The 288,358-nt window shown below is 35.5% G+C and overlaps 1 protein-coding gene across 3 annotated transcripts; it reads right to left on the reverse strand.

The window, feature by feature from the left end:
- Nucleotides 1-81,480: 81,480 nt before the first annotated feature.
- Nucleotides 81,481-233,804, reverse strand: GABRA2 (gamma-aminobutyric acid type A receptor subunit alpha2). Of its 3 annotated transcripts, none has more exons than XM_054486021.1 (10): nucleotides 233,436-233,804; nucleotides 232,331-232,411; nucleotides 229,771-229,886; nucleotides 171,982-172,049; nucleotides 149,460-149,680; nucleotides 147,124-147,206; nucleotides 142,523-142,666; nucleotides 140,462-140,614; nucleotides 97,078-97,280; nucleotides 81,481-85,765 (listed from the first exon to the last, which is right to left on the reverse strand). In XM_054486021.1, exons 2-10 carry the CDS (start codon nucleotides 232,399-232,401, stop codon nucleotides 85,469-85,471), a joined length of 1,356 nt encoding a protein of 451 aa, XP_054341996.1. In that variant the 5' UTR covers nucleotides 232,402-232,411; nucleotides 233,436-233,804; the 3' UTR covers nucleotides 81,481-85,468. The 3 variants fall into 3 exon arrangements, with proteins under 3 accessions (XP_054341996.1, XP_063519690.1, XP_054341995.1); XM_063663620.1 differs by lacking the exon at nucleotides 233,436-233,804 and adding an exon at nucleotides 232,908-232,965; XM_054486020.2 differs by lacking the exons at nucleotides 171,982-172,049; nucleotides 233,436-233,804 and having other exon boundaries at nucleotides 232,331-232,416.
- Nucleotides 233,805-288,358: the final 54,554 nt, after the last annotated feature.

Consider the following 288,358-nt stretch of genomic DNA (forward strand, 5'->3'; position numbering starts at 1 on the left):
ATAAAAAAGTCAACATCATGCCTAGGAGTCAAACAGCAAAAAACAATTCATTTTTGTCTTTACAAAAAGAAATTGTTTCAAAACACGACAGTAAAACCAATCCATATTTTCAATGCAAGATTTTGAAGTTGTGATGAACCAGAGACCTGTAATTCCAAAATAGTAATCTGAGGACTGAAGCTAAAATAGGGTCTAATATCCAGCCCTGTTATTTATCATTTCTTTTCTCCACTTTAATTCAAATGCCTCATTTTGCTGACATTGCAAAATAGCTGTATTTTGAATAAAATAATGTTGAGTCCGGGCGCAGTGGCTCACACCTGTAATCCCAAAACTTTGGGAAGCCAGGGCAGGCAGATCACCTGAGGTCTGGCCAACACGGTGAAACCCCGTCTCTACTAAAAATACAAAAATTAGCGGCCATGTTGGTGGGCCTCTGTAATCTCAGCTACTCGGGAGGCTGAGACAAGAGAATTGCTTGAACCCAGGAGGTGGAGGTTGAAGAAAGCCGAGATCAAGCCACTGCACATCAACTTGGGCAACAAACAGTGAAACTCCATCTCAAAATAATAATAATAATATTGAATCTATATAAGGATTGTAAAAGTAAACAACATAGAGGATTTCTCCAGAGATCTAGATCTGATTATGTTTTTCTTTTTCTTAATCATATCAAAGATTTTCTAGCAAATCCTAATCTTAATGTCCTCCCTTAGAACAATAATTTAAGATTTTTAAACTATCTCTTAAAGTCTTACTAACAAAATTATTACAATAGATAATATTCTAAACTCCAATGGTCTTGACAATATGACTTAGATTTTTATTATACTCTGCATTTTTAAAGGTGCCTAATAGACAAAAATCATTTTGTACTTCCTCTTGTCATTTTTGTAAGAAGCAGAAAGTAAGCAACATAATTTTCAGGTAGGGAAACCAAAGGTTATAGAACTAAATTATCAAATAACTTTGGTTAGTTAAAAGAAAATTCCAAATTGTTGAATCCTCAGTGGAAGAATCAGTCAATTAATATAGATTACGAGTTTATTTTTCTGAAGCAAAATCTCACTTGCTGTTTGAATTATTGCTCACAAATGAAAAACTAACTATTAATTAACTTTCAAGAGATAAGTTAATTGACTCTGACTCTTGTTAAAAGTCTTCTCCTACCACTCCTTATCACCAGGGATTTTTCTTGCTATTTCTGTAACTCATCTAATAGGTTTAGAATTTTGTGCTTTTGCTTATGAGCTTTCTTTGTTTAGATTGCATTCCTGTTGTAGAGTTCACAACTTTTTCTCCTTTCCTCTTTAGGTAAAATGTCTTTTTTATATTTTTTAGGAAATATTGCCAGAATTCCAAAGGTGCTTCCTAAAAGCACGCAAAGCACCCCATGGTGGATTTCTCAATTAAAGCAAAAATCTATTTAAACTGAATGAAATGTCAATATTCTTGTCTCAACCAGTGTGTTACAAGTGGCTGAAGGGCAGATTCTGTTTCTCATTCATTGTTGCAATCTTAGCATCAAATCTGATGCCTATAAGGCACTAAACAAATATTAATGTGGCTGTTTGATCTAGTATAGGGACATTCTCTTCAATATATTTATTCAGATAGTCTGCAATAAGTTATTACTCAGTACCTACCAGGTGCCAGTTACTATGTTGGGTATCAGAGCACACACTTTATAAGCACATATAAAAAGTTCAAAAGGCGCTCTAAAAGGAAAAACTTGGAGCATCATTGCAACATTTGGAGATATTTCTAAATTCACTTTGGAATTTAGAGAAGACTTTAACAACAAAGTGATATGAAGGCTAAAATCTGAAGTTAATATAGTTGATGATGCTTTTCCTGAAATCCTGGAGCCACATGTGTTCTATACTTCAGAATTTTTCACATTTTACAAAAAGAGCATATACAACATATTTTGTAACATTACTAATGAGATTTAGGATAGTACCCCAGTATTTAAAACACTTATATTTCAACAGAGAAATGCAAATATTCACTTTAATTAGTAAATAAGAGAATAGTCTTACCTTACTTTAGGTCAGATCTTTCTTCCAAATGATCACAAGTCAGAGTTTTGGTGAACAAATCCTAAGAAATTTTTTGTTGCCAGAGCATTTTGGATTTTGTAATAGGACATAGATAATTTTGAGCCAAGAATAATAGGAGTAAATATTTACTTGGTTCTTACTTTTTGCTAGGTACCACTATATTAGTCTGTTCTGATGCTGCTAATAAACACACACCTGAGACTGGGCAATTTATAAAGGAAAGAGGCTTCATGGACTCACAGTTCCACATGGATGGGGAAGTTTCACAATCATGGCAGAAGGCAAAGGAGAAGAAAAGTCGTGCCTTATGTGGCAGCAGGCAAGAGAGTATGTGTAAGGGAACTTCTTTTTATAAAGGATCGTGTGAGACTGATCTTATGAGACTGATTCACCATAGGGAGAACAGTATGGAAAGACCAATCCCTATGATTCAAATACCTCCTACTAGGTTCCTCCCACAATATGTGGGAATTATGAGAGCTGCAATTCAAGATGAGATTTGGGTGGGGCCACAGCCAAACAATATCACCCACTGATTTATATGCATATAATTAAATCATTATAAAAATACTATAAAGGAGTGTAGTATTTTATGAGGCAGAGAGTTGCATCAGGAAGATAGTGTTTGAATCAGATTTTAACAAAAACAGTCTGGTGCCAGAGTCCTTGATTTTACCCAGTATACTGAAATGTCTTTCTTTAAGCTATCTAAATAAAGGCAGTTCACCATGGGATAGCAGAAAGGGAAGAGAGAAGGAGGGCACAGAGTATTTCAAGCCAATATACCCAGAGTGTACAGCATGAAAGGCCTTAAAATGCAGGTATAATAGTAAGTATTTTATGATTTACTTGGTATCAAATGGCAAAGAACAAAAGGGTTGTAGGAGCCAAGGTAAGGAAGAAGTAATAAGCTCCATTTTGTGCATTTTAAGTTTCAGCTGCCTATGATTTATTCTCCGGAAAATAATCCTACACAGTTCTGCAGGTGTGTAGCTTGGAAAGGGATATATGATGGATTCGCTGGTATGAGGCAATCAGCAAAGGGGTAATAATTAAACAATGTAGAGGAGTAATAGCCAGGGAAAATATGTTGTCAAAAAGAGGGAAAGAGAATAGGGAAAAGAATAAATTCATGAAAAAACATGTATTAGCCTGTTCTTAGGATGCTAATAAACATACACCTGAGACTGGGTAATTTATAAAGGAAAGAGCTTTGATTGACTCACAGTTCCACATGGCTGAGGAGGCCTCACAATCATGGTGAAAGATGAAGAAAGAGCAAAGGGACTTCTTACATGGTGGCAAGCAAGAGAGAATGAGAGCCAAGCAAAAAGGGAAACCCCTTATAAAACTATCAGATCTTGTGAGATTTATTCACTACCATGAGAACAGTATGGGGGGAAACCACCCTGATAATTCAATTATCTCCCATCAGGTCACTTCCACAACATGTGGGAATTATGGGAGCTACGTTTCAAGATGAGATTTGGGTGGGGACACAACCAAACCATATCAAAACAACTAATGTAAAAGAAGATCAAAGGAAGGGGAAAGTAGTCTAATTTCTCTTACATATCCTGAGGCAAAAATTCAATACAATATTGCTAGAATACAGCAGCATTTAAAAACTAATACATCATGAACAGGAGAATTTTATTAATATAAAATATTCAATATAATAATATGATGGAGAAAAACATAGTTGACTTTCTAGAATTAAATACAATAATTGATGAAATACAATACCATAACTTGCTTTAAGAAAGTGCTTATTAGAATGGGTCAAATTGTTATTTATTTGGTTTCATAAGATATAAAGTTCTATCTAATTACCAGAATAATGTTTTATGGTGACATATAATACCAGTGGTAAAATAACTAGTCAAGAACACTTACACTCACTCTCCTGCTTATCCATGATAAGACATACTTGCTTCCCCTTTGCCTTCCATCATGGTTGTAAGTTTCCTGAGGCCTCCCAGCCATGCTTTTGTACAGCTTGTGGAACTAGGCAAAATGGCTGATTAGAAACAGATGTGGTTCATGGCACTCACAAAGTGAAAGAAAAAGGGCAAGTGAATTCAATACCTTCAATTGAAGTATCCAGGTTCTTGTATTGGGACTGAAAGGCAAGCAGTTTGACCCATAGAGAGCAAGGAGAAGTGCAGGTGGGGGCAATAGCCTACCCAGGAGCAGCATGGAGCCAAGGGAACCCTCACTCCCAGCCAGGGGAGGTGGTGAGTGATTGTGCAACCCCACCCAGAAGCCACACTTTTCCCACAGATCTTTGCAACCTGTGGATCAGGAGATCCTTTCATGAGTCCATGCTACCAGGGTCTTGGGTCCAATACACAGAGCTGTGCAAAGTCTTGGCAGAGCAGCTGCTCAGGCATGCAGAGACCCAGGAGCTTTACATGCTTCAGTCCCCAGATCCCTAACAAGGGGGAAAATCTGTCTGTGCATATCCCTAGGAAGGGGGCTAAATCCAGGGATCTAAGCCAAAAACAACAACAACAACAAAAAGACCCCACAATAACTTCATTCAAAGGTCAACAACCCAAATATCAGAGGTCAAAAAGCCCACAAAAATGAGGAAGAATCAATGCAAAAACACTGAAAACTAAAAAGCCAGAATGCTTCTTCTCTTCAAAATGACTGCAACATCTATCCAGCAAGGGCACAGGACTGAGCTGAGGCTGAGATGGCTGAACTGACTGAAATAGGTTTCAGAAGGTGAGTAATAATAAACTAAGCTGGGCTAAAGGAGCATGTTGTAACACAATGCTAAGAAGCCAAGAATCATGATAAATGATACAGGAGCTGATAGCCAGAATTGCCAGTTTAGAGAGGAACATAACCAACCAGTGAAGCTGAAAAACAACATGAGATATCCATAATGCCATCACAAGTATCAATAGCAGAATAGACCAAGCAGAGAAAATTATCTCAGAACTGGAAGACTATCTTTCTGAAATAAGACACGTAGACAATGATAGAGAAAAAAGAATAAAAAGAAATGAACAAAACTTCTGAGAATTATGGGATTATGTAGAAACTGAACTTATGACTTATTAGAATACCTGAAACCAACAGGGAGAATAGAATCAAGTTGGAAAATATACTTCAGTATATCATCCAGGAGAACATCTTCAACCTAGCAAGACAGGTGAATATTCAAATTCAGGAAATGCAGAGAACCCCAGAAACATACTCCATGAGAAGATAATCCAAAACTCATAATCATCAGATTCTCCAAGGTAAAAATGTTAATGGTAGCCAGAATGAAAGGCCAAGTCACCTACAAAGGAAAACTCATGAGACTAAGAGCAGACCTCTCAGCAGAATCCCTACATGCCAGAAGAGATTTGGGGCCAATATTCAACATTCTTTAAAAAAGAATTTTCAACCCAGAGTTTTATATCCTGCTAAACTAAGCTTCCTAAATGAAAGATAAATAAGATCATTTTCATACAAGCAAAAGCTGAGGGAATTCATCACCACCAGGCCTGCCATGCAAGTGTTCCTGAAAGAAGCACTAAATATGAAAAAGAAAAGGAAAATCTACTACCAGCAACTATAAAAACACACTGAAGTAAACAGACCAGTGACACTATGAAGCAACCACACAAACAAGTCTACAAAATATACAGTGAGGATCATGATGACAGGATCAAAGTCACACATAACAATACTAACCTTAAATGTAAATGGGCCAAAGACCCGAAATAAAAGATGCAGAATGGCAAACTCAATAAAGAACCAAGACACACTGATATGCTGTATTCAAGAGACTTATCTCACATGAAAAGACACACATAAACTCAAATTATTGGGATAGAGGAAAATTTACCAAGCAAATGAAAAACAGAAAAATGCAGGGGTTGCAATCATAGTTTCTGACAAAACAGACTGTAACCAACAGGGATCAAAAAAGACAAAGAAAGATATTACAAAACAGTAAAAGGTTCATTTCAACAAGAAGAGCTAACAATCCTATATATATATATATATATATATATATATATATATATATATACACATCCAATACAGGGGCATTGGAGATATATATATATATTTATATATATATATAAAATATATATATACTTATAAACTGGATATATATATATTATATATATTATATATATAATATATATATAATATATATAATATATATATAATATATATATATATGTATGGGCACTGATATGGTTTGACTGTATTCCTACCCAAATCTCATCTCAATTTGTAACTCACAAAATTCCCATGTGTCATGGGAAGAACCTGATGAGAGGTGATTGAATTATGAGAGTGTGTCTTTTCTGCACTGTTTTCATAATACTGAATGAGTCTCATGAGATCTGATGGTTTTCAAAATGGGAGTTTCCCTGCACAAGCTTTTTTTCCCTGCTGCCATCCATGTAAGACATGACTTGTTCCTCCTTGCCTTCCACCAGGATTGTGAGGCTTCCCCAGCCACATGAATGTGTGAGTTTTCCATTAAACCTCTTTCCTTTGTAAATTGCCCAGTCTCAGGTATGTCTTCATCAGCAGCATGAAAACAGACTAATACAGTAAATTGTTACCAGTAGCATGGGGTGCTACAGAAAGGATATCAAAAAATGTGGAAGCAACATTGGAACTGGATAATAGACAGAGGTTGGTACAGTTTGGAGGGCTCAGAAAAAGAGAGGAAAATGTGGGAAAGTTTAGAGCTTTCTAGAGACTTGTTGAATGGCTTTGACCAAAATGCTGATAGTGATATGAACAATAAAGTTGAGGCTGAGGTGGTCTCAGATGGAGATGAGGAACTTTTTGGGAAGTGGAGCAAAGGTGACTCTTGTTGTGTTTTAGCAAAAAGACTAGTAGTATTTTTCCCCTGTCATAGAAATATGTGGAACTTTGAATTTGAGAGAGATGATTTAGGGTATTTGGCAGAAGAAATTTCTCAGCAGCAAAGCATTCAAGATGTAACTTGGGTGCTGTTAAAGGCATTCAGTTTTATAAGGGAAGCAGAACATAAAAGTTCAGAAAACTTGCTGCCTGACAATGTGGTAGAAAAAAACATCCCATTTTCTGAGGAGAAATTCAAGCCAGCACAGAAATTTGTTAAATAACAAGGAGCCAAATGTTAATCAATAAGACAATGGGAAAAATGTCTCCAGGGTGTGTCAGAGATATTCACAGCAGCCCTTCCTATCACAGGCCCAGAGGCCTAGGAGGAAAAAATGGTTATTTGTGCTGGGCCCAGGGTCCCCTTGCTGTGTGCAGCCTAGGGACTTGATGCCCTGTGTCCCAGCCACTCCATCCATGGTTGAAAGGGGCCAATGTAGAGCTCAAGCTGTGGCTTCAGAGGGTGCAAGCCCCAAGCCTTGGCAGCTTCCATGTGGTGTTGAGCCTTTGTGTGCACAGAAGTCAAGAATTGGGGCTTGAGAACCTTTACTTAGATTTCAGAGGCTATATGGAAATACCTGGATGTCCAGGCAGAAGTTTGCTATAGGGGCAGGGCCTTCACATAGAACCCCTGCTAGGACAGTGCAAAAGGGAAATGTGGGGTGGGAGCTCCTCCACAGAATCCCTACTGGGGCACCACCCAGTGGAACTGTGAGAAGAGGGCCACTGTCCTCCAGACCTCAGAATGGCAGATCCACTAACAACTTGCACCATGTGCCTGGAAAACCTGAAGACATGCAATGCCAGCCCATGAAAGCAGCCAGGAGGGAGGCTGTACCCTGAAAAGCCTCAGGGGAGGAGCTGCCAAACACCATGGGATCCCATCTTTTGCATCAGCATGACCTGGATGTGAGACATGGAGTCAAAGGATATTATTTTGGAGCTTTAAAATTTAACTGCCTGCTGGACTTTGGCCTTGCATGAGGCCTGTAGCCCCTTTGCTTTGGCCAATTTCTCCCATTTGGAAAGGCTGTATTTACCCAATACCTGTACTACCATTGTACCTAAGAAGTAACTAACTTGCTTTTGATTTTACAGGCTCATATGTGAAAGGGACTTGCCTTGTCTCAGATAAGACTTTGGACTGTGGACTTTTGAGTTAATGCTGAAATGAGTTAAGACTCTGAGGGGCTGTTGGGAAGGCATGATTGGTTTTGAAATATGAGGACATGAGAATTGGGAGGGGCCAGAGGTGGAATGATATGGTTTGGCTGTGTCCCCACCCAAATACCATCTTGAATTATAATTCCCACAATTCCCACGTGTAATGGAAGACTTTAACACCCCATTGACAATATTAGATACATCTTCGAGAGAGAAAATTAACAAAGATATCCAGGACCTGAACTCCCTTCTTGATCTAGTGGACCTTATTCATATCTAAAGAACTCTCCATACAAAAACAACAGAGTATACATTCTTCTCATTGCCACATGGTACTTACTCTAAAATTGATCACATAATCTGAAGTAAAACACTCCTCAGCCAAGGCAAATGAACTGAAATCATGACAAACAGTCTCTCAGTCAACAGCCCAATTAAATTAGAACTCAAATCTAAGAAATCCACTCAACTACTTAAAAATTGAACAACCTGCTCTTGAATGACTCGGGTAAATAATGAAATTAAGACAGAAATCAAGAAGTACTTTGAAACTAATCAGTACAAAGAGACAACATACCAGAATTTCCCAGACACAGCTATAGCAGTGTTAAGAGGGAAATTTACAGCACTAAATGCCCACATCAAAAACCTAGAAAGATCTCAAGTTAATAATCTAACATCTCCACTAAAGAACTAAAGATCCAAAAGTAAACAAACCTCAAAGCTTGTAGAAGACAAAAAATAACCAAGATCAGAGGTGAACTGAAGGAGACAGAGACATAAAAAAACCCTTCAAAAAACTAACAAATGCAGAAGCTTGTTGTTTTTAAAAAAATTAATGAAATATACCACTAGCTATGAAAATAAAGAAGAAAAAAGAGAAGAATCTAATAAACACAATCAGAAATGATAAGAGGGATATTACTACTGACTGCACAGAAATACAAACAACCATTAAAGAATACTGTAAACACTTCTATGTATAGAAGCTAGAAAATTAAGGAGAAATCAATAAATTCTCTGACATACACATCTTCCCAAAACTGAAGCAAGAATAAATGGAATCTATGAATACACCAAAAATGTATTTGGAAATTGAGACAGTAGTAAATAGCCTACCAACCAAAAAAAGCACAGGACCAGATGGATTCAATGTGGAATTCTAGCAGAGGTACAAAGAAGAGCTGATACCATTTCTACTGAAACTATTCCAAAAGATTGAAGAAGAGGAACTCCTCCCTAACTCATTGTATGAGTCCAGCATCATCCTGATACCAAAACCTGGCAGAGATATAACAAAAAAAGAAAACTTCAGGGCAATATTTTTGATGACATCAATGCAAAAATCCTCAATAAAATACTGGTAAACCAAACCCACCAGGGCATCAAAGCTTATCAACCATGATCAAGTTGGCTTCATCCCTGGGATGCAAGGTTGATTCAACATATGCAAATCAATAAATGTGATTCATTACATAAACAGAACTAAAGTCAAAATCCACATGGTTATTTCGATAGATGCAGAAAAGGTCTTTGATAAAATTCAACATCCCTTTATGTTTAAAACTCTCAATAAACTAGGTATTGAAGGAATACCTCAAAATAATAAGAGCCATATATGACACACCAACAGCCAATATCATACTGAATGAACAAAAGCTGGAAGCATTCCCCTTGAAAACTGGCACACGACAAGGATGCCCTGTCTCACTACTCCTATTCAATATAGTATTGGAAATTCTGGCCATTACAATCATGCAAGACAAAGAGATAAAGTATAAAAGGTATTCAAATAGGAAGTGAGGAGGTCAAATCATCTTTGTTTACAGATGAACTTATTTGATACCTAGAAAACCCCATCATTTCAGCTCAAAAGCTTCTTAAGCACATAAGCAACTTCACCGAAGTCTCAGGATATAAAATCAATGTGCAAAAATCACTAGCATTCCTATACACAAACAAATGCCAAATCATGAATGAACTCCCATTCACAATTGCTAATAAAAGAATAGAATACATAGAAATACAGCTAACAAATGAAGTGAAGGACCTTTTCAAGGAGGACTACAAACCAATCCTCAAATCAGAGAGGATACAAACAAATGGGGAAACATTTCTATGCTCATGGGTAGGAAGAATCAATATCATGAAAATGGTCATGCTGCCCAGAGTAATTTATAGATTCATTGCTATTCCCATTAAACTACCATTGACATTCTTCATCTAATTGGAAAAGAAACTATTTTAAAGGTCCTATGGAGCCAAAAAAAAAAAAAAAAGAGCCCAAATAGCTGCTCAGGAAAGATCTTTCTAATACAATTATGCAGGAGATGAGATCTGAATGGCCAAAGAAATTATGCATGAAAAGATAGAGAGGAAAAGAATATTGCAAGGAGAAAGAAATATCAGTAGAAAAAAAAATACATTCAGTGAGATTGATGGTATAAATGTGAGGTTTGATATTATAAAGTGAGATTGCAGGGGTAAACAATTACTAGATCCTCTACAGTCGTGTAAAATGGCCCAAGCCTGAAAGTTAACTGTTCCCTTTGTGTCTGAACAGCTGTAGGATCAGTTTGCCTGTAACTGCTGGTACCTAGCAACTGTGGAACTTCATGTTGGCTGTGATCCTGCAGTGTTGTAGGGATGAAATCTCCTGGGATCGGCTGCAATCAGATGCACTTGCTTGAATCACAGACTTTAGGTTTTTATTGTCTCTGTAAGTGGTTTAAAGATGTCAGATGTTGCTTTGCTTACACTTTGTTCTAAGAAAAGTGCATTATTTATAAAACTCGTTAACTAAATAAGTAGATAACGATCTTTCTTAAGCTAACTTTGTGTGTGGAAATGCATGTATATGGGTATCTGTGGGTGAATGATTTAAGAGGCTACAAGGAAGAAACCTTATTCAGTATTTTTCCCTCTAAAGACTCCATAATTGTGTGATAAATATGGTATTAAAAAATAATGCATTATACTGTCCCCTCTTATGTTAGGTCTTAAAAATGTTTTCTTTAACAAGTTCTAAATCTTAAATTCACTCTTAAAGGAAAATAGATGTATATGGAATACTCCAGGAGTAAATACAGGGTGTAGCATACCATTCTCTCCAGCTTTTCTGATCCACTCATGTGTGTCATTCAAAATAAGCACTCAGTATCACAACTTTAAAGCAAAAAGACTGCTTTTCAAATGTGGGGGAAAAAAAAGACGGTAATAGCAGACTGATTTTTCCTACATCACAATTTCTTTTATCTCCCAAGTCAAGAGCCTCTCAAGAAAAAAAAAAAGAAGAAGAAAAAAAGAAAGAAAACAAAACTATTCTCCTTTACAATGGCTTTTGCTAGCAGTAGATGTGGATGTGACTCACTTGGACTGTTTCGATTGCTGCAAATTTCCCATTTCATTGGCTTGTTATGTGTGGATAAGTTTTCTTTCTCTAGGTGTAGTAGTAAAGATAATCTTCATCTAATCCTTTGCTGTTGACCACTTGCACTGTAGCTTGAGTTCAAGAGCATGAGAGTGGGCCGGGTGCGGTGGCTCAAGCCTGTAATCCCAGCACTTTGGGAGGCCGAGGTGGGTGGATCACCTGAGGTCGGGAGTTCGAGACTAGCCTGACCAACGTGGAGAAACACCGTCTCTACTAAAAACAGAAAATTAGCCGGGCATGGTGGTGCATGCCTGTAATCCTAGCTACTCAGGAGGCTGAGGCAGGAGAATTGCTTGAACCCAGGAGGCAGAGGTTACAGTGAGCCGAGTTTGCACCATTGCACTCCAGCCTGGGCAACAAGAGTGAAACTCCATCTCAAAAAAAAAAAAAAAAAAGAATGTGAGAGTGATTGGCAAAGCTAGTTGCCAAACTTTTTTACCTTTCTTTTCACGCACACGGTTAGACTACATTTTTCGGCTTACTTGCACACAGATTTGGCAATTTTGACATATTGCTAACCAATGGAACTTAAGCGAAACAGTATCTATCACTATCTGAACTGACCCATAAACATCTTTTATGTGCAACTTGCAACAGTGTTGTGTCAGCTGTCAAATTGATGAAGGTTAATATTGCAAACCCAAAAGCCATATATTGGAGATGGTGGAGCCACAGGTGAAAGGGCCTAGACCCTAAATCATCTTGTGTAGAGCCACTTATTGATCAGAAACACTCATTTGTAAACTTTTTATGTGAACAAGAAATAAATTTCTCTTGTGTTTCAGACATTTTTTGGTGTATTCATCTTAACAGTTGTTATACAAAGAAAACAGTAAGTATTTTTAACTAAGAAAAAGAAGGTATGAAGAAGTTATCTATTTTCTGCAGCATCTAAAAAAGTGATGTAAACAAAAATCAGGAAGTAGTCTAACAGGTTCTAAAACATCTAATTCTTCAGACACACGCTCCTAGAATGAAAATCTTCCTCTAGGAAAAACAAATCTTCCACATTTGCTGGAAAGCCATTTTATAATTATCAGGTCGTTTATTGCCAAAGAGACATAATAAGAACAGATAAAATTGGATTACCAGAAAAGAAAAGGTAGAAAAAAAGTAATTAATAATATTTGTGGCTAAGTAAGAGAAATATGTCCACATAACTAGTAAAATTATTTTTTGCTTTTAAACTACCTCTAAACTCCTGGGATCACAGTCTTACATATCGGCATAATAAAAGGAGATTAAAGTTTGCTCATATCTGATTATGTTAAATGAAAATATTGCATAAAAGACTACAGTTAAACTTTACAAGGGATGTTTGTGATATTCAGTGTGAGAAGATCATTTTATGCTTCTCTAATTTGGACTATGAAATAAAATTCCGTCAACATTTACAGCTTGTACACAGCCTTGTCTAAAAGCTGGTATGTTACACAAAGGCAATGAAATGATATAAGAAGTTAATAAAAAGAATGAGGGCTACAGGGGATTCAAACCATAGGCGCTAAATTAGGATTTCTGGCAAATATAGAGAAGTGAGACAGTTCCTCTTTTCTAACTTGAATCTCACAATTTAAAAGAACAGGAAACTAAATTTAGCTACATCAACACTGTTAACAACACACAGAGCATAATCATTTGATACAGATTGTGTTATTTGGCAGTAGAGAGGGACTGATGAGGGATCCAACAGGTAATATACATAGTAATTAACAAAATATCTTTAGAAGGTTTAATGACTTAGATTTATTCTGTCATTTCCCAATCTCAGGTCTTCGGTTAATTTATTTCACATTTTTGAACCTCACAAGCCTTATATGTAGTAGGTGACTTGAAATAATACACATCTTATAATACATCTGAAGCCTAAAGGAGATAATGCATGCATGATACTTAACATGGTGTGTGGCACATTGTAAGTTCTCGATAAATGTTAGAAATATTCTAAATAATCTTTATTATTATTTTTATATAATTTTGGCAATAACTATTACTTTCACCAAAGAGTTATACAATTTTTCATAAAAAATGAGGAATAGAGAAAAACAATGAAAAGAGTATTTTCAAATTGCCAGGCGGCCCCTTTTAAGGGATTTCTCACATTAAACTCATTTAATCTTTGGAAGCTCTAACGTTTAAGTCTTTAATCCATCTTGAATTAATTTTTGTATAAGGTGTAAGGAAGGGATCCAGTTTCAGCTTTCTACATATGGCTGGCCAGTTCTCCCAGCACCATTTATTAAAAAGGGAATCCTTTCCCCATTGCTTCTTTTTCTCAGGTTTGTCAAATATCAGATAGTTGTAGATGTGCGGCGTTATTTCTGAGGGCTCTGTTCTGTTCCATTGATCTATATCTCTGTTTTGGTATCAGTACCATGCTGTTTTGGTTACTGTAGCCTTGTAGTATAGTTTGAAGTCAGATAGCGTGATGCCTCTAGCTTTGTTCTTTTGGCTTAGGATTGACTTGGTGATACGGGCTCTTTTTTGTTTCCATATGAACTTTAAAGTAGTCTTTTCCAATTTTGTGAAGAAAGTCATAAAAACTCTACAAGAAAACCTAGGCATTACCATTCAGGGCATAGGCATGGGCAAGAACTTCATGTCTAAAACCCCAAAAGCATTGGCAACAAAAGCCAAAATTGACAAATGGGATCTCATTAAACTAAAGAGCTTCTGCACAGCAAAAGAAACTACCATCAGAGTGAACAGGCAACCTACACAATGGGAGAAAATTTTTGCAACCTACTCATCTGACAAAGGGCTAATATCCAGAATCTACAATGAACTCAAACAAATTGACAAGAAAAAAACAAACAACCCCATCAAAAAGTGGGCAAAGGACATGAACAGACACTTCTCAAAAGAGGACATTTATGCAGCCAAAAAACACATGAAAAAATGCTCACCATCACTGGCCATCAGAGAAATGAAAATCAAAACCACAATGAGATTCCATCTCACACCAGTTAGAATGGCAATCATCAAAAAGTCAGGAAAAAACAGGTGCTGGAGAGGATGTGGAGAAATAGGAACACTTTTACACTGTTGGTGGGACTGTAAACTAGTTCAACCATTGTGGAAGTCAGTGTGGCGATTCCTCAGGGATCTAGAACTAGAAGTACCATCTGATCCAGCCATCCCATTACTGGGTATATACCCAAAGGACTATAAATCATGCTGCTATAAAGACACATGCACACATATGTTTATTGTGCCACTATTCACAATAGCAAAGACTTGGACCAATCCAAATGTCCAACAATGATAGACTGGATTAAGAAAATGTGGCATATATACACCATGGAATACTATGCAGCCATAAAAAATGATGAGTTCTTGTCCTTTGTAGGGACATGGATGAAATTGGAAATCAACATTCTCAGTAAACTATCACAAGGACAAAAAACCAAACACCGCATGTTCTCACTCATAGATGGGAATTGAACAATGAGAACACATGGACACAGGAAGGGGAACATCACACTCTGGGGACTGTTGTGGGGTGGGGGAGGGGGAAGGGATAGCATTAGGAGATATACCTAATGCTAAATGACGAGTTAATGGGTGCAGCACACGAGCATGGCACATGTATACATATGTAACTAACATGCACATTGTGCACATGTACCCTAAAACTTAAAGTATAATAATAAAAAAAAAATCTTTGGAAGCTATGCAGTACAAATGTTTAGATTCCTTTTTATTATGAGAAAAATAAGGCTCTAAAGGGTAATATAAATTGATGAAGCTCAAAGGATCAATATCAGAATAAATTAAAAATGATTCTCAAATGTGAGTTTTTAACCACCACACAAGTGTCCTCCATAATGCCACTAACCAGAACTCCCACTGCTAGCCTACAAACTTGACCATGTTGTATTTGGCACATGTCTCAAGAATGTTTTCTTCAGATCATTGATGATGGTTTTTAACATGTTGTTTGCAAGAGTTTCTTAGGACTGCCATAACAAAATATCATACACTGAATGGCTTATTCTCTTACAATTCTGAATGCTAGTTAACCTGAAATCCAAGGTGTTGGTGGGGCCATGCTCCCTCCAAACCTTCTAGGAGAGAATCTTTCTGTGCCTCTTCCAGCTTCCAGTAAGTCTTAGGCACTGCATTGTGGTAGCATAACACCAAGCTCTGCCTCTCTCTTCCCATCACTGCCTTACCTCTGCACCTGCTTCTTCCCACGGTGTTCTCTGTATGTCTCTCTCTCCTCTTCTTACAAGGTACTTGTCTATTAGATTAAGGTCATGATCTACTCCAGTATGACCTCGTCTTAACTTATTACATATACAATCTTCCCTTTTTCCAAAAAAGGTCACTTTATAAGGACTTTCTTTAGTGGCCACTGGGGGTAGAGAGTTGGACTTTGGCATATTTTTTAAGGAAGACAGTTCGACGCAGAAAAACCTTATAATAATATCTAAAAGTAGATTAATTTTTTAAATTTACATACTTTTAAAGTGTTTGGTCCTTATTAGGACAGTGAAGAGACTGTTATGTTTAGGCAATTATTTTTTCATGCCAGAAATATATTTTTGTCCTAAAATATACTGAAAAATTGTAAACTGTGTGTAAGTGTATGGCTATTTTATTTTTTATTTCCCTGGATTATCTGGACATATAGGTTAAGTTTCTTCTTGGTTTCTCCAATCTACAGATTTTTGCTAATGGACAGAATGGACTAGAAACAAAACCCAAACTAGGCTCATTTTTATCATTGATGGTATGAAATGAAGTAGTATTGAGATTAGAAAATAAAGTCTAGACATATTTCCTCAGCCAAACCTGAGAAAGTTGCCAAAATGACAATGATTTGATAGTAAAATTAAAGTAAATCCAGAATGAAAACTATTTATTCAGCACCAAATGGGGAGTCAGCATCTTTAGGTCAGGTATTCTTTCTGTTCTGTATTTCCTTTGTAACTTCATTCAGTCCTTCCCATCCAATCGCCATAGAACATGAGTAATACAAGCATGGACCATTGAATTCAATCAGGATAAACACCTACAAGCAAAATGGAAGGTCCAACAACGTTCATCCACTCACCGTCAATTATTTATTGAAATCTCTCAAAAACAGAGTCTTATTTTAGGTATGAGAGGTGATTACAAAATGATGAAGAAACTTTCCTAGACCTTAAAGATCTCAGAAACAAATTGAGAAAAATTCTCACTTGTAACCATGTAATTGCAGAACTCTATAGATTTGTTTATTTTTAATTCATTTTATACCAAAAAGATGATTTATGGAGCTTTTAAAATACATATTACATAATGACATATTTTTTCAAAAAGGCTTTAGAAAAATAGTCTAAAATAATGAAATTAGACTACATCTTAATAAATTATTGATAGTCACGGGTAACTAGTTTGGAGATATCTTTTGTTATCAACTCTGAAGGCATACATTATCAATGTGTCCTCAACTAAAAGTATATCTGTACATATTGCTTTCATTTCTAGAATAACAAATAGAACTGGAAGTAATCACACTTAAAAAATTAACAATTCTTCTGAAGCACTTTGGAGAAAAAAATAACTATTACTTAGGTATAGAATATTTACAAAAATAAAATGGTCCAGTAATTATACCTTTGGTGAGCATTTATTATTTACTTATTGGCAAGCCTATTCCTCAAAACTCATCAATTATCATTTGTAGACTATTTTTTAAATAAGATACAGACATTCAAGATGTTGTATTTAATATATGTGTATAAATATATACATGTGTTTATATTAACATATATTTTCTAAAGTAAATATAAACTATTTTATATAGAATACACACACAGAAAAGCATAAATTGGAATTGTACAACTAAACGAACTTTCGTAAATTGAACACACCTATGTAACCAACAGCCAACCAAAGAGAACATTATTGTCATTCAAGAAAACTCCCTTATAACTCCCTCTAATTTATAACCCCATGTGTTAATTAATTTAAACATACAGATTAGTTTTATCAAATTTTCACTAATGAAATCATACTATTTATCTATAGTGTTACATGTGATTTTGTTTATTCTCAATCTGTACACAGCTGTATGATGTTTCATTATGTGACTCTGCCACAATTATTTCATTCATTATACTCTTGGTACATATTTGGGTATTGAGCATAATAGACCACTAGCTAATTAATCATTATATGTCTGATATTGAAAATTTTTTTAAAATTTAAAAACATATACTTTATAAATATGCTTAAAAACTATTAACATCTTCATGCATGATTTAAAACATATGCAGTACAAAAAAATCTATTGCAAATAGCAGAATGAATCTTGAAAAATCAATATTTTTACATATGAAAATCAAAATTTTATTGTACAGTGTTCTATTTCAACTTTTAACAATCATAAAACTTCTCCAAGGTATTCAAGTTCAAAATTGCTTGACTGTTAAAGGGCTTGTTCTGACATCTTATTCAGAAATGCTATATTATTCATGATATGTGTAGAATGAATGTTCTCTGGCCTTATGGGGATTGTAAGGAATCCAAGATCATGCATCATGATTAAAGAGAAATTTAACAGTTAAATCCTTAAATACATGTGACAAGGGAAAGAACTACTCCTTTACATTATCCAAGCTACTCTTTGGCTTGCTGTCACTAATGTTCAATCAGATGGAGACGTCTGACAAGATGTGTTGCCTCTGAATTAGAAAGTCCATCCATATTACAGCTTCCAGTGAAAACACAGATGTCATTTGAGATGGTCTAAGTCTTCCAGCCTGAGAATATTTTTCCTTTATAATTCAGATAAACTAATGTCTCTTCATCCACTCAGTTGGAAACCCAAAACCCTTCTTTTATCTGCAGATGATTGTCTTCTTGGTTCAGGGTGAGAGGAGGAACTACTTTTCTCCTAATCTCCTCTGACCCCACTTTTTTAAAGCCAAATTAGGGCTATCATAGAATTTTGCTTAAACAAAAATACATTTAATGTAAAAGGAAATAATACTCTCCATTAGTGCTGCAAGCTGATTCCATCAATTGTAGTTTTAGATTGCCATTTATTTGATTCCTTTCTCTACTGCATTTCTTCTTTATAGTTATTTATAATAAATGTTATAATTCACTTTATATTCTGAATTGGATTTATTTATAGCTTTTTAAAATTTAGTTTAAGGCTTATCTTCCAACCTCAGGATTGATGGACTCCTGTAAGGATACAGTTCTTGGTCAACTTCAGTAATTCAGAAACTCATGGAACTGTTTTCAAAATATTGTATCCAAATTTACTCTTAAAGGGGTTCATGCCCCTAAAATAATTCAATGAGATTGAATTTCAATTCTGAAATTTTTAGCTAGATGGCTTTTGGCAAATTATTTAAACTCTCCTCCTTAACTATAAAAGGAAATCATAATGGGACCTACTCCATAGGGTTGTTGTGAGTTAATTTATGTAAAGTACTGAATTAGTGCTTGCCACATAATAAGCATCATGTATGTACCTATTATTATTATAATTATTATAAAATGCTTCTGAAATACCGTGCACAAACATTACCCATGAAATTTCAAACTAAAAGAAAATTGGAGTAATGTGGTCTTAGAACCTGAGAGGTTTTGACTTCTACCTCTACCCTTTAACAGCAATGATATTTTAAGCTATTATATAAACCACTTGGGCCTCAGTTTCCTGATCTGTAAAATGGGCACAATTATTGCTACTTAGAAGCATGGATCCAATGTTTCAATGATGTAATTAAAGGCATGCTATAGCATATATACACTAAATCTCCGGTAACAGGACTTTTCTTTATTCCATTTGTTTAACACATGAGTGGGACTTTTTTTTATAGCCTGCAGTTACTTGACAAGGTCAAAATAACCAGTGTTCAAGGTGTTAGTAGATTAGAGATAGAGAGCAAAATGAATGATCACACCTAAACATGTCACATTTTATTCTGTACTCCTGCTCAACAAACCAACAGAATGTGAGACCTTTAAAAGAATGAAATCTAGTGCACAAATAAAACATGACACTTCTTATTCCTAACAGTTTTCCATCACTGTAAGATTTATGGTTATATTCAGCCATAAAGATGGATCTGTACCTCAGGCTGGCAAGATTTATAAACATGAGACTGGATCAAAATAAAATTCCAGCAATGGCTTTTAATTACAGACTAAAATTTCTGTCATTTCAGAAAAATACAGTTGAAAATGTCATGCAATCCTCCAATTATTTTCTTTACTTATATTTTCAATTGTTGTAAAATAGATGACTTGGAGAGAGCCAAAGAATTCAGACAGCCATGTGGGAGGGGTTTCCTGGAGAAACTCCAACCAGCCTGCCCAATGAGGTGGAGCCTCAGGAAGCTGAGAAGGGAGGAGCCTAGCCCCTTCTCTTCCTTTGTGGGAACCTGGGATTCAAGCTGAGGGTGGGAAACACTCTAACAGGGACTCTGACCTAAAAAAGTCCCTGTTTCTCCCTTTTTTTCTTTTCACCCAATAAAACCCTGCTTTACTCACCCTTTAAACCTTCTGTGAGCTTAAATTTTTGTGGCTGTGGGATGGACAAGGATCCCGTCTAGCTGAACTAAGGAAACATCCTACAACAGAATGATCAGAATTCTTAGAAGCATGGTATTTACTTATTCTACTATAAGGTTATTGACTTAAAACATACATTGCTGGAAATTTAATGCGTATAATCATTTGTTGATTACTTGTACTAATGGAAGAGAGGAAGAATTATTGGTACTATTAAATAGTAACTAAAAAAATCATGTAATTATTCATTGCTTTGCTAGAGAATTAAAATAAATATCCATAAATATACATTGTTTATGTATATCAAATACAACTGGAAATCATGCACTGTTCCTTTTTTTTAAAAAGTGGGTAAATAAATGAATTAATGAATATAAAGTGCAAACCAGAACACTATTTTCTCTTAATTTCTAAAACTATAATAATATCGTATCGTTTGTTCTCTCAAGTTTTCAAAGTTTTTAAATCATACATCTCCACAACACCTGTACAGTACAACATTTTTCTTTGAATTATTTCTTACTAAATAGACTTGCTTTTTAGGTATCTTGAGCCTGCAATTCAATTGAGGTCAAAATACAAGAACTTGATCCAAACCAGGGATCCAAACCAATTTTTAATTTCGGACGAATTGGACCTTTGTCCTAAACTTGCTTTACATTTAAATTCTTTGGGATTGAACTCAACATTCGCATTCCCCATTTTCAGCATGTCTTCCTGAGACTAACAAGATGAGCGTATTGGAATATTATAACTCAAGAACCAGTCCATTAACCTAGCAACAAAGGTCAACTCAGGAATGCTTGGGAAGTGACATAACGTTAATATTTTTAAGGTTTCTTATTAATAGTAAATTTTTAACAAACATAGTGACCCTGATCAGTTCTTCTATTTCATATTATTTGGAGACATCAATATTTATGTTCTTTTTATAAATGCCAGTGTTCTTCCATGTTAGCACCTAAGAATTCCCTTGTCTCTCTCTGAGACATCCGCTCCAATACTTCATGAATCACTGATTTTCTGATTATTCCCAAGTCTTTAGGACTACCTCGGATCACTGTAAGGATCTTCAGATCTGAGAGAGCTATCTCAAATTCAGGAAGGACAAACTGGTTATCTTCCCTTCCCCACACCAACCAAATATGTGTCTGCCTGTGCTCTCTTGTTTAGTTAGCGGTGCCCTATGTTATTCATCTTTTTCTGAAGCCAGAAACATAGACATAATCTTAAAATCTTGTTTCTTCCTTTATGGCTTACATCTAATTGGTCACTGGGTTTTATTCATTCAATCCTCCTAAATGGCTTTCAAATCTATGTATGCCCACATTTCCTGCACCTAGTTGAGATAACATCATTTGTTGCTAGGATCACTGCAACAATATCCCTAGTTATGCTTTTTTTTTTCCTTCTTTCCATTACCCCCACTGTAGTCAGGGTGATTCTAAAATGAAACTCTGGAAATATTATTACCATGAGTAAGTCTTTACTGTCTCTTCAAAGTATCTAGAGTGAAGTCCACACTTCTTATGTTGTTAGCTTCCAAGATTCTCTGACTTGACCCTTATCTCTTCAACATAAAATCCCATCATGTCAACAATTTACACTTCAGCTGCAAGGTATTCCTGTGACTCCTTTCCACTCATATGCTTGACATACCATGTTTCTGAAGAATCCTTTTGTTTCCTGCGCAACACCTTCTCATCATTCAGTTCTTAGTCTAGATGTTCTTTGCCTTGAGGAGTCTTTTTCTGAACACTGTTCCTCACCATCCACCGCAAGGTCAGAGTAATGAGGACAGAGTAAAAAAGCCTAATATACAATCTTCCTTAAAAGGCTCTTACAGTAACAACACGATTAAAATGACTGCTTACATTTACTGTTAATTTAATATAAATGGACAACATTAAAAAAACTTTCTGCAACGTAATGTTTTGTCATAAAGATTTTAGAAAGCAAAAGTCACCATTTTGTCAACACACCAGATAATAGTGCTCTTACATGATTATTTAAAATGAATCAAAGATCACCAAAGTTGGAGTAAGGAAGAAAAATTAAAAGTTGTATATAAATGGATTCTAATAGAAAGATTAAGCTGTAGCTATTATTATCAAATTGGGTTTAAATCCCAACTTTAATATTTACTAGCTTTAAAACTGTGGGAAAGTAACTTAATTCATCTGAATTTTGGTGTTCTTTCTTGAAAAAAAGTGATAATATACCTCTCATAGGGTTATTATGATAAATAAAGAAGTTAATACTGAAAAAGTTCTTATAGGCACTGTCCAGCACATGGTATTCATCCAATAAATGCTGTTAGTAGTATTAGCTTTAGGACAAGTAAAATCCTATAAATAAAAGTAATTTATAACATTCAATATCTTTTATGAATTCTGAAAAGTCAGCATCTCTGAAAGAATGTTTTCTTGAACAAAACTGAACAATTATATAAAGGATCTCTTTCACACAGGTCCTTTATCATTCTAAATGAAACCACCTTTCATTGTTCTGTAACTCTTATTTCTGAAAGTAGTGAATTGCTAAAGAAAGATATATGAGAATTCTGTCCAGCTTATATCTTGATCAGAGTCATTTATAGTCTTCAAAATCTATTTTTTATATTGTACCGAATGTGTAGTATTAGATTTGAAAGACACTTTCTGCCATCATAACAATAATAGCAGTACCTCTGGGAAACATTAATTTCAAATGGAATGGTTATAAAAATCAAAACTCCATTTTTATTTAATATAAAAATGATTTCCAACAAGCCAGCCAGGCTTCAACAGCAATTCATAAAATCCAATTTGGTTATGTGATGCAAATTTCAAGAGCACAGTAGTACATTTTAACTGCTCATTTATTTGTTAAGCATTTATTATGCAGTGTTATTATAATTACTTCTTATGATCTATGTTGTGCAAGATCTGTCCTCTAACTCTAACTATATCATGTCCCCTCTTACCTTGCTCTAGTCATTGTAGCTTCTTTCTTTTTCTTGAATAACTCAGTCCTATTCCAACTTTTTACTTGCTATTCTGTGAGGAATTGATGGCTATTGTCACTGTAAAGTTTCTTCTCATGCTTCCAGTGTTTTCATCAGCATCATCTTTTAGAATAAGATTTTGACCAAATTTTAAGAAGTAGTTTTCTCCTGTTATATTTTCCATATTCATCTATTCTCTTTTGTTCCCTTCATGCCATTCCAATCACAATTTTAACACTGTTTGTTAGTTTTAGTTTTTCTTGTTAAACTACATGAAGGAAAAGGTGATTTCTGTTTCATTTGCCAGTCTATCTCTAGGATCTCGCATGTTACCCAATATCTAGTATGTGCTCAATAAAAACGTGTCAAGTGAATGAATTAACACAATGTGCTTTCTCATGAATTTAAGAAAAAGAGGTTGTTTAGGTCAGGGGTCCCCAACCCCTGGGCCAGGACCATTACAGTTCCCTGGACTATTAGGAACCAGGCCACACAGCAGCAGGTGAGTGGCCAGCAGGAAATCATTATGCCTGAGCTCTGCCTCCTGTCAGATAAGCTTCAGCATTAGATTCTGATAGGAGCTCGAACCCTATTGTGAACTGCATGGGTGAGGGATCTAGGTTCCATGCTCCTTATGACAATCTAATGCCTGATGATCTAAGATGGAACAGTTTCATCCCAAAAGCATCCACCACCCAACATCTGTGGAAAAAACTGTCTTCCACAAAATTGGTCCCTGGGGCCAAAAATGTTGGAGACCGCTGGTGTAGGTCACAGAAAACTAAAGATAGATGGCCTATCATAGATATTGGTCACCATGAAAAATTCTCAAATTGATTAAATAGTTAAATAGAGAAGGGGTTACAAAGAAATACGTATGTGATAATTAGTTTGATTCTTCTATGAGACAACTGTTTCTAAGTTTAAAAGCAGCAGAAGGACACCGAATTAACATCAGTAGGTTTAATGACATAAAACTTGAATACATTCAAAGTAGGGTAATACAAAAATTTAAAACAAACTTGGGAGAAATACCAAAAACACAAATGGTAGGCAAAAGACCAATTCTTAATTTACAAGTACATCATTTAAATTACTAAGAAGAATACAATTTTATCAAAAATGAGTAATGGACCATAAATATAATAACTATAAAATTGTCAGCAGTAATTGTGATTTTACTATGTGCTGTGTTCAAGACACTGCATTATGTTTTATATACATTGCTTCATTTAATTCCCTAATAATCATATGAGATAGATAACATTATTAAGAGTATTTTATGGAGGAGGAGTCTGAGGAACAGGGAGGCTAATTAATTTACCCAGCATTATACCCATTTGCAATGGGAATAGATTTAAACTCAGAACTTTCTCACAAAAAGTTCTAATTTATAACAACTCTGGTAGATTGACAATTGAAAAATGGGGACGTATAAAAAGGAAAAATATAATTCCACAAATAAGTAACGGACGTCACTCTTATCCCTTATCATTTTTGCACACTCCCTTCCTTGCAGGGCACAGCCTAGTTAAATCCAAACTACCATCTACTCTGCCCCTGATTCCATGTAGCTGAACACACTTATATTAGCATATGAACATGGTGAAATTTTTCTCATTTTTAAAAAAAGTCTTCTCTTTTATTTTCCAACTATGGGCTGTCCCATTTACTCAGACTTCTATGAAACAAAACTTTGAAGAATCTTTATCCTCTCAATATCCAATTTCTTTGTCAATCCTTCTCTCTTAAATTTACTTATCCGGCTTTGACTTTTCCACTTTTCAGAAACTACTCTTGTCAAGTATGCCAATGACCTTCACTTGGCTATATCTAATGGTCACTTTCAGTCTTCTTATATTAGAACATTCTGTAGCATTTAACCAAGATGAGTGTTCACCCTTATCCTTGATAAATTTTCTATATGAACCTAGCTTTCAGAACATCACAATCTTGATTTTTCTACCCCTCCAAAATTTATTTTCATTTTCTTTTGCTGTCTGTGCTCCTTCTTACCAAACTCTTAATATTTGAGTGTTCCCAGTTCAGGAATTTTATGTTTTCTGTCTGAATCCAGCCCTAAGGAGACCCCATCTATATGCTGACAATACCCAAATTAATATTTTCATCTGAGACCTCTCTGCAGGACACTAGTTCATATATAATTTTACAACTTCCTGTGTGATATCTCTACTTACACATCTAGCGGCTTTCAAAACTAAACATACCTGAAGAAAAAAAAACCCACCATGCTACACTCCTTTATTCCCATCTCAGGTAAGAGAAACTCCATGCTCTAGTTGCTCAAAATAAAAACTTTTTTTTTCTCTTTCATTTTGAATAGTTTCTACTGCTCTCTTCAAGTTTAGTAAGCTTTTATTCTGTCATGTCTAATCTGCAATTAACTCCATTTAGCATGTTTATCCCTGAGTCATTATAGTTTTTTTTTCTGGAAGTTTGATTGGATCTTATCTATATTTTCTATGTCTCTATTTACCTATTTATTTAAACATATGTAATGCAGTTATAATAGCTATTTCAGTGTCATTTTCTGTTAAAGTCCATGTCAGTGTTTATTGACTAAATCTTGCCATTTTGTGTTGTGTCTTCCTGCCTTGAGTCATGCTTGATTATATGTCAGACATTATGGATTTTACCTTATTGAGTGCTAGATACATTTTCATTCCTATAAGTTTTTGAGCTTTGTTTTGGCATGTAGTTATTTACTTGGAAACGTTTTGATTTTTTTCATGCCCTGCTTCTATGATTTTTAGGTAGTTCTGGAATGGGGCTGAGTCTCTGGCTAATTATTCTACACTACTTGAGCAAGAGCTTCCTGAGTTCTCTACTCAATGCCCTATGTATTATGAGTTTCACTAGTCTGGCTCATAAGAATAAGCATTGATACCACCCCTATTGGAGGAATGGCCAGTATTTCCTCCGTCCATTTTGAAAGGTCTCTTCCAAGATGACAGTAGTTTCCTCTGATATTTGCTCTGATGAATAACTTTCAGAAAATTCAAGGTGAACCATCTGCATATCTCCAGGGTTCTCTCTCTCTGTGCAACTCTCTCTTTTCTGGTGATCTGTTGTATTAGTCTGTTCTCACACTACTATAAGGACATACCTGAGACTGAATAATTTATGTTAAAAAAGAGGTTTAATGGACTCAGGTCCACATGGCTGCAGAGGCCTCACAATCATGGCGGAAAGTGAAGGAAGAGCAAAGGCAGGTCTTACATGGTGGCAGGCAAGACGGTGTGTGCAGGGGAGCTGCCATTTATAAAACCATCAGACCTCATGAGACCTATTCACTATTGTGAGAAGAGCATAGGAAACCCCCCACCCCCGGCATGATTCAAAATTGCCTTGCACTAGGTCCCCCTATGACATGTGGGGATTATGGGAGCTGCAATTCAAGATGAGATTTAAGTAGTGAGACAGCCAAACCGTATCATCTGTCCTATGAACTATAGCTGGCTTCATTTATCTGGACTCTCAGCTCTATCTTCTAAACTCATAAAATTATTTAGCCTCTGCTTCAGTTATCTTTCTATGACTACAGCCTAGAAACTCTCTCAAAGCTATAGTACTCACTTCATTTTTTTCTTGCCTTTAAAGGGTCTCTGACATCTGTTGCCTGATGTCTAGTGTCTTTTTTTTTTTTTTTTTTTTTTTTTCTACACGGAGTTTCGCTCTTGTTGCCCCAGCTGGAGTGAAATGGCGCAATATCGGCTCACCACAACCTCTGCCTCCCGGGTTCAAACGATTCTCCTGCCTCAGCCTCCTGAGTAGCTGGGATTACAAGCATGCGCCACCATGCTTGGCTAATTTTGTATTTTTAATAGAGATGGGGTTTCTCCATGTTGGTCAGGCTGGTCTCAAACTCCCAAGCTCAGGTGATCCACCCACCTCGGCCTTCCAAAGTGCTAGGATTACAGGCGTGAGCCACCGCGCCCAGCCATCTCTAGTGTCTTAAAAATGCCACTTCATGCCTTTTGTCTGATTTTTTTGGCAGGGGAGGAATTTTTCGGATGTGAGGGCAAATCACATAACTGTTACTTTAATTTTATCAGAAGCAAAGGTTAAGAATTTAAGTGGAGAAAATAAAGTGGATATAATAGTTTCCAATATAGCCATGTAACATATATGTGTTTCTTAATACAATATTGACTTTTCAAATATTTTTTCATCTTTAAACTAAGTTTTCTATGTAACTTCATTTTCATACTCTTACAATGCTTGTATCATTTAAATTTTTCTAAAATATACTGTTTATGGTCGTATGAATTAATTATAATACATGGGAAATAAAAACATTTCATTTTCACTTTATTGGCTAGACCAATTAATTCCACTTGTTCCTTAGGGAAAGAAAGAAAATAGATTATAACTTGCTATTTGAGATATTTGAGATATTTGCTGTTTGAGATATTTAGATGAAAATAGTTTGTGAGATAATTTAAATTAACTTTTATCAAAAAGAGTCTTGTTATCCAATCTTGATATCTAATATTGGATGGTACTTCGGTAATTTACCAAAACAATGCCCAATTTAAATTATTTTGTAAAATCCCAGTTGACATAGATGTGAACAAATATAAAAAATGATGATTAATTTTCTGTCAGTAATAACACTATTATGCTTTACTTCATTTGACAGGTTATTGACTCACAAAAAAATTAAAAATGACTTTATATAATTTTGTTATTTTTATGTACGTGTGTCTCCAAAATTATAAATAAGCCAAACAATACAGACAAAATAGATAATATAGGGAAGTGAAATTTAATGATCCAGTTTGATTGGTGATATCAGGACAAAAATATTTTGTGAAGTGAAAAAAATGCGCTCTGTAATGATTCAATGAGAAGTCGACTCAACTGGGAATGGAAAAATAAGATTAGGCACAGCATGTATTTGAGTTTAAGCAAGTTACTTAAATTCTCTGAGCAGAGGTATCCTCATCTATAAAATGGCATCATTAATATGTATATACAAATTTGGAGTGGAAATTAAATGAGGTGAATACATAGTTCAGAGTTTCATACATGCATACTCATATACACTCATATTCATATTAGTAAACATTTTGATATATAAACTGTAATCTAAAAAGTGAACCAAAATTTGTTATGAAACATATGATTTACAAAATATATTTATATGAAAGTTTCGCTGCCCAAAGTGCCTTCTCATTAAATTATTTTTTTAAATTTAATTTCCCAAATGAGGAAAAATTTCTTTTAGCTATGTGAAGATTCACACTTTATTCTTACTGTCAGTGAATATTAATGAACACTGCTATGTTTGAAATTTTTATTTACAACTTAAAGAATAAACAACTAGTGTAGTATAGTATATTGGAGACAGTAAAAGGTTATTTATGCTCTGTATACTATATTTTAAGTAATTACTGAATATTTGTAGGTGCTAAAACCGTAAGTCTTCCCAAATAGGAAAAGAACCATGAAATCAATCAATCAATCACAATAAAGAAAACAAATGCATTATGGGAAGAAGTTGCCTGAAAAATATAATAGGGTGGGAATTTGAAGGGAATCCTAATGTAATATAACTAGATTCCATGTTAAACATCATTGTAATGAATTACTGGGCCACCAAGAAGGAAATACCATATCTATGGAACATCTTCTCTAAGTGGAAAACAAACGCAAACCAATCCACAATTACTAGCAAGCTATAAACTCTGGGGGCCTGAAGCAAATGCTAATATCAGCTTAAAGATTCAACCTTGAACTTAAGTAGTGACAATAAGCCAGAGAATCCTATAATCAGCCTCTTTTAAAGGACCAAAACCATCTCAGGAAAATAATACCCTTGGAATCATGCAAAAGGAAATGCAAATTTTCTCTGGAATAAAGAACACCTAAATAATCCATCAGAATTCCCACAAATTAAGATGAAAATATGTGCATTTATAATCAAATATGACCAAGCATTTGAAAGAATATGGAACTATTAGGGTCAGGGAAATAAAGCAAACAGACATCCCTAACCAATTTAGATTCTCAAAAACACTTCAGATATTAGAATGTAAGATAAATAATAAGAGTAATTATGTAGAAAACATTTTATTAAAAATTAAAGATTAAAGAAAAGTGACTAGGAAAGTAGTGAGTATAAGAATTTCCAAGGAGATATAAAAATGAATCATAGAGAATTTTAGAAACATAAGACATAAATATTGAAATTAAAATATCAATAGATAAGTTTAACAGATTCGATAAAACTGAGGAAAAATATAGTGAAACAGAAAGTAAATCCAAAGAAAGTATTCAGAATGCAATGCAGAGGGCAAGGAGAAGAAAATTATTAAGAAAACAGAAGGTAAATCAATATAAAAGATAAAGTACAATATTCTAATATAAATCTAATTAGACATTTAGAAATGAGATTAGCAAAAATGGAAGAGACCTGAGCTTTGAAGAAAATATGACTGGGTATACTCTAGAATGGTGAAAGGCATAAATCCACAGTGAGAGAAAGAACAAGATACACTAAGCAGGGTGGGAAAAAAATGTCTTTGTAGACGACAGAACATCAAACACAAAAAGCATATTATAAAGAAAAACCCCAATAAAATTGAAATTGCACTTTCTACCAAACAGTGTAAGCCAGACAACATTGGGAAAATTATCAAAGGTTTGAGGAAAATTTCAAAGGAAAAATGAACTACTAAAATAAGAATAATATATTTATATTTTTGGAAAAGTTAATATAACAGGATTATATTTAAAGAAATACCACAGTGTCATAAAAAGAAGAAATTAATTAGGAAGAGAAATGTGTAAGTTTACAAAAGAAATAGCTGCCCACTTAAAAAAGAATGTAACTCTATTTCCTTCAGTTCTGCTCTGATTTTAGTTATTTCTTGCCTTCTGCTAGCTTTCGAATGTGTTTGCTCTTGCTTTTCTAGTTCTTTTAATTGTGATGTTAGGGTGTCAATTTTGGATCTTTCCTGCTTTCTCTTGTGGGCATTTAGTGCCATAAATTTCCCTCTACACACTGCTTTGAATGCATCCCAGAGGTTCTGGTATGTTGTGTCTTGGTTCTCGTTGGTTTCAAAGAACATCTTTATTTCTGCCTTCATTTCATTATGTACCCGGTAGTCATTCAGGAGCAGGTTGTTCAGTTTCCATGTAGTTGAGCGGTTTTGAGTGAGTTTCTTAATCCTGAGTTCTAGTTCGATTGCACTGTGGTCTGAGAGACAGTTTGTTATAATTTCTGTTCTTTTACATTTGCTGAGGAGAGCTTTACTTCCAACTATGTGGTCAGTTTTGGAATCGGTATGGTGTGGTGCTGAAAACAATGTATATTCTGTTGATTTGGGGTGGAGAGTTCTGTAGATGTCTATTAGGTCTACTTGGTGCAGAGCTGAGTTCAATTCCTGGGTATCCTTGATAACTTTCTGTCTCGTTAATCTGTCTAATGTTGACAGTGGGATGTTAAAGTCTCCCATTATTATTGTATGGGAGTCTAAGTCTCTTTGTAGGTCACTCAGGACTTGCTTTCTGAATCTGGGTGCTCCTGTATTGGGTGCATATATATTTAGGATAGTTAGCTCTTCTTGTTGAATTGATCCCTTTACCATTATGTAATGGCCTTCTTTGTCTCTTTTGATCTTTGTTGGCTTAAAGTCTGTTTTATCAGAGACTAGGATTGCAACCCCTGCCTTTTTTTGTTTTCCATTTGCTTGGTAGATCTTCCTCCATCCTTTTATTTTGAGCACACGAGATGTGTTTCCTGAATACAGCACACTGATGGGTCTTGAATCTTTATCCAATTTGCCAGTCTGTGTCTTTTAATTGGAGAATGTAGTCCATTGACATTTAAAGTTAATATTGTTATGTGTGAATTTGATCCTGTCATTATGATGTTAGCTGGTTATTTTGCTCGTTAGTTGATGCAGTTTCTTCCTAGCCCCAATGGTCTTTACATTTTAGCATGATTTTGCAGTGGCTGGTACCAGTTGTTCCTTTCCATGTTTAGTGCTTCCATCAGGAGCTCTTTTAGGGCAGGCCTGGTGGTGACAAAATCTCTCAGCATTTGATTGTCTGTAAAGTATTTTATTTCTCCTTCACTTATGAAGCTTAGTTTGGCTGGATATGAAATTCTGGGTTGAAAATTCTTTTCTTTAAGAATGTTGAATATTGGCCCCCACTCTCTTCTGGCTTGTAGAGTTTCTGCCAAGAGATTCACTGTTAGTCTGATGGGCTTTCCTTTGTGGGTAACCTGACCTTTCTCTCTGGCTGCCCTTAACTTTTTTTCCTTCGTTTCAACTTTGGTGAATCTGACAATTATGTGTCTTGGAGTTGCTCTTCTCAAAGAGTATCTTTGTGGCGTTCTCTGTATTTCCAGAATCTGAATGTTGGCCTGCCTTGCTAGATTGTGGAAGTTCTCCTGGATAATACCCAGCAGAGTGTTTTCCAACTTGGTTCCATTCTCCCCATCACTTTCAGGTACACCAATCAGATGTAGATTTGGTCTTTTCACATAGTCCCATATTTCTTGGAGACTTTGTTCGTTTCTTTTTGTTCTTTTTTCTCTAAACTTCCCTTCTCGCTTCATTTCATTCATTTCATCTTCCATCACTGATACCCTTTCTTCTAGTTGGTCGCATTGGCTCCTGAGGCTTCTGCATTCTTCACATAGTTCTGAAGGATATAGAGACACAAAAAAACCTTTCAAAAAATTAATGAATCCAGGAGCTGGTTTTTTGAAAGGATCAACAAAATTGATAGATGGCTAGCAAGACTAATAAAGAAAAAAAGAGAGAAGAATCAAATAGACACAATAAAAAGATAAACAGGATATCATCACCGATCCCACAGAAATACAAACTACCATCAGAGAATACTACAAACACCTCTGTGCAAATAAACTAGAAAATCTCGAAGAAATGGATAAATTCCTCGACACAAACACCCTCCCAAGACTAAACCAGGAAGAAGTTGAATCTCTGAATAGACCAATAACAGGATCTGAAATTGTGGCAATAATCAATAGCTTATCAACCAAAAAGAGTCCAGGACCAGATGGATTCACAGCCGAATTCTACCAGAGGTACAAGGAGGAGCTGGTACCATTCCTTCTGAAACTATTCCAATCAAAAGAAAAAGAAGGAATCCTCCCTAACTCATTTTATGAGGCCAGCATCATCCTGATACCAAAGCCAGGCAGAGACACAACAAAAAAAGAGAATTTTAGACCAATCTCCTTGATGAACATTGATGCAAAAATCCTCAATAAAATACTGGTGAACTGAATCCAGCAGCACATCAAAAAGCTTATCCACCATGATCAAGTGGGCTTCATCCCTGGGGTGCAAGGCTGGTTCAATATACGCAAATCAATAAATGTAATCCAGCATATAAACAGAACCAAAGACAAAAACTACGTGATGATCTCAATAGATGCGGAAAAGGCGTTTGACAAAATTCAACAACCCTTCATGCTAAAAACTCTCAATAAATTAGGTATTGATGGGATGTATCTCAAAATAATAAGAGCTATCTATGACAAACCCACAGCCAATATCACACTGAATAGGCACAAACTGGAAGCATTCCCTTTGAAAACTGGCACAAGACAGGGATGCCCTCTCTCACCACTCCTATTCAACATAGTGTTGGAAGTTCTGGCCAGGGCAATCAGGCAGGAGAAGGAAATAAAGGGTATTCAATTAAGAAAAGAGGAAGTCAAATTGTCCCTGTTTGCCGATGACATGATTGTATATCTAGAAAACCCCATTGTCTCAGCCCAAAATCTCCTTAAGCTGATAAGCAACTTTAGCAAAATCTCAGGATACAAAATCAATGTACAAAAATCACAAGCATTCTTATACACCAATAACAGACAAACAGAGAGCCAAATCATGAGTGAACTCACATTCACAAATGCTTCAAAGAGAATAAAATACCTAGGAATTCAACTTACAAGGGACGTGAAGGACCTCTTCAAGGAGAACTACAAACCACTGCTCAATGAAATAAAAGAGGATACAAAGAAATGGGAGAACATTCCATGCTCACGGAGAGGAAGAATCGATGTCGTGAAAATGGCCATACTGCCCAAGGTAATTTACAGATTCATTGCCATCCCCATCAAGCTACCAATGACTTTCTTCACAGAATTGGAAAAAACTGCTTTAAAGTTCATATGGAACCAAAAAAGAGCCTGCAACTGCAAGTCAATCCTAAGCCAAAAGAACAGAGCTGGAGGCATCACGCTACCTGACTTCAAACTATACTACAAGGCTACAGTAACCAAAACAGCATGGTACTGGTACCAAAACAGAGACATAGATCAATGGAACAGAATAGAGCCCTCAGAAATAATGCCACATATCTACAACTATCTGATCTTTGACAAACCTGAGAAAAATGAGCAATGGAGAAAGGATTCCCTATTTAATAAATGGTGCTGGGAAAACAGGCTAGCCATATGTAGAAAGCTGAAACTGGATCCCTTCCTTACACTTTATACAAAAATTAATTCAAGATGGATTAAAGACTTAAATGTTAGACCTAAAACCATAAAAACCCTAGAAGAAAACCTAGGCATTACCATTCAGGACATATGCATGGGCAAGGACTTCATGTCTAAAACACCAAAAGCAATGGCAACAAAAGCCAAAATTGACAAATGGGATCTCATTAAACTCAAGAGCTTCTGCACAGCAAAAGAAACTACCATCAGATTGAACAGGCAACCTACAAAATGGGAGAAAATTTTTGCAACCTACTCATCTGACAAAGGGCTAATATCCAGAATCTACAACGAACTCAAACAAATTTACAAGAAAAAACAAACAACCCCATCAAAAAGTGGGCAAAGGACATGAACAGACACTTCTCAAAAGAAGACATTCATGCAGCCAAAAAACACATGAAAAAATGCTCATCATCACTGGCCATCCCAGAAATGCAAACCAAAACCACAATGAGATACCATCTCACACCAGTTAGAATGGCAATCATTAAAAAATCAGGAAACAACAGGTGCTGGAGAGGATGTGGAGAAATAGAAACACTTTTACACTATTGATGGGACTGTAACCATTGTGGAAGTCAGTGTGTTCAACCATTGTGGAAGTCTGTGTGGCGATTCCTCAGGGATCTAAAACTAGAAATACCATTTGACCCAGCCATCTCATTACCGGGTATATACACAAAGGACTATAAATCATGCTGCTATAAAGACACATGCACTCGTATGTTTATTGCGGCAGTATTTACAATAGCAAAGACCTGGAACCAACCCAAATGTCCAAAAACGATAGACTGGATTAAGAAAACGTGGCACATATACACCATGGAATACTATGCAGCCATAAAAAATGATGAGTTCATGTCCTTTGTAGGGACTTGGATGAAATTGGAAATCATCATTCTCAGTAAACTATTGCAAGGACAAAAAACCAAACACCGCATGTTCTCACTCACAGGTAGGAATTGAACAATGAGAACACATGGACACAGGAAGGGGAACATCACACTCTGGGGACTGTTGTGGGGTGAGGGGAAGGGGGAAGAATAGCATTAGGAGATATACCTAATGCTAAATGACGAATTAATGGGTGCAGCACACCAGCATGGCACATGTATACATATGTAACTAACCTGCACATTGTGCACATGTACCCTAAAACTTGAGGTATAATAATAATAAAATAAAATGAAAAAAAGAATGTAAAAGAAAAGAGAATTTACAAGATATTCAAACAATTCAAAAACAGAAACAAAAATTACCATGTTAAAAAGTGGACAAAGGGCATGAATAAATATTTTTTAAAAGAAGACAAATGGCCAACAAGCATATAAAAAAAATGCTCAATACCACACATGATCACATACATGCAAATTAAAATCACAATGAGATATCATTTTGGACCAGTCAGAATGATTATTAAAAAGTCAAAAATAACATGTTAGCAAAGATGTAGAGAAAATGAAATATTTATACACTACTATGAAATAAGTAAATTAGTACAACCTCTATGGAAAACAGTATGGAGATTTCTCAAAGACTTAAAAATGGAACTACCACTCAATCCAGCAATCCCACTACTGGGTATCTACCCAAAGGTAAATAAATCATTCTATTAAAAAGATACCTGCACTTGTATGTTGCGCACAGCAGTATTCATAATAGCAAAGATATGTAATAAGCCTAAGTGCCCATCAACTGATGAATGAATAAAGAAAATATGGTGTGTGTGGGTTTAGCCATAAAAAAAGAATGAAAGTATGTATTTTGCAGGAACATGAATAGAACTGGAGACCATCATCTTAAGTGAAACTCAGAAACAGAAAGTCAAATACTGCACGTTCTCTTTTATATGTGGGAGCTAAATGATGTGTACACGTGGACATAGAGTGTGAAATAATAGACACTGATGTCTCAAAATGATGGGGAGGTAGGAGGGTGGGAGATGGATGAGAGGTGAGAAATTAGTTAATGAACAAAATATACAATATTTGGATCATGGTTACACTAAAATCCCAGACCTCATCACTATGCAATATGTCCATGTAACAAAATCGCAGTTGAATTCCTGACATTTATACAAATTAAAATAAATAAATAGCATACACAAAAAAATTGTGGGGTGCAGTGAAAGCAATACTTTCAAGGTAATATATAGCTATCATTGTTTATATTAGATGAATAGAAAGCTGGAGAATTAAAGATTTCAATATTTGAATGTAGAAGATCGTAAAAGACCAAAAACCTAAAACCTGAGAATCTATGGAATAAATAATGAAGATGACAAAATTAAAAGCAACAACTATATCTATATCACCCAAACCAAAAGGTAGTTGTTCTTGGAAAAGAGTAATAAAACTGGCAAACTTCCAGATAGGTTTCTGTAGTAATATAATCCTTATTTATTGATTTATTGGCTGGGTACATGATTGCTGACAATAATTGTTAGATTCTTCAGCCTCTCTGCCAGCTAATTTTGTCCATGTGATTAAGTTCTGGGCATTGATATGAAAGCCGAGTCTTCCTTATAAGACAGCTGACACATACCACATGTCACTTTTACTTTGTCCTTTATACTTTCTTTCTGGCTAGATGCAAACATGATGGCTGGGGATGAAGGAGCCATCTTAGTCCATAAAGTGCCTTTGGGAGTGGAGGCTAAGAAAGGGTCAACAATAGATTAGAACAAAATGAAGGCCTATGCACCTGTAAAGCAAAGTGCTTTTATCAGCCCTGGATTGCCTGGTTTCAGACCTGAAAGAATGTAAATTTAAATATTTCCAACTTATTTTAAGCCACTGTTATTTTTAGTCACCGTTAACTTGGATCCAAACCTGCTTCTAGTTGATAGAGCTATTTTGTGGGAAGAAAAGACTCTTCCAAGACATATCCTCTATTTGTTTCAATCAAAAATAAGGTGAATCATCAATGGAGAATGAATTGGGAAGAAGACAGATGTTGAAGTTTTCATCAGAGAGGAGAAATGATTACTTCAGAAAATAAGCTTATTAGGGAACAAGCTAGAATTGACAGAGAATTCTAAGTGAACTCTGGTGGTGGTGACAGTGATTTGAAGTTGCAGCAATTTGCCAGGTGGTGTAACTTGTCTATACCATGGTTCAGATGTTTAGATTGAAGTAGAGAGAAGGCAGCTAGTTGGAATCATCCAGATATGAGTTTTATTCTCAGAGAACTAAGAAAAGAAAATACAGGAAAAAGCTGCGAGTATTTGCCAGAGATTAATTATAATAAATGAAGCACAAGACCCAGATCAGTTCAAAACGAAAAGTATATAAGAAGTTAGAAAATAATGAGCTCAGAAAAACTGTACGAGTGGGCAGGTGTCTGCAGTCCCAGCTACTCAGAAGACTGAGGCAAGGGAATCTCTTGAGCCTAGGAGTTTTGAAGCCAGCGTGGTAAACATAGTGGGACTCCTTTCCTAAAATAAATAAATAAACAAACAAATAAATAAATAAATATCAGGGCAAGAAGCTATGGGTCTTTAATGAAGTTCGAGAATGTTGTAGAAGTACTTGGGCAAGAATGTGGAGAATTTGAAGATCGTTATCTGAGAGTAGAATGATTGAATTCAAGATTTTTAAACGTCTCCTCTAGTACTGTGTGCTCAGTCTAATCCTTTTTATTTTTCCCCTTCTCCTTGGTAAAAACAAGATGCTGAAAATTTGAGACACATTGTCCATGTAATTACAAATGAAAACAATATTATTTAATGGAAAATTTTAAAACATTTCAAAAAATAAAATAAAATGGTCTTCAGAGACATGTTCCCAATGGCTATACATAAGGTGGTCCTAAAATAATTGGAACTATTATTGCATAAGGAATTATTCTAAAAAATAAGTATAGACATGCACAATGCTAATAAAAGTATAAAAACTCTTACACAAAATTCACCAATCTGTTAGTGTTCAATATATTTTTTCATGTATTTTCTTAGAGGAAATTGTATGCCCTACTATCTAAACTCTCACTGTCTGAATTCTCTTTGGTACCAGAACTAAGGATCCAAATTTATATTTATAAGAAGGAAATCCATTTAGGTGTGTATGTTACATTTTTCTTACAATTTTCAATGATTTTATTCTTAAAATCTTTGAATGTCTTATTAATAAACCATAGTAAAGTATTTTAACATTTTTCTCCACATCTCCATTTAATATATTTGACATCTTCAGTGATATCTTGCTGACTTAAATCTTAAAAGTTTTGTGCCTCTTCAAACATTTTTAAACCATTTCACTTTGATCTTCATTTGTCTATTTTTCAAAAGGCAATCTTAACAAAAACATAAAATAACATAGAAAATCTGTGTTTCTGAAATTTTTTCATGCAAAATGGCTTATAAGATTTCAAACAGCTGCATATGTCAGAAGTTATTTTCAAAGAGTGCTGTTTAATGTGCAGAGGTGGTCAGGCTTGACTGAGATTGCAACTATTAATGGGTATCTATGGCTCTTTCGTATTTCCCAGGTGGGGTTCATTAGCATTGCCAAGTGATTTAAATTGGATGGGTTACGAACAAAATTTCAGGTGGCTGGAAGTTTGCAGACAAATAAAATGCATAAATTGTAATATATGATTATGGGTGTTAATTTTATTCCAAGTGGAATTAGGAGGCTTGAAACAGACAAGTTATAACCTCCTTAGTGTTTTCATTAGAGATAAAAGTTGAAAAAGTCACCACATCAATATAACATATAGCTCATGAGGAATTCTGTACTTTATAATTTATTAAAGTCATGATTTTAAATGAGATACAGAAATCGCAGGCATCCATAGGCTATTAGTCTTAGAAACACTGCACAGAGCCTAAAGGACCTACTTTAGTCAGACTTAAAATGAATGTATTCTACTTCAATAGTCATTGTTCTAATACACTTTAAACATAATAAATTATTTAGTTTAAAGTTCTAAGGAGCCTCAAAGTCAGACTAACTCTGGGAAAATATAAAAATAATTCACAGAAAAAAACTGCAAGTGAAACTGTGTCTTGAAAGCTGAAAGGGTATTCAGCAGGTAGAGATGGAAGGCAGGGCACATGCTGGGGGAATAAGAAACACATACAAAGTTACAAAGAAGGCATGCATACAACCATTTGGAGGTTAGGAAGAGTCCACTGTGGATGGAGGCTAAAATGCTTGAAAGAAAAGGTCAATGAAAAATGGCCAAAAAATAGGGCCATATAATTTAGGATATGATCCTATTATGAATGGAAATATTCAAGCCAATATTTTCAGCTTGGATTTTATCCATGCAAAATAGTCATTAAGCAGTACCATGACATGATCAGATTTGGAATTTAGAAAGACCAGTCTGCTGGGGTAATAGAAGGTCAATAGGACTGGAAAGGGAAGGAGATGGGCACCAGACAGTGAAAGATGAGGCATTAAGTGGTAAAGAAAAATGGAAAGGCTCAACAGATCCTTGAGAAAAAGAAGCAACTTTTTTTTCAGTTGGACATAGAATAGTTGTCCAGTATTATAGACACAAGAATTGATGAGGGATTTAATATGAAAGTAGAAAAAGAATAGAGACGTCAGTGACTGCAAGCTTTCTCTTCTACAAATAGTGTGGGCGTGGGCTCCCAGAAGATCAGTGCTTAAGATACCTTTCTGAACGAGTGGTTCTGCTGCTCATGGATTTTTGTGGTGCTGAGTATGTGAATTTTCATGCATTCAAAAGTGTTAATACATATATCGCCACAGAGACATTAAATGCCATTCACTTTGAAAGGGCTTCTTAACAGAAAACAAAATGAAACAAAACAAGACAATGAATCTTACTGGCAGATAAAATGAATACTAAAACACTTCATATCACTGAAGAACCCTGGCAGTCAAACATATGATACTCAGGCAAATTCATTTTGTTAAATTGAGACATTGATCACAGACACACACACACACATATATATATATACACACACACACACACAAACACACATATATAATACACATATATATGTATCACGTTTGCCTAAACTTTATCACTATTATTGACTAACAAAAATTATTTCTAAAGCACTCACCTGGATATTAAATAATGGGGACTGGTCACACAACTTACACAGACCATATCTCCCAGAGACTAAAAGGTACAAAATGTTATGAAAGGACAACAGCATTCTAAAATGATTCTCCTTAGAGAGCCCTGCCTTCTCAACTGGCATTTGCTACTGATGGCCTTGAAGATGGGCACTTTGGGGCTGATTTGTAATAAGGAGCTTAATGTTATCCATATCAAAGTTTATTGATCACAAATAAGGATGCCAAGAAAATTATTGTCATTGTCTTCACAATGCCACAGATCAGCTTATGTCATTTCATGACATAATGACAAATGACAAAGCTCTAAAAAAAATGAAGATGCAGAGTTATGCAGACCCCTTTGAGAAGATGTTTAGTGGGTGAATCATACACCTCAATGGAGTCATAAATGCCCTGATTAGGTACTTCTTTTTACTCAATTGTGTCCCTCTAACTTAAAAATCATTCTTACGGTGTACTGGAAATTTTTCTATCACATTGTATGATAATATTAAGGTTATAAAACAGAACATTAGATCATCATATCGTCCTTTGTTCCCAGATTTCCTTGACCTCCATATATCTATGCAATTAAATCATAAGAATCTAATAAAAAATGACATCTAAGAGCAAAAACATTTTAATAATACCACTATATTTAAAACAGTTTCCAATAATACAGCCAAACGAATTTGCTTCATTGAAGATGAGCAATTTATTAAACTTTTATTAAAGAAGAAGATGGAGCAAATATTACCTTTTACCAGAACTTGAACAAATCAGCAAAATTCAGAATATTTCATACATCAAACTATTTTAAAAAAATCTAGTACAATTTGTGAGAATGATAACACATTTTGGTTGAGTTTTAACTTGAAGTATTCTTCTAGGTGTTGTTGCTATAATTCTGCATGTATTTTTTCACAGCCCCATTTATGAATAGGTATTATTCAGCTTTGGATATTTACTTCAGAAGCAATAGCAATGGGGGTTGGGTTCAGTAGCCAGGCCTGTAATCCCAGCTACTCAGGAGGCTAAGAAGGGAAGATGGCATGATTCCAGGAGTTTGGGACCAGCCTGAGCAACACAGTGAGACCCTGACTCAAAAAATAACATAAAATTAAAAAGAACAAGCTATCACAATAAATTTAAATTGTGATAAATAATAAGATTAAATACATGTAATACTATACATGTATACAAGCAAGATTTTATGTCCTCAGGAGACAATAAGTGGTACATAACGGTAAAGCTGGTGTTCACATCCCTTGCTTTAACTCTCCCTGGTTGTATAATACTGGGAAAGTTACTTTACTTAACTACACTGTGTCCTGGCTTTTTATTGGTAAAATACACATAATACTAATACATGCTTCATATTTTGTATGATAATTAAATGAATAGATTCATGTAAAATTCTCTGTGCAGTGCCCATCAAAGACAATCTAGGTCAATAAATGTTAGCCAATTTTCATAATAATTGAACTGTAAAGAAGGGAAGAAAAAATAAAATAAACCTGAAAAGACAACACAGAAATAAATAAATCTGGATCCTGGTGAGCTGTGTGGAAAGGCTGATGAAAGTGAAGACTTTTCTATCAAGAAGACCTGAGAGCAGAAAGGAGAGCTGACTCAGCCAAAATGTATGAGAAATCTGTTCCCAAACCAGAGCCTGGGAATGAAAGCCTGTGGACAGCCAACTACCTGGTGATCAAGGCTTTTCCCAAATACCTCCAAACATGTAGATGAGTAACCTGGTAAAGGATCATGGCACACTGAGTCAGCTTCACCCTGTGATCAAACTAGAACTGGATATGAGCAGAGAGAGAGAGAGTTTCCTATTACTTTAGACTGAATTTTTATGTCCCAACCAAGTTCATGTGTTGAGGCATAAGAGTCTATGTGGTGGGATTTGGAGGTGGGACCTTTGGGAGGTGATTAGGCCATGAGGATGGAGCCCTCATGAAAGCAATTGGTGCCTTATAAAACAGACCTCAGAGATCTCCTTTGCCCCCACTTGTTCCATGTGAGGACATGGTGAGAAGATGGCTATCTATTAGACAGAAAGAGGACCCTCACAGAACTTGAACATGTCAGCAACCTGATCTCAAACCTCCTGCCTTCAGAAGTATGAAATATAAATTTTTATTGTTTCTAAGGCACCTAGTCTATGATACTTTGTCATAGAAGCCCTAACAAAGATATCTATGAATAAGATTAGCAGTAGACACATCAACTCTATTATACATGATTCTAACACATCCTGACAAAACTTCTCCATGTTTTAACTTAAATATTAACAAATTTGCACACAGAAAAAACCTACACATAATAAAAAAAGATCTAACAGTTAACCTATTGCTAGTTTCTGTGAGGAATTGTTGTTAATTGCAAAGATGATGGAACTTTAAAAATAAAACATGGACCAGGACCACATGGATTCACAGCCGAATTCTACCAGAGGTACAAGGAGGAACTGGTACCATTCCTTCTGAAACTATTTCAATCAGTAGAAAAAGAGGGAATCCTCCCTAACTCATTTTATGAGGCCAGCATCATCCTGATACCAAAGCCTGGCAGAGACACAACAAAAAAGGAGAATTTTAGAACAATATCCTTAATGAACATTGATGGGAAAATCCTCAATAAAATACTGGTAAACCCAATCCAGCAGCACATCCAAAAGGTTATCCACCATGATCAAGTGGGATTCATCCCTGGGATGCAAGGCTGGTTCAAAATATGAAAATCAATAAATGTAATCCAGCATATAAACAGAACCAAAGACAAAAAGCACATGATGATCTCAATAGACGTAGAAAAGGCCTTTGACAGAATTCAACAACCCTTCATGCTAAAAATTCTCAATAAATTAGATACTGATGGGATGTATCCCAAAATAATAAGAGCTATCTATGACAAACCCACAGCCAATATCATACTGAATGGACAAAAACTGGAAGCATTCCCTTTGAAAACTGGCACAAGACAGGGATGCCCTCTCTCACCACTCCTATTCAACATAGTGTTGGAAGTTCTGGCCAGGGCAATCAAGCAGGAGAAGGAAATAAAGGGCATTCAATTAGGAAAAGAGGAAGTCAAATTGTCCCTGTTTGCAGATGACATGGTTGTATATCTAGAAAACCCCATCGTCTCAGCGCAAAATCTCCTTAAGCTGATAAGCAACTTCAGTAAAGTCTCAAGATACAAAATCAATGTACAAAAATCACAAGCATTCTTATACACCAATAACAGACAGAGAGCCAAATCATGAGTGAACTCCCACTCACAATTGCTTCAAATAGAATAAAATGCCTAGAAATCCAACTTACAAGGGATGTGAAGGACCTCTTCAAGGAGAACTACAAACCACTGCTCAAGGAAATAAAAGAGGATACAAAGAAATGGAAGAACATTCCGTGCTCATGGAAAAGAAGAATGAATATTGTGAAAATGGCCATACTGCCCAAGGTAATTTATAGATTCAATGCCATCCCCATCAAGCTACCAATGACTTTCTTCACAGAATTGGAAAAAACTACTTTAAAGTTCAGATGGAACCAAAAAAGAGCCTGCATTGCCAAGTCAATCCTAAGCCAAAGGAACAAAGCTGGAGGCATCATGCTACCTGACTTCAAACTATACAACAAGGTTACACTAACCAAAACAGCATGGTACTGGTACCAAAACAGAGATATAGACCAATGGAACAGAACAGAGCCCTCAGAAATAATGCCGCATATCTACAACCATCTGATCTTTGACAAACCTGGGAAACACAAGCAATGGGGAAAGGATTCCCTATTTAATAAATGGTGCTGGAAAAACTGGCTAGTCATATGTAGAAAGCTGAAACTGGATCTCTTCCTTACACTTTATACAAAAATTAATTCAAGATGGATTAAAGACTTGAACGTTAGACCTAAAACCATAAAAACCCTAGAAGAAAACCTAGGCAATACCATTCAGGACATAGGCATGGGCAAGGACTTCATGTCTAAAACACCAAAAGCAATGGCAACAAAAGCCAGAATTGACAAATGGGATCTAATTAAACTAAAGAGCTTCTGCACAGCAAACAAAACCACCACCAGAGGGAACAGGCAACCTACAGAATGGGAGAAAATTTTTGCAATCTATTCATCTGACAAAGGGCTAATATCCAGAATCTACAATGAACTCAAACAAATTTACAAGAAAAAAACAAACAACTCCATCAACAAGTGGGCGAAGGATGTGAACAGACACTTCTCAAAAGAAGACATTTATGCAGTCAACAGACACATGAAGAAATGCTCATCATCACTGGCCATCAGAGAAATGAAAATCAAAACCACAAAGAGATACCATCTCACACCAGTTACAATGGCAATCATTAAAATGTCGGGAAACAACAGGTGCTGGAGAGGATGTGGAGAAATAGGAACACTTTTACACTGTTGGTGGGACTGTAAACTAGTTCAACCATTGTGGAAGTCAGTGTGACGATTCCTCAGGGATCTAGAACTAGAAATACCATTTGACCCAGCCATCCTATTACTGGGTATATACCCAAAGGATTATAAATCATGCTGCTCTAAAGACACTTGCACACGTATGTTTATTGTGGCACTATTCACAATAGCAAAAACTTGGAACCAACCCAAATGTCCATCAATGATAGATTGGATTAAGAAAATGTGGCACATATACACCATGGAATACTATGCAGCCATAAAAAAGGATTAGTTCATGTCCTTTGTAGGGACATGGATGAAGCTGGAAACCATCATTCTCAGCAAACTATCGCAAGGACAAAAAACCAAACATCGCATGTTCTCGCTCATAGGTGGGAATTGAACAATGAAAACACGTGGACACAGGAAGGGGAACATCACACACTGGGGACTGTTGTGGGGTGTGGAGAGGGGGGAGGGATAGCATTAGGAGATATACCTAATGCTAAATGATGAGTTAATGGATGCAGCACACCAACATGGCACATGTATACATATGTAACAAACCTGCACGTTGTGCACATGTACCCTAAAACTTAAATTAGAATAAAAACAAATAAATAAATAAATAAATTAATTAATTAATTAATTAATTAAACATGGACCACTTATGCAAGTTTACCCACTTGAAAGTATAAGCAAGACCTCTTTTTTCAGCACTGATATCTCCTCTGAATTAGAAACAAAAAGTCCATACTAATATTATCAGTTATGAAAAACAACTCCCCCAGAAAGTTGTTAAGGATTTGGGAAATGGAAATGACAACAGTGCCTTGTACCTTGAAAAATTTAATTCCCCCAAATTAAGTGATGTGGGCAAAGAAAGGACTTGTGGTAACAGTAGATTCTGGTGATTGGATTTGAAATAATGATGAACACAAGAACGCCAATGATTTTTATCATTCATTAAGCCATCAGTATGTACTGATGTTATACAGTATGCACTGTATGTTATATAATTAAGTGCTGTCAGTAGCTCCATTAATTAAGTACTTATAAGGATAGATACTATCCTCAGTTAATGATGAAGAAGCTTGGACCAGATAAGTAAGTCGGTTACTCAAGATCACATGACTAGCAATAGCAGAGCACTCTATTAGGAGCATCAAAAATCCATGTAGCTGAGGTGGGTAAGTAAATATTTCAAGCCAAGAGCACAGTAGTATATAAAGACCAACTAGATACAGAAAATTATTCTAAGATTAGGGGCATAAAATGACTTTAGCTATAGATGTGAGAAGTGGATTACACCAAAAACGAAATGAACAGAGAATGGAATTAAGGGCATAATGTGCACCTGTATGTTGGAAACTTCTAGAACTGGGTAGCTCTATTTTACTTCAATGTTGAGAAACATCGCCATATTAGAAAAAAGGTTTTGGAAGTATGTCATTGTTATCATTTTTAATTTCAACATAAAGACAGAAAATGTTCACCACTTTCTAAGCAAAGCCAACAAAAAGCAGTCTGTGCCAATAACTCATCTGGGAAAGTATTTTATTTTTAAAAAATATCTTTAAGTATCCAAATAATGAAGGATCAGATAGTAGCACAATCTTAATTTTCTCATCTATAATACTAGGTGACTGAAAATAAAGGAATAGGCCCTACGAAAACTTAAAAGGAAAATTTATGACCAAGAAAGTTTATACTCAGTGAGATTGTCTTTAATAAATAATTACAACAAGGGAATAGTTTAAAAGTAACAAAGCAGAATTTGTATCACCGATGCATACTACTTGAAAAACTTATTCCATCTAACAGAGAAATGACTGGAAATTGAGTTTTAAATAATAATGACTATTATTCATTGAACACAAATTATTTGTCAGACATAGTGCTATCTGTTTCTCACATTCATTACTTGTAAAATTCTTACAATAACCCAAGTGATTAGGCTATATTTCTGTCTTAGTCAGTCTAGGCTGCTATAATGAAGTACCATAAACTGGCTGGCTTACAGTTCTGCAGGCTGGTAAATCCAGCAGATCCCCTCCCTGAGGAGGGTTTCCTCTCTGGTTTGCAGATGCCTGTCTTCTCATTATATTCTTGCGTGATGGGGAGCAGAGAATTCTCCAGGTACCCTTTTATAAGAGCACCAATCCCACTACTGAGGGCCCCACCCCCAAGATCTAATCACCTCCAAAAGATCCCACCTCCCAATACCATCACACTGGGAATTAGGAATTCAACATATAAATTTTGTGGGGACATAAATATGCAGTTCATAACAATTATTAAATCCAATTTGAAGACAAGAGTATTAATCCATTTTTGCATTGCTATAAAGGAATACTTAAGACTGGGTATATAGGGTTAATTTGTTCATGGTTCTGCAGGTTGTACAGGAAGCACAGCAGTGGCATCTGCTCCTGGTGAGGTTTTAGGAAGCTATCATGGAGGAAAGTGAAGGCGGAGCATGCTTGTCACATGGTAAGAGTGGGAGGATAAAAGAGAGAGAGAAGTGTTCAAATCTTTTAGACAAACAAATCTCCTGGAACTAACTGAACAAAACTCACTTATTACCAAGAGGATGGTGCTAAGACATTGATGAGGGATCTGCCCCCATGATCCAATACCTCACACCAGGCCCCACCTCCAACATTGAGGATCACATTTCAACATGAGATTTGGAGGGGAGACACATCCAAAGAATATTAATGAAGAAACTGATGCACAGAGAAATTAAGTAACTTGTCAAAGATCATTTTAAGTCAGAGTAAGGAGTCAAACTTAAACAGTACAACTGCAAACCAAAAAGGTTCAAAACCACCAAGAAATACAGCCTCTCGGGGAAGATTATTTTGAGATCAAAGTTATTCTCTTTCAACATGTGGGCCCAAGACTAGAAATCTAGAAATAACTTATTGAAATCTTCATCAGTTTCACTTCTTTCCCATGAATAGAAAATGGGCTTCTTGTGCTACATACTACATATTTTACCTTATAATACCTTGCGAGGTTTGATTATCACCCAAACCAATAACTGCTGATAGTCTGTTGAGATCATCCTAATAATGATATTTATCTGAGAATAAATATTTATATGAATATATTAAATAAATATACCATAATGTTAAGTGTGGCAAATTTGGGGATATTTTAAGTAGCTTTTGGTTTTTCTTTAACTTTCTTTTTCTCTCTACTCTCTTTCTATTTCTCTTACTCTCTTTCTCTGTCTCCCTCTCTCCCTCCTTTTTTTCCTTCTCTCCATTCCTTATTTATTTATTTATACCCATTTTTTGCAAAGAGCATGCATTATCTTTGCCATCAAGAAAAAGCAAATGTAAAACTCACCATATACAATTTAGTACATAAAAGATATATTAAAAGTAAAAAATTAAAGGAATAAATTTTTAAAACTTACAAAACTAAATTTTACTAGAAACACACCAAACTATAAATAGTACTCTTGTCTAACCACTAAAGTTGTGGATAATATTTTCCTAATTGTTCTCTTTTTGCAATATTCTAAAATAAATATTTATGAGCATTTTGTAATATAGCATTTTTGCTAGGGCATCAGATATATAATACAATCGGAGTCAAACATCTAGTTTCTGCTGCATACTCTAGATTTCAACGGGTTGACCTCAATCGTTAAAATTAGTATTCTTTGACTCTGATAATCAAAGGTGTTCTGTCCTTAAAACTGTACGAAAATTTATTTCCTTAGCTTATGTACAATATCATGTACGGGATACCCAAATGTTTTGTGAAATCCAGATACACAATGTTTACAGCATATTTCTAATCCACTCACTACCCTCATGCCGATTTAAATATATCTGATTATTTAACTCCCCATTTGGCATTTAAAATCCACAAATGACATAAAAAACAACTAACTGAAGTATCATTTAAATACAAAAATACTGGGCACATTTAATATATACAACTTAATATGTTTGGAGATAAGCATACTCTTGAAAACACTACAATTTATGCCAGAAACCTATCCATCACGTCCAAAGTTTCTTCCCACCCTCTTTATCTATTATTTTTCTGCATGTGACAAGAACACTTAACATAAGCAATAACTGCTTAGCATTTTTTTCTTTTTGAGACAGAGTCTCACTCTGTCACCCAGGCTGGAGTGCAGTGGTGAGACCTCTGCTCATTGCAACCTTCGCCTCCCAGGTTCAAGAGATTCTCCCACCTCAGCTTCCTGAGTAGCTGGGAAAACAGACGCATGCCACTATGCCTGGCTAATTTTTGTATTTTTAGTAGAGATTGGGTTTTACCATGTTGGCCAGTCTGGCCTTGAACTCTTGACCTCAAGTGATCTGCCCATCTCCACCTCCCAAAGTGCTGGGATTATAGATGTGAGCCACCACTGTCCGGCCAGCACATTTTTAAGTAAATAATGATGTATTATTAACTACAAGCACTATGCTGTACAGTAGATTCCTAGAACTTACTCATTTTGTATAACCGAAACTTTGTACCCTTTGAATAATATTTCCCTGTTTACCTCTTCCCCCAGCAACCACGTCCACTCTCTGCTTAAATGTGACTGTTTTATATTTATCATATAAGTGGTATCATATACCATTTGTCCTTTGTTTGGCTTATTTTATTTAGCATAATGTCCTGTAGGTTCATCCACGTTGTCACAAATGCCAGGATTTTCTTAATTTTTAAAGCTGAATAATGTTCCATTTTCTTAATTCATTTATCTATCAATTGATATTTAGTATAAAAGATGTCTTGGCTATTGTAATGCTGCAATGAATTTGGGGATGCAGATAATCTTTTTAAGATTCTGATTTCAATTCCTTTGAATATGTACCCAAAAGTCAGATTGTTGGATCATGTGGTAGTTCTGTTCTTAATTGTTTGAGCAAACACCATACTGTTTTTCACACTGGCTGCACCAATTTACATCCCCATGATGTTGTACGAAGTTTCTCTTTTCAACACATTCTCACCAATATTAGTTACATTTTTGTTTTTGTTTTTGTTTTGATAATAGCCATTATAACAGATATGAAGTAATATCTCATTTTAGTTTTGATTTTCATTTCCCTGATGATTAGTGATGCTGGGTACTTTTTATTTGCCAGCCACTTGTATGATTTCTTTGAAGAAATGTCTAAATTAGTTGCATTTCTATACACTAACAACAAATTATGAGAAAATAAAATTAATAAAACAATTTCATTTACCGTAACATCAAAAAGAATAAATTATTTAGAAATAAACTTATACAAGTAGAGGAAAGACCTGTACACTGATAACTATAAAACACGGATGAAAAATTAAAGCAGATGTAAATAAATGGAAAGATATCCTTTGTTAATGGATTGGTATGATAAATATTGTTAAAATGTCCATACTAGCAAAAGCAATATACAGGTTCAATGTAATCCCTGTCAAATTCCCAAAGGCAGTAGACGAGATAATCCTAAAATTTATAGGAAACCACAAAAGACCCCAAATAGCCAAAGTAATTTTGATCATGAAAAAAAAAGCTGGAAGCATCACACTTCTTGATTTCAAAATATACTATAAAGCTACAGTCATCAAAACAGTATGTTAGTGGCAGCAAAAAACAAACAAACAATAAACAACAGACATATTAGTTCCCCCTTATCCCTGGTTTCGCTTTTGTCAGTTTCAGTTACCTGTGGTCAATTGCAGTCTGAAAATAGGTGAATAAAGTACGATGAGACATTTTGAGGGTGAAAGAGAGATCACATTCACATAATTTTTACTCCAGTGCAGTGGTTATAGTTGTTCTATTTTATATTAGTTATTGTTAATCTCTTACTGTACCTAACTTACAAATTAAACTTTATCATATATATATATATATATATACACACATCTGTATGTATAGAAAAAATAGTATATATAGGGTTTAGTATTATGTGAGGTTTCAGACATCCTCTGGGTATCTTGGAATATATCCAAATAGGCCCCACTTATTCAGTTTTGCTTTCCATGGTGTCAGTTACCCATGGTTCACTGTGATCTGAAAATATTATGTAAAAATTTCTAAACTTTTAAATTGTGCACTGTTTTGAGTAGCATACACTAACAACATGCCCAAACTAACAAATCTCATGCTCTATTGCTCTGTCCTACCTGGCACAAAATCATCACTTTATCTAGCATATCCAAGAATTTTTTGCTACTTATTTTTAGTCACTTAGTAGCTGTCTTATAAGATTGACTGCCACAGTATTACAGTGCTTGTGTTCGAGCAATTATTTTACTTAACGATGGCCCCAAAAGAGAAGACTGGTGATGCAGGTAGTTCAGATATACCAAACAGAAGCCATAAAATATTTTCTTTAAATGAAAATGTGAAAGTGTTCCACTTAATAAGGAAAGAAAATAATCAGATGCCGAGGTTGCTAAAATCTATGGTAAGAATAAATCTCGTATCAGAGATATTATGAACTGTATATTATTATTACTGTTCTATTTTATTATTAGTTATTGTTAATTTATTATTTATTTATTCATTTTTATTATACTTTAAGTTCGAGGGTACTTGTGCAGAACATGCAGTTTTGTTACATAGTTATACACATGCCATGGTGGTTTGCTGTACTCATCAACCCGTCACCTACATTAGGTACTTCTCCTAATGCTATCCATCCCCTAGCCCTCCACCCCCTGACAGGCCCCAGTGTGTGATGTTCCCTCCCTGTGTCCATGTGTTCTCCTTGTTCAACTCCCACTTATAAATAAAAACATGCAGTATTTGGCTTTCTGTTCTTGTGATAGTTTGCTGAGGATGATGATTTCCAGCTTAATCCATGTCCCTGCAAAGGACATGAACTCATCCTTTTTGATGGCTGCACAGTATTCCATGGTGTATATGTGCCACATTTTCTTTATCCAGTCTATCACTGATGGACATTTAGGTTGATTCCAAGTCCTTGCTATTGTGAATATTGCCAATTTTTTACTGTGCCTAATTTATAAATTAAACTTTGTCATAGGTATGACTATATAGAAAAATCATAATTTATACTCAGCTTTTTATATCTATGAGATCCTCATCCACAGATTCAACCAACCTTAGATAAAAAATGTTTGAAATAGAAAAACAATAAAAATAATGAAAATGAAAAACTATGCAGTATAGCAACTATTTACATAGAATTTGCATTGTTCTAGCTATTATAAGTAAGCTAGAAATGATTTAAAACATATGGGAAGATGTGCATAGGTTATATGCAAATACTATGTCATTTTATCTAAGGGACTTGAGCATCCATGGAGTTTGGTATCCGTTGGGGAGGTCCTGAAATCAATACTTTGTGGATACTGAGTGATGGCTGCTTATAGGGTTTGGTACTATCTGTGGAATTATGCAGCCAGTAAGGGTCTTGGAATGTATCCCCCATTGAAAAGGGGAGAAGACTGCATAGACCAATAAAACAGAATAGAGAACCCAGAAATAAACACAAGCATATATGGTCAACTGATCTTCAACAAAGGTGCCAAGAATGCACAATGTGGAAAGGGTAGCCTCTTCAATAAATGATGTTTGGAAACATAGATATACACATGTAAATGAATAAAACTGACCCTTATCTTAAACTATATACAAAAATCAACTCAAAATGGATTAAAGACCTGAATGTAAGACCTGAAAATATAAAACTCCTAGAAGAAAACGTGAGAAAAAAATTTCTTGACATTCACCTTGGCAATAATTTATTGGATATGACACCAAAAGTACACACAACAAAAGCAAAAATAGTTAAGTGGGATTACAAAGTAAAAGCTACTGCACAGCAAAGGAAACAATGAAAAAAATGACAAGAGAACCTATAGAATAAGGAAAATATTGGCAAACCATATATTTCTTAAAGAGTTAATATCCCAAATATAAAAGGAACTTGATATGGTTTGGCTGTGTCCCCACCAAAATCTCATCTTGAATTGTAGCTCCTGTAATCCCATGTGCTGTGGGAAGGAGCTCCTGGGAGATAATTGAATCATGGGTGCAGTTTTGTTCATACTGTTCTCGTGGTAGTGAATAAGTCTCACAAGATCTGATGGTTTTATAAGGGGAAACCCCTTTCACTTGATTCTCATTTTCTCTCTTATCTTCCAGCACGTAAGATGTGCTTTTCAACTTCTGCCATAATTGTGAGGCCTCCCCACCCACGTGGAGGCCATTAAACCTCTGTGAGTCCATTAAACTTCTTTTTATTTATAAATTACCCAGTCTTGGGTATATCTTTATCAGCAGCATGAAAACAGACGAACATGGAGCCTTACAATTCAGTTGCAAAAATCACATAGCACATGACTGACTTTTTTTCTTTCTTTAAAAACCCTGCTAGGAGGAGCCAAGATGGCCGAATAGGAACAGCTCTGGTCTACAGCTCCCAGGGTGAGCGACACAGAAGACGGGTGATTTCTGCATTTCCATCTGAGGTACCGTGTTCATCTCACTAGGGAGTGCCAGACAGTGGGCGCAGGTCAGTGGGTGAGTGCACCATGCACCAGCTGAAGCAGGGGCGAGGCATTGGCTCACTTGGGAAGCGCAAGGGGTCAGGGAGTTCCCTTTCAAGGGGTGACAGATGGCACCTGGAAAATCTGGCCACTCCCACCCGAATACTGTGCTTTTTCCTACAGGCTTAGGAAACAGTGCCCCAGGAGCATATAGCCCGCACCTGGCTCAGAGGGTCCTACGCCCACGGAGTCTCGCTGATTGCTAGCACAGCAGTCTGAGATCAAACAGAAGTCGGCAGCGAGGCTGGGGGAGGGGCGCCCACCATTGCCCAGGCTCGCTTAGGTAAACAAAGCAGCCGGGAAGCTTGAACTGAGTGGAGCCCAACACAGCTCAAGGAGGCCTGCCTGCCTCTGTAGGCTCCACCTCTGGGGGCAGGGCACAGACAAACAGAAAGACAGCAGTAACCTCTGCAGACTTAAATGTCCCTGTCTGACAGCTTTGAGGAGAGCAGTGGTTCTCCCAGCACGCAGCTGGAGATCTGAGAACGGGCTGACTGCCTCCTCAAGTGGGTCCCTGACCCCTGACCCCCAAGCAGCCTAACTGGGAGGCACCCCCCAGCAGGGGCAGACTGACACCTCACACGGCCTGCCAGGTACACCAACAGACCTGCAGCTGAGGGTCCTGTCTGTTAGAAGGAAAACTAACAGAAAGGACATCCACACCAAAAACCTATCTGTATATCACCATCATCAAAGACAAAAAGTAGATAAAAACACAAAAATGGGGAAAAAACAGAGCAGAAAAACTGGAAACTCTAAAAAGCAGAGTACCTCTCCTCCTCCAAAGGATCGCAGTTCCTCACCAGCAACGGAACAAAGCTGGACGGAGAATGACTTTGACGAGCTGAGAGAAGAAGGCTTCAGATGATCAAATTACTCTGAGCTACGGGAGGATATTCAAACCAAAGGTAAAGAAGTTGAAAACTTTGAAAAAAATTTAGAAGAAAGTATAACTAGAATAACCAATACAGAGAAGTGCTTAAAGGAGCTGATGGAGCTGAAAACCAAGGCTCCAGAGCTACGTGAAGAATGCAGAAGCCTCAGGAGCCGATGCGATCAAATGGAAGAAAGGGTGTCAGCCCTGGAAGATGAAATGAATGAAATGAAGCGAGAAGGGAAGTTTAGAGAAAAAAGAATAAAAAGAAACAAGCAAAGCCTCCAAGAAACATGGGACTATGTGAAAAGACCAAATCTACGTCTGATTGGTGTACCTGAAAGTGACAGGGAGAATGGAACCAAGTTGGAAAACACTCTGCAGGATATTATCCAGGAGAACTTCCCCAATCTAGCAAGGCAGGCCAACATTCAGATTCAGGAAATACAGAGAATGCCACAAAGATACTCCTCAAGAAGAGAAACTCCAAGACACATAATTGTCAGATTCACCAAAGTTGAAATGAAGGAAAAAACGTTAAGGGCAGCCAGAGAGAAAGGTCGGGTTATCATCAAAGGGAAGCCCATCAGACTAACAGCGGATCTCTCGGCAGAAACCCTACAACTCAGAAGAGAGTGGGGGCCAATATTCAACATTCTTAAAGAAAAGGATTTTCAACCCAGAATTTCATATCCAGCCAAACTAAGCTTCATAAGTGAAGGAGAAATAAAATACTTTACAGACAAGCAAATGCTGAGAGATTTTGTCACCACCAGGCCTGCCCTAAGAGAGCTCCTGAAGGAAGCGCTAAACATGGAAAGGCACAACCGGTACCAGCCACTGCAAAATCATGCCAAAATGTAAAGACCATCGAGACTAGGAAGAGACTGCATCAGCCAATGAGCAAAATAACCAGCTAACATCATAATGACAGGATCAAATTCACACATAACAATATTGACTTTAAATGTCAATGGACTAAATGCTCCAATTAAAAGACACAGACTGGCAAATTGGATAAAGACTCAAGACCCATCAGTGTGCTGTATTCAGGAAACCCATCTCATGTGCAGAGACACACATAGGCTCAAAATAAAAGGATGGAGGAAGATCTACCAAGCAAATGGAAAAGAAAAAAAGGCAGGGGTTGCAATCCTACTCTCTGATAAAACAGACTTTAAACTAACAAAGATCAAAAGAGAAAAAGAAGGCCATTACATAATGGTAAAGGGATTAATTCAACAAGAAGAGCTAACTATCCTAAATATATACGCACCCAATACAGGAGCACCCAGATTCATAAAGCAAGCCCTGAGTGACCTACAAAGAGACTTAGACTCCCACACATTAATAATGGGAGACTTTAACACCTGACTGTCAACATTAGACAGATCAATGAGACAGAAAGTCAACAACGATACCCAGGAATTGAACTCAGCTCTGCACCAAGCAGACCTAATAGACATCTACAGAACTCTCCACCCCAAATCAACAGAATATACATTTTTTTCAGCACCACACCACACCTATTCCAAAATTGACCACATACTTGGAAGTAAAGCTCTCCTCAATAAATGTAAAAGAACAGAAATTATAACAAACTATCTCTCAGATCACAGTGCAATCAAGCTAGAACTCAGGATTAAGAACCACACTCAAAACCGCTCAACTACATGGAAACTGAACAACCTGCTCCTGAATGACTACTGGGTACATAACGAAATGAAGGCAGAAATAAAGATGTTCTTTGAAACCAACGAGAACCAAGACACAACATACCAGAACCTCTTGGATGCATTCAAAGCAGTGTGTAGAGGGAAATTTATAGCACTAAATGCCCACAAGAGAAAGCAGGAAAGATCCAAAATTGACACCCTAACATCACAATTAAAAGAACTAGAAAAGCAAGAGCAAACACATTCAAAAGCTAGCAGAAGGCAAGAAATAACTAAAATCAGAGCAGAACTGAAGGAAATAGAGACACAAAAAACCCTTCAAAAAATTAATGAATCCAGGAGCTGGTTTTTTGAAAGGATCAACAAAATTGATAGACCGCTAGCAAGATTCATAAAGAAAAAAAGAGAGAAGAATCAAATAGATGCAATAAAAAATGATGAAGGGGATATCACCACCAATCCCACAGAAATACAAACTACCATCAGAGAATATTACAAACACCTCTATGCAAATAAACTAGAAAATCTAGAAGAAATGGATAAATTCCTCAACACATACACCCTCCCAAGACTAAACCAGGAAGAAGTTGAATCTCTGAATACACCAATAACAGGAGCTGAAATTGTGGCAATAATCAATAGCTTACCAACCAAAAAAAGTCCAGGACCAGATAGGTTCACAGCTGAATTCTACCAGAGGTACAAGGAGGAGCTGGTACCACTCCTTCTGAAACTATTCCAATCAATACAAAAAGAGGGAATCCTCCCTAACTCATTTTATGAGGCCAGCATCATCCTGATACCAAAGCCTGGCAGAGACACAACCAAAAAAGAGAATTTTAGACCAATATCCTTGATGAACATCCATGCAAAAATCCTCAGTAAAATACTGGCAAACAGAATCCAGCAGCACATCAAAAAGCTTATTCACCATGATCAAGTGGGGCTTCATCCCTGGGATGCAAGGCTGGTTCAATATACACAAATCAATAAATGTAATCCAGCATATAAACAGAACCAAAGACAAAAACCACATGATTATCTCAATAGATGCAGAAAAGGTCTTTGACAAAATTCAACCACCTTCATGCTAAAAACTCTCAATAAATTAGGTATTGATGGGACGTATCTCAAAATAATAAGAGTTATCTATGACAAATCCACAGCCAATATCATACTGAATGGGCAAAAACTGGAAGCATTCCCTTTGAAGACTGGCACAAGACAGGGATGCCCTCTCTCACCACTTCTATTCAACATAGTGTTGGAAGTTCTGGCCAGGGCAATTAGGCAGGAGAAGGAAATAAAGGGTATTCAATTAGGAAAAGAGGAAGTCAAATTGTCCCTGTTTGCAGATGACATGATTGTATATCTAGAAAACCCCATTGTCTCAGCCCAAAATCTCCTTAAGCTGATAAGCAACTTCAGCAAAGTCTCAGGATACAAAATAAATATACAAATCACAAGCATTCTTATACACCAATAACAAACAAACAGAGAGCCAAATCATGAGTGAACTCCCATTCACAATTGCTTCAAAGAGAATAAAATACCTAGGAATCCAACTTACAAGAGATGTGAAGGACCTCTTCAAGGAGAACTACAAACCACTGCTCAAGGAAATAAAAGAGGATACAAACAAATGGAAGAACATTCCATGCTCATTGGTAGGAAGAATCAATATCGTGAAAATGGCCATCCCTCCCAAGGCAATTTACAGATTCAATGCCATCCCCGTCAAGCTACCAATGACTTTCTTCACAGAATTGGAAAAAACTACTTTAAAGTTCATATGGAACCAAAAAAGAGCCCGCATTGCCAAGTCAATCCTAAGCCAAAAGAACAAAGCTGGAGGCATCACACTACCTGACTTCAAACTATACTACAAGGCTACAGTAACCAAAACAGCATGGTACTGGTACCAAAACAGAGATATAGATCAATGGAACAGAACAGAGCCGTCAGAAATAATGCCATATGTCTACAACTATCTGATCTTTGACAAACCTGACAAAAACAGGAAATGGGGAAAGGATTCCCTATTTAATAAATGGTGCTGGGAAAACTGGCTAGCCACATGTAGAAAGCTGAAACTGGATCCCTTCCTTACACCTTATACAAAAATCAATTCAAGATGGATTAAAGACTTAAATGTTAGACCTAAAACCATAAAAACCCTAGAAGAAAACCTAGGCATTACCATTCAGGACATAGGCATGGGCAAGGACTTCATGTCTAAAACACCAAAAGCAATGGCAACAAAAGCCAAAATTGACAAATGGGATCTCATTAAACTAAAGAGCTTCTGCACAGCAAAGGAAACTACCATCAGAGTGAACAGGCAACCTACAAAATGGGAGAAATTTTTCACAACCTACTCATCTGACAAATGGCTAACATCCCGAGTCTACAATGAACTCCAACAAATTTACAAGAAAAAAACAAACAACCCCATCAAAAAGTGGGCAAAGGACATGAATAGACACTTCTCAAAAGAAGACATTTATGCAGCCAAAAAACACATGAAAAAATGCTCACCATCACTGGCCATCAGAGAAATGCAAATCAAAACCACAATGAGATACCATCTCACACCAGTTAGAATGGCAATCATTAAAAAGTCAGGAAACAACAGGTGCTGGAGAGGATGTGGAGAAATAGGAACACTTTTACACTGTTGGTGGGACTGTAAACTAGTTCAACCCTTGGGGAAGTCAGTGTGGTGATTCCTCAGGGATCTAGAACTAGAAATTCCATTTGACCCAGCCATCCCATTACTGGGTATATACCCAAAGGACTGTAAATCATGCTGCTATAAAGACACATGCACACGTATGTTTATTGCGGCATTTTTCACAATAGCAAAGACTTGGAACCAACCCAAATGTCCAACAGTGATAGACTGGATTAAGAAAATGTGGCACATGTACACCATGGAATACTATGCAGCCATAAAAAATGATGAGTTCATGTCCTTTGTAGGGACATGGATGAAATTGGAAATCATTATTCTCAGTAAACTATCACAAGAACAAAAAACCAAACACCGCATATTCTCACTCATAGGTGGGAATTGAACAATGAGAACACATGGACACAGGAAGGGGAACATCACACTTTGGGGACTGTTGTGGGGTGGGGGGAGGGGGGAGGGATAGCATTGGGAGATATACCTAATGCTAGATGATGAGTTAGTGGGTGCAGCGCACCAGCATGGCACGAGTATACATATGTAACTTACCTGCACATTGCGCACATGTACCGTAAAACTTAAAGTATAATAATAATAATAATAATAATAAAAAAAAATAAAAAATAAAAAATAAAAAAAAACCTGCTAATGATGTTATCCTTGTATATGTAAAATTACATTTTAAATTAATTTCCAGGTATCCGAACTATGTTAGAGTTCTCCAGAGAAACAGAACCATTGGGATATTAGGATATGTGTGTGTGTGTGTGTGTGTGTGTGTGTACATCTCCAGTAATTTTGGGTATCAAACTAAAAAACAATGATGCAATGGGAGCCAATGGTGTAAATTCTGGTCCGAATTCCAAAAAGGAGATTGACTGTGTAAGCTCCAGCTGGAGTATGAAGGCTGGATTTCCAAGAGTGCTGATGCCAAAATGCAGGAGAAAGTGGATGTCCCAACTCAAACCAGAGAGAGTGAATTCTACCTTCCTCTGGCTTTTTGTTCTATTTAGTCCCTCAATAGACTGGATGATGCTAACCTGTATTGGTGAGAGTGAATGCAATGGTTAATTCTATGTATCAACTTAAATGGGCTAAGAGATGCTCAGACAGCTCACTGAACATTATTTCTGGGTATGTCTGGGAAGGTATTTTTAGAAGAGTTTTTTTTGTGGTTGTGTGTGTGTGTGTGTGTGTTTTAATGGAGTCTTGCACTGTCACCTGGGCTGGAGTGCAATGGCGTGATCTCAGCTCACTGCAACCTCAGCCTCCTGGGTTCCAGTGATTCTGCTGCCTCAGCCTCCCAAGTAGCTAGGATTACAGGTGCCCACCACCATATCCAGCTAATTTTTTGTATTTTTATTAGAGACGGGGTTTCACTGTGTTGGTCAGGCTGGCCTCAAACTCTGACCTCATGTTCCAGCCACCTCAGACTGAGTAAAGAAGGTTTCCTTTCACCAATGTGGGTGGACATCACTCAATTCCTTAATGACCTGAACAGAGCAAAAAGATGGAGGAGGAACATTTTTTGAGCTGGAACATTTTCTTTTTGAGCTAGAACATTTTCTTCTGCCCTTTGAAGCTCCTGGTTCTCTGGCCTTCAGACTCCAGATTCTGTAATTTATGCCAGCCTCACTTCCCCAGTCCTCCACCACACTCACCAGTTCTCAGGCCTTTGGCTTCAAAGTAGAAGTTACAGCATCAGCTCTCCTTATTCTCAGGCCTTCAGATTCAGAATGAATTACATGAGCAGCTCTGCTGATTCTCCAGCTTGCTGACTACATAACATAGAACTTCTTTTCTTCGTTAATCATGTCAGCCAATTTCTTAATAAATGTCCCCATATCTCACCATCTACCTATATATCTGTCTATATATATTTTCTATTTGTTCAATTTCTCTGGATAACCCTGAGTTGCACAGATTCTGATACTGAAATTGGTTCTAGAGGAACATAATTTTAAGAATGAGTTTTCTGAATTATTTAGGGGGTTCTAGAATTGGATCTCTACTCTGATTATATTTAAAGATATCAATGACCCTATTTTTAGTAGTAAAGAGAGCACTGATAGTCCATGGTGTAATATGGAAAATATGTGCATTGGATACTCTTAATTAACCACTTATAATAAGCAAGGAGGTAAGCAATTACATATATGACACTTGCTAACATTTTGGAAATTTAAGAAATATAATGACACTGGTTGCTTGTTCGTAATGTCACTGGACAAAGTGATGAAAGAAAGAAATAAGTTCAGTGATTTGAATTACAAACTCAAGAGCCACATCAATTATTTAAGAGCTTCTAGGTGTGCCCTGAGAAAGAGCATTATCTTCTACCGCTAGAGGGCTGCAAGTGCTGAAAATCAAATGTAGGACCTCATCCTGTGATTGGCTGAATTACAAGGCAAGTTGAACTCCCAGCCTTACTGGGTGTTTTCTGATAAGGTGACAACACGGATTAGGAAAGCATGGGATCCTATAAGTTGAGATGGGACATGCAGAGAGACTTTAATGAAGCTGGGAACATTTAGCATCTGAATTCTGATGAGTCTTCTTTGGCAGTGAAAGTGGTCTCTCCACTGCTAGTAGAAGTAGGCTTTCTAACCCCAGCAAAAGCAGCCTTCCTATCTCCAGTCACAGCAGCATCCCTGCCATACTGAAATAAGCCTTTCCATTTCCTTATGAGGGAATTCAGCTTGCATTGCCTGAGGAAAAGGTTGTGGTCTTCCCTGAAACAGTGGTCATGCAAATCCCTGCTGATTCTCCTCAGGACCCAACCCTACCATCCCTCTTCTATAATGACAACTAGACTCATGCCCCAGCAGGCCCGTAGAAGTGAGGCACAAAGTGTGACCCATGAGGAGATATGCTACTCTCCAAAAGAACTACTTGAGTTTTCTAATTTTTCCCAGCAGAAATCCAGAGAATATGTGTGGAAATGGATATCAAAGCCGTGGAATAAAGGTGGAAGGACCTTAAGTTGAATCAGGCCAAATTTATTAATACAGGCTCAGTAGCAGAGTTGCTGTATTTAATGTTGCACTCAAGGAGTTAGAAAGGTCTTTAATTGTTTGGTTGGTTGACTGGCTAAAACATGGATTAAAGAGCACATCACTGTGAGAGAATTGGAAATGCCTGCTCTCCCTTGGTTTTATGTAGAGGAAATGGTGCAGATTTAAAAAGAATGGAATGTTAGAGAGGATATATCATTTAAGACCTACTCATTCACACTAGGTGGGTTCAGAAGTCCTATCCTTCAACAATATTTTGAGAAATAAATTCATGAGGGAAGCCCCGGTATCTTTGAAAATCTCGGTGATTCCTCTTCTCTACAAGTCAGATCTTACAGTGGAAACCATGGACACTCAACTGGAAAATCTAAATGCAATGGGAGTAATTTGTTCCTAGGGTGGTGGAAGCCAACTGGCAAGATGGGCATAGCTATGATAATGGACAGCAGAGTCAAAGCAGCAATCAGAATATTCAGACCCTTGCAGACCTCTGGTGTTCCTAGGAATAAAATTGCTAGGATGCTCACTACACTCTTACTTGTTCTGTATAAGCAGATAATTTTCCAAGCCAAATGAACAAAAATATAACTTAAATCATAAAACCATAGGGTCATGGCTCCTCAAATCTGCTCAAATTCCCATACTTAAGTCAATTAACAGACCCCCAAGCCCCGTGAATAAATAGGGTGCCAAGTCCCCTTGAGGAAGGACTCTCAAATACTACCAAAAATTTATATTGTTAATATTACACCCAGCTTTCCCCAAAGGGACCTACGTCCTTTTGCCAAGATAACTGTGCATTGGGGAAATGAGATAATCCGACTTCAGGGACCACCAACACTGGCTCTTAACTGGAATTAATTCCAGGAGACACAGAATGTCACTGTGGTCTACTAATCAGAGTAGATCCTTATGAAGTTCAGGGCATCAATGGAGTTTCTATCTCAGGACCATTTCGCAGTGTGTCCAGTGGGACCCCAAACCCAGCCTGTGGTTATTTTCCCAGTTCCAGGTGTACAACTGGGATACATATACTTTACAGCTGGAAGAATCCCCACATTGGTTCCCTGACCTGTGAGTTGAGATTATTATGGTGAGAAATGCCAAATGATAGGCATTAGAACTGCCTCTACCTAGTGAAACGGTAATACCACATTCCTGAAGGAACTGCAGAGATTAGTGCCACCATCAAAAACTCGAAAGATGCAAGAATGCTATTTCCCACCACATCCCCATTTAACTATTCTCTTTGACCTGTGCAGAGTACAGAAGGATATTAGAGAATGACAGTGGATTATTGTAAGCTTAACCACATGGAGTTAAGACTCCAGCTGAAGCTTCTGTACAAGATGTGGTTTAACTGATTGAGGAAATTAACATATTACCAGGTACCTGGTATGTAGCATTAATCTGGAAAATGTTTTGTTGGTTTTTTTTCCTCCATACCTGTCAATAAAGTCTACCAGAAGTAGTTGCTTTCAGCGGGGGAGGCCAGAAATCCACCTTCACTGTTCCCCTACCTCAGGGGTATGTCAACTCTCCAGTCATGTACCATAATTTCATTCATAGGGATCTTGATTGCCTTTTCTTTCCACAGTATATCATGCTAGTCTACTACATTGATGACATTATGCTGATTGGACCTAGGGACTGAGAAGTAGCAATGACTCTAGACTTACTGCATGTGTATTTGAATGTCAAAGTGTAGAAAGTAAATCCAAATAAAATCCCGGGTCTTCTATTTCAGTGAAATTTCTAGGGTCCTAGTGGTATGGGACATATCGATATCATCCTCTAAAATGAGGGATACGTTGTTGCATCTTGCCCCTCCTGCAGCCAAGAAAGAGATCCAATGCTGTGAGCCTATTTGGATTTTGGATGAAACATATCCTTAATTTGAGTGTATTACTTCAGCCAGTTTACCAAGTGAATTACTAGTTTTGAATGTGGTTCAGAACAAGTGAAGGCACTACAACAGGTTCAAGTTGCTTTGCAAGATGCTTTGCCATTGAGCCATATGATCTAGCAGATCCAATGGTGCTTGCAGTGTCAGTGGCAGATAGGGATGCTGTTAGGTGCCTGTAGCAGACCCCCAAGGGTAAGTTAATGTGCGGGCCCTTAGGATTTTGGAGAAAGGCCCTGCCATCCTCAGATAACTATTCACCTTTTGAGAGGCAGCTCTTGGCCTCCTACTGGGCCATAGTAGATACCAAAAAATTGATCATGGGCCATCAACTTATCATGTGACCTGAGCTGCCTGTCATGGACTGGTTATTACCTGACCCACAAAGCCATAAATGTGGGCATGCACAGCAACACTCCATCATCAAATAAAAGTGGGATATACATGACCAGGCCCGAGCTGGCCCTCCAAGCACAAGTAAATTACATTAGGAAGTAACCTATATGTCCATAGTCCCCACTTCTGCTACACTGCCTTCTCTCTCCTAGCCTCATGGAGAATTATTTCAATCACCTGACAGAGGAAGAGAAGACCTAGGCACAGCTACAGCATTACAGCCCCTCTGTGGGACATCCTTGAAGTACGGTGGTGAAGAAAAATCATCTCCATGGGTAGAAATTTGGACAGTACAACTGGTTGTGGACTTTGTTTGGAAGGAGAAATGGCCAGATTGTGATTATATACCAATTCATGGATTGTAGCCAATGGTGTGGCTAGATGGTCAGGGACTTTTGAGGGAACATAATTGGAAAATTTGTGACAAGGAAATTTGGGAAAGAGGTATGTGGATAGAACACTATGAATGGGCAAAAACATGAAGATACCTGAGCCCATGTCCATGAATGCTCACCAAAGGATGTCCTCAGCAGAGTAGGATTTTAATAATCAAGTGGATAGAAGGGCCTGTTACATAGATACTAGTCAACTTTTTCCCCAGTCCCTTCTGTCATTGTCTAATGGGATCATAAACAAAGTGGGCATACTGGCAGAAATGGTGGTTATGCATGGATTCGGCAATATGAACTTCCACTCACCAAGGCTGACCTGGCTGTGACCAGCTTTGAGTGCCCAGTTTGCCAGCCACTGAGACCAACATTGAACCCCTCATATGGCACCATTTTTTATTGGCTGATTACATTGGAGCTGGTGCCAGGTTAATTACATTGAACCATATTCATCCGGGAAGGGGCAGACAGTTTATCACTTGAATAGACACTTACTCTGCATTCGACTCATCACTGGAATAGACACTTACTCTGGATATAAATTTGTCTTAATTGTACACAATGTTTTTGCCAAAAATACCATCCATAGCCTTACAGAATGCCTTATTCACTGTCGTCGCATTTCATGCAGCATTGCTTCTGATCAATGAACTCACTTCACAGCAAAAGAAGTGTGACAGAGGGCCCATGCTCATGGAATCATTAGTGTAACCATGTTCTCCACCATCCATAAGAATATAGTTTGAAAGAAGGGTGGAACAGCATTTTGAAGACTCAGTTACAATGTCACCCAGGTGGCAATACCTTGCAAGAGTGAGACAAGGTACTACAGAAGACTGTAGATGCTCTGAATCAGTGCCCACTACATGCTACTCTTTTTCCAGTAGCCAGGATTCATGTGTCCAGGAATCAAGGGCTAAAAATGAAGTGATGCTTTTCACCATTACCTCTACTGACCCACTAGCAAAACTTTGGCTTCTTCTTCCCACAGGTTGATACTCTCCTGGCCTAAGGTCTAGATCCAGAGGGAGAAATATTTCCATCAGGAAACACAATGATTCCACTGAAATGGATGTTAAGACTGCCATCTGATCATTTTAGACTCCTCATGCCTATGAGTCAATTGGCCAAGAAGGGAATTAAGGCGTTGGCTGTACTGATTCATCTGAATGTTCAAGGGGAAATTGGACTTCTACTCCACAATGAACATAAGAAAAAGTATGTCTGGAATACAGGAGATCCTTTTTGGGTGTGTTTTAGTATTACTATGCCATATAATTAAAGTCAATATAAAACAACCCAGTCCAAGCAGGACTATGAATGTCCCAAACCCTTCAGTAATAAAAGTTTGGGTGACTTTGCTAAATAAAGAACCGTGATGAGGTAAAGTTCTTTCCAAAGGAAAGGAGAATACAGAATGGATACTAGAGGAAGTTACTTAAAAATACCAGCTAATTAACACAACTGAGTGTTCAGAGGGGATCAGATAAGACCACATGATGCCTTATAGAATCCAGAATTGCAATATTTCATGGGTATGTCATTATTTTGTTACAAATACAATTGTGTATATATAAACATATTTAAGCAAATATTTGGCTTTTTTTCTATCTTATTCCTTATCTTATAACATGATGTATTAAATTTATATCAGTATTTACATATTGTTCATTTTACATCATAGTATTTACATTTTGGAATATCAGAACAGTTAATATCACTTAAAAACTTGATCATCTCTTCTGAGAAATAAATTAGTTTCTTCTCAGATGTATGCAGAACAGTTGTACCATTGTAGGTAAAATTATGACCTTGTTATCCTCTTTACTTAGAGGTTAAGTAAGATTTAAGGAGATGTATAGGGGTGTCAACTTAACAAGGGTTGGATACGTGGTGGTTGATTTCATGTGTCAATTTAATTAGGTTAAAGATGCCTGGATAACAGGTGAAATATTATTTCTGGGTGTGTCTGTGAGGGTGTTTTCAGAAGAGATAAGCATTTGAATCAAGAGACTGTGTAAAGAAGATTTGCCCTTATCAATGTTGGTGAGCATTATCCAAACCCTTAAGAGCCTGAATAGAGATAGGCCAAATTCTCTCTCTTCTTGAGCGAGGACATTTATCTTTTCCTGCTTTCAGACATCAGAACCCCTGAATTATAGCCCTTTGAAACCAGACCAGAAGTTACTCAATCACTTCCTCTGGTTCCCAGGCCTTCAAGTTCTGACTGAACTACACTAACTTTCCTGTATTCTACTTGTCCATTGGATATCTTTGGACTTCTTGGCCTCCCTAATCATACAAGCCAATTCCCATAATAAATGTTCTCCTATCTATCTATCTATCTATCTATCTATCTATCTATCTATCTATCTATCTATCTAATCAGCTATCTATCTATCTATCTATCTTGTAGCTATATCTTAGATCAATATATAGATATATAGAGCAATACATAGATAGATAGATCCTATTTGGTCTGTTTCTTTTAATTTATTTTCTTTGCAGAGATGGGGCCCTCACCATCTTGCCCAGGCTGGTTTCAAACTCCTGAACTCAAACAATCCTCCTGCCTTGGCTTCCCAAAACACTAAGATTGCAGGTGTGAGACACTGCTCTGCCAAATTCTATTTCTTTTTACTAATATTTTTACTCACACAACCAATTCAAATGCTACTCTCTTCCAGAAATGCCCACATAGACATACCCAGAAATAATGGTTTACCAGCTGTCTGGGCATTCCTTAGCATAGCAAATTGACACATATAAAATTAACCATCACATCAACCACCAGGAAATTTGCCTTTCTTTACTTTGTTATAATTTTCAACATTTTTTGTTTATTTTCTTTTTCTCAGTTTCATCTTTTATCTTTTCTATGAAGGAACTGGTCTCTCCATTTATTTGACCTGTTCTTAAAATACAACTGTGTCTCTACTGTGTGATCCCATATCCCCAACCCAGTCACAGAAGCCTGGCTAAATAGTACACATACAGGCACCACTTTAGCAGCTATTTTGCTTTCTGGCCTTCAGTCCACAAGAGAGATGATAACTCAGAGAATGTTGTCCTGGTCATCTCAGGAGACCATTGGTAATTCACACAGGGCATGCAGCATGTGAAGCAAAACTTTCCTTAAGAAAAGTAATAGAATGCTTGTCAAACATAATAAAATAGAGGTATATCATAGGAGCTAAGAAAATACTTTAAAGGGACTAAAGAAGTGAGAGCATAAATATTAGAGAAAAAAACATATGGCTGTTAAAATATGTAGACATTAATTGGAGGTTTAATTATATTTACAAATAGATGATCGAATCAACAGGGACCAATCAAATTTTAATTAAAAACTGTGTTTAATATGCTGTGTTTATTATGAAGTGTAAAAATAAATGTACAATCTCTAGTCTTTGACCATGAGAAACTTTTGGTTTACTCACAGACCCGGAAGTATCCATAGAAAATTCAGAGGAGATGATAACAAATACAAACTGCATTAAATATACTGGGAAAATAAAAACAGGCAGTGGCTATATTGTGGTTAATCAGTGCAAGGAAATAAGGAATAACTTTTGTCTTCCTGATACAGTGATACAGAAATGGAGAAAAATTTAGAGCTTTCCTCCAAAAGAGCTCTCAGAATTCCACTTGTGATTTTGCTAAATTTGCCCGAATTCAATATCAGGTTTAGAACTAAGACATTGTTAGTAGACCAGTGGCAGTTTCTTCTATTGATGTAGACTCATAGTAATCAAAGTATGAAATTGATATGTAAAAATCCAGAATACCATAACACTAACCGATAGTAACAAAGAACTATTACAAAGGCAAGGACATTTCTACCCCATATATCCAGCACATTATCTCAATGTTGGGAAGCCAAATCCAAATGATGAATTTTCTCATGTGTAAATAATCAGAACAAAGGAATATGATGAATTGAATAATAATCTAAATTAGGCTTTTTTTTTTTTTTTTTACTTGATGCAACCATCTGACAATAGGAATGATGTTGCCAATATTCAGGGACCAGTATAGTCTGATGTGTTTGCTAACTCCTTCTCTATTTTTAGCAGAGCTTGGATGTGTAGTACAGATGTTTGTTTCTTTATTATTATTATTATTATACTTTAAGTTTTAGGGTACATGTGCACAATGTGCAGGTTTGTTACATATGCCTACATGTGCCATGTTGGTGTGCTGCACCCATCAACTCATCATTTAACATTAGGTATATCTCCTAATGCTATCCCTCCCCACTCCCCACACCCCACAACAGGCCCCGGTGTGTGATGTTCCCTTTCCTGTGTCCATGTGTTCTCATTGTTCAATTCCCACCTATGAGCGAGACCATGCGGTGTTTGGTTTTTTGTTCTTGTGATAGTTTGCTGAGAATGATGGTTTCCAGCTTCATCCATGTCCCTACAAAGGACATGAACTAATCTTTTTTATGGCTGCATAGTATTCCATGGTGTATATGTGCCACATTTTCTTAATCCAGTCTATCATTGTTGGACATTTGGGTTGGTTCCAAGTCTTTGCTATTGTGAATAGTGCCACAATAAATATACATGTGCATGTGTCTTTAGAGCAGCATGTTTTATAAACCTTTGGGTATATACCCAGTAATGGGATGACTGTGTCAAATGGTATTTCTAGATCTAGATGCCTGAGGAATCACCACGCTGACTTCCACAATGGTTGAACTAGTTTACATTCCCACCAACAGTGTAAAAGTGTTCCTATTTCTCCACATCCTCTCCAGCACCTGTTGTTTCCTGACTTTTTAATGATCACCATTCTAACTGGTGTGAGATGGTATCTCATTGGGGTTTTGATTTTCATTTCTCTGATGGCCAGTGATGATGAGCATTTCTTCATGTGTCTGTTGACTGCATAAATGTCTTCTTTTGAGAAGTGTCTGTTCACATCCTTTGCCCACTTGTTGATGGGGTTGTTTGTTTTTTTCTTGTAAATTTGTTTGAGTTCATTGTAGATTCTGGATATTAGCCCTTTGTCAGATGAGTAGATTGCAAAAATTTTCTCCCATTCTGTAGGTTGCCTGTTCATTCTGATGGTGGTTTCTTTTGCTGTGCAGAAGTTCTTTAGTTTAATTAGATCCCATTTGTCAATTTAGGCTTTTGTTGCCATTGCTTTTGGTGTTTTAGACATGAAGTCCTTGCCCATGCCTATGTCCTGAATGCTAATGCCTAGGTATTTTTCTAGGGTTTTTATGGTTTTAGGTCCAACATGTAAGTCTTTAATCCATCTTGAATTAATTTTTGTATAAGGTGTAAGGAAGGGATCCAGTTTCAGCTTTCTACATATGGCTAGCCAGTTTTCCCAGCACCATTTATTAAATAGGGAATCCTTTCCCTATTGCTTGTTTTTGTCAGGTTTGTCAAAGATCAGATGGTTGTAGATATGCAGCATGATTTCTGAGGGCTTTGTTCTGTTCCATTGGTCTATATCTCTGTTTTGGTACCAGTACCATGCTGTTTTGGTTACTGTAGCCTTGTAGTATAGTTTGAAGTCAGGTAGCGTGATGCCTCCAGCTTTGTTCTTTTGGCTTAGGATTGACTTGGAGATGCGGGCTCTTTTTTGGTTCCATATGAACTTTAAAGTAGTTTTTTCCAATTCTGTGAAGAAAGTCATTGGTAGCTTGATGGGGATGGCATGGAATCTATAAATTAGCTTGGGCAGTATGGCCATTTTCACGATATTGATTCTTCTTTTCCATGAGCATGGAATGTTCTTCCATTTGTTTGTATCCTCTTTTATTTCATTGAGCAGTGGTTTGTAGTTCTCCTTGAAGAGGTCCTTCACATACCTTGTAAGTTGGATTCCTAGGTATTTTATTCTCTTTGAAGCAATTGTGAATGTGAGTTCATTCATGATTTGGCTCTCTGTTTGTCTGTTATTGGTGTATAAGAATGCTTGTGGTTTTTGCAGATTGATTTTGTATCCTGAGACTTTGCTGAAGTTGCCTATCAGCTTAAGGAGATTTTGGGCTGAGACGATGGGGTTTTCTAGATATACAATCATGTCATCTGCAAACAGGGACAATTTGACTTCCTCTATTCCTAACTGAATACCCTTTATTTCCTTCTCCTGCCTGATTGTCCTGTTTCTAAGGAACTAAATACTTTATATTTCTATGGCTGACCAAAAACACTTCCAATTCAAATTTTCTATTTTGAAATGTTAAAATTTGTAATCAATTTATATTCTAGTCTATCAGACCTGGAAAATATTTTATCTTTTATATATGACTTTGAAACTTTGTTTTTTGACTTTAGGATTTAACTCCTAGAGAGTAAATTTATTTCTTTGATTTCTAGTATTTCGAGAGGTTGAGGTTCATAATTAATTAAATTCCTAAATTTTTAATATATGTAAAAATGCAAGACTTAAAATATAATATTAAGTCAATAATGTGCTTAGTCAAATGCCTTTCAACTGAGAAGTTCAGTGTACCATACGTGAATTTACTCTGTAATTCTTAGAACAGCCTAAGAATACTAATTAGAATCACATAAAAAGTAGACATACATGCAGTCACGATCTGCTTGGCTAGAAGCTCAGCAAGACAAATCCATTTTTCTTGACTTTCTTTCTGCAATTGTTGTACCATAAATAACTTCTTTGTGTGTTAGCTTTAAATATGCATACCCACTTATCCCATTATTCTTAACTTGCATGAACAGCTGGACTCATTACAAAAAACAGAACTATTTTTTTTTCCTACAGAGAATGAGATGAGAGAATAATTTAAAACATTTACAATGATATTTGAATGAAATGGCAAATAGGCAAGATGTGGGTGCTTTTCCACACTTTCTGTTCCTGTGCAACTTGCTTCCCATTCGGCAGTGTGCTGTGTTCTTCTTACTGAAGCCCAAGTGTTCTGCACTGCTTGCCCTATAATTTTCTGGACAGAGTGAGCTGTTGTCTGTGCCAAGAGAGAACTACACACTCCATTATCTTTTCAATAGGCCTGAAAATTATTCGTTTAAAAATCTTTCCCACTGTCAATTTTAGAAGTGTTTGCAAAAGTAATTGTTATAGATTTCCTTCTAATTACAACTTCAGAGTTGCCTCACATTCATTCTTTCCTATATCTCACCGAGAAACTCAACTTAAAGTTTGAAAATTACCTGTCTTTCATGGCTCTGTTTCTTGCCCAAGAGTTGTCCCTTCCTTATTCATCAATATTTTGTTTCACAAAATGCATTCAATTATTCCCTTGTCATTCTCATGAGAGCACTGCACAATGACTCTTCTGAGGAACAGATTGTACCATGCCCTTAATTTCTCTCTTCACTACCCACAAAATCACCATATAATGGTGCCAGAAATTTATCTACTACAACATTTCATTGTCAATGTCTTTTAGCTTGAGGAATGCTGTAATTTTAGGATATTTTTCGGCCATGTTTGCCCAGTAACCATTTTTAAAGCATTTCATCATTCAGTACCCTAAAGAGTTCTACAATTTCAAGAGTGTTACAGAGATTCAGTTGTATTCAGTAGATAGACAATTCACATTTTTAAAAACCCTAGCTGACTTTTAAATCTAAACTTTTTTCTAGATCTATGTAACTGCCAATGGAAAAAGAAAAAGCAATTTGAAATAGTACTGATTCTTATCATACATTATATTTTCTCACCAGATTCCATTTACTATAATCATTCTTTCTTTCCTAGTCTTTCCACAACATGGCAGGTAAATGTTCTTGTCCCTGCCTCAGGGACCTGGCATACATAATCTCTAATCACCATCTTATTCATTCCAATTTACATTCATGGCCTCAAAAGGTAGCTTCAAACCTACCTCCCCAAATTAGGAGTATCAGGATGGCATTATTAAATGAGTAGAGATCTCAGTGAAACACTTTTTATTGCTGCTTAATAGCCACTTAATTAAAAAAAAGACTTGTTGAATATCATTGAGATTTTTTGAATTGTGTAGTTTATTTGGAACAGATCTTATTTCTACTATGTTAAAAATCAATGCACAAGGAAGAATTTGCTGGAATGGTTCTCATCTCCTATGCCCCCAGATTCTGAATATAGATTCTTTTCTGTGGCACCCAGAAGCTTAATATTATTTTTCAGATTCCCATGTAACTAGAGTTCTGAATTTGATTTCGATTCAGCCAAACAGATAAACTAACACAAGATTTGAAAAGCAGAAACCAAGAGAAGGAAGAAAATCTCCTGCTTCTGCTATTTATTTTACTGAAGGATAGTTTAGGATAGTTGAGGTTTTTCTGCAGTAGTGTTAACAGAGTTCTCACTTCTAACTCCATAGTACTTGAAAGGTAGGACATGGACATACATTTTGTTCATTTGGATTATGGCTAACATGGTGTGCTTATCCATCTTGACATAACATAGAGTTACTTACTTGGTTATGATGATTTATTGTGGCAGTGATGTTAGTCTGACATCTGTGGCCTCCTGACTGCAGAAGAGGTATTACCCTTGGTAGATATTTTGCAGAACATCTTTGAGAGACTTTTTTTTAAAGTAGACTTATTTTTATAAATGTTCAATGAATCTGTATGTAACTCATATTCTATAAGAAGTCTAGTTTTGCTTAAAATATGGTGGAATTTGTTTGATGTGCATATAAATACTGACTGAAAAAGTAATTGGTAACAAGAATGTTTGAAAGTAATCACTTCTTAAGAAAATGGGAGTTTGGAGTTAAGTGACCTGGTTCAGTATTTAGTTGGCAATGTTTTCACTAGCATTATAAGATGGAGCATGGATAGTCTATGATATGCAATAGTAAAAGGGTTACTTGAATAAGCAAAGTTGGTTGAAGTCATAGACTGGAGATTTGTGTTCTATGTTTGACTCTAACTTCTATCATATATTAGCTGTTTGATCTTTGGCAAAGTAATTAACATATCTGCCTCAATTTCCTCATCTGCATAATACTATTAACTTAATAGTTTTATTGTAAAGATAAAATAAATGCACTTAAAATACCTTGAAAGATGGCAGGCATGGTGTGCTTTCTTTTCTGTTCATAAATATTGTTATTATTATTTTTACCATTATTGTTGTGGTGGTGGTGATTTGTTAAGAACTGTGAAGTTCAAGATTTTACCCCACATGCAAGCTAAAAAGTTAACCAGACACAGTGTTTTGAATACCGGCAGATGTCATGAAACTCCTGGGTCAGAGACAAAAGAGTTTATTACTTATAGTAATAGTAATAGCTGGAATATCATCATATTTCCACCCATAGTCTAAGTCTCAATTCCTGTAGGGCAGTAAAAGTATATTCAGCAGATACCTACACACATAGTGGATTACATTACAAGAAAGAATCATGATTAGGGAACCTGAAAATTTTCTGAAAGCTAATAAACTTGCCTGGTCTTTGCCACAGAGAGACACAATATCTTTATCATACTAGAGTATAAATGACCAAAATTTGCTGCTATATTTTTCTCTCAAGGCTGCTAGCTCTACAAACACATTTGAAAAGTAAGCTTGGAACAAAGGCAGCCAGTCCTTTTGCTGACAAGATGTGCAAAAATGTGACACTCATGGAGAAGTGTTTGCTAAAACATCTATCCCTGGTTTATATACCATCTTGGCTTCTGGTGAATTTTTCTTTGAATACGTGACACTTTAATGGCTTACCCGATCTGACAGACAGAAGCTGAAATTATATCTGATCAGTTTGTCTTGTACAGCATTTAATTGAGACTGTTATCAGTAGGATCTCTATAAACATTGTGCCCATTTCATAAATGTGCCATTTCATAAATGGGCACAATGTTTATAGAGATCTTATTGATAGTAGCCTTATGAAATGATTTTAAAATTCAGTGCTTGGATAGGATGCTTATTCAAAAGGGTCAAATGTAAACTAAAATTAATTTACATTTTAGTTTTTAAGTAATTGGAACTGTCCCTCAAAATTTTAGAAGAAAATGTACAGGAATATGAAGGGTGTTCATCTTTTATGAGTTGGCTCAAGTCAATTGTAAGAATTTCAGATCACTGAATATTAGTAACCTGGAGGTTCCCCATGGGCTAAAGAATGATTTTCACAGAGTCTTATTAATTATATAAATATTTTATATTCAAATCAATTTTTTTCAAAGCAAGAGAATTACAGAACCAGTGTGCAATTTAATGGTCAGACTCTGGATTAAAAATTCAAAATTAAAAATATGATTTTAGGCCGGTTTTTTAGCCAATGCTTAAAGGAAATTATCCGGAATACAGACCAAAGACATGGGAACATAAAAGAGAGGTTAAAAGACACGGAGGGCTGAGTAAGAAGATCTAAATATATGTAATTGGTATTACAGAAAAATAGGAGAGAGAGAGTAGGGAGAAGTAATGTTATTTAAAGAGATAATAACTAAGAACATTCCAAAACTGATAAACCAATACCCAGATTCAAAGAATCCCAGTAAATTTCAATCAAAATATTTGAAAGCAATAGGCATAATCCCTCCCATTAAGAATATTATAGACGAATGGAGAAAGCAATCATTAAGAAAGTGTGAGCCACACAGGAGATCAGTCAATATGCAATCAAGCACAAGTTTTTAAAGTTTTATAATAGTTTGTCTATGGTGTGCTCAAAAGATATAAATTATTATCTAAGGTTTTAGTCCTACTGTTATTAAAATATTAGCCGTAGCTTCATCAATTTTAAACTACTAAGAGATGAAGTTTGATACTATGGAAATGTAATATTGTATGCTTAATAACAAGCCATTAATAATGAATAAAACTAATTTATTCACTTAGCAGAAAGTGAAATTATAAAATCATGCTTTCAATAAGTAGTACTGTACTATTGTGAAATACGCCGATCAGTTAAGTTTATATTACATGTGATCACTATTCCTGTATGAAAATTTCTCATATGGCATAAAATGTATCCTAATTGTAACCTCTGAATAAACAGTAATATGCAGAATATACATTAGTGGTATAAATTAATAGTGAGGGTAAATGGGAAACTCTAGTTTTTGAAAACATATGAGACTAAATCATCAAATCTTGATTGCTACTTCTGTTTACTCAAATCTTGGCTAATTATTTGGTCACTATTTTCTGCTACTTTATGACTCAAATAAAATTACATTCACTTCTCATAACTTTTGCTTCATCTTACTTACTTTACCTGATGTTAGTGTTACCCAGCATGTATTATGAGGATAGTGGGAAATGAAGACAGGTAGATATTCTAGTTTCATTCTTAGTCCTCAATAAAGACTCTGTTTTCCTTATTTATAACACGTTTCAATTCCATTCCAGTTCTGTTTCTTCTTCTAACCTTCTTGTTTTGTCCATGCTTCTGTCATTTGGACATGTCGATAGTAATTTTCCTGGAATATTCCTTGCCAGATAATTTCTGTCTGACATTAAGTTTTAGTCTCTTTCCATTCCTGGATTCTATAGAACAGGCAACACAGTTCCAATTTTGCCCTGTAGGACCCCATGTCCAAATCATGACTCCACTTGCCTGGGCCGCCAGTATCCTGCATACTTCTTGAGAGACTGTGCTGTTAGAGGCAATTGTGAATGTAAATGGCCTGTCATCCCAGTGTAAGCTAAGCGCAAGTAACTTTGATAATAGAAATGTATATAACAAAATCTTTAATGTACATGTGTTCTTTGATCTTCATGATAGTTTGTATTTATTTTTATGTTAAAAACATAATGCAAGCCAGGCACGGTGGTTTACACCTGTAATCCCAGCACTTTGGGAGGCCAAGGCAAGAGGATCACTTGAGGACAGGAATTCGAGACCCACCTGCCAACATGGTGAAACCCCGTCTCTACTAAAAATACAAAAAAAAAAAAAAAATAGCCAGTTATGGTGGCATGCACCTCTAGTCCCGGTTATTGGGAGGCTGAGGCAGGAGAATCAATTGAACCTGGGAGGCTTAAGTTGCAGTGAGACGAGATCACAGCACTGCACTCCAGCCTGGAGACAGGGTGCGATTCCGTATCAAAATAAATCAGTAAATACATACATATATTATGTGGACACATAAATACTGACAATTCGATAATAAATTATAACATCCTTGTGTAGTTGATTTGTGTCTCTCAGAAAATATATTAGTATTGAGAGTTCCTATTTTTTCTTCATTTTTTACATATTTTTAAATTTCATTTTCATTTTTGTAATTTTTCAAAGTAGAAAAACATTATTTGATTGTAACAGCCAATGTTTTGAAGTGTATGCAGAACCTTCGCTCTCTCCACTGATGAGGGGTGACCCAGCAATTGTGCGTGTATTTTTTACTCAAGATAATACAGCTGATTGGACCAAATTGTCCCTATCAGATTATTTTACTCCAGAATTTGAACTGAGCTACACAGGCAATGAGTCTCATTATTTCATCACATTTACAGAGTCCATAGCCTAATTCCTAACATTTCTGAGTTCAATAAGTTTTTTCATTTTTCTTTGTTTTTGTTTCTTAGGGACAGGGTCTTACTTGTATCCCCCACTTGGGAGTAACAGTGCCAGGATCACAGCTCACTTCAGCCTCAAACACCTGGGCTCCAGGTATCCTCCCGCTTCAGCCTCTCAAGTAGCTGGGACTACAGGTGCCTGCAACCACATCCAGCTAATTAAAAAAAAAAAAAAAGTTTTTTAGAGATAGGGTCTCAGTATGTTGCTCAAGCTTGTCTCAAACTTCTGGCATCCAGTGATCCACCTTGGCCTCCCAAAGTGCTGAGATTACAGGCCTGAGCTACTGCTCCCAGCCTGAGTTCAGGAGTTTTAATGCTTAATTGCAATTGAATGAGACATCTTCAATCCTTTCCCTAAATTCCTAAATTCCTTTTGTGTTTCAACTAGTTTGAAGTTGTTCATGCTCTTAGTCAAGTCATGTCTAATATATTGACTTTCAGAAAGCAAAACATGATTTTCAGTAAGATACTCTACCTTCAACACTTCCTAAAGTTATTCACAAGTGTCATGAAGTTCAATACAATTACTACATAGTATACCAGAATACTGAAAGATAAATGCAATGATCAGTATGAGGAAAAGTTAACAAAACAAGAATTATAGAATTATAGACATTTTTCTCCTGGTGTATAGATTCAGTTTTCCGGAATGGATGGGATTTTCAGATACAGCTTAGGGGTGACCTCTGTATATACTTCTTACGAAAACGTTCTCTAAACTGTGGTTGTAGACAGCCCAATTTAAGTGGTAGGCATGATGACCTTTAAAACTGTTTCATTTTCCATTTATCTGGAATTTCATGTGTATTGTACTTTGGAAGTAAAACTAGTTTCAAACAGTAAGTCCATGGACAGTTTAAAACTGATATACTTCAATTATTAGTTTACATCTTCTGATTATTCTAGATCTTAAGAAGTGATTTAGAAATTGTTATTGACTAATGAAGAAATGTTACAAAATTTCAAGCTATTAAGAGAATAAGGTGTTCTACAGGAGTGAATTTTCCAGGTAAATGAAGCTCAATTAATTTCTAATATATTAACTGTTAATTGATGGAGGAAATTTAAAAAAATTTAAGCATACCCATATCCCTGATTTTCTAAACTAAGAAAATTGGATATAATTCCACAGTCTCTCAAGGGATATCTGAGGGATTCCATATTTTTACCACTTATATCTGTTTTCCATTTTTCTATTTTCCTGTCTACATCTGAAAACTTCCCAGAATTAATATTGACGATGGGTTTGACAATATAAAATCTTTTCAAATTGGCAATGCAACCATCTTTACAGTATACTGTTAAGATTTGAGCCTTACTGTTCTACCAACAGTTTCCTTGGTTTTACATTTTAAAGATCAGACAAAACACCATAGAAAAGCCTTTGAAACCTCAGTTTCTCTCTTTTGAATCTTTCAGAGAAAAGGCGACATGAATGCTTCCATTGACAGCATGCTTTCATTTAAATGATTTTGAGAAAGCCTGGACTATAAATCGACTAATACCGGGGAAACTAGTTGAATGCTGTTGATGTGTTTAGCATTTTGCTGGCTATAAGTTTGCTGAAATGTAAATTCCAAGCTCTTAATAATTCTTACTTTATTATTTAAATTGATCATATTTTACTCAGGCAAATATTAGCAAAACATATTAATATAAGTAACTTTTAAATATTAAATAAGTAACTTTTAAAAATATTTGATTAAAAGCCTGAGCTGAAGATGACAGTTATATCTGTATCTATTATCTACAGCTATATACATATTCACAGTTTATAATTAATTACAGGTCTGTAGGATATAAAGAGTAAGACAGCAATTTTAATTAATTGATTAGATTAACAAAATTATGAGTACTTTGTTACACAAGATTTAACATTGTCAATTATACTTACTATATGATGTGAAAAACTGATGGAATATTCATTTAATTTTATGCCTAAACTGAAAGCTATAGGCTAGCAAGCAGAGGTCTCCAAAAAAGGAGATTACAGAGAGCCCATGAAATCATATAAACACAGCTGTACAGGAAAATTACTTGGAGAGGTTTTAAATTTTTTTCATAGCCCCTTGTCCCTCAAGATTCTGATTTGCCCATTTTTTTAAAAACTTCTCAGTTAATTTAAAATTTTGGCTAGGGTTGAGCACGATTATGTGAAAAACCATGATGACAAAAATTGTCTTGTTTTTAATACCTTTTTGGGATTTAAAAACATTTTATTTCAGTACTATTAACAATAATAGCAATAATCAAAAGAGGAACTCTTTTAAATAATATTGCATTAAATTTAGAAAATAGGTCAAACAAGAAAACTACAAGATATGGGAGTTTACAGAGAGAATGGTGAACTTAAATCTACCTTAAAGAAAAGAAAATACTATTTATTTAATAGTTTCATGTAAACGTGACACTTTTATATAACAGCAGGTAGCCAATTTTCTGGGTGAGCTTATGTTTTCCACTTTCTTAAAGTGTTGAAGAGATGAACATTAGCAATATATGATTCCTCCTCAAATTTCAGGGTATGTTTATGCTTTTCCTGTCACCCTACAGCTTTTTATCTTAAAGAGAAGTTTAAGAAACTAACAACTTTTAAAACCGCTATTACAAAATATCATTTTATATCCCAATATACAAAAGCCACATACACAATAAATTCAATTATTGTAAGCAAAGATGTAACAGAGTATAAAAAACACAATTTTCAGATCAAATATATTTAAATTATTTTTAATAAATACAAAAAAGTTGTTTAGCATTAATTTGCATGTGATTAGTTAGGAATTTTTTAAACAGCAAGCATGACATATTCAATAAAGGTCGTATGATCAACCAGTGGCTTTTCCCAATTACAACAAGGTCACAATTACAAATATTATTAGCTCTTGAGTTATTTTTATGAACCAGAAAACCTACCAATAAGTATACTGTCACCCAGAAAATTTCAAATTTCACATAATGTGAATATCAAAGTTTAGTGCTGGAGGTTCCTCACATTCTCTATGCATGTGATTGTATTATTAATTTGTAGCAAAGGGAAAATACTTTATTCCTTTTATTTGCTAGTCAAATGTAGCAATAAGTATGACTGTTTTTAGTTTTCACTCACATCACATCTACTGGAAACATTTCATGAAAGATGATGTTCCTTAGTTTGAAGCACATCAAAACCTGAATTTGTATCTGCTCAGGAAAATCTTGAAAATTTATTGAAGACCAACTATTTTAAAATCAAGTGTAGTGCAGGCACCCAAGATTAACAAGCAATAAGGACTTATCTGTGGATGGTAAAGTTTAATTCATGAAAATTGTGGCTCAATAATTGAGTTTTACTTATGTCTTTCTAATTATACATTACACCTTTTTACACATTATGATCAGTTCAAAGCACAATCAATTGCTTCAACGACTATGTCGAATATGTTAAAAATAAATTGTGAACAAATCTATCAGTACTATTTCTAAAGTAATTCTGCAACTAACTCTTGCTTTCTTAGCATCAGTTGTTTTTACGAATAAACTTTATTGGAAATATTCATGTATAGCCAATAATATAGTTTATATAGCCAATGCAGTATAGTTTGCCTTTTGGTATCATGTTATGGTAAAGTATTCTAAAAAGAAGCATGGAAAACTGATATTTTCAAACCTAGTAAGCTAATTCAGCAATTGCAATCCCTCCAGTGGCATCCCTTGGGATCAATTCAGGCCCCATTCTATAAACAGTAACTTACAAAAAAATGTTTGATGAAATCCATACATAATCCTTGAAGCCCAATGGGATTAAATGTTATGAAATCAACAATATGGCAAATGAAAACACATCTCTCCAACCACTAATAAAACTGGCAAAATTAGAAAAAATAAAGAAATGAAGGAAGTGCTTACTTTTGCTTAATCAACATTAATCATTTTTAATACATGATCATTACTCGTGAACCAAAAAAGAAAACTGCAATATATTCCCAGAAACTAAATTGTACCAAAGTTAGTAAATAGCTAGCATCACAAAAACGGGCACTGCTTACTGTACAGTACAGTTTTATTGTTTAGTGTTTGCTTTTTACTTGTTTGTTTTGTTGTGTAGAAAACCATGTAATGGCTCCCTTATTGAATGAATATTCCCCAAAAGGCATGAATATAAATTTGAATTAAAGCAAAGAAAAAATACAGGTTTTTGGGTTTTTTGGTTTTGTTTTTTGTTTGTTTGTTTGTTTCATTTACTTTTCCTATAATATATGTAAACTGATATGTTGGTGTACTATATAGAAATCCTAGATTTCCAGAGCTTCAAGAATCACACAGTGATGATGGCTTCTGTGAGGACTGAATGAACTAATATGCATAAAAAACTTAGAACGTTGACTAGTATGTGATGGGCTCTCTGTAAGAATTATACTCTGAACCATTCCAATTCAAAAAGTAAGGTATGAAACAACCAGTAATGAATATACATAACTTTGTATTTGTAAATAACCAGATATTTAACTTTTAAAAGAGCTTACACAAGCCTCCATTGAGAAAGTTGGCATTCAAGATGTTTCTATTCTATCTCATGAAGCAGAATTGCAAGATCATTTTGAATTTAATCTTTTTTCAAAAAAAAACTAGAAATACGTTCGAAAATGTTTACACCAACATAGAAAAGATATTTTTAACCATATGCATAACTCAAACCTAATTCTAATTAATAAGTTTGTTATGGATTTACTGAAAAATGTATTCTATTGTGCAAGTTAATTGCTAGTTTAATAAGAGCTGAATTTGTGATAGGATTCATTAATAAAACAAATTGTTTAGATACGTACACACTCACAAACATACACACATCACTGACACACACAGCTAAGACCTTATTAAAAGATCTTTGGGAACATTACTGTAAGCTGAAACATAAACCTGTAAATTGTTCTTTCCTATTGGCAACATTAGGTAATGTTATGTATTAAACATTAAAGAAATATGTATAAGTATTTCTTCATATATAAACAAACAAAAATAGAATATTTCAACTTAACAAGAGGGAAGACACAGTGGTCTACATATGTTGATAATTAAGAATTTTAGCAAAAACCAAAATTATGCTACATAATATTTATAAGTAGGTATTGAATAATTTATTACCTTCCCAAATGACTTTCACATGAACTTTCTCTACTTTAGTATTTTAGTTATGATGCTTACTATGATGGAATAACGACTCTTAAAATATTTGTGTGTCTACATATGTATGATTTATCTACTTTCTCAGAAGTTAAAAAGGGAAAAATGCTTCACTTGGTTTAATTAACAACAGTCTCATGTTTCCTGTGGTTTCTTCTTTTCAGTAATTCTGAGCTCTTAAATACTGATGGAAAATATTAATATCTTTAATATAAATTTTAACAGCAAAATATTATGGATATTAAATAATTATGTTAAATATTTACTTTAATTTTTAAAGCATGAATTCAGTAGATAAAAATACGACCCATTTTCTCCACACTGTTACAAATGCTGTTGGTGTAGTGTCCATGTTTCTCAAGCATGCAGATGTCAAAAATAACTGCACCCCTCCCCAGTTAAAATTTTACACTTCTGCATACTTTAAATTAATAAAAGGGAAGCATGAGGTGCCTATGGGACCTCAATTAAAAGGAAAATGAGTGGCACTATAGGGTAGCAATGGGTCAGGTACTGATCCCCTTAAAATTCTGAATGTTTTCATATGATAAAAAATTTGGTCATTGCTTCAAAAACATGCAGATGAATGTCGGTGTGCCAGGAGACTAATAACAAGAATAATCTGTTTAGTAAATCTATTAACATAACCTCATATTTCCAAGTAAGTAATTAAATATGTCTGTGTTTCACAGACATGTGTCTGAGGGCATCAGGCATAGAATACATTAAACAAATTACTATTTTTTAAGTTAAACTTTTATGCTTCTATTTTTATCAGACAGGGTAAAACAAATTATTAAAGGATGCCAAAGAACCATGATAATGCAGAAGGTGACTTGAACTACTTCCTTTCTTCTTTCATTGGAATGATGACCGGCCATACCAAAGAAAAGTACCTGTAAAGCTTTGGTGCTCTTCTAGAATCCATGATTATATCAAGGAGGGTTTGTGTCCCTCAACCAGGAATTCAAAAAGAGCCACATAAATGCAAATTATACTTACCAAATAATGAGAGTAAAATAATAGATTCTGCGTTGTTTTTAAAAATAAACTATGAACTATTTAAGAAAAAAAATTTAGAAACATGGCTCAAGGGGATCACTTATCCAAACCTGAGATAAATTCAAAATAGAGAGATCCCTGAAAAGATTTCTAAACATTAAGATTGGCAGTTAATAAAATCACTAAAATTAAAAAAATATATATTAAATGGTTATATTTCTTCCATTTTATAATCAAACACATGGGAACATGAACAGGAGAAAAGAGAAAAACAGCCACCCATCTTAGCACACTAGTGGCATCATAGCTCATTAAAGAACTCCCAATACTAAATTAATTTACATGTTTTATATAATCTTTAATTTCAAGTCATTATAAGAATGAGATGCACTTAAAATTTCAACTAAGTTCAGTGGGTGTGACATGAGTGATATTAACATCAATTACAGGGCATGGCAGAGGAGATAAAAAATATTTTTGAATAAATATTAGTTAAATCATAGTAGTAGCTATAAAATAATGAGAGTATATCTCTATATATGTACATGTATTTATATACATTTTGTACATACCATAACTCTTTATGTCATTATACAACCGCATAAAATAGGTATAATCTTATGGGCCAAAGAGATCAGTGTTAGTATATATAAAATGTATTTTCTGAAAAATTGGCCTTATTGTGATAAATTAATATCCTTTTAAATGTGTTTTAAATTGGTTCATGGAAAGGAGAATAATTGTTAAGAATCTTGTTCTATAATTTAAAAGCAATTTCCATGGAGCATCCTAGTCTCCCCACAAGAGCAGAAGCTCCTTTTGATTTATTTAAACATTAAAAGAAGAAGAAATACGTAAAAAGTACACCAAAGTTTAAAGAAATAACAAATAATTCTGATCCCCATCACTGAAAAATCTGAACTGCCAGAATGTCATTGCACTCAAATACAATTTTACCACATGAAATTTAAAATAAGAATAACAGTGATAAGTTTTCTGGTCAATCTGCCATAAATGCTAATAATACTGGTGCCATCAATATAGTAGCAGCTCTTTGCCCAAAGTATAGATGAGCCTTTTCTGTGGTCATACAGAAACTGTTATTTACAATGGTTTTTACATATACACATATTTATAAATTTATAACTTATAGTCAGACATTAAGGGGGCAATGTGGGCTTTACAAGAAAAATATTCTTAAAGCATCTAATAATGCATACCATATAGAGCAATTTCATTGCTTGCCTTCTGGCATTATGTACTTCCTTATACAATTGCACACATTCCTAAACTATACAGAAGAGCTATGCTATATTTAAATGTATAAGAAAATAGGATATCTTCTATTTCAATGTATGAATAAAGTGCACATTTTAAAACTAGGTGACAAAGAAAGTGTTACTGGAAGGGAATTAAAGAAATACATTTATTGGCTCGTAACAATTTTATTTTATTAAGGATTATGGATTACCTCTTGTGAGGGAATTTTTAATGTCAAGGCTGTCTTCTTGGCAAATTCCGTTAATAAGTTGCATTTGTGACCTTGGTTTTATACAATCATGCAAAGCATATAATAGAATCACATGGAAACAAAGAAAATTTAAAAAATTAAATGAGGCAAAGGAATAGCAATTTTTGCTGATATTTTGCTTATTTCCATAGATACTCCTTTTATTGATTTTATGAACATACCTATTTATGCACTATACTCAAATACTGTACAAAACTGCAATAAATGTTACTATTTGACTACTTATGTTTCTACAAAAACACCATCGTAAAGGTGCATGTTTTAGTAAAAGTCAACTAATAACTGCTAATGTACATGTCAATCAAAATTATTTGAGGTTTGCCAAAAACTTTGAATCTAGGCATAATACACAATTTTTAACTTTTATTAGCATATTTCAGGGGCATAAATAATATTTTAAAATATTAAAAGAAAAATGAATTTTACCCATTAATAGCTAGTAATTATATAAAATTTAAAATTGTGGTTTCTAATTTAGCTGTGTATGTGTGTGTGTGTGTGTGTGTGTGTGTTTATGTTTGTGCACGTGAAATAATCCACAATCTGTTGGTGATGTTTTAAAGTTGCAGTGTAAAAATGTTCAACCCTTACCAAAACCTCTTCTGGTATACAAAGCTGTTGTAAATTTGAGTCAGCGAAATTTAAAGTTGCAATTTACAAAAGCAGATTTACATTAATTCTTATCTGAAAGAACTGCTTTCACAAGAGAAAAATGTGCCAATTAACTGCCCTTTCCTTTATAATTAGTGGCTTCTGAGTCTTGAAAAGAAGCCTTAAGGCAGAATTTGCAGTAAACAGGAAAGAGGAGAATCATATAAGTGCTTGTCGTAGTGTGGAGCACCTATGAATTCTCATCGGTGGGAGTTTTTGGCACAATTTTCTAATCCAACATGCATGTTGCTCCACAGCAACCAAACTGGATGCTTTTTCCAGTCTCCAGCACCAGTAAAATTTAGCTGATCCATTTCAATACAACACCTACCTGGAAAGGTTAAGACACATTTGTTTTCTTTTTTTTTTTTTAATTAAGGTAGTTTCCAATGATTAAAATAAATTGTAGGATTTCAATTATTACTTTCAAATAAACTCCGAAGCTAAAAATGTAATGACCACGACATTCCAATAGTTATTAAATCATAAGCATAATTAACATCCTGTCGGGCTGACTCATAATTATTCGAGCTTGTCATGCTGTAATATGTACATGGCTATAGATACTATATAGAGTAATTCATAGCTGATTTCAAATCTCTAGTTTTTCTTATGTGTGCCAAGCTTCCAATTACATTAGCAGGGACTCTGAGCACTCATGAACGGAGCTGCTGTCAGATACAATGTTTGTTACTTCAAAGGATTCATCTAGGAATGACAATGTTATCTTCCATCATAATTAAGCAACAGTAGAAAATACCCCTACTTAAGAGCTAAACCAAAAGGGTCCACAAAGGGTTGTACAAGATCCCCACTTTCATCTCTATTAGAAGAATAGGAAATTAATCAGGTCATCTGAAATTCACTTTAAATCAGGTCCTAGGGTAAATCTTTTAAAAAGGCAATGGCTGTTTTGGCATGGAGTGCTTTCTGTCTGCAGTTCCATGAGTTAGCAAATGCATGTCTCCATTAAAGGTCTACTGGTAAGCTATGTCACTATATACATACTGTACATGTTGGGTCACAAATTAGCAGTTATTAGTCAGACTGTACATAGCAAAACAAACCAAATTTAATGTTGCTATACATCCCAAAGATAACATGGGTCTCAATTCAAGGACTGACCCCTAATACAGGTTCTCTGTTTAAATATGTAGCCCAGTAAACTAAATTAAATGTACCAAACAAAACGGGAAAAACTATTCTGGACATTCTGTCAATTTTGCTAACACTGTTAAAAGTTTTCTTGGCTTCAGCTGGCTTGTTTTCTGGCTTCTTGTTGGGTTCTGGCGTGGTTGCACTCTTGGAGATGGTGGAGAGAACTGGATCTTTTGAAAGATTCGGGGCATAATTGGCAACAGCCACTGCATAAGCGTTGTTCTGTATCATAACGGAAGCCTTTTCTTTTTTCTATTGAAAAATACAAAAATTAACACAGTGTGGGTTGAGTCTGCTACTTAACATTTTCTAAAGTCCACTTCAAATTCTGAAGGAAAGTATCCTAATACAAATCATCATGCATTAGAAAAAAAAACATAAATTAGGAAAATAAATAAAGGTGTTTATTAAATTCCAAATCCATTACGGTGAGAAAACCCCCAGTAAAATTAGTGGTACCACTTTCCTGGGTAATCTTATTGGTTGTGGGTTGACATGGAAAATAACCAATAGAAAAATGCAACTTTAAAAAACAATATAACTTTTCTTTTCTCATGAGTCAGTCAAGTATTTGTCAAATGAATGACTGAATGAATAACTGAAATGTAGAAATATTTTAACAAGAGGAATGAAAATCTGCAATGAATGATCCCACATTTCTAGCTTAGTAACAGGATTCCCTCCCACCTCACATCAAAGTCAAATAGCAATGCTTTACTCAGATGATGGGAAATTGTAACCTTATGAAGATGGCAGTGCAACAAATACTAGAAACACAGAAGGAGAATAAAATACAAAGTCTTGGATTTTTGCTTAGCTCATCCCGTTTCACTTTATAATCTCTAGTTCCATTATCACAAACTCTTGTCTGAGTCACTATTATCTCCTGCCTGGACTTTGTGTCCGTCTAGCTTGGCTTGACTTTGTCCAACCATTAGACACATTATGGCCACAGGGATCTTTTTTTAAGACAAAAATTTGATCATTTAACTTCTATGCTTACATCCCTTAAATAATATTTCATGGAACTTAGAATGAAAACAACGTTTTTTTTTACAATGGCTTCTTTCTTTTGCTCATTATTTACTGGCTCCCCTGAAATAACCTCAGTTTTCAAAATACTTTCTTGCTTTGGTGCCATGCTTTTAGCCATGATATTTCCCCAGCCCAGAACACCTCGGTTTTGAAAACCTGGAATAGCATCTCCCCACCCCATTTTTCACATGAACACCAATTCCTTCTCTTATTTTGGTCTTGGTTTAAATGCCATTTCCTAAGAAAGGACTTTCTTAAGGTCACTCTAACTAAACATCTCTTTGCTCCCATATATGCTCATTCATAACACTCTAATTTGTTTCCATTATGACATTTTTCAAAATGTGTTATTTCTTAGTCACGTGATTATTCGACTGACATCTTGCTTTCTCATTCAATGAAGGCTGGTGCTGCTTCTGTCTTGTTCACCTGTGTAATCTTAGCACTTAGCATGAAGCCTTCCACAAGTTGGCCGCATAATACATCAGTGAAATAATATATAATTCATTTAATAAAATGAAAATATAAATAGTACTTATCTATTTCTTTACTAATATAAATATATTGTTAGTTACTTGAATACAAAGTAAATTGAGACAGCAGTGAATTATCCAAAATAGTGAGCAGGGTGTAAAGCAACAGATATAGAGGAAAAATTGGTCTACAATCCTATTTTGACTCTTAGTTATTTTAATTAAGAGCTCTCGAAGTGTTCAAATAAGTTAAAAAAGGAGCTCTGAAAGCCCAGGAAATTCTAAAAACAGTCATGGATTACCCATTTTTCACTGGCCTGAGTTTCTTCCTCTCCTTTTTCCCCTGCTGACATTCTTCCAGATCTGGCTTATTTATGAAAGAAGGAAGGATGAGAGATCACCATTTGTAACTTTGTAAAAGCTACAAAACATCTCTTCTTCAGTAATGATGCATATAGTTCCCATGTTACAAATAGAGGATAATGTCCAAGTGAAAAACTGATAAGGAAATTATAGCGAATGCTTTTTGAGCACTAGAATGTGTCAGGTTGATTGTTAGCCAAGGAGACATCTCTGACAAACCTCACTACGGGATAGGAAGTTCCCATATTAACCCCATGATATAAGTCCAAAAATGAAGGCTAAAAAAGTTTTGTGACTTGACCGGGTCTGTGCCTATTAAATGGCTGAAAAAGGGCTCAAACTTAGATGTATCTGACTTCTAAACCTCTGCTTTTAAACACCATGTCATAGGATTTTCGGTCTGAGGAAGCTGTTTGAGACATGGAATATGTTTTTCCTAAAATATTCTTGTTGAGGTTTATATCTCTAGGTCAATCTTCAAAAAGGGCTTTTCAACTTATAATGTATATAACATATAGTGTATATATTATTATTTGAACCAAATTGAAACGTCATTTAAAATGATATCAGATTGCACATATAAAGAATCTGGGCCTTGAGAAAGTTCCTTAATATTTTTCTTCAGCTTCTAACTTGACAAAAGGAAGATAATGATACTAAAGGTATATCAAACTGTTGTAATAAACAAATGGACAAATATATTATTCTAACCACATTGAGAAACATATATTCTCCTAGTGGAGTGCAAATCATAACTATTACAAGCCAGACAGTGATTACTGGTGTACAAGATGTAAAGGCAATATAATTTATTATGTGTTAGATAGAAGAAGACAAATATTTTGTTGAAAAACTCAAGGAAAGTTTGATGGAAGTAGGACATTTATGTTGGATGAGGAACTATGGTGTAGGATTTAGGCACGTAGACAAAGAAACATAAAATGTAAATGTCTTTTTTTGCAACGGGAGTCTCCAGCTAGAAACCCTATACTAATTTTAACCAATATTTTCTTGCCCCCCACTTGAATACCCCTCAGTTGCACATATATGCACAGGAAATACAGGTACAAAATCTCTGAAAAACTCTAGAGCAGAGGAACTAACCAATCTGAACAGATACTCTGACCAATCAGAACTGACGTTGGCTGTAAAAAACAAGCAGCACATACCAGCCAAGTATCAACCCTGCATATTTGTATGTTGGCGTTTTTTGTTTTATGCTAACACTGTGGACGCTTTAATAAGCAGTGTTAAGACTCGTTCCAAGTTATGTTTGTAATTTTCATTGAAGCTATAAATAACAAAATTCACCTTATTTTCTTCATTGTTTAAAGTATGGCTTCAATCTCTAAAGCAGCATAAACTTCAGAGTAGGGCTCAGAACTTAAAAAAGTAATGGTTTTGGCTTCAAAGTGCTCTCTTGTAACTTGGAAACTACCGTTTTCGGGACCAAGTGAGCAAAATACAACAGTTATAAGTACCATTTTTAGTTACGAACCCAGTTGCTGGCACCTGCAATTTCTTACCAATTCACTGAATGAAGGGCAGAGCATTCTTATGGTGCTGCATCTTTTCAATTCCTAGTCTCAGCACAGCAAAGCTTTTCTGGCTCAGAATTTTACAAAGTCTTATTTTAAAGGGGAAAATAACTCCCCTCAGTCCATTTAAAAGTAATAACTACAATTCTATAGTAAAGCAGACTGTTTCTCTTTGTTTAAAATTAAAACCATGTTTATGGAGAGAAAAATACGTTGAATTCATAGCTGACTTACAATCTAAGATCTTCTAAAGCAGAATCTATAGGTTAAGTCTACATAATATATATTATTAATATTCTTTGTAAGACACAGATTTGATAGTGATAGTACGAAAGAATATCCACACCTTAGCTAAATGATATCCAGGAGGTATTACATGGCCCTATTCACTATTGACTGCTATTAAAAATAACTATGTTGGGAGAAATCATACTATAGAGACCTCTTCGAATATCATGCAGGCTTTGGATCAAGCCAGACCATCAGCAGGCTGAATCCTTGGGCCACATGACTGATTTCACTTTATTTAATGTAACTTTTAACTTACATTCAGAACCTGAAGAAAAATAGTCCAATGAAACCTTTTGTGTTACTGATTAAAAACAGTACTCATTTCCATTAATGAATTTTTTAATGCTCATGTTCCTATACAATTTTTGTTTCTTTTGAGAACTAGAAAAGTTCAGATAGTTCTGACTGCCTAATTTCCTATTGCCTCATCTCATGCTGTATTTCTACTTTAAGGCACCTAGATAGGCCACTTCATATCATTTTTGAGAATAAGGCCAGGTATAGCCAAAAATATACACTGTGTTCCAGAAGTCAATTTTAAAAAAAGGTAATGTTACAAGTTGAGAACGGGATCAGTGGGAAGGAGACTGGGGATCATGCAGGCAAACTGACACTATTTTCTAGTAATTGTAAGTAATTCTCACGGCTTTTGAAAGCTATGCGTGAATGACTGATACAATATCTCTCCAGAATTCTTAACCACTAAGTTTCACTAGACTTCTCTACCTACACGTCCCACAGGTAATTAAAACAAAAAAAAAAGTCCAGAAGTGCACTCAGCTTCCATCCACTCTCACTTCCTGCCGAAATCCATACACTCACTTGTACCCCCTAACCTGTGACTGGTAACACAATTCAGTCAGAACTGATAATTAACTCCACATTGTCCCCTGGTTACCTCCTTACCATAACCAGGCTAACACTGATTCAGCTCTGAGTCACATCGACCGAGACAACACTTTCTACTGCCTGTACTTAGTTGCCATTTCATGCTTTTCTGCAGGACCCTGGGGCTTGCCTCTATAACAAAACATGTATGTATCTTTTTCACTTTTGTTTTCCTTTCACTTCATTGTAAGCTCTTTGAAGGCACAGACTGTGTATTGCAAAGCTCCTAGCATAGTTCCTGGCCCAGAGCAGGCTCAGAAACATTTGCTTAATGATAAATGAGTGGCATGTAACTAAAATGCTTACTATAATAAAAATGTATATCTAACATATAAAGTATAACTTAAGATAATGTTATATAGACTATAATAAATACTTTATCAGATCAATTGATACAGAATTCAATAGCTTATTCTAGAATTCTATTATGTAAGTCTCCTGAATGTCTTGAATTTCACCATCTACAGATGTGTAAGACTGGGAAATAATAAAACAGGATAAATTAAAAAAAAAATCAAAGCTTGTGAACGCTGTTTTACTTGTGATTTAGACCCATATCAGAAGGTGAAGATTTGATTTATAAAAAAAAAAAAAATACATTTTTTATATATTATCTGGGTGGGGGTAGAGTAAACTATGCTGTTATACAGTTTGTTGAATGTTCAGTTGTCAATGAAGTGGAATAAAAAAGAAATATAACTCACAAGAATTGATTTTCCATTTTAAAATAACGTTTAGTAGGCTTAAGTATACTTTGAGTGTATTACTTTATTGAAGCCTTTGGATATATATTTAAAATATCAAGTCTGGAAAAACCTGGATTACAGAAATTAAAATGTCTTACACCATGGTGTCAAAACAATCTTGACTTCCTATGAGTGGTAGAGAAAATAATTTGCTAGTAACTTCAGCCGATGTTCTAGCTAACATACAAACACCTATGAATAAAGTGACCTGCCATTTGAATGAAAATAACAATTACATGGTTTGGAGTCAGAAAGAATCTTAGGGACAGTTCCTTACAATGAAGAAATGGGGATCTCATTCAAACACTAAATATAATAGGCTCTGGAGAAAAAAATCAGGTCTCCAAAGTGCAAATCTATGCTTTTTCTACCATACCATGTTGCCTTTTTACAGTTATTGTGGCTACTAGAAAGCCCATTACTTGTAAAATAACAACATGCTCATTGGTCAGATAATGCTATTGTTAACTGTCTACTAATCATCCTGACTGAGAAAAGTAATACTTACAGAAGATTGTTTGAAGGTTAAACAGTCCATCCACTTCTCTAAGTACTCTAAAGTCTTTTCTTGGAATAAACTGGGCCATGAGAAAGCTATATACTTGGACCATATTAGCTTAGCTCCTTGAAGAATTGCTTTCACTGAGTTGTATGTTAATGTAATGCCTTCAGCTTTTATTGAAGGGGACTACAAGAAACATCAATATGAAATCCATTATTGCGTTTATTGGGAAAAATTTGACATCACTTGCTACAGTACCCAGCTTCCCCTAATTAAAAAAAAATGATATTTTATTTTTTCAGAAGGCAATTTCAGTGTAAAGAAAAGTTTTTCTCTGAGAAAACTTATCTATCCAAAGAAAAATAACTCTTCCCCCCACCCAAGGTGTTACTTTGCTCACCAAGAAACAGAATTTTAAGCTTAACTGCTATTGCTATGGACTGCAGCTAATGTGCTGGCCCAAAGATGAATGTATTTGAGTCTGTTTTCTTTCATCTTGATTTTCTAATTTTATTTCTATTTTATTTAATTAAAATTTGAATGCATGCATTCTTTTGATGAACTGCCTGAAATACTTTGGAACAAGGCAGGATGTTATAAATGCAAATAAATAAATAAATACACTTGAAAATGTGATGTTTACTATGAATTAAATAAAATGACTCATAAAACAATAGCACATTCCATAACTGTTTGCATATTTTGTTCCTATGTCTACATTTTGAGTAATTTATTATCTAGTGTTTTCTATAATTTCCTTAGCCAGTTTGGACTCACTGGCTCAGATCTAGAATTGAAAGCAATCTCAAGGAATTAAAGTAAATACATTTTTTATCAACTCAATAAGATATGTACTAAATACTGTGCTAAGTAACAGCAGATACGATGATGAATAAGGCAAAATATTGCCCAATCAGATCTTGTAAACTAGTGTAAGAAACAGACTTACTTACAATATAACTATGATGTAATGAGATGTTGTAAAAATAATTTGTACCAAGTGGTGTCGAAACGCAATTTGGGGAATGAGAGGAGTTAAATACATTAATCTGAAAAGTTTTCATATTATGTCAAATCAGATAGATCTTAACAAATAACAGGAGTTTGTCAGTTAGCAGCAGCAGAAGAAGTATTATTGCAAGAGGGGTCAGCAGGTCTAATGTTATGGAGCTGTGCAGAGGCATGGATGTTTGGGGAAATGATTGTGGCTAGTAATGCTTAGAGAAAGAATACGATTATGAAACTTAGATCTATCCCCAATCCTGGATTCATTACCTATTAGATGTGTGATTCTGACCAAGTAACTTTATTGACCAATTCTCATTTCTAAAATAGAAATATTCCCAGACACATGGAAGTAAAAACATAATAAAAAATCTTCCTTATTATTCATCATAGAAACAAACATAAGAGAAAACTATATACTTGGACCATATTAGCTTAGCTCCTTGAATAACTGCCTTTAATAATTGATTAAAGAATTGAAGAGTTAGTTAAATGATCTGATTTATGATTTAGAATAACTCTGACAGTAATGTAGAGATAGATAAGAAGACACAATTAAAAATAGAAAGGAGCAAAAAAAACTATAAAAAGTATGAGAGATGGTGAAAATATGATCTAAGATATGCAAGGAGAATAATGGACATGATTTAATGACTGACTAGACGTTAAGCGACACTTCCAAGTTGTTGGCTTATAAGATTAGGTTGTGGCATTAACTGAAGTATCAATTACTGATGAATAACTAGGTATGGGCAGTGGAAAGATATAAAATCAATTTTCTTTTATCCTTTCTAAAACAGATATTGCTATATTCAGATTGAGACTGAGGTTGAGATGTTATATTCAGGTAGAAATGTTCCAGGAATAGGTTAAATATATTATCTTGTAAGTTAAAAGGTACGGTGTATAGTTATCAATAATGACCTTGAATAGTGAAATGAAGGCATGGATTTTACATTTTGATTGGGTAATACCTCTTTAACTCTTACCATATTTACTGAGCACTTAATACATGTAAGAGCCTGTACAAAATGCCAGAAAGAAGTGACGTGTTAAACAAAAATGGTCATTGTCATAATCAGTGAAAGAGTTGAGACAGAAACATGCAATTACAAACTACAAGAAAGGCTCTAATGCAAAAAAACAGAGTACTGTACACACTTATAATGGAGGCCTAATCATTTACAAGGGCAGGGGAGGGCTCAGAAATTTCCTGAGGAATTGATATTTGTGCTGAGGATGGCAAATGGGGGCACAGTATGCTTAGTGTTGCAGATATTCATGCAAGCATTGTCAGTAAAACCCTTAAAGTGAGAATCACACAGTGAATACTGAAAACAAAAACAGCATTAAAGAAAGCAGAATTGACTGTCTTTAGGGATAAACAAGAACAGATGCCAGGGAAGCTGGGTCCACTCTGAACTCTGGCAGAGAATCAAAAACAGAAAATGAATAGTGGCAGCTGCCAGGATGTGAGGGAAGAAAGCTAATACTCTGAAGTTTGATTTAAGAAAGAAAAGAAGAGAAAAAGTTGCTGTGCTGGGCCTGAAGAACGATTTTGGAGCATAACAGTAAAAAAATTTAATGGGGATTCCTTGATAAAAATAGGAAAATTATTTTCAGATCTTAAAGTATGGAGGTTATCAGTGCTCTTCAGCTACAAGATAGTAAATTAAAAGGAAATTAGATTATAGTTGGTCGAGAATTAAGTTGAAAGTCATAAGATAACATTGCAAGCAATGCTTTAAAGAGTTTGAATATAGAAAAGAGGGGAGAAACTGAGGATGTGGGAAGAAAATGGCATAGGATTGGAAAGTTTTCTTCTTGGTAAATTAAGCATATTAAGCATCTTCATAAGCTGAAAGAAAGGAGGCAGTTGAAAATAATAAGATGGCTTTGAAGACATAAAATAAGAAAACAATAACTAATGGAACAGGTTTGAGAAAGCAAGAAGGAAAGAGATCCAATGAAGAGCTGGGGTGAAAGAATTTGTATTGAGCAAAAGGAGAAAAGGAAAAACATTGGATATGAAAAAGGGTTCCATAAGAGCCTGGGGTTGCATAAATAGACACCTTTGTATTTGGAAAGGCATAACAATTCAGAGTTTGATAATCTGATCCAGCACTGTATTTTTCTAATGATAAGGTTTTCTTGTATAATTTCACAACTGAGGCTAAAAGTAGTGTAAAGTCTTGCCCAAGCTCACAGAGCAAGGTAGCTTTGCCTTTTAATATAGGGCTCAGACATAGCTTGAGTATAACTGAGAGTGTTTATTTATTTATTTGCAAAAACTAAATTTAAGGAACAGTGAACATTCTGCATGTAATATGTCGAGTATGCAATCCACATGTAAACAGGTTAAAGACATATGTCTTTTTCTTAAAATATTCAATATCAATATGGAGCTGAATCATTATTCTTATGGGGCAAATTGATAATTGGCATTTTATGAATTTTCAAAGAACTTTTCATTTGCTCGTTGGATTGACAGATAACCGCATTTGCTCATGTTTACTAATGTCAAAACAAAAGGACTTCCATAAGCCTGGTTAGTCAGAAAGGACACTAAAAACAGCCTGTGGACAGAAACTCTGTATTTAAAGAAAATTATAATTTTCTGCTTAAAAATTAAGTCTAAGGAATATTAAGAGAAAAGTATATTACACTGAAATATCTTTTAGGCAGATAGGCTACTTTAGGGCACTCTTCTGGATATCCTTTTAGTTTTAAGGACATTTTAATTCTTAGTCTGAAGGCAGGATTATGAAACATCTCTCAAAACTCATCTGAATCATGAAATCGGATAGAATACCCACTGATAAACTCATTATGTTTTTTTTACAAAACTTTCCATGAAGGCAAAGAAGTCCTCCCACTGGTATTACATTGTCAGATTTAAGATCACAAACTCATTCATTCTTTTATACAATAAATATTTATGAAATGCCTGCTAAGGACCAGGCACTGTGCTGGACGCTCTAGCTATGGAAAAGGAAATGAAAACAAGCAATGTCTGGTATATTGTTTTCCTGAAGTAAACCACAAGAACTAAAATAACATAAACAATGTTCATTCTTTTCCTGAAAATTAGGTTGGAACCTCAGTGGTTTTGACATAGATTTATCCTGGCTATGTGTAATTTCGCATATAGATAAACTTAAATCCACTATACATGAGGAGTAAAATATTGCTTCTATAGAGCATTATCAATTATTTGTTTTTCACATTTAGAGGTACTTCTGTTTTCCAAGGTAAAGAGTTGAGAAGGCATATCATTTCAGAATGTCAATTTGGCATTCTCTAATATTAAAATAATATATCAATAAATTTATATATGGGAATTCATGGCACAAAACATTTATCTTTTGTGACATATTTACAAAGGTCTAATATTTTATCTCTAAAAAATTAGTATAAAGGTGCATGTGTAACCAATATACCTTAAAAAATAATTGCATAGATACCATGAAAAAGCAGTACACCATATGGGCAATGAAAACATGAATCAATATTAAAATGTAATGGAAATGCTGAAACAGCCCAGAAGTTAAGCATACAAAATTGACCAGATTCCTTTTAATATTTATTTGTTGGCTCTGCTAGCAGGGAAAACACAACTTATAAAATGAAATAAATCATCAGTCTTATTAAAATTTCCATGGCTTACAAAATTAAGGAAAAAGACCAAGACTTTTAAACTATAACATTTACTGCTTGTATATTTAAACTGTAACATGGTCATAGAAATGAAAAAATATATTTAAATAACTTAAAAAGAAATCAAATCTGCAAGTATGTTAATCCAAATTTAATAAAAGAAGCATTTGGGTTGATACAATGTTAAAGATATCCTCTGAATACAACTTTTTACCATTATTAAGAATATAGATGATTATGATACATTCAAAGCCTCCTCTTAGGCAGATACATAATCTACAGAGTATGAAAGGAAACAGCTGTTATATCAATGCACAAATCTCACATTAGATTCAGTACTTGAAACCTAAATATGGACAGCAATATCTCAAAAGAAGTTAATCTTAAAAACAAATAACTTTTCCCTTTTAGACCATATGAACAATTTAAAATTCCTAAGCATTCCAGCACCGACATATTTATTCCATACAACGTGGGAAAGATTTTCAAAAAATGCTATCTGGGCTTTTACAATCAATCAGCAGAGACTGGAACAGGTGAAGAGGATTCAATTCATTGATAGAGCCTGGAATTCTATAATAAGTAAAATTAATGCCCATTTTCTTTTTCCAATCTCTTTATAATAATGCAATGTGGTGTTAAGACCATGAACTTAACAGTCAGACAGGTAGATTGGAGTTCAAGTATACTTACTAACAAGTTGTGTAAGCTTGGGCAAGTAAATAATTTTACTGTTTCAGATTCTTCATGAGTAAAAATGAGAATAAGAAGGCAGTCTAGTCATAAGGATGCTATAAAGATTATGTGAGAGAGCATATGTAAAACACTCAGCACAGTGCCTGACACATACAGCTCAACAGATGCTATGGAGTGGTTTTAATGGAAGTATTAGTAGTACAAGCACTTCTAAAGGATTTCAGGCAAGAACACTTTAAAAGAAATTGATATGATTCAAATTCATACATATATGGATGTCTTTAATGTCAGTTTTTAGAAACATATCTGTTACAAGCTGAATTCATTAGGGTATTTTCTTAATAATGATAACACGGAAGCTCTCACTTACCTTGTCATTTACTACACTCTTCCCATCCCAAGCCCATCCTCTTTTGGTGAAGTAATTAACAGTTGCAAATTCAATTAGGGCAGAGAAGACAAATGCATAACAAACGGCAATAAACCAGTCCATAGCAGTTGCATAAGCCACTTTTGGGAGAGAATTCCGAGCACTGATGCTTAGAGTTGTCATTGTTAGGACAGTTGTTACTCCTGCAAAAGAAAAGATAGGAACCGAAAACATCAATAAGTACTAGCAGGACAGCATGGGAAGTAGCTTTTCTTTCTCCCTCCATCCCCCAAAGCTTTTACTACTCTTATCCACTAAAAAATAATAAATAAATGAATAAATACTAGAATACAGTGTAAAGTTAATTATCTTAAATGGTTATGATATTTCATGATGTAATGACTCTCAAAATACTTTCGGTTTCCATTTTTGTTCTGTATAAAAATCACTTTTCCTCTTCTTAAGTACTATTGAAGTTAAAAATACTGGGGATACTGAAGTAGAATTACCTACAAGGAAAAGCAGGCGCTTTAAATGGGCCCATTGCCAATTAATATATATTTTTGAAATCTTATAAAATCCTCACATTAGTTTGTTCAACATTTATTTGAATCATCTTAAGCAATGGACCAATAACCCACAGAAGTAATCATGAAGAAACTGTGATTTAAAAATACTTCAAGAGGCTGGGCACGGTGGCTCATGCCTGTAATCCCAGCACTTTGGGAGCCTGAGGTGGGTGGAGCACAAGGTCAGAAGTTCAAGACCAGCCTGGCCAAGACGGTGAAACCCCTTCTCTATTAAAAATACAAAAATTAGCCCAGCATGGTGGCGGGTGCCTGTAATCCCATCTACTTGGGAGGCTGAGGCAGAGAGTTGCTTAAACCCGGGAGGCAGAGGTTGCAGTGAACCGAGATCACGATGCTGCACTCCAGCCTGGGCGACAGAGCAAAAGTCCGTAGAAAGAAAGAAAGAAAGAAAAAGGAAGAAAGAAAGAAAATAAGAGAGAGAGAGAGAAAGAAAGAAAGGAAGGAAGGAAGAAAGGAAGAAAGAGAGAAAGAAACTAAGGAAGAAAGAAAGAAGAATACTTCAAGCATGACTATTTCAGTATGAAATTAATAATTCTGGATTGCTCAGCATTATGAGGACACAATTTTCTTTTAAAACATAACTTAGAATCCATAAAATATAAAGCAAACCACTAAAAACAAAACCTCATAAAATATAATTAATTATTTTGTAATTTTCTTGGTTTTAAAATAATATATTTCCTTTCCTTTTAACATACAGCTTTTCTGACAGTGGTAAGGGAAGTCATAATTGTTAAGACAAAAGAAGGCAATAATTCAGGAGGTAAATTGCATTATAAGTCCTCAAAATGGCTACTACAATAACCTGTTTTTTCAGGGATCCAATATAAGTTTAATTATGTGCACTGGAGGTACATTAAATTAAAAGAAAATGTGAAAATGTTAAAGAAATGTTCATTCATATTTGAAGGTTCTTTGTGTTTTATTTTCCTTTAGGATAAAGCAGTATTTTCATTCATTTACAAAACAGTAATTCTAAATAGCAATAATTCTAGTAAAGCATGAGTAAATGCATCTGGAAATACCATATGTTTGTAATAGTAAGAATGAAAGAAAAAAGGAACTTTATTTCACCTGTTGCTGAGTTATTAAAAACTACATTTACAGAAACATAGTATGCTTGCATGTGCTAAATTGTGAAAGGTTTTAGATTGATATGTTGCTTTCCTTTGAGACTTTTGTACAAAACAATAGAAGACAAATACACACGTACATATACACATATACATGTATGTACATATATGTGTATATACACACAATGTAGGAAATGAAAATAACAAATCAGCAGCAACTGTAAAGGTAATACAAAAAAAGTTTCTTTTTAAAAGCAGTATTATCATCAAAATGTTAGTAAAACTTTAAAAAATTGATACTCTCCTGGTATTGAGGAAGATATGAGGCATTACAAATTTGTGTCATACCTAAGAAACTGTTGTCTAATCCAAGGTCATGAAGAATTAGGCCTATTTTTCTTATCAGTTTTAGAGTTTTAGGTCTTACCAGTGAGTCTTTGGTCCATTTTGAGTTCATTTTTGTGTGTGGTGTAAGGTAGATGTCCACATTCATTCTTTTGCAACTAGATAGCCCATTGTCCCAGCACCATGTGTGAAAAAAGACTTGTTTCCCCATTAAATTATCTTGGACACTTCGTTGAGAATCAATTGACCATAGATACATGGGATATCTCTGTACTCCAAATTTTATACCCTTGATATACATATCTATCCTTAGTCAAGTTTTACACTGTTTTGATGACTATAACTTTAAATTAACTTTAGAAATCAAGCTTGTGTCCCTTCTTATTCTTATTCATCAGTCTTAGTTTTCTTCAAGATTGTTTTGGCTATTCAGGTTGCCTTACATTTCTGTATGTTGTTATGGTTTTGTTATGGTCATTTTGTTCATTTCTGCAAAAAAGGTCATTGGAATTTTAATAGGTATTTCACTGAATCTGCACATGATATTTGGTAGTAATGCCATTTTAATGATATTAAGTCTTTCAATCTTTGAACACAGGATATATTTCCATTAGATCAATCTCTCTCTCTCTCTCTCTCTCTCTGTTTCTCTATAATAAACATTTCCATTTATTTAGGGCTTCTTTAATTTCATACAGCAACATTCTATAGTTCTCAGTGTATAAGTCTTTCATCTCCTTCATTAAATGTATTTATAGATATTGTATTCGGATGCTAATGTAAATGGAATGGTTTTCTTAACTTTCTGTTCAGACTGTTCATTGCTTATGTACAAAAACACAACTGATTTTTCCTATGTTGATTTTGTACCCTGGACCTTTGCTGAATTTGTTTAACAGCTGTAACAGTTATGATGTGGTTTGTTAAGGGTCTTCTATAAATAAGATCATGCAAATAGAGAGAATTTTACTTCTTCCTTTCCAATCTGTATATTTTTATTTGTTTTTCTTACCTAATTGCCCTAGCTAGAACCTGTAGTATAACGTTGAATAGAATTGGTGAGGGCAGACATCTGTGTCTTATTTCTGATGTTAGGGAGAAACTTTAATCCTTCACCTATAGGTATGACTGTTTGCATTTTTTTCACTTTCCATAAATATGTTGTATTATATTGATTTGATTTTTGTATGCTGACCCAACCTTGCATTTCTGGGACAAATCCCACTTTGTCATGCTATGTAATCCTTTTAAAATGTGGCTGATTTTAGTTTGCTAGTATTTTATTGAGGGCATCTGCATCTATATTTATAAGGAATATGGATCTGCAGGTTTTTTATTGTGATTTCTTTCTCTAGTTTGATATCGGTATCTTGGTAATACGGCCTTATAAAATGAGTCAGGAAATATTTCCTTCTCATGTATTTCCTGGAAGATTTTGAGAAAGATTGTTGTTAATTCTTTGTATGTTTGGTAGAACTCACCAGAGAAGCCATTTGACCTTGATATTTTCTTAATTGGAAGATTTTGTTTACTAAACTCATAGTTTTATTTGTTATAGGTTTATTCAGAATCTTGAGTCAATTTTGGTCATGTGAAGTTTCTAGGAATTGTTATAGTTAATCTAGATTATCTAAATTTTTGGCATACAATTGTTCCCAGAATTACTTTATATATATATATATATTTATTTATATATATATCTAGAGAGAGAGAGAGAGAGAGAGAGCAAGAGAGAGATTGAGAGAGTCAGTCTTGCTTGACATTTCACCCAGGCTGAAATGCAGTAGTTTGATCTTAGCTCACTGCAACCCGCACCTCCTGGGTTCAAATGATTCTTGTGCCTCAGCACTCTGAGTAGCTGGGATTACAGGAGCACGCTACCATGCCCAACTAGTTTTCGTATTTTTAGTGGAGACAGGGTTTTGTCATATTGGCCTGGCTGGTCTCAAACTCCTGGCTTCAAGTGAGTGATCCACCCACCTCAGCCTCCAAAAGTGCTGTGATTACAGGCTTGAGCCACTGCGCCTTGCCACTTTATATATGTATCTGTGTGTGTGTGTATGTGTATATATATATATATAAAAAATATATATAATATATTATATATTATATATTATATATATATTATATATTATATATAATATATTATATTGTCTTATATAATTATATTATATTATATAAATATATTATATAAACATATTATATTATATATCATATATTATATATATTTATATAATTATATATATTATATTATATATAATATATATAAATATTATATATATTATATATTATATATATTATATAATAAATATATATTATATATATTTATATATATTATATATAATATTATATAATATATATTATATATAGTATAATTATATATATAATATATAATATATTGTATATATAGTATATATACAATATATAATATATTGTATATATAGTATATATACAATATATAATATATTGTATATATAGTATATATACAATATATAATATATTGTATATATAGTATATATACAATATATAATATATTGTATATATAGTATATATACTATATATTATATATTGTATATATACTATATATAATATATTGTATATATAGTATATATACTATATATTGTATATATAGTATATATACTATATATAATATATTGTATATATAGTATATATACTCTATATAATATATTGTATATATAGTATATATACTCTATATAATATAGTATATATTATATTGTGTATATATTATATATACTATATTGTATATATATAGTATATATACTATATATAATATATTGTATATATATTGTATATATATATACGATATATCGTATATATATTATATATATATTTTTTTCTCTGTGGTCAGAAGTGATGTCCCATCTTCTTTCCTGATTTTAGTAATTTGATTTTTTTCTCTTTTTTTCTTGGTCATTGTAGCTAAAAGTAAGTCAATGTTATTGATCTGTTCAAGAACCAACTTATGGCTGTGTGGTAATTTTTTCTATTTGTTATTTCTGTTCTTTCTACAATTTATCTCTACTCTAACACTTATTTTTCTTCCTCTTGCTTTGGGTTTGGTTTGTGCTTTTCTACTTTTCAAGGAAGATGGTTAAGTTATTGATTTGAGAATTTTTTTCTCTTTTTAACATAAGTGGTTAGAGATACAAATTTCTCTTTAAGAACAAGCTTTTGTATTTTCCATAACATATGTTATTTTTTGTTTCCATTCATGTTATTTTCTAAAACCTCTTGTGATCTCTTCTTTGATTTCATGGTTATTTAGAAATGTCTTGTTTAATGTTTACATATGCAAATTTTCCAAATTTTCTTTTTTATTGATTTCTAATTCTACTCTATTGTAGTGTAAGAACATACTTTGTAATAATTCAATCTTTGAATTTATTGAGACTTGTTTAATGGCCTAATGCATTATCTTCCTAGAGAATCCTCCATGCCCAGTTGAGAAATATGTGCATTCTGCGTTTTATGACCAGAGTACGTTAGGTCTAGTTGGCGTATTCTCTATTCAAGTCTTCTACATTTTGGTGATTTTCTGTCTAGTTATATTCATTTTTAATATTTTATATTAATAAGATAGTAAACACATTTTTATACTTAATTTTTAATATTTAAAATAAATATAAAATAAATTTTTAAATTTAAATATAAATAAATATAAAATAAATTTTATATTTATTTTTTAATATTTTATTCTAGTTTTGAGGAATAATTCTTTGTTGAGTATTTTTCTTTTCAAATATCTTCCCATGGCCTCTGGTCTCCATGGCTTTTTATGATTTTTTAGGTGCTAATCATATTGAGGATCCCTTTTATATGAGGTGTTACTTTGCTTGTAACATTTGGTTGTTTCAAGATTCTCTATTGGCCTTTGGCATTCCACAGTTTTATTATGATATATCCAGTTGTGATTTCTTAGCGTTTACTTTATTTCTAGTTCATTGAGCTTCTTGGATGTGCTGATAGATGGTTTTCATCAAGTTTGAAAGGTTTTAGCCATCATGTCTTCAAATATTCTCTTTTTTTTTTTTGAGACGGAGTCTCAGTCTGTCACCCAGGCTAGAGGGCAGTGACATGGTCTCGGCTCACTGCAACCTTCGCCTCCCAGGTTCAAGCAATTCTCCTGCCTCAGCCTCCCAAGTAGTTGGGATTACAGGCATGCACCACCATGTCCAGCTTATTTATTTTTATTTTTAGTAGAGACAGGGTTTCACCATGTTATCCAGGCTGGTCCTGAACTCCTGACCTCAGATGATCCACCCTCCTCAGCCTCCCAAAGTGCTGGGATTACAGGTGTGAGCCACCGTGCATGGTCCAAATATTCTTTTTTCACCTTTCTCTTTCTACTCTTGTTCTGTGACTACAATATATTCATGTGTTGATATGCTTGATGATGTACAACAGGTCTTAGAGACTTTGATTAATTTTCCTCATTTTTTTTTCTTTCTGTTCCTCATATTCAACAATCTTAATTGGCTTATCATTGAGGTAACTGATTTTTCTTTTTGGACTGTTTGAATCTGCTGGTAAGCCCCTCTAGTGAATTTTTTATTTCAGTTATGATAATTTGAACTACAGAATTTCTAATTGTTTCAATTTTTAAATAATTTATATAATTTTATTGACAAAGTGTTTGAAACATCATTATTATATTTTCCTTTAGTTCTTTCGACAAGGTCTCCTTTAGCTCTTTTATCATAGTTAGCATAGTTAAAGTCTTTGTGTGGTTAGTAAAATGTCTGGGCTTCCTCAGGTAGAATTTCTAATGATATTTTTTTCCTGAAAATGGGTTATAGTTTCTCTTTACTTTGGATGTCTCATATTCTTTTTTGAAAATTGGACATTAGGAATATTGTAATGTGGCAAATCTGGAAATCAGATTCTGACCATTCTCTGGGGTTTGTTGTTATTGTTGACGTACTTATTGTTTGTTTATTAGCTTTTCTTAACTAATTCTATGAAGTCTGTATTATTTTTAGTTAGGGGCTACTGAAGACTGTTTTAATAGCTTAGTGGGTCATCTAATGAAAGGACAGAATATGTAATCATTAGCTATTTTTATTCTTCCTACTTTTGTTATTATAACAGAATGATGATCCCTCAGCCAAAAGTCTCAGATTTAATATTCTCCAAAATCTGAAATGTTTCAAGTGGCAAGATGACATTGTAGATTTCGGATTTTTCAGATTATGGATGCTGAACCCATATGTATTCTACAAATGTTCCAAAATCCAAAAATATCCAAAAGACTTCTCGTCCCAAGCATTTTGGATAAGGGATAGTCAACCTGTATTGCCATTCTAAAAAATGTATCTTGCTGATATGACAGAAAACAACAACAACAACAACAAAATCCTAGAATAAAAGATAGAGAAAAAGGTATATGACATTAGTTTGGGTAATGATTTTTTAGGTTTGACTGCGAAAACATAGGCAACAAAAACAAAGATAAATGAGTGAGATTACATCAAGATAAAAAGTTTTCATATATTTAAAAAATTAACAGAATGATAAAAATATGTGGATTGGTAGAAAACATTTGCAAGTCACACATCTGAAAGGTGCTTAATTTACAAAATATATAAAAAACTCAAACACCTCTATAGAAATAAAACAAGTAATTGAATTGAGAAACAGGCAAGGGACTTCAAAAGATATTCCTCAAGGGAAGACATTAATAGTTGAGAGATACATGAAAAAATTGGCCAACATCATTAAACATTGGAGGATATTAATTAAAACCATAATGAATATCACTTCATATATTTTAGAATGGCTGTTATCAAAGGAACAAAAGAGAACATGTGTTGGCAAGGATGTAAATTGCACATTCTTGGTTGGAATGTGAATTATGCGAATTAGCATAACTCTTATGGAAAACAGTATGGGAGTTTTTCTTTTTTTTTTCTTTTTTTAAATTATTATTATACTTTAAGTTTTGGGGTACATGTGCACAATGTGCAGGTTAGTTACATACGTATACATGTGCCATGCTGGTATGCTGCACCCATTAACTCATCATTTAGCATTAGGTATATCTCCTAATGCTATCCCTCCACCCTCCCCCCGCCCCACAACAGGCCCCAGAGTGTGATGTTCCCCTTCCTGTGTCCATGTGTTCTCATGGTTCAATTCCCGTCTATGAGTGAGAACAGGCGGTGTTTGGTTTTTTGTCCTTGCGATAGTTTACTGAAAATGATGATTTCCAATTTCATCCATGTCCCTACAAAGGACATGAACTCATCATTTTTTATGGCTGCATAGTATTCCATGGTGTATATATGCCACATTTTCTTAATCCAGTCTATCATTGTTGGACATTTGGGTTGGTTCCAAGTCTTTGCTATTGTGAATAGTGCTGCAATAAACATACGTGTGCATGTGTCTTTAGCGCAGCATGATTTATAGTCCTTTGGGTATATACCCAGTAATGGGATGGCTGGTTCAAATGGTATTTCTAGTTCTAGATCCCTGAGGAATCCCCACACTGACTTCCACAATGGTTGAACTAGTTTACAGTCCCACCAACAGTGTAAAAGTGTTCCTATTTCTCCACATCCTCTCCAGCACCTGTTATTTCCTGACTTTTTAATGATTGCCATTCTAACTGGTGTGAGATGGTATCTCATTGTGGTTTTGATTTCTCTGATGGCCAGTGATGATGAGCATTTTTTCATGTGTCTTTTGGCTGCATAAATGTCTTCTTTTGAGAAGTGTCTGTTCATATCCTTTGCCCACTTGTTGATGGGGTTGTTTGATTTTTTCTTGTAAATTTGTTTGAGTTCATTGTAGATTCTGGATATTAGCCCTTTGTCAGATGAGTAGGTTGCAAAAATTTTCTCCCATTTTGTAGGTTGCCTGTTCACTCTGATGGTAGTTTCTTTTGCTGTGCAGAAGCTCTTTAGTTTAATTAGATCCCATTTGTCAATTTTGGCTTTTGTTGCCATTGCTTTTGGTGTTTTAGACATGAAGTCCTTGCCCATGCCTATGTCCTGAATGGTAATGCCTAGGTTTTCTTCTAGGGTTTTTATGGTTTTAGGTCTAACGTTTTTTCAAAAAACAGAAAACAAAATTACCATATGATACAGCAATCCCACTTCTAGGAATTTACCCCAAAGACTTGAGATCACTATAGTGAAGAGATGTCTGCACTTCCATGTTCATTACAACACTACTTATAATAGCCAACTTATGGGATCAACCTAAGTATCTACCAAAGGATGAATTAAGAAAGAAAATGTGGTATATATGTACAATGGAAAAGTATTAGGCCTCAGAAAAAGAAGAAATTCTGTCATTTGAGGCAACATGAATAGAATTGGATAATATTATGCTGAGTTAAATAAGTCAAACACAGAAAGACAAAAACAGCATGTTCTCACTTATAGGTAAAATCGAAAGCAATTGAACTCATAGAAGCAGTGAGAAGCTAGAAGCATAGAAGGTAGTTACTAGAAGCTGTGAGGTCAGATACATGGAATGGGAAGATGATAGCCAAAGGGTACAAAGCCTCAGATAGGAATAATAATTTTAATGTTTTTTTGAGAACAGTTGCAGAGTATGGTAAATATAGCTAATAATTAAGTTCTGTATCTTCTATTTCACTAAGAGAGTATTTCTAATATTCTCATTACAAAATGTTAAATATTAGAGGTGACAGATATATTAATTAGCTGAGTTTAGTCTTTCCACATGTATTAAAAAATCATAACATCATTTTGTAATCATCTATATTTATATATACAGTTATGTGTCAATAGAGAATAAAAAAGAAAATATAGAGATAAGTGATATACAAAACTCCTCTATGAACACTGCTTTTAAAAGCCAGAGTGGCAAATTGGCCTATTAATTGATACAGAAATAGTCCAAGAAGTTGTTGAATACCTACATGCTAAATACCATGACAATATCACAAAGGATAAACTAGTGCTATATATTGACTACAAATATTCTGCATTAAAAGTTTCATAATTCAATTTGAATGAAAATACACCCAGCTGGATTTATATATCAATGTAAATGTAACTGTTTAAATGTAGTAAAAAAAATCAGAAAACAAACACCTACAGTTATCATTTTGGGGAAGAATGTGGTATTTGGATTGAATGGAGAAAATTAAAATGGACTTGTGGCTGACTTTTTTTTGTTTTACATTTTTTTACTATTTTAAAATGAAATACCAGAAATAAAATTAAAAAATAAAATTTCTAATGATACAATTTAAGATGGTAATATTAGTTATTTATGAAAATAAATACTGAGGAGATTGCATTATATTATTTTTCTGCAGTGAATATGCTTTGCTTTTGTGATAAAAATAATACAACAATTTTAATTTAAAGCAGGGATACTTGACGGCATCTATCAATTCTAATGCAAATGTGAATTCTTGGAATATCTGATGGATGCACTAATACTGATTAATTTTTTAAAAAACTAAAAACATTTACAATAAAATGTAAGTCCAAATGATGACAAACCGTAAGTTGAATTTTGTTTGTAAGTCTAAACTGATATTTTAAAATTAGATTTTGGCCTATTCATTCTAGGCAATAAAACATTACAGCAATTTTAATATAAATCTACTATGAGGCAATCTTCCCCATATCTAAATTATATTTTCTTTCATCTGATTTTGAAAATTTGACAATAACATTATTAACTTTGTCTCTAGATCCGCTCCTCCTTCCTTCCTGTCTTCCCTTTCTTTTTGTCTTTTTACTGGAAAGATATGATTCTCAAATGCCACCTTTTCTGTTTACTGCTTTGGCATAGCCTGGTCTCATAACACTATAAACAGAGAGTACTGGACATTAAACAAAGAGATAGTGCACTTACCTGGAAAGCTCACAAACCTTCCATGTACCTGTCTACCAACAATGTGCATTTTTCTACACTAGTTGGGTACTCTCTAAATGTTTCCTCAGCATTTCTTTAACAGACTGTTTCTTTTTTTTTTTCACCTCTGTGAGATCTCTACAATTCACTTCTTCTCTGGGAGGCTCTTTTGTCAGTTAAAAATAAAAAAGGTAAGTACTTTAAAGTGTTTTTGGCACTAAAATTCTCTATAACATGTGAAATATATGTGATGATTCCCCATGCACAGACAATACCTAACTTACAGCACTTTTATATTTTGGTTTATTTTATATAATATTTTTGTATCAAGGTATAGGCCAAAAACGTTAGATAATTGATGTTTTAACTCATAATAGCTGAGCAAATGATGTCCAAGCAAAGAGTGTTGGGTGCAAATACACGCTGAGAAGAAAGTCAAACCAAGGTAGGTAGTTTCACACAGAGACTGACACTGCTGTAGCAGCTTTGCCATTTCTAAAGTAAGGATCACCAATAGTGCTTTCCAATACTGTTGTTACTAAGATCAAATGAGTTTCTGCATGTAAAGCTGTGCCCCTGCTATAAAAAAAAATTTCAATTCATTTATGCAGAAAATATCACTCTGAAAGCAAAGGTAGATTTAAATCAGAAAGACAAAATAAAATAAAATCCTCCTATGTATTTGTGGTTGGGGTGCAGGGTGGAAGTTAAGAAGGAGAAGTCTCAGAAACCAAACAGGCATGAAAGACTGCAATAGAACACATGTTAAATTGTTTGTTACCACCTGCTGGTTACTGCTAGGAATGACAGAAACAAAAGATACTCTGATAACATGTGTTGGGTTTCCCCCGCTTCGGGCCAATGGATAAAAATTGAAAGGACAGAATGTAACAAAGGTATGCAGAAGACCAGGTTGTATGTGCCTCTAGAAAGAAGTTCTACAGACTGCAAAACCTGAGCTATGCTTACTGCAGCATTAGTAGAATGTGCACTCTCAGGTGCAAGAACCTTTGACATTTTGTTAAATACCCTATCCCCCAAATAAAGTAAAATAAACATTTACAAATACAATCTCAGCATACTATAAAAGGTTATAATTTTTAACTCAGAGCTGTACTGCATCTGAATGATAAAATCATTGGAATTTCTATGTGTTAGAGAGAGAAATTAGAATTTGAATGACATATTTTGTCAAAAAACTTAACTCAAACTCACATCTTTAATATTGGTGAGAATAAAGAAACAATTATGATCTAGAAGAAAATGTTTCAAAGGCTAATAATAATGTGGACAACACTGTTGAAGGAATCAAAATTGTTCTATTTACCTAAATATATCACAGATTTAATTCATCCAAAACTCGTGTCCCTCTCCTCACTTTTCTTCCCGAAGTCCTTTTCTCAGTGAAAGACTTCACAATCTAAATGATGCCATTTTCATATTGGCATCAATGTGAAGCTGCAGAGATATAAAAATTTTGTCAGTCTAGGGAACTGTACATGCTGTTTACTCTACCTGGAGTCTTTTCACTGTCACTTGTTTACCTGTTTTTTATTTAGCTACCTTTTATTTCTTTACTTAATAAATTATTATTAAGTGCCTACTAAATGTCAGGTACTTTTGTAAAAACTGAGAATACACCAATTAACAAAATTGCAAAGGTTCCTGCACCCTAGGGTGCCCATTCTCCTAATGCTGCAGTATGTATAGCTCAGGTTTTGCAATCTGTAGAATTTCTTTCCTAAAGGCACACACAACCTGGTCTGATGCATATCTTTGTTATATTGTTCTTTTCAATTTTTTGTTATTTGGCACAACTGTATACCCCAATAAATTATATGGATTAGAGCCTGTGTGTCTTCTCCCCAAAACATAAGAGCGTGCTTAGTTGAGGGTAGTGTTTCATTTGTTTTTTAATAAATTAATAAACATTTATTGAAACCATCCCACCAGTAATCTGTAATCAATAAATATTGATTTTTTAGGATAATTGCAAGAAAGCTATACTTTCTTTTATGAAGCAAGCATAAATTTAGTCCCCACTTTGTGCTGAGCACTGTGGAGTTGTGAATGGAGTGTTAGCAAAGCCAGATAAGCTCTCTAAGAGATATTAAAAAATAAAAGTACAAAACAGCCCAACCTCACAACTGGACAAGGTTTAAGATGACCTATAATAGAGCAGCCCACCTTGAAATAGGGGTTGGGTAGGGCTTCTCTTAAGAAGTAGGGACAAAGTTAACGGGGTACCCAGAAAAGGAAAAATAATCCTAAACTAAAAAACAGCATGTACAGAAAATCCTAGGAACATGGTGAAGGCCAGGGCATTTAGGAGGAATAGAGAGAAGGCTACAAGGCAGGAAGGCAAGAAATAAGGGTTTCATGAAAAAAGATGAGGCCAGAAGAGGAAGCAGGAGCCAGACTATTCAAAGCCTGTTTGATTATGCTAAGGTAATATAACTTACTTTCAAGAGCAATGGGAAACTATTTTTTTATTATAATGTAAGTTCTGGGGTACATGTGCAGAACGTGCAGGTTTGTTACATAGGTGTACACATGCCATGGTGGTTTGCTGCACCCATCAACCCATCATCTATATTAGGTATTTCTCCTAATGCTATTCCTCCCCTAGCCCCCGACCCCCTGACAGAAATTTAAACAGTGTAGTGGCATGATCAGTATTTCTTATTTAAAATATTACTTTGGCTATTATTTATTTTTAATTAAGGTAGTATTGTTTTTCCTTCCCTAGTTGTTTTTAAGATTGTCTCTGTCTTTGGTTTATAGCAGTTTGAATGTGATATGACTAGGCGTGATTCTTGTTGTTGTCTTTCATTTTTTAAATTTATCCTTCTTAGTGTTCTCTGAGATTTCTGGATCTGTGGTTTTATTTGGAAAGTTCTTGGCCATTATTACCTCAAATATTTCTTCTCTGTTCTCACTTTCTGCTTTCTCTTTCTCTCTCTCTCTCTCTCTCTCTGTGTGTATACACACTGTTCACACTCCAGATATATTTAGACAGTCTCTCTATATATAGACCATTCACTGCATATATATATATATATATATATATATATATATGAGAGAGAGAGAGGGATACGTTTTGGAAAATGTATTAAGTTTTAGGAAATATATTAAGCTAAGCACCAACTAAACACCATTCTCTGGAGTGAGAAGGTAAGAAACAAACAAGATAAGATGGAAATAAATTTCCTCCTCCTCTATCTGTCACTTAACAATTGTGGCACAAGACAACCAAGCACAGGATAGTCTTGGTATCAGAGACCTAGGCTTTCTATATCTTATATCTCTGCCATATTTAAGGCGTTGGCCATGTTCTTGAGGTTCAGGAAGGCTTGCCAACACTAGACTGCCTTCCAGAAAACAGAAAGTGGAAGAGGAAGGAGAAGCATATCTATTCATTTTAAAGGCATGTTCCCGAGTTTAAGGGCATCTCCCTTAGGTAACAAACTGAAAATTATACAACTAATATTTACTCATATTTCTTTGAAAACTTTATTCATATCTCTTAGCTCCAATAGCTATAAGGGAGGGGGCAGAAAAATGTAGTCTTGATTTGACACACACAGCTTGAATCTGGAATTCTATTATTCTGTAAGTTATTGGGAGACAGTAGTCATCTCTGACAGAAGGATTGCTGATGAACATTTCTATGTATTAATTTGTGTAGCTCATATAACAACCATGTAAGTAACCATATAATTATTATTCTCATTTACAGGTGAGCAAATTGAGTTTACATGAGGTGTAGTACCTTACTGAAGATCATACTGTTAGCAAGTAGTAGAGATTAGATACAAACCCAGGTAACCTAACTCAGAAGTCCACACTCTTTACTGCTAAATTATATTGCTGAATCTATAAATGAGATTTTCTTTCAAAGACACATATGTCTAAATTGTGTATTTATCAATATAATTAATCTAACCCTTGCATTTTACTGGTGAAGTTCCTAAGATCTTTATGAATTTTAAAGTTGCATCATACATTAAAGTGTTAAAATTGCTTGAGAAGTGGCTATACATAAAGAAAAATGGGCCCTAAAGGCAGGCAAGAGTTTGAATTCTGCTTGTGCCACAGCAGTGATGTGACTTTGCTAAACTGCAGACCCTTCCTCCATCTGCAAAAGGAAAATGATATTTTGGGGGCTGTTGGAAGGAAAACCTATGAGCATACATGCCTTAAATACAGAGTTGCCCACAAATGTTAAATTCTCCCCATAATGTTAAATTCTCTCCACAAATGTTAAATTCTACTTTCTTTCTGAGCCTCAGTGGCTTTATCTCTAAAATGGGAATTAGAATATGCATCTTATGTAATTCCAAAGATTAAATGATATATGCAGAGGCCCTGTGTAGAACCTGTCAAGTAGAGAATCCTATAGCTTCCCTGTTATTTCTGAGTTCATCAGACCCCCAAATTGTAGACAAAGATGCTAAGAAACCAAAACCAAGGATGCAAGAGTCCCATCTAGTGGTGGTTTAAGAAAAATCAAAAGACACTTAGAAATTGCACTGCTTAAATGGATGCCTAGGAAGCACTGGGCAGTTTTATTTTAGTTAATTCATTTCCCACCTTGGGAAAGAATTTAACGCGGCTCTCGTGGAAAAAGAAAGGAGGCTTCTTGAACTGGATTCCCCTTCATTCTTCCATTGTTCCAAAAGAGCACAGAATCTCTTATGAGTGGATTCACCTACTTCTGGTCTCATTAAACCCATCATCTTAATGACCAAACTACTCTGTTCCTAGATTTTTTAAAGGATATGATTCAGCTCCTTAATTAGGCATAATTTGATAGTGATGTTATAAAATGGATTTAGCAGGCTTTTAAACTTTTTATGACTTAATCTTAACCAATCTCTTGCAAGAACAACCCATCAAATCATAATCTACAACATTTGAGAGGTGATTTCCAAGAAATCTATTGTGGTTCACATCAAATGAAACCAGTTATGACCTAGAGGTTTTGCATTAAGGTAAGGGTGGATCTAAATATGGACAAAGAGGCAGACCAGGGATATTGCTCCGGGATCCCTGCACCTGTGTCCCTCTATAGAAGAGGTTCGACCTGATGTGACTATAAGAACCACTATTATATTCCAATTTCATGAGTTTAAAATAACATATTCATAATAAAGAAAAGCAGACAATAAAATAACAGGAGACCATCAAAAACCTTATCCTATATAAACACCCCATTGTTATCAAATTATTTTTCTATTTCACTCTTGTAAGTTTCATTGCCATAAAATGCAGTGTGACTGGTCCTATGTTAATAGTTATAATGATTTCTTATAACTCCTTGAGGTGATTTAACTGAGGAGATACGTTATTTGTGATAAATAGTACATCAGTAGAGAATTGTTATCACAAAAATTCACCCAACTGGAAATTATTTTCTTGAAATACAAAAACCTATTTGAAAATAAAGGATAGCTTTTATTATTTATTTGGGAGTTATAAAACAAACAAGAAAAATGTATTCAAAATTTGGCTGTAGTGAAAGTAAATATTTTACTATCTAATGATAACCTAAGCTTTACAAAAAGTAGAATAAGAGTGGGAAAGTCGATATTTTCCACATTTCTTAAAGCTTAAATGAAGAAAATAAACATTACTTTTACCAAAAATAACCAAATCCAAAGAAAACAAGAACAAAAAAACTATTCTCTTGAAACACTTCAAACCTGCTTCATATATTCAATAAAGTTATAAAGTTGTCACAGATGAGTTCCAAGAAAGAGTACATTATGGAGAAATGGGTTTACTGAATGTAGTCAAAAGCAGTAAATTCTTCACTCAGATTACAGGGACATAGGCATTTTTAAGCAAAATTAACCTAGACATAGGTTAACTAGGTTAATTTCCCTTAAAAATGTACAATATGACACCTGGGAAAGACTGAATTTGGAAAAGCCACTTTATAGGATTAGTTGTTGTAGTATCATCTGATAGTGACAATTTCTACTACAGGGCAAAGAATCTGAAATCCGTCAATAAGCATCTGCTGACAGATAACAGTTAACTAGGAGAATTCAAATCTAAAATTCACCTCAAGTTCTGATGGAGATTTAGTAATTCTGACTCTCAAACAGAAACATAAAGAAGTCACCAAGAGTATTACTGACTTCAGGCTCAAAAACAAAAAAAAGACAAAGTAGTTTGATGTCATAATGATGTAATAGAAAAAGTGAAAGCATTAGAGTCAGGGAGATCTAATATCAAATTTTCTCTTTGGTGCTGACCTGCTGTTTGATAATAGAGTAGGATTTTAACACCTGCGGGTCTCAATGTTTTTGTCTGAAAAATGGGAATAATGTCACTTTCCTAACTGGGGATTTTTTTTTTTTAGAATTAAATAATGAGTTAATCTGAAGTGTCTAACAGAGTATATGGTATATAAAGGTTATTCAATAAATGCTACTTTTATTTTTGTCATCATTATTGCTATATAAATTTTAGTGTAGGAAGTAGGAGTGGGTTTCCTGCTCTCATGACTTAAATGATCATAACTGTATGTCCTGGTCAAAATCTAAAAATTCAAAGGAAATCACCAAAAAACAATAGCATATACTTTTAATCCCCCCCTATGTCCTTACTGTGAGGAGATAATAATTCATGTTATCAATCAAGCCAGGCCACCTATATTCCTGAAATGACTTCTCAGGCTGCCTCTAGACTAGAATAATCAAGGCTCTCTAATTTTCCTTGCCATGGCTTATTAATGTATTTTGCTTCAGTCACTTTCCTAATTGGCAGTGAGCTAACTAGGATGAGACTCTGACAACAGCAGGGAGGAGGGCTGCTGCTGGGCTGGCAGCTTGCATCTGATTATCAAGTGCTGCCTTGTGCCAAAGTCAGTTCTGGGATGCCAGGTGTGCCTCCTGTTAGCACTCCCAGCCCATGCCTTGTGGAAGACTGATTTGGAATGAGTTTCTGCCCTGTACAGGTTATGTACTCATTGATTTCCTACCCTGCTAACACCCAGGGATTCTACTCCTGCTGCCACCTTCTCACTTACTTTTCCAATTAAACCATCTGTATCTATCTCCGTCTAAGGCTGCCTCAACTCTTTAGCTTGGACAAGCTGAAGCTGTACTCATGTGACTTTCTGATTGTCTCTCTCTTTGCATTATTTTGTTTTGATCATTCTTACAGAATGTCCTTTCCTATCTCTGCATGCTCTTATCCATGGGCTGCAAATTCCAATTTCCACAGGGACTGGGCAGGAAAGATAAACTGGTAATGTGGGCAATAGTGTGCAAAGGGCTGCGGCAAGCTAGAGAGCACGTCTAAAGGCAGCTACTGCTATTCAGTCCCAGTTGAAGGTTGCCAATGCAAGAATATGAGTCCCTGCTTTACCAAATCTCCTGATTTTTCATTGCCTATTTTTAATCAATGAAAAATATTAGCATATATACATATGAAAATTCACACATGTATTTTTGTGTATATAATCTATATCTACTTATCTATCTAGCTAGACAGTTTTCATGTCTCATGTAACTCTATCATATTCAGTAGATAGTCATATATAAAAAATGTAAGAAGTAGTTTTGTATACAGATATGGAAAGCAGTTGAAACTTTGTAGTTCTGAAGATTAAGAGCCCAGGATAAAGAAATTTTAATTCAAGAAAAACATACACACACACTTATACACACTCACACAATAGTTGGATCCATAGTATATTCCACAGTGTCCTTGGTTCTCAGAAAATATCCAAACTTTCTGTTTGTTGAATTAAAAAAACAAAGGTATATGTTGACTTTAAATTTAAGAAACCCTTCACACATATTGTTCCATGGATCATCTTAGGATCCCTATGGGGTAGATAGCATATGCTATACATCAATTTAAAGTAGAGAAAATCTAGAGTTTAGAGAGGTAATATAACTTACTCAAGCTAAACGTGAGGTCAGAATCTGACACAAGCTTCCTTCATTCCTGGTGCAATATTCTTTCAAACAGGTAGTAAGTGCTTATGGGTTATTTGTCTTATTATCAAAAGATTAACTCTATATTGCTTGCTTCAGATCATGACCCTCTTTGTGGTACAATAATATCATTATTAAGGACTTTCTGCCCACAAGATTGTTTCCCACAAGTTGTAAAGAAATGTTCTTTTTCTTCTACCAATTTTTCTCATCACATACAATATATAGCTGTGTTTCATATAACGAGTATATGAGCCCATTTCCTTATAGATTTCAAGGACTATATGAAGAAGCATGGCTTTCACTCACCAATTGCACTGAAAACAAGTATTTCTAGCTTTAAATAACTAGTTGGGAGGAAAAAGGAATGTTCCAGAGTAGAATTAAATGTTAACAGTAGAGATTAGACAATGGTGAGGGAAATAGAATGAAGGGAAGGTAAAAATAAGAGATGGGAAATAAAAGAGTAATGGTATCAATAAAGGTATGAAGGAGGCAGATATATTGATAACATAAAATGATAATTTAATAATTATATATTTAATATTTGGTTTTATATTATATACTATATGTATAATAAAGTGAATTATCAAAACAGAAAGTGGTTTTGGGAACTCCCAGAACTTACAGTTAGTGTCAGAGTGACAGCAGCTTTGTGCGCTGTTTCCCATAAACTTCAGTCAGTTAATCAATTGCAATGAGTAAATGTAATTTATTTTCTGTCCGATATCTATTAAAACTTCTTTTTGATACAGCACTCTGATTTCCTATGGCTAACAACCTGATGTACACTTTGCATTTATATAGATTTGCTCTTCTTGCCAACTTAACTCCTGTTGAATTGATGAATGTAGGTGTTTACTTATTTATCATCTATATATGAATGTATAAGCCAGTTTATATTTATTTATCTATATAACTGTCTGTATCTATTACCTGTGTTCAGGACTATCTAAAATCACTTTCCACTTACTTATTGTCTCACACCTATATAAAATTTTTAAGCACTTTAGTTTTATATGATAAAATCTGGTGATGGATAATCCCTTTTCATCTCTTTTTTAATTTTTTCTTATTTTTTGCATCTCAACTGTGTTCTTCCATATAAAGAGTTATATTAAACAGAGTCATATTGATTGTCATAAAAACTCTTATGTGGAAATATGTCTTTATATATATTCAAATATTCATACATTCAAATATATATTTCACAGTAAAGTTTTACAGATTCATTATTTGGACTATCCTAACACAGTTTCTGTTCACTACTATCTTCGCCTTTAAATAGTCCAACTCATGATTGCTATTATTCAGGAAACTTAGGGATCATGTGTGCTAAGTGGTTCTAGTCACTTTGATGAAACCACTTATTAATTCTAAGAATTTAGAGTTCTATGATTTTCTTTTGGAATATACTATAATCTATAGTGGATTACAGTAGAAATGAAAATTTTGCATTCCACTAATTATAGATTATATAAGTAGTGCTTATAGATTGTATAAGTATTGGAATGGATTTTTTTTAATCCAGCATGCATCAATCTATTCTGTTAACAAATATTTATTAGGTACCTACTATATGCCAGACATTCTTCTAGGCTTATGAGTTTTTTCTTAAAAATGAGATAAAAATACCTGCCTCCTGAAATTTAAAGTATAGTGGGAAAAACAGAAATCAAACAGAATATACATATTTATACAATGTTGGAAGATGATCTATGCAATGGAGTACAAAAATAGAGTAGGACCAGGGGAGCAGAAGAGTCAGAAATCGTGAGACAGTTTGCAATTTTAAGTCAGGTTGGAAAATAGGTCTCTTTGAGAAGATGATAATTGAGAAAAGCACTGAGGAGGTGAAGGAGTGAGTCACACAGATACCTGGGAAAAGAGAGGTCCAGGCACAAGGAAACAAAGCTGATAGGTGAATGTCTGGCATAGTCATGGAATAAAAGAAGGCCAGTGTGGATGTTAGGGAAAGAGCGAGGGATAGGAAGGGTAGCAGGAGTTCAACTTTGAGGGGAAGGGAGTTTATGCCACATAAGGACTTACTGATTTCTGAAGGGTCTTTGGCTTTTACTTTGAGTATATTGGAGAACCAATAAAGTTTGGAACACAGGTATGACATTGATGTGACCTACAGTTTGAAAGGATCCTTCTGACTGCTATGTTGGGCATAGAGTTCCATAAAGGTGGAAGCAAGAGTCGATTAAGAGTCTAGTGTAGACTGACTGTGTTACCTCCAAATCCATATGCTAAAGTTTTAACTCCTCATGTGGCTATTGCTAGAGATGGCTCCTTTAGGGAAGTAATTGAGGTTAAATATGGTCATAAATTTATAGAAGAATCTGTCATAATGGTGGAGCCCTGGTCAAAATGGGATTACTGTGGTTACAAGAAGAGACGCCAGACAGCTCACTTGCTCTCTTTCTGCACATAGACTAAGGAAAGGCCATATGAGAACATAGAGAGATGGTGACCATCTATAAGCTGGAAAGACAGCCCTCACCAGAAACCGATCTTGCTGAACCTTGATCATCGACTTCTAGTCTCCAGAACTAAGAGAAGATGAAGTTTCTGTTTTTTAAGCCACCCTACCTACGGTATTTGTTAATAGCAGTCTGAGCAGGCTAAGACAGACATGCAGTAATCCAAAGGAGATATGATAGTGGTTCAGTCTAGGGTATGAGCAAGGCTACAGGTAGAGCAGATTTTGAAAGGAGGAAGTTTGAAAGTTCAGTTTTGTGCAGATTGAGTTTGTCTATTGGACATACAAATGAAGACATAAGGAAGACAATTGGATGTATGTATCTAGAGTTAAGGGAGGAGATCTGTACAAAAGTTCTAAGTTTGGTAATTATCACACAGAAATAGTAGAAAGTCACAATAAAGGCTGAAATCACCAAAGTAGAGAGTATAGATAGAAAAAATAATGGCTAAAATTTGAGCCAGATGAACTCAAATATTTAGGGGCTCTGGGAAAAGACAGGGACCAGCAAAGGAGACTAAGAAGGCATGAAAAGTTGGGGGTGAATCTAGGGAATGTGGTTATCCTAGAAAGAGAATGAAGAAATTAAATTATCTCCAAGACATTGTATTTCTCATTTAGTAGAAGGAATGTACTCTGTCAAAGGCCACTGATATGTCAAATAAATTGGCCTGAGATTTGGCCACTGTATTTAGCAGTGTGGCGGACCTTGCCAGGATGATGTTGGAGTAGTAGAGACAAAAGCTTGATTAGGTGGATTTGAGAGCTCATGGGAGGAGAAACTTTGAGGACAGTAAAAACAGCAAATTCCTTCAAGTAAATCAGCTTAAAAGGAGAGCAAGGAAATGAGGTGTTAGCCAGGGCATTAGAAGAGTCAAGGGAATTTGATTTGAGGATTGGTTAATTAATGCCATATTTGTCTTTCTTCTAGAGATGATCAGGTAAAAAATCAAAGACACTGATGACATTAGAAAGGGAAAGGTGCATTCCTGGAATAATGCTCTCAAGCAGGAGAGAAGGAATGCATTCTGGTGCACAGGTGGAAGGGTTGGCAATATGCAGAAACATGATTAGGCAGCGTATGTCAGCGTAGGAAGCTTGGATACATGAAGCTGTAGAATTTGAAGGAGGTTCTCTTCTAGTTGCTTCAATTTTCTCAGTGAAGTACAACTCAAGGTCATCATCAAAGAAAATATATACAAATAGCAGAGTGAGGGTGCGTGATAATCTTTCTAACGACAACCTCTTATTCTCCTTTCCATTGGAGGAATATTCCTCTTCCATCTTCAGGGTGAATTTGACAATTCCCGCTGGCTCAAGGAGTGGCCTGTGACCCAAGCCTTGCTAATAAGTGTGTAACTAGCCAGGACAACTGTATCAGGGAAGAGCATGTGACCTACGTCTAACCAACAAGACCCAAGAATGGGACGTTGGGATGGGAGACATGTCTGTGATGGTGTTTCTTGTGCATACTTAGACAAACTTGTGACTAATAAGAATAAAATTAACAGACAGGTATAAGACAACTTTACATGGATTTTATTCCACTACAATTGAAAGAGCCTTTAATAAAACTGAACCCACACTAGCATAATTTTCTTAAATAACAGAATGACAAAGATTCTGAAAGTCCCTTCAAACAAAATCAAACACTAATGATACGATGTCAAAGAAGCTGGATTCCTGCCCAGATCTGCTTTTCCTAGAAGTTTATAGAGGTCCATAGCTTCTGAAATGGCCATTTTGCAAAATGATTATTGTTATTCACACTAAAGCTCAGACCATCCTTTAAACGTGTTTTTGACATGAAGTAGAGAATTAGTATCAGATAATAAACAACAATAATAATAGCAAATACTTGCATAGCGTTTACTATTTGCCCAGAATTCCACTAAGTGGTCCATATATGAATAAATGTGAGTGTGTACATACAAGTTTGTGTTTTAATTCCCTAAACTACCTTATAAGAAAGTTATTGTTACTAACCCAGTTTTACAAAGAGATGAAAGTAAGGTACAGAGGGATTAAGAAACTTGCCAGATGCCACATAGTTTGGTAGTAAAAAGGCCAGGTTTTGAACCAAGATACTCTGGTTGCCAAGTATGTGCTCTTAATCACCTTATGGCCTTTATAACAACTTATTTTTATTGTGGCAGAAACCACTGGCTATCTATCTGATAGATAGTCAACCCATGGTAGTAGAAAAATGAATTTATTTAAGATAGCAATTTCTCAGATTCTCCAGTTGTAAGACCACACTAGGCTAATAACACATAGAAATTATTAAGAGTGACATCTGGAAAGCTCATTTTATGGCAAACTGAGAGCAGAAGAAGGCTTTTACCCTTCCTCGTTTTATTCTTCCTCTTTCCTGTAATATGAGTATAATGACTGGAGTATCAACAGCCATTTTAACCCACAAATTAAGCAAAACCATAAATTAAGGACATCAAAACAGAAAAATAGACACTGAATGCCTGATGCCCATGATGCTGCCATACCAGCCTTGGACCACCTACTTGTGGACTTCTTCCACATGGGAAGAGAAAAGAAAAGTAGTATGAATTCAAACCACTGTATTTGGGTTTTCTGGTATAAAAAGTCAAAATGAATCAGGCCTATCTGTAGAACTAAGGAGAAAAATGATCAATCCAAACATACACCTTTTGGAGTTTTAATTACTCTAAAATTTATATAAAACAAGTAGCTAATGTCTTTGAATGTACCTTGAATTCTGTATGAAATGAAATGCATTTGAACGCTCTGTACTCACCAAAAACCTCCAGCCTAACCAATGTCGTTATTTGATTTGAGTTTCTTAGTTTTTTTTTTTTGTTTGTTTTTTGAGACTGAGTCTCGCTCTGTCACCTAGGCTGGAGTGCAGTGGCACAATCTCGGCTCACTGCAAGCTCCGCCTCCTGGGTTCATGCCAGTCTCCTGCCTCAGCCTCCCTAGTAGCTGGGACTACAGGCGCCCGCCACCACACCCAGCTAATTTTTTGTATTTTCAGTAGAGAAGGGGTTTCACCGTGTTAGCCAGGACTGTCTCCATCTCCTGACCTCGTGATCCGCCCGCCTCAGCCCCCCAAAGTGCTGGGACTACAGGCCTGAGCCACCAAGTCCGAACTGATTTGAGTTCTTAATACAAAAAAAAACTCTGTTATTTACTCAATATAATATTAAGAAAAAATACAAGTTCATAATTCATATAAACTTATCCAAAACTTAATAAGTGATTTTGCTTTAAATATAGAGATAATACTATTCATCACAATTATGTTTTTTATATAAAGTTCTTTAAAAAGTTCAGAAACCATAACTTCACAAATTAAGCTATATATATGTATAACAAAATGAGGTTTGTATACTGTTAATGCATTGTCTAGTCTCAGGCACCTCGAAAGCATAACACCTAAGGTATAAGTTTTCCCAAGTGTTTTCTTATGTTGTCAACAGAGAGCAAAAATCTCACCATGAAGGGAGTTGGGCTTACTTTTTGTTCAAGGATGTAAATAGGTACTTAGTAAATATCTGTTGCTATTGAATGAATTGGATAAACAGAGAAAATGAAAGGAGGCTTTTACTTTTGCAAAATACAAGGATATCTTTGAAAGAAATCAGGCTAGCTCCAAATATCCGTGAGATAAATGAAATATACCAGAAAATGAATAGCTAAAACCCAATATAATGGAGCAAAGTCTCTAATATCAAGGCATACACATTCTAATTTTAACTTCTCTGCCTACTGTCTTATTTGCTCTGTTCTATTATTCTATTCACAGCATGAAGGCCATAAAGACCTCAGAGGTTGAAAAATTTGACATCTAGAGCATATTAATTTTTAAAAAAATTCATTAAAATTAATTGAAAAATTAAAGAGTAGTGTTTTTTTGTTTTGTTTTGTTTTGTTTTGTTTTTATTAAAACTGGTGTGGATTACCTACAACATAAAGCTTTGGACTTAGGGGAAGTGCAGAAGATTTAATTATCTCTCATCAGGGAGAGAGTTTATAAACCTGTCAATTTGAAGTGAGAAATTTAAAGACGGTAGACACTTTTCTTAAGAAACTGCTATGCAATAATCCAATGATGATGCTCACCCTCAAAAAAAAAAAAAAAAAAAAAACTCAGAAAACAGTGAAGGATGAGGCTGGACAGTTTTCAAGCCTCATTTCAGGCAGGTCTTAGCATTTTTGTTTATCTTTGACTCCCCCCTCCAATATACACATGCATACACATACACTCATACAGAATATTTATTACTAGCTTTACACAAAATAACTTGTAGAATACTTTTACCACCTGACAACCTCAACTTACATAAAGTATGATTTTCGAATCCTTAAAGTGATATTGTAAAGAACTCATATAAAATTTACATTCAAACAGTCTGGATTTTTTATTTTATATGTTATATTTATCATCAATCTTTAAAAACATTTGTATGTTTATTATAGTTAAACCTGGCAGCCTTGACACTAAACACCTTCTGCTGATTGTAAGTTAAATATCTATTCATCTATTTATCTCAACTCTGTACTAGGATGGGTAGAGTCTTCTGTTGACTCCCTTCGAAATATACACCTATTTGTCATATACTAGGAAATTTCTGTCTTTATTTACCTCAGTGCAGTATTTAATTTTCCTTATAACCTTTATTAAACAAACAGTTCATTATTTTATTAGAGATTTGTCACTTAGTTGCAAATTAATTTAGGTCTTTCTAAAATGTCACTTCTGGTCCTGTTTATTTCCTCTCTGTTTTTTATTACTATATAACTATTCCCTGAAACTATTTTTCTGTATTATTTGTGCTCTGAAAATCATGCAATCTTGTTTTTTTTAAGTCATCCGCATAAAACATTTCTTTTCACATTTGGCCATACCCACGGTTTTGGTTTTGGTGCAATAACTTGCAAAGTTTTTAGCAGATATTTGAGAAGATTCTTCTTACTCCTGGGATGCCCTTGGAATATAAATTCAGTGCTATATTTTAAGCTCATGACTTTTAAAAATTATTTTACAGAGGAGAGATTCATATCACATACAATTAAGTTATAAAATTCAGTGCCATTTATGCATTCACAATGTTCTGCAACCACTGTTTTTCTCTAGTTTCAAAACTTGTTTTCATTATCCCAGAAGGATACTCTGTCTCTATTAAGTACTCACTCTCCATTTATTCCACTCCTATCCACTGGCAACCACTGAAAGATTTCTGTCTCTATGGATTTGTCTATCTGGGTATTTCATATAAAGGAATCATATAATATACGACCATTTTTGTCTGGCTTCTTTCACTAAGCATAGAAGTTCTAAGGTTCATCCAGGTTGTAGCATATATCAGCACTTAATTCTTATTATGGACAAATAGTATCATATTGTAAGTATATACTACATTTTGTACATTCATCTGTTAATGAAAATTTGGATTGTTTCCACCTTTTGACCATTGAGAATAATGCTGCTGTAAACATCCATGTACGTGTTTCTGTGTGAACATATATTTTTATTAATCTTGGATCTATATTTAGAGGTAGAATTGCAGGGTCTTACAGTAAATCTTTGTTGAACTTTGTAAGGAGTCACCAAACTTGTTCACAGTGGATGCAACATTTTAAATTATCACCAGCAATATACAAGGATTCCTATTTTTCTACATCCTTGACAATGATTACTATATATTTTTCAAATAATTATATAGCCAGCCTAGTGGTTATGAAATTTATCACACTGTGGTTTTTGTTTGTAATTCCTTAATGACCAGTAGTACTGTACATAATTTCATGTGCTTGTTTGTCAGTTGTATACTTCCTTTTGTGAAAAGTCTATTCAAGTCTTTGCCCAGTTTTTCGATTTAATTGTTTATATTTTTGTTTATGAGTTAGAGCTCCTTATATCTTCTAGATATTAAACCCCAATCAGATATAAGATTTGCAAACAGATTTTAATATTTTGTAAGCTGCCTTTTCACATACTCAATAATGTTCTTTGATACACAAAAGTTTTTCATGATTAAAATAAACAATTTATTTATTTATTGCTGCTTGTGCTTTGGGTGTTAAATCTAAGAATTCATTCATTGTTAAATACAAGGTCATGAAGATTTATCCTTATTTTTTTTCCTAATAGTTTTATATTTTAGGTGCTATGTTGAGATGTCATATATTTCTGATCTATTTGAGTTAATTGTTGTTTCTTCAGTGAGGTAGGGGGTCCAACTTCATTCTTTTGAATTTGGCAGTTGTCCAGCTATAACAGTACCATTTGATAAAGAGATTATTCTTTCCCCATTGAATAATTCTAACAACCCTGTTGAAAATCAATTGGCAGGTAGCGTGATTCCTCCAGCTTTTTTCTTCTTGTTTAGGATTTACTTGGCTATTCAGGCTCTTTTTTGGTTCTACCTGAATTTAACCTGTATTCCCAGCTATCCATGCTCATGGATAGGAAGAATCAGTATTGGTAAAATAGCTGTATTTGTCCATTTTCACACTGCTGATAAAGATATATCCGAGACTGGGCAATCTACAAAATAAAGAGGTTTAATGGACTTACATTTCCACATGGTTGGAGAGGCCTCACAATCATGGTGGAAGGCATGGAGGAGCAAGTCACATCTTACATGGATAGCAGTGGGCAAAGAGAGAGCTTATGCAGGGAAACACCCCCATATAAAACTGTCAGATCTCATGAGACTTATTCACTATCATGAGAACAGCACGAGAAAGATCCACCCCCATAATTCAATCACCTCACACTGGTTTTCTCTCATGACACATGGGAATTGTGGGAGTTACAATTCAAGATGAAATTTGAAAGGGGACACAGCCAAACCATATCAATGACCATACTACCCAAAGCAATCTTGGGCAATTTTGAATGGGAATATGTTCCTGATTTGGCTCTCAGCTTGACTGCTGTTGGGGTATAGAAATGTTAGTGATTTTTGCACATTAATTTTGTATCCTGAGAATTTGCTGAAGTTGTTTTTTAGCTTAAGGAGCTTTTGAGCTGAGGCTATGAGGTTTTTCAGATATAGGATGATGTCAACTGCAAACAGGCTTCATACCTACGACTACTTGATCTTCGACAAACCTGACAAAAACAAACAATGGGAAAAGGATTCCCTACTAAACAAATGGTGCTAGGGTAATGGCTAGCCATATGCAGAAGATTGAAACTGTATCCCTTTCTTATACCATACACAAAAATTAACTCAAGATGGATCAAAGACTTAAATGGAAAACCCAAAACTATGAAAAGCCTGGAAGAGAATCTAGGCAATACCATTCTGGACATAAGAACAGGCAAAGAGTTCATAATGAAGACAATAAAAGCAATTGCAACAAAAGTAAAAATGACAAATGGGATCTAGTTAAACTAAAGAGCATCTTCACAGTAAAGAAAACTATCAACAGAGTGAAAAGAAAATTTATGGAATGGTAGACAATTTTTGCAAACTATGCATCTGAAAAAGGTCTAACATCCAGCATCTATAAGGAACTTGAACAAATTTACAAGGAGAAAAAACAATGAAAGTGGACAAAAAACATGAAAAGACACTTTTTGAAGGAAGGTGTACATGTAGCCAACAATCATATGAAAAAAACTCAACATCATTGATGATTAGAGAAATAAAATCAAAATCACAATGAGATACCATCTGATACCAGTCAAAATGGCTATTATGAAAAAGACAAAAAATAACAGATGCTGCCAGGATATGGAGAAAAAGGAAAACTTATGCACTGTTGGTGTGAGTGTAAATTAGTTCAACCATCATAGAATACAGTGTGGTGATTCCTTAAAGTCCTAAAAACAGAAATACCATTTGACCCAGTAAGCTCATTACTAGGTATATACCCAAAGGAATATAAATTATTCTATTGTAAAGAGACATGCCTGTGTATGTTCATTTCAGCACTAGTAACAATAGCAAAGACATGGAATCAACTTAAATGCCCACAAATGGTAGACTAAGAAAATGTGGTAAATATACACCATGGAATTCTACACAGCTATAAAAAAGAATGAGATCACGTCCTTTGCAGGAACATGGGTGGATCTGGAGGTCATTATACTTAGCAAATTAATGCAGGAATAGAAAACCAAACACTGCATGTTCTCACTTATAAGTGGGAGCTAAATGATGAGGACACATGGACACATAGGGAGGAACAACACACACTGGGGTCTTTCCAAGGGTAGAGGGTGGGAGGAGGGAGAGGAACAGGAAAAAATAACGAATAGGTACTAGGCTTAATGCCTGGGTAATGAAATAATCTGCACAACAAACCCCCATGACACAGGTGTACCTGTATAAGACACCTGCACTATCCCCCTCAACGTAAATAAAAGTTACATTAAAAACTAAGAAAATCAATTGTCCGTACATGTTTGGGTTTGTTTCTGGGCTCTCAATTCTATTCCATTGATGTATGTGTCTGTTCTCATGCCAGCACCAGGCTGTTTTGATTACTGCAGCTTTGTAGTAGGTTGTCAAATTGGAAAGTGTGGGTATACCAGTTTGTTTCATTTTATTTATTTTATTTATTTATTCATTTCATTATTATTATTTTTTGAGATGGAGTCGGGCTCTGTTGCCCAGGCTGGAGTGCGGTGGCGCGATCTCGGCTCACTGCAAGCCCTGCCTCCCGGGTTCACGCCATTCTCCTGCCTCAGCCTCCAGAGTAGCTGGGACTACAAGCGCCCGCCAGCACGCCCGCTAATTTTTGGCATGTTTTTTAGTAGAGACGGGGTTTCACTGTGGTCTTGATCTCCAGACCTCGTGATCCGCCCGCCTGGGCCTCCCATAGTGCTGGGATTACAGGCGTGAGCCATCGCGCCCAGCCTGAGTATACCAGTTTTGTCTTAAATTTTCAATATTGTTTTGGTATTTTCAGGCTCCTTTTGATTCCATATAAACTGGAGAACCACTTTTTGAATTTCTGAAACAAAAAAAAGTCATTCAATTTTCTACACATATTGAATTGAATCTGTAGATCTCTTTTGAGATTATTGCTATTTTAACAGTATTAAATCTTCCAATCCCTTAAGGTAGAATGTCTTTCTATTTAATTAGATCTTTTACATTTTCTTTCAGCAATGATTTGTAGTTTTCAGTGGACAAGTCTTTCACCTTTTTGGTTAAATTTAGTTTTAGGAATTTTATTCTTTGGGATATTATTATAAATGATATTATTTTCTTAAATTGCTTTGAATTTTTCACTTCTGATGTAAATAATCAAATTGATTTTTGTGCATTGATCTTGCATTCTACAACATTGTTAAAATTGTTTTTAAGCTCTAGTAATTTTTATTTTGGTTTCTTTTGGCATATATATAAAATACAGGAATACAGTTTCAAGGAAGAATTATATAGTAAAGGGGAAAAACATAAAGAAAATTAATGGGAGAGAAGTGACCTTTCAGAAATGTCACTTCTCTAAATTAATTTGTGACTATGTGACAAATTCCTGATAAAATATGAGTTTTGTGTTTTTTGGCATTTGTTATTCCTTTTGAAATATTACATTAATGTGATATAGTATACTGATTGCCTTTCTTATGATGACCCACCCTTGTTTATCTAAGTTCCACTGGTCTTGGTGTATAATCTTTTAATGTGTGGTTGGATTTACATTGCTTGTGTTTTGTTAAGGATTTTTGCATCTATATTCATAATGGATATTAGTATACAGTTTTCTCGAGGTATCTTTGTCTGGCTTTAGTATGATGGTAATTCCGACCACACAGAATGAGTTAGGAAGTCTTCTTTAAACTTCAATTTTTTAGAGGAGTTTGGAGATGATTGGTGTTAATTCTTCAAAAATGTTTGGTAGAATTAAACAAATGTTAGCCCTCTGATGCTAGACTTGTTGTTGTTGGAAGGTTTTTGCTTACTTATGGAAATTCTTCACTTATAATAGGTCTGTTGAGTTTTTCTATTCTTTTTAGTCAGGATTGTTAATTTGTGTTTTTCTAGGAATGTGTCCATTACTAGGAATGTATTTTTCTAGGAATGTGTCCAAGATTATTGTGATGGTTGATACTGAGTGTCAACTTGACTGGATTGAAGGATGCAAAGTATTGTTCCTGGGTGTGTCTGTGAGGGTGTTGCCAAAGGAGTTTAACATTTGAGTCAGTGCGCTGGCAAAGGCAGACCCACCATTAATCTAGGTAGGCAAGATCTAATCAATTGCCAGCGTGGCTAGATCAAAAAGCAGGCAGAAAAACGTGAAGTATATAGGCTGGCTTAGCCTCCCAGACTATGTATTTCGCCCATGCTGAATGCTGTCTGCCCTCAAACTTCGCACTCCAAGTTCTTCAGCTTTGGGTCTCAGACTGGCTTCATTGCTCCTCAGCTTGCAGGCAGCCTATTGTGTGACCTTGTGATCATGTGAGTTAATACTATTAATAAACATGCATATATATATATATATATACACATATATATACATATATACACATATATATACATCTATATATACATATATATATATATATATATATCCTATTAGTTCTGACTCTCTAGAGAACCCTGACTAATACAGACTTTTGTGCTAGGAGTGTTTATAGAGGAATAGAATATTAAGGATGCAGTTCTTTCATTGGTTTTGGGATTTCTGGAGTTGACTGTTTAACATAATTAGACCCCAAAATGCTAAGGACTGTACTTCTAATAGTATGGAGAACACTGATGATCCTTGGCATGAACTCTTTAGATAGTTATGCCAAATAAATGCATTTGACACTCCTGATTCATGGCTAGATAGAGGCAAAGAGTTTAGGGACTCTATACATAATACCTTTGACTAAATGTGGAGAACCAAGAAACATAAAGAAGTTAGTTGGTTGCTCCTGAGTTCACTGGACAAAATGATGAAAAACAAATGATGAACTCAGGGATTCTAACTCCAGGCTTCAGAAGCAGATACTGAGCCTCAAATCCGCTAAGATTGCCCTGAGTGAGAGTCTTATCTCCTGTAGACAAAGAGCTGAAATAGTGAAAAATCAGACACAAGCTCTTACCATGCAAGTGGCTGACCTGCATCGAAAGGTGCATGTACAGCCTCACCAGGTGTCTACTGTTAAAGTGAGAGCATTGATTAGAAAAGAATGGGACACTGCAACTTGGAATGAAGATGTGTGAGAGGACCCTGATGAAGCTGAGAACACTGAGCTTGTAAACTCTGATGAATGGGATAATGGTGGAAGAAACACAGAGTTGGATCAGGCTGAATTTGTTGATGTGGGCGCACTAAGTAGAGATTCTGCATTTAATGTTGCAGCTCAGGGAGTTAAAAAAGGTTCTAAGAGTTTATTTGATTGTTTAGCTGAAATATGAGTTAAAAGATGGCCCACTGTGAGTGAGCTGGAAATGCCTGATCTCTCTTGGTTTAATGCAGAGGAAGGGATCCAAAGGCTTAGGGAGATTGGGATGGTGGAGGGGATTAGTCACTTTAGACCTACTCATCCCAGCTGGGAGGGCCTAGAAGATATACCTTTGACCAGTGCTTTGCAAAATAGATTTGTGAGGGCAGCACCTCCATCTTTGAAGAGCCCTGTAATTGCTCTTCTCTGTATGTCAGATCTAATAGTGACAATTGCAGTCACTCAACTACAAAATTTAAATATAATGGGAATAATTGGATCCCAAGTTGGCAGGGGCCAAGTAGTGGCACTCAACCCTCAAAGGCAAGGTGGGTGGAGCTACTGTAATGGACAGCAGAGGCACAACAGCAATCAGAATAGTCTGAATTGTGTAGAGCTCTGGCATTGGCTAATTAATCATGGTGTCTCTGTAAGTGAAATTTATAGAAAGCCTACTGCATTCCTATTTAGTTTATATAAGCAGAAAACTTTTGAGTTGAATGGACAAAAGACTAATTTGGAATTATAAAAACAGACAATCATGGTGCCTCAATCAGTTTCCAGACTTAAGCCAGTTTACAGAGCCAGAACCCCTTGAATGAAGGGGGGTTCCCCTTGAGAAAGGACCCCACCACACTACCGACAATTCATGCCATTAATCTTTCTCACATCCTTCCCCAAGAAGACCTCTGGCCTTTTACCAGGTGAGCTGTGCATTGGAGAGAGGCAAATAATCAGACATTTCAGGGACTACTGGACACAGGCTCTGAGCTGACGTTGATTCCAGAGGATCCAAAATGTCACTGTGGTCCTCCAGTTAAAGTAGGGGCTTATGGAGGTCAGGGAATTAATGGAGTTTTAACTGAGATCTGACATACAGTTTGTCCAGTCAGGCCCTGGACTCATCCTGTGGTCATTTCCCCACTGCCAGAATGTATAATTGGCACAGACATACTTTACAGCTGGCAGAACCCACACATTGGCTCCCTGACTGGTAGGGTGAGCACTATTATGATGGAAAAGGCCAAACGTAAGCCATTAGAGCTGCCTCCACCTAGAAAAATAGTAAATCAAAAACAATATCGCATCCCTGGAGGAACTGCAGGATTAGTGCCACCATCAAGGACTTGAAAAAAGTAGGGGTGGTGACTTTCACCACAACCCCATTCAAGTCTCCTATTTGGCCTGTGCAGAAGACAGATGGACCTTGGAGAATGACAGTGGATTATCATAAGCCTAACTAAGTGATGACTCCAATTGCAGCTACTGTACCAGATGCGGTTTCATTGCTTGAACAAATTAACACATCTCCTGGTACCTGGTATGCAGCCATTGACTCAGCAAATGCCTTTTTCTCCATTCCTCTCCATAAGGCCCACCAGAAGCAATTTGCCTTCAGCTGGCAAGGCCAGCAACACCCCTTCACTTTCCTACGTCAGGAGTATATCAACTCTCTGGCTATGTGTCATAATCTTATTCAGAGAGAAACTAATCACTTTGGCTTCCACAAGGTATCACACTGGTCCATTATATTGATTACATTATGCTGATTGCAACCAGCAAGCAAGAAGTAGCAAATACACTGAACTTATTGGTGAGACGCTTGTGTGTCAGAGGATGAAAAATAAATCCAACTAAAATTCAGGGCACTTCTACCTCAGTAAAATTCCTAGGGGTCCAGTATTTCGAGATATTCCTTCTAAGGTGAAGGAAAAGTGGCTGCATTTGGCCCCTCCTACAACCAAGAAAGAGGCACATTGCTCAGTGGACCTATTTAGATTTTGGAGACAACACATTCCTCATTTTGGTGTGTCACTCCATCCCATTTATTGAGTGACCTGAAAGCCTGCCAGTTTTGAGTGGCATCCAGAACGGAAGAAGGGTCTGCAACAGGTCCAGGATGCTGTGTAAGCTGCTCTGCCACTTGGGTCATATGACCTAGCAGATACAATGATGCTTGAGGTGTCAGGGGCAGATAGGGATGCTGTTTGGAGCCTTTGACAGACCCCCATAGTTGAACCCCAATGGACATCTCTAAGATTTTGGAGAAAAAGCCCTGCCATCTTCTGCAGAAAACTACTCTTTTTTTTTTGAGAGACAGCTCTTGGCCCATTACTGGGCTTTGGTAGAACGTGAACATTCGACTATGGGTCATCAATTCACCATGAGACCTGAACTGCCTATAATGAACTGGCTGCTTTCTGACCCATCTAGCCATAAAGTGGGTCATGCACAGCAGCACTCCATCATCAAATGGAAGCAATATGTATGTGATCAGGCTCAAGCTGGTCCTGAAGGCACAAGTAAATTACATGAGGAAGTAGCTCAAATGCCCATGGTCTCCATTCCTGCCACCCTGCCTTCTCTCTCCCAGCCTGCACCGATGGCCTCATGGGGAGTTCCCTATGATCAGTTGACAAAGGAAGAGAAGACTTAGGCCTGGTTCACAGATGGTTCTGCACAATATGCAGGCACCACCCAAAAGTGGACAGCTGCAGCACTGCAGCACAAGTTCTAGGACATCCCTGAAGGGCAGCAGTAAAGGGAAATCTTTCCAGTGGGCAGAATTTCGAACTGTGCATCTGGTTGTGCACTTTGCATGGAAGGAAAACTGGCCAGATGTGCAATTATATACTGATTCATGGGCTGTAGCTAATGGTTTTGTTGGATGGTCAAGGACTTGGAAGAAGCATGATTGGAAAATTGGTGACAAAGAAATTTGAGGAAGAAGTATGTGGATGGACCCCTCTGAGGACCCCTCTGAGTGGTTAAAAACTGTGAAAATATTTTTATCCCATGTGAGTACTCACCAACGGGTGACCTCAGCAGAAGAGGATTTTAATAATGAAGTGGATATGATGATATGGTCTATGGACACCACCCAGCCTCTTTCCTCAGCCACCCCTGTCATTGCCCAATGGGTCCATGGACAATGTGGCCATAGTGGCAGGGATGGAGCTTATGCATGGGCTTAGCAACATGGACTTCCACTCACCAAGTCTGACCTGGCTACAGCCACTGCTGAGTATCCAATTTGCCAGCAGCAGAGACTAACACTGAGCCCTCGATGCGGCACCATTCCTCGGGGTGATCAGCCCAGCTACCTGGCGGCAGTTTGATTTTAATGGACCTCTTCCATCATGGAAAGGGCAGATGTTTGTTCTCACTTGAACGGACACTTATGTCGGATATGGGTTTGCCTATCCTGCATGCAATGCTTCTGCCAAGACTATCATCTGTGGACTCATGGAATGCCTTATCCACCATTATGGTATTCCACACAGCATTGTCTCTGACCAAAGCACTCACTTTATGGCTAAATAAGTGAGGCAGTGGGTTCATGCTGATGGAATTCATTGGTCATATCATCTTCCCCATCATCCTGAAGCAGCTGGATTGATAGAATGGTGGAATGACCTTTTGAAGTCACAATTACAAAGCCAACTAGGTGACAATACTATGCAGGGCTGGGGCAAAGTTCTCCAGAAGGCTGTGTATGCTCTGAATCAACATCTCATATATGATACTGTTTTTTCCATAGCCAGGATTCATAGGTCCAGGAATCAAGGGGTGGAAGTAGAAGTGGCACCACTCACCATCACTCCTAGTGATCCACTCATAAAATTTTTGCTTCCTGTTCCCGTGACATTACATTCTGCTGGCCTAGAGATCTTAGTTCCAGAGGGAGGAATGCTGGCACCAAAGGAAACATCAATGATTCCTTTAAACTAAAAGTTAAGATTGCCACCTGGACACTTTGGGTTCTTGCTATCTTTAAGTCAACAGACTCAGAAGGGACTTACATTATTGGCTGGGGTCTATCAAGATGAAATCAGTCTACTACTCCATAGCAGAGGTAAGGAAGAGCATGCATGTAATACAGCAGATCCATTAGGGCATCTCTTAGTATTACCATGCCCTGTGATTAAGGTCAGTGGGAAATTATAACAACCCAATCTAGGCAGGACTACAAATGGCCTAGACACTTCAGGAATGAATGTTTGGATTACTCTACTAGAAAAAAAAAAAAAAAAAAAAAAAAAAACCTGCTGAGGTGCTTGCTGAAGGCAAAGGAAATACAGAATGGGTAGTAAAAGAAGGTAGTCATCAATACCAACTATGACCACTTGGTCAGTTGCAGATACAAGGACTTAATTGTCATGACCATTTCCTCTTTCTTTTGTTAAAAATATGTTTGTGCATGTATACATCTGTACAAAGAAAATGTCTTCATTTTGTTATCATTTTCCTTTATCATGCAGCACAAGATTTATTGACCTAATATTGTTAATCTGATGTATTCACATTTGGGTTGGGGATTGGTGCATTTCTGGTTGTACAAAAGATAGTTGTATTACCTTAGGTGTAATTATGACCTTACTATTGTCTTTATTTGAAGACTATCTATGATCTCTGCAGATGTGTATGGGATCAAGTTGACAAGGGATGGACTTGTGATGGTTAATACTGAGTGTCAACTTGATTGGATTGAAGGATGCAAAGTATTGATCCTGGGTGTGTCTATGAGGGTGCTGCCAAAGAAGATTAACATTTGATTCAGTGGACTGGGAGAGGCAGATCCACCCTTTATATGGGTAGAAACCATCTAATCAGCTGCCAGCGCAGCCAGAATATAAAGCAGGCAAAAAAACGTGAAAAGATTAGACTGGCTTAGCCTCCTAGCCTACATCTTTCTCCTGTGCTGGATGCTTCCTGTCCTCAAACATCAGACTCCAAGTTCTTCAGCTTTGGGACTCAGACTGGCTCTCCTTGCTCCTCAGCTTGCAGTTGGCCTATTGTAGGACCTTGTGTTCATGTGAGTTAATACTACTCAATAAACTCCCATATATATATAGGGAGAACTGATATATGTATATATCGGTTCTGTCCCTCTAGAGAACCCTGATTAATACAGTTATCTAATTTGTTGGTGTGATATCATTATTTATAATCCCTAGTAATGTCCCTACTTTCTGATTTTAGTTTTTGAGTTTTCTCTCTTTTTCTGAGGTAGTCTAACTAAAGATTTGTCAATTCTGTAAGAACCAACTTTTGGTCTTGTTGATGCCATTTTTTTTTTATTCTACATTTCATTTACCTCTGCTCTAATCTTTATTATTTCTTTTCTTCTACTGTCTTTGGGTTTAGTTTGTCCTTATGTTTTTATTCCCTTAGAGTGTAAAGTTATTTATTTGAGATCGTCCATATTTTTTAATGTAGGCATTTATAGCTACAAATTTTCCTTTGAGCTTTGACTTCACTGCATCTTGTAAGTTTTGGTATGCTGTGTTTTCATTTTAATTTCCCTCAAAGTATTTTATAATTTCCCATGTGATTTATTATTTAATCCATTGGTTAAGAGTGTGTTGTTTGATTTCCACATACTGGTAAAATTTCCAGTTTTCATCCTACAGTTATTTCTAGCTTTATTCCAATGTGTTGAGAGAAGAGGCTTTGTATTATTTCAACCTTCTAAAATTTATTGAGAATTCCTTATAGCCTAATATAGGTTCTATTCTAAAAAATGTTTCATATTCATTTGAGAGGAATGTGTAATTGCTGTTTTTGGGTTGCAATTATTTTTCTTTCACTGTCTCTTCTGTGTGTTCTTGTTTCCCAATTTTATTATTCCAAGATTATCTCTTTGTAATTGTGCTCATCTTTTTATTAATGTTCTTTGTTTACATTTCCTATGTGTTCTTTTAAAACTCTTAGCATACTTTTCTTACAGAGACAATCTTTATAGTTCTGTATATGCATGTGTGTATGCGGGTTTGTTTTGTTTTATTGTACTCACAATAGTGGAAACACATTTGATGATGCTTAGAATTGAACTTGTTCTAATTTTTTGACATTGTTCATTTAGAGAGTTTAATTAGGAGAGATTGTCCATTGCTATAGATCACTTTATTGTCCCTCCACCCACTTATCCGTCATTTATTTATCATATATTTTATAGTACTTAGAATGTCCCAGGCTCTATGTTAATAACTGTGTGTAGAAACTCTCAATCTGAAGAATGAGAAATGCATGTAAACAGAATTACCATAATGAAATTTAATTTGTGCCATGATATAGGCATTTATAAAACACCATAAGAGAACAATGGAAGGGGAGCTTTTGTAGAAATGTTTAGGGCACTAACAGGTGAAGATATTAGTGTATTAATACATCATATGTGCCTCACATTGAAAACTGTGTATCAACTAGAATTGTAGACCATTATTATCTTGGAATTTTCTACAAAATTCTAGTATAATACCTAGATTTAATTGCTAAATATAGTGAGGGCATATTATTTCTTAAATGCACAGCTTTTAAAAGGTCATATATTATACATATATTATATGATTATTAGAATCATATATTCTAATTATGATTATTAGAATTATACTCTACATAATTCAATTATGAGTGATAAAATATCACCTTTTTGTTCACTGAGCTTCAAATATTCTGTAATAAAATGGAATAAATAGATCATAAGCATGTATAATATTAGTACAAAGGAAACATGAATGACATTGTAATAACAAGCAAATGTTTATAACCCTAAGTTAAATTTGGTTTGGCAGACATATCCTAATTTAAAATTTTTATTCCCGAATTTAAAAAAAATTTATATAGGTGCATACACTTTTTTAAAATTGCTCTTTTTACTATCCTCTTCATTCACTCCTCTTCTTACTCCTTTATTTCTGATGCATGTTGTGTTTGTTAAGTTCTTTCTAAAATTTTCCCATCAAATGTAGTGTGCAAAACAATTTTATTATTAATCTTACACATCTTGGTTGCAATTTTAACTCACTATAGTATCTTGAGGTTATTTACCATTTGAATCATGTTTATAGTTAGTGGCATAGTCTCTAAGCAAACTTGTTCCTCCAATAGTGTAATAATAAAAAGCATATTTCCAAGATTGAAATAAAATATGTGTTTGTTAAACAGCCAAACAAAAATTTGGAAAGAGGAAAGTACCACCAAAGTCTGCTTTGCGTTGCTTCTTACATGTTGGAGAATTAGGTTTCTTTTTTTTTTTTTGTCTACCCAACCACGTTACAAGTATTTTCTTTAGGTAACTGTTCACCTGAAATTCTTCCCTCTTCTATAGATACGTTCAATTTCCTTACTCTTTCTTGATCCCTCCCCCTTAAAGGACAGTCATGACAGCAGTATATGTAGTTTAAGGAACTTAAGCCTTGGAGTAAAGCTCTGCTTTAAGGTCTTAGACAAGATACCTAAATTTTTAAAGTCTCATTTCTTTCCTCCTTAGAAAAGAGATATTATAATCTTCTTCACTGGAAAAATAATAAGTAAAGAAGTATGCAACATGAATAGCATGTGGCTTATTATAAAGTAGTTCCCCATGTTGTTCAAATTTTCATGTTAATAATTATGTATTAATAATAATAATGATAACAATGACTCACCTTTTTGTATAGCTGTCTTAATCTTTCTCTTCTTCCAAATTTATTATATGCTCAGCTTTTTTCCTTTCTCATTTCTTATTTCCATTTCAATCCTATTTCACTCCAAAGCAATCTTACTAATTTAATTCCTGACCATCAGTAACCTTCTATTAGTCAAATTCATTCAATGCATTTTAGACTTATTGGTATACATTTGATATCATATATTCAGTATGGATCTGCGTGTGTGTGTGTGCGCGCACATTTTGAGATGTTGAAATTAACATCTTTTCCTTTTAGAAAATTGTCATCCCCTGGTTTCCTTCCTTATTTTCTGGTCATTCCAATTAGTTCCTTTTTATTCTGCAATTTTAGGATTTTTAAAGATTCTGTCCTCTAATCTCACATTCACCCACCTAATTTTTCTTGGAGATAAGTTCTAGACTTATAAGTTCTATCATCTTGTCACTAACGATTGTCATATTTATCAATAGTTTCTTCTATTCATCTGTGTTCCAGATACTTATTTCTATTGTCTACTGAACATCAAATTGATAGTATAAGGAACATCAAAATACACATAACTCAAACTACAATCAGTTTTCCTATTTGCCCTCTCTCTTCTCCATTGATACTCTCTCTCAAACATCTTTTGATCCTTTTCTTTCTTCCTTTTTATAATAGCCTAATAATTTCTCATATGAACTATTTTAGTAGCCTCTTAACTTTTCCCCTACCTCTTGTAATTTCTATTTTTCAATTCATCCTCTGCAAAGATGTCATATCTTTCTAAAATACAAGTAGGATCAGATTAATAATAAGAATAATAGCTTTAGTTATGCAAGATAAATTAGATCTGGAGATCTACTATATAGCATGTGCCCACAGCTAACAACAATGTATTGTCTTCTTAAAATTTGCAGTGAGGGTAGATCTTATGTCAAGTATCCTTACCCTTCCTCCCTCCACTCAACTCAATAATAATAAAGAAGGTGGGAAAAAATTTGGGGAGGTAATGAATACGTCTATACCTTTGATGGTGGTGATAGTTTCACAGATGTATTCTAGTCCTCAAATTCAAAGAGTTGTATACATTAAATATGTACAGATTTTTACATGTCAATCTACCTCAACAAAATGGTTTTGAAAAAGAATGGCTAACAATTATATACCATGTATTAAATGCTAGGCATTGTTCTGACAGCTTTAGACATGTTATGGTCCAAAATACCATAGTGACTTGCTATAACCTGTTAAGATAAAAGTACATTTTATTACGATGACCTATAAGGCCCTTCTCATCTAGGCCTCAAACTATTTTCTATCTATATCTCCACTGCCACTGAAACAGCTCCCTTTCAATGACTATGCCATTGTCTTTCATCCCTTAATGTCACTGCACAATCTATTCTTTTGAGCTAGGATTCTTGCCCCATCTCATCTGCCTGGGAAACTCCTACTCATCTTCCAAGTCTCAGCTCAAATGGTAACTCGGCCACTTACTCAGCTCTAGGAAGGATCCAGGCTGCTGTTTTCTATGATAACTTGTCTATGCCTCTTTTACAAGACCTTTACCTTATTAGCCTTCCTGGTTATACGGTGCCATCCACTATATCAAGTAATTGAATTCACTGACTACATTTTATCATATTTGCATCTCTAGGGCCTGGTACAGTATCTAACAAAAAAGTCCTCAATAAAACTTTCCTAAATGAATGAGTGGACCAAACACAAAAAGGTAATCTACTTTGTAACAAAACGTGCTTGGCCCAATTCATATATCTATATATCCAAAAAGCAGTAACCAAATTCCTCTGCATGTTTCAATCAAGAAAATGAACTTTGTTATTAAATAAACCCATGGAATGATTAGTATACCACTCCTTTTCATCTTATTCTTTTTTTTTTTTTTTTGAGATATAGTCTTGCTCTGTCACTCAGGCTGGAGTGCAACGGCATGATCATAGCTCACGATAGCCTCAATCTCCCATGTTCAAGCGATCCTCCTGCCTCAGCCTCCCAAGTAGTGGCAACTATAGGTGTGCCACCAAGCTTGGCTAATTTTTTTTTAGAGAGACAGGGTCTTGCTATATTGCCCAGACTGGTCTCCAGCTCCTGGTCTCAAGAGATCCTCCCTTCTTGGCCTCCAACGTGCTAGGACTACAGGCATGAGGCATTGCACCAACCTCTCTCTCTCTCATTTAAAGTACTAATATCTTTAGTAATCTCAAAACAAAACCAAAATAAACACATAAAGTCTAGCTATATGGAATTCCATTACTCTAAACTTAAAAATTCCCCTCCCTAGTTTTATTCAAGAAAATCAAACACTGTAGTAAAAGTGAATGAGGTCTCTCTTCCTCCCTCCCTTTCTACCTGTTTCTAACTTAAAGTTTTAAGATCATCACTCTTCATCTAAAAACAACAGAAAAATATAGAAAGCCTAGAAATATGGTAGTGAGACTGTAAATTAAAACTTCTAAGAAAATTCTCTTTATAGGGGGCTCCAAAATGCTATTCTAGGGGAAATACATTTTGAATAATCCCCTCCCGTCTTTCTTACCATACCTTTTTCCACCTGTTCTTCTCCTGGCTTATATGTGCCAAGCTGCTCACATGTAAATATGATGGGCTACTGCACTTCTGCTTTGCTCAAACTGCTCTCTCTGCCTAGAGAACCCTCTTTCTTGTTCTTCTTGGGAGGTACCTATTCACTAGCATTTGGTTCACAGCCATCTCCTCCTAAAGACTTTTATAAACTTTCCCCCAACTTTCTTCCTTCAGCCCCTATTTTACCTTGTGCTGACTTTTGTAATGGTGACTAGAACACATCATTGTATTTCTTAGCCTATAAATCTGTCTAAATGCCTCTTTAAGGCAGGCCCCATGCCTTATTTATTTCTGTATCCTTAGTGCTTATCGAAAATACATAGTAGGTGTTTGATCATAGCAACAATAAAGAGCTATCATTTTTTGAGCAAAAAAAAAAAAAAAAGAAAATTCACCTTATGTAAATATAGTACAGACAAATGTTGAACAGCAGTATGATTTAACAGAAAGAAGACTAAGTGTGTTTTAAGAATATTTGAGTACTTTTCTTTCCTTATATCCCTTATTAACAGTGTAGCACTATGTTACCACTCTGAGCCTACTTCCTCACCTATAAGGCAAAAACAATACTCCCCACCCCACCTACTACAAACAATTAGTTTGAGGATCAAGAGAGATAATGTTTTTGAAAGTATGCTATGAAACATAATGTGCTGTACTGCAAAGTGTGTATTCACTCACCAAACACAGTTCTTGCAGGCACAGATTCTCTGTTAAGCCAGAATGAAACTTGGGAGAGAATGACAGTCATGATGCAAGGCAGATAGGTTTGAATCACAAAATACCCAATTTTTCTTTTCAAGTGGAAATGAGCTGTCATTACAGTATATTCACCTGGAAGAAAAATTTAAGAAGCTCAAGGAGTAATAGTCAATAGTTTGAACATTTAGGAAATAGAAGGGATCAGAGGTAGAACAAAAACTGATTTTTTAAAAAATAATATATCACAGACATGTCAGGAAATGTATATTACCTTTAAAAGCCTCCTTAGCATAGCATGAGTGTTTAGAAGAAAATTTTAGTATCAAGAAACTTGCAGCTCACGTCCCATGATATGATACAGATTAAGTACCTCTTATGTAAAATACATGGAACTAGAAGTGTTTCAGGGTTTGGATTTTTCAGATTTTGGAAAATTTACATTATTACAAATTGAGCCTCCCTAATCAAAATATATAAAATCTAATATGCTCTAATGAGCATTTTCTTTCAGCATCATGTCAGCACTCAAAAAGTTTTTTGGAGCATTTTGGATTTTAGATTTTCAAATTAGAGATGTTCAATTTGTATTTGTTTTCCTCTCTAAGTCATGCTTATTGACCAAAGGAATTCAGAATTCATAAATGCTCTCTGCCAACAGTTTATTTTACTTGGTTAGGCCCTTCATTCCTACTGGTATAAACCTCGTCTCTGTTTTGATTGTTTAGAACAATCAAAAGTATTGATGTCTGGCCACATCTACAAGACTGATCTTCTGGCCCACAATTTCCCACTTTTAACCCTGTTGCCAATTCTGAATTTCTCACTGTTATATGTCTGTGCTAATTTGCTTCAGTCACTTCTATCTAATCCTCATATCTACTTTCCTTTCTGCTCCCTAGGTTTTAATTATTGCCAAAATGTAAGATAATTAGTCCGCACAGCTGGGTTTTTTTTGTTTTTTTTTTGTCTTTTAATTTTTATTTATTTATTATTTTTTTAAATGAAGGTGGCCCTCAGAGAGGGAGCTTTCCACACAGACCTGTAGTAATTATCAACATCAAAAGTTGAATAGTCATAAATTATCTAGAATAGGGGTGAAAAAATAGAAAACTAAAGAAATTATCACTTGTTAGCCGGGTGCGCTGGCTCACGTCTGTAATCCCAGCACTTTGGGAGGCGGAGGCAGGTTGATCACGAGGTCAGGAGATCAAGACCATCCTGGCCAACAAAGTGAAACCCCATCTCTACTAAAAATACAAAAATTAGCTCAGCGTGGTGGTGCACCTATAGTCCCAGCTACTTGGGAGGCTGAGGCAGGAGATCACTTGAACCCAGGAAGTGGAGGTTTCAGTGAGCCCAGATCGTGCTACTACACTCCAGCCTGGTGACAGAGCAAGACTCTGTCTCAAAAAAAAAAAAAAAAAAAAATCATTTGTCAGAGGGTAAAAATTAAAATTTACTACTCTGAGAAGACACATATGTTGCAAATACATAGTGCATTTTAGGCCAGTGTTTCTCAAACTTCAATGCAACTATCAACCTTGGAATCTTGTTAAAACGTAGATTCTGATTTAATAAGGAGTGGGGCCTAAGATTCCAAATGTCTAAAAAGCTGGAAACCATCATTCTCAGCAAACTATCGCAAGGACAAAAAACCAAACACCGCATGTTCTCACTCATAGGTGGGAATCGAACAATGAGAACACATGGACACAGGAAGGGGAACATCACACACTGGGGCCTGTTGTGGGGTTGGGGGAGGGATAGCATTAGGAGATATACCTAATGTTAAATGACGAGTTGATGGGTGCAGCACACCAACATGGCATATGTATACATATGTAACTAACCTGCACGTTGTGCATATGTACCCTAAAACTTAAAGTATAATAAAAAAAAAACAAGCTCCCAAGCACAGCCTATGCTGCTAGTTCTTGGACCTCAAGAGCAAAAGATTTTAAGCAATCTGACACACTTCCAAGTCCTTTAACCTATTAATATTCTTAGGCACCAGTTTTTTTAAAGACTAATTTTACTAACCTGTACTGGATTTAATTGTCTCCTTTCCAATTGATTGGCCCAGCAGGTCATATTGATTTAACCTAGAGCCATCAGGAGCAACCTGTACTGAATCAGATGCATTGTAAGTCCAAATATAAGTGACCTCTGAAGTTGTATATGCATCTATAGGAAATCAGAAAAAATATTTTAAGCATTGTAATAAGAATCATCAATCTAGTGCTACACAAACGGCTGTGTATTTCATACAATCACCATATACTTTCAATATTAATACTTAAACATCACATTTAGGGCAAAAATGTCTCATTTGAATTTACTTCAATATGAGAGTTATGAAGTAGACCAAAAGAGATGATCATGACCATGACAGTATATTCACTGCAACCACTTTGAAAGGTGAAGAGCAAATTTCTTGTTAGAGTCTGTTACAATCACTGGGCCCTTAGATGATTATAACTTCTCCTTTAGGCCAAAGGTAGCATATTAAGACACTGTGGTAAAATAAGCTGTTTAGCTTATTTATAAATAGCAGTCACTCATAAGATAAAAATCAAAATTCAAAATTATATTAATTTTGGACATAAATGTAGCCTAGTTAAGAGTTAAATGAGTTAGCTATCATAACACAATACAATTCATTAGAATAAAAAGTAATTATTGTAGAACATATAAGATAAATAATAATGCTATACTTGCATCAAGTTGCAAATCCTTTTAAAATCATGCTCGTTTTTAAATGAATCAATGCACATAGATATCACTAGCCTACACATTCATAGCATCCCAGTTAAACTATGGATTGGCAGGAAGAGGAAAATCTGCAACCAGATCAGACATAACTTCCTGATTTATTGGCCAAGGATGCAGAACTTAGCAGAAGTAAGAGGACTTCAGAGCTGGCATGCAGGCAACATATCTGGTCTTAGCGTTTCTCTGGCAGTGGCATTTTCTTACATCTCTATGCCCCACTGGAGAACAGATAACCTCTCCATGTAGGCAGAGTCCCTCCACAAGTTGAGTAACAGGTTAATTCTTTCTATATAACTGACCTTCTGAAGAACTTCTATGCACTTTTACTCATGAGAATGTTTAGAGATGTAGTTACCCCCTAGTTCTTGAGCAAAACTCAGCATCACAGTCACATTACCAATTAAGGGAGAGAAAGGGCCAGTTGTCTCTGGCAACAGTTCTACCTCCAGCTCTCTAGGACACTGGAAATCTCATTCTCTGCAATCTATAACTTTCCTAGCTTTAATAGCACCATACTGTGGTGGCTCTGGTTCTGAAATTGATCTAAAGTCTGTGATCGCAAATCAATTTCCACTCAACCATCAGTAACAATAGAGTAAATGATTATGAGTTTGTGTTTTCTAATGACATACCCGGCATTGTCTAACGGCAATGTTGTCTGGTTTTCTGAATGTTGCTACTAAATGTTAGTATCAGTGAAACACCATTATCGCTACATATATAGTCACCTACATTCACAATTAAATTATATTATGTGAAGCAATTTTTGAAATAGGATTCTAAAAATGTATATGTATATTTATATATGTATATACTTTTAATAGCAGAGAAATGTTCATGTGATTTGATATGAATGAATTTTAATTATTCTAAGATTTAGTTTTCTAATTAATTTCAATTCATTAACCGTTAATGATTGATTACACTGAGAAAATTAAACAGCAACATTACTAATGTGAATAACTAGCAACTCATTTGTAGATCAAGTGGCTTGTTTTGTTTCCCCCATGAATACATATTCTGGCTCTCTCTTCAATAAAATTTCAAATGGCACAGAATTTAACAAAAAGATACATCAAATGATCTACTTTACGTTGGAAGGGGCTCACAATACTCTGTAGTCGTCAATAAATTATGAAGGGTTTTTTTAGTAGAACGACATCACTTTTGAATTATAATGTTTATTTTAAACATAAATAAGAAAAAAATGAAACCCTATAAAAGAGATGACATTTTTAAGGCACTAATGAGACACTGATAGGCAGCGACTCTGATTCATTCCTGTACTTCCAGGACCTGCTACAATGCCTGACACACAGAAGAAAAAGTCTCAATTCACTCTTACTAGATTAATAAATTAAGTCATAATATTTAAACTATGTTCTTTACTGCTATGGAAGATGGAAATCGAGAGAAAAGCTCAAGAGTTTATTAAAGAAAGTGACTGATTCTTCACATGTCTTTTGAAAAAGCAGTTACTGCACTTCATTATTTAGATAAGAATATAGTTTTGAGATTTTGTGTCTGGTGAAAATAATGCAGCAGAAATTTATGCAACGCAGATTAAAGCCTCTCCCGAAGAGAGGGAGTTATATACATTAACACACATATAAGCCAAGAGGTCATAATAATGTTTCTCAATAAAGTAGCAAAGGAGAGAAAGACAGTTTTACAAAATTCATTATAAATTCCACTTGTAAATTAAGCTGCCATTAAATAATCTTGTTTGCGTTAATTAACCCATTTTTGAGTCCTATGTTGCATTAAGCAGATGTATACCAACAGACTCTTAATATTTGGTTACCAGAAAAAATACTACAAAATTACTTTTAGCTGTCAATTTTTAATCTGAAAGACAATCTACAGCTTCTTTTGGAATCATGAATAGAATATCCCTAGACTTTCATTCAGAAATTCTAAAATCAAGTTAAACAACAAGGAAAAATTTAAAGGTATGCGGCAATAGGAATAAAACAAAACAAGACTGAATATAAAATTGTAAGCACACAGAAAAAAAATGCTTCTTTTGATTGATGACAATGACGAAGTTCCTGAAATACAATCTTTTTGTGGAGTGGGGGTAGGGAAGAAGAGGGCTTTCAAGTAAGGAAGGAATAAGTGAATAGAAGAAAAAGTCACAGCTGCTTCTGCCAAACTTTGTTATGCCAACATTGTCAGCTATGGCTTGGCTTGTATATTACTCCACACTGGTGTCCATACTTTTAATACTTATGCATCAAGCACCTACTACAGGCAAAGACAATAAAATAACAAAAATTGTTTATTCAGTGTGTCAGAAAATAAATGTGAAGAAAACAAAATTAGTGCTAATTACTTAAACAAAATATGCCTAGCAGCAAACTTTATTTGTTGCTCATAGCTCCTTCTGGGTACAGAAAACTATATTCTCATGCATGCGATATTTCTGCACTCTGTAGATGCAGTATAAGAGATTTTTAAATTTCATTTAAATATTTTCAAGTGTGCTTATTTCATTTTCAGAATCGAGACATCCATCACGTCATTTATATTTGATGCCTTAATGACAATACCTTGTCAACTAAAAAAAAAAAAAGGCCTTCTTACAACATGATTACATCTTGAATTAATCTTTTCTTTGGTATCAAGACTTTTCAATTTTTTCTATAATGCCTCTTATGTAATGAAAATAAGTCCTTCTCTGCTGCATCTGCTGTGGTTTTCTCAGCATCATGTTTACATTGTATAACATGATTGACTATCTTAAATAATGTTGGAAGAAATGCCAGTACTGAAGTTATGGTTTCCATGACAATAAAAGAAGGCTTTGTAGTTAAATAAAGAGGAGATTCTCAAAGAAAATTGAGACCTGACACCTTTTGTAAGAACAAGCAAGATTGCAGTTCTTGTACCACAAAAGCATGATCGTCAAAATAATTAGAGGGTTTTTGCATTCATATGAGCCACCATTCTTCCGTTTTCTTTTGCTTGATACAGTTCGTAAGGAGAAGGCATACTATTCAGCGATACATAGTTTTAATCAGGTGAGAGTACTGTATTTCTATTCAACAGAGAAGAAAAAGTCAAAAGCTGTTCAGAAGGGACAAAGATGAGGGTGCCAGAAAGAGCACAGTCTCTAAAAAGGTCAGGCAATAGGACACCCTCACACAAGAGGGAGGCTGCTCAGCTGTGTTCATGGATTTATGCTGAACCTACCCAGAATGTCATGTGGGCCTAGGGAGATGATTTGACCTTCCTCCTTTTCAATGATTCTGGAAGTATGAATGCTTCTGCTTGACATGCAAGATATAACCCCTCTGACCTAAAGAAGAGCCAACTGCACAGACACTTTTCTGAAATGTCCTATGTACATAGAAGGTGCCAGAATGTAGCAATGCAGCTACATTATCTCCTTTAAGAAATAAAAAAGAAATCTTTCCATTAGTTACAGTAGAAGACAATGACACAGACTAAGCTTCTGTGCATGTCATTTGCAACAGGCTGATTGCCACTTTAATAAACAATAGAATCTATCCTTTCCAATTTATTCTTAGTTGATGAAAAAGAAACATTTGAGTTTTTAATGTTCTAGCACTTGAAAAAGAAGGTAACTTACAATCCAACCTTCAAGGAACTCCTGGTCTAATTTTACACATGTACTAAAACACATAACAGTAAAAATAAGTGATAGTTGTTTAACACCCTGATTAAATTATAATAATATTTGAGAGATGTTCCTTAAAGACAATTAGCATGGCTTTTACTTCCATATCTTATTGACAATTGTTAATCATCTCATAATTTGAGAAAAAAACTAGACAATTGAGCAGTGCTGCTGACTTTCCCTGATATTATTGACCCAAAACATGTAACTTCATTCCTGTACTTACAGCTGCCAAATTTCAGAGGACATGAATGAGCATCCATTGGGAAATCCTCCAAGTGCATTGGGCATTCAGCTTGAACTGTAAGCCTAAAAGTCAAAATTTCACTATTTGTTTAAGTATATTGGTAAGTCAAGAAAAATCACTCGTCATTACTGTCAACAGATTCGATAGAGGTAGAGCCTTAATCACAGCATTTTATTAGGCTCATTCATATTTAAATAATCTGTTGTTCATTCATGTTTAGGTGATCCCTCGGAAGACACTGGCGTATACAAATTCTGAGTATAACTGAAAATAATAATTAAAATATACTTTAGCCATTTTAGTTACTTAAGAAGTGAAGAAATTATATATGCATTTCAAAGGGCTCTTTTCTCATTAAGCTCACTATTAACACTTGAAATCTTAAGGACCAAAAAGAATCTCTATCATTAAAAGAATGCTATTGTCTCCATTATCTCATCAACAAACATAGAGCAAAATTGATCAAAGGATTCAGAAATATTAGTTCAGAGAAGCTCCCTTCAACATATGTGAATTGTGAATTAATACTGTATACTGCATATATATTCACAGCTATACATATAGTGCTAGATATAAATACATATACAGATGTATTTCCTAGAAATAACTTTATCAAGTTTAGATTGTTGGCTAAATTATAAACACAAATTATGAATGTTAAATATATGTTTTTCTGTATCTACATGATTACAACAAAGAGTAGTCATAGAAAATTTGATATAATGCAAACTTCCAATTATTCCATTTCATGTAAAGACAAAGTGCATATAGCAGGTACTAAATAAAATTTATAGAGAAATCTGTTAAAATGAGCAAAGCAAATGTGACCACAATTTGTTATGGCTTAAATTCTAAGAAAATGTTTAAATAGAACCTTAGACAATATATTCCAAAATTATATATGTCCTGTGCCTGCGTTTTATTTAAATCCTAAAGTTTTACTCATTGCCTTTATTCATAGAAATGATCAATGTACAAAGTCAACAGGGGCATTGCATCTGAATATATTGCAAGATTCAGAGGGAGAGACAGAGGCAGAAAGACTAGCTAGCACTTCCATTTAGGCAATGAATATTTAGTAATGAGTCCTCAAGAAATTTTTCTTTAAAGATCAGAAATAGCATAGGACTGTATTGTTGTCCCTTCTTAAATAACTTTCATAACCGAAATCTAACACCTATCTTATGAAATGACAACACATCAAATAACTGGAATATGTGTTTCTGTCTATATATAATGCTGATGTCAGATGTCTGTTTTAAATCTTTTATGAAACATTTTAACTTTAGATTCCACATAATCTTACTAGATTTGTGATTTTTTTCTTACATAATACAAGTAACTTATTTTACAAAATTAATTCATGAATATGCTTAAGATGTAATAGGTTTTAGGATCAACAACTATTTATTCTGCAAGAAAATTTTATTAAAGTTTAAATCATATAAACAATGCTATAGGATACTTTTTGAGTCACAAAATGGCAATTTCATATGGTTCAATCTAGTACATGTTTATGGTATCCAATATACTTGTAAGCCTTATTAAATAAAGCTTTCTCTCTGAATTTAAATTAAAGTTATTTTTTCTTTGGAGTAACTTCATAGGGAAAATTAAAATATTAAATTAGGCTGAGCATGGAGGCTCATGCCTGTAATCCCAGCACTTTGGGATGCCGAGGCGGGTGGATCACTTGAGGCCAGGAGTTCGGGGCCAGCCTGGCCAACATGGTGAAACACTGTCTCTACTAAAAGTACAAAAACTAGCCTGGCATGGTGGCACATGCCTGTAGTATCAGCTACTTGGGAGGCTGAGATAGGAGAATCGCCTCAACCCAGGAAGCAGAGGTTGAAGTGAGTTGAGATTGCACCACTGCACTCCAGCCTGGGTGATAGAACAAGTCTCTGTCTCAATAAATGAATAAATAAATAAATGAAGTCTTAGTTTGAAATAACAAAAATTTTGATGGGATATCTGATAAGATATTAAAATTGTATGTTGATACAAACAAAATTCAAGTCATTATTAAAAATGTACTTAATAAAAATGTCATGTGAAGAATAATGAAAAACATCAATTCATAATAATAAAGGCAATTCTTAACATTTGAAGAACTAAGATGAGACTCAAACTCATAAATACTATTTTATATAGTTTTTTAAATCAAAGCATTTGCAAAGCACATTATGGGTACTTCAATAATCTGTTAGAAAACACTCAACTTTTGCTAATACTTGACAGCTAGATTGGCTGGTTGTTTCATACATGAAAATTTCTCAGTATATAAATGCATCATATCAAACCTAAAAACATACCTCATGGTATACAGCAGAGTCCCATCATCCTGAATTCGAAGCAACTTATTTGGCATTGTCATATTATGAGCTACTGATTTTTTCCCATTGTGAAAAAAGGTATCTGGAGTCCAGATTTTGCTAGCCATTAAATTGTTTAGTCGAAGGATGTTCATAGGACCTTTAAATTTTAAACGTTCATCTTTCCATTTTTGTCGAAAGAAAACATCAATTGTATATTCCTGAAATAAAAAATATAATTTCTTTGAAAATAGTAAATGTTGTAGACACAAGACACTATAAAATTCCAAAATAATATTCTAATTAATTTAAACAGAGAGAGATATATTGAAATAAAAACATTTTTAATCAGAAAGATTACTCCTTTGGCTTATCAATACATGTTGCCACATACAATGGGATAAAGTACGTCTGTGTATACTATTAGCTATATATTCTTCTGAAAAGAAAAAGTAAATTCATTTTGGCCTCTTTTAGTTGAACAAGGTCTCAGCCAAACTGCTCCACTGCATCCTGTAGTTTAGAACTGCTTGGAGAGGGGATAAGTTTGAGCAGGGTCTGGTTGAATTATTTTAAGTAGCCTATTTCAAGAAAAAATGAGTAGGCAGCTTTCCCAGTAGCAAATAAATAAATAAATAAATATAATTTTTAAAAATTAAAAAGAAAAAACCATAACAGAAAAAATTAAAAAGAAAAATTTAAAAATTTAAAAGAAAAAAACACAACACTTAAGCACACTGTCAGATCTGTATGAATCATCATCTCCTGTTGCCAAAGAAACTGTAAATTATCATATTTATTTTTTAATCCTAAAAAATGGTGAGAACATGATATTGTTAGCAAGACTGTCTTAAGAGATAATTTCAATAAAGTTTATTTATGACATTAGTTGTAATACAAGCATCTTACAAGTTTTTAGAATACTTAAATTATGACTGTCTTGCAGATAAACTCCCTCATGTTAAAAAGTACTTTAAAATATTGTTACAGACCCGCTAGTGATCATGTCCTCTATTATTTTTCTCCAAATTTTAACTTAGGTGAAACTCTCTTTCTCTCTCTCTCTCTACCTCTCTCTCTATCTTTACCCTATCTTTCTTAAGGTAATGTACACATTTTAAATGAGATATACAATGCACAGTTGTGAATACTATTTACAATCCATTGGATGTTAATTTTTTGTCAGTGTATGTTTGTATAAACATACTATAAATAATTAAAATGCTCAATTACACACCTGAGATTTGAAATTCAGAAACTGTCCTTTGAGCACAAAACCATAGTCTTTACATGTTTGAAAACAAACAATGCAGCGATAGCAATTTTACTAAATTAATGTTTGCAAAAAAGAACAGATAAAAAGGCCATATACTATAAAATAGAAAATCATTTGTACAAATCTGAATCAAATACATGAATCCCAGTGATCCCTCAAAACTTGAAACTGTGATGATACTAACAAGTGAAAATCCTAGGTAATGGCATGTGAGTAGCAAATGAACAGAGGCTCTGGCCTGTTAATCCTTAAGGGAATATTCTATAACCTTATCCACGCTCACTATCATCTAGTTATCTTTTATAATGCTTAACTCTAAACATTAAATGGAACTCTAAAATTAAAAAATAATGAACAAAGAGATGAGTCTTTGCACTGTAAGTTTCATGTATTTTTTTTTTTAAACTGGGATTCCTCAAATACTAGCCTAATGTGACTGCATATGATTCTTGCTTACTTTTCCAGGCAAAATTAATGAATTTTAAAACTTTTTATAAAACTTCAAATTCTATATTTCATTTCTGTAAGATGAGGGTATGTTTTACCTGTTTCAGAAGCTATTGATATGACAGTCATTTTCTGGAGGTCAATCACATAGGAGATACTTAAAATTTACAAACAGGAAGTTGCAAATGATTTTTTTTTTTACATTTTAATGATGTATTTTACTTATTTATTTTATTTTTAATAACTTCAACTTTTATTTTACATATGGGGGCATATGTGCAGGTTTGGTACATGAGCATATTGTGTGATGCTGAAGTTTGGGATACTATCATCCAGAGAGTTAGCATATTACCTAATAGTTAGTTTTCCAACACTTGTCCTCCTCCCTCCCCGCTCTAGTAATCCCCAGTGTCTATCGCTGTCATCTTTACGTCCATGAGTACCCAATGTTTAGCTCCCACTTATAAGTGAGAACATGCATTATTTGATTTTCTGCTACAGCGTCGATTTGCTTAGGATAATGGCTTCCAGCTGCATCCATGTTGCTGCAAAGCGCATGATTTTGCTCTCTTTTAAGGCTTCCTAACATCCCATAGTGTACAGGAATCGAATTTTCTTCATCCAATCTGTCATTGATGGGCATCTAAATTAATTCCATGTCTTTGCTATCATGAATAGTGCTGCAATAAACATATGCATGCATGTGTCTTTTTGGTAAAACGATTCATTTTCTTTTGAGATATATAACCAGTAATGCGATTGCTGGGTTGCATGGTAGGTCTGTTTTAAGTTCTTTGAGAAATCTCCAGACTGCTTTCCACAGTGGCTGAACTGATTTACATTCCCAGCAACAGTGTGTAAGTATTCACTTTAGTCTGCATTTGTTTTTTTTTCCCTAACTTTTTAATAATGGCCATTCTCACTGATATAAGATAGTATCTCATTGTGCTTTTGATTTCCGTTTCTCTGATGATTGGTGATATGAAGCATTTTTTCATCTGTTTGTTGGCTGCTTGTATGTCTTCTTTTATGGAGTGTCTGTTCATGTCTTTTGCCCACTTTTTAATGAGGTTGTTTGGTTTTACTTGTTGAATTATTTAAGTTTCTTAAAAATTGTTTCCAGAATTATTATTTATCTTTGAGGGCTCACAGTGTCCTAGGTGTGCCCTGCCAATCTACCTAACACAGTTTGAGTCTTTTTCTCCCACCCTCACCATGCAAACTCATGTTATGCTCTAGGCAATTGTAACAATCCCCACTCCTTGACTTTCCTCAAATAGAGCAAGTTCTCCACCTGCCTCAGTCCCTAGAACACCTGCAAAAAAACATAGCCAGCTCTCTTTGTATTTCTATAGAGCTCTTCATTCTTTCAAGATCATCTATTGCAATTATACATTTCCTTTTTGCCTCCCAAATAGCTTATAAATCTTAAAGAAAAGGACCACGGCTTTCATTTGTGTTCTATTTTCTTTTTTGTTTTTCAGACATACGCAAAAGTATAAAGAATATTACAAACACCTTGTAACCATCACCTAGCAGAAATGTCATCACAAATCTTTTTTTTTTTTGTGCTATATTCAGGAAACCCATCTCACGTGCAGAGACACACATAGGCTCAAAATAAAAGGATGGAAGAAGATCTACCAAGCAAATGGAAAACAAAAAAAGGCAGGAGTTGCAATCCTAGTCTCTGATAAAACAGACTTTAAACCAACAAAGATCAAAAGAGACAAAGAAGGCCATTACATAATGGTAAAGGGATCAATTCAACAAGAAGAGCTAACTATCCTAAATATATATGCACCCAATACAGGAGCACCCAGATTCATAAAGCAAGTCCTGAGTGACCTACAAAGAGACTTAGACTCCCACACAATAATAATGGGAGACTTTAACACCCCACTGTCAATATTAGACAGATCAACGAGACAGAAAGTTAACAAGGATATGCAGGAATCGAACTCAGCTCTGCACCAAGCAGACCTAATAGACATCTACAGAACTCTCCACCCCAAATCAACAGAATATACATTTTTTCCAGCACCACACCACACCTATTCCAAAATTGACCACATAGTTGGAAGTAAAGCACTCCTCAGCAAATGTAAAAGAACAGAAATTATAACAAACTGTCTCTCAGACCACAGTGCAATCAAACTAGAACTCGGGATTAAGAAACTCACGCAAAACCGCTCAACTACATGGAAACTGAACAACCTGCTCCTAAATGACTACTGGGTACATAACGAAATGAAGGCAGAAATAAAGATGTTCTTTGAAACCAACGAGAACAAAGACACAACATACCAGAATCTCTGGGACACATTCAAAGCAGTGTGTAGAGGGAAATTTATAGCACTAAATGCCCACAAGTGAAAGCAAGAAAGATCCAAAATTGACACCCTAACATCACAATTAAAAGAACTAGAAAAGCAAGAGCAAACACAAATCTTATTGAAGCCCTTCCTCTTCTGTTTATCCCTTCTCAATCACAGCCCCCTAGTCCCTGAGGAAATAAGTATCTTGAGTTTAGTGTACACCATTCCCATACATGTACTTTCACATTTAGTACATATGTGTATATATATATACACACACACACACATACACATATATATATAGTGTGTCACATTTTAAACATTCATATACATGGTATCATAACTTGTATATTTTTCTGACACTTGCATCTTTTAGCTACTTTGCTGAGGTTTACTCATGGCAATATATCTAGCCCTTTGATTCATTTTCACTGCTTTATAGCATTATATTGGAAGACAAACTTCACAATATCGTCATCGTTTTTCCTCATCCTTATTTTTCTTATTTATAATTTGTCACCGTCACAAGCAATATTGCTACAAATATTCTTGTTCAACACTCGTAATACAAAGGTATAAGAAGAGTTACTCTAGACCAGAGGTCAGCAAATTTTTTCCATTAAGTATTAGTCAATAAACATTTTAGAATTTTTGGGCCATATGGTTAGTATCACAACTATCCAACTCTGCCACTGCAATGTGAAAGCAACCATAGACTGCATAAATGAATGAGCATGGCTATGTTCCAATAAAACTCTGTTTACAAATATAGGCAGCTGACAGCTTCTTTCCCACGGGCTGTAGTATGCTGACACTGCCCTAGACTAAATCTGTAAGTAAGATTACTGGAATTTCGTGTATGTGCATCTTCAAAATAACAAGATATTTTTAAATTGAAATCCTAAGCGGTGTGTAAATTTATATTCTCACTAGAAGTGTATAGATGTTCTTGTTTATATACAACTTGGTGGAGACACAATATTTCATTTTAGACATGATTAGTGTGAAACGGGTCACGGTGCAACCATGTGGATTTCTCTGTTAATTAGTAACAAATAATATATGTTCATGTTTATTAAAAATTCTAGTTTTCTCCTCTATAAATTGTCTGTTCATTTCATCTACTCAGTTTCCTTTTGGGTTGTCTGTCATTTTCTTACTAAGTTATGATGATTATTTATATAGTTTCTATACTAACACTTTCTTAAAGAATGTACAACTCAAGAAGAATCACACTAAAGATATACAACATATCATAAACATATTCCCATATGTTTCTTCAATGGATATAAAAGCTCTGCTTTTTACATGAAGGCCTTAAATCCATCTTGTATTATGGTATATGATGTGAGATCAAGGTCCAACTTTTTTTTTTCTAATAATAGAAAACTAGCCTTATCGCATCATTTATTGACTGGTCCATTTTTTCCCTATACACATGCAATGGCATTTCTATAATATATCCAGTATCCATATGGCTATGGATCTGTCTCTGATTTCTATTTTGTTTTGATTATTTGCCTATCCATAGATCAATTCCAAAGTCATTATTACAATAGTTGTATAATAAAGTTTAATTAACAATATTCTCTTTATTGTCCAATTAAAGCTATTTTATAATTTCCATCATGGCTTTTCTTTTTCTTTACATAGAAAACATTTTTAACTGTGTTTTTATATTTCCAAATGTATTGGCTTATTTCATTTATATTTCATCATTAATGTTTGATTTTACTGCAGTTGTAATAAGATATTAGACACTATAAAATAATTTTTTGCAATTCATTGAACATTTAAGAGATTTTTTGTTGTTGAACCTGACCATCTCGATCTTTTCATGATAACTCAGTCCATTTATGCCTATTGTGATTACTAATATTGGACATGTTCCCAGATTATATTGTTTTTAGCAGTGAATTAAAATTATAAGGATAGAAGAGATAGCATATTGGACTTTACATGATCAACTGATAAAAATAAAGGAAGAACTCTAGAAAATTAAAAGAAACAATAAAAGAACACACACAAAAGCACACACAAAGTAGACGGGAAGAAAAGTATCAAACTAAAAGAAAATGTAAGAAGTATATAGAAAACAACAATATCAAACATTACTGAAAGGTCATAACGGCTTAGAAGTAGAGAGTGTAGAAGGCAGAATGCAATGAGTTGAGGAGTGAACACAGGGTACCAGTGAATAAATAGTAGAGTTCTCTCCTCCACTCCTGAATTTAAATGCCAGTAAAGGAAATCTAGTTTTACCAGTAAAACCTAGAGACTAGCTAATATAGGTTAGCTATTGTTGTATTAAAAACACACACACACACACACAAAAATGCAGGAGTTTAAAATAACAATCATTTATTATTAGTTTAGAAGTCATGAGGCTGGAAGTTGGCTGATTTCACCTGGGCTCAGGTTGATCTTAGCTGAGCTTGCTCATAGTTCTGTGGGTTAGGTGGCCATTGGCTGATCTAGGCTGTCATTGTGTAGGGCTGCTAGAGCAACTCAGCTCAGCAAGAACTGTCTCTTGTCCTGCCTCACAGACCACTGGGCTAAACTGGCTTTTCTTTCTCTTGACAATGGCAGAAGTACAAAATAATGAACTCCAATGCACAAGCCCATTTCAAGCTAGTGCTTGTGTAATATGTTTTAACAGCCCATTGGGTAAAGCAATTTACATAGTTAAATTGATGGATAATTGGTGTAGTAGGTAACCCCAACTCTCAGTGAGAGGGCACTACAAAATGAGATGGGAAAGTGTGGCTTTGGGAAGGGGTAAAGAACTTGAGCCAGTATTTCATCATTGCAACTGAACACACTAGGCCTCTGTGAGAGAAAAGTAAAAGATGTTGGTGAATGAATAAAGAGTTTGAGGTCATCTGAAATGTCAATGAAAGTCACATGAGTCTAATCTCAGAGAGGCAGGTTGGTTATAACTTAGTAAATGTAACTATTATCAACTGTATTATACCTAAATGAAGGGTGAGCCTTTAAGTGGAAGCAGGGTAATCAGCTTAGGACAGCGGCTTACAAAGTAAAGTGTGTATATCCATTTGGGTGCAGGAAGAAAATATTAGAATCTCGATTTTTATATATCACTTTAAATATAAAAATTAAATGAAGTTTTATATATGGAACAATATAGACATTATTAAGAGTAAGAATGTAAATAAATAAATTAAGGTTATGTTTATAAGGCATTCTATGGGAAGAGAAGGGGCAACAACAGGAAATGGGGGAGTGAATGCATTTGTTCTCAGTATACCGTGATTGTGCCTAGTTAGGTGAATTTACAATACTTAGTTTTGATTAAACTAGCTCTAATGAAAATAGGCAATTGGCTTCAGAAGATTACTGATAAAACACCATGGAAGAAAATAATAATTGTACAAACGAAAGTGGGAAACAAGAAAAAGAAATACCACGCTCTGCCTAATATGAGCTCTACATGAGCCAGGTTAAAAAAAAAATGGTAAACAAATAAACTCTAAAAAATAACCAAAAAAAAATTTATAATTATCAGTGAGGCTATTTAAAATATGGGTTTACGCCCACTTTTTATAAAAGTAAGTTTCATCTTAAGCACATGTTGTAATTTAAAATACTGGTCAATGATAGTATTAGATCATTGCAAGTAACAAGTCATTTTAAAAACTAAAAATCCAGAACACAAAGACAAATATCAAAAGTTGATGGGTGGATTTTTAAATATGAGAATCATAATTCAGTAACCAATAGCCAATGACACACTTCTTAAATTTGAATCTATAATAGTTGTAAAGGCAAGTATTAATGTGATATAAATTTAGAATAATATCTTTTAATTGCTACAACATAATGTATTTAAGAAAAATATTAAAAATAATAAACTGCACTTAAACATTAATTATTAGAAATATCATAAAAATTTTAAGTGGGAGCAAAAATAAATGTACTTCTTTGATAAATGTAATAATTAGTCCTTAAAATAAATATTTATTTTTAAATGTTCACTTTGGTCCATATTTTAAATTTTTATATATTAGTGTAAAATATAGGTATAGATATATAGATACATAAACAAATATAGCTGATTAACCAGTTTTTGTATGCTTTGTTTTCTAGATTAAAAAGACAGGGAAAGAAGACATTTCAATAAAATAATAATCTTTGCATAGCCACTAAGTACAATAAGATTTCCAAATAAATTATTTTCATGTGATTCCCTTAAATGCTTGTAAAATGCACACTCTAAGTATTTGAAAAGAATATTCTTGAAAAGTGAATTTAAAATTAACTTCAGGTTTTCATGAGTATGTACTAACAGAGTTATTACTTGATACGTGTTTTATAAGAAATTTACCAAAAAAAAAAATGGTCTAACTCCTTCATACAAACTTAAAGGCTTAGATCCATCAACTGAGATTCTAAAATAAATTAATAATAAAAGGATGAATTACACAATGCATTGGAGAATACACACACAACTAAAGTGCAAATTTAATAAGAAACAAACAAAAAAACGCAATGATATATCAGCTTGCATGTATCCTATGGCTTATACACAAGAGAAGTGAGACTGACTGTTGGGTTACACTAAAGAGTTGAAAAATCCATACACTCCAAGATTTCAAAAATTTCTTACAGGAAGTTTAACCCAATTTCCTCCTTTCACAGATGGGAATATAGATAAATTCAATGAATTTCCTGTTTTCAAGTTGGTTAGTGACAGAACCCAGACAAAGATGCAGTTTCCAGTCAAATGTTTTTGCCACTACCAAAAATCTCCATTTACAGTAAACTCCTTAAGTGTTATATCCACAATTTGTCCTGGAAACAAGGAAATCACTCTCTATAAACTATTGCACAGTTTATCATATAAACTTGATTTTAAGGACACATTAACTTAATGAAGGCATCATATTCTTTACTGCCTAACTATATTAATTATAAATCAATACTTGTAGCCAATTCCTGAAGAATCTTATCCACTCACTAAAACACAACTAAATTGTAGGACTGCTCCTGGAGTGATTTCTCATTTACTTTGATTTTCTACATTTATTTACTTATTACATTATACTGTTGTGGCTAATAAAGGCCAGTCTCCCTTGAGTAAATTCCAATCAGTGTGTTTCTTCTATAATGAAGAACATGTAGTCTATGAAGCAGGTACGCAACAATGTAAAAAATATCACCCTTGGAATACACAAGAATAATGAAGCTCGAATACTTTCAGTTGGTACTCAAAGGGGGCTAGATAACAAATTTAGCACAGTATTTGCATTGCAAAAAATGCAAAAAAAAATGAGAATCTTAAGAATAGATCAGCAAAGGGCCAATAAACCCAATTAGTACAAGCCTTATTATACAAAGAACTTCACCAAACTACAGTTGCAGAACAACATAGCTACTGCACATTCAAAACATTGTGGAGGTAAGATATTTGGGCATTCTTTTTGGAACTAGGGGCCAGGCAAATTTCACTAACAAATTAGAAAATGTTACTAAAGATTCATATTTTAACAGAAGATAATTAAAATATATATAATAAAAGTATCCAATATGATTAATAGTTATAGTAGACAGCGATTTACTTTGATATAGTATGTGTCATTTAAAATTCATAACATCCTTATTGCATATGCAAAATTATACCAATTTCACAAGTGGAAAATACTTCAAAAGCAATATTTACTTAAAAAAAAGACAGAGGCAAAATTTGGTCTCAAATTCTGTGTTTCTAAATACCATGGTCTTTTCATTATACCATACATAAAACAACCCTTGAAGGCAGAATATCAGAATAAAATTTCCCTCTTTCATAGATCAATAAATGGACATTACTCATGGCTTATGAGAAGTTACAGGAAGAACTAAGTTGTAGGGCTGAAACTGGAGTTTTGGAATCTCTGAAAAGGGTATTTTCTTCAAAACCTGATGTTGGAAAAACTGAATAGCCATATGCACTAGAATAAAATTGGACATCTATCTTATCCCATACACAAAAATCAACTCAAGGCAGACTAAAGACCTAAAGGTAAGATCTGAAACTATAAAACTCCTAGAAGAGAAGATAGGCTCTTTGACACTGATCTTGGCAATGAGTGTTTTGAACATCACTCCAAAAGCTCAGGCAACAAATGTAAAAATAAACAAGTCGGCATACATCAAACTAGAAAGCTTCTGTACAGCAAAGGAAACAATCAACAAAACATAAAGGCAGTCTTATGGATTGGGAGAAAATACTTGCAGATTATATATTTGATAAGAGATTAATATCCAAAATACATAAGGAATTCACACAACTCAATAGGTAAAGAATCTGAATCGACAGTTCTCCATTAAAAACACAAAAATGGTCAATAAGTATATAAAGAGGTGCTCAACATCACTAATCATCAAATAATTACAAATTAAAATCAATATCACCTCACACCTGTTAGGATGGTTATTATCAAAAAGACAAGAGATAACGAGTGTTGGCCAGGGTGTGGATAAAAGGGAATCCGTGTACACTGTTGGTGGGGATGTAAATTGGTGTATCCATTAGGGAATACAATATTGATATTCCTCAAAATGTTAAAAGCAGAATTACTATATGTTCCAGGAATCTTTCTGTTAGGTATATACCCAAGAGAAATGAAATCATGACCTTTAAAGATACTGGCATTCACATGCTCATTGTAGCATTATTCACAATACCCAATATACAAAAACAATCTAAGCGTCTGTCAATGCAAGAATAAATTATTTAAATATAATGTATATGTACAATTAAATTCTATTCAGCCTTAGAAAAGGAGATCCCATCATTTGCAACAATATAGATAAACATGGAGGGTATTATACTAAGTAAGATAAGTCAGACACAGAAGAAAAATACTGCATGATCTCACTTACATGTGGAAAAAGGGAAGGGAGAAAGGTAGGTTGGTTGGTTGAATACATAGAATAAAATGATGGTAGTTACTGCGGTGGGATGTGAAAAGGGAAAAAAATGGGGAGGTGTCAATCAAAGGGTATAAAGCTTAGATACATAGGATGAATGTCTACAGATCTAAGGTAAAACATAAGGACTATAATTATTGTATACTGGAAATGTAAGTGCTCTTACTGGAAAAAAAAGGAAACTATGCAAGATGATGGATATGTTAACTTGACTGTAGTAGCCACTTACTATTATAAGTGCACTAAAATATAATGTACATCTTAAATGTGCATAAAAAAATCTTCTTTTCACAATTAAAACTAACTCAAACACAAAATCAAATAGTCATAATGATACATATTAAGTAATAAGAAATAGATGTTAAAAGAACAAGTTCTCAAGTCGGGTAGATCAGGGTACCTGGCTTTGAGCAGGTTGGCTAACCTTTCTTTATATCAGTTGACTTATCTGTAAAATGGTAAGAAAAATAGAACTTACTTCCTAGGACTCTTGTAAGGATGAAGTGAGATAATATTTGCAAAGTTCTCAGAAAATGGTTTGGACACCAAGGAAGATAGTCTGGCATAAATCATCTTCAAAAGATCCTTCTCCCTCTCCCTATACTCAACAAAAGGGTGGCCAAACAAGGTAGAGACACCCAGCAATTAAAGGTCATAAAGTTCCAGAGGCAGAGGCCACACAGGATACCACAAAGAATGCCACTGGAGAATAAGCCACCTGTGCTTTTGGTGACTGCAATAAGGAGGTCACTGAGAAGACATCACAAGTATGCCTATGAGAGATCCAGTATTCATCCGCCAACCATACAAGCGGCATATATTGCTAACAGAGAACTACCAATAGAACCAGTTCAGTAAAAATGTATGTTCCCCTTTTACTACTCTCCCTTACCATTGTATCAACTTTGAAAAACACAGAAAAAGAAGAAGAGTAGATCTTGGCTTGTCTCCACAGTACATCCCTTACCTGCGAAAAAGGCATGGAAAAGGACAGAACACCTAGATGGCCTAAGAGACTGATGCTGAAATTAGTCTGGACTGGACTCTTTAAACTATGGTATGCACTGAAGCATTGCCATAATGTGAGGAAGGGAGTTTGAAATAATAAAATCTTGCTGATTTCAGTCACCTGAATCTCTAAAGCCCTGGGGTGAAGTAAAAACACTCTCACACCCTCCAAGGCCCTGCACGATCTCTTCCTCTCTACCTCTCTAGCCACCCTGCAATAATCCCCCACCACATCCACACACCCAGGCCCCAACACACGCACCCCTCTATGCTGCCACAATAATGACATAAGTACGTGTCAGGCCTCTGATTTATCATGCTGCATTTTACTATGCAAACTCACTAACCTCTGTTGATCAGTCTTCTCTATCCCCTCCCTATATCTGAACAACTTTTATTCCACACTGAGAACAAGTATCGTGACCACCTTCTTCAATGCTGTGTCACCAGCATCTAAAAAACTACTTGGAACATAGGAAATAAACAATACTTTGCCCATGAATAAATGAATAAGGGGAGTCATTGTAAATTTAATGTAGTATGAAGGATACTGAGCCATAAGGTTTCTGATGAGACATAAGAAGAAAGGCATCATTAGCAGAGGCAGATGGCAGAAAAGCTCTCAGATGTCTTATGGCAGCAATCTGCAAACAATACCCTAATCCTTAAATTCACAGGTGTCAAGTGACTTTCGTTTGTGTGTTTGCATGTGTGCATCTAGGTAACTGTATTAAACTAATCACCAATATACTTTATATTTATATAAATAGTTGTATTTTATAAAATAGTTGTATTTTAACTATAATAGTTATTTTTAAATATTGTTGTCTTTTACAGAATGTATATAGTATAATAATTATATTTTTAAGAAAGTCAACACATACCAAAAAAGCCATGCAATTATAATTTGTCTGGTAACAGAAAGCATCATGTTTTAAAGTATCATTTGGGCATATCGCTATAACTTTTTAGGGGGTCACTATGATCTTCTTAGTCTTTATGGCCTTTATGGTCTGGCACGGAATACTTTTCTAACCTAATCTCTCCCAAAATTCCTAAGAGCATTCTAGGCTCCAGTTATACTGAACTTTCACATTTTACTAAACTCAACAAGCTCTTCCAATTTGTGCTAAAACACTGTTTTTCCATTCTGTAGCTAGCCAATCCTCATTTGTTCTTCTTAGATATTTTTTTCTCCCTAAAAACCATACCAAACTCTGTATCTACCACCCACATCCCCTCTGATACCACATTAATCCGTAAATTCTTCAATGAAAGCATTATCACACTGTTTTAAAATGAACTATTTTCCTTAGCTGTCCTCCAATACCCTGTGAGCAATTTGAGGGCTATACTTACTTATTTCAGTTCCTAACATGGTGAGAAGCACTGAGTGTATACTTAGGAAATCCTGTTGAAATGTACAGACACAAGTTATGCCTTCTAGTAGCTCAGACTGCCATAAAAATAAAAATAAAAAAGTTAGGAAGATTTTCATAAGCCTATGTACAACGTCATTTAAAAAAAAAAAAAGTATGAACACCATGTGGTGGAGCACAGGGATAAAGAGGACTGACGACTTGGAGTAACCTAGAAAGAAATCAGCAAAAAAAAATGAAATTTGAACTTGGCTTTGACTAAATAAAATATCTCCAGTTGGCAAAGGAGGAGGTAAGCATAACAAGAACAGGAAAAAACATGTGCAAGGCCAGAGAGTTGTTAAATATAATGACATGTTCAGGGAACAGTGAGAAGTTCAATGCCATCTTTAAAAATAAAAGCCTCACTGATAGTTATAATGCCGTATAGCTACTGCCCTCTGTCTTGCCTCCTCTCTTCAACCACGCTGCTTAAAAATGTTACCTCCACTCTTTCTCTATTTCCTCACCTCCCACTTGCCTCCACCCACCGCAATCTGGTTGCTTTTACCACAATCAGCAAATACTTCTGTTTTTAATCTAATGACATATTTAAAAACCTTTTCTTGGTTTTACCATAATAGATGACACAATGTTCCCTCCCTACTTTTGTAATGCTCTCTTGTACTGGTATTCTTAAAGTCACAATTTCCTGGTACTGTGAGAAACCATTGCTAAAATCCTCATCATGGGATCTGAGACTTTTGATGCCTGTCAACTATCTACATGTATTGATATCCCCTAGAAAATATATGGTAGTAGCAACAGTGGATAATATTTATTATTCTTAATCTAGGCATACAAATTCTTTGCGGCTTTCCCAAAGACAGTCTCGAAACTTGAAACCTAGGACAAAAACATGCAACCTCTGAAATTTTTATTTTAAAAATCACTTCATGTTCAGAAATCACAGTTGTTTATTATTTAGTTTTTTTTTCCTTTTGTCAACATTTATTTTTGGTTCAGAGGGTACCTGTGCAGGTTTGTTACACGACTAGATTGCATGTTGCTGGGGTATGATGTGCAAATTATTTTGTCACCCGGGTAGTGAACACAGTATCCATAGGTAGTTTTTCAACCCTCCCCCTCCCTCTCCATCAAATAAGCTTCAGTGTCTGTTGTTCCTGTCTTTGTGTCTATGTGTACTTGATGTTTAGCTCCCACTTACAAGTGAAAACATGTCATATTTGGTTTTCTGTTCCTGTATTAATTTGCTTAGGAAAATGGCCTCCAGCTGTATCCATGTTACCGCAAAGGACACAATTTCATTATTTTTTATGGCTGCGTAGTTTTCCAAGGTGTATATAGACCACATTTTCTTTATGCAGTCCACCACCGATGGGCATCTAGGTTGATTCCATGTCTTTGTTATTGTGAATAGTGCTTCAATGAACATACATAGTTCATATGTCTTTTTGGTAGAACAATTTATATTCTACTAAAAAGTAGAATAGTAATAAGTATTTAGTATATAGTAATAAGCTTGCTGGGTCATATAGTAGTTCTGTTTTAAGTTCTTTCTGAAATCTCCAAACTGCTTTCCACAGTGGCTAAACTAATTTACATTCCCACCAGCGTGTATAAGCACTCCTTTTTCTCTGAAACTTTGCCAACATGTTATTTTTTTACTTTTTACAATTGCCATCTGACTGAGGTGAGATGGTACCTCGTTGTGGTTTTGATTTGCATTTCTCTAATGATTAGTGATGTTGAACATTTTTCATATGCTTGTTGCCTCCATGTGTGTCATTTTAAGAAATGTCCTTTCATGCCCTTTTTCCATGTTTTAATGGGATTGTTTGTTTTTCACTTATTAAGTTCTTTATAGATTCTGGCTATTAGACCTTTGTTGGACGCATAGTTCAAAAATAATTTCTCCTATTCTGTAGGTTGTCTGTTTGCTCTGTTAATAGTTCCCTTTCCCGTGAAGAAGCTTTTCAGTTTAGTTAGGTCCCTGTCGTCTATTTTTGTTTTTGTTATAATTGCTTTCAGGGACTTCAACACGGAATTGTTGTCAAGGCCTAGGTTCAGAATGGCATTTCCTAGATTTTCTTCTGGATTCTTATAGTTTTGGGTCTTACATTTAAGTCTTTTATCCATCTTGAGTTGATTTTTGCATATTATGAAAAGAAGGGTCCAGTTTCAATCTTCTGCATATGGCTAGCCAGTTATCCCAGCACCATTTATGGAATAAGGAGTCCTTTCCCCATTGCTTGTTTTTGTCAACTTTGTCAAAGATTAGCTAGCTGTAAGTGTGTGGCTTTATTCCTGGGTTCTCTAGCCTGTTCCATTGATCTATATGTTTTTGTACCAGTACCATGTTGTTTTGGTTACTGCAGCCTTGTAGGGTAGTTTGAATCAGGGTAGTGTGATGCCTCCAGCTTTGTTCTTTTGCTTAGGTTTGCTTTGGCTATTCAGGCTCTTACTTTGGCTCCCTGTGAATTTTGGAATATATGAATTTATTTTATAATTATGTTAAAAGTGATATTAATAGTTTGATAGGAATAAATCTTATTTAGTTTTTACAAAAGAATGGGGAGGGTGGTAGGGAATACTACTTTGTGACCTTAGAAAACCAAGAAAGCTATGACTGGATGTACTAATTTCCTACAACCCTCCTTCCCCAAGAAAGGTAATGAATGGAGTCAAATTACTTTTACCTGCACCCTTCTGGAACTGTTTCGCCACCCCCAGGTGATATTTTACTATGCACAAAATACATGGGTTCATACAGTTACCTGGTTACCAAATAAGCCATCTCACCTTAACTCTACAGAATCCCATTTTGGCAGAGGGATGTAGCACAGATATCTGATGAAAGCACAGCACTGCATCTGATAAGGAATAAGACAGTGGTCTCTGCCTTTTTTTTTTTTTTTTGATCAAAGCATATCCTAGCTCAGAAAATGGAACCGCCCTTCGCTTTGACAGATACCCACATTTGCTCCTTCTCAGTCCCTTCTTCCATTTTTTTGTCCTCTTCCTGTCCTTTAAATATTGGTGTCCTAGAGTTTCTGTGAAAGATGGCTACTTCGCTCTAATCTCTTTCCTTGTAAGATTTTATGTATGCCTGTGGTTTCAACCACCATTATATGGCCCCCAAGCCATCTGTACTCCAGGCTTCTCTATTGGGCTCCAGATCTATGCCTGCTACCTAGACATCTCCAATTAAAGTCTCAAACTCAACATGTGCAAAACATAAATGTTTATCCCCGAGCAACGGAACAAAGACAAACAAAACTTTTCCTACTGTGTTCCATATCCCAGTGAATAGTACCACTTTTCACCCAATTCCCCAAGATGTCATTCTATACTTCTTCTTCCACCCTTACGTCCAACAGATCACCAATTCTACCCCACAGAGAACTTTTAAATCTTTTCAGTGCTCTCCATCTTCAGTTCCACTGCCCTGGGCCAATCCACATTCATCTCTTGCCTGTAATAAAACAGATTTCTAACTAATCTTCCTTTTCCCTATCCTTTAATATAAATTATTGGACCATAGAACTCTTACCCTCCTCCACCTCTTCACCAATCTTATAATATATTTGTGCTTCCCTTAGCATAAAGTCAAATACCTTATTATGTTAAAATATAGACTTTCATGTTCTACAAATAGTAAATATGAGTCCATAGATCATAGGAAGATCCCAGGAAACAACTATTTTAAAAAATAATTCAGATGGTTATAATCCAAGTATCTATAAAACACATTTTGGGGAATATTATTATAAATTCTAGGAGGGTGCTGAAAAATATTTGATAAATGAATGAATGTTCCCAGTGTCTATTTTCTAACTTTCCAAAATGTCAATAACCTTACAGCAGCCAGCTTCTACATGCTGGCTTTAAAGGGAGTAAACATTATTAATTTACTTTTGATACAAAGGGTTTGCCATGTTTGTCACAGGTTTTCTTAATGAACTACTTTTACAAATGGCAACTTCTGATAAAGGATAACAGATTAAGTTCAGTGTCAATTTTGACCAGATATAAAATCTCACAACTCTCTAAACTTCCTTGATGTTAACTACTGAACTAAATAATATCCCAGTAGCTTCTGGAGATTCTAAGAGAAAATGCACTCTGTGGTTTTACAGAGGAAGAAAAGTATTAACTGGAGAAATCAACATAATCAATAAACCAAGGTCATACTTACCAGACTGCCTGCTTCTTAGCCTAATGGTAAACTCTGTATCAGATATCTCAAGATTACTTCAAAGTTTTCATTGTCCAAGCTCTAACCCTAACACTTCACAATAGACAACCATTTGGGCTGAGGTTCTCAGTCTAGGTTTAGGTTAAATAATTGGTAGTTATAATACTTATACCTTAAGAATATGCACACACAGTGAAAATGTTTACTAATATAAGAAAAGACATCCTATATAGAAACCAAGGAAAAAGGGAAAAAAACAGTAGAGTAAGTTAGAAATTGCTAAAATATACATGCCTACTACAAACTTGGTCAATTGTCAGCTACTAATACATTTCAAAAATTAATTACCTCCTTATGTTGAAATAAAATATTTTAAACTTAATTGCAGAAACTTTAAGTAGAATCTTTAATTATAATTTAGATCTACAACATTTTTGGGACCATTACACTAGTTAATGATTCCAAGATAGCAGGGGGTGTGTGTGTGTGTATGTGTGTGTGCACGCGCATGTGTGTGTGTGTGTTTGCATATTCTTTTGGTTCATAATTCTTTTTGCTATGCTGCTTTTTTTCTCTTAGGCTAATGTCATAACAAATCTACATCACTGACCTGAATAAGAGAAATTAGGAATTTAGGTTTTGCTACTGACTGTGCACACTGATTACAAATAAAAGTGTATCAGCTAAGCTACTAAAAATAAAACTAAATTTGTTCTTTACTTTTTTTCTTATTAACAAATTGCTTCTGTAAGGTATTCATTAGATAGCTCCACATCCACTTTGACTTGTAGGTAATAATATGGCTATGTTTTCCCTTCCCATCATGATAACATTCTTTTTATTTAGAGTGTCACAGCCATGTCTCATTGCTCAAGCTATTGCTCCATCCATACTAAACATAAATTCAAACTTTGCCTCCTTACTTATCTTGATTTCCAGTAAAAATAATATCAACACGGAAATCATTCATTTTGACCATCATGAAGACTAAATCCTTTCTCTCCATAAAATGTATATATGTTTTTTTTAATTGAGCACCATCTTCCCTAATAGACTTACAATGTTAGTAAATGCATGTGTTTGTATGTGTCTGTGTTACTTGTGTCTGTAAGTTATTCAACTTTAATTTTTCCTAGCTGCATCTTTTTTCTCTAGATTTGGACAAATATCAACAGTACCTGTTGAGTGATCAAACTATCTCCTGGTCCTCAGTTTACATCTTCCCTGTATTACACATTATCAGTATTTCAGCTATCTGTGTACTGCCTCTCAACTCCAAATCCACCCTTCTTTCATTTCTTTTGTGATACCTGATGGATCCTATAAATACTGCTCCTCTGCCAGCTCATACAATGTCAGGTTTTGTCAATAGAGGGTGCTGGAGGGACACTCCAATGTAGTCACAAGAGAAGGGAGCTTTTCTTTCTTGGTCTCTCTGGGTCAGCTGCATTGTCATTTTTTGGCACAGCTTCAAAGGACTGACATGCTATGAGTTTTCAGCCCATGAAGCATATTTCTGTGGACCAGCTTCAGCATATACCCTCACATGTTTCTTCACCACCAGTAGCTGCATGTTCCTGTAGCAGCAGCACCCCCTCAGTGAGGTCAGAATTCACAGGTCTTAGGGGGAAAGGGTGCTCTTTCCAGTCTTCAGTTTCTTTCTAATTTTGGAAGTGGTGACACTGCAGCCCTAGAAGTAGATATTCTATCTGCATTTCTTAATTCTGTATTGCTTGGAATCTTCTTTTATCCATGTTTTAAAAAGAATTTAGCTGTCTTTTATTAGTTTATAATTCTTTATATCAGATTTTCCCTGTGATGTCCTGTGACTGGACTGTGTTTATATAGTATGCTCCCATTTGGTAGTTTTGTGATTAACTAGACTTCCTCTAAAACAACTGTTGGCAAGCCTGACTAAATGAGGTAAATAAAGACAGAAATAAAGTAGGAAATCTGACAAGAGCAGAGCAATCTCATAGAAATTTTTTAGGCTAGATGCATTAAGGGAAACGTATTATTAGGGAAAATGTCTAGGGCCTTCAAGATTTTCAAAAACCTACCAAGATGCTGAATATGCATTTCATTTTTGAGAATATATCTATATTTGGGTGTGCATACACATACACACACACACGCATGTATTCTGAAATATAAAAAGAAAACCAAAAAAACGAAGTAAGTGGTTTTTTATTTAAATGTTATCAACTGAAATTCCACTCAATGCAACCTATATTGGTAGTGTGAGTATATTTTAATGTTTACTATAACTTGTGGTAGAATCCCCCCAAATAAGAAAGCATATCTTGAGTCTGCTAAAAAATTTTAAAGTTCTTGGGTTCAATTTACAGATAAAACACAACTGTTTTTAGTTCAATTCAGATATAAAGTAACTAAATGTGTTCTATTGCTAATGACTATATACCTAACATCAACTACCAACTTTTTAAATATGTGAGTGATCCCAAAGAATGGTCACAACAAGGAGAGGTAGAGAATTAATCTTAATCTGTTATCATCACTGGAAAACAAATGACTTTGTACATTTTGATAAACAAGTATGATGTGAATTTGTGTAAAATCCCCAAATACCAAACATGTCTTGCTAGAAATATATATGTTTGCATTTATGTATGTATATATGCATATATATATATATATATAGAGAGAGAGAGAGAGAGAGAGAGAGACAGAGAGATGATTTAGGTAAAAGAATTCACTTTGCAAAAATTAAAGCTAAAATTTCAATGCAGTAACTGCTACTACTGAAATTTACAACATGAAAAAACTACAATATTGAAAATGTACTGATATTTGGGAGTCTTATATCATTTGCCTGTCTGTTTTGGCTGATAATAAGACACAAAGTAACCATATGTAAGAGTCATAATTTATATAATATGCTAATTTCTCAATGTAGTAGTTAACAAAATTCTGACTCTACTTGATTTTAGATAGAAGTTAGGTGTTTATCTGCACTGTGTCTCTAACATTTGGGAATATTTAAGACAAGCTGCACTAAGACAAAGAGTATTTGCTAGGACAAAATTATATCTATAGCCAAACAGTAACATTTGGAATGTACATTCTTGCTAAAAAACATTGCGTCTGTCATCATTATAAGGATCTGTCCACTTAAATTGACCCATGGAAAGAGGCAGATTAATATTTCAGGTCAAAATATACAATAATGCAAGGGAAAAAGGCGGGTTATGCTGAAGAATAGGATTTTTTCCTCTTGTACCAGAATTGTGCCTAAGACCCAGAGTAGAAGGAGAAAAATAAAAGCACTTAAATCTGGACATTCCCGTTTCAATGAATTTTAGCGGACTGCCAACATTTAGTATCAACCACCTCCCCAGAGGTGGGGATCACCCCTCAACCACATGGGGCCTTACATTTTCAGCCACCCGGGTCAAGATAAGACATCTCTGAGGTCAGAGGTGTGGCTCTGATGGAACAAACAGCATATTTTGTACCATAAAAGTGGAATTTAGGTTCTCTAATGGAAACGTAGGGAGCTCCTATTATATTAGCTGATAATGTTTATGAAAGCCTACAAAAGTGGAATACTTTTTGTTTTGTTTGTTTATCCAGGTAGAAAATGTCCAACCTTGTCAACTTTCCCCCTGAGTTATCAGAGAAAGGGAAGAATTTGAGGAGAAATGACATAGTGGGGGATAACTGGGCAAAAAGGGACAAGGGCTTCTCTAATTCTCGGTGCCTGGGCCATAAGGAAGATGAATCTCTAAAGAGCCATGAAGTCCTGGAGAGAAGGGTGCCCGAGGGGTGAATGAGCCACAGACTTGGCAGGAGGTAGCAGGGGACAAGAGACATGCACATCAAGGGGATGCAAAGTAAGGCAAATGTCAGTTGACGTGGTGGAATCTGACAAGTTATTAATGAATGAAAAACTATTTCATCAAAAATGTCTATTACAGAGCACTATAGTTAGCATTAAAAGTGAAGGACTGATTATTAAATTTTTAATGCTTCATCAATAATTCATCGTTGATGATTCCAGCCCATCAGTACCTAACACATCAAACCAATTTTCCTCACTTATCTATTTCATTTTATTTTATTTTAATTGATTGATTGATTGGAGACAGGGTTTCACTCTCATGCAGACTGGAGTGCAGTGGCACGATCACAGCTCACTGCAACTTCGATCTCCTGGGCTCAAGTGATCCTCCCACATCAGACTTCTGACCACAGGCATGTGCCATCACACCCTGCTAATTTTGATATTTTTGGGTAAACATGGGGTTTCACTATGTTGCTCAAGCTAATTTCAAACTCCTGGGATTAAGCAGTCCTCCCACCTCCGCCTCCCAAAGTGCTGCAATTACAATTGTGAGCCACCACACCAGGCCTGTCTCATTTTAAAGAAAAAATAAATAACACCAGTTCCATAGAATCCAAGAGTACCAACATTCTGATTTTTTTTAGGTTGATTCATATACACCTACTATGTGTGCAGATTATATGTATTGTATGTATGTAGATAGCATAACAAGGCAATCACTTTGCTCAATACCAATCAGAGGGTTTTTTGTTGTTGTTGTTTTTAAATGTGTAACACTGACCATGACCTAATTCTGCAAGAAGTCTTTATCTGTGAAACTATATTCACCTTCCTTATGGAAGTCCACAATTCTGCCTTAATCCTCCTAGAAAATGTTTCTTCTTAATGCAATTAATTTTATTTAAATAATTGTTTATTACACTGTAGTTAGATAGACATGTTTTGAAAATGACGTAAAATACATAGGGCTAATCCAAACACTGAAGTTGGAAATGGAAACCACAGATCCAAACATCTTTAACTATCCATGTATTTGAGTAGACTAAATAGACATGAGACATATACATAATTCTATAACACTAAAAATGCTAGTTCATTTGAAATTACCCCCCACTCCCCATTATGTGAAATAAAAATACTATTTAATGAAAAACTCACCATATCTGTATCTGAGACAGGGCCAAAACTGGTCACGTAGATGTTAGTGAAGACTTCAGTAATACTGTCTGATGTGAGAAAAGAGATTGAATATAGATATTATATAATAAGAGCCACAGGAGAGAGAAGGGTTTGAGTACACGGTATGGTTTGAAAGTTGTGTCATAAATTCGGGAGTACTGGGTTTTACCTTCTTGTCAACTTTTGCAACCATAATGACTATAATGCTCAGTTATTTCATTGGTTTTTACCATCCTAACTGCAAAATGCATAGAAGTATTATGACATTCTTACCTGGAAACCATACCTGATTAGCGCATCCTCATTTATATTGCCCAAAATGAATAGTTTCTTAGGAAACATCTTAAGTGAAATAGTTTATAATAAATGTGCTACCAGTACTAAAAATAAAGTATGGTATTGCTTGATATAATCCTAAATTTGATGTTTCAACTAAATATTTCAGTATCTCGTGATAGTAGAGATTCAATTTACAGATTGTAAATCAGTATATCTTCTCTATACAGCACAAAACAGCTTGGTAATTACAAATAAACATAATCCCAATTAATATAAAAAGCTCAATCATTCAGTGACATAAAAATAAAAGAAAATAACAGATTACTTTCAAACAAGCTTGTTTTTAAATGTTATTTAAGAATGCCTGAAATGCTAAGACTGAACTAAATTTGATTCTAAAATTATGTAACATAATAACTGTAATACAATTAACTGGAGTGCTCTATTAACCAGGTAATTTAGATCTTTTATTTTAAATAAGCCAAATGGTGATGGGGAAAAGGTCAAAGAAAGATCAAAAAACAAAAATATTTTCACTGCTCTTGTAATTCTACACAAACAATAACATGAATTGTTTTTTGTATGTACTAGACATTAATTTACAACCACTAAAGAGAGTAAACTATGTCTGGGATTTTGTATCCATTAAGGCAAGAATAAAAAATAGAAAGGATATTGATAAAACAGGGTAGACTTTGAATGCCTACTACATACCAGGTACTCTTTAAAGCACCTGAAATATTATAATCTGCATGTCAAACCTATGTGGTAGATTCTCTGTTATCCCTATGCATGTGTACAATGATTCAAAGAAAGGTAAGCAAACTTGCCAAAGACCCACAGCTAGCAGAGTAGATAGAGCAATGATTTATAACCCAAGCAATCTAGTTTCTGAATACTCAAGCTAAATCAAAGCATTATACCACAGTCAATGATAAACTTAAAACTAACAGTAGTTTGTTTCTTATTAAATGCATGTTTCTATTCACCAGAATACTCCATGCCAAAGGCATAGTTATAGTGCTCCAAATAAATATGTTCATTAAGCTTTGTTGTATATACTATTTTATCCCTAAAACTGTATTTTTGAAATTCTATTATAAAAGCATTAGAAAATAAATTTATAAAATTATTTCAGATGCCACCTACCCCAAAGACCTGCTCAGGAGCAGCTTTCTGTGTATACAAAGTCCCATAGGACCCTGAGTTCAGAAGAGTCCCATGCTTAATTTAATGGTCTATTTTTGCTCTCTTTAAAAATCTTAATTATTTTTTAAACAAAGGGCCCTGTATTTTCATTTTGGACTGGGCATCACAAATTATGTAGCTGATGCTGGACCTGAATTTATATATACTAGAAAGCAATTGTGGAAATGAGACCCAACATTTTTTTCCTTTTATCCACACCAAATTAATCACATTATTACATTTATTCAATTAATAACTGAACAAAACTTTGTTATAGCTGTTGACCTAAAACGTTCCAGAGAAGAGAAATTAAAATGTGAAGGTAGCTTTTACCCTAAGAGAAGAAAGTGAAATGATTCTCCTTAGTTTAAGTAGTAGAGTCCAAGAAATGACAAAAATGTGTGAATGTATTGATGCTAAGGATATGAATAACATTCACTACACGGCAAATGTCAAGTAAAGGGTAAAGGGGTATCAGTACCTAGCGGCTATAGGGAGGTGTCAGCTAAGAACTGACATGAAAAATAAGGTTAGCCACAAAACTCTAAGTTGTAAGAGAAACACCTAAGACTCAGAACATAGATATAAAAAGTTATTCTTAGAAAAAGAAATGGTTTCATGGATTACTGACTTCATAAACATAGCTAAATAATGTATGCATTGGGGAGATATTGTCCTGCTACGGAAGTTCCAAAAAAGGAAAATCAGCAAGCCAAACACTGACGATGAACATCCAATAGTGTCTAAGTCTGGGAAAGGTATTCTTAGCAATGAGTTGTTTTTTTTTGTTTTTGTTTTTTTTTTTCAGATTTCAACATGGATGGATGCACAGAGCTGTAAACAACCAACATGGGCTAATGAAATATTTTAGTGTAATGAGTATAGATATTTGGTACACCTAACACAATCTTCTAGAATTCTATGATCAAAATTCAATCTTTGGTTATATTTTGGCTTTCTATAAGACAAGGAAAGGGAAGTGAACAAAGAAAAAGGGAAAAGAAAGGAATGGAGGGGAAGGGAGGCTAGGGAGATTATATGAATGTAGGCTATTTCCAGTAGAATACAGGTTATTCTAATCTTGTGACTCTGATTCGTCAAGACAGTTTATAGTATCATCTGCTTATGTTTGTTTTCCCATGTGGATTTGGAACAAGGTGGAATTGTGGTATTAGTGCCTGTTACAATATTCTGATCCATTGAACAGATGTATTTTACAGAGTAAACAAGTGAATTTACAGTCTGGTGGCAACCTGAGTCTCTGTGCATTTTAGGTACCATGATTCACTCTTTAGTCTTGATCACTCTTTTTTTGTTATTTTTGTTTTTTAGATGGAGTTTCGCTCTTATTGCCCAGGCTGGGGTGCAGCGGTGCGATCTCAGCTCACCGCAACCTCTGCCTCCAAGGTTCAAGTGATTCTCCTGCCTCAGCCTCCCAAGTAACTGGTACTACAGATGCACACCACCATGCCCAGCTAGTTTTTGTATTTTTAGTAGAAATGGGGTTTCACCATGTTGGCCAGGCTGGTCTCAAACTCCTGACCTCAGGTGATCCACCTGCCTCGGCCTCCCAAAGCACTGGGATTACAGGCATGAGCCACCGTGCCTGGCCCTGATCACTCTTAGTTGACACACCAAAGTCTGTCCTGACTCAGAACCTTCAAAATGGCTATTATCTCTCATTTTCTCTTTGGTTAATTGCTCCTTTGCATTTAAGTCCCAGTTTAAAATGCTCTCTCTTCAGAGCAGGAGTTCACAATCCCCTATGTAATGTAAGCCCTCTTCTCTCATTTTTGCTCTCTGACACTTTCTTTTTATGGGACCTTTCAGCTTTGCCATTATTTTAATGCCTTAATATATTCTTCTTTCTTTTTGTTTTGTGTTTGGTCTGTCTCCCCACCCAGGATTTAAGCTCCACAAAGAACGGGGACTGCACCATTTCTGTTCACTATTATGTCATGAGGGCTTACTACAATGTCTATCACATGTTACGTGCTGTATGTTTGAACAAATTATTTCTCATTTTAATTCATGTAGAATATCAATCTTTTCCAAAATATTTCATCAACTTTAAAAATGGTCATGCATAGCTGTTACTAGTCATGAGGAAAAGATGCCTGTCATTTGTGAAGGCAGAGTCCATTTCCATTGACAAAGGCAGGTTGAGAGTCTAAGTAATAGGTTTCTAGTGAAGTAACAAAGCTGAGCAAAGGGAAAGAATGTACTTGAAGACAGCACTGATTCACTGCAAACCAAAATTGAAGTCTGAACAGTTAAGCAGCTCCTAGCAGAAATATCCACTATTAGTTACCTCAAAATAATGGTTTACCAGCTAAATAGTTGACATGAGAAATACCAAGAGTAATATGCAAAAGTAAGAGGATGTTCTGTATAGATTTCTCCAGAGGCAAAATACAACAAGGTTGATAACAGGTACTTTAGGAGAAATAAGTAATGCCTGTGGCATACATAGAAGAATGTATAATCCTTAGAGCAATCATCAAATTCAGGATGGTGAAAGAGGACAGGGAATAGCCTGCAGATATGTACTGAGGAACACATAATGTATTCCTAATATTTCATTCTTTTAAAATTAATCCTAATCAATTTTGACAAAATCTTAAGATATGATGGTCATTGTTAATCTTACTCTTCTGTGTACTTCTCTGATTTTTTTTAACTGATTCATAGAAAAAATAAATGGCCTGAAAGGATATCCGAAATGCACATATAAATAATTTCAATAAGTATTTAATTAATGAAAAATTGCTTTTTTGCTGGGAAATGTAGCATAGAATAACAATAAAACTTCTTATAAAATCTTTGCAAAACTATGAAAGAACAAAATTAATGTTCAATTACGATTTATTTTACGATTCACTTAAAATAGATGGTTGAGGATAAAAAGTGAGTAAAGCAAAACATCTGCCTGTGAAAGATTCACAACATAATAGAAAAAAAGCATTTAAAAAATTGTAATACAAGAAATGTCTGCTGCAACCAAACCAAAAAGATAATATCTCAATGCCCATAGAAGCATATTGGAGAAAGACATGGAGGTTTCACTCTTTTGTAATTTTCAATGGTAATACAAGAAATGTAATACAAGAAATGTCTGCTGCAACCAAACCAAAAAGATAATATCTCAATGCCCATAGAAGCATATTGGAGAAAGACATGGAGGTTTCACTCTTTTGTAATTTTCAATGGTCCTGAGCATCCTCTAATCCAACAAAGAGCAGAGTAGATATTCGAGGCAGGGAAACTCCTTTGTGCAAAAGTCAAGTCCCACAAATAATTAACTTTCACTCATAAACATGGTTAACATGTATGTACAGAGGATGGAATGAGGTTGTAAAGAAAGGCAGAGTTGTATCAAAACTGACCCGACGTGCCACAATAATACGAATGTTATCTTTATATACATGGCAGCAGGAGATTCACTGAAGGACTTTGACTTGGAGAATTTTGTGGCTAGGGCTATGTAACTGATATATTATGTTACATTTATATAGAGGGCAAGCCGAGACAAAGTAGACTGAAGATAGTGTATTCAGTTTGGAAGATGATGCCATTGTTAAGACCAAAAAAAAAAAAAAAAAAGAGATTGAGATTAGCAAATGGTAGAAGTCAAGGAAATAATTTGTTTGTTTTAAAGTAATATTGCAGGGATAGGCCCTTTGATTTGACTGTTAGAGGATATGTGGAGCCTGGAAAGGAGTAGGTTCAGTAAAACTATAAAGACATAAAACAAATGAAGAGGTTTGGAAAGTAAATGGAGGGTAAGGACATGAAGAGAGTAAGTGGGAAATATTCTTTTTAAAAGCTTGTCAAAAAAGATTTTGAGAAACACAATAATAGCTGAAGTGTACTGGATAATATAACACACAATAGCAAGCAAACTTTCCAAACAAAAATTTCTAACATTTGGCAACAGCAAAATCCGTTTTGTAAATGATTGATGCACATTTGATAGGTACATTCTTTGTACCAGATAATCCTTCTTTTTCTCCTCCACCATAGACACACACATACACACCATTTTAAAACTGATTTTCTCAAGAGAGTGGTAATAGTATATGTAGAGTTGAAAAGAGAATCATAAAAATATTTCTGAAAGTTTTTGTGTGCATCATATGAAAGAAGAAGTGAACTCATATTGACCATTTATCGTTTGATCTAGGCAGTAACGATGTTATTCTAGGAATGGAAAATAACTTCTCTAGGAAAATATTCTCCACATCAATGATGTGGAATCCAGGAAAACTAATTATAATTTGATTCACATGCAGTTGAGCCAGTACAGTTTCTAAGTACACAATCATCTGCATATTTAGCAAAAAAACCCAACCTCTTTTATCCTACTCTTACTTTTATTTTAGGTTATTGCATTAGCCAATCTTCAATAATTATTTTAAATAATAGTGAAAATAAAAATCAGGCATTCATTATTATTTTAAAAAGCTTATCTTTTTAAAGTTAAGAATAAATTCAGGGAGTAAATTCAATATATCACTTCCCAAACTGAGGTATCCACAATAAATGGGAAGAGAATTATCTGATTCTCTGTGGTCCATATGTTTGCCAATTACTTGACTTTTGTAGGCATTTAAGATTGAAAATCTTGGAAAGTTGCAATTTCCCATAAAAAAAGATTATTTCCTCTCTGTTCTTATCCATAGATTTTTTTTCTTGGATTAATTCTCAGGCTATTATTTTCTATGGCTAATGTCTCCTACCCATTTCTGACCTTCTAGTCTTACTATTTTCTTGGAGTTTGAGAGTGTAAATAGCTACTGAGAAGTAGAAAGTTTGGACCAGTTGTCTGACTTAAGCCACTGCAGTTTCAAAATATAGATCAGGCAGTTAAGACGAGATGAAAGATTTTTTTTCACAATCTATAAGGCTAATCAGGTTTATTATTTCCTGTTGTTCATTATGGATGGGTATATAGTTCCCAACACAATGGAATACAGCAATGAGTAAGTGAGTGAGTGAGTGAATAAAGTTGTCATTCTATCTTAAACTACAACCACCCCAAATCTCTCCCTAGCTCTATAGGTTCATTTATTTATTATTGTTTTCTGTTTGCTGTATATATCTACTCCTATGGTACACATGAGACACATGTGACCATTTAAATGAAATTTTAATTAAATAAAATTAAATAACATTTAAAATTTTGTTCCTTAGTACACTGGTCATATTTTAGCTGTATGTGGCTATGTTACTATACTGGATAGAAGAGCCAAATATTTCCATTATCACAGAAAGTTCTGTAAAATAGTATTTGTCTATATCCTCCCAATAGAAGTTAAGTTCCATGAAGACTGGGGTTTTGTTTGCTCAAAAAGATAAAGCCAGAGCACAGAATAGCCCCTGACATAGTATATGTTCTTAATAACTCCTGGTTAACTAAATAAATTCTTACTCTTAGTTCACAGTTATTTAAAGTAGACATAGCCTCTGCTATCATAATGAAGCTTATTATAGCCTAACGAAGAGAGATACTATGCAAAAAATCAAATAAATATACAATTGCAGACATGATATATGCTATGAGAGTATACAATAAAGGAACTTCTCCTGGAAACATTTTCTTCACTTCTTCTCCAGGAGATCTTAATCACTTTATTTTACTCCAACCTTACCGGCTACTTCTTCCCTAAATCCTTCACTCCTAACTCCTAACTCCTAACCTAATAATATTGGAATGCCACAAATTTCAGTTTTTGGTGTTCTGTATTTATACTTCTTTGATGATTTATTTCATGTAGTCAAGGACTTCTAAATTTCTATTTGCAGTCTAGAACTTTCTTCCAAAATACAGACTTCTATATACAACTGTCTACTTGGCTGTCTAGTAGAGTTTTAAACTTATCATGTCTCAAACAAAACTAATTTTCCTCTCCAAAATCATGGCATTTACAGCCTTCCCTGTTGTATTTTATTTATTCTAACTCTTACGTCACAAATATTGGTTTTATTCACAGCTTCTCTCTTTTCAACAGTAAATCTCTTCTCAAAGATAGATACAATCCAAAGACTTCTTACCTCCTCTGTTGTTATGACTCTTAAAGCTACCATCACCTGTCTCTGGGAATACTTCCTGTATTCATTCACCCCTACAGTCTCTTTTTTTAAAATAAAATGATAGATTTATTCAGTTATAATTTATATAATATAAAATACACCCTTCTAAAGTGTACAATTTAGTGCTTTTTGGTATCATCACAAAGTTATACCACATTACTCTCTAAACTTGAAACACTTTTATCACCACAAAGAAATCCCACATCCACTTGCGGTCTTTCCCCATTCTCCCTTCTCACAAGCTCTGGCAACTACTAATTCAGTTTCTGTTTCTATGGATTTGCTTATTTTGAAAATTTTATTATAAGTTAAATCCCTTCTATTCTATTCCAAATTTATAAAATTTTTTGTCATGAATGAGTGTTGGATTTTGTCAAATTATTGTTTTTCACCTATGTAGATGATCATGAAGCATTTGCCCTTTTTCTGTTGATATTGCATATTATAGCAATTTATTTTCATGTGTTAAAGCAACTTTGCATTCCTGGCATAAATATAACTTGGTTTAGTGTATAATTTTTTACATGTTGCTGAATTTAATTTGCTAGTATTTTGTAGATACATCTTTCAATTTATCTTTTGATTTTGTTGAGCTTCCTGGAGGCACAGAATAATGTTTCTCACCAATTGGGGAACTTCCTAACCATTATTTCTTTAAATAATCTTTCCGTCCTTTCTTTCCTTTCCTTCCAGAAATTCTATTATGCAAATGTTGGTATGCTTTATGTGTTCTCTAGGTCTTTAAGGCTGTATTCATTTCTTCTTCTTTTTTTTTTCTTATGTTCCTTAGAATGAATAATCTCAATTAACCTTTTTCAGATTTATTGATTCTTCTGACTGTAGCAATTTTGTTACTGAATCCCTCTAGTAAATGTTTTGTTTCTGTTGGTTTTTATATCCTGGGTTTCTATGAGATCCTTTAAAAAATATATGATGTCCATCTCTTTGTCATTATTCTCTTTCGGTGAGATATTGTTTTTATACTTTCCTTTTATTCTTTAGACATTGTTTCCTTTAGTTCCTTGAAAAGATAATTTAAACTTGTTGACTAGTAATTCTGAGATCTAAGCTTCCTAAAGGACAACTTATATTGATTCCTGTTTTTTCTGTATATGGAACATATTTTCCTGTTTCTTTTCATGCGTCATAGTTTTTTGTTGAAAAATTAAAACTTTAAATACTATATGATAACTCTAAAGATAAAGATAAGGAATCCTTCCACTCTTCAAGGTGTGTGTGCGTGTACGTGTGCATGTGCGTGTGTGTGTCTGTTGCTGTTTGTTGCTGTTGCTATTTTTTGTTTAGTGACTTTATAGGACTATTTCTGTAAAGCCTGTAGTCTTTGTCTTTTGCAGCCATTGAAGTCTCTGCTAAAAATAGCAGTGATTTTCTTAAATGCTTTGAACCAATAAGTTTTCCAGCCTTTGCACAAAGGTTCTGTAGGGTGAAAGGATTAGGGGGAAGTAATGTCTTCAACACTCCAGCACACAGTTCATAACTCTGCCTAGGCCTTCACTTCCTGCTTTTGCAGAATCTCAAGGCCATCCAATATGAAAGATTAAGGCCATTTTAAGTCATTTTCAGGCAATTCTGCAAGGCTTTCTAGATTCCCAGGAATAGGTTTGAGGTTTTAAAGCCCCCTATTGTCATCTCAGTCCTCAGTTTTTTCTTTAGATTTTGCCCAGCTTTTTGTTAGTCCCAGCTTATATCTCTGTTAAAATTACTGTGACATTAAACAATACCTGCTAATTGTTTTCATCAAATGCCCTGGAAATAGAGCTGTCCACAAGAGCAAGCTAAGTCAAGTCAAATAAAGATGAGCCCTGAGAGTGGACAGGTCAAATGGTGACAGTTTGCTGGTGATGGGAATTTTGGGGAAGATCCAACCTGATTCTGTCAAATCCAGTGGCTGCCAGACTGCCACTTTTCACAATTAACAGAGTTGCAAGACTTGATTTTTAAGTTGTGCATGGAGAATGCAGAAAAGAAGATGAAACAATGAAAGTTAAAATGACACAAAGCTCAATGTGTTTAACAAGCTTAGGACATTTTTCTTGTAAATGCTCCTCAAATTGTTGCATGGCTTTGGTTAATTTCAAGCGTACTGAGAAGGTTGATTATATAACTTCTGCCACTGCTCTTGTTGCTTTTATGGGGGAGCAGATTTTTGGAGGTCCTTACTTTTCCATTCCATAAGTATTTTTCCACAGTCTCTTAAATCAGAAATCAGACTGTGCCAATTCTCTTCACAAAACCCCAGAAAGCCTCTATATCTCACTCCAAGTATTAAAAGCTGTGGCCTTATATTCATGACCCACACAACACTTCATAACCATAGCCTGTTACTTTGTTTCTTCTCTGTTATTGCCCTCACCAACTGCTGCCTCGCTGACCTCTTGACTGTTCATTAAACATGCCTGATATTTCACAAACATTTTCTTCTGCCTACAAGGCCCTTGTCACAGAAGCATAGCTTACTCTCTCACCTTACTGTTTTATTTTATTTTTAGAGAAAAGGTCTTACTCTGGTGCCTAGGCTGGAGTGAAGTCGTATGATCACAACATCATAGCTCACTGCAGTCTCCAACTCCTGGGCTCAAGTGAGCCTCCCATCTCAACCTCCTGGGTAGCTGGTACTACAGGTGCACACCACCACACCTAGGTAATTTTTATTTACTTATTTTATTTTAGAAACAGGGACTGGTTTTGTTGCCCAAGCTGGGCTTGAACTCCTGGCTTCAAGTAATCCTCTCACCTTGGCCTCCAAAAGTGCTGAGATTACAGGTATAAGCCACAGAGCCCTGCCTGTTTATTCATGTTTAACAAATATTTATACAGGGTTAACTACATGCCTGACACTTTCTAAGCTTTTTTAAAATAGTAACTTACTTAAGACTTTGCTGAAAGATCACTGTCTTCCGATAAGCCTGAAATGGACATTGTAATTCAGATTTCACCTTCCCTCCATCCCCAATACTTTAGATCTCCCTTACCTTGCCCTGTTTTTCCCCACTTTTTCCACAATAACATTAATTTTCAACATTCCCTATAAGTTTCTTACATATTGCATACCTATTTTAAAATAAAAACTCTAAGAAAACAAAGATAGATTTTTCTACTGATATTTCCCAAGAACAAATAATTTCTGGAACGTAGTAGGCTCTGAATAAGTATTTGTTGAGGGAACTAACCATTTAGCCTGACTCAATTTGGGGTAGAGGAAGGGTAGGATTCCTTAAACAAATTATATTCCAGTGATATAAAGAGGTGCATTATAAAGATCTTTTAAAAGTGTATAAGTTTGAGTGAGACACATAAGAGAATATTAGGCCTAACCAGCATAGAAGAAACTGCAGATTCAAAGATATTGATATAAAATATAGTTGGATCTCATGAGGAAATGAAAAAAAGTACAGAAAGAGAATAGAGAGGGAGTAGCAGAATAATACAAGGTGGATCTGAAGAAACAGGCACAGCTAACATGCACACTTTGTGTGAACTTGGACAATGAGTTTGACCTACATAATATGTATAACTCAACATAGATAATAACTATACCTACCTTATGGTCTTGTTATAAAGATTAAATGAGTTACTTTATAAAATCACTTATAGCTGATACATACAAGGTAATATAAAAGATTTTGCCATCTATGTATATCTGTATCTAATTGGGGAGTTCCAGGCTGTGAATGCATACTCCAGAGTCCATGATTCCACTGAATAATAACTGGGCAATTTAGTTAACCTCTATGCACCTAAATTTCTTTATCTCTAAAGCAAGAAAAGTAAAAGAAGCCACCTCACTGGGTTCCTGTGAGGATTAAGGCTTGACAGGAGTACAGAACAATGCCAGATAATAATGTTCCATAATGCTAGCTATTACTAGTGTTACTATTATAATTGGAGTCCAAAAAGTAGGTGAATATACCTAATATTGGAATACACAACAAGAAATAAAAAAGGACGCAGTCGCAACATTTAAACAATTTATAAATGAAAGTAAGCCAGGAAATTAAGCTAGAAAACAGCATACAGAGAGATAGTGACCAAAAGCAGAGGAGAATACAGTATCTCAAAGACTAGAGATGAGTGCTACAAAGGCAATTCACATTCCTAGCAAGGAAAGAGTGATGTACAGTTGATGCTGCTGAGAGATCCAGTAGTCTGAGGCCTGGAATATTTGCTGGATTTAGAGATCTTGAAGTCACTAGTAGAGTAAAGAATGTGCAGAAGCCAGCTTGGTGTGAGAGATATTAGAGAAGAGGAAAAGACTAAAGAGACGTTTAACAAGCCTTGAGAAGTTTGACGGTAAAGAGACATCTTTTTCTTTTGCTTGTTTAAGGCAGAAGATAGTTGAACATATGGCAAGGCAGATGGGAAAGACTGAGGTTGAAAGGGAGAAGCTTAATATACAGGAGAGAGAAAAGATCAATGACAGAGGAAAATTTTCTAGCACGCAGCCAGGACATTAACTAAAGGGGATTGGCAACTAATACACGGAAGGAGGAGGGAAGAGAGAACATCCTTGATTATATCAGGAATGAGTAAGGAGCATATTTAAACAAATGGAAATAGATTTTTAAATCTAGTGGTAAGAAAGTTGAAGATGTTCCTGGAGATAAATTTCTAGTTAGCTGCCACCATGGAATACTATGCAGCCATAAAAAATGATGAGTTCATGTCCTTTGTAGGGACATGGATGAAATTGGAAATCATCATTCTCAGTAAATTATCACAAGAACAAAAAACCAAACACCGCATATTCTCACTCATAGGTGGGAACTGAACAATGAGAACACATGGACACAGGAAGGGGAACATCACACTCTGGGGACTGTTGTGGGGTGGGGTGAAGGGGGAGGGATAGCATTGGGAGATATACCTAATACTAGATGATGAGTTAGTGGGTGCAGCGCACCAGCATGGCACATGTATACATATGTAACTAACCTGCACATTGCACACATGTACCCTAAAACCTAAAGTATAATAATAAATAAAATATATATATATGTATATCATTCTTATTATAATAAATAATGATTCCAGGTCAAAAGTTTTATAGTTTAGGCAATCCTATTCATAAAATGTAAAATATTGTATATCCATATGATATGGGTTGGCTCTGTGTCTCCACCCAAATTTCATCTTGAATTGTAATCCCCATAATCCCCAAGTGTCAAGGGTGGGACCTAGTGGGAGGTGATTTTAGCATGGGAGCGGGTTCCCCTATGCTGTTCTCATGATAGTGAGTGAGTTCTCACGAGATCCAATGGTTTTATAAGGGGCTCTTCCTTCTTCGCTTGTTCACACTCTCTCACCTGCTACCACATAAGATGTGCCTCTTCCCCTTCCACTATGATTGTAAGTTTCCCGAGGACTCCCCAGCCCTGTGGGACTGTGAGTCAATTAAACCTCTTTTCTTTATAAATTACCCAGTCTTGTGTATGTCTTTATAGCAGTGTGAAAATGGACTAATACACCACGTAAGACCAATTTAGTATCTAGTGTCAGCTCATTGTCCATATTACCTTGACAATCACAATTCCTAAACATGCAATGGCATTCTACTGCAGCTGTGATGCTCTGCCTGAGGGCTTTCTCTGGTGGTGAGGGTAGACTGGAAGTGTACAGAGTTTGTGGTCCTGAGAGCAACTAGCAATCAGTGACTAATGGGAGATGGAAGAAATATAACTCAGCCTTCTCTCCCCATAAGTAGAGACAACTCTAAGGCATGTTCCACGTCACTCCCCAAGAGTCCACAGTGGTACTAAACCACAGTTGTCCTGAACAGTAAGCTGCTCATTAGGATACCGTGCATTGGCGTTCTTTCCTAACTGGCTCACTTTGCCACTCCCTCTTCTAGTCCCTGCTGATATCATTTCCCAAATAAATCCATGTTTTAGAGTCTGCTTCTGGGGAAAATGAGAGGCAACTACAAACATCCTTTGCTTACCCTAAGAAGGAAAAATGACAATAGCTACAGACACAAGAGAAATATCAATTATATTCACTGGTGCTAACCATCCAAGCAATAAGTTATACTGTCTTCATCCCTGTAATTTAGATTTTAACAGTGATATCAGTAAAGACATGAATGTACAATGCTGAGAGTAAATCAGGCTGTAGATGACATCCCTTCAAGATCACGATGCTAATAATTTTGCTCATCTTGTATCATAACTAGAATGTCATGCACACATTTTAAGATGAGTTAGTCATTGCTGTGCTTTGCCTTACACTCTCAGCAACAACAAAGACATATTGCTTTCTGGGATGATTCCCATAACACCTACATGTGCCACTTGTCATCCATCGATTGAATTCAAGTCAACAAATACTTAAGTGACTTCTGTGTATATGGTACTTAGTGTTCTCTAGTAAAAGTTAAAAACATTAAATTAGATAATAAAATTGTCTCCATTCTACCACTAAGGAACGCTTGCCTCTTACCTAGTATCCTACTCCCAGTCGGCAGTCAACATACATTTGATAAAAAGGATGACTCAAACAATACAGTACTGTATTTGGACAGTCAACAAAGGGTCCACAAAGGCGGGAAGAGTTAAGAACAATAAAAAAAAACCCAGCAAGTATTTTGTTTAGGTACAATCATTTTTTAGTATAGTTCTAAGTTTTGTCTTTGATATATTATAATGATTTGGAAAAGTGAAATATAAACATATGTTTAATATATTACATGTCCTCTTAGTGTAAGATTCCTGATGCTTTTAAAACGTGTTTCATATTTATGTATTGTATTTATTATTTTTATTTATTATACTTAAATATTATATTTATTATTATAGTTTTCTTTGTTTACATATATTTTTCCAAATTAATTATGTTACACTTATTTTTTAAAGTATAGACTATTTGGGAATTCTGAAAAAGAATGCCTGTATGTGCACAATCACCACTTCTATTCAATAGTACTGGAAGTCCTAACCAGAGCAATTAAGCAAGGCAGAAAAATAAAAGGCATCCAAGTGGGAAAAGAAGAAGTGAAATTTTCTCTGTTCACTGACAATATATAGAAAGCCATAAATAATTCATCAAAAAACTGTCAGAGCTGATAAATTAATTAAAGCTGCAAACTACAAAGTTAACCTACAAAATCAGTAGCATTTCTATATACCAACAATGAACAATCTGAGTCCTATTTACAATAGCATAAAAATACTTAGGACTAAATTTAACCAAGGAGCTAAAAGATCAATGAGAACCATAAAATATTGTTGAAATAAATTGAAAATGACACATATAAATGAAAAGATACCTTATCTTCATGAGTTAGAAGATTTAATATTGTCAAAATATCCATGCCATCAAAAGTGATCTACAGATTCAATGCAATTCCTATCAAATTTCCAATGTTGTTCTTCACAGAAATAGGAAAAACAATCCTAAAACTTGTATAAAATGACAAAATATCTTGAATAGCCAAAGCAATTTTAAGCAAAAGAAAGAAAACTGGAGACACCATACTACCTGACTTCAAAATGCATTATAAAGTTATAGTAAACAAAACAGCATAGTACTGGCATAAAACCACATATATCAACCAATGGAATAGGATAGAAAGCACAGAAATAAACCCACATATCCAAGGTCAATTGATTTTGAACAAAGGTTTCAAGAACACACTTTGGGGAAAGGACAGACTCCTCAATAAATGATGTTGGAAAATCTGTCTATCCACATGCAGAAGAATGAAATTGGACCCTTATCTTATCCCTGATACAAGAATCAACCCACAATTGATTAAAGACTTAAATATAAGACTCTTAACTATAAAAATACCAGATTAAAACATAAGGGAAAGCTATACAGTATTGGTCTGGGCTATGATTTGTTGGATATGACCCCAGAAGCACAGTCAACAAAAGCAAAAATAAACAAATAGAATTGTATCAAACTAAAAAACTTTTGCACTGCAAACGAAACAATTAGCAGATGGAAGAGAAAAAAACACAGACTGGGAGAAAATATTCACAAATCATAAGTCAGGTAAGAAGCTCATATCTTCACTATAAAAGAAACTCAAACTACCCAATAACAGGAAAACAAATAATTCTGTTTAAAAGGGGGTTCTAATTAAACTAAAGAGCTTCTGCACAGCAAAAGAAACTACCATTATAGTGAACAGGCAACCTACAAAATGGGAGAAAATTTTCACAACCTACCCATCTGACAAAGGGCTAATATCCAGAATCTACAATGAACTCAAACAAATTGACAAGAAAAAAACAAACGACCCCATCAAAAAGTGGGCGAAGGATATGAACAGACACTTCTCAAAAGAAGACATTTATGCAGGCAAAAAACACATGAAAAAAGGCTCACCATCACTGGCCATCAGAGAAATGCAAATCAAAACCACAATCAGATACCATCTCACACCAGTTAGAATGGAAATCATTAAAAAGTCAGGAAACAACAGGTGCTGGAGAGGATGTGGAGAAATAGGAACACTTTTACACTATTGGTGGGAATGTAAACTAGTTCAACCCTCGTGGAAGTCAGTGTGGCGATTCCTCAAGGATCTAGAACTAGAAATACCATTTGACCCAACCATCCCATTACTGGGTATATACCCAAAGGACTATAAATCATGCTGCTATAAAGACACATGCACATGTATGTTTACTGCGGCACTATTCACAATAGCAAAGACTTGGAACCAACCTAAATGTCCAACAATGATAGACTGGATTAAGAAAATGTGGCACATATACACCATGGAATACTATGCAGCCATAAAAAATGAAGAGTTAATGTCCTTTGTAGGTACATGGATGAAACTGGAAACCATCATTCTCAGCAAACTATTGCAAGGACAAAAAACCAAACACCGCATATTCTCACTCATAGGTGGGAATTGAACAATAAGAACACATGGACACAGGAAGGGGAACATCACACTCCGGGGACTGTTGTGGGGTTGGGGGAGGGGGGAGGGATAGCATTAGGCGATATACCTAATGCTAAATGACGAGTTAATGGGTGCAGCATACCAACATGGCACATGTATACATATGTAACAAACCTGCACATTGTGCACATATACCCTAAAACTTAAAATATAAGAATAATAATAAAATAAAAATAAAAAAGGGGGTTGCAAAAGACCCAAATAGATACTTTTCAAAAGAAGTATACAAATGGTTAACAGATATATTTGAAAAATGCTGTACATAACTAATCATTAGGGAAATTCAAATTAAATCCATAATGAGATATCACCTCACACCTGTTAAAATGCCTAACATCAAAAACATAAAAGATAACAAGAACTGATGAAGATGTAGAGAAAAAGGAACCCTTGTACACTATTTATAGGAATGTAAATTAGTACAGTCACCAAGGAAGACAGTATGGGGGTTCCTCAAAAAACTAAAAATAGAATTATCATATGATCCAGCAATTGCACTTTTAAGTATACCCAAATGAATTGAAATCAGTATGTTGAAGAGATATTTGCACTCCCATGTTTATTGCAGCACTATTCATAATAGCCAACATAAGGAAACAACGTAAATGTGCATCAATGCAGAAATAAATTTTTTAAATGTGGCATATCTACACAACAGAATTCTACTCAACCTTTAAAAAGAACAGCACTCTGTCATTTGCAAAAAAAACATGGATGAATCTACAGGATATTATGCTAAGTAAAATAAGCCAGCTACAGAAAAACGAATACTGCATGATCTCACAAGTGGAATCTAAAAATGTCTCTATCATAGAATAAAAGAGTAGAATGGTGGTTACCAGAGGCTGAGGATGGAGAGAAGAGGCAGGAAATGGAGACATAATGGTTAAAGGATACAGAGTTTCAGTTAGACAGGAGGAATAAGTTCTGATGATCTATTGGAGAGCAAGGACACTATAATTAATAATTATGTATTTTATACTTCAACATTACTAAGAATGGATTTTAAATATTCTCGCCCCAAAGAAATGATAAGTATGTGAGGTGATGGATATGTTAATTATCCTTATTAGCTCATTCCACAATGTATACATGTATCAAAACATCACATTGTAAGGAATAAATATATATATACAGTTATTATTTTCCAATTAACTTTTCTTAAAGAATGCCTGTACACCTGTAGACAGGACACAAAAAGTTCATGAAGTAGAAACTAAAGACATCTCATCACGATAGTCTCTGCTTTTTAATTACAAATAAATATAACATAAGAATGAATGCAAGGTCTATATATCACCAACACATTTGGGGACTGTTCCGGCTCTTAAACCATCACCTAGGTAGAAGATTTGGAGTGCCTTCTACTTTGAAATGTCTTTCTTCAATACCTAGTGATTCAGCTTACTCCAGAAAAGGAGTTGAAGACCTCCCTCATCAAAGCACCAGTGAAAAAAGTCAACCAGGAAAGGGAAGCAGAGACAGAATGCACACTGATTTGCATCTATTTAGTGGGATCATTTGGTTCAATTAACAAATATCTACCAAGAGCTTACTAAGTACAACTCGGAGACATCCCCAGCCTGACAGACAAGGGAGAGAATATTTCCAAGGGGAAGCTATGTGTGCTTCCTTCAGCTATTTACATTTCTCAAGGCAACCTTTCATCAAGCAATTGCTGCATGCTCAGTCTGGACCTCTGACAAGGGAAAGAAAGAGTGAAGATGTTCTCAAAGATACAACTTCTATTATAAACTGCCTTCTCCTGGTAAGAATAGAATCCCACTTTATCTTAAGCTGTTAAAGATGGAAATCAGAGCGCATGGAGTATGCTAGAACATTACAAGTCCAAACTTCAGTCAGAGCACTGGATAATATAAAGCTAGTATTCCTGGGTTAGTTAGTAATTTGAAGTTTATTAGTCACCATTCTGAAATCTCATGCTGTTCTCTAAAGTACTGATAGAAACCAGCTTAACAGCTGAGTTAGGAGAATGTAAAAATAAAAACTTTGCTGTTACAAATTTATATGTTGTTTCTAATATCCATATTAATGAGAAAGAACTTTAAAAGCCAATATGTAATGGGGCATACTTTTATCTTTGTAAGATGTTATTTATAAATCAATGTAAAGTGAAAACTCTTAATGTATTAAGAAATACAATTCATCTATATTACTAATAGTAAGGGACTAAACATTTTTGCCATATTTTTATTACAAAAAGCTTCATAAGATAAAGCATGCTAATTTTTTTTTATTTCTATCACTCCCACACAATACTGCTGTTGACAACAATATTTCTGCTTACTTTGCAAAATAATTTTCTGATATTTCTTTACTTTTTGTAGAAGAAAAGCATTTCAGTGTAATAAAAAAAAACATTGAAAGTACAACCCCAATAATTTCAAATGTGTATTAATGCCGTGCCTTTCTAACATTTAAAATTCTGCCTCCTTTATTTTCAGTCTTGGTAAAAGGCACAATAATTGACGCAACTGTCAAACTTTTAGACTCAGTCTGAGCTCCTGACTCATATTCTACATCTTAATTTTTGACCAGGTTCTGCTGGTTACATTTTCTATATCTTTCTTGAATTTTCCTTTCCTCCCCATCTGTTCTGGCAGTGACCTCTGGAGTGACTTCTTAAGGGTTTTCCTGCCTCTAGTCCTGCCAATTCCTTCTACCTTTCATTATACTGTCCCAAGTGTTCCTTCCTAATTAGAAATCTCGTGGTGTCGCTTTTCTGATCAAAATTTTTCTCAATGGCTCTTCTTTGCCTAAGGTTCAAATACCTTAGCATGGAACATAAAACTTCTCATGATGTGTCTTTGTTCATGTTCACTTCCTAATCCAATGATATTCTGTATTGTGTGCCTTAGACACACCAAATTCCTTGTTATTCTCCTTCATACCTTTGTTTCTTTGTACATAAAATACAAGTACATACAAAGTACATACAAGTAAAAACAAAGTACATACCTTTGTTCTTTCTTGTACATAAAATATCCTCTCATTTAACCTTTGTTCTTAAAAAATCAGCTCAAATCATCCTTCCTCTGTGAAGTTATCCTTGCCATCCCTCAGATATTTAATTAGTCTTTCTATTGGATTCCAGGATTTGTGTTGTTTCTTCAAATAAAATAATTCATATTGTAACATTCAATGCATGAGAAATTATTAAATGGCATGTAGCCCCCCTTTCTATTCACCACCCAATAACTCCTAGTACTTTGTTCTATATGATGCTAGACAGATAGATAGATAGCATCATAGATAATCAGAGAATAATACAAAGCAACCCTAGAGAAAACTGCTTTATCTTTCACTGTTTTCTATCATCTACAGCCATACCTCGTTTTATTGTGTTTCACAGAGAGTGTGATTATAACAAATTAGAGGTTTGTGGCAACCCTGTGTCCAGCAAATCTACTGGCATCATTTTTTCCAATAGTATGTGCTCACTTCATGTCTCTGGGACACACTTTGGTCATTCTCATATTACTTCAAATATTTTTATTAATATTATATCTGTCATGGTAATCTGTAATCAATGATCTTTGATATTACCATTGTAATTGTTTTTGAGTGCCACAAGCCACACCCATACAAGACGACAAACTTAATTCATGAATGTTGTGTGTGTTCTGACTGCTCAACAGTCAGGAAGAGCTGGTTAGCTATTTTTTTGTCTCTCTCCCTCTCTTCAGACTTCCCCATTCTCTGAGACAAAAATCATATTCTTATATTTAAAATTGGGCCAATTAATAACCCTACAATAGACTCTAAGTGTTCGAGAGAAAAGAAAAGTCACATATCTCACTTTAAATCAAAAGCCAGAAATGCTTGAGCTTAGTGAGAAAGTCATATCAAAAGCCAAGAGAGATTGAGAGCTGGGCCTCTTGTACTAGTTAGCTAAGGTGTGACTACAAATGAAATATTCTTGAAGGATATTAAAAATGCTACTCCAGTGAACACACAAATAATAAGAAAGCAAAACAGCCTTATTGCTGATATGGAGAATGTTTTAGTGATCTGAATAGTTCAAAGCAGCCACAACATTCCTTTAATCCAAAGGCTAATCCAGAGCAAGGCCCTAACACTAATTCTATGAAGGCTTAGAAAGATGAAGCTGCAGAAAAAGAAACCAAGCTAGCAGAGGTTGGTTGATGAAGTTTAAGCAAAGAAACAACCTTCATAAAATAAAAGTACAAGGTGAAGCAGCAAGTGCTAACGTAGAAGCTGCAGCAAGTTATCCAAAAGATCTAGCTAAGATCACTGATGAAGGTAGCTACACCAAACAACAGATTTTAAATGTACACAAAACTGTCTTAGATTGGTAGAAGATACCATCTAGGACTTTTACAGCTAGAGAAGAGAAGTCAATATCTGGCTTCAAAGAACAGACAGATTCTTGATAGGGGCTAATGTAGCTGGTGACTTTAAGTTGAAACCAATACTCATTTACTATCTTAAAAATCTCAGGGCCCTTAAATCTACTCTTCCCATGCTCTATAAATGGAATAACAAAGCCTGAATGATAGCATATGTGTTTACAGAATGTTTTACTGAATATTTTAAGACCACTATTGAGACCTACTGCTCAAAAACAAAGATTCCTTTCAAAGCATTACTGCTCAGTGACTATGCACCTGGTCACCCAAGAGTGCTGATGAAGATGTACAAGTTGATTAATGTTGTTTTCATGCCTGCTTAACACAGTATCCATTCTGCAGCCCATGCATCAAAGAGTAATTCTGACTTTTAATTCTTATTATTTAAGTGACACATTTTGTAAGGCTATACTGACATAGATAGTGATTCCTTGAAAGAATCTGGGAAAAGTACATTGAAAATCTTCTGGAAAAGATTCCCCATTTTAGATGCCATTCAGTACATTTATGATTAATGGGAGGAGGTCAAAATATCAACATTAACAGGTTTGAGAAAACCTGAGTCCAATCCTCAGAGGTGACTATGAGGGGTTCAAGACCTCAGTGGAGAAACAGCAAGAGAACAAGTGTTAAAAGTGAAGACTAAAGATGGGACAGGATTGTGGCAATCCCATGATAAAAGCTTTAATGAAGAGTTTGTTCTGATAGATGAGCAAAGAAAGTGGTTTCTTGAGATGCAATATACTCCTGGTGAAGATGCTGTAACCATGGTTGAAATGGTGACAAATAATATATAATATTATGTAAACTTAGTTGATAAAACAGCAGCAAAGTTTGAGAGGACTCATTCCAATCTTGACAGAAATTCTACTGTGGGTAAGATGTTATCAAACAGCCTCACCTGCTGCAGAGAAATTCTTTGTGAAAGGAAGAGTCCATCAATGTGGCAAACTTCATCATTTACTTTAAGAAATTGCCGCTATAAACATATGTGTGCATGTGTCTTTATAGCAGCATGATTTATAATCCTTTGGGTATATACCCAGTAATGGGATGGCTGGGTCAAATGGTATTTCTAGTTCTAGATCCCTGAGGAATTGCCACACTGACAACACTATTCACAACAGCAAAGACTTGGAACCAACCTAAATGTCCAACAACGATAGACTGAATTAAGAAAATGTGGCACATATACACCATGGAATACTATGCAGCCATAAAAAATGATGAGTTCTTGTCCTTTGTAGGGACATGGATGAAACTGGAAACCATCATCCTCAGCAAACTATTGCAAGGACAAAAAACCAAACACCGCATGTTCTCACTCATAGGTGAGAATTGAACAATGAGAACACATGGACACAGGAAGGGGAACATCACACACCAGGGACGGTTGTAGGGTGGGGGGAGGGGGGAGGGATAGCATTAGGAGATATACCTAATGCTAAATGATGAGTTAATGGGTGCAGCACACCAACATGGCACATGTATACATATGTAACAAATCTGCATGTTGTGCACATGTACCCTAAAACTTAAAGTAAAATAATAATAATAAAATTTAAAAAAAAAAAGAAATTGCCACAGCTACCCTAATCTTCAGCAACCACCACCCTCATGAGCCAGCAGCCAACAACATTCAGGCAGGACCCTCCACCTGCAGAAAGACTGTAATTTGCTGAAGGCTCAGATAATTGTTAGCATTTTTTAGCAATAAAGTATATTTAGTTAATGTACATTTTTTAGACATAATGCTCTTTCACACAATGGACCAGAGTGTAGTGTAAACATAATTCTACATGCACTGGCAAGCAAAAATTTATGTGACTCGCTTTACTGAGATATTTGCTTTATTGCAGTAGTCTGGAACTGAACCTGGAATATCTCTAAGGTATGCCTGTAGTTACATTATCTTTGAAATATGGCTTTTATGTAGGGAATTTGTTTTTATCTCCTTCTCGTTGGATATTATATTATAATCAAGTATAAGGCTACACAAATCCTATCACACTTAAATATGAAATAAGTGAAATTTATACGTATGGATAATTGGTATAATTTACATGTAGGAAAATTGTTATGATGGTACATTGTTGAATTACATTAATCATATATGGGAAAAATTTAAAGCAATGTTTTAGATTTAGATGCTAAAAAACATAGGTTTTAAGATCAGTTGCTTTTGTTTCAAGTAGAGTTTGGTTTGCACTTTCAACAATCCAATATTTTTCATCTACAACATTCCAAAGTTAAATGCATTCAGAGCCTTGTTGGCATTAGTACAAACCCTTGCTATCTTTCCCTGGATCTCCTGGATCAGTCTCTAAAAGAAACTCAGTACTTATAACACAGAGCTTATTGATATTCTAATTTGGTGATAGTATCACTTTCTTCTTAAAAATAAATTTAGCTTAAAGTAGTATAAAAGCAAAAATGAAATCTACTAAAGTGATTAACTTTACCACATATTACTGGATTCAGTTTCTTGAATGTATGTATATTGGAAAATATTATGATTACTGTATACTTAACATGTAATCAAGAACTTTTAGAAACTTAAGTAGCAACCCTTAAGTACTTGTCATATCTCCTGAATTCCAAATGTGTGATAATAAAAGGAATTTACCACCTATTAAGCATTTATTTTATGCTGATCTAGATTAAATTTATATGTATGATCAAAATTTATCTTCATGATCCCCCATGAACATGAACTGTAATTATATTCATTTTATCATCATCCAAATTCAACAGCTAATATGAGACAGATCTGCATTGAAATATTTTACTCTGATATGAAATCCCATTCTCCTAATCACTACAGTAATAAAATGCCAGTCACAAACACAACCAGTAAAAGGATTTTTATTTAGCTTATACCAGTATGTTGAGTAGTCCCAGTATAGTCAAACCATGTATATGCACTACACAGTCTTCATGGGCCAGCCTCATGTTAAATGTTTGGGAGATAATATAGAGATAATAATAAACTTACAGTCCAGTTAAGAAGTCAATGCTAGTTATGAAAACATAGCAACATTTAAAATTTTCATCTCATTATATGTATGATATATATGTAGGTATATATTATCTTTGTTCTATATCATACATCATACATATATTTTTATATATATATATACACATACATACATACCTGTATATAAATACATATGCGTCTATCTATATATGTCTCTGTCATATCCAGATCTTAATTTTGATGTTGAACTGCCTCAAACTTAAATTAAAATAATTATACCACTTTATCTTAAATCTGAAACTTCCAAAGAGGGCTACATGAAGACACTGAGAAATGGATAAATGAATGTTCTTTCTTACATCCTTTCTGATTTCATTCTTATTTTTCCTCCTTCCAGAAAAAGAATTAAAAAAAAATTGAGTGCCTATTATACTATTTAATATACTAAGATAAAAGACAAATAGAAAACATAGTATGTAGATAACATAGTCATGGAGGAAAAAGAAACAAGTAGACAGATTATGTCCATGAAGTGTGCATAAATCAAAAAATAATCAAAAGTGCAAAGGTGTGGTGTGGGAGGTAACAGATAGGGGGAGGGGAGGCCCATGATTCTGAACTCAAAGCTGGGGAGCCAGAGAAGCTTCCCAGAAAAAGGCTTTCCAGACCATCCTTATATCTATAATGCATATGTCTTTTTGTTAATTTTTCTTCTGCTTTAGGAGCCTTTCCTTTCTATCACTTCAACTCATTTTATTACATGGTCTCATTGTTGGAGGCCTAAAAAAAAGGAAGACGGGGGGCTATTAACCATAGTGAATATTAAAACTTACGATAAGCTCCTTTGATGAAATTCTGGGAGATCTAGAGTTTACTTAGAAAGAAAATAGATGCAGCATAGGGTTTAGAGCTCAAAGTGAGTGCAGAAATTCATAGAAGAAATTTAACAAAGAAATTCACTAGACAGGGGAGAGAGATGGGTCTAAAACACCAAAAGCAATGGCAACAAAAGCCAAAATTGACAAATGGGATCTAATTAAACTAAAGAGCTTCTGCACAGCAAAGGAAACTACCATCAGAGTGAACAGGCAACCTACAAAATGGGAAAGGATGAAATAAAGATAACTATTAAATTAAGCTAATGATTGAATGTTCTAATGGTCTTTCAAAATTGTTTTGGAGGCTACACCTAGATCTGATCATGAAATATTCTCTTTAATTTAATACAAGTTCTTAAACTCAGCATTCTTTGCAATTTACAACACTTTTACTTTATTCTAAATCTGTCTCTGAATCCTAATTATGTCCATACCTTTTCCAGACAATAAAATATTCTTAGACAGTTCCTACTAAAAAAGTAGAGAGACAAGAAATATATTTGCTTCAGACAAAATTTTTAAAAGATATATGAATGGGTAATAACATTGAAGACATAGATAAGAAAATAACCTTCCAAGAAAAATGATTACAGACCATGTCTGAAATAAAAAGCTGTATTTACTATTTATTAGTCTAAAACACATCTTTAATTTCTCAGCATGATCATATCCATAGAAAATATTTTAATGTAAATATTCAAGTTCCTTTATTCTTTCTTCATTTGCACTCAAATTTTATCCTTTCCTTTACCTGTTTTGATACACTATTAGGAACAGTTGATCGTTTTTTTCCTACCCTAAATTCAGTTGCCACCATATCTTCTTATAAAAGTATTTGTTATATAAACTTATACGTTGATACATTTGGGGTTTTACCAAAAACTGGGTTTTTTTTTTAACCTGTCCACTCTTACTTGTTCCTGCCATTCCTGGTAGTCTTTTAAGCTGCTGTTTCAGCTCTCCAGGCAGTTTTCAAAGGCAGCTATGTTAGAACTCCAGCTAATAGATCAAAGAATTCGCCCCATGTTTGCCTTCACTGAACTCAGAACGTGGGACGGTTAGACTTTTGCCGTAAAGGCAGAGAATCACTATAAATGAGGCTTTGCACTTCTTGTAATGAAAACACATCCAGTTTGTACTCTCAGGGACAGTTACAACTAAATCAGGGTATTCCATGTATGCCCTGATACTCCTCACCCAGGCTCTCCTGTTTGGAATTGGCATGACGTTTCTGAACTCTGTTTACAATTGTTGAGCCTCAACATTCTGCTTATATTTGTGACTCACAGATTATGAAGAAAAAACAGAAATTGTAAGTAAGCTACATAATTTCCTTTTCCTCTGGTCCTCCCAGAAATAATAATGTCTGCTTCTTCTCTCAGTGTGAACGTTTTTATGTATCCCATCTGTAAATGTTCACAAGAATATAAATCCAATACAAAAATGAAATGCATCATTTCCTGAAAGCATTGTGGCAATTCTCTTCAGTTCCTAAGGATATATCAACACATAAAGAGAAGAACGGAGATCCACTTCTGCCCACATAAGAGAAATTTTAGACAGACCCTTTGGGGCTTATTTTGTCAGGTAATTGTATCCATTGTCCATTTCCATTCACTGTAGAGTACTTGTCTCTATGTAGCCAGAGAACAATGAGGTTACATCACTTCTAAGGCTCTTAAAAGGGGAGACCGTTTTCTGCAATTGAGAAGGATGTGGGCATCCATATTGACTTTGGAGAATGTCTATGGTAAAGTGCTTGGATCAGACAATTTAATGCGAGGTGAAAAGTCAGGACCAGAGTAAGTTTAACCCAGCTGTAAAGGAAAAGAAATTTCTCCCTGAAAGTCTTCACTGTCTTTTCATGCCTTACTGTTTTCTCTCAGCAGTAGAGTTGTCTCCATACACTTTAAAGTTTCAGCTATTATTTACTCAGCACCAATTTTGTGCATATCATTTTTAATAAGTTCTATGGAGAATATAAAGAAGTACAAGTGTGTTCACTGTTCTCTTTTAAGTGTGGAAAACAAGGAGCCACAAATTATAAAATAACAATAATCATATTTATGATAATCCTTCCTGATGCTTAAGCCAAAGCCTGGTAATTATCCTTGACTTTCCTCTTTCACACCCATATCCAATCCATCGGAAATCCTGCTGACTCCATCATCAAAATATATCCAGATTCCTATCACCTATCAAGAATTCCACTGCTCCCACCCTGGTCCAAGCCGCCACTGTCTCTCACCTAGGTAAAAGCAGTGCCCTCTTGACCACTCTCCTTGCCCAGACAGTCTACTCTCACCACTACAAACAGACTGGATCTGATAAGATATAAGAAAATCAAATCGTGACATGGCTCTGCCCAGAACTTTTCAACGATTTCTCCTTTTACTCAGAAGTAAAAGTCAAAGCTCTTACAAGTATCTGAGCTGTCCTCTCTGTTACACATCTGACTTCATCTCCTGCTAATCTCACCCTCTGTGTCTTTGCCTCCTTTCTCTGGGCACACTCCTATTTCACATCTTTTGAACTGAATGCACTCTTCCCTATTGTAGAATGCTATTTTTTTTCAGTCCTCCATATAGGCGACTCCTTCAAATTTCTATAAGCCCTCATCAAAATCTCAACATCTCAATGAGGCTAGTATTAACAGCACCACATAAACTTAAAAAAATTGTTCATCTTGCTCCCAATTCTCCCACTTCTTACTTCCCTGATGTTATTTATTTTTATTTTCTCCATAGCATTCGATACTTCCTGACATACTATATATTTCACCTCTTCACTATGTTTGTTATTTATTTCCACTCCATTCACTAGGATGTAAATTCACAGGGGCAGGAATCTCATCTGTCACTGATAAATTTCAATGGATTAGAACAATTGCTAGCACATACTTAACACTCAATAAATATGTATCAAATAAATTTGTGAAGAATTGATAAAAAAAAATAGTGTCCTTTACTGACTACATTCTACCTGCCAGTGCTTTGCTAAGTATTTTGCACACATTATTTTATTTTGTCTCATAAACCCTATGAGGTAAGGTATTACTCCTCTTCTTGGCAAATGCAGAAGCCAGCATTTAGAAAAGTTTGTTACTTACCCAAGGTTACACAGCAGGTAAGTGGCAGAGCCAATATTGAAACTCATATCCAGCTCTAAAGCTTGGATGTTAACTGCTGTGACATCTTGAAAGTAGTGACTTGTTTCACTACACAGTTCTGCATAATCATGAGTTTCTGTTGTGTGTAGGAAAGGATTTAAGCTTTCTGGACTGAGAAGCATAAAGTAATTATCAAAAAATATGTTATTCCAGAATCTAATCCTAATTTAGAAAATTTTTCAAATAAAACACTGGCTCATAATATCTATAGAAAAAGGCAAGAAAAACACAGGGAACAAGGGTGAATTTTAATTGGTTATCCTTTTCATTCATCTCCTCATAGTCTGATTCTCATTTTTCTCTTGGAGATTGCTTCTAAGTGTCTCTAATGATTGATCTCTGTTCTTGACCTCCAATTAACACAAAACTATTGGTAAATTCATCATTTTAAAATCAGCCAGGTGGTTTTTAAAAAAACCTTTAAGCGGCTTGTTTGGAATCAGCTGACCCTCAGCTACTTACTCTCTTGATTCCTCTTGATGTCATACACAGTTTCAAGAATGCTAGCACTTAGTCCCAGCTTGATGAAGCAAGGAAATCCTTTAACTTCCCTCATTTGTGGTGCCAACATATCCGCTTGCCACTCTTTTTGTACACATTACATTATTTTAAGCTTGAATTTGTCATCCAGTTTTGCCCCATCTGTGTCATGGCTGGCTCCACCTGTGTCTTAGATTCTAAACTTCCATGAGAGAAGAAGAGATCTGGATATAATTATACATACTAAGTCACTTTATACAGACCTCACAGGCAGCCATGAACTGAGTAGACTCTTAATATGTGCATTCTGATAAAAATATCCTAGTCTACTCCCTTCTGAGGCACCCTCCACCCACGTCAACACTTCACTTTCTTTCTCATTTGCCTGGTGAGTCATATCAGTGCTAAAAATTTATATTAAATGCTTCAATCCCAATGTCTTACTTTATTTTTTTGCCAGCATTTTCTTAACCTGAATAGTCCTTATAATTGTAATTGTTCACTTCTTGTGGTATAAACATAGAGGAATATATAAGCAGTCAACAGACTCTTTGCATTTCAATGCACTAAACAATATTTTTTAGAATTAAACATCCATCATGCTTTAAAAATACTCTAACAGATTGTGTTTCTAAATGGTGCCTTAAACAGCAGTTGTCCTTTCCTTTGCAAACTCAGTAAAGGGATAATATATCCTTTGGGGTCAGGCTATGCTCCATTTTTTCCCCCAGTAGACCCTTTAACTGCAAATAACTTTTCTTAAATGGATTCTCAAATTTCCTTTTAAATCAAAGTTATTATTAAGTCAAAGAAAACTAGAGAAGAATTGTTACAAGTGCCACGCATTCACTTTAGCACTTCCTGCAGGGTAGCTCATTTCAATATGTAGCATTTCTGATTCTGCCTTTGCTAAAGATTCTGCCAAGCACAGGAACCCCCAAATAATCAGGGCTATGCTAAGCACAACATTATCAGAGCTGGAAGAAAATACATTACGGTCTAATCCGCTGTACGTTTTCCATCTTGCTTTCATTTATTTATAATTTTCTGTATTACCTTAAAATATCACTGCGTTGACTAAAATGGCAGTTCATTAGTAAGACTCTTTAAGGGTCTAACTACACACCACATCAGGTTACATATTAGACCACTTGAAACAAAATGTAGTCAAAACACTCTTGTTTATATTTCTCAATCATTATTCTCATAATGGCAAATTTAGTACCTCTTCGAGAGGCATGTGAACTCATATCCATCTTCACAGAACTTAGTGAAATGTAATATTTCTCAATGCACATAAGGTGCCAACACTATACCCCCTGTTAATCATTAGGGGGACTGTGGCACTCAATGCCCCTGCCCATGTTAATCTTCCCTCCTTAAACTCTTAAAATAAATATCTTCAACCATTGCCCCATTGTGCTCCTTAGAAAACTTTAATAATGCTGGACATCTCAGAACATCAAAATCAGCTTTCTTTTGCTCTGCTTTTAATCCCTCTTCCCAAGACCTTTAATTTTATCCTTCTGTCTAGCCTCCCTCTATGGATTTACCAAAGCCAATCTACTTGTCAATATTCTGATTTTCTCTGAATCTCCCATTCAAGAATCTGCTTGCTGCAGTCTCTCCACACCCCTGGCCAGGAAGAAAACATACTTGCAATTATCTGGGGATATGGTAAACTCACTGAGAAAAAAAAAAAAATAAAGCCACTGTTTTACAGCTTCCCCCATGTATAGTATCTAACAGCTCATCTCTTTGATGTTTATCAAGCAATTACAGGGTGCATGGCAGCTGCATAAATAAGTATGCCTTTGAGAAACCTAGACGTCGCATATAAAAATCACTTCTGAGATTCACATGATGCCTGGGTCTGCAGACATTATCGCAGGACAATCAGGAACTAATCTAATGGCCTCAAGATTAGTATATTCTATTTTCTGAGATGAGCAAAATGAATAAGACATAACTGCTGTTCTGTGAAGGTTTGATCTACTGCTGGAATAATGCTTATTCTCCTCTTCTCACATTTTACTGGACATTTCCCTCCCCTAGAGGGGACATTATTCACTACCCATAAATAACTATTCACTACCCATAAATACCTCTCCTGAGGGAGAAATGGTAACTTTTGTGACAAGAGGGATTGAGAAAAGTAACTGAAGATGATCAGCTTTGCCACTTTCTCTGATTTAAGATCCCCTTGCCCAGAAGAGTTGTGTCCTGTGTCCTGTTTTCTGGGTTTGTTTTTTTTGTTGTTTTTTTTGTTTTGTTTTGTTTTTGTTTTTTGCTTCCTGTGATAAGCACACAAGTTTGGACACAGGCCTGTCATCTGGACATAGGTCAGAAAGAGTATCCCTTTCTGACTGCACTATTGGGGCTCTACATATATAAAACAGTGATCAGGAATATGTCTGTCTATCTGCAGGCCCCAGAACTCCTAGGGTGAAATATTAAGGAGCCTGACTATGACCATACGTCTAAGCCACATTCTCCCATCTAGCCTGTTAGTAATAAAACTGATAATCTGATCTCTGGAAGTTTGCTTTCTATGTCTAGTTTTTATTTGGCTTGGGGTTCAGGAGGAGAAAAAAAGGGTCTTATTATAGGCCCCATAAGCTACAGAGGAGCAATTAGGCATGCTTCTTCTCTAGTATGTTGCATTTCATTTTATTAGATCTGTGTGGAGTGAAAAGACCTCAATTTGAATTTGAATTCTGTCACTTACTATGTGTATAAACTTGGGCAATTTATTTAACTTCTTAGTCCCTCAGTTTCCTCAATCATGTATTCAAATTATATTAAATGAGGACATACAATGTGCCAGGCACTGTTCCAGGGTCTGAGGATACACAATAAACAAATAGACTAAAATGTCTGCCTTTGTGAAGCTTTTTTATTTTTTATTTTCTTTCTTTCTTTTTTTTTTTTTTTTTTGATAGTCTTGCTCTGTTGCCAGGCTGGAGTGCAGTGGTGCAATCTCAGCTCACTGCAACCTCTGCCTCCCAGGTTCACGTGATTCTCCTGCCTCAGCCTCCTGATAGCTGGGACTACAGGCACATTCCACCACACCCACCTAATTTTTGTATTTTTAGTAGAGACAGGGTTTCACCATGTTGGCAGGATGGTCTCGATCTCTTGACTTTGTGATCCACCCACCTCTGCCTCCCAAAGTGCTGGGATTACAGATGTGAGCTACCGCGCCCAGCTGTGAAGCTTTCATACAGTAAAATTGAAATAGTCCTAGGACATAATGTTAGTATGAGTATAAAACATACGTTAGTATGAGTATACTAGGCCTAGTATATGAGACACACTTGCAGTGTTTCCTGGACATAGTAAGCACTGAACAGGTGATGAGGATGATGATGATAATGACAATGAAGATCTTTGCTTCACTGAGGGAAGCAGTGGCAGCTCTAACCAAACAACTTGTGTTATTAATGCAGTTTTTTTCTCTGTGATTATTTCTGAGCTTCACAATGTCCCACGACGCAATGATGATTCTTTACATAAAAATATTTTACATCTTCTGATTTCTAAATTCCACTCTCTAATGCTGAACTCAGCTCCTTAGAGGATACTGTTATTTAACCTGCTATACTGTGTCAGTAGGAATTATTTTCTGACTTTGAAAGCAAAGGGCTTTCATTTTGTTTTGTTTTGCAATACTGATGTTCCATATAGTATAACATATTGTTAATTGAATTCTCATGGGCAATACTGAAACATTATTTTATCTTCTCTTCTTAGAGATGGTAGGACTCTAAATAAATATATTTATGAAGTCAACAAGGATGTTGCCACACAGAATTTGCACCTCTTTAAGAATAATCATTATTTTAAGTGCATGCATTGGATGGTTAGAAATTCAGGGATCACATGTTTGCTGGGTTAGTTCTCATATAGAAGTGGTTGAACTACCATACTCTTGGCCTTAGATTGATACCTAGCCACTGTCTCTGATGCAATTAATCTAGGATTAGTCTCAGACTAAATATCTCTGGGCAATCTTCTATCAGAGAGTCCTTTTATCTACAATGTCATGCCAGTTATGATGATCTTTTGCACTAACTTGGCTACTTGGTAGAATTTGTCCATTTGGATACTTGACTAACATCTGTGATCAAGCCATTCATCTCAGCCACATTAATGTTCTATACATAAGGAATTATGAATTACCTTCACAGGTAATGGATAACTTTCAAATACAGCTCATATCTTCATCTACTCATTCCACCATCATAAACACACACCTGTTATACCAAATATTGAGATCTGTAATTTTATTTTCATTTGCAGACATGACATCAAAACTTAGTTTAAATATAAGGTACATGAGGTCATAAAGATAGTAAGCAGCAGAAGTGTTAACCAAAAATATTCTTCTTGACCCAAAGTCTGACACTGGTCTGCCAAAGTTGACCAAAATTGCCCAAATATGTTGTAAAGTCTAATAAAAATCACTCACTCCAAATTTAGGGAGATATTCTTAAACTAAATCATTATGGGACCTAACACTATCCAACACATTCTACTTTCGTTGTAAAGTCTAATGAAAATCACTCACTCTAAATTTAAGGAAATATTCTTAAACTAATCTTTATAGGACTTAAGATTCTCTGACACTTTATAGCCCATTTTCATTATAATCATTATACTTAACTTTGTAGAACTCAAGAGAAGATACCATCAGCCCCTTCTAAAACTGTCAAGGGTAAGATGATGGACAAGTACCATATTTTCTTTACTCAGAAATGTGTAACTACAACAACATATCTGCAATTGCCTGTACCAATTAATAATGGAAATATCTTTAGTGAGCTCTCTATTGTTCAGTACTCTATAAGTTTTTCAAAAATAATTACCTTCAAGGGAGAAGGTAATTATTTCATAGTCATTTTTATTTTTATATTACAATGCAAAATAAATCAAAACTTAAAGAATTGTAACCGAGGCAGACAGATCATGAGGTCAGGAGATCGAGACCATCCTGGCTAACATGGTGAAACCCCGTCTCTACTAAAAATACAAAAACTTAGCTGGGCATGGAGGCAGGGGCCTGTAGTCCCAGCTACTCAAGAGGTTGAGGCAGGAGAATGGTGTGAACCTGTGAGGCACAGCTTGCAGTGAGCCAAGATCGCACCACTGCACTCCTGCCTGGGCAACAGAGTGAGACTCCATCTCAAAAAAAAAAAAAAAAAAAAAAAAGAATTTTAAAAGCAGTGATAAGTCCACTCACATTCCTAAAAGAGACAGGAAAGAAGGAGGAAACCAACTAGTAAAAAGGGGATTACTCCTTCTGTACTACTAGCTAGGGAGCAATGAAACTATATTAATTCCTCCTGGCTCTTTGAAAATGTGACTTATCCAGGAAATCAAATAATATTAAAGCCAGCATTTCTTAAAGCTCATTTAGCATTTTGATTGTGGTGATGGTGTCACAGGTATATACATAAGACCAAATTGATAAAAATTTATACATTAAATGTGTTTAATTTTTGTATATCAATTATGATATAGTTTGGCTGTTTCCTCACCAAAATCTCATCTTGAATTGTAACTCCCATAATTCCCAGTTTTCTTGGGAGGAACCCAGTGGGAGGTAATTGAATCATGAGGGTGGGTTTTTCCCATGCTGTTCTCATGATAGTGAATAAGTCTCAAGAGATCTGATGGTTTTAAAAACAGGAGTTTCCCTGCACAAGCTCTCTCCCTGCCTGCTGCCATCCATGTAAGATGTGACTTGCTCCTCATTGCCTTTCATCATGATTGTGAGGCTTTCCCAGCCATGGGGAATAGTAAACTCATTAAACCTCTTTCTTTTGTAAATTGCTGAGTCTTGGGTATGTCTTTGTCAGCAGTGTGAAAATGGACTAATACAGTAAATTGGTACCAGTAGAGCGGGGTGCTCCTTAAAAGATACCCAAAAATGTGGAAAGGACTTTGGAACTGGGTAACAGGCAGAGGTTGGAAGAGTTTGAAGGGCTTGGAAGAAGACAAGAAAATGTGGTAACGTTTGGAACTACCTAGAGACTTGTTGAATGGCTTTGACTAAAATGCTGATAATTATATGGACAATGAAATCCAGGCTGAGGTGGTCTCAGATAGAGATGAGGAACTTGTTGGGAAGTGGAGCAAAGATGACTCTTGTTATATTTTAGCAAAGAGACTGGTGGCATTTTGCCCCTATCCCAGAGATTTGTGGCACTCTGAACTTGAGAAGGATTATTTAGGGTATTTGGCAGAAGAAATTTCTAAGCAGCAAATTCAAGATGTGACTTGGGTGCTGTTAAAGGCATTCAGTTTTAAAATGAAAACAGAGCATAAAAGTTTAAAAAAAAATTGCAGCCTGGCAATGCAATAGAAAAGAAAAATCCCATTTTCTGAGGAGAAATTCAAGATACCTTTAGAAATTTGCATTAGTAATGAGGAGCCCAATGTTAATCACAGGACAATGGGGAAAATGTCTCCTGGGCATGTCAGAGACCTTTGTGGGAGCCCCTCTCATCAAAGACCTGGAAGTTTTAGCAGGAAAAATGGGCCTGGCCAAGGGTCCCCCTGTTGTGTGCAGTATAGGGACTTGGTGCCCTGCATCCCAGCTAATCCAGCTGTGACTAAAAGAGGACAAATTACAGCTCAGACTGTTGCTTCAGAGGGTGGAATCCCCAAGCCTCGGCAGCTTCCACATGGAAGCACAGAAGTCAAGAATTGAAGTTTTGGAACCTCCGCCTGGATTTCAAAGGATGTATGGAAATGCCTAGATGTCCAGGCAGAAGTTTGCTGCAGGGGCGGGGCCCTCATGGAGAACCTCTGCTAGAGTAATGAGGAAGGGAAATGTAGGGTTGGAGCCCCCATACAGAGTCCCTACTGGGGCACTGCCTAGTGGAGCGTTGAGAAGAGGGCCACCATCCTCCAGATCCCAGAATGGTAGATCCAGCAACAGCTTGCACCATGCAACTGAAAAAGCTGCAAACACTCAATGCTAGCCTGTGAAAGCAGCCAAGAGGGGGGCTATACCCTACAAGGCCACGGGCCGAGCTGCCAAAGGCCATGGTAGCCCACCTTTTGCATCAGCATGACCTGGATGTGAGACATACAGTCAAAGGAGATCATTTTGAAGCTTTAAGATCCGATTGCCCCACTAGATTTTGGACTTGCATGAGGCCTGTAGCCCCTTTGTTCTGGCCAATTTCTCCCATTTAGAATGGTTGTATTTATGCCTGTACCCACTATTGTATCTAGGAAGTAACTAACTTGCTTTTGATTTTACAGGCTCATAGGAGGAATTGACTTAATATGTCTCGGATGAGACTTTGGACTGCAGACTTTTGAGATAATGATGAAATCAGTTAAGACTTTGGGGGACTGTTGTGAAGGCATAATTGGTTTTGAAATGTGATGACATGAGATTTGGGAGGGGCTGGGGTGGAATGACATGGTTTGGCTGTATAGGAGGAACTTGATGGGAGGTAACTGAATCATGAGGGTAGGTCTTTCCCATGCTGTTCTCATAATAGTGAATAAGTCTCATGAGATCTGATGGTTTTAAAAGCAGGAGTGTCCCTGAACAAGCTCTCTCTCTGCCTGCTGCCATCCATGTAAGATGTGACTTAATCCTCCTTGTCTTCCACTATGATTACGAGGCCTCCCCAGCCACGTGGAACTGTAAGTCCATTAAACCTCTTTCTTTTGTAAATTGCCCAGTCTCAGGTATGTCTTTATCAGCAGCATGAAAACAGACTAATACAAATTATATCTCAATCAAGTCAAAAAAAGAAACACAAAAACTAAAAATAAATTTAGACACACTGTTTTATATGGAGAGGTTAACTTACATTTCATTGAATAAGAAAAGCTCAGGTTGGAAACAGAATTAGCTTCAAAAATATTTAAATGAAATGGTGGTAACAGAACCACAAAAAGCAACTAAGTAAATGATTTGGGATTATGTCTCTAAACTTTTAATGACAGGTTTTAAGCAGCTGCCATATGGTTGCTGGTCATTAAGAAAGAAATTCTTAGCTGATTTACGTGCAGCAAAGCAATGGTTTGCAAAATGGCAATAGATAGTAAAGTTAAACTGGTGTATTCAATTATTAAACATTTATTGGGTGATATTATATGCAGGATGCTGTGCCAAGTACTGTAGAGATAAAACAAGAAGACTTTGTACCTCTAGTAATAAAATTTATAATCTACTCAGGTAATCATGGCATGTACAATAGTAAACATAATTCAAATCTTTCCTATTTAAGTAAAATTAAACAGTTTCGACCCCCTTGCCTATGTCAACATCCTTTGAATGTTCCTTGATTTTTCTTTCTCTAACTTCATCTAGTCTAACAAGTTATATATCCATTCCCTGCAAGACATACACCAAATCACGTTTCTTAAAAAATATGCATACATGAGATATGGATAAGATAGCTGATAAGAAAGAAATATCGAATGTAGGGAACAAGTGAATGATGTATTTCAATAAGCCAGAAAAGAAAGAAAGTGGCTGGAGGAGTATTAAGAGTTAGTGGAGACAGGCGATAAGTAAGCATTAACGGATAGAACTAGGAGATATTAACACCTGCAAAGGTAGTCTCCAGACTAAGAAAGACTTTAGAATCCAGTACATAGAAGGGCAGCTAAATCCCTGGGAAAGGAAGAGAGCACCAAGAATAAAAACGCGACCAAGAAATAGCCACATGGATTGAAAGAGAAAGAGAAGAGGTCCTCAGAGAAGAAAGAGGCAGCAAAATACTAATACTACTAAAAAATAAGACAAGATAGTGGTCTATTTGAGAATACATAATGACTTTTAGTTTAAAGAACAATTTTGCAATGAAAGGCTTAAGGAAAAATAAACTTTATTATATAAAATCTAAGGTATAATAGTTTAGCCTTTTAGCTATGTTAACATTTTGAGAATGTTTAGCAAGATTTTTAATAAAGATATAAGAACAATAACAATCTTAAAATGGTTTTAAAAGGCATTTATTCAATATGAGCAAGGATGATAAAAATAAAATTAAACATTATGAATGTACCAATAATGCACTTTCAGAGTTAATCATTTTGGAATGTGTAGTTTTATTCAGTTAATGACAACTTTGAGGTATAACTGATAGTCATAAATCCTGTTGGAAATAATTAAACTTTTCCATAGCAATTTTAAAGGTAGAATACACTTACGTGTAATTGATTAAAAATGTAACATCCAATCTTGTCACATAAATATAAAATTGCTTTTTCTCTTGCGGAAGACTCAGAAATAAGATATTTTGTAAGTAAAGTGTCACATCAATGCCATATCATATTCTGTAGATGGCACGTTATCATCTTCATGAAATATCTATTCCTACCTAATAAAGGGGCATGTAAGATCCCAAGCCTTGGAATCAAAGAGATCTAAATTCAATTCAGAGTTATAAGCTAATAATTTGTGACCCTATGCATATTACTTAACTTATATGTGCTTCAATATTATCTGTTAAATGTGGCTTATAATGCCTATCTTACAGTACTTTGAAATAATTAAATGAGATGGTAGGTGTAAAGTACACTATGCCTAGCACAGGTTAAACACTGAAAAAATGTGTTTTAAAAAATTAGTAATAGTAGATATGCTAGTTTTCTATTGTTTAACAAATTATTACAAACTTAACAATGTAAGACAATACCCATTTATTAGCACATAGCTCTGTAGGTCAGAATTCCAGCATGCTATGTCTCAGTTCTCTGCTCAGGTTCTCACATGGCTGAAATCAAGGTATTGGTGTGCTGTGCTCCTTTCTGGAGCCTCTGGGGATGAATCAGCTTCTAAGTTCTTTCAGATTGTTGTCCAAATCTAGTTCCTTGCAGCTGTAGAATTAAGATTCCCATTTTCCCTGCTGGCTGTCAAGTCTCATCTCCTAGAGGCTGTTGTGTTCCTTGCCATGTGGCCCCCACCAGCAATGAAGAATCTCCCTCATGTTTTAAATATCCTGGACTTTTCTGTCTCTGACCTCTTGATTTAGATTTAAAAGGCTCATGTGATTAGGTCAGACCCACCCGGATAATGTCCCCTTCTTAAAGTCAACTGTGCCATATAACAAAACCTAATCATCAGACTGAAATCACAGTCACAGTCACAGAAATTATACAGGGCATGTAAAACATGTGACAAGAAATTTGGGGATAGCCTAGAATTCTATCTCCTACTCATTTCAGTAAATGTTTTAAAAATTGTCTATTGCATAACACTTTCAATCATTTTAAAAGGTTACCTTTTTTAAGTTTTGAAGAAATCATAAGTAATCATGATTAGAAACCTAACAGGTAATTAGATCACTAATGGCTAATATTTATGCAAGGGAAATACAACATATTTATGGAAGTCTAAATTTCTAAAGAAAAGCCAGATGAAGTTAAGCTATCATTTATTTGACCGCTTAGGTTTTCTCAGAAACACCTTATTCTCCTGTTTGGTTCTGTACTTCCATAGATGTAATCTCAAAATCCAACAATTCCTTCTCATTTAATTCCAGTGTATGACAAGAAATACCATGCAATTTAAAAATTCTATGGAGAATTTTGCAATAAACTTCTACTTAAAGAGCATCCCACAAAGGAAAAATTTAATCACATGTAACCCTAGGATACACAGTTAAATAAAGACTATCAAACTCCATGAACTCTCTCAGTAAAAATAACTATCTCATGTCCTATTTTTAGAGGATCTCTCATTTTCACTCATTATTTCCCAAATTGTGAATAAATCTCCACATTATGACATGTTCGCAAAAATCAAAGGGCACATGGGAAGTTGGCCACTAATGAACACCCAACATGTGCTCGGTACTTTTACAGGAACATTACAAATAATTTCATTAATCTTTGTAACCTTGCTATAAATGTTAGTTATTTTATACTTATTTTACTGATGAAGAAACTGAGGCTTAGAGAAGGCAATTCATGTATACAAAAAGCACATGGTAAGAACATGCTCAAACCAGAATACAAACCCTGGTTTTTCAAGCTCCAAAGCCTGATCTTTTCCAAAGTACACTATATTGTGTCTCATAAGATGTACATAGGTCAAATGGGAAGAAAGGGGAATGAAGCAGTTGTAACCCAATGCATCTGGAAAGAGGGTTCTTGCATTTAATATGCCTTCATCTATTTGCCTTTCATATGCTTATCCCTTCTTCACGTACCATATTACTTCAATATCACTTATAATAAGCTTAACATGATTGAAATTTATATGAACAATTGCACCATTGTGCTACTAATTTTACAAATAACCCAAGTACCAATGTACTTTGTACTAAGAAATGCTGAGATTATCTATCTAGACCACATGGTCTTCTTATCTCCTTCTCATTAGCTATTCTCCAGCATAATAATACCAAAAGCTCTGATTCACACAGTAAGGGAGTAAAATCAGCAGTGAGAGTAACAGATTCTGGCTTTAATTCACAACACCCTAATAGATTTTCTGCTAAACACTGCACTGTCCTTTCTGATCCTTCATGTCTAAACCTGTATTCAAGTCTGGATATATGTCAAAGTCACGATGACCAAGAAATGCAATAATGAGAACACTTAAACAAATAAAAGAATGAAACTGCGCACCATCCTTCCCCTTTCAGAGATACTTATCCAGATGCTAACGATTACACAAATGTAACAAATAGTGAGCTCCTCCTCCAAAGCATACATATACTCATTGATACCACCTTTGTTTCATTTGAGGGTGCTTAATTCCTGATTGATGAGACTCTGGAGAAAGACTCTTGAGAAAATTATCTTGGATAGAATATCCATGCCATCACAAAATAATTAGGTGACAAAAGGCAAGTAATTGGCCTGTGGCTCTCATTTCCTTGTTTCTAAGGTAGGGGTCATCAATTTATCTATCTCATGGGAGTTATAATGAGTATTAAATGATATGTAAAGTGCTTAGCATGGCACCTCAATCTCAAAACCTGTTAGAAATTATAATTTAGTATGATTCCATTATCTTATAACTTTTCATTAACAGCCTTTGCAAGACAACTGAAAAAATTTAAATGGTTTGTATGAAACTAATAATAGTTTTGCAAAATCTCAAAATAGAGAGACATTTTAGGCTTATGCTTTTCAGGCTTTTAAAATACATGTTTGTAGTTCTTGTTTTTATCTCTATCATGTGCATCTAGTGGCTCTTCCAAAGCTTTTGTTGTGGGGTTAGAAGGCAGTGCTGTGTGCATTACAGACAACTGAAGCCATACAGCCTTTGTTCATGATCACTGCTCAGATGGTCTGAAATGCAGTAACAGCAAGGGCTACTGAATTAGTCCATTTCACTATATTAAATCCAGGTTCAACCCAATGGTTCTAATTTTATGTGCTACTGAATTTAAGGTTCAGCAGACCAATTTAACCCATCTATCAATCAACATTGTTTCTGAGAAGGATGACTCATTGTTAGCAATGTCAGAAGTCTAAACCACTAAAATATATAGACAAAATTGATTGTTGAATGTCAAAAACATTTCTAAGAACCCAAAATAAGTAGCTCTCCAAAGCACAGATATGTCTGTTTTTACATATATGAGTGTTGGATTCACATACATAATCAATTGACAAATGGTGAATTCTACAGACTGTGCCAAGCACTAAGGACACAGTAGCAAACCACACATGGTCTCTGTTCCTCACCTATCTAACTCCATTCTCCCTGGCAATTACTGTCACGGAGGTTGAAATTTCAGACTAACACTTCAAAGACTATCTCTTTTTAAATATCTTCAACTGGAACTATGTCTTCACAGCACAAATGGCGAACCTCTTTATTCCTGGGAGCTTTGGAAAAAGGGCATACAGCACTGCCTTCTAACATCAAGAAAAGAGAAGGTACATAAAGTTGACTATATCCAAAAAAGCATTGTTATTAATATCATAACTTCATAATAATTAATTTCATATAATAGTTAACTTCATAAACATTCTATGCATGCTACAGACAAAACATAGTTGCAGAATTATATATCTTGAAATGAGATATGACCTGTGTCACCAAACAGTTTGTATAATCAGTCACAATGGAAGATGACTTGCACCCTCAGAAATGGGTTCTACCTGCCAAGTGTGGTAGTCATTAAGCTACTTGCAAAATATTGCTAGTTCTTCCACTTCTGAGAAAATGGTAGGGTTGCACTTCCCTGCCACCTTGAAGTTAAACATGTGTATTTGGTTTCCTTTGAACAATGGACTGTGGGCAGAGGGACACTGTGTCACATCTGGGCAGAAGCTTTAAATGACAGTGTACACCTAGCCACATCTTTCCCCTGGACACAGTGGCTAGCAATGTTTTAGGCAGTGGAAGTCCATCAACCTGAGACCCTAAGTGAGGATGACATAAAAGAGAGCCCATTCCCACATGCCATCCAACCTCAGTGGACAAGGTTGGATCGTGAGCAAGATACATGAGCGAGAGATAAAACTGGATAGTTATTACTGAAACATAAGCCAGTTAATTCTGACTAATCCAATCACTAAACAAAAGTAGGACTCTGACCTTGTAATACCAACAGCCAGCTCAGAACAATGGGGGACAGAGGCCTTTCTTTGAGGTTTTGAGGAAAATGCTAGCTAGACTCATCTGGTAACAGACCAATCTTACTATACACATTTATTTTTCCCTTTTAACTTAAAAGAGTTCAAATAAAGTACCATGAGAGAAAGAAGAAAGAAACCATCTTTTTTAACCAGAACCTTGAAAACAGATGACTCAGTCCAGTGTTTGGACCATGTGCATCAGAATCAAGAACATCTGTTGAAATATAGTTCTGGGACCAAACCAAATCTGAATGAGTCTTTGAAGATTTGTTAAATTTGCACTTAACAAGTTTTCCGACTGATTTTTTCATACCCTTTATGAGAAGTCTTGGTTTAGGGCCAGAGGCTGCAAACTAATACTCAAGTGTGATTTGTTTGGGAAGCACAGATTTTGTTTACTTCGATTTAAATGAAAATTGGTTGACATTTCAGGCTGAAGAAAACTTTCTATAAATATGGAGATCTTCAACAACTTTTGAAAAATAATTGGAATATCTGGCAACTCTGATTTTAAACACTTATGTGGCAATAATCAGATAAAACTCAACCCCCTTCATACAAGAAATGTGCTCTCCAGTTCTTCAATCTCCATTATGCTCCACTCATTCCTTTATTTGTTCTGCCCATGGAGAGCATTTGAGTTTGGGTCCCTTTGTTCTGGCTCTTGAAGGCTATGTTACACAGACTGGAGATTCCACTCTGGAAACTGGGAAAGAAGAAAGCTATTAAAGATGTTGAGCAAAATAATTACATAATCAAATCTAACTAAAAGTTAGAAATCTGGCAATATGGAAAATAGGGTAGGGCTAGGTTAATATACTCAAACGTTTCCTTGGGGCAGCACAGTATTTCCTGGTCAAGCGGTTTACTTGACTGAGTGACATACACTGGATAGATCTCTGGCTAAATCTAGAGGGCATACCCCTGTAATCAGGGAAGCTATTACCGAATTTCAATGAGCTACTGTCATTGGGAATTTCAGCTTGGGGTCACCAGATTTGTCATTTTTAAAGGAGAAGACAGAAGTTCACATTTTATTGGATTCCAAATGTTTCAAGTTAATTATTTATTTAGAAACAAGAATAGGCCAATACATTATGTTGATACCTGTGGATTAGAGGATGGAGATTAGAAGCAAGAAACTGGATAGGAGTAAAGAGAATTTGAAAAATTATTTTCAGATGGATTTTTAGTTCTTGCAGCTTGACAAATAGATACCATTAGCCATGCAAGAGAACTACAGGCTGAAAAAAACAGTTTTAGGTAGCAGAATTGTGAGTTTAGTTCCTAGAAACTGAATTTGAGAAATCCATGTATCAAAGGGCACCGTTCATCATTTGTCTATCTATTCAACATATATGATTACTGTTATAGCCTAAAAATATTACACATAGTATTGGGGATAAATCAACAGGCAGAGTCATAAGTCTTTGTATTTAGAGATCTTAGATTCCAATAGGCGTATGATAGAATTACAAAACTGCATGTTAGAGTTATATTAAATATAGTAATGGGAGATTTGTTCCAAAGGAAATGTGTGTATTTAAGTGGATGGTAGTTATTTAAGGCTTCTAGAAAGTAGTGACATCTAAGCTAAAACCTAAAAATAGGAAAATGTGGTTCCCAATAGAAGCAATAGTCTACATAATGACTCACAGGCTAGTGGTCCGAAGTCTATTTTTAAATTTTACTAAAAAATGAAAAATGAAATTAATTCAGTGAATCTGGACCACCACAAACAAAATTAGTGACAAGTAGTAAGAGATGGAGCCAAAAAAGTGAACAGAGGTCATTGGCTACAGAGCTACCTTAAGTGCCCTGGATCATGAAAGTAGTGGATAATCATAGAAAAGAGTTCATCTGAGCAATAATAAGCAAAGCTGAAAGAAAACGTTGGGGCTAGAAATTAAAATTTGTGAATAAATTACATATAGGTTAATATTTAAGGTCACGAAATTGAATTAAACTGTTCTGGGAAAATTAAAAGGTAATATTAAGAGTTAAAAGTATAGAACATTGGAATACACCCATATACCTCAGAAGAGAGAAGATAAAGAGAAACCAAAGAAAAAAACTGATAAAGAACAGTAGAGGGACAAAACAAACAAACAAACAAACAAACAAAAAACCCAACCAACCAGGAAAGAGGAGTTTTCAAGTGGAGGTAGATCTATGAAGTCCAACAGGACGAGAAGTTAAAGAAGCTTTGAAGAGATGTTGCCATTCACATGCCATGTATGAAGAATGTAGAGCAAGATTTAGAAACATAAACAGCTGAGCAATATAATTTGATGCATTCATTACTATCTTACTTACACCAGTCACTTCCTAATCAAACCTTACTCAGGTTTCAAAGAAGCTCTTAATTGGGATTTTCATGCAATGGGAGCACCTAATTTTGTACAAACTCCTAGTTGCTAGGAGTCAGAAAACCAAAGCAGCCTTTGTGTCCTTCCAGGCTGGACAGACTTTAGAGGTTTGCAGCCTTATTCTGCTAGCTTGTATTCAACTCTACACTCTGTCTATTTCTCTACAAAGAAAAAATTGGTTTTAGATTTCTGTTCCAAGAACCCTATTTTCTACTCTATTTGCCTTGAAACAAGCCACACACACACACACACAACACACACACACAAAACCACAGGAGAAATTTTAGACAGAAGGGGCATTGTAGGTTACTGAACTACAGTCCCCTCATACTTATGTTCCAGAAACTGAGGCAAAGAGATAATACTAGTCCAAGATCACACAGCTTTTATAAAAAGAATTTTCTTTATATACAAACTAGTGTTTATTTTATACTCTAGTATACAGCGTTGCCATCACAAAATCCTCTGATCAAATTAAAGGCTTTTTCTCCTCTTAGCAAGTCTGTAAAATTAAAGTACAATGTTTTTCACCAATTTAGCATCCTCTAGGTTTGTAAAGTGGTCTTTGTCAGGCTCTGATACAAATCATATATAATATTGTTTTAAAGAACATCACCCCTTTTATCTCTCCAAAGGGAAAATTTGGAACATGTTAAATAGAACATAAAATAATTTAAATTGAGAGTACTATTATATTTCTGCCAAAATTATATGTGTGGTAATTTTTTACCATAATATCAAATTCAGATTTAAATTAGTTATTTTTATAATCAATTATTCATGCAGATTTTGTTCACAACCTTCATTTCAGATTTTTTCTTCCCACAACTCATTAACTGCAGTATCCAATACATTTTTTTTATAAAGCAAGGTTCAAATACTACTGAGCATTATTACAGATTAGTTTTAATTTTTTCTACATACCATGTATAGATATAGATTTTTTTTTACTCATAGAGGATGATATAACTAAAGTGCAGTCATGACTGGATAGAGAAATTGCATTTAATATTATGCAGCATATCCACCTAAATTAACGGTCAGTCTTATATTTACCAACAATTTTGTAAAAGTATAAGAAATAAATCTGTTCATGTTTATACTGTGCTAAAAATAAAGTTTACCACCACCAACATTTAGAAATAAAAATTATAAATCTCTAAGTGTCAAAAAATTGATATTATAATAATATTTAGTGAGCACTTAAAGGACCCCTTCTCTTCACTACATTACATTTTTTATGAATTTCCTCTGGGGTTGTAGGACATGGTAGCCTGAGCTAATCACTTCCTTGCTGCACAAAGTGTGGTGCACAGAACAGCAGCACTGGCATCACCTAGGAGCTTGTTAGAAATGCAGCATCTTGAGCTCAACATAAATGTATTGAATCAACATATGCATATTAATAATAACCAACCGGGTTATTCAAATGCACACTTTACAAAGCAAGAAATGGAGGCACAGAAAGAAGAAGTAACTTTTCTATTAGAGAGTTAGCAGACGTGACAGACATTGCCAGTAGCTTACTGATTATCAAATACATCCTCCTCCTTTCTAATAAATCCAATTTTATTTAGGGCAGAAATGTGCCCAATGCCAAGCAGGACACTAATTTCCCCAGATGTCCTCCTAGCTGCAGAGAACTATGAAGGTAAAGGCAGAAATCAGCTGCAAGTGCCCAGAAGGCTTATTTTTCTGACATAAGGAACAGATGATTCCATTCTTTCCTTTTATTCTGGCCTTAATCATAGATAGGATAGTTGGAGCTGCAGTAGCCATCTTGGGATCATGAGGTGACAAGCATAAAGAGAAGGAAACACTAAGGAAGGTGATTAAACAAATAAAGAGTCTATGTTCTTTAAGCCACCTTTTTAAGAACTCAGTTAGTGCTAGGAGCCACCTATCTGTAAAATTCTTGTTTGTGAGAAAAATTAACCCCCACTGAAGTCACTGTTGATGGAATTTCCTATTACACTCAGGCAAACACATCCCTAACTGACGAAGTCTACTATGACAATTCTTCTCTTACCTATATTTGATAATTTTATTCCAATGCTAAAGAGCAAACTTTCCTGTTTCCAATTGGCATTAAATTTGCGGTATAAAAAGCCACTTGAGATTATTATATCCTTTTCTAATGTCTTCAGACAGAAGTATGTAAAGTGTTACACCACCCTCTCTAAGCAGGTGGGGAAAATTACAGAGATAATAGGCCACAAACTGTTCCCTAAAGGGAAGGGATTTGATGAAGAGACATCTGCTTTCACCCCAGTAACTTTCATATCCACTCACTTAAATGTGCACCTGCCCAATTTCCTTGTGTTGATAGATTTTGCTTAACATCCCAGCTGTTCCAATGAAGTGGCAACACAGGCAGAAATTGCAGCTGCCCCCTGGAACTGGTGGCAATCAGATATCTGAGGCTGAGATGACTGTATTAGAAGCTGTCACCAAAAATGACAAAGACCAGACTGGGTGGGGTAGCAGCTAAAAGAGAATGGCAAAAGCAGTGAACATCTGTGTAACAAGCATCTGAATGTAAACGTCTTCATCCTGAGTCAGCAACTCTATTTCATGGAACTTTTCATCACCCCTATATTTCACAGATTGTAATGTAAATCCTAAATGACCCTCCCTGTTAAAGATATTAATTGTGCCATCAATTTGGCAGCAGCCAAAAATACCTCCTAGAGCCCTGCAGATTATCAGGGAAGCTTGAAGGAATGAAAGTTGAAATGAATCTGTTACAGCAATATTCTCCTCACTACTACATTGTCTTTTCTCCCTCAAGAGTTCAGATAACTGTTATTCTGATGTATGTACTGGAATAATAATGTCAACTTATGACATTTAATCTATTTTAAGTGGTGACATATTTTAATATAATTATTACTAATAATATGGTTCTATATATGGTTTTCTTGTTAGTTATCTCTGATCCTGCAACTCTATAATTGCCACTAAGCCAAAACTACTCAAAATGATAAAAGGATCCTCAGTTTTAATTACTGTTGTCTTAGAAATCCTCTGCTTCCTTAAAAGTGACTCTACATTAACTCCCATTCTTTTATAATATTTTTACAATGTAAGCCTGCCCCATTTAGTCTCTTAAGATTCTGAAGTTTCTTTTACTCAAATATGTGTTGCACAATTATTTTGCAAGTCTACTAAGCACAATCATCGGTTTCCCATTTTTTGCTTGAATGATTACCCTTACATGCCCTAGATAGCTAATTAAATCTATCCTCCCATATTCCCCCCTACCTGACGTGAACACCAGCCTTGCAATTCCATTTTCTTTTAATTAAGACGTCCTCTCTTGTGGTATCCAAATTTTTATCTTCCTTGCAAACCTAAGTAGCATTTTAGCCCACTATTTTTTTCTTGAAAATTTTGAAGAGTTTCTCTATATAATCACAGTAACAACAGTGAATTTGTTCTATTTACCCTGATTCTCTGACTATTGCTAACTTACTGAATTCTATTGCAATGACCCTTAAAAAATGCATGCAATTGAAAAAATTTGAATTCTCCAACCAAAGAATCTTAGTAACTCAGTGTCTTTTGCACAAAATCTAAAATCTTCACAAGTAATTAAAACAGGAAATCTTCCATCTCTTTCTAAAAGTCCCCCATGACATTTGTCTTCCTCCTCTAAACTCCTCCAGTTCGAGTCTGGAGTTATCTTATGTCCTGGAAAGTTTTAAACATACCTAATTCTAAAAGTATCTGATCCCTTTGCCAACATAATGGAAACCAAATGCCTATCCAATACTTACTAAAATATGTTAGGTCCCATTATAAAACATAATCTAAATAACGTATTTTGTAATACTACTTGGAGACATTTGTAATTTATACCTTCTTCAACTTTCCTTAACCTTGAGATGTAACTCTACTCCTCTACTCATAGACAAAATCCAATTGTACTACCCATTATATTGAAATACTCATGTATTTCAGTATATTCCTGAAATATCCATAAAGTTATTAGACTTTGCTAATCATCTCCACCAAACATTTGAAAATATCATGACCTTATTTTAGTATTTTTTTGATGAATACTATATGCATACTTATGCATATCAGAAGGGACATCTTACTTTTTATTATGTTTTAAATCAAATTATTAATGCCCTAATTAATCATATTCTCTAAGAATACTGATACGCTTCCATACAAAAAAATGGCATCACACATATCCCTGAAACATTTTGCATTCACTCCCCTAATAAGCTTGTGACAACCTGAATGTTAATAAAAATATTTATTAAATGGATGCTCTCATGACAGAATACGATTTAAAAAAAATTATGTGAAACCATTTTTAATTTTTAACATGTTTTAATACTGAAATAAACAACAAGGAATATAAAGAAGGTGAAATAAATTTAACTCATATATCAAATTAAGATTACATCTTAAAAAGGTATTATAAAAACACAAAAATAACAAAACTACCACTAATGCGAATTACTTAAACCGCAAAATCCAGTGGAGAATTTGAAGGGACCTGTATCTGATGATAAGTTGATATCCCTAATTTGATGAGCTTCTGTATAAAATCATTTAATATTTAAACATTAATTTTATTCTTATAATACCTTATTTGTAAATGATAAGATCTGTACCTCATGAGATGAGAGTATTTTAAGTTAAAGACAAAAATTTCCAGAATTCTGTGTTAACAACACTAAAAATTTAGAAGAAATAAATATAATTCTCATCATATAACTCTTCATAAGTGTTTCATTTTGCTGTTCATGTCTAGTTTTTTTTCTTTCACCTGTAGCTCAAAACGAACAAGTTTTTCTAAAGAAGATAACTGAGGAGTATCCAGAAGTTTCTATTGGAATTAACACTGTCTTAGTACTTTTGGGAATGCCACACTTAAACACCCTTGACATCCCTGCTACAGACATAGAAAAATGTGCTCTCTGAGCCTGACACTCTTCTGTAGATATCATAATTCTCCACCTCACAGTAAATATACCAGAAATCACTCTTCCCTTTATGACAGAATACTTAAATTTCAATAAAGAAAACACAGAGTGGTTATACAGAATTCTTAATTAAGAAGAGAAAGAAGAAACCAGTGCCTAGAACACATGAAAGCCAGAACGAGCCAAAATATGGTGTGATATGAATTTATGCAGACTGGGTCTTGTTCATGATAGTATTTCCAGCATTTAAAATAGTACCCGGCAAATCCTAAGCCCTTAGTAAGAAACAGTTGAATGAATGAGCTATACTTACAGCTACAAAACTTGGCTAACTCCAGTTAAATGGAACAAGTAAAAATCATTTCCTACTTCTCTAAACTTCAATAGAATGTTCTTATAATGGACCATGTGTTCTGTGGTTTCAAGCTATTTTGAGAATGACAGTGTACATGCCTCATCTCCCCCTGAGGGACCTCATCTCCAGGAAGACCAACACCACACCTTGTATGTCTTTATATACCGCAGAGTAGAGTGGCTGGCATATCACATTCTTTCAACACACATTTTAAGGAACAAAATACTAGAATAATTTCATTTGACTCTTTCCATGTTAACACATTGAAAAGTAATGAATTGTTTACTGGCCAATCTGTTCATTTCACTATCTTCACTACCAATATAGATTTCTACAAGGTGATTTATCTGTAGCAATCAAAATAGGACACTAAAACAAATGGATCAGTCATGCTTATGGTCCAATTTATCCACTGTGTATTAAGGGGGAGAGAAAGAAAAACTTTGACTGCATCGGAGCTGAAGTGCTACAGGGAAAAAATACAGTGAGTGAGGCATGCTTGTGCCTGAAACAGCCAAAGTAAGGATTCCTCAAAATTATGACTGAGGACAACACCTTCAGAACAGTGATGGTTGAGAAAACCAACTGCTATTAACCAAAAATGTTTTCAGATGACAACAAAGCCCTAGTGTTAGTTCATTAAAACATGGGTAGTGGCCAGGCGCAGTGGGTCATGCCTGTTATCCCAGCACTTTAGGAGGCCAAAGTGGGAGGATCACTTGAAGCCGAGAGTTCAAGACCAGACATAGTGAGATCCTGTGTCTACAAAAAATTTAAAAATTAGCTGGGTGTGGTGGCACACACCTGTGGTCCTAGCTACTCAGGGGACTGAGGTGGGAGGATCAGTTGAACCTGAGAGGTGGAGGCCACAGTGGGCTGAGATTGAGTCCACTGTATTCCAGCCTGGGCAACAAAGCAAGATTCTGCCTCAAAAAAAAAAATAGGCAGTATTTTCTGGGCCATGCACTTTACTGACGTCACCTTGAATTTTGCCTGACACTTGCTGTATGGGGAGAAAGTACTTCTATCTAATATAATGCATACCAGCACTGTCACATATTCAGTCTGCCTTTCCTATAAAACAATCACAAGTTATATATCTGGTTAAAACAACCAACTGAGAAAAAATTCTGCAAAACTACCTCACCCTAACTATTTCCTAAGAAGCCTATCTTAGTCCCATTCTGCAGCAAGGAGTGGGCAAGCAACACAAAGTGAGGTGTATGCAGAAACACTAAGATGCTTGTTAGTCATGCCTCAAAATATTAAAAAGCATCACAAAAAGCTGTACCTAACATTACTGTGTTTCTAATTTAACCTAGCATGCACTGTGATTAAGTCCATCAGCATGCTATTTCCATGCCATACGGAGAGAAGTGGGATAGCCCCCAGACAAAATTCAAGAAACTGACTCTGAAAGCTGTGTCCACAAGTCTCCAGCCTCCCCAGTGGCATCCCACTTCAGGCAGCCAAGTACATGTCTCATGCCTCCCACAAAGTAAATTTAAATAAATAGGAAATGACAAATGACTTGATATCAGTCATTTACACTTTTATTAAAAGCTATTTACACACGTGTGAAATCATCCCAATTTATTTTCATTTTCTCACTCATGAAATAATAAAATGCAGTGTTCCCTGTGACCTTTAGGCAGTCTAGTGGGTGGATCTCGTGTGGAGCATGAAAGGGCTCTGAAATCTTCTTATGTGGAAGGCTTATTCTGAAGGTTATCCTACTCAGTGAACTTTAGGAGACCCCAGGAATCTGAGTCTGAAAGGCGGAGAGACTAGATTCTCAGCTGCCTCATGCTTCTGAAGGAGCATCAGCCTTGACTGCAGCTGCCTGATTGAGGAGAATGCCAAACATCACAGCTTTTCAAAGAAGCAGAAGCTTTAACATCTGGAGTTTACTCTGCCTTCATCTGAGACTAGAACTACTTAACAGCTCAGCTCAATCTCTTCTTTCTACTCATCTTGCAACCTACCTTTCCCTATCTTCCCCTCGCCTCCTCAGTTTTATATACTGAGAGCTCAAACCACTCTCAGCACGTTCTCTCCCTCTTGATGTCTCCACCACCCATAATCATAAAGATAAGTATGATGTGATCAAGCATCAGGATATATACTCTAAAGTTTCAAGACTCAGAGGTTTTGCTGTTGAAGTGTCTGGTACATCCCAGGTTAAGGTGGTGACCATGCTTTCAGTTTTATAATATGTCCCTAAAATCATCATTTATATCATATAATGAGCTTTTATTCTGTAAATATAGCTTTGCTTCTATAGACAAATTCATTATCTTGAATTGATGGTGTCAAATTGTTATATGTCATGATAGTAATCGTGAAGATAAATACATCATCCTTTTCATTGGTTTTGTTTTCAGGGGTTTTGTTCATGTACAAAGATGTGCCCACACAATAAGACTGAATGCATAAGAAACACACAAATAACTTCTTTCTTTAAAGCTGGATCCTGTATGCTCCAAGTTTATCATGTTTTGGAAGTCAAAGCTTTTATAAATTAAATGTGACATGGGTTGATATATTCTATTTCATTTCTAGTAGAAGTGGTAGTAGAACCAACAATAATGATAATAATTTCTACATGTATTGAGTTCTTACTCTGTTTGCCAGCCACTGTCCAAGGGGATTAGATGTAAAAAGTAAAATAAGCCCTCAAAAAACCAATAAGCCTTGTAATTTTACAAATAAAGAAACTGAAGCAGAGGTTGAACAATGTGCTGAAAGTCATATAGTTAATATATAATAGGGACAGAATTCAAAAGCAGGCACTGATCTTAACCATTACTTTATGAAGTAATGCAATGCTCTTTTGAGGTCAGAATTCCTCTCAGGTTCTGGGAGAGATCAGATTTTTTAGTATTAATTTTTGCCCACTCAATAGCTTCTATTTCATTTTTTTATAAATTGAGGAGTAATAAAATCCATGGAAACATGTTATCATACATCTCTCCACAGCCTAAGTATAAATATCCAAGAGTAAAGTTGAAAACTGACCATCAGACTCTAAGTCTGTGTTCAGACCTCAAGTTTTTCATGATTTTTAAGCATAAAGCATCTTCAAGGTTTCAGAGTATAAAACAAAAGTACCAGGTTGGGAGAGGGTGGTTCTAACTAGCCAACCTCCTCGAAACAGCTTTTCAAAATGCAGTTAAGCATGGTACTCAATCTAGATTTTCCAGGCTGAATCTATAATTTAGATTCCAAGGCTTGTCATAGCTAATAGTTGTTACTCTTGATCATGTGGATGCCAGCTTTCATAAATATATGAGGCCTGTCTACACATTCAATTTTCCAATGACCTTATAAAATTGATCCAAAAAAACAAATGTTGCTCCTTTTATTCATTTAACAATGTGAAAGCCTCCTGTGAAATATAAAAATCCATGGGAGGTACCCCGACTTGTTAGCTCTGATGACTAAATTGAAGACAAAGAGAAGACTTGATACAGTTATTAGTTGTAGCTAATCTGCATCTACAGTCTTGTTAGATAAGATTTTGAGGCAATGCCATGTCAAGTTTTCAGGCCCACAATGAAGACTACCAAATGCATAAGGCCTACCAATATTTTCTTGACATGTTTTTCAAAGAATATTACTTTCTAACATAATATTCTCCTTGAAGAATTCTCCTCTGCTATACCTAACAATACTAATTACTATCAATTGTATGTCACATTGCACTTTCTTAAGAATTTCAATGTACTTGAGCCATATACTATTCCTGCAAGATATAAATAGAATCAGTGGAACTCCTCCTCCCACTTCACAGATGAGTAAATTAAGTCATAGATGGGACAAATGAATCACTCAGAATCACAGTTAGCTCACGGCAGAATCACAGGTACTCTAAATCAGGAGTTTGAGTAATTGGTGTAATAATTATCCCAATTCACCAAGAAATCAACTTAAAATATGTTGGTGTTAATAGTGAGAGGCTGTTGTAGTAATTAAATAATCACTCCATTGATTTTAAGGATGAAGTAAACTCTATAGTTGATCATTTTCATGGTGGCACACTGAAAACAAAAATGAAATCAACTAATAAAATGGAAAGTCATTCAAGAGATATTTTTTGAGTGCTTACTATGTGCCAGGCACGGTTCTAGATGCTTAGGCTAGATATATCAGTGAATCAAGCCACAAAACAAGCAAAAATCCCTGACTTCATAGAGCATATATTCTAGCAAAAGAGACAAAAATGTGCAATTAATATAATGGTAATAAATAAATTATACACACATACACACACACACACACATATATATATTAAAAGTGCTAAAGAAGCACAAAGAAAAAATGAAATTGGGCAAAGGGGATCAGGATTGCTGATGGGTAGACAGGTTGGAGTTTCATTAGGTTGGTCAGGGTTGACCTCGTTGAGAAGGTGAGATCAGTGGATACACCAGGGAAGAGAATACAAGCAGGGAAAAGGCTCCACAGAGTATCCCAGTGTGTTCAAAGAGCAGGAAGAAAGCTAATGTGACTGAAGCAATGTTAGCAAGAGGGAGAGTTGTGTGAGGTGAGGTTAAAGAAAGATTGGGGAGAAAAACCTTGCAGGGCCTTGCAGGCCACCACAAGAAATCAAGCTTTTACCCTGAATGAATAGGACACCATTGCAAGGATCTGAGCAGTTGAGGGGCATGCTCTGACTTAAATTTTTAAAGGGATCTATTATTAATTATTAAATGCCTTAAAATATTTTACTCAATATATTATATAATCTTTGTCATATAGATGAATCACAATGGACTCTCCTTCTCTCAGAATAAAATTCTATTATTCCCATTTTCCCAAAGAAAATATCCAGGCTCAAAATGTCTAGAATAAGAGCTAGTAATGATACAGCCAGGTGAAAAGAACAATTTTCCTAACTCATAGTTCAAAACTGGTTTCTCTTTTCTATGTACTCATTTATATCATAGTTATAAAGGAATGAAAATAGTAATTGAGATTAATTAAATAGATTATCCATCAATAGAGATGTTCAGTTTGATACATTAAAATCAAATTGAGCCCATTTTTCCCTTATTATTCATTTCTGGGAAATAATGATACAGGTAATTTCCCTGAGATTTCTATTTGAAATGACATGTGTGCATTCAGACTAAAAATGTTGGATGCAGAAGTAATCATGATAATAATTTAAACTTGAAACAGTACATTTAGCAAGTTCTTCAAAGTCTTTTAGTTATTGTCATTTATTAACTGTCCACTAAATGCCAGTCGCTATGCTAAATTCATTGCATATATCATATTTAATATTCATAAAAAATTTAAGAATGTCATTAGAAATCCTGTTTCACAGATGACAAATATAGATCCAGAGAGGCCAGTGATTGAAAGGTCACACACTGCTTAGCCCCAGAACCAGGATTTTACTAAATCTCCAGTCTAAAGCAAGGTTCTCTTCATTAACAGCGATACTCAACATACCACCTCAACATTCCTAACTAAAAGGTCAGCCAGATATGGGTAGTCCCATTTTCCAGACAATGAGCTGGTCACAGAAAAGTTAATCAAGCATCAACATTTATTTTATGACCACAATATGCAAATCAATATTTAGTTGCTGAGAAAGGAGGATTTATTATACAATATCTTGACTCAATGGGCTTTGAATCTTAATAAGGTAACAAGAGAAATATAAAATGGTAATAAATCATATATGATAGCACATAATATGTACCAGGAGACATAGTGCCAATGACTGGTTAAAAAAATTAAGAGAGAAAATTTAATCTGGGTGCTTCAATTCAGTTAAGAAAGATCTTTACTAAAAAGGACTGGTATTAAGATGATTTTCATAGGAAAGGTAGAGTTTAGATAAGCAGAGGGGATGAGGAAAAAATGATTGCAGTCAGAGGAGATCATATGACTAAAAGCCAAAGGAATAGATGAGAATGAATTATCAAGAGAAAATAAATAGATGTGTTTGAAGGGCAGGAAGAATTGGAGGTGGGGTAAAGTGGTAAATGAAACCAGAGAAATAGACTGTGGAAATCCTTGTTAAATTAGCAATCGAAGGGAGGAGAGAAAGAATTGATATCATTGAAATGCCAATACGTAGCATATGCTTTGCGTATACTTTTTGTTTATATAATCAACTCAACAACCCTAAAGGTAACTATATCACAGCCACAGAAACAGAGGTGATATGGCCAAGGCACAGCTTTGTGTGTGGATGGAGCAGAACTCCAGTCTAGACCTGTCTGCCTCCAAGGAATATGTTCCTTCCACTATCCCTCGCCACCATCTACCAAAGGAAATGGGGAGCCTCTGTTGGCACTTGATCAAGAGAAGAGAGTGACATATGAAAAGGAGTATAAAGCTAAAGAAGACTGACCTGACTGTGAGATATTAGCATGTGTTCAATATCAGAGGATTGAGGAAGGAAGAGAATAACTCAAGAAAAGCCACTTAGTGTATTGCATTAACCTAATTAACAAGGTAATGTAAATCTCTATTTGAATGCAAGCATTGGAAATAAAAAGGATGCAAGATTTTACAACAGAAATATAAGGAGATCAATGGCAATACATAAGTCCTCAAACAGGTAGTTTCTACTACCTAACCATATACCCAGAGGATAAATATTCCCCGTAAAAATTCAAAGAGACAAAGTCTACAGGCTAACTTGCATATTTTAAAATTTGACAGCAGATGATTTATTTTAAAATAATACAATCTATGCCTTACGAAAAAAATCTGCCTTAGTGCAATATGCCTCTTAAACCATGATTGTGAATTATGAGAACCTTACTTCTTACTTACTAAGCTTACTTCTCTTATACAAGTTTGGCCAATAGTTCATTGCCACATATGTTAACCTGGATAGTAATTCCTTATATTCATACTTATTAGGCATATTAATTACTAAACAGATATTCTTTTCCTTTTTATTTTTCCTATTAGAAACTGAGCATATATTAAACAACTGAATTCTTCCTTCAGGATACAATGTGTCATACCTGTGAACATTAATCCTCTCTGGGATTTTTCTCTTAAAATGTAAGATATCACTCAGGGATTCAGGTCAAAAACTAATAGAAATTAAATGGCATATTATTGAACCAGTTGGGTCTCTTCCAACTTTTTTCTTACCCATGGACAATCCAAACCATACAATTGCCAAACATACATACATACATATATATATATATATATATATATATATATATATATATACACAAAACTTATATTTTTAAAGGAATTATTTGCACAAATATTCAGGAATTTAGTCAGACTAATACAAATCTTTTCCAGCAACTTAGCATTGCAAAGTCACCAAACCTGGCAATAACCAGGTTAACTACATAAATCTTGTATTAGTATCAACTGTTCAACTAATTTGTCTTAATTTTGAATTAACTGTGAAACTAAATGTCTTAATGATTATGAAACAAACAAGTGATAAATGTGATCATTAAAATTTAACATATTGGCTAAGCCAAATTTTCTTTCCCTTTTTGAATAAAAATATATTTATTTTTCTGAACAAAAAATTAATGTTTAAATTTGAAATCAAACTGTGCCACAATCCAAAAATTTAGACCTATGTCTAACGTATATCTTAAATGTCTTTGAAAGTTTCAAGAACAACAAACTTGTGCTGTATTCTAGAAATATCACATGCAAGTGTAAAGAAGTATCATCATAGAATGCTAAAAAGAGTATTTGTTAAAATACAACCACTATATTCTTATATTTTTTATGTTCCTTATTTCTGTGTATCTGAGCTGATGTGAAAATACGATCAAAGAAAGTATACATTCTTTACATATGAAATATAATTTCATATGTATATCTGCTCAATAATGCTAGATTTTAACATACTGTAAGTGTGAGAAAGTTAATTTAAAACTATTCATGCAGAAAGTCTGGGCTCCATATGACTTTAGGCATTCTATGAAAGATATGTTAAATACATTATGTATGTATAAAAGGACTCACAGATAATGTTTTTTCATATATCTTACTTTCTATTTTCTATAATTTTATATACACAGTGATGCATTCATATATAAAATGTATTAAAATAGGAATATTACCCTTAACTTTTAAAGGCATTATTTTATGAGAGTTTTAAAAGAGGAAAACTATTTTTACCTCCCAGTCCTGGTCTAAGCCGATTATCGTAACCATCCAGAAGTCTGTCAAGAATTCTCGTAAAGATGGTAATGTTATTTTTAGCCTCATCTTCTTGGATGTTAGCCAGCACCAACCTAAACAGATAATTTTAACAGCTGATAAATATACATGTGTGTGTTTTGCAAATGCGAACATGCTTTTCTTCCTTAATTTAAATTTTAACACTCCCTGAGCTATTAGTACCACCCATTTTCCTCCTTTTTTTTTTTAACTTCTATAAATATCGGTATGTCTTCAAAAAAGGTAAACATGAAGTTGAAATAGATTCTAAATAGTAGATAATCAGAAGTTTGATATTAACATTATTTGAGATTCTTATCCCTTTAACATTTTATGTGGACTATTCATTTTCTTTCTAAATCCATCTCCTGGGATATATTATGATTGTAGATTAACACATGCAAACACTATTACTATTGCTATTCTACAGTTAGAAAATTCCAATAATCAAACAGACTCCTGAAATAACTGTTTTCAATATTAATTGGAAAATAAATTGCTTTTTTGGAGGTAAATATATTTTCTATCTCTCTCATAAGTGTCTTTCTTTTTCATATGTATTTCTCTCTTTTAAATCAGGATTTTTTCCTTACTTTGGGTATACCTCCACCCAATGGCCAAGTACAATATAAGCATCAGGGAAACTCCACTGGCTATGTGCCAGGCTCCATGTAGCCAGGAGGTGGAGGTGGGCTCTGAAAGCATCAGCAACACATACACAGCTGCAGAGATCCTTAGAGCCTAGTTCTTCCTGTTTGGTCTCTGAGAAGAGCAATATTGTAAAGATTAAAATGCCTAGTTACTTTGTTTTGGTGACAATTTTGTAGAAAGAACAAATGGTCTTAAAATATCATCAGAAAAGCTTTAGAAATTGTGATTTTCTCCATTATTTCTCCATCATAAAGCCAAACACCTGATTCTGTGACATGCAGCAATTTGTTGCAGAAGCAACTAAATGTATAAAACAGAATGTCCTTTTCATTGTCTTTTTTTTTTTCTCAGAATGAATCAGAGATTTAAATTACTGGCCCCAAAAAAGAATCATTTATATAATAGAATACAATACTGGCATAAGCATTACTGGTCAAATATAGAACAGAAAACTAGTTGAGAGAAGTATGGTTAAACACTGAGATTTTCAATGATTATTAATTGATCATGGATTGTCCACTCTTTTAAAATAAAAGACAATATATAATTACATTCTGATCAAGGTGCATTGTATAAAATATTATTGAAAGTGTTCATTTGCATTTAAATGATTACAGACCTAGTAGCTATAAATAGTCATGATACATCAAAAACTGGTTACCAACCTCAAACAAATATTGTCTTAAGAGCAGAGAAAATACTAAAATATTGAAATGAAGATAAACATCTACAAATTAAATAAGTATCACTTTATACCCTCTAGCCTCAAAAGTTTCTGTATTGCCTACGTAAGCTAATTTTAAAACCAATAACTAAGATGTTCATAAAGTTCCACATATTTTCATTTGAAAGTGTTTTTTAATCACATTTTATATTTTCTTTCTCAAATCAATATGCAGTCATTAAATTAGTAGATATTTTCCAAATAAAAACAAGGCTTTATGAGATAGATGGCATCTCAATTCTAAGAAATGTTTTCATACTTTGAACTTGGACAATAAAATAAAAAGTTAAAAGAGAAATAAAGGTATAATAAAGACTTATTAGATTTTTAAAAATAAATAGTTACAAGAACATTCTTATAAAACTTTTATCTTAAGTCTTCTGGTATTTTGAGAATCATATCCTAAAGGCATTAAAGAAAAGATGTCCACTGATGATGAAAATCAGGAAAGACTACAAAATAAAATGAAGTTACTGAAAGCAATAAAAATTAATTTCATGTTTTTATAGCATAGGCAAAAGAAAATTCATTACTTATTTTAAATCAGTACTCCTGACTGTAAGCATTTGAGAAAAAAATCTTAATAATGCAAAAGGTTGATGATTAATAAATCTAGCTTTTATTTTATTGTTTGTGATTGTGAAGTTGTATACTACCTCCACCTAGAGGTTTAAGACTCACACATCTTTTGGGTTTTCTATGGTGACTAAAGGAGCCATACCATTAAAAAAAAGAAAAGAAAAAGGAAAAAAAAAAATTAGTTAACACTCAAATCACTTAGCTGGTACTTTTCTGTCAGCTTGAAGGAAAACTTGGCTTCCTTATCGAATCCTGGTGTTATATTATAAGTGCCTATAATTAATCACTTCAATTCCTTGTAGGAATGTGCCACTGAAAGGATTTTCTTTTCTTCTGTGAATGTTCTGCATGGAAAATGTTTCTGTTTGCTTTTGGATCTTATCACTAAGAACGAGAAGCAGTGAAGTTTTCACAGTCTACTACTTCATAGTTCACTTTCCCCATACACCCCATTTTCTGAGAAATAATTCTTTAAAACACCCTTGATATTCAAAAGCATTAATGGCTTACAAGAAACACATCTTTACCCTGAATTAAAATAGTCAAATACAATAAATATCTCACCTGGCAGGGTCCCACACCAAGAAAACAAAAAGCAGCAACTGCATGTTGTAGATGTTCAATTTTGTCTTCATCACCGCCGCTCTTTACAAAGCCATGGAAGGAAAAACAAAATACACTTAAAATTGCCTTCAGTTCCACTATCCAAGTAACCCCAAAGAATATCCTTTCAGTTAGGGATTCGTGTTAAAGCTATGGAGATTACTTCCTGGACAGTGTGTAGGACTGGATGATTGAGAGACGATTTCTTTTTTATCGACCCCCACCCCCACCCTTTTCCTTTCTGTTTCTTTCTTTCTTTTTTTCTTTCTTTCTTTCTTTAACAGCAAGATGACCAGGTAATCAGACTTCTCTCTGCCAGGAACGTCCCCCAGCCTCATCGTCAGCAAACACTGTTTTGCGCACACATGTAATAATAACACCCTGGACTTTAAACTGACATAGCAGCTGGAAAGGGAATGGGTTGGAGGGGAGGGGAGGAAAGGAGAGGAGAGGAGAGATGGGTACTTCACGCCACAACCCCCTCAACCAAGACCACCTCCGCAACCACAGCGGGAAAAGCTAGGGGCAGGCAACCCACTTTTGCAATTATTCTTTTCATTACAGTGAACTGCGGTCCTCACGTCTTCGTTTCTTCACTCCCCTTAACAAAATAAAATAAAATAATTTCCCTTTCCTGCCCACCCACGGTTGCCCAAGACCAAGTCTTAAAGGCAGCCGGGTTCGGATCAAGTGCTGCGAAACAACGCGTTTGACAGCTGCTCCGGAGCCGAGAATCACAATAAGAGAAGGCGCGTGAGGCTCCGGCAGCAAACATCAGCCAGGCAGGCAGAGGTAATCACAGTGAGCAAAGTTGAAGACTATAAAAGAGCCAAGCTAACGTGCTGACGAGCAGGTGTCCTGGATTTTATTGTAGTTGCAAATATGCTTCTGGTGATAAGTATCGAAATTATTTTTTAAGTGCGCTGGGGAGGAGGGAGGTGGGGGAATTGAGCCTCCTCCGTTTCCAGGGAGCCTCTGAAAGTGGGGTGGGGGGAGATGAGGCATGCACGCGAAGCAAAGACAAACAGGAAAGGGTCTCTATCGGGACCAACGTGTGCGACCCTACCTGAAACGGCAAGCAGAATTCAGTGTTTTCTTCCTTTTGCCCTGATCTTGACGAGATAGGAAACTTGAGAGAGAGAGAGAGAGACCGAGACTGCAGCAGCCAAGCGAGCGTGGAGCGATGGGCTGGTGGAAGCCGGAGAGGAGCGCTAGGAGCGGCGGCGGCGGCGCGAGGTGTAGAAGGAGGCGAAGGCGTTCGTAGTGGCGGTGATGGGCGGAGGAGGAGGAAGAGGAGGAGGAAGAGGAGGAGGGGGAAAACGATGACAGGAGCTGGGGCGGGGGGAAAATTGGGGGGACGCGGGCGGAGGCGCGGTGCGCGCCGGCGTGGCGGGCACGAGCCCCGCGCCTGGAGGAGGAGGAGTCAGGCCGGGTAGGAGGGCTAAGGAGGTTCCCGGGAACGCAGGGAGCCCCCCGCGCCCCACCCCCCACACACACTCCCCCGCCTCGATTTCTGGTAACTGACCGTCGCCCGCCTGGCACTAGCAGCGGCGCAGACCCGGGCGGCGTCGGGCGCCTGGGTGCGCTCTGAGCGCAGCTCCCCTCGCCCACACCGCGCCGGAGGAGCGGAGCCCACGCGCAGCCCCGGGCTGCTCCCCGGGGACGCTTGCCGGGGCTCCCGAGAGGCCCCAAGGTTCCTGGCAGGGCTGCTGGTGGGTGTTGGTGTGAAGTCGGAAATGCAGTGTGGCTGTGATGCCCTAGATCCCTGGGGCCGCGCCCTGCCGCCCGTCCCCCATCACCCTGCTGTGGAGCGCCGTGGCTGCTAAGAGGTAAAGAGGTTCCGCTCCCGCTGGAGGGCAAGGGGACTAATCACGCCTTTACTTAGTCATCAGCGCATCCACGCAGGACCAAGTTCAAAGCATGTTGCGTGAAATCAGACAGCAGGAAGTTTCTTTGATTCCTTAACCCTCCTGATATACCATTCATTCCTTCACACTCCTGCAATAAAGACTGATTACCCCTGAAAGCTCTGAGAGATGGAGAATTCCCTTGAGCCAGTCAGTAAAGTCCATTTGCAGATTACACACACACGTTGGGAAACCTCCCGCTCACTTCCAGCAATCCTTTTCCAACCTCTTTTCACAGGCGCCCTCCCTAGCAGGTGATCAAACTCAATCAACAGCTCCAAAAAGTTTACATTACCCCGGAGCAAAAACGGACCTGCTGTGTTTCTACTACCTCTGCAACTCATTCCCCAGTGGGAGGAAAGGTAACAAGGTTTGAGGTTTTCCCCCTTTAGGGCTTTTTGCTGGCAAAGGGACTTGGAATTCCTGTCCCATCTTACACTTTCAGCATTGTGTCTTTGATCTGTCTCATTTCTGTTCTATTTTATCTGAGGCGATAAAATCCAAACGTGCAACTTGAACAAAAAAAAAGGGACATTTTCCTTTTTGTACTGCACATAAGGCAGAATGTTATGCACATTCTACTAAGGCAAAGCAGAGCCAGTGTTTATCTCCTCCAGAAGTTGTTATAAACGTTAGACACTTTAAAGGAAAAAAGAGAGAGGGATAAGTATGCTGATATGTTTCTGTCATTTTACATTCAGAGTCAATATGTGCCAAACACTTCAATTTTGTTAGTTATGCACCAAAAATTCAGATGTTTTTCCTAGATGGTGCAGTTTTTCTAACAGGCACTGCTAATCTGCAGTAAATTTTAGCTTTGCTTTGAAGATTATGGGAGGAGAGTAAAACCTTTACATTGTAAATATTTCCAGCTGTTCTTTTTAACCTATTAATTACCATTTTCTGGATGAGCATTTAATATTTTACAACCTAAACAAACATTTGCTGTCTTATTTAGCTTGCTCTGTGAAGAATGGAACACCACCCAGCTCTCTCCTCCATCATTAATATTCTTTTCCTGACTTGCCCATTGCAGAGTCTAATTGAAATTCACAAAGATAAAAAGCATGCCATTTAAAACCTTGCAACCAGAGAACCTAAGTATCTTATACTTGGCATGAACAGTTCACTTCCTACTGTATTTTCCATTTCTGTGAGTCAATCTTCATTAAGATCTCTATCGCCTCTCCATTTATATTACTAATAAATTGTTGATATTTTGATAATGGAAGTTAAGCAGTGTATGGTTTCTTCCCACCCTTAATTGCTATGCTCCAACAAAATTTTTCTTTAATGAATGTCACAATTTTTGTAAATATATTCATATATTATTCTGATACTTATAAAGTCTTCTCCTGGATTCTAATATCAAATTATAAATGTTAGTTTTAATTTTTTTATTCAACATTTATATCAATGGGAATTGTTTGTTCTGAGGAATTAGCTTTTCCCATTAGCACCCTTATTAAATGTGTAATTTCAATGACATATGACCTTCTTATATGACACTTCACAAAGTTCAAGCTGCTTTGAATGATTTTCACCATTTTGGTTTTTTTCTGTAAGTGTATGTTACTACATCCCACAGATTTAGAGATTCATTTACTGGAGAAAGACCCACAGTAAAAACTAAATTTAAAAGTTTTCATTATAAAACCTTGATTTTTAGTTTTCACAAAATGTTTTACAATTTTAAATGTTGGATAGCTGTAACTTAAACTTCAAAGCACATTAAAGGAAATGGAACTAGAAAAGCTGATTGTGGGCAGCAGATTTCTACTGTTTAGCCATATCTATACTGTTATTTTGTTGTATTACTAGCCCAGACAAATTTCTCTGGAAAGTTGGAGGATTATCCAGCTTCCTCAAACATCTGACAAACTCAGCCAGATTTTCTTCTCTGCTCTTTGTGACAGAGTGCAGGTTAACTGCCTGAGATCTGAGCCAGCCTGTGTGGGTCGTGACTAAGCTCTTCCTACCCACTCCTTTTAGAGCATGTCCTAAGGCAACCAATCCTGAGGAAGAATTGACAACTAATTGGTTGTCAGTAAATCCATTCCCACCCAGGCTTGGGCAACACAAAACCTTCTGTTTCAAACCTCTTTGAATTACTGATCAACAAATTAGGTTGGTGGGTGGAGGTGGTCACTTCTTACATATTCCCCAACCCCAACACTGAAATCCTTAAGGAAATTTCCACATAAAGACCACGAATAAAAGAAAGCTGAAGAATTGGGAGATCTTGGTTTTGTCTGATTTCTTATTAGCTGACATCTCACAATATTGTACAATTTTAAGATTTGTTATAAAAACTGTTCATGTTCTTGAACAGATATTTTGTACATCTTCCATTTTTAGAGCTCAGCCTAGCATTGCTGCTATAGAGAGCTACTACTTTATATGCCCTAGGGGACTTCATTAATCTCTAAGCTTTCTATAGAGTGATATGTGTATAGAAGTATATATATTACATATGTATATATATAATACACCTATATTTATTGTACACTTATATGCATACATACATATATACAAATATGCTAATATATCTGTAGATAAATATATATCAGAACTAATAAAAAGAGACATGAATATTTTAATAAGAATAGCATTTAAATACCACAATTCTACAAAATACATTTAATCTTACTACTACATGAATTGGATCATGATGATCTTTACATGCTTTAAAGAGCAATATCATAATTACTTCAACAAGAATAGCATCTCACTGTATTTAACTTTTTAAACTCTCAGCACATATTTCATATAATAAATTTGTGTATATTTTAACTACATACATTCCTATGTGATTCATTCATTTGAATGAGAATACAAATTTATGAAAAATTAGGAACTGAAGCACAGATTATTCTGTTTTCAAACAATTAAATATTATCTTCTACTTTTTCCCATTGAGCGATTTACTAATTTCAAAGTGGACCTGGAGTATATGTCAGTTCTCACATATTCACCACATTACCGAAAGACAAAACAAAACAAAACTGGTGCAAATTCTTAGCTGACAATTATCAATTCAAAACCAGGACTTGGTCAAGCTCTATTTTTCCCATGTATTGCATTTAGATGGAGGGTTAGGCCCCAAGGTTCTTAGAGAAGAAACAGCTGTAAAGTGGAAGTAACTAGTTTCACAAACAAATAATTCCAAAACTACTCTCTTACATTCACGGATCTAGGTCACATTTCATTAGAGCTAAATATATCATGTGTATTAGCTTGGATAAACTATGCACATTACCTTCTTCAAATAGAATTAGTAACTTTCTGTTTACCAAGCAATTTTACAAATTCTCATCCAACTTGTAAATTGAATACAATAAGCATTCAGGATATCCTGGTGGTTTCTGAGATTTTTAAAACAATTTACATCAAGACACACATAAGAATTATTTGTAAGAAAATTATTTTACCTTCCTTTTTTAAAATTACAGGTATAATTTATTTTTAGGTTAATCAATTCCTTCCTAAAACAAAGATAAAACTCTGGTAATTCAAACCAAAAATTTCCTCATTGAAAACTATGCTTGTTAATGAAGTATAAGCTGCTACATGATCAGCAGCTTTACTTGTAACACATGTCCTTTAAATAATATTCATAGTAATGACAAGAATAAAAGGAAACCTGTAATGTCTTCATTGGTATAACAGCTTAGATTCCATTCTCAATGTTTTGTATTAACTCATTTAATCTTCAAAAGTAAGAAGTTATTGTTATTTCCATTTCACTGATAAGAAGGTTTAGACACAGAAATATTAAGCTGACTCAAGGTCTCACAGTGCTGGCAGAAGGAGTAGAGCCCTGGCAACATGGCTCCAGAGTTTCCATAACTACTATACTATTTGTAATAACACCTTATCATGTGCAATTATTCAGACAAAGGCAACAACAATAACAAAATCAGAAAACAGAGCAAGTCCAGGACCTAATTTGAACCCATTTATAAACACCTCAGGTGGGATAAGATTGGTCCAACTGAAGGATTATTCCAATATCATTATTTATAGCATCAAAACACTTGCATCTTAAGAGGAACAGAGGGTATATATAGTGAAGAAATAAATGAAAAATATAATCAGGCTATGGGCATTTTGTGGTCAATCAGCGCGACATGAAAGAGAAAATAGAAACCAATTATTTCTAAGAAAAAGTGAATAATGCTATGGCAAATTAATTATGGATATCAAATGATTTTAAATATAGATCATTTCTCTTTGGTAGAGACTTTTTGTATTTGAGAGAGTGGCTTGCTCATAGACGCTCAATAAATAATTGCTGATCTTTGTAAAGTTAAGCACTTTGGAATACAAATTGGGAGCCTTGGTTCCAGAGCCTGACCTTGGGCAGTCTTAGCTATGACATGTGCTGTTACCTCTTAGAGCTCTATCTCTGTCCATCACTGACTATCAGTGCTTAGATACTTTTTTTCCTCTATCTTATCACCTTTCATGGAAATCCTGAACACTGGGAGATATTCATTCTAGACTCTTTCTCAACCACCCACCAGTACCGTACACATACACACACACAAGCACATACACACACACATTTACTATCGCTGAGAAAGTACCTCCTATCTATCCGTTATCTGAACCATTCTGTTCATTACCAATTCCATAGCCTTATCTCTATCCTCACTTGGAATACTGCAATACTAATAAACAGTGGCCTACTAATTAGTTTCTCTGCCTCTGATCTTCGTTTTCTCTGATCTGTCTTCCATTGGAACAACAAAAATGTTTCTAAAACTAATTTTGATAGTGTCACTCAGCCACCTAAAATGTTTTCTTGAGAACAGTATAAGGTGCAAACTGTTTTGCATATCACATCTGACTTCAAATTATAGCTTATACCTCCAGTCTCAACTCTGGTTTCTCTGCACACTCCTTGTTACACACATACACACACGTGTACACATACACACACACGCACACACATCCATAGCCAGCATTCATTTTCCAAGCATCATTCTTTCCTCTATGCTTCCTGCAAACATAGCTTTTTGCATTTCTCTCAAGAGCCAGTGGTTTCATGTCTCTATGCTTTTGTTTCTCACTGTCTTCCCCTACTGGAATGCCACGTTCACCCTATCTAGCTGATGAACACTCCAAGTTTCAGCCATGTAAACTATTTCTTCTTCCAGATAAAATTACCATGCCTTACTTTTTACTCCTGTTGAACTTAGCACAGGCATTTAACATTAAACCTAGAATATTCAACTGAACTTATTTATTAACTTTTCTATCACACTGTCTTAGTCATTTGGGGCTACTATAACAAAATACCATAAAATGTGTAGCTTTTCAACAACATAAATTTACTTTGTACAGTTTTGAAAGTCAAGAACTCCAAGATCCAGGCACTGCAAGATTCAGTGTCTGGTGAAGGCATGCTTTCTTGTTCATAAATGGTGCCCCCTTGCCATGTCTTCACATAGTAGAAAGGGGGAGGTAGCTCTCTGGAGTCTCTTTTATGAGAACACCAATCTCATTAATTAGGGCTCTGCTCTCAGGACCTAAGCATCTCCCAAAAGGCTTCACCTCCTAATACCACAGGGATTAGGATTTCAACACACGAATTTTGGGAGAACACAAACATTCAGATCATAGCACTCACCCTATTGAACTGTGAGCTATTTAAAGGCAGAAGGAGACTCATCTAAGCTATCTTTACCTTCTACATGCATAGGCGGAATCAAGCATATATCATTTTCAGGAAATTCTTGAGGACATGAGCATCTGTACCTTCATATGTGATATAGTTTGGATATTTGTCCCCTTTAAATCTCATGTTAAAATTTGATCCTCAGTATTGGAAGTGGGGTTTAGTGGGAGGTATTTGGGTTATGGGGGCAGGTCCTTCATGAAGGTCTTTGTGCCCTCCCCCAGTAATGAATGAGTTCTTCTTCTATTAGCTCTCTTGAGATCTGATTGTTAAAAAGGCTTGGCACTGCCTTCTCTCTCTCTTTCTTTCTTCATCTTTCCATGTGATGCCTTCTGTCCTATGCCTTCTGCCATGAGTGGAAGCAGCCTGAAGCCCTCACCAGAGGCAGATGCTGGTCCCCCGCTTTTTGTACAGCGCCTGAAGAACCACAAGCCAAATAAACTTATTTTCTTATAAATTATCCAGGTCCATGTATTTATTTATAGCAATGCAAAATGAACTAAAACAATATGTATATGGGAATCATAATCCTTCCTTCAGAGGAATGAGATGTTACAGAGAGTCGAGGTTAAGAGCTCAGACTCTGGTTCTAAATCCTAATCTTGCTGCTTATTCACTATACAACCTTTGATGAATTCCTTAGCCTTACCTTGTCTTAGTTTTCTTACCTGAAGAATAAAAGTATCTGTAGAACCTACTACTTTTGGTCATCAGAAGTATTTTATGAGTTGATATATGTGCACAGAACAACACATGGCTCATAGACAACACTACACAGTGTTTGCTGGTGTTACTGAAGTATTTGAAAGCTGTTAGATCACTGCCTCCACATTCAGTTGATGAGATTTAGTTGCATGCACAGCACTTGAATTTGTTGAATCTTTTGGCTCTTATCTTTTCCCGTGAGTGTGAATATGTTCCCATCCACTCTTTCCCACCCACATTCAAGCTCCCACCTTCACAGAATGACCTGTCAGAGCCCAGCACATATACCTACATTCTCTTACTTTGCATTAGATTATTTTTTCTCATGAATACATTGTTTCCCTCATTCCCTCATTTTTTTTCTGCTCTTTTTTTTCTCCTGTCCTCCTTTTAGTATCGTATGCCCTCCTTTTTATTCCAGCTCGGCCTGTTTCCATCTTTCGTTAGTTCTCTAATGTCCCCTTTTCCTCCCTCTTTCTCATTAGTATTCCTACATAGCATACATCTGCATTTGTGTATGCACTTGTCTTTTGGCATATGGAAAAACGTGTGTTTATAAGAGTGCATACAGATAAGAAGACAGTGTCTATTTAAGCAGATGGGAATGTGAGTGCTTATGCTGCACATGGATGGGCGTCCCTGCCTGTGTTTCTGGGTAAAGGCCTCTGTATAAGCAATACTATTAAATCCACTCAAATGCATGGTACTGATCCATTATATTAATTGAATTGAAAAGTCAAGAGGGGCTTTATTTTTTGAATTGGCTACTGATTTGCCTGAAATTTTTTTTTTAAGTCACATGTTTAAATGAAGCCCAAATCTGTAACACCTAGAGAGCTAAATTCATTTGTCAACGTGAAGGCATCCAGCTGCCCCTCCTACCCGTGCCCTAGAGTGAAATATGGTTAAAAGTTGCTATTCCTTTTTCTGTGATTTCTGGGTATCCAGTATGTATTCAGCTGGAAAAGAGAAATATGAAAATTTTCTGTATTATGAATTAAGAGTTAACAAATTATCCTTAAAATAGGATAACAAAATAACAAACTATTCCAAAATATTTTGGTGGGGAGGGAGATATTTTTATAGAGGCTAATGATGGACATTAGTGCTCTCCAGCAAATATTGCCAGTTTCCAGCATAGATGTATGAACAGATCAAATTTTCTCACTTTCCTTGAAATTAGAGTTGCTAATGAAAATTGCTCGGACCAATGATAGGGAAGCTAAACAGACTTAGGCCATTTCCAGATGGAAACTGGGTGAATGAGTGTCTGATTCACCATGTTTACTCCTTCCCTGTTACCTGGGTATGACCAGTGATGCTCCAAATAGTGCTGGTTGCTCAGTGGGTCCTTGAATGAGGATGACAAAGATCAGAACTCTTAACTGACTGGCACTGAACATATAGCATGGACGAGAAATACATATTTGCTGCTTTAAGCCTCTAAAATTTGAAATAGTATCTACTACAGAATAACTTGATCTCTCCTTACAGCTGAAATATGAAAAGAAAAGCAAAGGTTTTTTGTCGTGTTTTAATACCAAATATTGATTGAAGAAGTGGGATATAAAATCTTTTCTGGCAAAGAAGATTTTTAAAAGATCCAAAAATCACAGCCCATAAATACCTGCTTGCTTAAGCCTAAACCAAATTATTTCATGGGTCTTTGGTTGTATTTATGCTTTTTTCCCATTTCTTAACTGTTTTTATCTTTATTTCTCCTCCACCTAAACACCCAGAGGGGCTGAGAAAAAGTCTGACATTGTTCTTGAGAAACACTTCTTCTAAATCTCTGTTTCATTCTTCCTTATAGTGGCACAGACATTGGGTAGGTGGATGATATTCATTGAGTTCCAACAGGAACTCTGATTATCAAATCATCTGACAGGTATTAGAAGTGGGATAGAAAATGATTTAAAAAGAAGGGTTAAGGAAAAGAGGACTGATGTGACAGCAACTGTTAGATGTTAAAGTGAAAGAGAGACGGTTAAAAAAAAAACTGGTTCTGAGTAGAAATGCATGTTAGGAAGGTATCTCCATGTTTTCACTACGTAAAGAAAAACAAAAGAAATTGGCTCTGACCTAAAAATACAATGAGAACTTTGAGGCCTTTTTCAGAGATTTTTGACAAGGTAGAAAAGGCCAGTTAGTTACAGGTTTTAATATGAACTATTTTGTTGTCATTGCACAATTCACTGGAGCAAAAATTTATGGGTTTAAACTGCTTTTAGCTAGTCAATCAACATCAAACCATTGAGACAATTTAGCATTCAAACTGTGAAAAGAAAAATGTACTTGTCTTTAATAAGCCCTTGAGGGAGCAGAAACTATTTCTCTCTTCTTATATTCCTCACAGTGCTTTCCAGACAGTAAGTGCTCAGTAAACATTAATAGAAAATACAATAGACAAGCGAATAAACATGAGTAAATTAACAAATGAATGAAAGACTGTGCCAAAAAGTTCTTAAAGTTCGTTTATAGTAGCTTACCTGTTCTCACCTTCTCCATTTTTACCCTCTCTAGCCTGGGCTCAATGCAGTAGGCTGTGTGATCTTGCCACAATACAGAGCTGATCGTGTCACTGCATAACTTAAAATTCTTCAAATACTTTCTATTTCTCCTAAGTTCAAGACTAGATTCCTTACATGGCTGATGTCTTGCAGGCCTTGGCTCCTATCTGGTGTTGAATCATTATTTTCCTTGCTCCATGAACACCAGCCTTCTTTCAGTACCTGAAATGTGCCAGGCTCCCTAATGGCATTTCTTTTCCTGCCATAGGGCATCATAGCACATGTTTCCTCTGATGGAAGCCTCCTACCTCCTTTACCTGATTTGAACCCATTCATTCCTCTTAGAAGATATTAGGAAGCACTTCCTTAAGCCTTCCCTGACATAGTAACCCCACCAGCAGTCTCTGTTATGTTCCCTTGTTAAATGTGCTTTTTTTTAAAGATATCTTGTCTCAGTTTTTTAATCATTGTGTGTGATTATTTTATTAACATCTGTTAACCAACAGTGCTATATATTCCATGAGTTCAGGTGTCCTGCTTATTTTTACTTAACATTGTATATCCTTGAATTAGTGCATTGCCTGATTCATTGTAAGCATGCAATGAATCATTGTTGAAAAAAATTAAAGAACAAATAAATGTATAACAAGCTCAAAATGTGATGTATAATGTTACTTTCAAAGCTAACATATCCTATGCCTAAAATTAAATCTATAGTCCAATTATTTGGACTGTCGCTATTGTCATAAACAGCCTATGGAGAACTAGGAGCTGAAAACAATGTCACTGCCTCTCTACACTTATGAGAAATGAGAAGAGGACACATTTTGTGTTAGTAAAAAAGTGGGAGAGAAATTCAATCAAGGTAGGCCAGCAAAAGAAACAAAAGGAAATGATGTATTTGGTTCACAATAAGGAAGTTTTTTTTGTTTGTTTGTTTGTTTTTTCCCTTGCTCTGTCTCCCAGACTAGAGTGCAATGGCGCAATCTTGGCTCACTGAAAACTGTGCCTCCCACGTTCAAGCAATTCTCTGCCTCAGCCTCCTGAGTAGCTGAGATTATAGGCACCCGCCACCATGCCTGGCTAATTTTTGTGTTTTTAGTAAAGACGGGATTTCACCATCTTGGCCAGGCTGGTCTTGAACTCCTGACCTCGTGATCCACCCACTCAGCCTCCCAAAGTGATGGGATTACAGGCATGAGCCATTCAATGTAGGTGGTAATGATAGAGGCCAGTGGGCTATTAGCTTCAAAGGATAAAACTGCACATAGGTTATTGCCAGTGTTCAGGAACTGACATCCATCAAATCTTGCCTTAGTATCTCTGCCTAAAATAGAATGATCTATTATTATTTAGCTAGAATATAGGACAAAAGTCTGATGGATAAAGAAGAACACTGACATTAGAAAATCACAGCCTGAAATGTTTTAAGGGACTTTGCCATCAAAACCAATCCTGCCATCTATTTCTACCTAGGGCTATGTCTGAGCCATAAAGCTGACTAACTTCAAGAAACCATTGAATTTACAAGTCATCTAGGAGCTCACTGAGGAACCCTCTCAAACACTCTACCACCACCACAAGCTGATTTGTTTATGATATTTTCTGGTGCAATTAACTGTAGACATTTTAGTATAAGTAGTAGACATATGTGTATAGACAATTTAAATTTAACTAACATCTTACGGTGGGGTTAACCTAAGAAAATTTTCATTATAAATCAAGCTGTTTTAGCCTTATTAATTAGCATAAGACCTATAATAAATAATCTTTTGGCGGTAATAGTAATGGGATTTGAAGCTAAGAAGACTTTAAGAGGACCCAAACTCCTTGCATGAATAAGGTCTACAAAGAGCAAGCTCAGCAATGCCCAGAGTGCCACAAGCCAACCCTAGAGACTTTGACCTGGAGACATCTTGCCACTGGATCCAATTACAAGGCCAGCAGATCTTGCCATCAGACTCTCTTGTGTAACACTCAAAGTGAATATTTCATGGAAGATGCTGGTCTATGGAACTAAGGGCAAATGAATGAAACTTTTCCCAAGCTAAGAAGTTCCATGACTATACCTGCTTGTTAATAAATGCATTCTGCTTGGAAGATTTTCGCCTGAGATCTGCTTTCATTGTGAGTTAACATCCATCTAGTTAGGAGATTGTAGGGTAGAGACTACCTCTAATCAGTGGTGGTTACTCATGTTCACCAGAAGAACCTGACATTCACTAAAGGATCAAATCGGTTTTGCATAGTTGGGTGATCTAGAACAGTTCACAGGATCTGTAGAGTTTGAAAATGAGAGAACAAGGAGTGAGCAGCTGCTATTTAAGAAAGTGTTGCTAGGGCTTTAGAGTTGTGATAGGACTAAAGGTATCAATAGTGACAAAAGTTGGCTGAAGCTAGTACAGAAAGGAAAGGTGCACTCACACCTGAACCTAAGTTTTTCAATTTAGACAAGGCCTCCCTTGGAAAATAAAACTTATGTCACAGGAAGAAAGGGCATGGAGCAGAAAAGGTGTTTTATTTCTAGAACATTTGTAGGTAATATGGAAAGAAACTCTTGAGCCTGGTTGTTGGTAGGCTCAGAGCTTGGCTCTGTCCCAAGTCAGAGCCAGAGATATTTTAAGTTTTAGCATCTTTCCCCAAAGAAAGCTCACCATGGTGAAACCGCCCCCATAGAGTTTACAAGAATTACATGCTGGATTCTGGGCAGAAAAAATAGTTATAATTAAGCATTAATCAGGCTGCACTTTGGTTGTTGAGTCAGATGGGGCTGACTTTATGTAGCTGTGCTGAACCCAAGGTCTAAACCCCATGAGCTTTATGGAGGAGTGAGTTTCCAGCAAGATTTCATGTGATCTGTTCTACTGAGGTTTTACCTAGTTGTCAGGATGCTGGCTTTCCAGGTCTTCAATAACACCCAGTCTCCAGGCTGACTATGATGAAAGGGCACATCTGTAGGAAACAGCAATCTGCTAGAAGCAAATTTATGAATGGCAGGTAGAATCAGGCCTAAGGATTGCACATACCTGACAGTGTCTCGCTCTTTTTTATGTATGTTGTTGGGGTCTTTTATTCCAAGGGTGGAGCATGGGAAGGACATCCCATATAGCATTTCAAAAGGACTAAATTTGAGCCTGATTTTAAGAGCCACTCTTACTCTGAGCAGGGAAATAGGCAAAGCCTTATCCCAGGTCAAGTTGGTTTCCTGACAAATCTTAACTAAAGCCTTTTCTCAGGACATGATTCATTTTTTCACACTTCCTTGTGGGGCCTCCAGGCTGTGTGGAATTTCCATGTTATGCCAAGGACTTGAGAGACATCCTTAGTGACTTTAGCCACAAAGGTGGCACCATTGTCACTCTGATTAGAAACGGGCAAGCCAAACTTAGGGATGAATGTTTTTAAAGCAGAGCCTTAGCAACTTCAGATATCTTCTCTGTTCTGCAATGAAATGCCTCAATCTATCCTAAAAAAAGAATCTACAAACATGAGCAGATATTTAAAGTTTCCTGCCACCCTCAGCATCATGGTGAAGTCAATCTACCAGCCCCAAGTTGGCCCTTCACTCCATGCCTGGACTTCTTGTATCATGGGTGGAGGGCTGGTTTTTGGGTTACTCCAGACCCAGGAGAGACACTTCTGTATGACCATTTGAAAAATCTTATGCATACGTGGGTGAACAATATGTCTCTGACTCCAATGGAGAAGGGCATCCCACCTATACTGAGTGGTTCCCTGAGTATGTCCAACAATGCCATCCTTGAAGCATTCAGATACTAGGAATATCCCCTCTTGGTTATGTATCCATCCATCCTGTGTTTTTCAACTGGGGTCAAAACCCCAATCGAGTGCTCTTTTAGGTCCTCCTCTGAATATGTAGGTAGTTCAAGGTCAAGGATTATTCCAGGTGTTAATGGCATTAGTAAAGTTTGGGGGATCTTTTCTCTTGCTGTTGTCTTTGCAGCCTTATCTAACTGATCATTGCCTTTTGCCACCAAACTGTCTGTCTGTTGATGCCCAACGCAATGAACTACAGCCACTTCTTTGGAGCCCATGACTGCCTCTAACAGAGCTAAAATCTCTTTAGTATGTTTAATTTCTTTGTTGCCAGAAGTTAAAAACCCTCTTTTTTTTTTCCCAAATAATCCCATGAGCATGGATAACACAGAAGGCATACCTGGAATCTCTGTAGATAATTTTTGAGTCTTTACCTAGTTGGAGGATGTGGGTGAGGGTAGTAAGTTTTGCTTTCTGTGCTAATGTTCTGGGGGAAGTGCCTCAGCTTCCAAAACTTGCTGGTGTATCACCACAGCATAGTCGGCCTTTTTTTTTTTTCTACCTGGTCCATAAAGCTACTTCCAACTGTGAACATCTCCAAATCTGGATCTTCCAATTGTACGTCAATCATACCTGGCCAGCTAGACTTAATTTGTTGGATAATTTGTAAGCCGTCATGCATAGGTTTAGATGCTATCTGAGGAAGCAAGGTGGCAGGATTTTAAGCAATATCAGCTCTCAACATCACATTTAGGTTATTCAGGAGGATGGCATAATATTGACATAGGCTTCTAGAGATCAACCAATAGCTTCCTTTTTGTTCCAGTAAAGGAAGTACATAGTGGGGTGTGTGCACTGTAGTTAGCTGGGCCAGAGTAAGCTTTTCTGCTTCCTAAAGAAAATCACAGGTGGCAGCAATAACCCTAAGGCAAGATGACCATCCTTTTGTGACAGTGCCCAATTGTTTTGAGAATTATGGACCTGGCCTCTTGATGTTCCCTAAATACTGGGTTATCATTCCTAAATCCGTTCCTTGTCTTTCATGCAAAAATAGGTCAAAGGGCTTTCTTATACTGGGGAGTCCTAATACAAGACCTGTTATCAACTTTTCTTTAATGGTCAAAAAAGCCTTTTGGCAATCCCCAGTCCATTCTAACAGTTTGTTATATTCCTTATATATATATATATATATATATATATATATTTTATATATATATATAATATATATTATATATATATATACATATATTTAATTTGGGGGGGTACATAGTAGGTGTATATTTTTATGGGGTATGAGAGATGTTTTGATACAGGCATTCAATGTGAAATAAGCACATCTTGGAGTTTGGGTTACCTTATCTCCCCTTTAGAACATCATGTGGTCGCTTCCAAGATAGCTGAATAGGAACAGCTCCGGTCTGCATCTCCCAGCAAGATTGACGCAGAAGAAGGGTGATTTCTTCATTTCCACCTAAGGTACGTGGTTCATCTCACTGGGACTGGTTGGACAGTGGGTGCAGCCCATGGAGGGTGAGCTGAACCAGGGTGGGGCATCACCTCACCCAGGATGTGCAAGGGGTCAGGGGATTTCCCTTCCCTAGCCGAGGGAAGCCATGACAGACTGTACCTGGCGAAATGGTACACTCCTGACCAAATACTGTGCTTTTCCCATGGTCTTAGCAACCAGCAGACCAGGAGGTACCCTCCCAGCCTGGCTCAGTGGGTCCCACATCCACAGAGCCTTGCTCACTGCTAGCACAGCAGTCTGAGATCAACCTGTAACACTGCAGCTTGACGGGGGTAGGGCAATCCGCCTCTGCTGAGGCTTGAGTAGCTCAAAGTGTAAACAAAGCAGCCAGGAAGCTCAAACTGGGCAGAGCCCCTGCAGCTCAGCAAGGCCTACTGCCTCCCCAGATTCCAACTCTGGGGGCAGGGCATAGCAGAACAAAAGGCAGTAGACAGCTTCTGCAGACTTAAACATCCCTCTCTGACAGCTCTGAAGAGAGCAGTGGTTCTCTCAGCATGGTGTTCAAGCTCTGAGAACAGACAGGCTGCGTCCTCAAGCAGGTCTCTGACCCCCCACGTAGACTGACTGGGAGACACCTCCCAGTAGGAGCTGACAGAAACCTCAAACAGGCGGGTGCCCCTCTAAGATGAAGCTTCCAGAGGAAGGATCAGGCAGCAGTATTTGCTGTTCTGCAGGCTCTGCTGGTGATACCCAAGCAAACAGGGTCTGGAGTGGACCTCCAGCAAACTCCAACAGACCTGCAGCTGAGGGGCCTGACTGTTGGAAGGAAAACTAACAAACAGAAAGGAATAGCATCAACATCAATAAAAAGGTCATCCACATCAAAACCCCATCTGTAGTTCATCAAAATCTAAGACCAAAGGTAGATAAAACCACAAAGATGGGGAGAAAACAAAGCAGAAAAGCAGAAAATTCCAAAAACCAGAGTGCCTCTTCTCCTCCAGAGGATCTCAGCTCCTTGCCAGCAAGAGAACAAAACTGGATGGAGAATGAGTTTGATGAGTTGACAGAAGTAGGCTTCAAAAGGTCGGTAATAACAAACTTCTCTGAGCTAAAGGAGCATGTTCTAACCCATCACAAGGAAGCTAAAAACCTTGAAGAAAAGGTTAGACAAATGGCTAACTAGAACAGTGTGGAGAATACCTTAAATTACTTGATGGAGTGGAAAACCACAGCATGAGAACTTCGTGACATATGCACAAACTTCAATAGCCAATTCGATCAAGCAGAAGAAAGGACATCAGTGATTGAAGATCAAATTAATGAAATAAAGTGAGAAGACAAGATTAGATAAAAAAGAGTGAAAAGAAATGAACAAAGCTTAGAAGAAATATGGGACTATGTGAAAAGACCAAATATACATTTGATTGGTGTACCAGAAAGTGACAAGGAGAATGGAACCAAGTTAGAAAACACTCTTCAAGATATTATCCAGGAGAACTTCCCTAACCTAGCAAGGCAGGCAATTATTCAAATTCAGGAAATACAGAGAATGCCACAAGGATACTCCTTGAGAAGAGCAACCCCAAGACACATAATTGTCAGATTCACCAAGGTTGAAATGAAGGAAAAAAATGTTAAGGGCAGCCAGAGAGAAAGGTCGGGTTCCCTACATAAGGAAGCCCATCAGATTAACAGCGGATCCCTTGGCAGAAACCTTACAATCCAGAAGAGACTGTGGCCAATATTAAATATTCTTAAAGAAAAGAATTTTCAACCCAGAATCTCATATTCAGCCAAACTAAGCTTCATAAGTGAAGGAGAAATAAAATCCTTTACAGACAAGCAAATTTTGAGAGATTTTGTCACCACCAGGCCTGCCTTACAAGAGCTCCTGAAGGAAGCACTAAACATGGAAAGGAACAACTGGTACCAGCCACTGCAGAAACATGCCAAATCATGCAGACCATAGACACTAAGAAGAAACTGCATCAATTAATGGGCAAAATAACCAGCTAACATCATAATAATAGGATCAAATTCAAACAAAACAATATTTACCTTAAATGTAAGTGGGCTAAATGACCCAATTAAAAGACACAGACTGGCAAAGTGGATAAAGGGTCAAGACCCTTCGATGTGCTGTATGCAGGAGACCCATCTCAAGTGCAAAGATGCACATAGGCTCAAAATAAAAGGATGTAGGAAGATCTACCAAGCAAATGGAAGGCAAAAAAAAGCAAGGGTTGCAATCCTAGTCTCTGATAAAACAGACTTTAAACCAACAAAGATCAAAAAAGACAAAGAAGGCCACTACATAATGGTAAAGGGATCAACTCAGCAAGCAGAGCTAACTATCCTAAATATATATGCACCCAATACAGGAGCACCCATATTAATAAAGCAAGTCATTAGAGACCTAAAAAGAGACTTAGATTTCCACAAAATAATATTGGGAGACTTTAACACCACACTGTCAATATTAGACAGATCAACAAGACAGAAAGTTAACAAGGATATCCAGGACTTGAACTCAGCTCTGGTCCAAGTGGATCTAATAGACATCTGGAGAACTGTACACCACAAATCAACAGAATATACATTCTTCTCAGCACCACATCATACTTATTCTAAGATTGACCACATAATTGGAAGTAAAGCACTCCTCAGCAAATGTAAAAGAACAGAAATCATAACAAACTGCCTCTCAGACCACAATGCAATCAAATTAGAACTCAGGATTAAGAAACTCACTCAAGACCTCACAATTACATGGAAACGGAACAACCTGTTCCTGAATGGCTACTGGTAAATAATGAAATGAAGGCAGAAATAAATATGTTCTTTCAAACCAATGAGAACGAAGACACAACGTACCAGAATCTCTAGGAAACATTTAAAGCAGTGTGTAGAGGGAAATTTATAGCACTAAATGCCCACAAGAGAAAGAAGGAAAGATCTAAAATCAACACCCTAACGTCATAATTAAAAGAACTAGAGAAGCAAGAGCAAACAAATTCAAAAGCTAGCAGAAGGCAAGAAATAACTAAAATCAGAGCAGAACTGAAGGAGATAGAGACACAAAAACACCTTCAAAAAATCAATGAATCCAAGAGTTCATCTTTTGAAAAGATCAACAAAATAAATAGACTGTTATCAAGACTAATAAAGAAGAAAAGAGAAAAGAATCAAATAGATGCAATTAAAAAAATGATAAAGGGGATATCACCACCGATCCCACAGACATACAAACTACCATCAGAGAATACTATAAACACTTCTACACAAATAAACTAAAAAATCTAGAAGAAATGGATAAATTCCTGGACACATACACCCTCCCAAGACTAAACCAGGAAGAAGTTGAATCTCTGAATAGGCCTATAACAGGTTCCTAAATTGAGGCAATAATTAATACCCTACCAACCAAAAAAAGTCCAGGACCAGATGGATTCACAGCCATCTTCTACCAGAGGTACAAAGAGGAGCTGGTATCATTCCTTCTGAAACTATTCCAACCAATAGAAAAAGATGAATCCTCCCTAACTCATTTTATAAGGCCGGCATCATCCTGATACCAAAGCCTGGCAGAGACACAACAAAAAAAGAGAATTTTAGGACAATATTCCTGATGAACATTGATGCAAAAATCCTCAGTAAAATACTGGCAAACCAAATCCAGCAGCACATCAAAAAGCTTATCTACCACGATCAAGTCAGCTTCATCCATGGGATGCAAGCCTGGTTCAACTTATACAAATCAATAAATGTTATCCCTCACATAAACAGAACCAATGACAAAAACCACATGATTATCTCAATAGATGCAGAAAAGGCCTTTGACAAAATTCAATAGCCCTTCATGCTAAAAACTCTCAATAAACTAGGTATTGATGGAACGTATCTCAAAATAAGAGCTATTTAGGACAAACCCACAACCAATATACTGAATGGGCAAAAACCTGGAAGCATTCCCTTTGAAAACTGGAACAAGATAAGGATACCCTCTCTCACCACTCCTATTCAACATAGTGTTGGAAGTTCTGGCCAGAGCAGTCAGGCAAGAGAAAGAAATAAAGGGTATTCAATTAGAAAAAAAGGAAGTCAGATTTTCTCTCTTTGCAGATGACATGATTGTATATTTAGAAAACCCTATTGTCTCAGCCTAAAATCTCCTTAAGCTGATAAGCAACTTCAGCAGTGTCACGATAAAAACTCAATGTGCAAAAATCACAAGCATTCCTATACATCAGTAATAGACAAGCAGAGAGCCAAATTATGAGTGAACCCCCATTCACAATTACTACAAAGAGAATAAAATACCTAAGAATCCAACTTACAAGGGATGTGAAGGACCTCTTCAAGCAGAACTAAAAACCACTGCTCAACGAAGTAAAAGAGGACACAAACAAATGGAAGAACATTCCATGCTCATGGATAGGAAGAATCAATATCGTGAAAATGGCCATGCAGCCCAAGGTAATTTATAGATTCAATGCCATCCTCATCAAGCTACCACTGTCCTTCTTCACAGAATTGGAAAAAACTACTTTAAAGTTCATATGGAACCAAAAAAGAGCCCACATACCCAAGGCAATCCTAAGCAAAAAGAACAAAGCTGGAGGCATCACACTACTTGACTTCAAACTTACTACAAGTCTACAGTAATCAAAACAGCATGGTACTGGTACCAAAACACATATACAGGTCAATGGAACAGAACAGAGGCCTCTGAAATAACACCACACATCTACAACCATCTGATCTTTGACAAACCTGACAAAAAGAAGAAGTGGGGAAAGGATTCCCTATTTAATAAATGGTGCTGGGAAAACAGGCTAGCCACATGTAGAAAGCTGAAACTGGATCCCTTCTTTACACTGTATACAAAAATTAACTGAAGATGGATTAAAGACTTAAATGTAAGACCTAACAACATAAAAACCCCAGAAGAAAACCTAGGCAATACCATTCAGGACATAGGCATGGGCAAAGTCTTCATCACTAAAACACCAAAAGCAATGGCAACAAAAGCCAAAATTGACAACTGGGATCTAATTAAACTAAAGAACTTCTGCACAGCAAAAGAAATTATCATCAGAGTGAACAGGCAACCTACAGAATGGGAGAAAATTTTTGCAATCTATCCATCTGACAAATGGCTAATATCCAGAATCTACAAAGAACTTAAACATATTTACAAGAAAAAAGCAAACAACCCCATCAAAAAGTGGGCAAAAGTTATGAACAGACACTTCTCAAAAGATGACATTTATGCAGCCAACAGACATATGAAAAAATGCTCACCATCACTGGTCATCAGAGAAATGCAAATCAAAACCACAATGAGATACCATCTCACACCAGTTAGCACGGTGATCATTAAGAAGTCAGAAAATAACAGATGCTGGAGAGGATATGGAAAAATAGGAATGCTTTTACACTGTTGGTGGGAGTGTAAATTAGTTCAACCATTGTGGAAGACAGTGTGGCAATTCCTCAAGGATCTAGGACTAGAAATACTGTTTGACCCAGCCATCCCATTTCTGGGTATATACCCAAAGGATTACAAATCATGCTGCTATAAAGACACATGCACACATATGTTTATTGTGATACTATTCACAATAGCAAAGACTTGAAACTAACCCAAGTGTCCATCAATGAAAGACTGGATTAAGAAAATGTGGCACATATACACCATGTAATACTATGCAGCCATACAAAAGATGAGCTCATGTCCTTTGCAGGGACATGGATGAAGCTGGAAACCATCATTCTAAGCAAACCATCACAAGGACAGAAAACCAAACACCCCATCTTCTTACTCACAGGTAGGAGTTGAACAATGAGAACACATGGACACAGGGTGGGGAACCTCACACAGGGGCCTGTCATGAGGTGGGGGGCTCGGGGAGGGATAGCATTAGGAGAAATACCTAATGTAAATGATGAGTTGATGGATTCAACAAAACAACATGGCACATGTATACCTATGTAACAAACCTGCACATTGTACACATATACCCTAGAACTTAAAGTATATATAAAAAAGAAAAAAATTATCCAAATGTGGCAGAACCCAGCCAGTCCTAAAAAACTCCTTAGTTGTTGCCTTGTCATAGACCTAGCAGCTCTGGAAAGAGCTTCCTTCCAGTCAGGGAGCAGGTTTCTCTGTCCCTGGAAAACCTTAGCCCCAAGGTGTTTAACTGAGGATTGTAACATTTTGCCTTTTCTTGCATATTTCGTCTCCCTCTTTGGCCAGAAAATTTAAAGTTAATGTGGTGCTCTGGTTAGAAGCCTCCTTGTTTGTGTCAGCAACTAATATGTCATTAACATATTAGAGTAGAGTCCCACGTTTTAGCTGAAAGTCTTGAAGGTGCTTAGTAAGAATTTCCCCAAAGATTATTGGAGAGTTTTTAAAGGCTTGGAGAGCTGTCCAACAGTACTGCTGCTTTTCCTTAGTATCTGGACCTTCTCATTCAAAAGCAACCAATTCTGTGACTCTGAACTCAAAGGAATGAAGAAGAAAGCATATTTCAGATCTGAGACTGTAAACCAGCAAGTTTCACCAGTTAAAGTTGTGAGTAGTGTATAAGGATTGGGAACTACTGGGTGAATGTCCTTTGCAATTTGGTTAATGGCTCTCAAGTCCTGAACAACCCTGTATTCCTTAGTCCCAGGCCTCTGGACCACCAAGGTAGGTGTGTAATATGAGGACCAGAAAGGTCTACTATGCCTAAATTGGAGGAAAATGGGTAACAAAGTTTCAATATCTTATTGTGCTTTTTTCCTAAGGAATATTGTTTTAGATTCAGCAGTGCCATTTCTACACATACATTAACCTGTATTGGGATTGTGGATTTAGCCCTATCTTGTCTCCCATGGGCTCAGGTATGGTGGCTCACCCTTTGTAGCAATTCTTCAGGGATGGAAGCAGGTTTATGAGCTTCTTGTAACAATTCAGCTTGCTAGGTGCAAACTTCATATGGGGACATGATGACATTCAGTCATTCAGGGAAATGGCAACCTTTGCATTCAGTTTAGTCAAAAGATCATGTCCCAAGAGAGGAATGGGGCATTTAGGCATATATAAGAAACTATGTTGGCAATCTAGGGATTGAAGTAGTCTTTATAGGGTTCTCCCTGTGACTCCAGTCACTTTTGTGATTTCTGAACGGTTTGCACAGGCATGTATTTAATACCAAGTAGGTAGTTCTGTTATCTACTAGAAATTCCAAACGTCTATTTTCCACTGTTATAACAACCTGGGTGTCTGTGTGGGAAAACTGAAGGTTGTTGGTTGGATCAGAAGGAGCTGCCCGGGTCCTGTAATTCCTATCCCTCATCAACAAAGTTCTCAGCCTCAAGTCCCTTTCCTGCAGGTAGCAGGGAATGCATTTGGTGAATGAGAGGTTGATTTCTTTCAGTATTTGCCCATCTGTAGTTTGCACAATCTTTTTTCCAGTGGCCCTCCTGTCTGTGATAGGCACATTGGTCAGGATCTGCAGTGGAGTGCCCCTTCTTATTTGAAGCATGGGGAAAAGAGGGTCTTATCTTAAGTAGGGTGCCCAAGCAGGGTCCTTGCCATGGTAAAGAGTTCCTTGGGTTGGAGCAGCTGTCAGCAAGGTGGCTTGTTATTGCATTCTTTGAAGGTTTTTCTGCTTCTGAACCTGGTCACTGCTGGTGAATACTTTGAAAGAAATCCCCACCAATTGAGACAAAGACATGCCCAATGCCCCTTTGGCATTTTGCAAATTTCTCAGAATATTGGAAGCACTCTGGCTAATAAATGTATGTTTATTATGTTTAAATATTCTGGAACAGTGAGGTCAACATATGTGTATTACCTGAACACTTTAAAAATGCATCTCAGGAACTCGGAGGGGCTTTCATTGGGCTTTCGCATTACTTCTTGAACCTTGTTAAGGCTTATTTGCTTCAGTGCCTCTTTATGGAGTCTAGCCAGAGTGCAATCACAATAATGCTCAAGCTTAGGCTTGTCTCCAGTGTTAACATTCCATCCAGGGTTGGCTATAAGCACTGAAATCTGGGATGCCACCTATACCAGGGTTACCAGGGAAGTCAGCATGTAAACAATCTGCTTCATCTCTAGCCTTTCTAAGACCATTCTCCACTCCTCAGATATTAGAAGTATATTTAACAGGCTTCGAACATTGGCCCAGGTGGGGTTATGAATTGGAAATATAAATGAAAACCATAAGTGGGCATATTGTTTTTCAAATTGAATAAGTCAGAAGTAGAGAATAAAGAATATACCCAAATCAGCCCCATAGGTTTCCTTGCATTGACATCAACACCTCCCATAATTAGCTGCTGAAGGCAGAATTGCCCTACTGAAGCTGAAGTGGCACCCTGGCTGAAGGGTTCCCTGATAGGTGTGAGAAATGACCATTCCTGTATCCCCCTCATTTCTGGCCTCTTGGAGGTGGGAACTATGGTTCAGGAGCTGGTGATGTGGCCAAGGCTCCCCCGTATAGTGGGGGAAGTGGAGCTGACCACTTGTTTAACTAAATAAACAAAGTATCATCATCTCTTTACTGGGACTCTGCTAGTACAGGATTATTAACATTCTCTGATATCCTAATTTTACATTTTTTTCTTTATTGGCCTGTTTTGCCAAAGCAATATAAAACACCGTATACATGAGAGACTTCATCTTGCTTTTCTTCTTCCTTGTAGAACAAGTCTAGCTGAAAGAAGGTATTGTAACCAAAGGAACCATTTCTGGCTATCTTTCCCCATATTCTAATAAGTACTGGGACCAGGCTGCATTATGAATGTAAATCATTTTCTTCTTTTTCATGGATTTTTAGGTGAAGAATGCCCAATTTTGTAATACACAGCCCAATAGCCTGCTTAGAAAAATCAACTTATCATTTCTCATAGCAGCCAAGACAAAATTATAGATGTAACAAAGACACAATACCAGTCACTCCTCTCGGTATCTGAGTTTTAACCTAGAAAAAGAGACAAAATGGTTTCCCACAAATCAGGCCTGTTGAGCATCTGCTAGTGACTCCTTCGAGACTCCCCACACATAAATGGAACAAGAACAGACATGTGGTCTTACAAGTCTGAATTCTAAAACTAGATTTCAGAACTGAGACCCAAAGCATCTAGGAGTACTTCCTGCAAACAGTGCTCTTTATTATCTTTCCAGTTGGGGAAAGTCTCCTTAAACAGGGCCCTTCCTATAGGTTAGGGAGAGTCAGCAGGACCTTCTGACAGGTAATAGGACCTCTGAAAAGGTCAACATATCAGGAGAAGGGAAAAGTGGTGTTCATTGCACTTGAGATTACCCACCAGATTCAGAAGACATCTTTAAGACTCAGAAACTATTTCTCTACTGTAAGCAAGGTTATATGCCAAATGTTGGCAACACTCCACTGGTAAGGAAGGCTCCAGAGATAGCGCCTGGCTTAAAGGAGCCAGACAGCTACTTGAGCTTATCTCTGGGCCCTCCAAAATGGAGGGGGCACTAGCCATGGGCAGATGCTGACAATGGGTGCCTCTTAGTAGAATCACCACTAAGGTGTGACTGTAATAGGCTTATGAACTGATGCACACAGCAAGTCAATACACTGAGACACTGGGTTGCAGCAGAGAAAGAAGATTAATTGTAGGTCACTGAACGAGGAGATAGGAAGAATCCTCAAATCCATCTCCCAAAGGAGCTTGGGGTTAAGGTTTTTAAGGGTGTTGGAGTGGGCTGAAGCTTGGATATCATTGATTGGTCTAAGAGTGCATGATGAAGTTGTGGGACAGGGAGATGAAGAAGCTGTATTCTCATGTTGATCTTACTCCTCTGTAGAGGTCTTCAAACGTGGCTAGTGGAATTCTGGTCCTGAAAATCATCTTAAGCAACCCTTAAAAGCCTTATGAGTCCAATGTCAGAGATCCCATCTATAGGAACAATAAGAATGCAAATCAAGTCTTAAGCAGTTTTAAGACCCTAATTTTCAAATTCTTATCTATAGGAGCGGGGAGATGTAAATGGTCAGTATCTAGTGCTATGTGACTTTTAGCAACAAGGAAGTGGACCAGAGTGCAGCCTGATTAATATTTAATTACAGCTAACTATATTTCTGTCCAGAAACCAGCATGCAATTTTATCTTTTGTTTTTGTTTTGAGACAGAGTCTCACTCTGTCACGCAGGCTGGAGTGCAGTGGTGCAACCTTGGCTCATTGCAACTCTGCCTTCTGGGTTGAACTCAGCATGCAATTCTTGTTAACTTTGTGGGGGAAGTTTCAATGGCACATACTAGCATGAATAGGACTGAAATGGGAATGTTACCAGCAAAAAAAACAGATTTCATTCACCTGGTGAGTAAAAAATGACTGTTCATGAGAACACAAGTTTTCATCAATAGGAGTGTTAAGGAAGAGGACACTGAGAGTATTCTTCAAAGCAGTGTCTTCCTGAGGGAAAGAGACGAAAGGTTTTATGGGATGATGGACAGGGGAGAGAATACATCATCACATGTAGATAAGTGAGAGCAGGGGTCCCAGTTGTACAGATGTAGTGAGTCATTATGCCAGTACATAAGTCGCATGCTATGGTAATGAAGCTATAACTCCTTTGGGGTGGATATTTTAGGAATGTAATGAGGAAAATTCACTAGGGTCCATCTATAAGTTGCCAGAGTCTGTTAGAAACTGGTTCCAACCAACAAGGTGATTGTATTCCACACATGGTTTGGGGAAAAACAGACTTCAGGGCAGGATGCTGTACAACAGGCTGATTGTTCAATTTGATTAAATTCCTGTAATTCCTAAAGAGCCTCTCTGTTTGCTGACAGAAATATCACAGATTTAGAACCATAGATTACAGCTCTAGAGACAGCTGAAAGGTTAGCAAGTCTATGCTACTAGCCAAGGAATCATCAGATTCCATTAGATTCTCTACTGGGGGGAGAGCAAGATTAATGAGTTAATAACCAGGGCTGGGAAGGCTATAACATTGCAAGAACAGAAAATCAAGCAGACCATTACACCATCTTACAGATTTACATTGTTCCCACGTACAGATTTACGTTTATATCAGACAGTGTAATGTTCAGGATCTTCTGTCACCTCACTCCCCATTGTCGTTTTCCAAAATCAGCAGATAAAATTGGAAACAATACCAGTAGTTGCTGTTAATGTTGTTTTGAGACAGGATCTTGCTCTGTCACTGAGGTTGGAGTGCAGTGGTGTGATCATAGCTTACTGCAGCCTCAACCTCCTGGGCTCAGGTGATCTTCCTGTCTCAACCAAGTAGCTGGGACTACAGCCATGTGCCACCAAACTCAGCTAATGTTTTTTTTTTTTTTAGATGAGGTCTCGCTCTGTCTCCCAGGCTGGAGTGCAGTGGCGCGATCTCTGCTCACTGCAAACTCCGCCTCCTGTGTTCACGCCATTCTCGGGCCTCAGCCTCCTGAGTAGTTGGGACTACAGTCGCCCGCCACCACTCCTGGCTAATTTTTTTTTGTATTTTTAGTAGAGACGGGGTTTCACCGTGTTAGCCAGGGTGGTCTCGATCTCCTGACCTCGTGATCCACCTGCCTCGGCCTCCCAAAGTGTGGGATTACAGACGTGAGCCACCGCGCCCGGCCCTCAGCTAATTTTTAAAATTTTTTTAGAGGTAAGGTCTCACTATATTGCCCAGGATGGTACTGAACTCCGGAGCTGAAGGGATCCTCCTGTCTCAGCCTCCCAAAGTGCTGGAGCTACCCGTAGTCATCACACCTGGCCTAATTCCAGTTCTTTCTATGTGACTGAAACCCTGGCTATTATTACTGGGTGCCAGGGGAAGAGTGATGCTAAGACTTTGTTTTTCTTTATTTAATTATTTTTCATAGGAACTCTACCATAATTTACATGGTGAAAGTGTTTATAAATATTCTTTTTTTCAAATTAAGACAGATTGTCTATAGTCCCATATTTAAGAATTTGGTCAAAAACATAGTTTTCTACTCATTTATAAATACTCAAATGAAAAATAAATGTAAAAGTGCACAAGGTCCATGAGCTCTATATAAGCCAAGGAACCTGGTTGTGTTGCCCAAGATATTTCAGTTTAATGCCTGAATCAGCAGTTACTTTGTAAAGCCATCAATTATCTTTACAAAGAAGTGTTCCTGATTGAATTCACCAAACCTTACAATCAGTTCCATCAAGTAGCAATGTAGCAAAGAATGTCATTTTAGGGAGAGAAAAAAGGAAAGAAAGAACTCCTTAAGCCACTTTGACTGTGGTAATAGTGCCAAAGTCTCCATTTTTAGGAAAACTTAACAATAACTCACACTTATTAAGCCTTTACTCTATGCATGACATTCTACAGAGAACTCTACATACAGTGTCTCATGGATTTCTTGTAACAGCCCTCTCAGATATTATCTCTGTTTTAAAGATTAAAAGACAAAGGTTCAAGCTGGTTAAGTTATTCCAAGTTGTTCACTCAAGGCAACTGAGTCACTCAGAGCAGCATTATCACTTTTATGAGCTCTAGGCACTTTTGTCTTTGTGAGCCCCTTTCTTCATTAAAAAACAAAAATTATATCTTACAACTGCCTAAGTATGAAGACAATATATCCCAGGCTGGATTTACTCTTACATATTTGTTACTATTACATTCAATTGTTTTTTCTTGAATTCAAAATAAATTAAAATTAAAATATTTTATGAGACCCCCCCAAAAATCATGAGACCTTGGCATCGTGCCTACTGTGCCTAATAAATAAGCTGGCCCTGCAGAGACAGGATTCAAACTTGGGCTGATGGAATGAGTCCAATAGCTACGTCCTTCTATGCATTCCCCTCATCTTGGCCACTGTCAAATTGTGAACCTCACATTTTTCCGACTTCTCTCAAAATGATTTTTAAAATACTATTGTCACAGTCTACCCAGCCTAAATTCTGTGAGTTTGTAGAACTCCAATTTCTTTGCTTCCAAGATGTAACACTGCAGAATTAATTCAGGATTAAAAAAAAAAAAAAAAAAGAAAGAAAGAAAGAAAAAAGTCACAGTATTTGCAATGCTGCAAAGGGAAAGGAAATGTTTTATTCGTAGTCATTTGAACTCTTAAAGCCATAAAGAACAAAGATGCCTAACATATCTTTATCATTCATTTCTGTGTTATTGAACCAAAACTGCCTGCAGGTGCATGTGGCTATTTAAAGGAAATTGTAAATCGCTTTCATATCTTACTAATGTAGTGAGGACGTATAAATAGTTGCACATGGCAGATAATTAGTTTATGCCAACACATTATTGTGCTTACGAGCATCTGGATATCAACTACTTGGCAAAAGAGCCAAAGAAAGTTATTGCTAACAAAATACTACGAAGTCATTTCCAAAATGCTGAGTGGTGAATATTTAAATGACAAAAAAGAGTATGCTAAACTTATGCTAACGGGTAAGATTTAAGTTAAAGAAATTCAGAGAAAAAGTAGCCATGACAAACAAAGAGTGGTATGCTTAATATTAATCCTTCCCGGGACTTTTGTTGTTTCCCTTTTATTATTTTCTTATAAAATAATAGAAGAAAAATACATAGATATGCAGATACATATATAGATTATATAATTATATGACTATATTATATAAATTATATAGATTACAAAGAAGAAAACATCAGAAAAGCATCCTTAGAAGTGTTTATTTCTAGAAAAAATTATTATATATATTTATACAATTTTTTAAAAGTGTGGTATATTGTATACTTAAATCCCAAATTCAAAAATATATTCTAAGATATATGTGCATTATTTCTCTTGTCTGATAATCTGAACTTTGTTCATCCATGCATAAGACTAAATTTCCTGTGCCCCTACTAAACTGGCCATTTTTTCTCTTGTATCCATCCTATGGAGCACTCAGATGTCATGGATGTTGAAGGAAAGGTGGGTAGGTCTCTTACTTGTTGCCCATTGTGGCATTGAGACCATTCATTGTCCTTTCCTTCTACCTCATTATCTTATCTTTTTGAAGTTAATGGCTTGAGTCCATCACCCCGTATCCCTTCTTGTTGTTCCTATTTTCTATCTTTTTACCCTTTTTTCTAGTATTTCAGTTCCCATAATTCCACAAATACGTGAGACCCTATTAACCATGAGCATCATTGACCATGCTCTTGTCTTTTTTTTTTTTAACCTGATCCAGATTCCAATAATCATAATCATTGCCCAAAGAGATGCCTTCTCCCTTACTCCTCTCTTACTTTGTCACACTACTTTAGGAAAACACCAATACTGTTTGAAGCCAAATCTGGCAAACTGGGGAACAGCAGGACATGGCTAGACAGAACACACAATATCATGACCTTAGCACTTCAGGGAATTCCTACCATATTTCTCTAGGCAGCTTTTTCTCTCTCACTTCGCTAGATAGTTATTTCACAACTCTTCTCTGTCATCAAGCATCCACAACATCTCCTTGCCTCACTCTGCTGATTATTTTGCTTCTTGTTCTCCAGGGAAATGAGAAGCAAAATGGATGAGAGAGTTTTCACATGCTCCCACTGACAAATCTAAAATGCTATGTAATCTTCATGTTGCCATGGTGTAAGGACCACTTATTCTCAGTCTTCATTTAAGTCCTCAAGAGTGTTTGAAACAGTTGTTCATTCTCACCTCCTTGAAATACTATCCTCACTTAACCACTTGGACACCCCACTTTGTCTAGTTATCCTACTTCTCTAGTCATTCCTTCTTTGTCGCCTTTGCTGGCTCCTTCTCATCTTCCCTACTTCTAACCTTCAGAGTAAATAAGACTCCATCCTCAGACTGGATTCCTTCACTCTCTATGCTCACTCCTTAAGTGATCTCATCCTTTCATGGCTTTAAGTACCATCTATATACTAATACTCCAGTCTATAGCTCTATTTTAGAACTATTCCTGAATTACAGATTCATATATCTAAGTGCTTACATAGCATTTCCAGTTGGAGTTTGTATTAGTCTGTTCTCACATGGCAATGAAGAACCACCTGGGACTGAGTAATTTATGAAGACAAGAGGTTTAATTGACTCACAGTTCTGCAGGCTTAACAAGAAGCATGACTGGGAGGTCTCAGGAAACTTAGGACTATCATGGCAAAAGGCAAGCAAGCACATCTTATCATGGTGGAGCAGGAAAGAGAGGGGAGGGGAGGTGCCACACACTTTTGAAGAATCAGATTTCGTGAGAATTCACTCACTATTACAAGAACAGCAAGGGGAACATCTGCTCCCAAGATCTAATCATCTCCCACCAGGCCCCTTCTCTAATTTGACATGAGATTTGAGTGGGGACACTAATCCAAACCATGTCGGAGGTTTAATAAGTATAACAAATTTATCATGTCTAGTATAGAAATCTTGATTTCCATCTCCCAAATATGTTCCTCACGTGGTCTTTTTCATCTCCATAAAATAGCACTTTCATTCTTCACGTTGTTCAGACCCGAGCTTTAAAGTCCTTGTTTACTACCTTTTATTCTCACACTCAGTATCCAATCAGACTGCAAATCCTTTGTTTCTACCTTCGAAACATAGCAGAATCCTTCCCATTCTCATTGACTCTATTACAACTACTACTCCAGGCCTAAATATTCTCTCTGCAGATATTCATGTTTCCCTGTAGTCTCTTCCCTGTAATCCTGCATCTCTGTGTGGAAGCTTCCACTCTCATCCCCAGCCACATGGGAACTGAGCTAACAGCTGACCTCGCCCTCAGGGGATCAAGAGTAGACACCATGTCTGTATATATCATTCTCAATAGTATTAAGCATTTGACTTTTTATAGCCATTTAAATGTCATTTCTAATCAGAGTAGTAGTTGTGTATAATCAAAAACCCAACTATCACAGAAAGCTAAACCAAAAACCTAAACCCTGCTTCTCACCCCTTAGTTGCACCACCTCAGAGGCAACAACTTTTAACTCTCTTAACCGTTTTGTCTAGCAGTTACCTCCTTCTATAAAAGCAACCTACATACATTGATATTCCTTTGCTCATTAATTTCTAATATTATCCTCAGAGTCTCTGCTATTTTGGATGAGGATTTAGTTCTTTTATAACTCTACCCTACTAAACTATCTCATAGTCCTTATGTGGTTTTATTACTATTTATATTTTAATGAATAAATAGTGCATACATTATTATGGTTAGGTATATATTTTGCACTGGAGAGCCAAGCAGAGTAATTCTTTTCTGTTTTCCTTCTTTTAAGCATTTTCTCTTCACATCATGTTTTAATTACCTTTCATTTTCTTGATTATATTCTCAAATGTTCTTTCAAACATTTATTATGTTGGGAATTCTGAGACAGTCTCTCTCTTTACCTCTTTTTATTTCCCCTGAAGATCTTTTTTCTGGAGTCTTCATTCTACTCTTCTAAACTGGATGATATGATTTTGGACAAAAATATTTATTTAAGGTTCAGTTTTATCACCTATACATAGACATATGGCAAATCTATATAGCAGGCAGAATCATTATGAGGACTAAATGAGACATCTAAGAAAATACTTTATCAACTAAAAAGTACCAAAAATTAATGATGGTATTATTACTTTCATCATTAAAATATTATTCTCATGTTGAATTGTCAAAGCAACTTCAAAAATGCAAGGTACTTTGGAAAGGACAAGCATCAATAACTCTGCCTGGCCACCCCAGATGAATATCTGGCTGGGAGGCAGCATGAAGCATTCAAAAGAACTTTGACTTTATAATGAAAGGACCTGGATTTGACATTTTCACATTTCACTGACTAATATTAGTTAAGTCATTTGACTTTTTCTCATTTCAATTTCTCTAATATGCTGTAATACCACTAGCTTATTTCCATGTTTTAAATTTTTTTCTATTTAAATAAATTTTTAATTAAGGTAATTACAGATTGACAATTAGTTACAAAAATAGTACAAAGAGATCCCATGTAACATTTCTCAGGTTCTTCTTATAATATTGACATAATTATAGCACATTAGAAAAATCCCCAGATCAGTAAACTACCATTAACTAAACCATTGGTTTTTTTTTTGACATTTAAAAACCTGAGTATGATACAGTAATTCATATATACACATAAAAGTGAGTATAACTTCCTGACTTTTCACAGATTAAACACACCCTTGTAACCAGCATTTTAACAAAAGGCAGTAAATTGCTAGCACCCCAGAATCACCTCTTGGGTTCCCGTTCCAACCCAACTCCTTGATATTTCTAACAACACATATTAGTGTTGCTTTTATTGTAATTATAAAAATGAAGTCATACTTCTTCATTCTCTTGTGTCTGCCTCCTTTAGTTCAACACATTTGTGGAATTCACTTTTGTTGGTTTCTTTATGTCTTTTGCCTTTGTTTTTATTTTATTTCAACACATAAAATCTTTTTAAATGTAATCAAACTTAGGAGTCTTTTATGGCATCTACAATTTGAAAGAGGTTTTTAATTTAAGTTTATTTTTATTTTTATTTCCATAGGTTCTTGGAAAACAGGTGGTTTTGGTTACACGAATAGGTTCTTTAGTGGTGATTTCTGAGAATTTGGTGCACCCATCACCTGAGCAGCATACACCATGCCCAATTTGTAGTATTTTATCCCTCACCCTTCCCACCTTTTCCCGCAAGTCCCCAAAGTTCATTGTATCATTCTTATGCCTTTGAATCCTTATAGCTCAGCTGCCACTTATGAATGAGTGAGAACATATGATGTTTGGCTTTCCATTCCTGAGTTACTTCACTTAGAATAATGGTCTCCAATTCCATCCAGGTTGCTGTAAATGCCATTATTTCATTCCCTTTTATGGCCGGGTAGTATTCTACCATATATATTCTATCATCTATATAGTCTATCATCTATATATTCTATCATATATATTCTATCATGTATATATTCTATTTCATATATATTCTATCATATATACACACATATTTTTGATACATATCATATATTACATATATGTTACACATATATGCATACACACACACATATATACACACACACACACACATACATATACTATGCTTCTTATTCACTCTTTGATTGATGGGCATTTGGTCTGGTTCCATATTTTAGCAATTGCAAATTGTGCTGCTATAAACATGAGTGTGCAAGTATCTTTTTTGTATAATGACTTCTTTTCTTCTGGGTAGATACCCAGTAGTGGGATTGCTGGATCAAATGGTAGTTCTACTTTTAGTTTTTTAGGAATCGCCACACTGTTTTCCATAGTGGTTGTACTAGCTTACATTTCCACCAGCAATGTAAAAGTTTCCCCTTTGTACCACATCCCCACCAACATCTATAATTTTTTTGATTTTTTTATTATGGCCATTCTTGCAGGAGTAAGGTGGTATCACATTGTTGTTTTGATTTGTAGTTCCCTGATCATTAGTGATGTTGAGCATGTTTTCATATGTTTGTTGGCCATTTGTATATCTTCTTTTGAGAATTGTCTGTTCATGTCCTTAGCCCAGTTTTTGATGAGATTGTTTTTTTTCTAGCTAATTTGTTTAAGTTCCTTGTAGATTCTGGATATTGGTCGTTTGTCAAATGTGTAGATTTTGAAGATTTTCTTCCGCTCTGTGGGTTGTCTGTTTACTCTGCTAATTGTTTCTTTTGCTGTATAGAAGATTTTTAGTTTAATTAAGTTCCATCTATTTGTTTTTGTTGCATTTGCTTTTGGGTTCTTGGTCATGAAGTCTTTGCCCAAGCCAATGTCTAGAAGGGTTTTTCTGATGTTAACTTCTAGAATTTTTATAGTTTCAGGTCTTAGATTTAAGTCCTTCATCCATCTTGAGTCGATTTTTGTGTAAGGTGAGCGATGAGGATCCAGTTTTATTCTTCTGCATGGTGCCAGCCTATTATCCCAGCATCATTTGTTTAATAGGGTGTCCTCTTCTCTATTCAACAAATTTTTTTTTATGTTTTTGTTTGCTATGTCAAAGATCAGCTGCCTGTAAGTATATGGCTTTATTTCTGGGTTTTCTAGTATGTTCCATTAGTCTATGTTCCTATTTTTATGCTAGTAGCATGCTGTTTTGGTGACTGTGGCCTTATAATATAGTTTGAAATCAGATAATGTGATGCCCCCAGATTTGTTCTTTTTGCTTAGTCTTGCTTTGGCTACGCAGGCTCTTTTTGGTTCCATATGAATTTTAAGATTGTTTTTTCTAGTTCTGTGAAGAATGATGGTGATATTATGATGGGAATTGCATTGACTTTGTAGATTGCTTTGGGCAGTGTGATGATTTTCACGATATTGATTCTACCCATCCATGAGCATGGGATGTGTTTCTATTTGTTTGTGTCATCTGTGATTTCTTTCAGCCATGTTTTGTAGTTTTGCTTGTAGAGGTCTTTCACCTCCTTGGTTAAATATATTCCTAAGTATTTTATTTATTTATTTTTCTGCAGCTATTTTAAAAGGGGTTGAGTTCTTGATTTGAATCTCAGCTTGATTGCTATTGGCTTATAGCAGAGCGACTGATTTGTGTACATTAATTTTGTATCATAAAATTTTGCTGAATTTACTTATCAGTTCTAGGAGCTTTTTGGAGAAGTCTAGGATTTTCTAGGCAAACAGTCATCAGCAAACAGTGACACTTTGACTCACTCTTTATTGATTTGAATGCCCTTTATTTCTTTTTCTTGCTGATTGCTCTGACTAGGGGACTTCCAGAACTATATTGAATAGAAGTGGTGAGAATGGTCATCCTTGTCTTGTCCTAGTTCTCAGGGGAAATGCTTTCAACTTTTCCCCATCAGTATTATGTTGGCTGTGGGTTTGTCCTAGATGGCTTTTATTACATTGAGGTATGTCCCTTCTAGGCCGATTTTGCTGAGGGTTTTAATTATAAAGGATTGCTGGATTTTGTCAAATGCCTTTTCTGCATCTATTGAGATGATCATGTGATTTTTGTTTTTAATTCTGTTTATGTAATGTATCACATTTATTGGCTTGCACATGTTAAACTATCCCTGCAATATCTGTTTTTAATTAGTCAGAGTAACACTAACTGCTGTAATAAACCCAGTATCAATGGCTTACCCCAACAATTTCTTTTCTCTTGAACACTTAACAGCCTAATGTGGTTTCTGTAGGCTGGTAATCAACCTTACTCAACACAATACATGGACCCAAGTTATCCCAACATGGCAGTTTTGCCTATTTTATGCAGTAGCAGAAGGGGAAGCACAGAGAAGAACACACATTGCTTAAAAGCTTTGGTTCAGAAGTGATAGGTCTCACATCCACTCATATTACATTGGTGAAAAATAGTCACACCAAAATATAAGGGATGGAGGGAGACTGAGAAATCATTTCTACTTAGTCACTTTCCAGCAACTATTTTACTTTCACAGTATTACAAGTGAAAAAATACAAGTTTTGATGGAAGGCAAACCATCTTCTCCAGTACTCTGTTGAATAGAAGCTATTTCACAAGTATTTATGGAAATAAAATATGAGTACACACTTTTAAATTTAATACGTAAGACTATTTTGTAAACTCTAACTTACAATTAAAATCTCAGCTCCATGTGTGAGTACTTGTGTGTGTGTTTGTGTGTGTTACATGTAAATAATTCATTATTAGGACCACATATCTGACTAAATATCAATCAAGTAATAACTTTCCTCATTCCATTTAGCTCGACAGCTATTTATTGAGCATCTGTTACATGCTAGGCAGTCTACTAGATGCCAAACATACCGCTATAAATGAGGAGATAGGCAAAAATATTTGCTATCCATGTATTTGGTGCTTATAGACAAGCACACAGTAAGACGTATAACAAATTATCCTTAAAACATCACCACTTCATCCCTAAATATTCAGGAAGCTATTATTTAGTTTCCATTAGGAAAACAAAACAATTTGTCTACTGTAGGGGAGAAAAATACAGGAAATACTAAACCCAACAAGGCTAGACCATTTTCTTGATAGCATGATTTTGGGCATTGTGAGTGTCCAAAAGAGACACAAAAATACAGATTCCTAAACTTGCTTGCCCAGTTACATGTTTTCCTAATAAAATCTTGTAGAACATCGCCACTGGAGAATTTCATAGCTGGAGCATCTTCTTTTGCAGTTTTATCACAGCACTTTCATGAGTCAGAAATATAATAAAGGCTCACCTCTAAATATTGTTTTCATTTTCTTTTGTGGTTTGACTTGAATTTTACATTTAAAAGACCTAATTTTTAGATATCTTGGAAAACGTTCTCATTTAGGCCACTGTGGGGAACTAGAAGAAACACCATCTGTTGATACTGTGAAATCAAGCACCCCAGGCTGGAAATTTGAACATACCCTTTTTCACTTTTTAAAATTATTTATTTAATATGTTTCTTATCTATCCCCATCTTCTTCTAGCCCCTCTGCTCATAGAGTGAAAACTAACACATTATGTTTCATAAAAAATAGTTATATAGATTTACCCTTTTCCTAGGTTTCCTGGAGAACATGCTTCTGACAAATATCTGAAGTCCCTTCCTGGGAATCAATTACATACCGTTACTGTTCACACTGTCTGCCCTAAAACTCACTCTTGGGGAACATCATCTTAATCCTGTTCAGTGAAATGTCAATTAATAATTACCCCTAAACCACTTTCTATCTGACCATACATTCTAATTTCTAATCCCTGGATATTTCTGCTGCTAATATAATCATGAACTATTTAGTTTAGTGACAAATTTTTAAAACTGATTTGTTAAACTTCGTTAGAAAAGGCACTACATTCTCCTTATGCCGCATTCGAATTTTTTTTTCAAATAAATCCAGGATTTTTTTCTTTTAAGGAATACTATGTGTATCTCATCATTGAGCTTGCATGTTAATAATCAGGCATGTGTTCAAAATTTATTCTCAAAGCGGGGGTTCCTACCTTTGACCTAAAAGACAATACAATGACTCTCTTCAGTATTTGTTTTATCATTTCCTGTCATTAGGCAATTCTCCTGAGTTGGGCAAGTATCTGAAGCAGGCACGCTTGCTGATAGCTGGTCACTGGCCAGCAGTCCTCTGGCCCCTGTTAAAATCAGAACTGGGACTTATGCAACTTCTGGTTCTTCCATTATGCAAAATTAAGTTGTTTGAAAAGTTAGTCTGCTGACTCTTTGGAGTGTGGGGTAGCAGGACAGGGCTGACTAGAAGCACTGGCCTAGCTTCAGGGCTGAACATGTTTCCATGTCTCTAGGGGAAGCGCCTCTACCTAGTTTTTCTAATGTTTTCTAATTTTCTCTGAGAGATGTTATTAACAATAAACACTACATGACATTTGGATTGGACCTACTCTGGGGAATGCAAATGACTCTATCTTCAATTCGCAAAGAAGAAATGGACACATGAATGAGTGAGGTGAGACAGTAGGGGTGGGGTTAAACATACAGCCTTTGTCATCAGGCAGAGATTTGCAGGCACCCCTGCTCCACCGTTGATTGAGCAGTTAGTCCATTTCTAAGCCTGTATTTCTATGTTAAAAAAATGAGGCTGACAATATTTACCTGGAAGGATTATTAAGAGGATTAAATGGAAAACATAGTGTCTGGCTTAGGGTAAATGCTTGAAAAGTGTGACTATCTCATAGGGAGCTTATGGTAAAACCAAGCTTAGAACTGAGGTGTTCTCTTTTCATTAAATCATGTAGAAGTCAGTTAACACAAATACTCAAATTAAAAAGAAATAGAAAGCTGCACAATTCTCTACATGACAAGATGTATTTTATATCCATTTTATTCTGAGAATTTGAAAATGACACTGGAATGATATCTTCTGCTTCGTAGTCCCTCTGTTATTTCTGTTATTTTTTTCTTCTAAATTGATTTTTCCTTTCTTTTTTTAGAAGATTCAGCTGTTTCATTTTGTTTTCCAAATAAGCATTTTAAATTAAGTTATTTTTATTATAGTTTTCAAAGTTAAATAGTACACTGAGAAGTGGTGTTGATTTTATAGTATTAAAGTCAAATTTGTTAAATGTGCCATATTTTTAAATTTAATTTTAAACTTTATTTAAATAAATATGTAATATCAAGAACAGGAAGGAAGTTTCAAAAGATGCATGCAGGTCAGCAGATTCTTAAATTATATCTTGATAATAAGCTATTTTGAAAAGAGATAGACACTTTGCTTAGGTTGTTTTGCAGCAATTTTGACCATTTTAAAATAAAACTAATCAATTCTTCTGAGCCGCAAATAAATACATATTCATAAATACCAAAGTAATAAGAAAAACAGTAGTGGACATCAAAATTGATTTTACGGTGCATCCAATAAAAATGATACATACAATACTTAAACATTTTCATTTTAACTTAAATCACATGCATACCCATTTATTTGCCAATATTTTCATATAGATATGCCAACATGTAACATTTTCTTTTGGTTTAACTGAAGTTCTAAATTATATCTTTTACATGAATCATATCCAAAATGCATCTTCTTACAATTCACTTTTTTTTCTCAAAATTCTTCTCTCTTCTTTCTTTATGTATTTCTTTTTGCCTGCCTGCCTCCTTTCCTTCCTCCCTCCTCCTTTCCCTGCCTTCTTCCCTCCCTGCTTTCCTTCCTTCTTTCCTTTCTTCCTCCCATTACATGGGTGCTTAAAGAGGCAGGTGGAGAAATCTAGATTCATAACTTAGTTACAAATTCTTTATAAATTTTTATAATTTCACTCTAGTTTTTAGTTGTTTCTCCAACACAAAATTGTCAAAATTAATTGTAGTATTATATAATACCTCACATTCATCAATATTTAGCAAAGCAGCTAATTTTGTTTTCATATTTTACCAGTTTACAAGTATTTCATTAAGGTGAGTATTGCCCTGATAAGTACAATTGGCACAAATGGGTAAGGGACAAAAAATTCTGAAAGCATCTTAAATATAGTGGGAGAGAAGCCTGTGTCTGGGAGCAATTGGTATCTATGGGTATTAGTCATTATATTTTAAGAAAATGATGGAAACATTCTTAGCTACTTGTTAAGAGGCCAAATAAGAAGGCATTTACTATAATTACTTTCAAAACATTTATGAATTTTAGCAAAATTGGCCTTAATAAGATAAAATGTTCTTCAGAGCCTGGGTCTGAATAAATTTAATGGACACATTCCAAACATTTGGCCTCCACCCTACAGCTCCTTTCTTCTGTAATAAAATAAGGGGCTAACTGTAAGCTGAGGTAACTAACTGACTGATGGGATCAGGGATGGCAAGAGTCATGATGGATACTTTAGACATCACTTTACACACTGGGGAAATTGGATGGGTTGGTCTCAGTTTGAATAATTTTATTTATTTATTTATTTATTTACTTACTTACTTACTTACTTACTTATTTTTGAAATGAAGTCTCACTCTGTTACCCAGGCTGGAGTGCAGTGGTGCAATCTGGGCTCACTGCAACCTCTGCTTCCTGGGTCCAAGCGATTCTCCTGCCTCAGCCTCCCAAGTAGCTGAGACTACAGGCCCATGCCGCCACACCCAGCTAATTTTTGTATTTTTAGTAGAGACAGAGCTTCACCATGTTGGCCAGGCTGATTTCAAACTTCTGGCCTCAAGTGATCTGCCAGCCTTGGCCTCCCAAAGTGCTGGGATTACAGGCGTGAACCACCATGCCCTGCCTGAATAATTTTAATGCATAGGTTGGATCACAGGATCAATCTCACCTTTTGAGATGTATAGAAAATGAGAAGAAAACATTCAAAGCAAAAAGAAAAGCAGGTTCTAACTAGACAATGTTTTTTTCTATTCTTTCTTTTTCTTTTTTCTTCTCTTCTTCTCAGTCCCTTTTACTGGATTGTCTTCCTCTTTCTGAACCATAAATGTTGGAGTACTTCATTTATCCATTCTCTTGTCTCCCCCTCTTTTCTTCCTATAATTAATTCCTAGGTGAGTCCATCTGAGTCCATGGCTTGAAGTCACTAATAACTCCCAAATTTAAACCTCCAGCCTCTCCCATTTTTTTCTGAAATCGAGGATATACCATTTAGCTGTCTAATAAGCATCATAAACTTAAAAGAAATCTTTGCTGTGGTTTGAATGTCCCCTCAAAAATGCAGATGTTGTCAACGTGATGGTATTGAGAGGTAGGGCCTTTACAAGAAGACCAGGTGATGAGAGTTCCCCCCTGGTTAATGGGATTAATGCCCTTATAGAAAAGTTTCATGCGGTGTTCAGTTATCTCCTGCCCTTACACCTTCCACGATTTAAGGATGCAGCAAGATGGTCTCACCAGATGCTGACACCTTGATCTTGGACTTAACAGCCTCCAGAACTGTGAGAAATGCATTTATGTTATTTATAAACGACCCAGTTTCAGATATCTTGTTATACCAACACAAAACAGACTAAGAGAGTCTCCCAAGATGAATGTATGATTCCTGCCGCACTTCAAAACCAGCTCCTCTCTGCCTTCCTCCTGCACACCCTACAGTGCTTCCTAACTCTCTAAATAATGCTATTATTCTATCAGTAGCTCAGGCCAAATTTTATGAAGCCATTCTTTACTTTCCTCAACCTCCATCTCCTCCATATAATCCATTCATATTTCCCATTAGCTCGTCTTGAATCTAGAAACTAACTATTTTTTACTCATTTTACAATTACTATCCAAATCCACATTATAATCATTTCATTCTTGGATTGGGGCAACTGCCTTCTAATTAGTCTGTCTGCTTTTACTCTTGCTATTCTTCAGTTTATAATTCCCAAAGTCAGAGTAATCCTTTCAAAGATAAATCATATCTTGTCCGTTCTTTATTCGAACATAAGTAGTTTCTTATATTAAAGTAATGTGCAAATATATCAATACATAATTATGTGTGTATATGTCACAATAATATCAAGGCCCTACAATATCAGGGTCTTAAAATACTCCTTCAAGGTCCCACAATATCATACATCCACTTCTTCTTTCTACCACACTTCCTTCTGCCTACTATGCTACAGCCACATGGTTCTTTTTGTTGTGTGTTAGTCATACCACACATGCTGTCTTGGCCCCTTAGCTTGCTATTCTATGCTTGTAACATTCAACTGCTAGATATACACTGTCTCTGATCAGCTATTTTCACCTCAGAATGATGACCACTTTATCTAAAAATAACACCTCTGGAAACTCTCTATCCCTTTTTATTTTTCTTCATGATACCTATCACCACCTGACATTACATTTTATATCTGTTTGATCATTCTTCTGCTATCTACCTACTAAATATAAGCTCTATGAGAGCAGTATTTTGTCTGTTTCACTCACTGATGGATCCCAGAGCCTGCAGTAGTGACAAACATATAGGAGACATCTAATAAATATATTTTAAATGAATGAATTCAGAGATAAGAAAGGGAAAAGTATGAAAGCACTCTGATAGTGCCTGAGACCACAAAGAGGAGTAAAACATGAACAAGGTGGCCTTGACTTCTTACTGCTAGCCCCTCACATGGACAGTTCAGCATTACTCCAATTCTGAGTACCTAGCATAGTTCAAACAAAGGAGCCAGAAATGAGCAAGGCATTTCTAATGGGAATTGAACACTTAGGTGAGCTTGGCACTTGGCTGAGTATTGGATACACAGAGATAATTTGGAAATGATCCCTGAGTTTAAAATATTTGTAGTTTAAGAAAATGCAGAAATAAATGTAGTGCACTGTGGTAAGTAAAATAATTGAAGCACGAGCCCCATAAATACTTTGTAGGGATCCAAATTAGAAAATGGCCATACTGTGCTAGATGTAGCTGTGTTGGAGAAAGCTTCACAAAGGATTCTTGTGTCAAATTAGTCTTTTGGCTAAAACTCATATGTTTTTAAACCTATTATAAGTTGACTTGATGAAGAAATCATAATTTATTCTTAGAAATCATAATTTATTCCATTGAAAATCTTACTTTAATTAGTATTTCTTCCCCTTGACAGATTTGACGCAAGTAATTTTCTTATATGTCTATCCAAAGGAAATGAAGAAAAAGAATAACGTAGTCAGGTAGAATACATGTTCAGAAATCTGACATAATCTGAGTTTAAATTTTAAATATATGTTCACATAAAATGTATTTAGGCAATTTTGAAAACTGTGGTGACTTTGGGTGTTGTATGTATAGCATTGAGCTCGAGTAAGCAGATCATATAGATGGAAACAGATTTTAAGTAGAAAAAAATGTAGAGCGGAAATATTTTCGTAACATTACTTTTTTGTAATCTTTGAGGAAATATTTTTCAGAAGCAGTTGATTAGAAACAAAATTATTTCCAAGTGGCTTAAAACACCATACTGTTTATTTTCTCTATGTAGAAAATATTGCATACATTTGATGTAAAACATCTATAGCTTATGGATGGAAATAGTATATATAAGCCTAATTAGGTTTACAATATAAAACATGCATCTCAAAATTGTTTCCTTCGTTCTACCTCAAAACACATATACGCATACACACATATACATGCATACACACACAGCACACAAACACGCCCACACACACACACTACCTGGTTAATTGAAATATGTTTTCACAGCTTCAAACGTATGTTGAATTGCTTTTGATGCCAGAAAACTCCTAGCATCACTTAAATTACTATACACACTCTGTAGCTGATATCTACAATTTTGGCACATAAAACCAAAACATCCTTATTTTTACCATTTATTTTTAATCCATTTGTGTAAGGTAAAGCTAACACGTGAACAAATTCCCTTCCAGTGTAACTGACTGGCAAGAGAACGCATCCAAGAGCAGGTTTTGACATGGCTCTGGGTCACTGGAGAAAGGTTTCAAGTGACCTAGTTAGGTAAAAGAAAGCAGTAAAAAGGGGTGGTGGGGACAACTGATCTCCCTCCTTTACCAGTTGGCTTATGAAGGCATCTAGTCTAATTTTTTAAGGTGTCCTAGAGAAGCCTCTAGGCTTAGTCACAGCCAATATTTTAATGCAAACAATATATATAATTTATGGTCATTAAAACTATTAAAATGTTCTGGCAGAAGATTCCACCCACTAATCAGCTGGATGATATCCCCCAGAGTCAGGAAATGCTTTTCCTTATTCAGTCCTTTGGAAACAAATAAGAGGGGTGAGAGCATTGCCTACCTTTTTGAGGGGGGTTATTGGCTAATGTTGGATTGGTTAAAATTGGTTTGGTTATTTTGCAAACAGTCATTTCCCCTTTAACCTACTGAAGAGTCTCAGTTTTGTTCTGCTATCTATCCTGCCACCTCAGGTAACAAGAATTCTTTTTTTTTAATGTTATTAAGGTATATTTGACAATTAGAATTTTATATATTTAAGGTGTACAATTTGACAATTTGATACACATGTACATTGTGAAATAATCACCACAATCAAGTTAATTAACACATTCATCACAACAGATAGTATCAATTTTTGGGGGGTGAAAACACTTAAACTCTACCCTCTTAGCAAATTTTAAGTATCAATAAAGTATTGTTAATCATAGTCACATTATTGTACATTATATCTTTAGGGATCTAATCCTTCCTTCCGTTTATTGATCTTGATGTGAGAACATGACCCAGTTTTAGCTAGTAAGGAATGAGAAATCTTCAGGGTGTTTCTGGAAATGGCTTCTTCACTTCTAACTAGAGATTCAGAGAAGAAATGATTCTGTTTCTCCTACTGGACATTATAGTATCTTTCACAGAAGTATGGATCTGTAACAGCCATTTTCAAATTAAACACTCAGACTGAGGAGATAACACAATAGGGGGCATGAGAACAGAAAAGTAGAAGAAACTTTGTCCCATATGACATCACTGATTTACAAAATTAACTAAATCTGAAACCATTATATCAATGAACTTTTCATTTTGTCTTTCTTTTGATAAGACTACTTCCTTATTATTGAAGCCATTTCTATTACTCACAGCCAAATCTGTATTTGCTTTAAAATCAACAGGAAGAATCATACACAGCAATAGTTTTCAAAAATAAATTATTTAATTACAACAGGTACAAAACCCAAGCTTATTCACTACAATTCAAACTGAGATTTCTTTTTCCTAATTCTCACACCCAGATAAGAAAATAAATTGCAAACATGTTGCAGCTGCTGAATGACTCAGCCTGGCAAGTTTCCTGTCTGGAATAATGTGCTGCTCTGGGAACTTCTCATCAAACATTCACCCCAATAGCATAAGTGTATACTTTCAACAGTTATTTATCAGACATTCATTACTGAAAGTATGGATCATATGGAATATAGCAGGAGTCTAAGACATGTTCTCTGCCCTCATGACACTGACCATCAAATTAAGAAAAGAAGGCACAAGTAAATAAAAATGATAGAAAGAATGCTATAGATAGTATAAAACCAAATGCCAAATAAATGATGTCAAAAATGAATTCCACAATCTAAGAAGGGAAAATATCAGCATAACCTGCAACATTCATGAGAGATGATGGAGTTTATGTTAAGATTGTTAGACAAGTGGAGGACAAGATGATGGAATTTATATTAGGACCATTAGAAAATAGGGAGATTCTGAAAGGAAGAGGAAATAATTTTCAATGTTATTCTTTAACTCTGCATGGTACAATGTTGAATTGAGAAAGAAATGTACAGAGATCATAAAACAGAAGGATGATGCAAAAGAAGAGTCAGATATAAGTGGAGCACACAAGATTGGACTGACTGTGGAAAGCCTTGGACACCAGGCTAAGAAATCTGACCTTGATCCTGAAGACAAGAAAATAATTCGAGGTTTTGAGCAGGGAAGTACAACGGGGAAAGTAATCTTGTAAGCAAAACCTTGTGTCTGTATGCAGAATTAGAAGGGAAGGAATGGCAGCAGGGTGCTTGTGAATAGGTCATTGCAGCACTGTTGTCATGAGAAAAGTTATATTTACAATTTACGTCATTAAGCAAGGTTGTCACTAAGTAGAATTAAATTGATCTAAATGAGTTGACAATTCAGTAAAAGAAGGAAACCCAGTGCAAGTTACTTGATAATGTGTAGATCAATACACAAGATATTGATTGGCTTTATCCTTTTGGAAATAATCATTGTTGTGGTTGAGGTTCATGCTCAATCACAAACTAAGAGTTTCCAGTTGGTACAAGAGAAAACTGGAGATCAATGACAGATGGTCCTGAATTCCATTGTTTTGTTGTGTCATATATGTTTAAGGAGTAAAACATAATGTTTTGATCTCTTTATACATAGTGAAATGGCTATTATATTCAAGCAATTAAAATATTCATTATCTCTTGTAGTTATCCTTCTTATTTTTGTGGCAAACACACCTGCAATCTACTCTTTTAGTAAAAATACTCAGTTAAATACTATATTATTAACTATAGTCTCCATGTTCTCTGTTAGATCTCTAGATTTATTCTTCCTATATATCTGTAGCTTCTTATTTCTTGACTTGCATCTCCCCATTCCCTCTTACCTCGTCTATGGTAACTACCACTTCATTCCCTATTTCTGTGTATTCAGTTATTTTTATTTTAAGATTCTACATATAAGTGCGATTATGTAGTATTTTTTTTTTAATCTGGCTTATTTCACTTAGCATAATGACCTCCAAGTTCATCCATGTTATGGTAAGTGGAGGAACCTTCTTTTTTATTAAGGCTGAGTAATACTCCATTATACATATATGTAATATCACAGTTTCTTTATTCATATATCAATTGATACTTAGATTGTCTCTATATCGTGGCTACTGTGAATAATGTTACAATCAACATAGGAGTGCAGATATCTTTATAACATGATGATTTCATGTTCATTGGGTATATACACAGAACAGAAGATAGCTTTATGATGTGGTGATTTCATTTCCTTTGGTACATACACAAAAGAAGAATTACTGAGTCATGTGGTAGTTCTCTCTTTAATGTTCTTAAGAACTTCCATACTGTTTTCCGTAATGGTTGCACCAATTTACATTCTCACCAACAGTATACAAGGATTCCCTTTTCTTCATACTCTCATGAATACTTGTTATTGCTTGATGTGAGGCAATATTTCATAGGGGTTTTAATTTTCACTTCCCTGGTGATTAGAGAGGTAGAGCATCTTTTCATATACTTGTTGGCCATTTTTATGTCTCCTTTGGATAAATGTTTATTCAGGTTATTGGCCTATTTTTTAAAATTAGGTTACTTAGTTTTCTCCTATTGAGTTGTGTAAGTTCTTCATGTATTTTGGATATCAACATTTTATCAGATATGTGGTTTTCAAATATTCTCTCCCAATCTGTACTTTGCCTTTTCATTTTGTTGATTGCGTCCTTTACTATGCAGAAGCTTTTTAGTTTGATATAGTCCCATGTGGTAGCCTGAGCTTTTTATGATATACAAAAAGTAATTGTTCAGACCAGTGTCATGCAGTTTTTTGTATATATTTTCTTCTAAGAGTTATGGTTTCAGGTGTTACGTTTAGGTTTTTTATCCATTTTAATTGACTTTTGCTCTTAAATTCTTGTTGTAGGATCTGCCTCAAGTTGTCAAACTAAACATTGCTTTATTGTCTTATACACAACAGAAATAACTCTCTTCAATCAAAACACCTGAAAATCTTGTCAGCAAAGATTATCTCTGTTTTACTTCTACCACTTAACATCTGTGTGATATTGAGGAAAATAATTAACTTTTCTGTGTGCAACACTTTCTTCATCTGTAAAATGGTACCCCGCATATGGGTCTGTTGTAAAGAGAAATTTAATACACATATGTGTATGTGTGAAGTTACTGCTGTCTAATGAACAAAACACTCAATGAATGTTGGCAATTATTATCATTATTAGTTTTGTCATCATCTCCATCATCATGATACTGTCATATAAAATGTGTAAAGGTCGTCTAAGCAAATGAAGCAATAAGGAAGGGAGGCTATTGTGTACAAACGAAAGAGACAGTCTAACTGATGGATGGAGATGGGAGAAATTAAGAGCAGAGACTATGGAGAGAGGATAATTTTTTTCTAAGATATTTGCTGATATTCTTGCTGAACAGTGTTTTCTCTCACTTTGCAAGGCTTCTTGCTTTCTCACCCCTTAATATTTGTATTTTCTATTCCCTAAGCAGGAACCTATGTGTCTAATCAAGCTGTAGCAATAAAAAGCATGTTTCATCACATTCACTGTATAGTGAGAAAATAATTCCAATTTGAGGTTCAAACAAACACCCATTGGATAGAAATCTGAATGCCAATAGTTATCCTGGGCATTACTTTTAACCAGACTATCCCCTACTCAAACAGCAAACATTCTGAAATTATATGCAGATATTTATCTATATGCATCTTTTACAACTTTTTTCCTAAGGAAGAATCAATATTTCTCACCAGTTTCTCAAAGAAGTCCATGACCTCCATATTTTCTCTAAAGGTAGACAATAATCTTGAGCCACTCTTCATCAAAACCTTGGTTACAGCATAATGCTCCACCAACTTTAAAATGATTTACATCTTTTATATCTATTTAGGTTTCCAACTTATGCTATCTTCTGGGGCATTGAAATCCACAAAGATGTTCTCCATCATAGAAAGTAATTATTTCCAATTTCTTGTACTAAAAATCCTTTAAAAATCAAATTATATACACAATTTTTAGCATTACAGGAGCTTGGGAACAAGTCCCCAGTGAGAAATACTGTAAGGTGGTGCTTCTCAAATTATCTGTGAGGAAAGACCGCTTCTTTTTTCTTTTTACCTCTAATCTATTGCAGAGTGACACTGTTACTGAATAAAATTTGAAAATATGACAATGTCAAATTACTGTAAAAATGTCTAAGCACTTACTCTCAACTTTTGTACTTATCACAGATTCACAACAAGTAGTTCACAGATGAACACCATTCTTTGGACCGCATTTTGAACACTAACATAATTTACTGGAGATAGAATGCACTACCTATTAGGGTTATTTGTGTTTCATAAGTAAATTGTGAAAATTGAAAGACCTACATGTTTTTAAAAATTATTTGTATTGTATTAAAAACATATAAGTTATCTACCATCTTAACAAAATTGTAAATGTATAGCATAATAATAACTGTAAACACAGTTTTGTATAGCTGATCTCTAGAGCTTTTCCATCGTTCATGACTGAAACTCCATACCCACTGAACAGAAATTCCTCCATTTCCTCTTCCCCTCCAAAAGAAATTATTATTATTATTTTATTTATTTATTTATTTATTCATTTTATTTTTTTGAGACAGAGTCTCACTCTGTTGCCCAGGCTGGAGTGCAGTGGTGTGATCTCGGCTCAATTCAACCTCCGCCTCCCCGGTTCAAACAATTCTCCTGCCTCAGCCTCCCGAGTAGCTAGGACTACAGGAACATGCCATCACACTCAGTTAATTTTTGTATTTTTAGTATAGATGGGGTTTCAGCATGTTGGCCAGGCTGGTCTCGAACTTTCGACCTCAAGTGATCCACCCACATCAGCCTCCCCAAGCGCTGGGATTACAGGCATGAGCCACCACACCCAGCCAAAAATAAATTATTTTTAATGGTAAAAATTCAATCTATAATGGTGATAGGGAGAAAAGGCAAATTCCCAGCCCTATCTTAATGTATTTCTGGAATGATTAAATCAGAAGGCATACATAATCAGATGACAGGACTCAAAGAAGAATAAAGAGTTATTTATCTTTCTTTCCCTAGCATGCCTAAAGATATGATGATGGGAATTGCTGTGTTCTTTGTTACCACAAAAATCTCAGCTATTGTGGCATGTATAGCCTTCATTGTTACGTTTTCTTTTAAAACTAGAAATCTTAACACACACAAGCTTCAAGCACCTTCCATCCAACCCTTATATTACAAACAATGCCTATACAAGAATATATGAAAAATGAAATCAGATTTCAGGGTGCTCGTTATGTAGCAAGACAAATAATGTAAAATTAAATTAACACAAAGCATCATAGGACAAGTATCTTATGAAGCAAAAAACAAAAAACTTAAAAAAACTAAAGATGTTAAGAGACGTTAAGGGGAAGAAGAAACACTGTTTTCTAGGGGTAGGGATGAAGGCTAATGTGAATACTTTTGTTTGTTTTGTTTCACTATCAAGTTATCCTTTCAATTTTAATTTTGGAGGAAATAATTTTATTATTTTTAAATTATATGATACATTTTCACTGTACAATGTTTCAGAAACCATATACCAGATGTGTTTAAGGGCAGGGGCAATGAGATTGAAGATGCTAAAATGAAGTCATAACTGGAAAGCCTGATCTTGAAGGAGTTCAGATTGGGAAGGGCGTATTTTCAAAACATGCACCTTATAAATGAGTAGAAAAAAATCATAAAGTTATCTTAAATCAAGGCAAATATTGGGTTAGATGAGAGAGATCACACCAATCTTCCTACATAAAATAGGCCAGATTGAGAAATCACACTTAATTTTCATAAGAAATAGGAAATGGGGCAATTTGAAATGGACAGGCAAAATAATGGAATAGAGAGTCTGAGAAAAGTAGGGAACTTTGAGAATAAATGTCACAGTGACTGTGCTGGCAAATCACCAAAATAGGAATAATGTTAGTTTCATTGAGAACCCAGCTAGAACCAAACAACACAGTTCCATTTTAGAGTCATCAACATTGGGAAAATTCCTTGGATTGATTATGGGGAGATTCCCCGAGTCATCTTTAGTGTTCTGAGGTAATTGAAACAGTGTTCTACAGATGAAAATAAACAAAATTATGTCTGAATTCCTCTTTCAAATAAACGTACAATATGATTATATAAATATAGGAAATGACTCAGAATCTGTGAAACTACAAGACTTGGTTGTAAAATAGTTTATCTCTTTGATTAGATTTTGTTAAACATAAATTCCCATATGACCATAATGGTCATTTTAATGAAAACTATCTACTGAATAATAATCAAAACACAATTACTTGATCAGATTTTGTCATAGTCTATTTACATCATGGTGAGCAGGAGGCTCACTACTGAGCACAGTTCTAACTGCCTACCAGATGTGTTCTACCAGGACATTCCACCAACCACTCAAATAAAAGCTATAAAGGAAAAAAATCGCTTATTTATTATCTTCCCTCCTCCAGCTCCTTTTCCCCCTGTAGTCTCATAAATGATTCTGTTGAGATCATTCTTATTCCAGGAACTAAAGCTAGAAATCTTAGAAATTGTTTTAATCTTAATTTTTTGTGTGTACATAGTAGGCATATATATTTATGGGATACATGACATATTCTGATAAGGAATATCATATGTAATAATCACATCAGGATAAATGGGGTATCTGTCACCTCAAGCATTTATCCTTTCTTTGTGTTAGAAACAATCCAACTGGACTCCTTTTGTTATTTTTAAATGTATAATAAATTATTGTTGAGTGTAGTCACCCTGTTATGCTATCAAATACTAAACCTTGTTCATTCTATTTCATTACTTTTTGTACCCATTAACCATCTCTCCAATGTACCCTTCCCAGCCTTCTATTTTCTAACTCCATGAGTTCAGTTGTATTAATTTTTAGCTCCCACAAACAAGTGAGACCAAGTGAAGTTTGTCTTTCTGTGCTTGGCTTATTTCACCTAACATAATGACCTCCATTTCCATCCATGTTGTTGCAAATTACAGGATGTCATTCTTTTTTATGGCTGAATAGTATGCCACTGTGTATATGTAACATATTTTCTTTATCCATTTATCTGTTGATGGATACTTAGGCTGCTTCTAAACTTGGTTATTGTGAACGGTGCTGCAACTAACATAGGAGTGCATATATCGCTTCAATATACTGATTAGATATCTTAGAATATTTTTAAATTACTTTATCTGTCTTGACAATCAGAGCCAATATGTCAAATCCATTTGATATAATAATAATAATGAAATAGACAATATTTCTTGACACTTACTATGAGCAAGGCGCTGTGTTAAATACTTTGTAGGTTTTTATTTTCATTAAACCTTCATTCCCATACAAATATATAGGTAGTACCTTTATTATCTTCATTCTACAAATGAGGAAAGGTTTAGAGCAAGTGAATAATTTGTCCAAATCCATGCATCTAGTATGCAGGGGAGCTGAAATATGAATTTATACTCTCACCACTGTCATGTACTCTTTCACCTTCTTTCTATTGAAATTCATTCTCCTCATTCAGTATTTTATCAGGTTTTTATTCTATCTAAGCTTTCTCGTTTACTGCTGCCTAGCTGATATTCTTACAGCACAGCTCTAAGTCACCTCCTTATTAAAATATCATCAATATATTTGCATTGATTAATAAAAGCAACACAAATTTTGTGGCCGAAGGGTCAAAACTTTTATACTTTGGATGCAATTTGTCTTTCCAGCCCTATCTTTCCACACTTCCAGCCATAAAACCATTACTTCAGCCAAATTAACAATTTTGCTTTGCTTCAAAGGACTATGCATGTTCAAAAGCTGGGAAGTGTTGAGTGTTTGAGCGAGTTTTGGTGAGTCATGCCTGCAGTGTGGTAGGAACCAGACAGGGAAGGTAGTTGTGGCCAGACTGCAAAAGAACTTGAGTCTCAGACAACAAAGTTTGACTTTTAGCCTAGAGCGTAGGGGTAAAGGTAAGGGATGGTGGGGACAGAGTATGTGCTTGTGGGTGCACAGACACTATTTTCACTATGTTTTGATGTTATTCTGTCTGAAAAAATAAGCTATATTTGTTTGTTAAGGGGGATTTACATCAGCATGTTTATAACAATTAGAACTTATAGCAAGATCAGTGATGTCAGTTTGCTTCAAATAACTCAAGGGTTAATGTGAACTATGAGCCATTCTTCAACTAAAGTATATGCTTTTCTCAGATTTTAAGAAGTATCAAGATTGGGGAAATGTCACATGAACTTTAATGAAAGCTAATCATATATAGTTATTTTCAAAAAATGAAAGTAATCAACGCTGACCTGTAAGTAGTTGTTTTGACTAAATATAATAGTCAAACCAATCTGTTGTGTACTCTACAATATGATACTGGATAATTGACAGTGATTTCATTAACCAATATGGAATTTTTAACTTTAAAAATTTAGTACTCGAAAATATTGGCTGGGCACAGTGGCTCACGCCTGTCATCCCAGCACTTTTGGGAGGTTGAGGCAAGCGGATCTCCTGAGGTCAAGAGTTGGAGACCAGCCTGGTCAACAAGGTGAAACCCTGTCTCTACTAAAAATACAAAAATTAGCCAGGGATGGTGGTGCACACCAGTGGTCTCAGTTGCTCTGGAGGCTGAGGCAGGAGAATCACTCGAACCCGGGAGGCGAAGGTTGAAGTGAGCTGGCACCACTGCACTCCACCCTTGGCAACAGAGCAGGATTCCATCTCAAAAAACAAACAAACAAACAAACAAACAACAACAACCACAACTATATATATCTGATTATTTCTTCACTTAACTGTCTTAGAAAATCCAAACATATCTATTTTTGAATACATTTGTTATTATTTTACGTGGTTTATAAAATTAAACACAGATACCAAAAATTCTCAATTAATAGGCAGTTTTATATTTTGTGTTCTAAGTAATGAGCCATTAGTTTTTAATTTTACATTTTATAAAAATAATATTTAACAAATTATAAGCATAATGGTAGGTTTTATTAAAACAGTGTTTTTCAAATAAGTTCGACTGGGTGGTTTAAAAACTGACTTACATACATTACAGTACAGCATTTCCCATCTTGCATTCCATGCATGTGAGAAAGATAACTCAGGCCCAGAAATGCATGTATTTGGAAGACTGAAAATTCGATGGGCATGACATTTTCTAGCCAGATAAAAATATACATGCATATGTCTGTATGACTCATTCCACACAACTCAAAATTGCCGGAGAGTGGGTGTAGCTATGAATATTACTGCACAATGTAGTTTTCAAAGAAAAAAAAAAACAAATTTGGCAGCTTCCTATCTTTTTGGATAACTTTAGATTAATTGAAATTTCAATTAATGAAATGCACAGCTAAAAATGCATTAAAGGCACGTCAAGTGCTAGAGAACAAATGAGGGAGAATGAATAATACAAAACCAAGATGATAACTTTTCTATGAATGTGCATATTTCGTCTGTCTGTCTGACTGCATTTTAACTAAGTTAGGCCATGTCTCAGACAGTAAATTGAAATGGGCAATTGATTTTTTTTGTCTGTACCTCAATATCATTGTATTTCAGATGCAAATTGTGAGATCTGCATTTTCCAAATAGTTTTTTTCAATTTCAAACATTTCTTGTAAATTGTTACTTGGTTATTGGTTGTGAATGAGCTAGAGTCTACATATATGGAATAATATAAAGACAGTTTTAGTAGGTGTCATCTTTGAGTTTTTTTAATATAAAATACTGTGGTAAGTGATAATGCGTTTTTTTACATGTATTATCTCTTTTAACCTCCTCCCCAAAATATGAACTTCTTACTGTTACTTTTTTTGTTTTTTTATATGTTAAAAATTAAACAGTATATCATATTCCAACAAAGCTAGTACATAACACAGTTGGAATTCGGGCCCCATTTTTTCTGATGCCAGATCCCATTTCTAAACTGGTATGTTATTTAACATCTTTAGAAAAGGCTTATTTCAGTTTACAAAAGTTATGGAACCATTGATAATAATGAAAATATAGGTGAGAGGAATGATATAAAGTTATGTCCACAATGTTTGAAACATGTATGTAAAGGTTAATATATACATAATTATATATTTATATGCATGCAGTTTATTCATTGCATATTCCAATATTATGTAAATTGTCAATTTATACAAATAAATTCACTCAACTCTACATGTAGCAAAATCAATATTACCGTTCTTTTTTTTATAAAAAGTTTTATACAAACATAGTAATGTACAGAAATTATGCAGGAAACCTGTGGGGAGGTCGTTTAAATGGATTAATTTTTATCCGTACCAGAGTCTGGCACACAGATTTTTCTTATAAATCCTTTTATACAATTTTAATAATTGGATGGTTAGTAAAGGTTAAGTTCAGCAAGACAAATAGTGAGTGAACTCACTTTGTTAGACCATGGTTATGTGAGGGAGAGAAAACAACACATCTGTATAGAAAGCAGCCTCCATGGTTCATTTTGCGCATCTTAATAGTCAATGCCAGTCACTGAAGCTGCTGCTATTGCTATTGATTATGAAATTAGCATTGTGAGTCATAAAGGTTTTGCTTGCTATCCTGCCATCTGTTTTATTGACTTAGGCACAAGTGAGCTTCAAACAGCAGTATTCGCTTTGTGCATATTGAACATGGCAGAAAGCAAACAAGCAAACAGCATTACTTTTCTCTAATATTGTCTGTGTGCTTCCAACCCAGCCTCGAAGCTTTCATTCACAAATTTATAAATGCCTGTATGTTTGCAACCTGAAAACTCCAGTTCAAGATGATCTCACCCTAGGGTATTCAATATATCCCTAATTATCTAAATAGTACTCTTGACCTTTACTATTAGTCAGACTTGAATTTCCCAATTGTTCACAATTGTTCTTTCACAATTGTTCTTCTTTCCTCAGGTGGTAAATATTTCCCCAGATGTTAAATATAAGCTTCTTAAGGACTGATGTGTCAAATTTATTTATTTTTGCATGCAAACATTTTATTCATTTGAAAAGAATTTATCATGAAATTATTCAGCACTACTATTGTCTTTTGCTTTATTTAACTATAAAGGATTATTTAACAATCTTGAGCTTCAGTTTTCTCATCTCTAACATGTGAATAATCAAAGTGAATTATAATTTTAGTGAAAATGAAATGAGAAAATTTCTGAAAAGAGCCTAAAGCAGTACATTGTGGCTTCTGCATTTCTTTGAGTAAGGCCTTGGTAAATGTTGAATTGGATGATAGCTACTGGTTAGTTTCATCAAAATGATCAACAAATCATTTGTTTAGACATAGTTATTCACACCTCTAACTTCTTAATAAAATTGGACTTTAACAATGAAA

Source organism: Pongo pygmaeus, chromosome 3 (genome assembly GCF_028885625.2).
Source record: "Pongo pygmaeus isolate AG05252 chromosome 3, NHGRI_mPonPyg2-v2.0_pri, whole genome shotgun sequence".
Classification (NCBI taxonomy): Eukaryota; Metazoa; Chordata; class Mammalia; order Primates; family Hominidae; genus Pongo; species Pongo pygmaeus.

What these genes read in the sequence shown, in the direction of transcription:
- GABRA2 (XM_054486021.1), bottom strand. Translation starts at nt 232,401, where the DNA reads ATGAAGACAAAATTGAACATCTACAACATGCAGTTGCTGCTTTTTGTT. An exon ending in GCTTAGACCAGGACTGGGAG is followed by an intron (nt 172,050 to 229,770) that starts GTAAAAATAGTT and finishes TTCTCACATCAG; the next exon opens with ACAGTATTACTGAAGTCTTC. An exon ending in TCCTCTGAAATTTGGCAGCT is followed by an intron (nt 142,667 to 147,123) that starts GTAAGTACAGGA and finishes GATTTCCTATAG; the next exon opens with ATGCATATACAACTTCAGAG.